We start from the raw sequence: 227,983 nt of genomic DNA on the forward strand, positions 1-227,983 counted from the left end.
AGGAGAATGTTCCAGAATCTGCCCTGAGGTCCTTTTCCTGTCTTTTCCCTCTAACTCTTCTACGTGAATCTTTCCCTTCCCAAATAACACATTCCCTGCGTCAGAGCGGATCCCTGTTTGGTGGACCTGAAGCTTGTATAATTGGGGGAATATTATTAAGAAAAAAACTTCACAAAATTACAAATTTACAAGTAGGTACAGAGCTGGTACAAGGAGGTACTCTGAAGCTTAAGCTTCATTAGCTTCATGGTAAAGTCCTTGATTTAAAAAAGAAGCCATCAGAACACATCCAGGCCTTGGGTAGGTTGGGACTTGTGCACTGGGGGTATCGTGGGAGGAACGGGGTCGGGGTCCTGAAGGTTCTGCCATTAACTGGTCGAGGTCCTGGGGCGGTCAGCCGGCCTCTAAGGGCTCTCCTTGCTCAGATGTACAATGAGGAGATTGGCTTAGGCTATTCTGTAAACTTTCCTGGGTCTGCCCTTCCTTTCACCACCAATTTGCTTTGACACTGGACCCAGTTGAAGACCTCTGCCTCCACTCTCATTGCGGCCTGTTTGCTGGTGGCTCTGCACGATAGCTCGCTTATGTTCTCATGACCCCGTGCGTTGGTCAGTCCTTTTCATGTTGCCCGGAAGAGCTGCTCTTGGATTACGTTAGAGAAGGGGGCTTGTTCCTGTCCAAGGGAACAGAGGTGTTACGTCCGTGACGACATGGCCCCTCAGGGTCCCAGTGGTTCCGTGGTGGGATGCATTACATGCCTCGTGGAGGATGTGAGCAGCGTGTACCTGGGCTTACGTGACCATCGTGTCCCTAGAATGAATTCTTCCCAGGAGAGAGGATCCGATTGGGTCGGGTCTTACCTCCAACAGGCACTGGCCCTTTTGAGCAGAGTTGAAAGCCAAGGCCCCCAGAGGTGGCTGGAGGCCAGAAGAGTGCTGTTAGGTTAGGTTACTGTGCACGTGGCGAAAACTGTCAGCAGCTTTATGTGGAGGGAACTGCCCTGGATTACTTTCCTCCAAAGGGAGTTGTGGGCGTGAGAAACCTTTAAATGTCGGGCCTCTTTCAATACATGCCCTTATCACCTGCTCCAGCCCTTTGTGCTGGGTACTCCTCTGGGCAAGGACCATGACTCGCTCATCCTTGAGTTCCCCGAGATTGGCGTACTGCCTTGCACACCACTTGGGAGATGTGTGCGTGTGCGTGCACAGGTGTGAGCGGGGCCTACACCAGTCACGGTCCTGATGGGGAGACTTCCCGGAAGGCCGTGTGCGGGAGGGATTGAGAGGGATGAGGGGTCAGTCAGGAGGCCACTGCCAGCGTCCAAGCCCGAGGTGAGCAAAGGTCTGTCCAAATATGGCAGGAGGGGGACAGAAAGGAAGGAACGGAACAGAGATCTGTAAAGGGTATGCAGTAGGAGGCAGTAACCAGCCGCAGGTGTAGTTTATGTGAAAAGGATTCCAGGGCAGGTCCTGCGTCTGAACGGAGGCAGCGTGCATCTGCGACAGAAATAAAGTGGTCGGAAATAGAGCCGGTTTTCAGGAATGTGATTTTTAAAAATTCAACTTTTGGTATATGCCAGGGCCATTTCCAGGTAGAAATGACCTATCCTAGCAGGTTTTCAGACCAGCTCCATCATGGTCCCTGGGGAATCTTGTGAAGCATATAGTTTTCTGGATTCCATCCCAAAGCTACTGAATCAAAATCTCTAGGGATGGGCCCTGCGGACTGTGGGGAAGACTTTTTTAAAAGAAGGTTTGTTTTTAACAAGCTCCTAGTAGGGCTTGTGGGTGGGGCGGGGGTGGGGCTCTGATGCACAGCCAAGTTTGCGAAACCATGACTCCTCCAACCTTTCACATAAGACGAGCATCCCTGGGAGCTGACCCTCCACCGTCTGTTTGCAAAAAGAACGAAAGCAACGCCCACCTTGGGTTGATATTCAAGACCTCTCATAGCCTTTCCCTTCGTTTCCAGTTTTTTGGCTCAGTCTGTCGTAAACTGGCTTGAGAATCTCCACTTCTGTGCCTTTCCTCACATCTGTCCCCTCCTCTAACCCACCTCAAGCCCCATATCTTTCCCAGCTCACACCCGCATCGTTCCACCAAGCCGCTCCATCCCAATCAAGCCTGCAGCCAACTCTGCCCTGGCCAAACTCATAACTTTTAATATTGGTACCATTCATTTGACACTTAGAGAAAAATTATAACACAAGGTAGTAGTATCCTAACTCACCTCATAGATGATAAGATGATAGATGCTAAGTTTCCTAGATCAGGGGCTATGTCTTAGTCCTCTTCTCTCCCCTACAGGGTCTGCTACAGGGTGGGTTTACAGAGAATAATTACTTAGTACAAATCTTAACTGATTGTTCTATGTGGTGTGATGAACTGTGATCCCAAGAATCCATCAGTTTCCTCTGGTCCGTTACCACTGCCACCCCCGCCTCCTCCACTCTCCTAGAAAAACCCACAGTGGGTGGTCACTGAGCATCTGCAGCTCACCCAGAAGGAGCCTGGGGAGGCTGGTGAACATGAGACCGCATGTGAACCCAGGGGATCGGAGAGGCCTGAAGCGTGTGGTTCAGACTGTTCAGATGTAGGGGCTGCTGACCCAGGAGCCCCTGCGGGTACTTCTTATGCTTGGGCAGGTACAGCAGTGTGCACAGACCTCGACTTTTCTGGCTGCTCCCTTAGGTCTGAGGTTTCCCCTCAGGATCAGGCACACAGCCTAGGTTTGTTCCTAGGACTTTCAAAAAGCTTGTGGTGGTCATTACTGTAGTTCTCTGAATATTTCCCGTTGGCTTTCCCTGAGGGCACGTGGCTGGTTGGGTTGGGCCATGAGACAAATTCTGGCCAATGAGTTGCCATTTCTGGGCTAAGCATTTAATTAAAGGTTGTGGCCCTCCAAGGGTCTCACTCCCTCTACTGTGGTGACCAGCAATATTTGGGAATTAGCCTGCATCCTGGAGGGAGGAGAGGTTGAATCGGAGTCCCAGCCAACCCCTAATAAGCATGTAGCAGGAGCACGAAACAACTTTTGCTGTAAGAAGCCCCATGATTTGGGGGTTAATTGTTACCACAGCTTAACCCAGCTTATCCTCACTGGTACCAAGGCTGGGTGAAGGTTGACCTGGCACTGGGGCAGGTGTCCTTGGTTCCAGGTGGTGTCTGTTGTCACACACAAGCCTTTCTCACACCAAGAGAAAGAAGGCTCTGTCTGAGGGCTCCACAGAGGATGATGCCCTGCAGCTCTTAGAGTGCCGAAGAGCTGGAGAACCTGCAGCTAGCTCTGGAGTGCCTCCACAGGGCCAGCGCCAGGCCCCTTCCTAGAAGCCCTCAGGGAAAGCTGCAGAAGGAGGCTGCTTCTCGGGGCCTTGGCTCAGAGGAGCTATGTCCTGTCCAGCTTTTCTGCCGGGAAGCCCTGCAAGTCTCTAGGAGCGGCTGGCTGTGGACCAGCGCCTCACAAACATTCGACACCACAGAACTCAAGGACAGAGACAAGGGAGTGTGTCTTGTGGGTCCAGACGCTGCCTGAAGTGGCCCTCAGCGAGCCAGAAGTTGCATCGGGTTGTCACACTTTAACGATCCATGTAAATCTTGTAGTCCCTTTATAACACTTCCATGCTTATTTGAATTTTAAAAGATTGTTTTGACTTATGAACCACTGAAAAAGGTTGATGATTCGATGCTTCAAGACCTTTCTCTTGCTCCCACACCTCTCGTCACTCTGGGCCCTCCTCCTAGGGGAGTCCGTGCCTCAGTCCGAGAAGCACAGCGCCAGGGGGTCTCAGGTGTGGCTGAGTTTCCACTGTGAGGACATCACCCTCAGCTAACCTAGGGGGAAGCTCCTGATCTGGCTTTAGACAGCCAGGGGCAAGGTGGGAGTATGGCAAATGTGTGGAGGAAGTTTCAGGGCCCTGCCATCCATGATTGCCCTTCATGCTCTCTAGAACCTTCCATAGACTCAGTCATTCTCATATGCTGATGTCCAAACTAGCCTACCATGAGCATGTCAGCGACTGATAACAGCTTAGAGTCACCCATCCCAGGGCCCCAACATCTTCTCTAGGCCAGAGCTTTGAGCCTCAGGAATGAAGGATTAAACCCCAGGGCACTTCAGGCTCCCTCAGCAGAGGGAAATACTCTGGGCCTGGATTCTCCAGGGCAGAAGTAAGGTCATCTTGAGCCAGTAAAGATGAGGACGACAGCGAAAGAACATAAGTGGGTCTTACCTTAAGCAAACTCCAAATGTAAAAAAAAATCCAGACACACAAAACAAGCATGAGAATTTATTTTCAGATGTATTTTTAAAAATTCCATAACTAAAGTTATGGAATTTCCCCATAACTAAGTTCTCCACAGCTTTTCAAAATAGTGTTTTCGTGGCAAAAATAAGATTTCTCACCACGTCCATTCAGGAACACCTATTGTGCAGAACATGGCCCACCTCAGGAATGATATTATTAATTATAATAGAAACAACTTATTACTCAGATTCTGACTCATATTTACAAAATATTTTAAAGTTTTATAAGGCTAATTCCTGAAGTCATCAATTTTTGATTACCTCGTAATGAATACAGAACTGCCCATGGTTTTCAAGGGAAGCCTGTCTCATCAAAGCCTAGTCAGGTGAAATTAGGAATATTTTATAGGGACACTGAATCCTTTCTGGCTTGGTTAGAGACAAAACCACTCAGTGAAAATTAGTCAACAAGTCCATATTGAGTACCTACGAGGTCCTCAGCCTCGTGCTGGACATGAAGAGTATGTAATAAAGGTGAACACATCTTCTAAACAAAACACCCAGACTTCTTAGGATAACAAAGGATTTTTACGCCATTTACTTGTGCTAAGAGATAATCTGGGAGATGTAATTTGAACACCCCGAATAGAAAAATCTGGGACAATTTATAGATTCATACAGATATATGAGAATATCTGAAATTATAACTGTCCTAGGACAACAAGTGTGAAAATTCATTTGTTCAACAAAAACTCCTCTGGGTCAAGCATCATGATGAAAGATACAGTTGTTGCTTCAAGGAGCTCAGGGTCTGGCGGGAGATGGACTTGCAAACCAACGATGACAAGGGCATGAGTGTGAAAACAACATTCAGGAGAAGGAAGAAGTGCTAAGTCTTGCCTGGGAGTCAGACAAGGCTTCTCAAAACATGCAACTTGAACCGGACAGGGAAGGGTCAGTAGGCATTTGCTGGGCAGACAAGGTGGGGCAAGGAACATTCCAGACAGGAATCAGAATGTCTGAAGCATGGGGGAATGGGAAATGAGACAATACACTTCTAAATAACTCATAGATATTAGACAATACTTTGAAATGAATGATAATGAAAACAGAACATACGCAAAGTTTGCGTGTTACAGCTCAAATCATACTTGGAAATTTAAATCCTTACATCCACACATTAGAAAAATCAATAATACTAGTAACCATTTCAAGAAATTAGAAAAAGAACAACAAATTAAACCCAAAGAATGTAGATGGAAGGAGATAATAAAGATAAGAAAACAAATGTTCATAGACAGGATCAACAAAGCCAACGCTGGTCCATGAAAAAGCTAACGAAATTGATAAACCATGAGCACGACTGATCAAGAGAAAAAGAAATACGCCACACAGAGGTAATATGAGGAATGACAGAGGAGAGAGCACTTCACATCCTGGAGACATCAAAGAGACAAAAGAGGAATTATGAACTTGATGTCAAGAAATCTGAAAAATCAGATGTAATTTTCAAGGAAAATGTCAAATTCCTTGAAAAACATAATTTATTAAAACTGACCAAGAAGAAATAGAAAATTGAATACTTTTATGTCTGTTAAATAGACTCTATAACTAGAAACCTTCCCAGAAGGAAAACGTCAGGCTCTGTTGGCTTCACTGGTGAATTCTTCCAAATACGTAAGGAAAAAGTAATACTAATCTTATATACAATCTTCCAGAGAATTAGAAAAATAGGGAATATATCCCAACGTATTTTATGAGGCCAATGTATCATTGATATTAAAACCTGAAAAGACAAGAGAGGAATATTACAGGCCAATCTCTCTCATGAGCTAGGTGAATCCAGCAATATCTAAAAGGATAAAACATCGTGACTAATCAGATTTATTCTAGGAATTCAAGGTTGATTTAACATTTGAAAATCAGTTAATGTAATTCATCACATTAATAGAATAAAAGAGGAGAATCATATAATCATCTCAATAGACGCAGAAATAGCATTTGAAAAATTCAACATCTGTTCATGATAAAAAACTCTTAGCATCCTATTCATGGACGTCCTGTGGCTACTGGAACAAATAACCACAGACGCGGGGGTTTTAAACAGCACACATCTATTATTTTACACTTCTGTAGGCCAGGAGTCCAGAAGCAGTTTCACTGGGCGAACGTCAAGGTGGCAGCAGGGCTTCGCTGTCTGCAGAGGCCCTAGAGGAGAATCCATTCCCTGCTTTTGCCAGCTTCGGGGGACTGCTGGCATTCCTTGGTTTAGGGCTGCGTCACTCCAGTCTCGGCCTCTGTGTCATATCACCTTCTCCTTGTTTGTCTGTGTCAAATCTTCCTCTGCCTCTCCCTTATGAGGACACTTGTCGTTGCATTTAAGGCTACCTGGATATCTAGAACAATCTCTCCAGCTCAAGATCCTTCACCTCATCCCATCTGCACAGACCCCTTTTTCCGTATAAGGTCACATTTATAGGCTTCTGGGATTAGGACTTGATATCTTTGGGGGCCGTTCCTCAGCCTTCTATAGAAGGCAACGTTAGTACTCTATAAAGGACATCAGAGAACTTAGCAAGGAGATACTGCAAGGTTTTCCTTTGAGATCGGGAAAGAGGAAATGTCACCCAGAGTTACCACTACTATTCAACTAGGTTTCCAAGCTCCCAGCTAGTGCAATAAGGAGAGAAAAAGGAATAAAGAGCACAGATGATAAGAAAGGAAGAAATAAGCCTTCATTACTCACAGATGATATTATCATGTGTGCAGAAAATCCAAAAAATATACAGATGAGCTGTGGGAATTAACAAGTGAATTTGCCAAGTCACTAGATACAAGATGAAAATACAAAAATCAATTATACTTCTACATGGTAGAAATTAAAAAGTTAGAAAAGTTTCAAACAATTCTGTTTACAATAACATAAAAAAAAACTAGTGATGAATAAAAATAATCAAAGATGTACAATCTCTCTCTACGAAAAACATCACTGAGAAAAACCAAAGACCTAAAAACTGGTGGGATATACTAAGTTAACAGAATGAAGGACTAAATATAGTAACTATATCAATTCTCCTCTCATCCTCATCTATAGATTCAGAGTAATCTCAACCAAAATCACATAATTTTTTGTGAATATTTACACGCTGATTCTAAAATTTTTATGGCTGTTCAGGAGGCCGGGAGCAGCACCACACTCATGAAGGAGGACAAAGTTGGAGGACTCATGCCGCTAGGTACACCATTATGATAAAAAGATGGTGTGACCTTGGTGCGTGAGTAACACGTAGATCAGTGGAACAGAACAGAAGGTCCAGAAACAGACCTACACATGCATGGGCACCCCATTGATGACAAACTCGGTGCTGCAGAGTAGCGAGCGCAAGAATGGTTTTCCCAGTGAACCTTGCTGGGTTAGCTGGAGAACCATATGGAAAAAATCTCTCGACTGTCACGCAGTACACCCAAATCAATTCCTGGTGGACCGCAGCTCTGAATGTTAAACAATAAAACAATATGTTTCTGGAAGAATACATAAAAGAATATCTTTGTGACCTAGTAAAAAGGTAAAGATTTACTTAAGAGCCCACAAAAAGCACTGAACATAAAGGAAAAGACTGATAAATCAGCCCATTATAATAAAGCATTTTGTTCATCAAAGGACACTGTTAAGAAAGCTAAGGTCAAAGAGAAGATATTTGAAATGCATATAATTAACACAGGACTTATATCGTAATATGAAAGTAATGCCTACAAATCAATGAGAAAAAAGTCAGATAATCCAATAGATTAATGGGACTGGAGCACGCATGTCACTTAAGACCATGTCCAAATGGTCAATAAATTGGTACATATGACCACTTCGGAAAATTGTGTGTCATTAACTACTAAAACGGAACAGCTGCATACTGATGACCCAGCAATTCTACTCCTAAGTATACACCTAACAAGAAGGCCTGTATGTGTTTATCAAAGACGTGTACCAGAATTTTCATGGCTCTTTTTCTTAATAGCCACAAGCTGGCAACAACCTAAACGCCCTTCAACTGTAGCTTAGATAAAAGTTGCTTAGATAACTAATGAATATTCATGTAGCAGGATACTGTACAGCAATGAAAGTGAACAACCGCTCTTACATACAGCAGCACGGCTGGAGATCACCAACCTAATAAAGGGAGAAAGACATCTAAAGTTCAGAAATAGGCCAAAAATGGAGTCAGAAGCTAGAATGGTGGTTACTTTTGGAGAGAGGACATTATGACTGGCAGGATGCACAGGGGTGGTTTTGGGGGTGGTGGTAATGATTTTTAGTCTTCTTTTAGTTTTTGAATTAAGTTTTAAAAATAATTTTCTCCTAACTTAACCATTTTGAAAAATCTCAAGTCCATAGAAAAGTTATAAAAACAGTACAATGAAAATCCTTATACTTTGCCTGGATTTCCGATTGTTAACATTTGCCATAGTTGCTCTCTCTGATATACATATACATATGTAAGTGTATTGCATGTTTTCTGATTCACTAGAAAGTTGGTTGAAGACATCGGCATCCCTAAATGTTTCATTTTCTGAGAACAAGGCAATCTCCTACGTAATCACAATACACTCAGGAAGTTTATCAATGACATAAGCCAGTCACCTCTTATGCCATCCATGTTTTATATTTTTCAATTGTCCCCATAATGTCATTGATAGTTATCCTTTGTTTCCAATGCAGGGTCTCATCAAAGCTCATGTATTGTATGTGACTGTCACGTGTCTTTAGATCACTTTAATCTAGAATGGTTCTCTGGTTCTCTATTTTCTTTCGTGAAATCAATGTTCTAGAGAGGTCCAAGCTAGCTGTTTTGCAGAATGTCTCCATAGTCAACATCCATGCGGCAGCATGGCTGGTCTCACGGACACGGCTTTGGGGGAAAGAGTATGTGAGGCTAAAAACTAGGCCCAAACGTGTTAAAAGTTGGGATAGTGGTTACTTTTTGGGAAAAGGATTTGTCTGTTTGTTTCCTTGTTATTTAGATTAAAGTTCAATATTTCAGCAAAATGCCTACATTAGCGATATTATGCCTCTCTCAGTCTTGTACGTTAAGAGGCAACGATGTCAGTCTGTTCCACTATTGATGAAGTTGAATTTCAATTAATTCAATTATTCAGTTAAAGTGATGTTTGACAGATTTTTCTACATCCTGTTCTCCAATGATTCTCGCCTAACATTAATGATTCTTACCTCAACCAATTTTTACAATGATGGTTACAAAATGGTGATTTTATATTTCTGCAATTGCTTTTACATTTATTAGTTGACTTTTTTTTTTCTTTTGTAAAGAAGAGCTTCCTTTATTCACCTAAAATTTAAGAAAAACCTTAATACAGATTCACGGATTCTTTAATGGGCTATGACACATTGCTATCTTTATTTGTTTCGATACTCAAATTGTCCTCAATTTAGCTAACGCTGAGCCTCTTCAAGCTGGCCCTGTGTTCTGTTGACACGTCCTCACCAGTTTTTGAGAACTTCCCTACCTTCTGGCACAAGAATTTCCATTGTTCACCTTTTCGGTTTTCTGTCCCGTCCTGGAATCCACCACTTCTCCAAGAGTTCCGGGTCCCTTTTAATGGTATTTAATAACCACGCTACGAGCATTAGGAATGCTCATTGCAACTGAGTTGTTGCTTCTAGCCCCTTTCAGAAGACAGAGTTAGGAAAGGTATGTGTGCGTGGTGTGTGTGCACGCATGCGTGCGTGCGTATGCACACACATGTGCGTGTGTATTCACACTGCTTCTGACATTTCCAACTCAACTCCACAGTTCTTCCTTGCCTTCCTGCATTCCATATTTATATCTCCTGTCTCTCACGATTAGAACCCTGGTTCCCCAAAATATCAATATGTTTACTCATTCGCTCAAAAATAAATTCTGTAAGTTATAGCAAAACAACTTACGAAGTAAAGTTCAATATCTCATTGTAATTCAATATCTCTTTTTCTCCTTAAGATGTATGCCACTGAGGGTGTTTTCTTCCTTGTGGTCATGTTATCAATGTGATATACCATTAGGTTTTTTGTTTATGTTTATTTTTAGGTTCGCCTCACACTTATTGTATTATTTTTGGAAATGTAAAACATTAAAATGATTCAAAAGTCGAGGTTACATCTAAGTGTACGCTCAGAGACGAGGCGGTCCCTGCCCCCCTTGCGTCTCATTTCCATCCCCCTGTGAGTAGAGTTCTATTCCTTGCTCTGGATGTGAGCTGACACAGGTATACTTCTTTTTTATTCTTCATAAAACTGAACACTTATGATCTGAGCATTTTTGCGTGTTTCATACACGAATGAAAAAGTTTAAAATAAACCAGTGAGATGTGCCAGTCAGTGTTCAATGAGAGCAGCAGAATCCCTGTAAGTACTATTGAGTAAGGGAATCATTACCGAAATAAGACCTTGCACAGTTATAGGATGAGCTGGGAGGAGTAACAGTCCAGAAGGGGGAGTTGGAGGATTCTGGAACAGTCAGTCAGGCGCTGTCCTAGAGCACGGAAAGGTGGGAAAGTCCGAGATGCAGGGGGCTAGGGAGCAAGCATGTCCTGCAGTTGGAGTGGGGCCGTGAGGGGGCTGGTGAAAGGGTGGTAGGAAGTCACCACTTCTGCAGGTCCTCAGCCAAGTACCTGGTGGCAGCGTTGGGGCTCCCGTTGACGGACAGGGCTGGGGGGACCTCATGTGCCCCTCTGGGCAGGTGTCTTTTCTCTACACTTTTGGGGTCTGTGTGGCGTTTTGATCTTGCTGGTGGCGGTAGCAAGGGCCAGTCTCACTTTCTAGGTCTGCAGTGCTAGGCCTCAGGCAGGGCTTCGTCCAGCAGAGGCATCTCTAGTCCTGGTTCTCGGGCACAGTTCCTGCTACTCCAGCTGCGCTGACCTTCTAATTTGAGGCCCCTTGGGGCAGCTGGGGTGGCCTCCTGGGCCCCAGGATGGGGGTTGTGGCCTCTCAGGCTAAAATATTCAAATAATTTGCCTGGATTCCATCGAGACCCTGCGGAAAGCCAGGAAGTAGCTGTGGTAAGAGGAAAGAGGAGAAGAGACGGGGAGAGGGACAGCAAGCCCCCAGTCCATCCAGGCGTCGGGGATGCGGGCGGGGGAGGGGGAGAGGGCTGGGGGCAAGTTTGAAGTAGACGGAGCTTGCTGAGGAGAGGGAGGAAGGCGGGGCGGTCCTTAGCAATGGGTTTTCATACAGGCGCCTTTGAGTGGTACTAAGAACGATGAGACTGCAAGACTGAGCAGAGAAGGCTTCTGGGGGCCAAAACAGAGAGGGGAGAGCCATGTGGGAGAAGAGGGTCAAAAGGTGAGAATTTGCTGTGAGGCAACATTTCCCTATCTCTAGAACTTTCTAAGAATTAATAGAGATGTCAGTGCACAGGGCATGTGGGCATTGCAACACAGATGAAGAGATATTTACTAGAAACTCCTCATCAGTCAAGGGGACTAGCTCAGGGGTAGAGTATTTGACTGCCGGGGAGAGGTCCCTGGTCCAAATCCAGGTGCCCCTGAAGTAAGTTTGGTTTTAGTCCCCATACCTTCGGCTTGGCTCATCTCATTCCCCAGATTGGGGTGGCACAGTTGGGAGTAGAAAGGAATCTAGTCTCGGTCATCTCCTGGGCTGGGGCCACGGAAAGTCCCAGAACCAGAAATGTGGTTCTAGCCATGACCACCTTGTTTGTTAAGGTGATGTGGGGACTCCACACGCCCGAGCACCAGCACCCCTGGGAGTGTGGTCAAGCACCCGCCTCACCTGGGCCCCGTCTCCGGAGATTCTGACTCGTTCTGTCTGAGCTGGGGCTGGAGGTTTATTTTTCAACAGCACCCTTCTTTCTTTTCATCCATCCACGTCACAGAAACACCAGATGATTCTTCTGGGCTGCCAGATTTAGCAACCACTATTCTGGATCATTCTAAAAGCCCTTCTAGAATAACTTCAGTGGCTTTAGACGTCTTCACCATGAATAGGGGGCGAGGAGAGGCGGCAGGGCTCCGGGCTGCCAGGTGGGAGGGGGTCGGGGTGGGGGAAGGAGAAAGGGAGCAGGAACGGGTTTCATTTGTAGCGGAGCTGTTCCCATGGCTGACGGAAAAGAAGCAGAGCGGCGATGAGGCTGCGCGGGCGCTTATTCGAGAGTCACAGCAAGCGAGGGTGCGAGCCGGGCTGGAGCGTTTGCCTGAGGAGCAAGCGGTCTCCGGCTCAAGCCCGCTGCCTCCTACCCGCCTGCAGTTTTTCACTTATTGAAGGAATGCCTTTTTCCCTCTGGGTCCTGTGGAATTGAGTCCTGCAAGGGGAGAAGAGAGGAAAGACAGTTGGGATCTTTGCCAAAAAGCCTCTTTAGCTTCTTGCAGCCCCAGGTGAACTTCTCCAGGGCTGCCTTGTCCCCTTCTTAACGCTTATCCTTAGAGCCTTGCAGCTGTCGTCTTTGCCATGGGCACGTCCCATCTCCGCCACACATGGCCATCTCCATGGGGGAAATGGGAGCTTTGACACCCCTTGTTGGCTGCCCCCCCATTGAGCACAGGGCTCCCAGCAGGCCCCCAGGGCACCAGTCCCTGCTGCTTCAGCAGAGTCCGCACAGAGTGAACTGCCAAAGGAAGGGCAGTCAGGGGGCTCTTCCTGGGGTGCACTGGTGCCAGGAAACGGCTACTCCCTTCGAGGGGCTGCAGCCACTTCAGTCATGAGGCCCTGTGTCACACCTGGGGGCTGCTTCCCTGCCCCCTGCGTTCTTGGAGGGCCCCAGTCACCTGCCTCGAACAGGGACACAGAAATGCACCGTGGGACGTCCACCTCCCATCTGAGCAGCAGAGACTCTCAGGGCCCCCTGGGGTGAATGAGCGGCCACATGTTTTCTCAGGAAGATGAACCAAGTGGCCTGCTTCCAGGAGTCCTTTAACGCTGAGTGGTGGGGATTTGGAGGAAGCCTGGCAGGCAGGGTTTCAGTTCTGTACTAATTAGCGCTCAGTTACTCTTTGCGGCAGCACCAGATGGTGGACCAGTTGTCCAGTGAAGACATTCTGATTTCAGGTCAATAACCCATATCACGACCATATAGGGGGCTTCCAGCCAATTCACTCCTGCAGCCGTACCAGACCTCAGTGTGTGAATTTATCACCCTATTTTATTCCACTTGACATTCTTATTTGGGACATCAGGAGACCCCTCACTCCACTCAACCTCTTTGTAGACTCGAAAGCAACAATTCCTAAGAGTAAAAATCTGAAACCAATCCTGCATAATCCCTGGCAAATTTTTCCCCCAAACAAGGGAATAATAATCATCTATAGTAATATAATTGTAGCTGGAATCTGCCTACTCATGAAATATTAGCTAAGAGACAAATACCATCATGTTGTAAGGGGCAAGGCAGTTTCTTTTCAAGTTTTGGAGAGTGAGGAAGGAAGTCGTTGCCTCCTCCCGGAAGCCTCCCTGGCTCTCCCTGAGATGCAGCAGCGGCAATCGTGGCAGGAGAAAGAGCATAAGCAAAGGTGGGACGTAAACTGCCTCCTGAGGTGTCCTGAGGCACCTGGGGACCGAGCGCAGGGAGTGGAGAAGGGAGGGTGGGAGAGGGACTCGGAGGGGAGCCAGAGGTCGGGGGTTGAAAGCCTTTATATTCACGCTCAGAATTCGGTTTCAGTCCACTGAGACCCTCCATCCTTTTGCAGCCCTCCAGACATCTCTTTTCCTCCTTTGCCCTCTGCATCAATTTTCATCTCTCGCTGAGGCCAGGTCACTCCGCTCTGTGGATGGCCTGGTGGAAAACCCGTGCATCGCACCCGGGTCACTGCGCCCTTTTCCTCTGGAGGAGCACTGAGTGCTACTGTTCAATCAGCTCTTATTTCCTGAGGGCCCAAGGCACAAAAGTGTCTTTTCGAGGTTGGCCATGAGTCTCTGGGAAGCCGCATCGGTCAGAACTTTACAATGAGAGGTGAGACATGAGATGTGGTGTGGGCCCAGGGACCCGTGAGTAGGACCAGGAGGGAGGAGGAGGCTGGGATGAGGAGCTCACCCCAGGCTGGGGTGGGCTGCGGCAAGGTTCCGGCTCATGTGGTTTTTATTATAGACTTTTCAGATTCAGGACCAGGCTGCCCAGCAGGGGCAAAGTAACGAGAAGTTCAGAACCATGTGTGCAGACTGAAAGCAGCACGTGGGATTCAGCCCCTGGCCTGGCACAGCAGCTTCTCTTCCCCTGGGAACTGAGGCCCAGGTTCTTGTTGCTCGCGGCTCTGCCTTTATTCTTGGAGTGGCTTCCAACTTGCTAGCAGGCCTGTTCCAGGGCTAAGCAGCCTCCTTGCTCCCCTTCCAGTCCCACCTCTGGCAGTTTCAGCAGGCCCTCCTCAGCCCTGAAGTCCTCAGCTGTCAGGAGGGAGTTGGGGGAAGAAGCTGGAACCACTTCTTTGGATTTCGTTTTGGCTCTTCTGGTAGCTAGGGAGCTACCATCCTTTGGGAATGAGCTCACCCCCTGAGGATTTGGTGGGGATGCCCCTCTGCAAAGGGCACCCAACACAAGAGGTGGTTTGTGCATGTGCCCCACTGAAGGGGACTTAGAAAGTGCCTGCATTTAATCAAGACGATAAGGAATCTTCAGAACTAGGTGTGACTACCGGGAACTGCGACCTGAGAAGCTGATGGTTACAGAAAGCTGTGGCTGGCTAGACACATTTACAAAGGGCAAAGGCACAGGGACTATTCGTGTTTTTCTATCGCACGCAGCAGGATCCAAACGACCCCTAGAGAGGAGGACTCTGCTGTAGGCCGGGCAGAGGTCACAAGGCTCTTGGCCAGCACAGGTGAACGCTCACAGGTGTCCAGCCACCTCCCCTCTATCTTCAGCCTCACCACAGACCCTCCTGCCTGTCTTGATGTGGGAAGGGGGAGCCTCGATCAGGGCGTGAACAGTCCTACGATTGGACAGATCTATAGTTGTGAAATAATTTTCATTTTTTTGAAGTTGTAGTTTTGGGGAGGAAAAGTCAAACACTGCAGAAAGATGAGGCGTTATCATGGTGATCATCCTGAGACCCTGCCTGGGAGGCCCCGTCGGAGCAGTCAGCCAGCCTTCACCCTGATGACGTCACACCCGGGTTACAAAGACTGGAGCTTCTCAGGCTCCATCACAGGTTGGGGCTTGTGGTAAGAAGAAAAAAGGAGACACTCGCTTTTCCTGAGGATCCAGGAAGAGCCAGATGGCTGGGGCCTGAGGAACCTGGGACGCGGTTCTCGACATCACCAACAAAGCTTTAGGACTCAGGCCTAAGGCCACCCTTTCTCCTACAGGAGCTTATGATACCCCTCCTGATCAATGACTTGGTCTTTCCTCTATAAACACCTATACGACCTCACTCACCCTTTCTGTTCAATAATCATTTCAACATACACATTTATTTTATGGCCAATCTTTGTACATCTTTTAGATTTCCTCTTCTCCTTTCAGCTCCTCTTCCCTTCTCTGTGTTTATTATGTTAAGCATCTTGAAAAGAGAAAATCTGATTGGTTGTTATCCCTGAGTGGGCAGAACTGCCCATCACCGGTCCACCTGTTTACTGACGAGGAGTGGAGGAAGGCTTCACAGTAACTAATTAATATTCTGAGAAAGATATGAGAAAATATTCCATCTGTGAAACAAGAAGAGGATGCTATATAAAAAAGAATCAGTTACAGAACAAGAAGGGGCTCTTAGAAATGTTTTTCAAAAGGATAGAAGAAATAAAAAATTCAAGAGACAGTTTAAAAAATTTTGAGGCAGTTTCCCAGTAAGTAAAACAAACAAACAAAAACACAAAGGGATAGTTAATAAGAGAGAGAAAAATAATAAAATTAGAAGTTGAAACCTGGAGGTCCAAAAACCAACTAATAAAAGTTTCAGAAAGAGAAAAAGGTGGAGGGGACGTTATTCAAGAAAATCGCCCATAATGAAAGGATATGCGTTTCCATTAGAAAAGATGCTCCAAGTACCCAGCACAATGAATAAAAAATGACCCCACCAAGTACGTCATGGTGTAATCACAGAATACCGGGGCTAGACAGAAGCTCTTAAAAGTTTAAAGAGTGAAAGACTAGGTGATATACAAAGGAGAGGGAATCACAGTGTATTTGACTTTTCATCAGCAATACTAGGCACTAGACCATAGGAAAAATCCTTCACAGTATGAGGGACTATGATTTCTCCATCCAGACCACTAATCAAGAATGTGGGTAGAATTATAGACACTTGCAGACATGCAAGTTCTTAAAAAATGTACCTACACTCACCTGTCACAGAAAGCAATTGGAGGAGTTCTTCTGCCAAAATAAGTGAGTAAATTAAGAAATATTCAGGTTTTGGAATCCAGGAAAGCAGGACTCCCGCACAGGAGAGAGAAGTAGAAAGAACGTCCAGGCAAGGGTGTAGGAGGCTTTCCAGGGAACCAGACCAGAGGTAGGAGGAGGCCAGACAGCTACTGAGAAACAAGAAGCGGAAATGTGAATTATCTGACAGCTTTCACAGTGATAAAAATGTTTTGAAAGGTATTTTATGGAGTGATTAAAGGTTGTGGAAAATCTCAGCTAAATATTCAAAGAAAACTAAGCAGTTGAAACATGAGGCTATTACTAACTTTAGGAAAAACAAAAAGTTCTACCAGAATTCTTAGCTCTGTTCAGCACTGTGAACACTATTAACTAATAATATTGCAAATACTAAACATAGAAACATAGAAAGTTATTAAACCAAAAATTGAGAGATAATTTTATTAGAAAACTGAGAAGGGAAGAAGGCACATGAGTTATAATCCTCTTCATAAAAGTGAGTGAGTTGACGTCTAAACCTGATTAAGTTAGATGTAGCATCTTATGAGATATTTATATCATTTGAGATCATGGAAGTAAACAGACTATAAGAAACAGCCAAAAGAGTGAAGAGAGGTTGCCTCTGGGCAGGAAGGAGATACAAAAGACTGCGTTTTTTTGTGATAAGCTTTAAAAACAAGATTTGACTTTTAAAAATACTTGCACAAGATACTTCAATAAAAAGAAAAAATATAACATCAAAAGCACCCATGTTCTGGAGATGGAAGTTGTAGCTCAGGGTAGCCTTTCACTGTAGCTCCAGAGTTCCCTGGCGGGATGCAGAGGCCCTGTGCAGTCCTCACGCTTTGTTGCTCCCTGACGCTTCCCAGGGCAGTTCCCTGATCCAGGTCAGGGACTGGGAAGTTCGCCAACGTCGCCAACCACCCCCACTGCCACCCTCTGGGTTTAATGCACAGATGCACAGACTGGAGAGACATCTTCAGATGTAGGTACTGCACGTGTCTCCAAAGAGTTGGACAAGGTCTCTTCAAATCGCTGTTTTGTAGTGTAGAATAAGAGAAAAACAGACAAGTAAATCCTAACGGCCCTTCTACCAGTAAATGTCAGTGCTCCTCTGGGCTGCTGCTGTGACCACAGACTGAAGAAAGGGGGGAAGGTGCAGGCATGTGAAGGAGTAGGATTGGGGGACCCCGGGGACTAGGGGATAACCTCTCTGGGGTGAGTTTGTGGAGGAATAAGTTGCCAGCTCTGTAGAAATAAGTAGAAACTTTGAATGTGTTGTAGGAATTCCAGATGTGACTTTGAAGGTAAAAGGTGCTTATTAGACACCCCTGCCAAGTAGGGGGTATAGCTCAGGGGTAGAGCATTTGACTGCAGATCAAGAGGTCCCTGGTTCAAATCCAGGTGCCCCCTGCCCTATTGGTTTTCCTATTCCACTTTCCATTCATCCATGCCAATTATGGTCCTTCCTGAAATTGGGAGCCACAGGTCAGCTCTTGCACAGCTGTACTCTGGGTAGATTACCTCTCCGATGCCTTCCTGCGCTAATATTACAGGTGTCCCACCTCCTTGTGGCATCTGGGGTTTTTTCCTTCTGCATATAACTCACTTCTTCAACTCTATTGAGTCCGCTAAGAGAAGCAGGAATTCTGATGCAGAATTCTGCTAGGCTTTTCCAGGGCAGATCAGAGAGCTGTAGATACAGCAGACTTCCCAGGAACAGACAGTAAATGGTAACCCTAAATTATCACCCTCAACAATCCTTCCCACCGAAACAGTTTGCCACAGTGGCCTGGTGGTCAGACCTACGGGGACAAATCACAGTGTCCAGGTTCTCCATATAGGGTGGATATTTCTCCCTGGGGATCTGGTTTCTCCCATGCCAGAGCTCACTTATCACTTGCTTCAACTTTGTAGACCAAGAACCTGGCTTAGCTACTCTAACAAGAGAGACAGGAATAGTGCAGCATTGTTCCTACAAGCCCCAACTGCTGGAGCTCTGTGACACCACCTGAATTAGAGGCCATTTCTGTCTTCACTGAAGGAAGAAAGACAAAGAGCTGAGAGGCCACGTAGGTGGGTAGTTTTGGGGACGGTTGGCCAGCTCTTGGGCTAAATCAAAAAGGCAATAGGAAATGGGTTGGAGGTTCTTCAGGCAGCTTCTCTCCTTTTTTCCTTGCTGATAACCCCACCCAGGGACCAAGGCCTGGAAAGCTACAGAGCTGGGGGAAGGTGTCTTACTAGGAATCAGGTTTGGCAGCTTCTAAAATCAGTCGTGGAAGGGAGCTATAACTTAATTTTGCAGACCTGAGTGTTACCACACAGGTGAAAGCTATTAATTAGGTCACACTAGCAGCAGAGGGGGTATAGCTCAGGGGTAGAGCATTTGACTGCAGATCAAGAGGTCCCTGGTTCAAATCCAGGTGCCCCCTTACTTATGTGCACTTTTGGTAGCTAAAGTTATCCGTATGCATCTTACCTGGGCCCTCAGTGAAGGTTTAGATCTCCATTAGTGAGGGTTTGCAGGAACCACCCTGGAGCCTCCCTCCCAGGGCCAAATAATATGAGGCCCCATTACGTCCCTATATGTGTATAGGGCTTATCTCCTCAACCCCATTATGTGATAATTAGGAATGAGAAAATACCTTCAAGTAAATGTTAAAGAAAATACTAGATATTGAAAGTTGTCAGTTGCAAACATAGCAGTACTTAGAGGGCAATTTATAGCCTTAATGCATCTATAGTGTTATGAAAAAAAAAGCTGAAAATTAACTAAGCGCCTATCCCAAAAAGGTATGAAAGGGACAGTAAAATAAACTCAATAAAAGAATAAGAAAGAAGGTAATAAAGATTAATTAATGAAAGCATAAATTAATGACATAGAAATCAAATATACAAGAGATAGAGTTGATGAAGCAAAAGTTGTTTTTTGAAACAAATAATAAAAATGAAAACACAGATAAGATTGACAAAAGAGAACACATTAATAACCAATATAAAGAATTACAAAGAATACATTACTACAGTTTCCAAAAACATTAAACAATCATAAGATGATATTATGAGTGACTTTGTGTGATATATATAAATTAAATATAATATTTAGATGGCATGGAAGAATTTCTAGAAAAACAGAACTTACAGAAATAGAGAGGAATCCTTTGTCTGCTACACAGTCCTGGTTCTCTCTCCTTCCTCACTGCTCCACTTTAGTTAGTTTAGTAAGGCCAAGCTGGATCTATGGGAAAACACAAGATTTTAGCTGATATAGGTGCCAGGATGCCAACTTCCTACGCAATTAATGGCAAAGCTCTACACTCTCCTGTCTTCTCCCAGCGACGTCATTTCCTTCATCAAAATCTTCCACTGTGATGTGGTCCCTCCAAACTTCCCTATAAATATATGATGTGGTACAGAGGTAGAATGTCTCTTCTGGAAAACTTGGTAGGATGTGTCCCACTGTGTCCAGCCCAAGACGTTTTCATGGGACAAAGAGAGTTTGGGGAATTGCAGACATCCTGATGTATTGTTTGTAACTTCTAACAAATCTTAGTTTGGACTTATCCTAGTGGTATGTGTCCCTACCCTATGGCTTAGTTTTACCAAAATTGACACAAGAAGAAATAGAAATCATGAATAACCCTATAGCTATTGAAGAATTGAATCCATAATGAAAAATTTTGCCATTAAAAAAAAAAACTACTCCAGGCACAGATAGTTTCAATATGTGTTATACCAAACATTTAAGAAAGAAATAGTGTAAGTCTTACACAAACACTTCTGGAGAATAAAAGCCAAAAAAAGTGGGACCTTCCTCAACTCATTTCGTGAGGTTAGTTAAATCTGATATAAAAATAACAGGGGCAATATAAGAAGAGAAAACAACAGTCCAATCTCATTTATTAACATAAATTTTAAAACTATAAACAAAAGTATTAGTAAATCAAATTCAGTATAACATAAAGAAGAATAATATATAATAACCAAATTAAGTTTATTCCAGAAATGCAAGGTTAGCTTAACACTAGAAAAATCTATCACTGTAATTCAACACACTACTGGATATAGCAAATGCTGTTGGTGTCCCATTGACAATCCTCCAGCACTTACCATTTCTGTGTATGCAGGCCCAAATTTCAACTGTGAGCACCTGCAACTTTATATCTGAGGACTTCCTCAGGCAGCCAGGACACGCAAGAGGCTAAAAGTGCTAAGGAGCTAGCACTCTGCCCCCAAGAGCAGCCCTCAACCAATGACTGACAGGAGTTGGTAAATAAATACCGTAGCTCCCTCATCCTTTGGGGAGGATGACTCTAGGCATGTTACACATTCTCACAGTTCCGTAAGAGTAGCTTTAAGCTCCAGTTGCCTATAATGCCAACTGGCCCAATATCCCACCTTTTATTGCTTCCTTCCTCTTGCTGTCTGACTTACCTACTCTCTGCTAATGTTTACTAGACTTGTCTCCCAAATAAACTACTTGCACTCAAGTTCGAGTTTCAAGGTCTACTTCTGGAAAAATTCAAACTAAGACAACAGATTACAGGGGGAAAAATCACATGATCACTAAAACAGACGGAGAAAACATTCAATAAAATTCAATACACATTCATGATTTCAAAAAAATTCCTGGCAAACTAGGACAAGCTTTTTACCTCCTTAAGATGCTACAAGCTATCTCCCTAACATATAGAATTAAATACTATTTAATGGTGGGATGTTGGAAGCTTTCCATTGAAAACTGAAAACAAGACAAAAATGTCTACTATCATCTCTTGCGTCCAATGATGCACTGAGGTCGGAGCCAGGGCAGTCGGGCTAGAAAAAAACAGAAACTTACAGTTACAAAGGAGAAACAAAACTGGGGTTGTTTGCAGATGATATGGTTGTATACGCAGAACATAAAAAGGGCCTCTAAGCACATCATTAGAATTAGATGGTTTAGCAAGGTTTCTGGATTCAAAATTAAAATTAACTATATTTCAATGTACCAGCAACAAATTTTAGAAAATGAAATAAAAAGATCCCACTTACAATAACATAGAATATCAAATTCCAAGGAATAAATATAACCAAAGATTTGCAAAACTCTGTGCAACTATAAAACGTCATCATATATATAATTTTATATAACATTTATAATTATAATTTATTTTATATATAATCTTATGTAATTTTAATCAAAATTATATATAATTATACAGAAATGTATACAATTTATATAGAATTATATAAATAAGTACATAAATTATATAAATATATATTACATATAAATTATATAAATTTACATGATTATAAAAACAATTATAAAACACTGTTGAGAGAAACTGAAGAAGACATAAAATGATAAGAAGATATACCACTCCGGATTTGAAACCTCAACATTATAAAGATGTCAGTCAATTCTCCCTACGTTTTCTAGAACTTCAATGCAACCTTAAAATACCAAGATTGTGTGTGTGTGTGTGTGTAAGTAATTTGATAAGCAGATTCTAAAATGTGTATGGAAATGCATAAGGCCAAATGGCTAAGACATTCCTGAAGAACTTGCTCTCCAGGATATCAAAACTTATTTTAAAGCCACAGTAAGAAAGATAATGTGGTATTAATGCAGGGATAGGCAAATAAGCCAATGGATGAGAACAGACATATCTTAGAAAGAGGCCCATGCATAAGTAGACACTTGATTGATGATGAGCGTGGCACTGCAGAGCAGCAAGGAAAGGCTGAGCTGTCTGATAACTGGTGTTGGGGCAATTGGGATCCATATAGACAAAAAGGGAACTGGACCTCAACCTCACACCATACACAAAAATCAGTTCCAGTGTGATTATGAAACTAAAAGTGAAATTTTAGAATATAATATAGGAAAATTTAGGGAAAGATCCCTTAAAAGTACACATTGTCACAAGGAAAAAGATTGATGAAAGTGTCCATTATTAAAATTAACTTTCAGTCATCAATAGACACCATCAAGAGAGTAAAAAGGCAACCCACAGAGCAGGCAAAGATGTCTGCTGCACATATAATTGATTCAGGGTTCATATCCACAATATATAAAGAGCTTGCACAAAACAATAAGAAAAATACAGACAACACAATAGAAAAATGAACAAGAGGTTTGAGCAGGCACTTCATAAAAACGGACATCCAAATGACCAGTGAGCATATGAAAAGAGCTCAAACTTTATTAATCTTCAGGGAGATGCAAATTAAACCAGAATGAGACATCACTATGATGATGCTAAGTGTCGGTGAGAATGTGCAGCAATGGTAACTCTCAGATCCTGCTGGTGGTAGTGTAATTTGGTATAACCACTTTTAAAAACTGTCTGGCATTATCAATTAAGTTGAAAATATGACCACTCTATTATTCAGCAAATATATTCCTAGATATACACCTCAGAGAGTGTACATGTACATACAAGAATGCTCATAACAGCATTTCTCTTAATAGCCCCAAACTGGAAACAACTCAGATGTCTGTCAACAGTGGGACAGATAAATCAATCATGGTATAGTCATTCAAAGGAAAGCTAAACAGAGTTGCTTTCTTTTTGCGTCTTCTAATCTCTCCCTCCTTAGGAGCTTAGCCCTTCCTAAATCCTGTCTTTAAACAAGGCTGACTCCTTTCTGACTCCCTACTGTGCACGGGCCTGAGGCTCTGCCCCTGGAGCACTGACCCTCTAGGCCACTGTGTCCTGCTACCTCAGTCCTCACCTTCCTGGACTCACACTGGTGCCTAGTCCCTGGCCTCTGGGGGGTCCTTTCGTGCTCTTGCAGGCTCATCAATCCTTTCAATTTTACCTGGCGGTCCACCTCATGGCCAAAAAGATAAATCCAGAGGACTTCAGCGTCACTGTAGAAACCAGCGTTTCCGCAGCCCCTTGGCCAGGAGAGGAGCGGAGAAGCTGCTGGGCTACCTCCCAGGGAGGCTGCCAGGACCCCAAGGGGAAGGCTGGCAGGTGAGAGGGAGGCATTCCAGCCGGAGGAAGAGACATTTGCAGAAGAAGTTTACCAGCTCCTGTGACAACAGCAGAAGCACGGCCTTGGCACGGACGTAGAGATGAAAAGGTGCTAATCAAAGTGTGTTTTTCCTCTAGATGTGACCGGGCTTCACCCACAGATCAGAGAGCTGCTGGGTCGCATATGGTTCTTCTCTAGTGGCATTTCTTGATCCTTGAATTAGGTTAGAATAGGTCTGTTAATGCTTTTGGGGATTCCTACATCTACTCAGCCACTCTGACTATTTCTTGGAGTGGATCATTCTCCACCTATAATAACTGAAGAAGTGAAAGTTGGGCGGGTCATCTTGTGTCCTAGATTGTACTTTAGTAGAAAGTACCCTGAACTGAATGCCAGCCCATGAGGGTCAGGCCCTCATTACGTAGATTTGGCCAGACACCTCGATCAGGTCACATTTCTCTTTTTTAGGTATCCACCATGATGGACACAGGCGTTTGACTCTGAAGGCCATTCTAAAAGTCAGTGTCAGTGCTTCTCCAGGCTGCTGCCCACACGCTGGGGCTGTAGGCCGGGAGGGCACAGGCTGCGGGGCTTCTGAGGAGGGAGCTGGGCTCCTGCTATGCAGCAGCCTGAGGAGTTTTCCCTGCAGCAGGCCTGGCAGCTCCCAAAAGAGGTCCATCTTGAAGTAGCAACTCAGGTTTCCAGGTAGTCTGGGTGTGACTGTACAGATGAAAAACATTAATTAAGTCATACCACAACAGGAGGGGGTATAGCTCAGGGGTAGAGCATTTGACTGCAGATCAAGAGGTCCCCAGTTCAAATCTGGGTGCCCCCTATGTATTTCTAATTTTTACCTTTTAAATTGGTGCTGCATTTCAACTTCTGCTTCCTCATTAGACATCAATGTAAAGATGTTTTCCCAGAACCAGCAAATGTTGAAGCTTTAATATGACAGCTGGCAGTTCTTAACTCCAAACATAAGTTAGAATCATCAGAAGAGTCTATAAAAGTGCCATTGCCTGGGCCCCACCCAGACCAATTAAATCAGAATACCTGGAGTGCAGCCCAGATATGGTAAAGGCTCCCCGGGCTCCTAGTTTGCAGCTAAGTTGGGAACCAGCTTTCCTACTGCTTCAGGAAGCCTTCTCAGACCGAGGTGGCCTCATCCTGCTGCATCTGCCTGGCATCTTGTGTTCTGGATCTCCTTTTATTCATCCTTATATGTACATCATTTGCAACTTGACCTTAACAGTCAACTCCAGGAACAAATGGTGTTGCAGCATTTCTTAGTTTCCTTAATTTCCCTCTCCATCCAGGCGTTCTCCCGGGGGCTGGGTGCAATTGGTCTTCTATTTCCAAGCCAAACCACCAGGCTCCGTGGCTCAGGGAGGGAGTCCTCAAGGGGCTGAGAGAGTTTGCAGAGGATGAAATATCAACATGTTAAAGCGTAAGTTTAGGTTGTGTAACCATTAAAGACAATTTTATGTCTTATTCAATGACCAGTGAATTTTATCAACCATTTCAAAATCAAAGAATGTGATGGCTTTCTATGGTTTGGAGAACAAACAGCTGAATATTTTTGTAGAAAACCTCTGAATTCATTGTGGGTTCAGAGATTATAGCATGTGATTCAGAAGTACAATTCATAACTTTTATTATCCCTTATGCTAATCATCTTTTATGATGTTCCTCACAACTACCTAAAAACATTTCATGATCCTTTAGGTTTATATAAACAGTGGAAGTCTATGCTTTACATGGGCTAAAAACAGGTTCTCATAATAAAACTATGACAGCAATAAAGTCTTAATTTCTTTACAGTGAATGACAGGAAAACACACCAAAGAACCAGCCATTTAAGACGGAGCATGGGCAAGTCTAGTCTTCCTCGAGACTTTGTCTAACTTGATAAGTGGGCAAATAGCTCTTTGTCTAGCTCCCTGGCCGTAAATATCCCCTATCCTGTGAGTTCTCTTATCAGGGTGCAACACAAGTGCCTGAAAAAACAAGACTCCTTTTACCTTCACTGATGTGCTTCCGAGGTTCCTGATCATCAAAGTTGATCCCTTTTGTTAACGAGAGACTCAAATTTCTTAATTAGTATTTTTTTCTTCAAAGAGGTTTGTTATTCCAGTTTCATAAACACTTGGAACTTCCGCTTAGAACCTGGTTGCTTGTCCCTCTCCTGTCCCTGCCCTCCCCCAGCACCTTCTGATGTTGAAAACGATCTCTCTAGCGGCAGCCTCCGTCCCGCTTCCTCATTACTACGCCAGGTCCCGCAACCCAATCCTGCCAGCCCCGCAGCCACTCTGTGCAACCCCATCCAACAGAAGACGGTTTTCTTCCTCCTTACTTTTCCTCTTAACTCTCCTTGTCACACCCCCTCGCACACCTGATGCCCAGCGTTCTCCTGAAGATGCCCCTCTCCCTTCAACCTCCCAGTCAGAGGGCGTGCCTCCTCCCCCTTCCTATTCCTTATGCTCCACATTGCATCTTCTGGATCCCAGCGCCTCAGCCATCCCTCAACACTTTTCCTTCAAAGCCATCTCCACCTCTTTAAAGCAGGCCCCCTCATCCTTGTTGAGGTATGCACCTATATTTGGGACTCATCAAACTTAGTGGGAGATTTTAGAACCAGGCTAACAGTCATATTTTCCTCGTCTCCCTCTGCTTTCATCCTCAGTGGTGTCACTGTCACATTGATGATCCTTCCAGTGCTAAAGTCCTGCGAAGTTTCCATCTTCTTGGCTCTAACAGCGTTCACAGATTCCACCCCGCTGCAGCCATAAAGAAGCACGGCGAGGCAGAGATTATTTTCCCCAGTGTCTGTTCTACCCTCCTTTTTGGTTGTGAGTTGGGCACATGGCTTCACAGAAGAAAAACTACATTTCCCAGTCTCCCTTGGAGTTAAGTTAGGCCAAGTGCACAGTCTGGTCAATGAGATGTAGGTGAGTGATGGGTGCTCTTAAAGGGAGAAGTTTCTTTCCTCTTCCCCTTCCTGCTGGCTAGAAGAGAGACATGATGCTAAAGTGGGAGATGTCATGTTGGACCATGAGGGGAGCTTTGGAATGAAATCCTGTAGGCTGGAACAACCAGAAAGAAGGAATCGGGTTCTTGACCCTACGGAACACCGTGCCAAACCTGGACCATCTAAGTGGACTTTTAAGTGAGAGAGAGAAGGAAATTTCTTCTGGTTTGTTTGCTTCTTCATGTGTTTTTTTTTTTTTAAAGATTGGCACCTGAGCTAACAACTGTTGCCAATCTTTTCTTTTTTTTTCTGCTTTTTTCTCCCCAAATCCCCCATGTACATAGTTGTATATTTTAGTTGTGGGTCCTTCTAGTTGTGGTATGTGGGATGCCGCCTCAATGTGGCCTAATGAGCAATGCCACGTCCGAGCCCAGGATCCGAACTGGTGAAACCCTGGGCCACTGAAGCAGAGCACGGGAACGTAACCACTCACCCACGGGGCTGGCCCCCTTCATGTTTTGTTTTGATCCTTTGTTATTTTGAGTGCTCTGCACTCATGGCAAAATCTACTCCTAACACACAACCAGAACTTGATCATCGCTCAGAACTATTCCCTCTCAAGCTGTTCAGTCTGAAAAGTCCTTTCTGGTACCTCTTCTAGTTTTTACCTCTTCTTATCCTTACTGTTACTGATGCTGTTCATTATCCTCAATTTGACCTTAATCTCTTTCATCTCTCTGTGTTTCTGCACCATCCCCAAGCCCCCTTGTGGCTCACCTGTCTGCCTACCCATTATGGATCCATGATTGGCCTCTCAATCACGATTCCCAGCTCCTTTGAGGTTTTGCCTGTGGTCTGTCTACCTTCTTCACATGCCCTTCTACTACTGTGGATACGACACCACTGACTTTCTCCACCTTTGCTCTAGGGTAGCCAGTGTTTGCTGGAGTAGATTGTAGAGCCAGACAAACGGTCTCACTGCAAATTTATGCCAGTCTCACCTCAACTGGCAGCCCTCTGCTAATGAGCAGTGATTCCATTCCTTCCTAATTCACCTCTCCTCCATTTCCCATAATGCCTAGTGCAAATTTTGCCCTTTTTCTCAAGTAATGATGATATCGAACCTGAAGTGAGCTCCCTCATCTGTTGCACAGCAAGCCAATCTCTGACACTGGGAGTAGTGGAAGGAAGTAGGACTTTATTATTGCACAGCGCTAAGCAAGGAGAAAGAGCAGCTAATGCTGAAATCCCAAATTCCCCAAAAAGCTAAAAGGAAGGGTTTTTATTTGGGGTTTTGGGTAGGGGAGGGGGAGCATATGGCCCTGCTGGTCAGAGCTTTCCCACTAGCCTGTCTTTGCCCTTGAGACTACTTGCAGAGAGGAGGGAGCCCGTGACCTTGCTGGTCAGCAGCTTTCCCACCAGCCTGTATCTCTTTGCAGGGAAGAGATAACGAATCCAGGTCCTTGTCCTTGGTGGTCTCTGTCTCCATGAGGAATAGTGGATTCTGGAACCAGGAAGCCAGAGAGTAAGCAGCGAATAAGTGTTTTGGTTTTTTTTTTTTTTAGATTTTATTTTTTTTCCTTTTTCTCCCCAAAGCCCCCCAGTACATAGTTGTATATTCTTCGTTGTGGGTCCTTCTAGTTGTAGCATGTGGGACGCCGCCTCAGCGTGGCTTGATGAGCAGTGCCATGTCCGTGCCCAGGACCCGAACCAACGAAACACTGGGCCGCCTGCAGCGGAGCGCACAAACTTAACCACTCGGCCACGGGGCCAGCCCCAAGTGTTTTGGTTTTAACTCCACATATGTTGGGTTTAATGTGGGGGAACCGATATCAGGGTTGGTGTCAGTTCCCCCCTATTTTATGTCCACTCCTCAATCTTGAGGGATTTGGGGTGGTGACTGATCTAGCTACTTCCTGCTGGAATGGGGTGTAGGTTGTTTCATCTCAGAACCAGTCTTTTAATAAGGTGGTGATGCAGGTGGGCTCCCAAAGTTAGGCCTATATCATGTAAGTAACCAAGTATTTAATAAGAAGCTTTTCTAGAGAAACAAAAAGAGAAAAACAAGGTTAATGGTTGGAGCAAATTATAAACTAGTCCTTGAGCCCAGGGGGCAGCCAATCAAGATTCCTAGAAGTCAGGGTTGAAGCATATTTTGCAGTTTGAAATATCTCTGATGGTGTCATCGGGCACTCAGGTAGCTTTCTGAGAAGCTTACACAGCAACAGACATGAATCTCTCTTAAGTTTATATCAAGTTGCCCAGCTTCAGTTTGCAAGGCTTCGGGAAAAAGGGCAGGTTTAGTTTTCAATGATTCTGAATGAAAATGAAGGAAAAAAAAAACCCCGTTAAAATGTTAGTTTGGAAGTTTGTAGCCAGGTATTTCAGGAGAATAAAAGAATTTAGGATCCAGTCTAGTTAACAGATGTAACAAAAATCTTAAAGACAATTGACAAAACCAAAATTCAACCTTTACAAATGTGTATTATAGTTTCTATTGAAACATAATCTTTTCCTCTAAAATCACTCTCATTTTTATAATGATAGCCAAATTAACACTAACTGGTTTGCATACTAAGTCTAGTTTTGATAAATTTGGCATAATTATTTACATAAGTACAGCAAGAATAGTAATTGATTATATGGGCTCTTTTAAATCTGCTTTGCTGGAAGCTTACAAGGAATCTCAGGTTGAACTTTAAAGGTCTCTCAAGGCCAGGAAAGCCAAGCCAAGGACCTATCATCAGATTCCATCTGCAGTACTTACAGATTTGGGTGAATCACTCTCTTCATGAGGTTCCCCAAAATATTGAGCTTCCTTGTAACTGCCAGAGGGAATGACATTCTTTGCTCAACCTTACCAGGTTACTGAACTCATAAGAACAGTACCAGGCCAATATTTCCAAGTGGCTTTATTCCACAACATCAACCTTTATTCCTCAAAACCTGTCTGATCATATCCGAGCCTGTATGTTTCTCTCAAATATGACATTCCGGTCAAAGCCTTGGTATTATAGCCAGTGTTTCCAATTGTGTCTTGTTATAAGAAGAACAGACTCTTATTGAACTTATGCAAACAACCATATTGCCATGAGAATAAGAATACTTACTAAGAATTTCCAAATTCTGGAGGGATCAGGTAGGGAAAGAAAGATGAATGCTTCAATTTTGTTTACAAATTGCTATAAGTCATAGTTCCCTAAGAGAATAGAGAAAAAGGTTTTCTTAAATTTGGAAAAAACCCCAAAACATCAAAAATCAGCAAAATCTCAAGCAAAAAGCCATAAAAATTATAATCATCCCTATCAGTTTATTCTGTCCTGTTAATTGCTTCTTGATCTTAATCTTCTGTCAGCAGTTTGTGCAGTCATCAGTTCCTCTGTTAGAGTTCTGTAATTTTTACCCAGTTTAGTTTTACAATCTGAATGTTTATTAGAATCTGTATTCTAGAGTGTCAGAGTCCTTTCCATGAATTTCTCTGAAGATGAAACATATTTGCAAAAACATCAGAGTAAAACAATTGTCTATAAATAACGAAACATTAAAAAATGGTAATTAACAAAGACATTTGACCATCTCTGTGATATATAACATTTTGAGATAATAACCAGAATCATGGCTGACAATCAGAACAGATCAGAATTTTACGTGATTTTTAAATTACTTACATCAATAACACTTATTCACATAATACCATTTAAGAAAGTTTATTACTTGTTTGACAGTGCTTTCCATATTTAACATACCAAGTAAGCCCAATTAGTTTCATTTTTTTCCTTATAGGAAGAGAGCAAATTTTCCTGAGAAGTCCCAGGGGCCCTCTGAAAATCCCCAGAGAAACTCTCTCTCCTCTTCCAGGTAAAAAGAAAACCTTTATTCAGGACTTGAATATTTTTGTGGGGGGATGCTTGCTAAAAATATTAAAAGCTTTAGAACATTTGTTCAGATAGGAAACAAAGCTCACTGCAAAACCATGTCCAGGTATTTATTCAAAGTGACAGCAGAAACAGTCAAGGGGAAACAGAGTTAAAATAGTCAAAAAAACATTTTTATAATCTTTTTATCAAGAGCAGATTAAAAGTTTAGGAAAATTATCCCTTTAAGAAAGAGGAAACCAAGTTTTAACTTTGTACCAGTTTACTTTTGACATTGAAATATTTACTTAATAAATTTATTTTAACCTCAGTCAACTTGACCATACATAAAACTCTTTAGGGCTTTACTTTCACAAACCTTTGGCTACTTATCTTTTACATTTAGAATTTGTCCCAGTACTTGAGGACAAATTATCTTTCTTAACTCAAGAAACAAAAACATTTCCATTTTTGGTCCCGCCCAGTAGCGCAGTGGTTAAGTTTGCACATTCCACTTCAGCGGCCCGGGGTTCTCAGGTTTGGATCCCGGGTGCGGACATGGCACCGCTTGGCAGGCCATGCTGTGGGGGGGTGTCCCATATATAAAGTGGAGGAAGATGGGCACAGATGTTAGCTCAGCACCAGTCTTCCTCAGCAAACACAGGAGGATTGGCAGCAGATGTTAGCTTAGGGCTAATCTTCCTCAAAAGAAAAAATTTTCCATTTTTTATACCTTTTTACTGAAAACACATATTTTACTTTCTTTGTATACAGACCTTTTAGAAGTATGTTCTCTCATAGAAAATTCCTCAGCATACATAAAACATGTTTATTAATAAACCTAAGCACTTTTCAGTTTCTTTGATATAAGAAACCAAAGGCAGACAAATATATGCTTAGTAGTTAACCTTTATTATCTTACGTGGAAATGACCTAAATACCCAATAAACTGTTATTATTTAACTTAACTTAGTAAAGCTATAAAGTCTGTTTCCAAAAAGATTTTGGAAGCTGTTTTTTAAGTATGCAGACTATAAACCATAATTATTGTACTTAAAAACTCTTATCCAGTTTTAAAAATCGTGTTTAAATTACTCTTAAAAACTTCGTGTGGCATTAAAGCAGTTGACCACCATTTTGTTTTAAGTACGTAACCATAATGCATACAATTATTGTTAAAAAGTTTTTCCAAAAACTTTTATCTTTTTACATTTGCTTGGTTTACCTGTCTTTAGCAATTATATTTAGATGTCTACAAAAACCTCATGAGACAGTAAACAAAATTAACTATTACATTGAGTTATTACTCTCGCTGACAAATTTTGTAACAGAGATGACAGGAGCTCATTACCTGTAAACCCAGGCTGTATGTCTGCTCCATATCAGTGCTGATAACTCTGAGGACATGTCTATTTTAAATCAAACCAGCAAACGTAAACAGGCTCTCATTTACTAAAGATCATTTCATATCACGTTAAATAACTGTCTTTCAGAAGTTTTGACATATTAATCAAAGACTACATCTCGTTATGAGAGATTTTGAATCTTCTCTTTTCTGAAACAGAGGTTTCCCAGAATGGCCATTACAATGTTAAGTTATCTCAAAAGTTTACTTATTTTTACTTGTTAAATTTTAGATCAGGAATTTTGGGGGAGTTGAAGGTCAGCCCAGCTTTCTGGGAAGCTCAGCAAGAGAGCAGACAAAAGCAGCAGGTTTGGGTTCGGCTGTGGGCATGTTTAATTATTATTATTTTTTTCTTAAAGAGGCAGTAAAGTATTTCTGAGTTTATTTAGAAGCCTCAAAAGATTAAAACAGGCTTCCCGTTATTGTAGCTGGCTTTTTCCAATTGCATATGTAAATACACCAGTTTGGGTAAACTGAAACTGCCCCATTTAAGTATATCAATTTTTACAATCTTTTATCTTAGTTTTGCAACTCATACTTTGAATTATAGCTTATATTAGAATTCATTAACATGTTTTGGCATTACAATATTGCATAGGGGAAGCATTCCCAGCTAGACATAACATTTATTTCCAAAGCAAATATCCAGGCAAAGTTGACATAACCTCTTCATATAATATTAGCTTAAACACTTTAATTTTTATAGTCTTATTAACATTAGCCTAACTGTTGCCCCAAACAATTGCTCGTCAGGTTTTTTAATTGTGATTTCTGCCTTCTGATCTTTTAAAATTTTTCAAACTGGGGTGAACAGAACTGGTTTGTCTGATGTCCTTTAATGTTGGGGGGCTAATAGAGGGGTCCCTTTAGCCCATCCAACCTTAGGCAGTGTTTTATTAAAACCTTTGTTTTAGTTTTATTTATATCTGTTCCAATTATCCCATTTTAAAAAAATAGTTAAAGATTTTCATCCTGTTGGGATGAGTCCTGTGACTCTTTTCTTTTTGATTTTTCTTTGTTAACTTAATGTTTTTATTCGCATCTGTAAGACCATGAGAAGAAGCTGAGACCCCCAAGTTTGATTAAGTTCTCAAGACTAGTCACTGTATTTTTCTTTTAATTTAGTCTTTTCAGAGGTACCAATAAAACAGCTGTTTATCATGAGAGCTCTCTAAAAAGTTTTCCAACTTGAGGATCCATTGTTTGGCCATTTTTTTTTTTCTCTCCAGAGTCTAAAGAATATTGTGGCCACGTGGTGCTACAAAAGAAAATCATCCCTCTTCATATATTGGCTTATAGCTATAGGTCGACCATCAGCCAAAGTTTTTCCCAGGGGGCTCTTAGGTGGCATAGATGCAGGACTTCCCATGTTAACACTTTTAAAAGGATAGACAAACAGATAAACAACAGCAAACACCAAATAAGTGCGCTTTCCCAAATACCCTCAGCCACAAACGAAAGCCAAAACAAAGACCAAAATAAAAAACCAAAGTGCTTCCAGTCCCGGCTTAGTCTGTGTCCTACACTCGGTGGGCGCCCAACAAATGAAGATCCGGTATGTAGATCTTCCCAAATGAGCAAGGACAAGGGACCTCGGTTGTGCACACCCGGGGGATTTACCAAAATTTGGCTGGGGCATCATGACTTCAAAACAAATGGAGCCCAGAGGGCTGCCAGGTACCCATTATTTCCAGCCGGTCCTGTTGGAAAAGGGTAACACAAAGACAAAAACAAAAACTACCAGCTACTTACAAGAGACGTCTTCCTAAGTCCTGAACCTAGTTTCTTCCACCACCAAAGCAAAATCGCCGTGGGCCAATGACATCTGGTTAGCAGCCAGTTGCTTGGGGCTGTCCCTGAGACAAGGGGCTCAGGCAGCTGCAGGACAGCTTCCAGGAGAGGCCTTTAGCCAGAGGCTGGTGTGCCACAGGCAAGACGGCCACTTGGGACATGGTCCCATCTGGGTTGCCAAATTGATATCAAACCTGAAGTGAGCTTGCTCACCTGTTGTGCAGCAAGCCAATCTCTGACACTGCATGCAGCGGAAGAAAGTAGGACTTTATTACCACATAGCACTGAGCAAGGAGAAAGAGCAGCTAACGTTGAAATCCCAAACTCCCCAAAAAGCTAAAAGGAAGGGTTTTTATTGGAGGTTTTAGGTAGCGGTCGGGGAGCATATGGCCCTGCTGGTCAGAGCTTTCCCACCAGCCTGTCTTTGGCCTTGAGACTACTTGTAGAGAGGAGGGAGCCCGTGACCTTGCTGGTCAGCAGCTTTTCCACCAGCCTGTATCTCTTTGCGGGGAGGAGATAATGAATCCAGGTCCTTGTCCTTGGTGGTGTCTGTCTCCAAGGGGAATAGTGGATTCTGGAGCCAGGAAGCCAGGGAGTAAGCAGGGAATGAGTGTTTTGGTTTTAACTCCACATATGTTGGGTTTAACGTGGGGGAACCGATATCAGGGTCAGTATCAATGAGTGCCACCCTGCCTCCTTTATTCTCTTTAGAAAACCTTGTTTTCTACTTGACTGTGAAGACCACAGCCGTATGGTGTGAGGTCACTCAGCACCTGCTCTCATCCCCTCCAGCCTAAGAGAAAACAAGTCTTTCTCCTCCTGTTTAGAGCAAATCCCGTGTTCTTGATCCACCCCTCTGCTCTCCTTGGGATCTTATTCCATCAATTATATCCTCTCTTTTTGGTTCACACATTTTTACACATTCATATATTTACTGGCCCCTCACTGTATGCAAGGAATCCTGCAGGCACAAGGTTGCAGTGATTATGGAAAGTATGATGTGTGCTATGATACAAGTACAGGGTGCCACAGGAGCACATGGCAGGGGACCCACCCATCAGGAGGATGAAGGAAGGCTTCCTAGGAGAACCCCATTCTCTGCCCAACCCCCTTCCCTCCGTATGCTCCACTTCACTGCTCTTGTCAAAGTCACCATGACCATCTGTCACGCTGATTCTCAGTCTTAGACTCAATCTCTCAGGAGCACTTTTTTCCATTGACTTTCAACTGTCACTGTTTTTATTTGTTTTGTTTTCTTCATACCTGACTGCCACTTTTTCTCAGTTTCTTTTGCTGTTTCCTCCTCAACATTCCAACTTCTAAACATTCAAGGGCCCACGACTTGGTCCCCAGACCTCTTCTCTTTTCTACTCACATTTGCTCAGTGATCTCGTTCAGTCCCATGGGTTTAATTGGCAGATGACCCCCAAATTTATGTCCTGCGCTAGGACCTCCTCTTTCAACTCCAGCTTCATTTCGACATCTCCACTTGGCCATTTAACAGAAGGCTCCAACTTAGTACGCCCCAAATTGAACTCCTGATTTCCATTACCTGCTCAAATTTCATTTCTGCTGCCATCTCCCACTAGCTACCGTCTCCCGGCCAGTAGAATGGTAACTCTGTTCTACTAGCTGCTCGGGCTGAAATCCTTGGTCTTATCCTCGATTTTTCTCTTTCTCTCACACCCTGCATTCATATCATTGGCAAATCCTGTTCACACTACTTCAGAATTCATCCAGAATCTGAGCACTTCTCATCCCCTCCACCGTTACTGCACTAGACAAAGCCACAATCGTCTCTTACTTAGATTATTGCAATAACTTCTTAAACTTATATGCTTGCTTCCATCCCTGCCCTCTAGTCTCCCCACAGCAGCCAGAGGAGGAAACCAGCTTATGTCATTCCTCTGCTCAAAATCCCCAAACAGCTTCCCATCTCATTCAGAGCAAAAGCTGACGTCCTTACATGATCTAGCCCAATGACGAGTAAAATAGACACGGTCTCAGGAAACTAGAGGGGTAGGTAGATAGTTAAAAATATTCAAAAAAATGAAAAAACTGAAAATTAGGAGAAATGTTGGATAAGACGCAGTGATACTATAAGAACGTATCACTGGGATATCTAAGCTATTTCAGGAGGCAGGGAAATTTTCCTTCAGGAAGTGATGTTTGAGTCATTTTACGACATACTGGTAAGAAAAAATACTGTGCAGCTAATAGACAAAAGTCGTGTGTGTCCCACTGGGGCTGATGTGCAAAATTCCCTCTCATGGGGGTCGAGGACACATTGCCTGCTTTTTCCAGGGCACCTCCTGTCCATTTTAGCTGCAGAAGCTGGTGCCAGAATTCAGCTGCTTTGCCCAGCTTAGGCTTCTGCACAGTGAGAGGAGCAGGGGATATGACCCCCCATTCACCACACTCTCATCGCTCACTGTGGTCTCCTCTGGTGCTGCCTCCACATGGGCCCGGTATGGGTTTAATTTTCCCAACCCCTTTCCAGCCTCCCTGAGAGAAGATAGTCCTAGATATTCTCTATATAGATAGTATCTAGATAGTTCTAGATAGTTTCTTGGCATGTTCTAGACTGCCAAGTTGGGACACCAGGAGCCAGTCTTTAGTGCATGCCTCCTCCCAGGAGACAAGTTCTCCTTTATAAGGTAGAATTTGCCATCAGAAAAGATGTTTGCCAGCCCCTCCTCTTCCCTTGCGGAGGGCAGGATTCCAGCCTCTGGAGGTGGGGCAGGGAGAGCAGCAAATCTGCCTGACTGACTTCCTTGGGTCCATCCTCTTGCTTTCCCGGCCTCTTGGGTCTTTGTTACTGCCTCTGGTCTTGCTATGAGCCATGTTCTGCTCTGGCATGGTCAGTCATGCCCGGGGTTCCACTTGCAGCCCTCAGCATGCAGGTGCCCTTTCAGTGGGAACCTACCCCAACTACTGTTACGTCAACCCTTTAGTCTCCCTACGATGAGCACATTAGGTTGGGTAGTTTATGCTGTTTTCCTCACTGAAAGGTTAGGGCAGTTTCATAAGGGAATTATAATGCAGGAGATAAGAAAGGAGGATGGGCCCAGACTCTGGCCAGGGTGGCCAAGGGCGGTCCCGTTGACTCCTTGTTGATATTCTCTCCAACAAGAGCTGCAGGCCGGTGGCTACTTCCATTGGTGGACTCCATAAAGGAAGCCACCCCCTAAGGACAGTCACTGACTTTTTTAGGGCTGGTACAGCCGAAATCCTGACTGAGAAAACGGGGGCTCGCTAGTGCTGGGGGTCTGTAGGTCCATTTCAGGCATAGGGGACTTCGGTTTCCTCCTCCACTGAGCTCGCCTCTTTCTCGGGACTCCCCCCACAACCCAGTCCGGCCATCTCCCTCTTAAGGGAAGGGGGCTTGTCAGTTCTCCTGCCGTGTGTATGATTGCGTGCTGAGCGGGGGCCTATCCTTTCCTTGATTGTCTTGCTCCAAGTAGGAATATAAAAACCCCCCTCTGCCTTTAAAAGCTGTCATCATCGCTTCGACTTTATTGCGAGCCTCAGCTGGCTTGAGGTGAGCGTGCCTCCCACTATTTTCACAGACTCCCACAGTCTGTGTGCTCCTCAGGTGTGCCCTACTCCACCGTTGGCACCAGTTCCTCAGAGACAGAGGCTTCTGGGGAACCCATAGGAGGTCAGGGTGGAGAAGGCAGGCGTGGAAGAGGGCAGGAGTATGACTCACCTCAGGTGTGGCTGAGGGGACAGGGGTGAGGTGCCTCAGGGCCTGGGTGGTGCTGGCTATAAGTCACAGGCAGGGGATTGCCCCTGGCCCACTGCATGGGTGTCCTTTGCCCTCAGACCAACCAAGGACATCATGCCATCTAGCTGGGTGTACTGTGGACAACCGGCGTGTGAAACCTCAAAGTGACAACATCAGAGGGGAGGGGGCTGAGAACCAGCAGAAATGAGAATTGCCTGAAACTCACGCGGCAGAGGCAAGGGATGAAAGAAAGGCCAGGGGGGTTCCGGATTGGGAGCTGCCTGTTTGGGATCTGAGGAAGAGGGTGGAATCACGATGACTGTGGCTGGAAGGCAGGAAGACTTCCTGGAGGCTACGTGTAGTGCTTTCTCTCACTCATTTTTAACCACTCAGTAACTGTAGACACCTGGACACAGTGTAGACACTTTTCCAGTATAAACTGGAAAATAAAAGAACCCCCAACCCATGCCCTGGGAGTAACTATTTGGCTTATTTCCTTCCGTAAGAGAATTTATATATATACTCGTACACATGTATAAAGATATGGTTATATATAAATATCTTTGAATGTGTGTATATATATAATAATATGTATATGTCGTATCTTTTTAAAAGCCCAAATGAGCTTACACCATATGAATGTCACGCAATTTATTTTTTTCACTTAATGGTATTGTTTAAGCGTCTTTCCATGCGAGGACTCTGGACCTATTTTACCTTTTACTGTTGTACCATATCCCGTGCAATGACTGTACCATCATGTTTGTCACCTAGTCCCTGTCCATGGATATTTAGGTGCTTTCCAGTTTATTGCTAACACAAAAAAAATGGCTACAATGAGCCTCCACATACACGTGTCTTCGTGAACTCATATGAGTATTTCTGAAGGATACATTCCTAGAAGTGGATCTCTTCTAGGGTATAATTTTTCTTAAGCATCATTTTTTCTTACAAAAGCCTTTTTACAAAAAAAGGCTTTTTTTTTTTTTTTTTTTTACAAGGCTTTCTTTTTTTTACAAATGCCCAAGATGGAAAAGTTGAAAGATAAATAAGAGCACATTAAAAAGCTGAAATCATCTATAATCCCTCCCAGGCACACTGTTTTGTCATCTTCCTTTTCACTTGATGAATTATCATGAACATGATTCTATCTCATCAAATAATCTTCAGATGTGAGCTCTGAACCTTCTTTCAGCACAAGGGAAGGCACGGCCACTGGTCAGTCACAGTTATGTCACCGTCCCAGTGTGCTCGACATACAGTAGATGCTCAATATCTGCTATTGTTGAAGAGCATTATCTGGATGATTTTAAAGATCTCCCTACCTGTAAAGGTCAAGAAGGCTACCAGGGGGTCCTCAGTCAGGTGCACATAGAAGAGACAGGGGAAGAGGCAGGGCTGGTTCACAGCAGGAGAGAGGACAGAGCTCAGAGAAGTAGAACAGGCCAGGACGTCCCAACCAGCAAGACTGAGTCCTGGTGTGTCAACACAGGTAAAAGGTGTTAATTATGCCCCCCCTTCCAGGTCAGGGGGTATAGCTCAGGGGTAGAGCATTTGACTGCAGATCAAGAGGTCCCCGGTTCAAATCCGGGTGCCCCCTGCTTTGCCTCACTTTTAGTCCACTTAATCCCCAAGTGGGTGCTGTATCACCGGTTCCCCCAGGCCACGACACAGGAAGAAGATGAAGCAGATCAAGCTCTTTGACCCACAACTCCTCAGAAAGTGCAGACACATTCTGCATTTAGAGACGCTCCCTCAGGTGAATTGTACCACATTGAAGTTTACAAGGCACAGATCCCTGCCCCCAGTCCTCGTGGGTCTCACTCAGCTCCAGCCTGAGATTTCCCTGTTTACAGGAGCTCGAATCTCAGATCCATTTGATTCCCAGAGAGAGGGCTGAGTATGTCTCCATCTCCTGCTGTTTGCTCCAAGCACCCCACATGGGCTACATAACACTGGAGTAGTTGAAGCAACAGGAGTATCATGTACCCCTACAGTGGAGTAGCTGCCTAGCTTCCTGAGCTCAGCATGCTGGGCTGTGGGTCAGGGGCCCTAGCCTAAGGCTCCATGCCCTCAGGTCCTAGAGGTCCCACAGGGGCCTACTCCAGACTCACAGAGCCACATCCAGCCCTGCCCTGACGAGGGCCTGGGGAAGAGCAGGATTCTGGTTGGCTTTGTAGGACTAACGTCAAGGAGTGAGAGAGTGGAGAAGGTGGTGGAGGAAGTCACCTGGGGCTTCCCAGAGGGCTGGCCTGATCCTCCTCACCTCTTTTCTCTCTCTCCTCAGTGCAGAATCATGGGTTCCAGAGAGGAAAAGGAAGCTGGAAAATCAGTGGGTAAGAATAAGAACAGGTAAGGAGCATCTGTCCTTAAAAGCTCATCTCATTATGATTGTCTAATGAAGACCTCTGACCTCTGTGATTACACCTGAAACTCCTTCAGAACACTGAGCTACGTCTAGTCAATCCACAAGACCTGCTCTACTGAAGACGGACGGCATTCCTGCTCACCATCGCCTTCTGCACAATCCTCTGCCTACCCCCAACAATCCACAGCCAAGGACATCTGTGTAAAAGCTATGGCTGTGTCAGTGGAAGGCCTTTGGACTAAATTGAAGCCATGGTTCCCCAGCTGGGCTGCCCATCACAGCATCTGGTGTGTGAGGTGGTGAGAGCAGGGAGTGAGTTTCCACGGAAATAAAGTTCATAGGATTCCTGTCAGACCTCCCGAATCAGAATACTTGGGAGGGGGGCCAAGAGACTATTTTTAAGAAGCTCACTGGATGATCCCCATGGAATGTCAGAATTAGGAACCACTGATTTAGTTTGGTGCTCCATGTTGTAGGCTTGAAAAGAGGCCATAATTAAGAAACATGCCCAAGCACACCTGATTAATAATAGGGTTTGGACCAGATCCCACATGGCTGGTCTTGGGTTCCTTCCACCCCCGCAACATTGGGGCAAGACACGAACTGGCCTACTGCCTTTACCTGCTTCCCATAGCTGAGCCCTCACTGGGTCAGATGAGACAGATCTTCCCCGGAAATGACCAGAATGATTTCCACCCTACATCTAGTACTAAATGAGATAAGCTCACAGGGGCATGGGAATCTGAACCACGCACCTCTTGACCAACAGTCAGCTCTCTTCCCCTGAGCCAGGAGTCCACTTCAAACTGTCTCCTAATTGATACCATTTCATGGTGGTGACCTCCCCAGGGAGAGACCCTCCATAACCCATTCATTTCTGTTTATCCCTGGTCAGCCCCATGTCCTGCCTGACTCACCCTCTCCTAGTCATAAGCTCTCTCCCCTTTCCCACTGACCCCTCATGTGAGTGACCAGAGGCCTCCTTTGCCCTGCCCGGCACCTTCCCTTCTCCTGTCTCTGGCTGGTGCGCTTTCTTCTCACTGGACCCCTCCCCTCCGCTTCTTTCCTTCCTCCACTTCCTCCCCAGCCTGTTTGTTCTAAAATCTCCCCAGTTCTCCCCACCCTCATCCTTTAGACCACAGCCTGGACTTTGCTTTCTTTTCCATCTTCTACCTTTTCCTCCTCTTCATCCCAAGGCCAAATCTGTGAGCTGAGACCAGGGGAGGCATTTGGCCAGAAAGGCTGAAGCCATCCTCCCGGTGAGCAGCCCCACCTGCCTGGATCATCAAGGCATCAAGGTAGGTGCACTGACCCCTGATGCCTCATATCAGGGGTCAGCACAACTGGAGGGGCAGGGATTGGGCTTAAAGCTGCCTGTTTGGGAACCAAAACCCAAAGGGGCTTCTGACCTGGGATGGGGACCGTCTCCCTCTGCGGGCTGAGCCGCGGCCCAGAGAAGTCCGAACACACCCACATCTCCCATACAAAGACAGATCTGCAGGAGGCCCCGCACTGTCCCCTCTGGGAGCCACAGGCCGGGTGGATTTCAATCTGTAGCACAAGGATTATGATAGGTTGGAAAGACCCCTAGGTGTTTTCAGTTATCACGAGTGGGCAGCTTCTGCATTTGGCGGGTGGGGCCAGGGTGAGGGACACTGTGAGCAGCTCTGTCTGTCGTGATGAGAGAGGCTGCTTCAGCTGCAATGGGGATCTGGTGGCCTTTGGCATTTGTTTGGATCTTCGTATTGATTTCTCCACTTCCTCTCATAAATCTCCTGTACAACTTTTGGAGTACTGTTCTCTGAGAAATACCCCAACTTTCATGCAAGAGACCAGGGAGGCACTGAATTTAGCAACTGCAGGATCACATTTTGCCTCTGGCATTACGTTTTGTCGCATGGTGCCTTAGATTCTCTCAGCACGGTCATTGAAAGCCCCGTGTGCCCTACTGTGCATTGAATGAAGAAGCTGGACTTTGATCTAGTCATTTCTGGTGTGTTAGAATCAGCCCCCGCCCCTGCAGCTTCTCATCCCGTCTTAAGGCAGCAGTAACCGGCCGTCTTGCTCTCACTGGGCACTCCATTTCAGCTGACCACAGGCAGCAATTTATTTAGCTTCCAGGAACCCTGGTCTGCTAGACTCCCATCGAGGAAGGGCGACCTGGACTTCTACTGACTTAGTAAAACTAGGTCTGACAATTAACCCCACCTCCCACACACTCCCATTTCTATGAGGAGCTCTTGCTTGCAATTCACTCCTGGTAGCAATTACTATACTAGCCACAGCACACAGGTGTGTGCATGTGACTACCTGCCTCTGTCTAACAGAAACAGATGGGACCACGGCTGACAGGCCATCAGGAGCCCATGGCACCGGAGGGAGGGTGGGAGAGCCCATGGCCAGAATCACAGCCAGGGCAGGAGCCTCTGCTGCCCCCGCTGGACACTGGATGAGCCACCAGCCCTGCATCAGAGGCTGGAGCTCTGCCTCCCTGAAATGAAGTACAGTCGGTCTCCTGCTTCTGTATTTCGCTCACTCCACAAGTCTGAGCTGGGCCCTTGGCCAGCAGTCATGGGGCAGCAGTATTTGGCACATTTGTTTGGTATAGCAGGTTGCAGAGCTGTGCTTTCCAGAGACTCACACTATTTGGGATTGCTGAAATAAACGAAGAAGGTTCGGGTGCTGGGAAGTCAAAGAATAATACATATTTCCACTTGAAGCCAAAAGAGAGGGGCTGACTATCACACTGGGGTTGGGTGATGGAGTTCACTTGGGTCTGTGAGAAACACAGAGTGAACCCCTCAGGTCCTGGCCCACCTCTTCTCTCTTCCCTCCTCATAGAGGGTTCAATGTTGGGGGGGCAACAGCTGTTATAGGGGATAAAAGCAGACATGTTAGGGGGCACCTGGATTTGAACCAGGGACCTCTTGATCTGCAGTCAAATGCTCTACCCCTGAGCTATACCCCCACCTGCTCACTTGTGTCTAATAAACACCCTAAACCTGTAGAGCCACACCCTGGCTGGCACCATCTTGAGATGTGTTCTTGCTAGTGCTCTGCCATCACACACCCCTGCAAATTGATGTCCTTTCTACTATGCCAGCCCCTATCCCCGGATCTGTACACACTTGACTGCCACCTCTACTTATAACCAGCATCCTTCCTTCCCTCAGCCCCGGGTGAAGGCCTGTCATTGAAATCATGAAGGTTTGCAGCTAGAACATTCTTCAGACTCACCTAGAAGAGCAGGACTCAGAACTGGCTGCTCAACAGACCCTTTGAGGTGAGGAGGGGGTGGGCAGGGCTGGGAAAAGTGAAAGTTCTTGGGCCCCACCTGAGAACCCCTAAGCCAGACTCTCTGGGAAGGTGACAGGGACAATGCATGCTTCTAACAAGCTCCTGGTGATTTTGACTCACAGACAGTTTTGGAGGTATTAATTTAATCTGTGCCCTTCATGGTATAGATCTGAAAAAGTGACAGTAATTAAAATCATGCCCAAACAAAACACACCTGATTAATGACCAGGTTCATGACTAGAATCCACGTTTATGATTGAGGCCTCTTTGCACTAAACACTCTGGGCAGGAGAGGAGAGGAGCTGCCCCCTTTATTTCTCCTCTTCTTCCCCCATTTTCTCCTTTTGCTTCATCTTTCCATATGACAGACGGAAGAAGTATCCTGAAGAGAAGATGCAATCCATGGAAAAGTGATGAACGGGGAATGAGGGAGATTTATGGTCACTGGAGCACAGACACAGGACAGAATGAAGGCAAATACGTGGTCAGAACAAAAGGACGAGCCAACAAGTGACACACAGACTTGAGCAAGAGGCTACTTAATATGTAGTCAAAGACGTGCCCCTGTTTCCCCTTTCTGTCTAGACTTTCCTGATTAGCCCCATTTCACCCCTGTCGTCCCACGGCATCTCCCCAGGATCCAATGTGTATTGTAATCTCTCCTCGTTTCTAGTGAACTAGGGGAACTGACCCATGAACCTCATTTAGACAGACCTCCATCTGGCTTTGAACTTGCTCTGTCCTTCCACAAAGCCTTATCACATGACTTCCAGAAATCTTTCCCGCCCAGAACCCTGCCGCCTCCTCCCATAGGGTGGTGCCAAGCTGGAGAATCACTGTGTAGAGCTGGAATCTTCCTTCTTTCCTTCCCTCCTACTTAAGTTTTATCTTTGCTGACCCACTCCCTGCACTCTTTCTCAAGCTTACCCTCACTCTCAGCACATTGGTTTACTTTGGGCTGTGTCTTGTGTTTCTTACTCTCTGCTCTTCCCCCTCTTCTCATTTCCTATTCCTTGGCTTTTAAAGAAAGATGCCTTACCAGAGAGGTCACAGCGCCATGCTGGTCCGAAACCATCAGTTCGGCATGGCTGGATCACGTGGGGCCAGGCACGAGGACTGGCTATGTAAGCACTCAAACCCAGGCCTCCAGCATCCCCTGGACTGGGACCAGGGATTTCGTCCTGTGTGGACCTTTCTGCTGGAAGTTACCACTATGAGGCCAAAAGACCATATAGATCCCCCAGGATTCAGAGAAAGAACAATCATCCAAAGGGGCATGGCATATGGAGAAAAGAACAGTAGGAACGATGTCAGGGAGGTGGAGCCCAAAATTCATTGTGATTTGTGAAGGAGGATCAGGGCAAAGACAGAGCGTTTTCTTCTTTTTCTTCTTGAGGCAATAATCTATTTAATATTTTGATTATAAATACACTTCCAATATAGAAAATGTAATTTCTCTAACGTGCCTTGTAGAACTTAAGAATATGGCATGTAAAGTGTTAAAAGATTAACAGGTTAGGAAACACAAATAAGCAGGAAGAAAAAATTAAGTTACCTGTAATGTCATCAGCTAAACAAATGTTAATATTTTGACACCTATACATCCAAATTTATAGCTTAGAATCAAATTTCTTCCTAGGAGAAAAGTTCAGCTAGTCACTAGCCACTTGGTGGTCTCCCTCCAGGCTTTCTCTCCCTTTGGCCTCTGTGTTCACTTCGAAACATTCCTATTCCTTTCCTGAAAATGAAAAAGAAAGTAGGAGTTAAAGAATTCGGTTTTGTCATCAGGCCTTTATGCTTGTTTCTACTGAAAAATAACTCTTAAAACCACATTTGTGGAATTTTCTTCAAGGTAGGATGAAGGAGCTTGTGGCATGCTAGTAGCCCTGCCAAGAAGAACTAGAGGAGTCAGTTGATCAATGAAACTCACACTTTAAAGGCATCAGAGAATTGCAGAAGCAGCAAAGACTGGACGAGAGGGATGAGAGAGCCTCTTAGAAGTGAGTTGAAAGGCTGCAGCCACATTTTACCTGGGGATATTTTCCCATCTTGGGTGCAGGCTGACAAACGGGGCTAAGCAGAGGGCTGCTGCCAGGGGACTGAGGAACCAGCAGAGCTTTCAGTGGCCTCTCAGGGTTAGAGGGACAAAATTGGAGACTTGGAGGACATCACACATCTAGACATTCGCTGAATTCTGTAAGTATGTAGGGCAAAAAGCTACAAAACTAAGCAAAAACCTCTGAAAAAGCAGAATAGAATTTACAACAGTCTCATGGTACTGAGAAGCTGAAAATCCACCAGGAAGGGGCCCCTGAGAACACATCAGGAGAGAGTGAGAGCCCTGGAGGGGGTGGTGAGTTGACACTGATGACCTGCAGCCACTGTTTCCCTGAGACACTTGCCAATTCTGGGCCCAGCGAGGGGCTGAGCTTCCAGTGTCGGCACCAGCACAGAGATGCCAGGAAACATAAAGACCAAAAGAGCTTTTGGCAGTTGTGCAGTGCTGAATGTAGAAAATGGAGACTTTGGGGTCCTTAAATATAGAACTAGTTTCCCTTCCTCAAGGTAACTGCTGTACTATGAAAGTTCCATGAAGCAAGAGGCTAGAAATCTAAGCCCAAACCCTCTAAAAGAAGAATAGATTTTCCTGTATTTCAGGGCTGAAGAGACAAAGAAACTTTCCAGGTTTGCTGGAAACAAATCTGGGAGGGCCACACTCTAAGACTGGGACAAGACACAGGTAGAAAGAGTATTACCAAAACTGCATTTTTGTTTTTCTTACCAGGAAAGACTTCTCATCCCCTTATTGGTTTAAGGGAATCAGCCCTCAACTATACCCTTCCTTCAGAAAAAAGAATGAACTCTGTCTAGTGGAATATAATTTCATCTGGGGCCTTTATTCTTTGAATACACAAAGTCTGGCATTCAATAAAAATTACTAGATTACCAAAAGACAGAGCCATATGAACGAAAACTAAGAGAAAAAAATCAGACGATAGAAGCAAGTGATCTAGATGTTGGATTATAGAATTTAAAATAACTTTTATAATACATTTAAGAAAACAGGGAAATGGAGAAAATGGGAAAAAGTATGGAGAATTTTGCCAGTTATAATTTATAAGAAAAAAATAAAAGGAAAGTCTAAAACTAAAAAGTACAATATTTAACATTAAGAATTTAATGCACGTGTTTAACAGGAACTTGGGCACAGTGGAAGACAGGATTAGCAAATAAGAAAACAAATCAATAGAAAAATAACGAAATTGAAGTACAGAAAGGGAAAGAATGGACAAAAATAAAAAAAAAATAGGAGACAAATGGGACACAGTTAAAAGTATGTTATTGAAATCTCAAAAAGAGATGACAAAGAAAATGGTGTAGAATAGAGATTTAAAGGAATAATTGGGGAGCATTTTCCAAAATGTATGAAAAGATCAACCTACCAATTTATGAAACTTGTGAGACAAACGGAAGATAATACAAAGGAAACCACACCTAACTACATCATCATAAAACTGATTTTGAAAAAGACAGAAATCTGAAAGAGAACCTGAGAAAAACTCAATTTTTTACGATTGACAACTGACTTATCAACAGAAATTATGGTATTCAGGTGACAATGGAACAGGATTTTCACAGCACTGAAAGAAAATAGCCCTAGAATTCTATACAACAGTAATTAGTTTAAATACAAATTTATTAAAAGCTTCTATTAAAATGTAAGATTTCCAGACTGAATGGGAAAACAAAAACCCACTATAAGCTACCTACATGAACCTCATGTTAAACACAGGGACACAGAAAAATGGAAAGTGAAAGTATAAATAAAGATACTCTACGCAAATACTAAACAAAAAGGCTAGTGTGGCAATATTAACGTGATGCAAAATATGCTTTGTCAGTCAGCACTTCCACAGATAAAAATAATATTTTAAAATGATAAAGAAGTCAGTTCATCAGGAAGATATTATAGTTCTACATCTAATTGCACCCAATAACACAGTTTCAAAATATATGAAACAAAAATGAAGAGAACTAAAAGGATAAATAGACAAATCCTCAATCCTAGTAGATGTTAACACATCTTTCTCAATAGTTGATAGAACACGCAAACAAAATGTCAGTAAGGATGTGGAGAATCTGAATAACAGAACTAACAAACATGACCTAATTGATATACATAAATTAGGATACAAGCAAGAAGGAAAGATGTTGTGACAAGGAAGCAGAACACAAAGAGATCCTGGGAGGGGGACAATGTTCTATTTTTGAGCTAGGCAGTGGATACCTGAGTATCTATAAGTATTTATTAAACTGTACTAAATTGTACATATAAGTACATATGTGCTTTTCTGTATGTATATTTTACAATTAAAAATCCATTTATCGGTACTTTCGTACACTACTGGTGGAAGTGCACATCCACATGTCTTTTCTGGAGAGAAACTTGGCAATATAAAGGTTTCAAATATGCACATGCAGAAATTCCATGTCTAGGAATTTATGCTAAAAGCAAAACCAGATGAAAAACAGAGACGCATCTTTAACAAGACCTTTTTCAGGTAGTACGTAAGGGTGGAAATTAGAAACTGCACAGATGTCCAGCAAAGGAGGGTTGGCTAAATAAACTAATAGCAGCCGTACGGAAGAATCCTATGTAGACACGACGAAAGGTGTCCTGAAAGGTTTTTTATTAGCATGAAAAGTTATCAAGACTTTTTAATGTTAAAATACAATAAAACAGGAAGAATAGTTTCATTTTTGTGAGAAAATTATATCATATTGTAAACATATATTATCCCTGAATTGACCTATTTGCATATATAACCTATTTGCATATCTCCCAACAATTTAGTTTTGCTTAAAAAAAAAAAAGCAATGAGTCCAATTGCCTGTGTCACTTAAACAAGCATTGCTTTTATCTGAAAAGAAACTGATCCTAAAAGAATTGAAATGGGTCAGTGGAGACAGGTCCTGAATGCCCAAAACCTGCTCTCTTCCTGATGATGTTGCACGGAGGACCCAGCGTCCAGGCTGGTGGTCTCACAGCGCAGGGCTATCCTGATTCAGAGCCTCTGACCTCATTTTGCTGACTCCAATGCTTTTCTTATTTGGGAGAGTTCTTGCATTCCTGGAGAGCCAGATACATTTTTCTTACAAAGCTTCTGTCCCTCACCCACTGGCTGTTCCAAGCATGTCGTCAAGTAGCGCTTCCAATTGCTGGAAGTAAGGAGAGGGTGCAGGCAGTGGTATCAGTTGGTGTTTTTTCACAAAGTGCTTAATTTAAGGAAAGGATTTGTGGGAAACATCACAGAATTGCTAGGAAGCAGAGGACAAGGCTTGGGAAAGGCAGGACCAAGTCAGCCTCAGAGATCACAACAGCAATCTCACCGTGAGGCCAGAGTGGTCTGGGAATTGCATCTGCATGATCCAGAACCAACTACCCAAGATGCTTTGTCTCTGGCCATGGCTTGAATTCCAAGAAGAGAGCATCTGCAGGAGCCAGCTAGCATCAGGGCACACCCACCTCCCAGCTATAGAAGGTCCAAGGTTCCACTCCTACCAGACCATATCCGAGGAAAACTGGGATGCTATCAGGAAGGGGACATGGATGTTGGGAAGGCAAAAAAACTTGTGTATGTCCACGGCATCAGTTATTATTGAGACATTTGAATCAAGAAATGAACAGGAATGGTTGCTGTGTTCGCAATATGGAAATAGTTGTCACAATTGGACATATGAGAGAATGGGAAATTTAGCAGTTCAGCATTTTCCTGTTCTTTATCTTTTGTGTCTGTCAAATATCCCTTTGAACTCAGTATCAAGGCTGTTTCTCTTATTACAAAGTTCAACTTATTATTGGATAACAGCAGGAAGGCTAGACCATTACAGACATTCAAATGAGAGACACGAAAGTTGTGTGTGTGTGCATGAGTTAAATATTAGAACAAAGCTTTGGGTATTGCTGCAAATATAAAAACATATATATATACATACATGTAGGTAGCACTTGGCAACTAGGAACCACCCTGCCGTGTACTACCTACCTGCTCAGGGAGACCCTTTGAGTCTAAGTATTTTATCATTGCTGGCACCACCACCTGGGTAACAGGAAAAACTCCCAATAAAGGCTAAGGTGAGGGCAAGATGTAACAACTTGTCTTTCAAGTTTGAGGAGCTGTCCTGACACCTTCTCAAACTTCACTGGAGTGGCTGTTGCTGAAGTGGCAATTCATACAAGATGGGGCGAGCTGTGAGCCCACCAGGACTGCAATTGGACGATTTGCCTTTGTTTTTTTTTTTAGCAATCACAGTCATTCAGCAGCACGAGCTGAGTTTTCCAGCGCAGTCATCGGAAATCTGCCCATTTCCATCTGTGTCAGGAGAAGAGAATATAGATATTTGAGCTTTCCATTGTATGTCTTTGAGCTTCCCAAGGCTGTCAGACTTGGCTTGGGCCTTCGTACTGTTCTGGACTAACACTGGTCCCTGAAGGTTTTGTTCTCAGTGGGAAGTTTATTCCAAGAAGGACTGACACTCAAAATATTTAGCCACAGCTACAGCACAGACACTGACCAATCAGAATGAACGCCAGCCATAAACAGCCATTAAACGCCCACCAGATGAATAAGCTGCCTGGAATCCAGGTGGTCAGTTGCATCTCTGTGATCAATTACTCAGCTACTTTACAACTGACAGCCTTGGGCTCCCAGGTTGCCAGCCCTGAAGAATCAACAGGATTTCCACTTCCTTCAATCCCAAGTAGGACAGAAAACCAATCCTACATCCACCTCATTTTCTTTAAGGTCTTTTGCCTGCAAGCCACTCCAATTGTTGTATCAGCCAAGGCACATTGTTACAGAAACAGAAACTGGCTGTGCTATGGAAAAAGACACGGCACTCCTTGTCGGGGTGTCAGGGAGCTCCCAGCACTGCAGGAGAAGTTGGAGATGCAGGCCGGTGAGGCAGGGGGCACCCAAGGAAACCTGGCCAGCCAGGCTCTCAGGAAAGTTACACTGGTCAGGAAGCTGCTGGATGCTGCCTGAGTTCTGCCAACCCTGGAATTTGTGTCAATTGGTCTATGAGTGTAGTATGAGTCAGGGGCACCTGTTCGGCCAAAAGTGCCAGGGGGCAAAGGGAGAAAGTATAGCCTTTAATTTTGGCTTCTGCAGCTGCAAGCAGAGCCATTTCTTCCACCAGGGCTCACACAACTGGGGAGCCTCAAAACAGAGAAAGAAGGTTGAAAAGTTGGGGAAAAAAAGAAAAAGAAAACATATCTGAATTGGAATCAGGGACCTCTGGATCATCCAACAAATGCCTTACCCAGAAAGAACCAGTGTTGCCTAATGAGCATGTTTCAATTCTAGCTGTAATGCAGGAGTCGAGTTATCACCTAGCAGTGCTGTGCCACTACACCTGCCACCACCCTGCCATGCCCACATCTTCCTCAGTCTCCCACATTCTCCACCTCTACAGGCCTGGCCACTGTCTCTGTACTACAGATCTGCGTCCTGCCTTCCCTCAGTCCTGGGCTGAAGGCACTAGCTTGAAAATCATGGTTTAGCACAGTTGTTTAGGATGGCATAGTGTTGTAAGTTCCAAAATAATGTTCCAGTCACTTAATCATATGATGTTAGGATTGAGGTTAGCAGGGGAGTGTGCCTCTCAAAATCAAAGGTCCTAGGCCCCTCCTCAGTCCTATTAAGCCAGAATTTCTAGGAGGTAATCTGTATTTTTAATAAGGCCCTCATTAGGTCTGACAGTCAGGCTGGGTAACCTCTGATTAAGTGTGTTCCTCCATAAAATAAACTTTAAAGAGGAGCACTTTATTAAGAACTTCTGAAACACACAGATCATTAACACACAGCACCACAACTTCTGCCAGAGGAAGAGTGGTGAAGAGGATGGCTTCACGGTAAGTAAAACGCAACAGACCCTCTACACAATTTGGCAATAAAGCAAACAGACAGCAGGGGGCGCCCGGATTTGAACCGGGGACCTCTTGATCTGCAGTCAAACGCTCTACCCCTGAGCTACACCCCCTGGCCTAGGAAAGGTTCCTCCCTAGCGTATTTCACCTGTGGAACCACACCCAAGGATTCCAGAGCATGCCTTGATTTCTATCTGTTCCAAATCAGCTTATGGAGACTGGCAGACCCACCACAAACAGACTAGAGACCACTCTTCTGGCCACAAGTTCACATTTCCACTTCCCAGAGACCTCTCACTGGTCTAACAGGCAGGCACCTTTCCACTCTGTAGCCACAACCTGAATTCCTTCAATAAACTCTAACTCTTCCTCTCCCCTCACTCAGTACCTGGCGGGCAGTGTAGGGGTGACAGGGGACAAGGTATGAGAATCATGCTGGATAGTCAGCTGTTTCCGCACAAATGCTTTATAACAAATCCTCCCCAAATTCAGACACATGCAACAATAAGCATTTATTTTCAAGGTCATAGGCCAGCAGCATGGATACCAATCAGCTGATCCAGGCTATCCTTGACCTGGTGGCCCTGCTGCATGCCGTAGGTCCCTCCGTGCTTAGTTTCTCGCTGTGAGCTGGGCTCAGGTCTGCTCCATGTCTGTTCATTCTGGCGTCCAGGATGGAGGAGTGGCAGCAAGCAGGGGAAACTTTCCTCATACTGATAGCAGAAATACAGACAGGCAAGCCCAACACACGAGCAGGTCTCCAGCCTCTGCTTGAGTCACGTGTGCTGACATCCCAGCAGTCAAAGCAAGTCTCAGGACTGAGCCCCAGACCAAGGGCAGTGAAATGCGTTCCACTTCAGAAAAACATCTTGGCAAAGGGCCTGGATGGAATCATTGAAGGACTGAGGCCAACACTTTACCATGGCCTAGCCTCTTGGTCATAAGTATTTACATCGCCCCCACGTGCAAAATACGTTTAGCTTCATCCCAAGGGCCCACAGCCTCATTCAATCAGACAAAGTCCAGGATCTCATGAACTGCATTAGATCCAGATGAGGCTTCTCTTGATGCAGAGACCCATGAACTCAAAAGACAAGTTATCTACCCCTCACACATCCAAAATCCAGTGACGGTACAGAGACAGACTTCCTGCAACATTTACATTCAGACGTGAGGCAAAATGGGAAGCACACAAGGCCACAGAAACTGGGTATGCAAAAGGAACCACCATGCCACCTTTTCCGTTGGGTGCAGCCAGGGCCTTGTTCTGGATACCAATTTCAGTGTCTGCCACCTTTTCACAAGAGTGTTGCATAACAAGTCACTCCAAACTCAGTGGCACACAACACTAAGCACTCCAGGAGCAGGCAGTGTGCCTTCACTGGGCCTTGGTTCTGCTGCCTGGCAGTGGCTCCCAGTCCATGGTTCCACACGACTCTTGGCTGCACCCTCTGAGAAGTCTTCCTCTGCCGTCATCCTCTTTTGCAATTGCTGAAGAGATCCTTGGAAAATATGGCCCTTGAGGTGGGTGAGCATTCTCCTCAGCTTGGGTCCCATCTGTGGAATGTTGGTGGTTCAGAGGTCTTCTCACTTGCCACACACTCTCAGTCTCTTTTAATCCAGGCTGTCAATGCTTTTGTCACAACAGCACTTTCAAGAAATTTGTGGGTTTCCCATGTATTTGACTCTGTGTATCAAAAGCCATGATCACAATTCTTTGTGACATATGCTGTCCCTCCAGCTCAATTATAAGTATTGGGCACATCACATTCTGTGACCACACATCCCTCATCATTCTAGGAAAACTTCTGTCCAGCTCAAAGAGTATCCTTGACACCCCGTGCCTTAACTTTGTCACCGCTCTTAATAAAAGGCATTGAAACCACACCTGTGATGTGATCTGTTCCCTGAGGCTCTGTCTTAGTGGAAGGATCTGGAGTGAGACTTTTCCCTAAAGTGATGTTACATGGCCTCACTTTGTCTTGGAAAGGATGGTTTCATTTTTCCAACTATGCAATTTCTGGGCTGTCTATATGGCCTCTAAATTCTGATTACAAACCAATAAGTTATCTTCTGAAATCAAACCTTTTTGTAGTATCTCATCAAAAACAGCCTGTAGCAAACAGCTCATGCATTCAAATTTTGCCCTGAAATATCTGGCCCCCAACTCTACCAGTTCCAGTGTATTTCTGCCTTCCAGATTATCATGAGCTCCCGTTTTTATTGCCTTCAGTAACAGTTTCCTCACCATTTTCCTGGCTGATTGTAACAGCTTCCTTACCACCCACTGCTTCACCATGAAGCCTGTATTTTAGGCTTCTGTTCCAGCAGGAGACCCTTCTAGATATCAATTTCAGTATCTGTCACTCTCATTCACAATGATGTTGCATAAAAAGTTTCGATGAAAATAATGCATAACCAATCTATAAATGAAAATTTGGGTGAGTTTATTCTGAGCTTAAATCTGAGGATTATAACCCGGGGCCTTTCTTCCCGAAGGAAGAAAGGGCACCAAAGAAGTGGGGTGCACAGAGTGGTTATATATCCCCAGAGAGGATGTTTCTCATAGGATTGAAATGTTCCTTTTACAATAGTCGCGAGACTGCTCTGTCGGCACAGCGATTGATGGAAACAGCAGGTAGGTCTTCTGTCTCAGTGAACACAGCAGGGTGGCAGTCTCTTGTCTCAAGCTGACTGGTCACAGGTGAGCTGGGTGGTCAAAGGTGAGTGCAGCAATCAGTTCCTAGCCTAAGGAAAGATGCTTATCCCTAAGGAAATGCCAATGTGGGGGGAAGTTGCACCTTTACCTTTATCTGTTCTGGCCATAGGAAATGTCTAAGCAGATATACAATGCGTGCTCAACAGCCACAGTTAGGCCCTTTTGGAAAAAACAAAGTCAGGTTTATACCAAATGGCTTCCTCATATACTCCAATATATCCTATTGCTTGCCATTTTTATTTGTCACAAGTCACCCTCAAAAACCAATGACACACAATGATCAGCATTTATTCCCATGCCCTTGGGTTTGCAGGCTGAATGAGAATCAGCTGATCTAGGCTGGGCTTGGCGGATGGGTGGGCTTCAAGCTGCGAGTTTAGCTGCTTTGGCTCCGCTCAGTGAGATGGGCTCAGGGTTGGGACCCAAGTTTTCATTCCAGGGCCCAGACTGAGGGAGCAGCTTACAGGGTCAGCACTTCTCCTGGTAATGGTAGAGGCACCAGAGGGCAAACTTGGCCTTGCAATCCATCTGAAGCCCCTGCTTGCATATATCTGCTACACCCTGTTGGCCAAAGCCAGGCCCACGGTCTGCCAGTTATGAATTTATTGACCCTCAGCTCCAAATGTGCCCTTCCATACCCGCTCTGGGAGAAGGGCCTGGATTCCTTAGGCATTTCTCCTCAAGTGAGCGCAACGCTAACAGTTGTCGGTAGAGGGCATGGGAGAGACGCTGCAGGAGCCACGGGGCTGCTCTCCCCAGTTCCTGCTGCAGGTTTTGCTTCTGCTCCCCTGGCTCCTGCTGCATGTGGGTCAGTGGTGCAGCTGTGCAAGGACACATGGTGGTGCTCTGCCCCAGGCACGCACCCAGAGAATGTAGTCCCTTGGTGACCTCGCAGCGCCAGCTGGACCAGTGAATACCCCACTGCCCCCACTGCCTCAACTACCTCTATGCACCCTCCTGCCAGCCTGGAGTCATCCTGTCCAGAGGTCTGGTTCCCACGTTCTCCAGGTGTGGACACTGCACGGTCCTGGACTACATTTCGAAGTGGTTTACCATGTCCCCCAAGGTTGCTTCCTGCCTATGCACTAACTGTGAACAGGTCTGGTTGGGGCAACCTGGTGATTGGGCTGCAACCACATCTCCTGGACAAGGTCTGAATCTCAACTTTGGGCTGAAGCCCCCCTTCCAAATTTGTTCTTGCTTGGGTCTCTCAGCCCAGGGGTACCTTTAGTTTTCTTTGTGCCTTTATAGTTACTCTCCTCACATAGTACAATAATTCTCAGCATGAAACATCCCCTATTTCAATCACTGTGTGGTTTCTGTCTCCTGGTTGACCCAGACGGACAGGTACCATCAGGTCCAGAGCAAAGGGGTGCAGAGCACACTCGCCTCTGGGGGAGAAACAAAACGTCACAAAGTCAGGGAACAGGAATAGGGAGAGGTGAAGAATTGGGGCCAGGGGGTCAATTACCACATCTTAGTATGCAAGAAAGAAGACAGCTGAACAAACACCAACATCATGGGATAAGTGGTGAAGGCGACTGCAGACATTGCTGTAAAATAGAACGGGGTCTCAGGGAAGTCATTTACCTGTATGTGGCAATACAAAAAAACACAGCCAGGGTTGAACTGGGGACATCTGGACCTGTAGCCTAGTGCTCTACCCTTGAGCCATGCCCCCTGGCCTGCTGGGGGCCCCTCCTGACATTATTTCACCTGTGTTGCCATGCCCCAGATTCCATAGTGGACTCTAAGTTCTAGTCCTACTTGGGCCACCTCTGGAACGGGCAAAGCCACCACACACTGACTGGAGACCACTCACTGGCCATGAGTTCGCCTCGTCATTCCTCAGAGGCCCCTCACTTGTCTACCAGGCACTCTCCTGTGTAGCCATAGCCTGAACTGGGCTGTTAGAGCTGGAAGCCGGGCGCCCTGATCCTTGCTCCCCTCCTCCCTCAGCTCCACCTACACTGTCTCCTCCTCCCCAGCCTCCTCCCACCTGGCTTTCCTCCTGGCTTCACATCTCACACTGTTCTCCCAGGGGAGACAGCACCCGAGAGGCAGCAGCCCCGGAATCCTTGGGGCAGCACCACCGAGGGCGCTAACGAGGCATACAGGCTGCTTGGGGGCCCCCAGCCTGGGAGCAAGGGGCCCTGGTGTGTGGTCAGACATCTCTGTTTACCTCTGCCCCACGGCGCCAGAGCCCAGCTCTGCATGTGCCTGGTTCCCTGGCCGACTTTCATCTCACAGTAAGGACATAGGAGGCCTTCTTAAAAGGCCACAGACCCTAAGAAAGATTTGACCCGGGGAACTCTTGATCTGCAGTCCAATGCTCTACCCATGAGCTACACCCCCTCACCTGGGGAAAATTCCTTCCTAGCGTATTTCACCTGTGGAACCACACCCAGGGATTCCAGGAATCCTTTTAGGAATTTCTATTTGTTCCTAATCAGCCTGTGGAGAGTGGCAAGCAACCACAAATGGACTAGAGACCACTTTTCTGGCCACGAGTTCACCTTTCCACTCCCCAGAGACCTCTCACTGGTCCAACAGGCACCTTTCCACTCTGTAGCCACAACCTGAATTCCGTCAATAAACTCCACCTCTTCCTTTCCCCTCACTCAGTACCCGGTGGGCAGTGCAGGGGGCACTGGCGACGAGGTGTAAGAATCGTGGCTGCATAGACAGCTGTTTCCTCATCAATGCTTGGAAACAAATCCTCCCCAAATTAAGATGGATACAGAATAAGCACTGATTCTCAGGGTCATAGGTCAGCAGCATGGATGCCAATCAGCTGATCTAGGGTGGCCTTGACCTGGTGGCCCCATTTCACTCCATGGGACCCTCTGTGCTCGGTTTCTCGCTGTGAGTTCAGCTCAGATCTGCACCATGTCTGTTCATTCTGGGGTCCGGGTTGGAGGAGTGGCAGCAAGCAGGGGAACCTTTCCTCACGGAGATGGCAGAAATGCAGAAACGCAAGCCCAACACATGAGCAGGTCTCCAGCCTCTGCTTGAGTCACGTGTGCTGACATCCCAGCAGTCAAGGCAAGTCTCAGGACTGAGCCCCAAACCAAGGGCAGGGAAATGTGTTCCACGTCTAATGGGGTGGGGGTGGGGGGGGGGGGTGGGACTGGAAAACCAAAAGGGCCAGAGAGAATCAGTGAAGGACGGAGGCCAACACTTTAATCCACCATGGCCTGCCATCCTGGTCATAGGTATTGACATCTCCCCCCCATCCACAATATGCTCCCGAGACCCCACAGCCTCAGTCAATCAGACAAAGTCTGGGATCTTCTGATCAGCATTAGATCCAGGTGAGGCTTCTCTTGATCCAGAGACCCGTGAACTCAAAAGACAAGTTATCTACCCCTCACACATCCAAAATCCAGTGACGGTACAGAGACAGACTTCCTGCAACATTTACATTCAGACATGGGACAAAACGGGGAGCACACAAGGCCACAGAAACTGGGTATGCAAAAGGAACCCCCCACGCCCCCGTTTCCCTTTGGGTGCAGCCAGGGCCTCGTTCTGGATGCCAATGTCAGTGTCTGCCGCCTCTTCACAAGAGTGTTGCATAACAAGTCACCCCAAACTCAGTGGCACACAACACTAAGCGCTCCAGGAGCAGGCAGTGTGCCTTCACTGGGCCTTGGTTCTGCTGCCTGGCAGTGGCTCCCAGTCCATGGTTCCACACGACTCTTGGCTGCACCCTCTGAGAAGTCTTCCTCTGCCGTCATCCTCTTTTGCAATTGCTGAAGAGATCCTTGGAAAATATGGCCCTTGAGGTGGGTGAGCATTCTCCTCAGCTTGCGTCCCACCTGTGGAATGTTGGAGGTCCAGAGGTCTTTTCACTTGCCACAGTCTCAGTGTCCTTTAGTCCAGGCTGTCCAAGCTTTCGTCAATGCAGCTCTCACAAGAGATTTGTGGGTTTCCTATGTGTTTGATTCCATGTATCAAAAGCCACGATCACAATTCTTTGTACCATACGCCGTCCCTCCAGCTCAATCATAAGTATTGGGCACATCACATTCTGTGACCACACATCCCTCATCGTTCTAGGAAAACTTCTGTCCAGCTGAAAGAGTGTCCTTGACACCCCCTGCCTTAACTCTGTCAGTGCTCTTAATAAAAGGCATTAAAGCCACACCCTTGATGTGATCTGTTCCCTGAGGCTCTGTCTTAGTGGAAGGCTCTGGAGTGAGACTTCTTCCTAAGGTGACGCAACATGGCCTCACTCTGTCTTGGAAAGGATGGTTTCATTTTTCAAACTGAGCAATTTCTGGGCTGTCTATATTGCCACTAAATTCTGAATACAAACCAGAAAGTTCTCCACTCAACTCAAACCTTGTTTGTAGGACCTCATCAAAAACAGCCTGTAGCCAACAGCTCATGCATTCCAATTTTGCCCTGAAATATCCGGCCCCCAGTTGAACAAGTTCCAGTGTATTTCTACCTTCCAGATTATCACGAGCCCTCGTTTCCCCTACCCTCAGTAACAGTCTCCTCACTGTTTTCCTGGCTGGTTGTAACAGCTTCCTTGCCACCCACTGCTTCACCAGGAAGCCCTGTCATGTACTTTAGGCTTCTGCTACAGCAGGAGACCCTTCTAGATATCAATTTCAGTATTCGTCAGTCTCAGTCACAAGATGTTGCATAACAAGTCACCCCCCAAACCAATGACACACAACGATCAGCATTTATTCCCATGCCCCTGGGCTTGCAGGCTGAACGAGAATCAGCTGATCTAGGCCGGGCTTGGCTGGATGGGTGGGCTCCAAGCTGCCTTGGCTCCTCTCCATGAGATGGGCTCAGGGTTGGGACCCGAGGGTTCATTCTGGGGCCCAGGCTGAGGGGAGGAGGTGACGGGGTCAGCACCTCTCCCTGTAATGGTAGAAGCACAGAGGGCAAACTCGGCCTTGCAAGTCCATCTGAAGCCCCTGCTTGCACCATATCTGCTACACCCTGTTGGCCAAAGCCAGGCCCACGGTCTGCCAGGTCAATTTATTGACTCTCAGCTCCAAATGCGCCCTTCCATACCTGCTCTGGGAGAAGGGACTGGATTCCTTAGGGCATGTCTCCTCAAGTGAGCGCAGCGCTAACAGTTGTCAGTAGAGGGCGCGGGAGAGACGCTGCAGGAGGCAGGGGCCTGCCCTCCCCAGTTCCTGCTGCAGGTTTTGCTTCTGCTCCCCTGGCTCCTGCTGCATGTGGGGCAGTGGTGCAGCCGAGCAAGGACACACGGTGGTGCTCGGCCCCAGGCACGCACCCAGGGAATGAAGTCATTCGGTGACCTCGCAGACCCAGCTTGACAGGTGAACACTGCTGCGCAGCCATCACCTCAAATCCCTCTAGCCACCCTCCTGCCAGCCTGGGCTCGCCCCTGCCCCGAGGTCTGGTTCCCAGGCCCCCGAGGTGTGGACACTGCAAGTTCCAGGCTCACACTTCCAAGTGTCTCACCTGTGCCCCGGGAGGTGGCATTCTGCCCGTCTGGCAACTGTGAACAGGTCTGGACGGGACAACCCGGTTAGTGGGCCCCAACCACACCTTCCCCCATGAGGTCTGAATCCCAGCTTTTGGGAAAAGTCCCCCTTCCCAATCGATCCTAGCTTGGGTCCCTCAGCCCAGGGGTCCCTTTAGTCTTCTTTGCACCTTTAGAGTTACTCTCCTCGCATAGCACAATAATCCTCTAAATTAAACGTCCCGTTTGAATCCCTATGTGGTTTCCATCTCCTGGTTGGCCCAGACCGATAGATACTGCCAGGCCCAGGGCAAAGGGGTGCGGAGCACACTGGCCTCTGGGGGAGAAACGAAAAGTCACAAAGCACAAGGCACGGGAACAGGGAGAGGTGAAGAATTGCGCCAGCGGGTCAATCTACCACACTTTACTATCCCACGGAAAGACGACACCGAAAAAACAACACCATCAGGCGCTGAGTGGTGAAGGCGACTGCAGACCTTGCTGTAAAATGGAACGGGGGTCTCAGGGAAGCCATTTACCTGTACGTGGCAATATGGCAAAACAACGGCCAGGGGGCACCTGGGATTGAACCGGGGACATCTGGACCTGCAGCCAAGGGCTCTAGCCTTGAGCCACGCCCCCTGGCCTGCTGGGGGCCCCTCCTGACATTATTTCACCTGTGTTGCCATGCCCCAGATTCCATAGTGGACTCTAAGTTCTAGTCCTACTTGGGCCACCTCTGGAACTGGCAGAGCCACCACACACTGACTGGAGACCACTCACTGGCCATGAGTTCGCCTCGTCATTCCTCAGAGGCCCCTCACTTGTCTACCAGGCACTCTCCTGTGTAGCCATAGCCTGAACTGGGCTGTTAGAGCTGGAAGCCGGGCGCCCTGATCCTTGCTCCCCTCCTCCCTCAGCTCCACCTACACTGTCTCCTCCTCCCCAGCCTCCTCCCTCCTGGCTTTCCTCCTGGCTTCGCATCTCACACTGTCTCTCCCCTCTCTCCCTGGCGTAGTCCCTCCCCGAGGCCGTCACCCAGGGGCTTGGCTGAACACAGGGGAGACAGCGCCCCAGAGGCAGCAACCTCGGAATCCTTGGGGCAGCACAACCGAGGGTGCTAGGACCAGGCATATAGGCTGCTTGGGGGCCCGCAGCCTGGGACCAAGGAGCCCTGGTGTGTGGTCAGAGATGTCTCTCCCTCTGCCCCACGGTGCGAGAGCCCAGGCACTGCCTGTGCCCGCTTCCCTGGCCGACCTTCATCCCATAGTGAGGACACGCAGCGGGCCTTCCTAAAAGGCCACAAGCCCTAAGACGCTAAGGACTAGAGAAAGGACAGTGACCTGAGGGGTACGACGTGCTACATGGCATCGGAGTCTGTGAGATTCACATTCGGGAGACCACAGACGCCCCTGAGCTTGGCAGGGAGGATGCCAGCAAAGGGGGGATTCCTTCCTCACTCCTGTGCTGTGTTCTTCTCGCCTTGCTTTCTTACCAGCTATCATGTTTCCCTTTAAACACACAGTCCAAATTCAAAATAAGTATTTAGTCCAATGAGACCAAATCGCCCCACCTCCCCCACCCCCCAGGTGATGTGTCCAGCATAACCTACATGCTACCATGTTGGTGGCAGCCTGTGAAGTACCGTCTTTCTGTTACAGGATGCAATCGGAAAGTCGGGCATTCTTCCCTGGCAGCAGGTGGGTTCCCTTGGTGACGTGAGGTCCTCTGGGTGGGGGCGGTTCCTAGCGTCCAAGCCTGAAGTTTTGGCCCTTGTTCCCGAGTCCATTGAAAAGCCTGGGTGGGTGGGAAGGTCCCGCACTGATCAGTGTCCTACTTCTCGAGCATGAGACATGAGCATCTGCTTAATTTAACTGACATTGTAAGTCAGCAACGCTCAGGATCAAACTCTACTTTTGGTTTGAGGATTTCCCAGTTATCAGTGGCAAGAGAGAAGTCTCTCGATACCGGGTCTTGGCTAGCGGAGAGGGTTTACAGATTTGTGCTTCATTTTCCGTCTTTGAGGTCCAGCGCCAGCAGAATCAGCCGCTCTGCAGTGCCTCGTGCTGTTCTGTGGGAACTGAGGACACCAAGGCCTGGCCCTCACTAGGCGCTTCATTCCAGGTGATCCGGGCAAAACTGAAGTCTCCTGCTTTGTCACTGTGTGCCAACGACGGCCAGGTTCAAACTCCCGAATAACTACCGAGATGGTCCTAACAAAACCAGACACTCAGTGCCATATGCCCCTCACGGCCTGCACCCCACCCCCAGTACCAGTTTACACACTGTCTGCATTCTGTCAAAAACAGAAACCGATGATGGCTCATTGAGACAAATAAGGAAACTATTGGCAGGATGGGAAAAGTCTCACCACACCAAACGTAGCTAGAGATCTGCGCTAGGAAATGGGCAGGACTAAAGGGCAGCCGCGCAGGCAGAATCGTTGACCTCAAAAGGCATCCTGCTTTATGGGGCTGATGATGCCCCACTGGACACTGCCTGCAGCCAGCGGCCCCACTGCCAATGCCAGCCCCCTGGCTCCGCTGGAGGAAATTCCCAACTCCTCCTGCTTCCGGGTAAATCATTCATGTTCCAGGTCTCAATCAGCTACAGGTGACTGGCTAAGCCTGAGCTACGGCCGGGGCTCAGGGACGGCAGCACCTGGTATTCCCGGCTTTCATAGTATTGTGAGGTCCCGGCTTCCACCAGTCATACACGGCTGTGGATCCCCAAAGTACAAAGGAATTTCAAGCGTTGGGGCTGTAAGAAGATCGTTACAAACACCCACCACAAGTAGCCCGAGTGAGGCTGCATCACTGCCACAATCACGAATGGTGGGAAGCGTTGGTGCTGCCAGAGCCCGGGAGGCTTTCTGGCACAGGCCCCACCTGCCTCTTCCTCTGCCCTCTTGCAGGAAGATGCCGTTAGCTGCAACGGCGACACCGGCTCTGAGTAAAATCACAGCCTGGTCCATACACTGGAATTTTATCCAGCAACAAAAATAAATGAGCTCTCAAGCCACAAAAAGACACGCAGGAACCTTAAATGCCTATTACTAAGAGAAAGAAGCCAAGCTGAACAGGCTACACCGCATGCGATTCCACCGCTATGGCATTCTGGAAAAGGGAGATCGGTGGACAGTAAGAAGATCAGTGGGTGCCAGGGACTCGGAGGGAGGGAGGGAGGGAAGGAGGGAGTGAGGAGCGAATAGGCATAGCCGGGGAGTTTTAGGGCAGTGAAACTATTCCAAATGATACTGTAATTGTGGCTACAGAACATTCTGTAGTTGTCACAACCCATAAAACTGTACAGCACAAGCTTGAACCTTAGGGTAAACAATGGACTTCAGTGGATAAGAACATATCAATATTCGTTCACCACTTTTTTCGGGGTTTTTCCCTCTTCTTTTTTAAAGATTGGCGCCTGAGCTAACAACTGCTGCCAATTTTCTTCTGTTTTTTTTTTTTTTTCCTGCTTGTTTCTCCCCAAATCCCCCCAGTACACAGTTGTATATTTTAGTTGTAGGTCCTTCTAGTTGTGGCACGTGGGACGCCGCCTCAACATGGCCTGATGAGTGGTGCCACGTCCATGCCCAGGATCCGAACCCTGGGCCGCCAAAGTGGAGCGCACGAACTTAATCACTTGGCGACGGAGCCGGCCCCCTCATTCACCGGTTTTACAAATGTCCCATACTAACACAAGATGTTAAAACAGGGGAAACCGCAGGGGAGAGGGGCGTTGAGGTGAGGATGCAGGAGAACTCTGGACTTTCTGCTCAAATTTTCTGTAAACCTAAGGGTGCTCTAACAAATAGAGTCTATGAAGATTTCTATAGACAGCAGGTAGGGGCTCCCCAGGTTATGAGTCAGAGACAACGGGCTCCATGTTCCAATGCTCTACCTATGGGCCATTGTTGGCGTCTACAAGGCACCTTTCCAGCCAGTAGTAACATCCAGACTCTAACACAGCAAGTCACCGACCTTCCCGTGCTGTTCCGTGCAACCTGGGGTCTGCTCCACGGCAGAGGGGACACCTCTCCCACCAGGTCCCCTTCCCACCCTCCCCCTCCTTGCCCACCAGGCAGCTTCTCAGGCCCCTGCAGAGGGCACCAGCTTTGCTAGTCGTACATGTTTCGTTGAAAGGTCCGTTAGAGTCATCCGGGACAGTCCTCCCCAAACGCGTCTGTAGAGCAGGTAGTTTCTGGCTCGGAGAAGGAGCAAGAAGAGGAGAGGTGTGTGTTGTTAAAATGAGAGCATCCAGTCGGCTTCTCAGAGTCTCTGGGGGGAGACCAGCAAACGCACACAGGAGCAGCACCCAGGGGGTTCAGATGCCTGAGACGTGTCCCTGCCGCTGACTCTGTCTGCTGCCCCAGCCTCCTGCCTACTCACTCACTAGAAATGGGAAACAGTAAATGGGACAGCTGACCAAAAACACACAAGCATCAAGAGGTCAAGACAAAACCTCTGATTCTGGATGAGGATGTTTTCCCATAAACCAGGTCTGGAGTCCGAACATGACCTTTTCCACCTTTTCTCCCTTCTTCTTTCCTGTCCTTTTTCTGTTGTCAGCTGAGCCTCTCCAGAGGAAATTAGCCAAATTTAGAAAGCCACCTGACATGCTAATGACTCGCTGCTGGTGGGTGAACGGGGTCTAAGGTGACCACTTCCGTAGATCCAAGATGGAAGGAAAACCAGCAGGGGGCGCTCAGATTTGAGCCGGGGACCTCTTGATCTGCAGTCCAATGCTCTACCCATGAGCTACACCCCCTCACCTGGGGAAAATTCCTTCCTAGCGTATTTCACCTGTGGAACCACACCCAGGGATTCCAGGAATCCTTTTAGGAATTTCTATTTGTTCCTAATCAGCCTGTGGAGAGTGGCAAGCAACCACAAATGGACTAGAGACCACTTTTCTGGCCACGAGTTCACCTTTCCACTCCCCAGAGACCTCTCACTGGTCCAACAGGCACCTTTCCACTCTGTAGCCACAACCTGAATTCCGTCAATAAACTCCACCTCTTCCTTTCCCCTCACTCAGTACCCGGTGGGCAGTGCAGGGGGCACTGGCGACGAGGTGTAAGAATCGTGGCTGCATAGACAGCTGTTTCCTCATCAATGCTTGGAAACAAATCCTCCCCAAATTAAGATGGATACAGAATAAGCACTGATTCTCAGGGTCATAGGTCAGCAGCATGGATGCCAATCAGCTGATCTAGGGTGGCCTTGACCTGGTGGCCCCATTTCACTCCATGGGACCCTCTGTGCTCGGTTTCTCGCTGTGAGTTCAGCTCAGATCTGCACCATGTCTGTTCATTCTGGGGTCCGGGTTGGAGGAGTGGCAGCAAGCAGGGGAACCTTTCCTCACGGAGATGGCAGAAATGCAGAAACGCAAGCCCAACACATGAGCAGGTCTCCAGCCTCTGCTTGAGTCACGTGTGCTGACATCCCAGCAGTCAAGGCAAGTCTCAGGACTGAGCCCCAAACCAAGGGCAGGGAAATGTGTTCCACGTCTAATGGGGTGGGGGTGGGGGGGGGGGTGGGACTGGAAAACCAAAAGGGCCAGAGAGAATCAGTGAAGGACGGAGGCCAACACTTTAATCCACCATGGCCTGCCATCCTGGTCATAGGTATTGACATCTCCCCCCCATCCACAATATGCTCCCGAGACCCCACAGCCTCAGTCAATCAGACAAAGTCTGGGATCTTCTGATCAGCATTAGATCCAGGTGAGGCTTCTCTTGATCCAGAGACCCGTGAACTCAAAAGACAAGTTATCTACCCCTCACACATCCAAAATCCAGTGACGGTACAGAGACAGACTTCCTGCAACATTTACATTCAGACATGGGACAAAACGGGGAGCACACAAGGCCACAGAAACTGGGTATGCAAAAGGAACCCCCCACGCCCCCGTTTCCCTTTGGGTGCAGCCAGGGCCTCGTTCTGGATGCCAATGTCAGTGTCTGCCGCCTCTTCACAAGAGTGTTGCATAACAAGTCACCCCAAACTCAGTGGCACACAACACTAAGCGCTCCAGGAGCAGGCAGTGTGCCTTCACTGGGCCTTGGTTCTGCTGCCTGGCAGTGGCTCCCAGTCCATGGTTCCACACGACTCTTGGCTGCACCCTCTGAGAAGTCTTCCTCTGCCGTCATCCTCTTTTGCAATTGCTGAAGAGATCCTTGGAAAATATGGCCCTTGAGGTGGGTGAGCATTCTCCTCAGCTTGCGTCCCACCTGTGGAATGTTGGAGGTCCAGAGGTCTTTTCACTTGCCACAGTCTCAGTGTCCTTTAGTCCAGGCTGTCCAAGCTTTCGTCAATGCAGCTCTCACAAGAGATTTGTGGGTTTCCTATGTGTTTGATTCCATGTATCAAAAGCCACGATCACAATTCTTTGTACCATACGCCGTCCCTCCAGCTCAATCATAAGTATTGGGCACATCACATTCTGTGACCACACATCCCTCATCGTTCTAGGAAAACTTCTGTCCAGCTGAAAGAGTGTCCTTGACACCCCCTGCCTTAACTCTGTCAGTGCTCTTAATAAAAGGCATTAAAGCCACACCCTTGATGTGATCTGTTCCCTGAGGCTCTGTCTTAGTGGAAGGCTCTGGAGTGAGACTTCTTCCTAAGGTGACGCAACATGGCCTCACTCTGTCTTGGAAAGGATGGTTTCATTTTTCAAACTGAGCAATTTCTGGGCTGTCTATATTGCCACTAAATTCTGAATACAAACCAGAAAGTTCTCCACTCAACTCAAACCTTGTTTGTAGGACCTCATCAAAAACAGCCTGTAGCCAACAGCTCATGCATTCCAATTTTGCCCTGAAATATCCGGCCCCCAGTTGAACAAGTTCCAGTGTATTTCTACCTTCCAGATTATCACGAGCCCTCGTTTCCCCTACCCTCAGTAACAGTCTCCTCACTGTTTTCCTGGCTGGTTGTAACAGCTTCCTTGCCACCCACTGCTTCACCAGGAAGCCCTGTCATGTACTTTAGGCTTCTGCTACAGCAGGAGACCCTTCTAGATATCAATTTCAGTATTCGTCAGTCTCAGTCACAAGATGTTGCATAACAAGTCACCCCCCAAACCAATGACACACAACGATCAGCATTTATTCCCATGCCCCTGGGCTTGCAGGCTGAACGAGAATCAGCTGATCTAGGCCGGGCTTGGCTGGATGGGTGGGCTCCAAGCTGCCTTGGCTCCTCTCCATGAGATGGGCTCAGGGTTGGGACCCGAGGGTTCATTCTGGGGCCCAGGCTGAGGGGAGGAGGTGACGGGGTCAGCACCTCTCCCTGTAATGGTAGAAGCACAGAGGGCAAACTCGGCCTTGCAAGTCCATCTGAAGCCCCTGCTTGCACCATATCTGCTACACCCTGTTGGCCAAAGCCAGGCCCACGGTCTGCCAGGTCAATTTATTGACTCTCAGCTCCAAATGCGCCCTTCCATACCTGCTCTGGGAGAAGGGACTGGATTCCTTAGGGCATGTCTCCTCAAGTGAGCGCAGCGCTAACAGTTGTCAGTAGAGGGCGCGGGAGAGACGCTGCAGGAGGCAGGGGCCTGCCCTCCCCAGTTCCTGCTGCAGGTTTTGCTTCTGCTCCCCTGGCTCCTGCTGCATGTGGGGCAGTGGTGCAGCCGAGCAAGGACACACGGTGGTGCTCTGCCCCAGGCACGCACCCAGGGAATGAAGTCATTCGGTGACCTCGCAGACCCAGCTTGACAGGTGAACACTGCTGCGCAGCCATCACCTCAAATCCCTCTAGCCACCCTCCTGCCAGCCTGGGCTCGCCCCTGCCCCGAGGTCTGGTTCCCAGGCCCCCGAGGTGTGGACACTGCAAGTTCCAGGCTCACACTTCCAAGTGTCTCACCTGTGCCCCGGGAGGTGGCATTCCGCCCGTCTGGCAACTGTGAACAGGTCTGGACGGGACAACCCGGTTAGTGGGCCCCAACCACACCTTCCCCCATGAGGTCTGAATCCCAGCTTTTGGGAAAAGTCCCCCTTCCCAATCGATCCTAGCTTGGGTCCCTCAGCCCAGGGGTCCCTTTAGTCTTCTTTGCACCTCTAGAGTTACTCTCCTCGCATAGCACAATAATCCTCTAAATTAAACGTCCCGTTTGAATCCCTATGTGGTTTCCATCTCCTGGTTGGCCCAGACCGATAGATACTGCCAGGCCCAGGGCAAAGGGGTGCGGAGCACACTGGCCTCTGGGGGAGAAACGAAAAGTCACAAAGCACAAGGCACGGGAACAGGGAGAGGTGAGGAATTGCGCCAGCGGGTCAATCTACCACACTTTACTATCCCACGGAAAGACGACACCGAAAAAACAACACCATCAGGCGCTGAGTGGTGAAGGCGACTGCAGACCTTGCTGTAAAATGGAACGGGGGTCTCAGGGAAGCCATTTACCTGTACGTGGCAATATGGCAAAACAACGGCCAGGGGGCACCTGGGATTGAACCGGGGACATCTGGACCTGCAGCCAAGGGCTCTAGCCTTGAGCCACGCCCCCTGGCCTGCTGGGGGCCCCTCCTGACATTATTTCACCTGTGTTGCCATGCCCCAGATTCCATAGTGGACTCTAAGTTCTAGTCCTACTTGGGCCACCTCTGGAACTGGCAGAGCCACCACACACTGACTGGAGACCACTCACTGGCCATGAGTTCGCCTCGTCATTCCTCAGAGGCCCCTCACTTGTCTACCAGGCACTCTCCTGTGTAGCCATAGCCTGAACTGGGCTGTTAGAGCTGGAAGCCGGGCGCCCTGATCCTTGCTCCCCTCCTCCCTCAGCTCCACCTACACTGTCTCCTCCTCCTCCCCAGCCTCCTCCCTCCTGGCTTTCCTCCTGGCTTCACATCTCACACTGTCTCTCCCCTCTCTCCCTGGCTTAGTCCCTCCCCGAGGCCGTCACCTAGGGGCTTGGCTGAACACAGGGCAGCAACCTCGGAATCCTTGGGGCAGCACAACCGAGGGTGCTAGGACCAGGCATATAGGCTGCTTGGGGGCCCGCAGCCTGGGACCAAGGAGCCCTGGTGTGTGGTCAGAGATGTCTCTCCCTCTGCCCCACGGTGCGAGAGCCCAGGCACTGCCTGTGCCCGCTTCCCTGGCCGACCTTCATCCCATAGTGAGGACACGCAGCGGGCCTTCCTAAAAGGCCACAAGCCCTAAGACGCTAAGGAGTAGTCAAAGGACAGTGACCTGAGGCGTACGACGTGCTACATGGCATCGGAGTCTGTGAGATTCACATTCGGGAGACCACAGACGCCCCTGAGCTTGGCAGGGAGGATGCCAGCAAAGGGGGGATTCCTTCCTCACTCCTGTGCTGTGTTCTTATCGCCTTGCTTTCTTACCAGCTATCATGTTTCCCTTTAAACACACAGTCCAAATTCAAAATAAGTATTTAGTCCAATGAGACCAAATCGCCCCACCCCCCCCACCCCCCAGGTGATGTGTCAAGCATAACCTACATGCTACCATGTTGCTGGCAGCCTGTGAAGTACCGTCTTTCTGTTACAGGATGCAATCGGAAAGTCGGGCATTCTTCCCTGGCAGCAGGTGGGTTCCCTTGGTGACGTGAGGTCCTCTGGGTGGGGGCGGTTCCTAGCGTCCAAGCCTGAAGTTTTGGCCCTTGTTCCCGAGTCCATTGAAAAGCCTGGGTGGGTGGGAAGGTCCCGCACTGGTCAGTGTCCTACTTCTCGAGCATGAGACATGAGCATCTGCTTAATTTAACTGACATTGTAAGTCAGCAACGCTCAGGATCAAACTCTACTTTTGGTTTGAGGATTTCCCAGTTATCAGTGGCAAGAGAGAAGTCTCTCGATACCGGGTCTTGGCTAGCGGAGAGGGTTTACCGATTTGTGCTTCATTTTCCGTCTTTGAGGTCCAGCGCCAGCAGAATCAGCCGCTCTGCAGTGCCTCGTGCTGTTCTGTGGGAACTGAGGACACCAAGGCCTGGCCCTCACTAGGCGCTTCATTCCAGGTGATCCGGGCAAAACTGAAGTCTCCTGCTTTGTCACTGTGTGCCAACGACGGCCAGGTTCAAACTCCCGAATAACTACCGAGATGGTCCTAACAAAACCAGACACTCAGTGCCATATGCCCCTCACGGCCTGCACCCCACCCCCAGTACCAGTTTACACACTGTCTGCATTCTGTCAAAAACAGAAACCGATGATGGCTCATTGAGACAAATAAGGAAACTATTGGCAGGATGGGAAAAGTCTCACCACACCAAACGTAGCTAGAGATCTGCGCTAGGAAATGGGCAGGACTAAAGGGCAGCCGCGCAGGCAGAATCGTTGACCTCAAAAGGCATCCTGCTTTATGGGGCTGATGATGCCCCACTGGACACTGCCTGCAGCCAGCGGCCCCACTGCCAATGCCAGCCCCCTGGCTCCGCTGGAGGAAATTCCCAACTCCTCCTGCTTCCGGGTAAATCATTCATGTTCCAGGTCTCAATCAGCTACAGGTGACTGGCTAAGCCTGAGCTACGGCCGGGGCTCAGGGACGGCAGCACCTGGTATTCCCGGCTTTCATAGTATTGTGAGGTCCCGGCTTCCACCAGTCATACACGGCTGTGGATCCCCAAAGTACAAAGGAATTTCAAGCGTTGGGGCTGTAAGAAGATCGTTACAAACACCCACCACAAGTAGCCCGAGTGAGGCTGCATCACTGCCACAATCACGAATGGTGGGAAGCGTTGCTGCTGCCAGAGCCCGGGAGGCTTTCTGGCACAGGCCCCACCTGCCTCTTCCTCTGCCCTCTTGCAGGAAGATGCCGTTAGCTGCAACGGCGACACCGGCTCTGAGTAAAATCACAGCCTGGTCCATACACTGGAATTTTATCCAGCAACAAAAATAAATGAGCTCTCAAGCCACAAAAAGACACGCAGGAACCTTAAATGCCTATTACTAAGAGAAAGAAGCCAAGCTGAACAGGCTACACCGCATGCGATTCCACCGCTATGGCATTCTGGAAAAGGGAGATCGGTGGACAGTAAGAAGATCAGTGGGTGCCAGGGACTCGGAGGGAGGGAGGGAGGGAAGGAGGGAGTGAGGAGCGAATAGGCATAGCCGGGGAGTTTTAGGGCAGTGAAACTATTCCAAATGATACTGTAATTGTGGCTACAGAACATTCTGTAGTTGTCACAACCCATAAAACTGTACAGCACAAGCTTGAACCTTAGGGTAAACAATGGACTTCAGTGGATAAGAACATATCAATATTCGTTCACCACTTTTTTCGGGGTTTTTCCCTCTTCTTTTTTAAAGATTGGCGCCTGAGCTAACAACTGCTGCCAATTTTCTTCTGGTTTTTTTTTTTTTCCTGCTTGTTTCTCCCCAAATCCCCCCAGTACACAGTTGTATATTTTAGTTGTAGGTCCTTCTAGTTGTGGCACGTGGGACGCCGCCTCAACATGGCCTGATGAGTGGTGCCACGTCCATGCCCAGGATCCGAACCCCGGGCCGCCAAAGTGGAGCGCACGAACTTAATCCCTTGGCGACGGAGCCGGCCCCCTCATTCACCGGTTTTACAAATGTCCCATACTAACACAAGATGTTAAAACAGGGGAAACCGCAGGGGAGAGGGGCGTTGAGGTGAGGATGCAGGAGGACTCTGGACTTTCTGCTCAAATTTTCTGTAAACCTAAGTGTGCTCTAACAAATAGAGTCTATGAAGATTTCTATAGACAGCAGGTAGGGGCTCCCCAGGTTATGAGTCAGAGACAACGGGCTCCATGTTCCAATGCTCTACCTATGGGCCATTGTTGGCGTCTACAAGGCACCTTTCCAGCCAGTAGTAACATCCAGACTCTAACACAGCAAGTCACCGACCTTCCCGTGCTGTTCCGTGCAACCTGGGGTCTGCTCCACGGCAGAGGGGACACCTCTCCCACCAGGTCCCCTTCCCACCCTCCCCCTCCTTGCCCACCAGGCAGCTTCTCAGGCCCCTGCAGAGGGCACCAGCTTTGCTAGTCGTACATGTTTCGTTGAAAGGTCCGTTAGAGTCATCCGGGACAGTCCTCCCCAAACGCGTCTGTAGAGCAGGTAGTTTCTGGCTCGGAGAAGGAGCAAGAAGAGGAGAGGTGTGTGTTGTTAAAATGAGAGCATCCAGTCGGCTTCTCAGAGTCTCTGGGGGGAGACCAGCAAACGCACACAGGAGCAGCACCCAGGGGGTTCAGATGCCTGAGACGTGTCCCTGCCGCTGACTCTGTCTGCTGCCCCAGCCTCCTGCCTACTCACTCACTAGAAATGGGAAACAGTAAATGGGACAGCTGACCAAAAACACACAAGCATCAAGAGGTCAAGACAAAACCTCTGATTCTGGATGAGGATGTTTTCCCATAAACCAGGTCTGGAGTCCGAACATGACCTTTTCCACCTTTTCTCCCTTCTTCTTTCCTGTCCTTTTTCTGTTGTCAGCTGAGCCTCTCCAGAGGAAATTAGCCAAATTTAGAAAGCCACCTGACATGCTAATGACTCGCTGCTGGTGGGTGAACGGGGTCTAAGGTGACCACTTCCGTAGATCCAAGATGGAAGGAAAACCAGCAGGGGGCGCTCAGATTTGAGCCGGGGACCTCTTGATCTGCAGTCCAATGCTCTACCCATGAGCTACACCCCCTCACCTGGGGAAAATTCCTTCCTAGCGTATTTCACCTGTGGAACCACACCCAGGGATTCCAGGAATCCTTTTAGGAATTTCTATTTGTTCCTAATCAGCCTGTGGAGAGTGGCAAGCAACCACAAATGGACTAGAGACCACTTTTCTGGCCACGAGTTCACCTTTCCACTCCCCAGAGACCTCTCACTGGTCCAACAGGCACCTTTCCACTCTGTAGCCACAACCTGAATTCCGTCAATAAACTCCAACTCTTCCTTTCCCCTCACTCAGTACCCGGTGGGCAGTGCAGGGGGCACTGGCGACGGACGAGGTGTAAGAATCGTGGCTGCATAGACAGCCGTTTCCTCATCAATGCTTGGAAACAAATCCTCCCCAAATTAAGATGGATACAGAATAAGCACTGATTCTCAGGGTCATAGGTCAGCAGCATGGATGCCAATCAGCTGATCTAGGGTGGCCTTGACCTGGTGGCCCCATTTCACTCCATGGGACCCTCTGTGCTCGGTTTCTCGCTGTGAGTTCAGCTCAGATCTGCACCATGTCTGTTCATTCTGGGGTCCGGGTTGGAGGAGTGGCAGCAAGCAGGGGAACCTTTCCTCACGGAGATGGCAGAAATGCAGAAACGCAAGCCCAACACATGAGCAGGTCTCCAGCCTCTGCTTGAGTCACGTGTGCTGACATCCCAGCAGTCAAGGCAACTCTCAGGACTGAGCCCCAAACCAAGGGCAGGGAAATGTGTTCCACGTCTAATGGGGTGGGGGGGGGGGGGCGGGTGGGACTGGAAAACCTAAAGGGCCAGAGAGAATCAGTGAAGGACGGAGGCCAACACTTTAATCCACCATGGCCTGCCATCCTGGTCATAGGTATTGACATCTCCCCCCCATCCACAATATGCTCCCGAGACCCCGCAGCCTCAGTCAATCAGACAAAGTCTGGGATCTTCTGATCAGCATTAGATCCAGGTGAGGCTTCTCTTGATCCAGAGACCCATGAACTCAAAAGACAAGTTATCTACCCCTCACACATCCAAAATCCAGTGACGGTACAGAGACAGACTTCCTGCAACATTCACATTCAGACATGGGACAAAACGGGGAGCACACAAGGCCACAGAAACTGGGTATGCAAAAGGAACCCCCCACGCCCCCGTTTCCCTTTGGGTGCAGCCAGGGCCTCGTTCTGGATGCCAATGTCAGTGTCTGCCGCCTCTTCACAAGAGTGTTGCATAACAAGTCACCCCAAACTCAGTGGCACACAACACTAAGCGCTCCAGGAGCAGGCAGTGTGCCTTCACTGGGCCTTGGTTCTGCTGCCTGGCAGTGGCTCCCAGTCCATGGTTCCACACGACTCTTGGCTGCACCCTCTGAGAAGTCTTCCTCTGCCGTCATCCTCTTTTGCAATTGCTGAAGAGATCCTTGGAAAATATGGCCCTTGAGGTGGGTGAGCATTCTCCTCAGCTTGCGTCCCACCTGTGGAATGTTGGAGGTCCAGAGGTCTTTTCACTTGCCACAGTCTCAGTGTCCTTTAGTCCAGGCTGTCCAAGCTTTCGTCAATGCAGCTCTCACAAGAGATTTGTGGGTTTCCTATGTGTTTGATTCCATGTATCAAAAGCCACGATCACAATTCTTTGTACCATATGCCGTCCCTCCAGCTCAATCATAAGTATTGGGCACATCACATTCTGTGACCACACATCCCTCATCGTTCTAGGAAAACTTCTGTCCAGCTGAAAGAGTGTCCTTGACACCCCCTGCCTTAAGTCTGTCAGTGCTCTTAATAAAAGGCATTAAAGCCACACCCTTGATGTGATCTGTTCCCTGAGGCTCTGTCTTAGTGGAAGGCTCTGGAGTGAGACTTCTTCCTAAGGTGACGCAACATGGCCTCACTCTGTCTTGGAAAGGATGGTTTCATTTTTCAAACTGAGCAATTTCTGGGCTGTCTATATTGCCACTAAATTCTGAATACAAACCAGAAAGTTCTCCACTCAACTCAAACCTTGTTTGTAGGACCTCATCAAAAACAGCCTGTAGCCAACAGCTCATGCATTCCAATTTTGCCCTGAAATATCCGGCCCCCAGTTGAACAAGTTCCAGTGTATTTCTACCTTCCAGATTATCACGAGCCCTCGTTTCCCCTACCCTCAGTAACAGTCTCCTCACTGTTTTCCTGGCTGATTGTAACAGCTTCCTTGCCACCCACTGCTTCACCAGGAAGCCCTGTCATGTACTTTAGGCTTCTGCTACAGCAGGAGACCCTTCTAGATATCAATTTCAGTATTCGTCAGTCTCAGTCACAAGATGTTGCATAACAAGTCACCCCCCAAACCAATGACACACAACGATCAGCATTTATTCCCATGCCCCTGGGCTTGCAGGCTGAACGAGAATCAGCTGATCTAGGCCGGGCTTGGCTGGATGGGTGGGCTCCAAGCTGCCTTGGCTCCTCTCCATGAGATGGGCTCAGGGTTGGGACCCGAGGGTTCATTCTGGGGCCCAGGCTGAGGGGAGGAGGTGACGGGGTCAGCACCTCTCCCTGTAATGGTAGAAGCACAGAGGGCAAACTCGGCCTTGCAAGTCCATCTGAAGCCCCTGCTTGCACCATATCTGCTACACCCTGTTGGCCAAAGCCAGGCCCACGGTCTGCCAGGTCAATTTATTGACTCTCAGCTCCAAATGCGCCCTTCCATACCTGCTCTGGGAGAAGGGACTGGATTCCTTAGGGCATGTCTCCTCAAGTGAGCGCAGCGCTAACAGTTGTCAGTAGAGGGCGCGGGAGAGACGCTGCAGGAGGCAGGGGCCTGCCCTCCCCAGTTCCTGCTGCAGGTTTTGCTTCTGCTCCCCTGGCTCCTGCTGCATGTGGGGCAGTGGTGCAGCCGAGCAAGGACACACGGTGGTGCTCGGCCCCAGGCACGCACCCAGGGAATGAAGTCATTCGGTGACCTCGCAGACCCAGCTTGACAGGTGAACACTGCTGCGCAGCCATCACCTCAAATCCCTCTAGCCACCCTCCTGCCAGCCTGGGCTCGCCCCTGCCCCGAGGTCTGGTTCCCAGGCCCCCGAGGTGTGGACACTGCAAGTTCCAGGCTCACACTTCCAAGTGTCTCACCTGTGCCCCGGGAGGTGGCATTCTGCCCGTCTGGCAACTGTGAACAGGTCTGGACGGGACAACCCGGTTAGTGGGCCCCAACCACACCTTCCCCCATGAGGTCTGAATCCCAGCTTTTGGGAAAAGTCCCCCTTCCCAATCGATCCTAGCTTGGGTCCCTCAGCCCAGGGGTCCCTTTAGTCTTCTTTGCACCTTTAGAGTTACTCTCCTCGCATAGCACAATAATCCTCTAAATTAAACGTCCCGTTTGAATCCCTATGTGGTTTCCATCTCCTGGTTGGCCCAGACCGATAGATACTGCCAGGCCCAGGGCAAAGGGGTGCGGAGCACACTGGCCTCTGGGGGAGAAACGAAAAGTCACAAAGCACAAGGCACGGGAACAGGGAGAGGTGAGGAATTGCGCCAGCGGGTCAATCTACCACACTTTACTATCCCACGGAAAGACGACACCGAAAAAACAACACCATCAGGCGCTGAGTGGTGAAGGCGACTGCAGACCTTGCTGTAAAATGGAACGGGGGTCTCAGGGAAGCCATTTACCTGTACGTGGCAATATGGCAAAACAACGGCCAGGGGGCACCTGGGATTGAACCGGGGACATCTGGACCTGCAGCCAAGGGCTCTAGCCTTGAGCCACGCCCCCTGGCCTGCTGGGGGCCCCTCCTGACATTATTTCACCTGTGTTGCCATGCCCCAGATTCCATAGTGGACTCTAAGTTCTAGTCCTACTTGGGCCACCTCTGGAACTGGCAGAGCCACCACACACTGACTGGAGACCACTCACTGGCCATGAGTTCGCCTCGTCATTCCTCAGAGGCCCCTCACTTGTCTACCAGGCACTCTCCTGTGTAGCCATAGCCTGAACTGGGCTGTTAGAGCTGGAAGCCGGGCGCCCTGATCCTTGCTCCCCTCCTCCCTCAGCTCCACCTACACTGTCTCCTCCTCCTCCCCAGCCTCCTCCCTCCTGGCTTTCCTCCTGGCTTCACATCTCACACTGTCTCTCCCCTCTCTCCCTGGCTTAGTCCCTCCCCGGGGCCGTCACCTAGGGGCTTGGCTGAACACAGGGGAGACAGCGCCCCAGAGGCAGCAACCTCGGAATCCTTGGGGCAGCACAACCGAGGGTGCTAGGACCAGGCATATAGGCTGCTTGGGGGCTCGCAGCCTGGGACCAAGGAGCCCTGGTGTGTGGTCAGAGATGTCTCTCCCTCTGCCCCAAGGTGCGAGAGCCCAGGCACTGCCTGTGCCCGCTTCCCTGGCCGACCTTCATCCCATAGTGAGGACACGCAGCGGGCCTTCCTAAAAGGCCACAAGCCCTAAGACGCTAAGGACTAGAGAAAGGACAGTGACCTGAGGGGTACGACATGCTACATGGCATCGGAGTCTGTGAGATTCACATTCGGGAGACCACAGACGCCCCTGAGCTTGGCAGGGAGGATGCCAGCAAAGGGGGGATTCCTTCCTCACTCCTGTGCTGTGTTCTTATCGCCTTGCTTTCTTACCAGCTATCATGTTTCCCTTTAAACACACAGTCTAAATTCAAAATAAGTATTTAGTCCAATGAGACCAAATCGCCCCACCCCCCCCCACCCCCCAGGTGATGTTTCCAGCATAATCTACATGCTACCATGTTGCTGGCAGCCTGTGAAGTACCGTCTTTCTGTTACAGGATGCAATCGGAAAGTCGGGCATTCTTCCCTGGCAGCAGGTGGGTTCCCTTGGTGACGTGAGGTCCTCTGGGTGGGGGCGGTTCCTAGCGTCCAAGCCTCAAGTTTTGGCCCTTGTTCCCGAGTCCATTGAAAAGCCTGGGTGGGTGGGAAGGTCCCGCACTGATCAGTGTCCTACTTCTCGAGCATGAGACATGAGCATCTGCTTAATTTAACTGACATTGTAAGTCAGCAACGCTCAGGATCAAACTCTACTTTTGGTTTGAGGATTTCCCAGTTATCAGTGGCAAGAGAGAAGTCTCTCGATACCGGGTCTTGGCTAGCGGAGAGGGTTTACAGATTTGTGCTTCATTTTCCGTCTTTGAGGTCCAGCGCCAGCAGAATCAGCCGCTCTGCAGTGCCTCGTGCTGTTCTGTGGGAACTGAGGACACCAAGGCCTGGCCCTCACTAGGCGCTTCATTCCAGGTGATCCGGGCAAAATTGAAGTCTCCTGCTTTGTCACTGTGTGCCGACGACGGCCAGGTTCAAACTCCCGAATAACTACCGAGATGGTCCTAACAAAACCAGACACTCAGTGCCATATGCCCCTCACGGCCTGCACCCCACCCCCAGTACCAGTTTACACACTGTCTGCATTCTGTCAAAAACAGAAACCGATGATGGCTCATTGAGACAAATAAGGAAACTATTGGCAGGATGGGAAAAGTCTCACCACACCAAACGTAGCTAGAGATCTGCGCTAGGAAATGGGCAGGACTAAAGGGCAGCCGCGCAGGCAGAATCGTTGACCTCAAAAGGCATCCTGCTTTATGGGGCTGATGATGCCCCACTGGACACTGCCTGCAGCCAGCGGCCCCACTGCCAATGCCAGCCCCCTGGCTCCGCTGGAGGAAATTCCCAACTCCTCCTGCTTCTGGGTAAATCATTCATGTTCCAGGTCTCAATCAGCTACAGGTGACTGGCTAAGCCTGAGCTACGGCCGGGGCTCAGGGACGGCAGCACCTGGTATTCCCGGCTTTCATAGTATTGTGAGGTCCCGGCTTCCACCAGTCATACACGGCTGTGGATCCCCAAAGTACAAAGGAATTTCAAGCGTTGGGGCTGTAAGAAGATCGTTACAAACACCCACCACAAGTAGCCCGAGTGAGGCTGCATCACTGCCACAATCACGAATGGTGGGAAGCGTTGGTGCTGCCAGAGCCCGGGAGGCTTTCTGGCACAGGCCCCACCTGCCTCTTCCTCTGCCCTCTTGCAGGAAGATGCCGTTAGCTGCAACGGCGACACCGGCTCTGAGTAAAATCACAGCCTGGTCCATACACTGGAATTTTATCCAGCAACAAAAATAAATGAGCTCTCAAGCCACAAAAAGACACGCAGGAACCTTAAATGCCTATTACTAAGAGAAAGAAGCCAAGCTGAACAGGCTACACCGCATGCGATTCCACCGCTATGGCATTCTGGAAAAGGGAGATCGGTGGACAGTAAGAAGATCAGTGGGTGCCAGGGACTCGGAGGGAGGGAGGGAGGGAGGGAGGGAGTGAGGAGCGAATAGGCATAGCCGGGGAGTTTTAGGGCAGTGAAACTATTCCAAATGATACTGTAATTGTGGCTACAGAACATTCTGTAGTTGTCACAACCCATAAAACTGTACAGCACAAGCTTGAACCTTAGGGTAAACAATGGACTTCAGTGGATAAGAACATATCAATATTCGTTCACCACTTTTTTCGGGGTTTTTCCCTCTTCTTTTTTAAAGATTGGCGCCTGAGCTAACAACTGCTGCCAATTTTCTTCTGTTTTTTTTTTTTTTTTCCTGCTTGTTTCTCCCCAAATCCCCCCAGTACACAGTTGTATATTTTAGTTGTAGGTCCTTCTAGTTGTGGCACGTGGGACGCCGCCTCAACATGGCCTGATGAGTGGTGCCACGTCCATGCCCAGGATCCGAACCCTGGGCCGCCAAAGTGGAGCGCACGAACTTAATCACTTGGCGACGGAGCCGGCCCCCTCATTCACCGGTTTTACAAATGTCCCATACTAACACAAGATGTTAAAACAGGGGAAACCGCAGGGGAGAGGGGCGTTGAGGTGAGGATGCAGGAGAACTCTGGACTTTCTGCTCAAATTTTCTGTAAACCTAAGGGTGCTCTAACAAATAGAGTCTATGAAGATTTCTATAGACAGCAGGTAGGGGCTCCCCACGTTATGAGTCAGAGACAACGGGCTCCATGTTCCAATGCTCTACCTATGGGCCATTGTTGGCGTCTACAAGGCACCTTTCCACCCAGTAGTAACATCCAGACTCTAACACAGCAAGTCACCGACCTTCCCGTGCTGTTCCGTGCAACCTGGGGTCTGCTCCACGGCAGAGGGGGCACCTCTCCCACCAGGTCCCCTTCCCACCCTCCCCCTCCTTGCCCACCAGGCAGCTTCTCAGGCCCCTGCAGAGGGCACCAGCTTTGCTAGTCGTACATGTTTCGTTGAAAGGTCCGTTAGAGTCATCCGGGACAGTCCTCCCCAAACGCGTCTGTAGAGCAGGTAGTTTCTGGCTCGGAGAAGGAGCAAGAAGAGGAGAGGTGTGTGTTGTTAAAATGAGAGCATCCAGTCGGCTTCTCAGAGTCTCTGGGGGGAGACCAGCAAACGCACACAGGAGCAGCACCCAGGGGGTTCAGATGCCTGAGACGTGTCCCTGCCGCTGACTCTGTCTGCTGCCCCAGCCTCCTGCCTACTCACTCACTAGAAATGGGAAACAGTAAATGGGACAGCTGACCAAAAACACACAAGCATCAAGAGGTCAAGACAAAACCTCTGATTCTGGATGAGGATGTTTTCCCGTAAACCAGGTCTGGAGTCCGAACATGACCTTTTCCACCTTTTCTCCCTTCTTCTTTCCTGTCCTTTTTCTGTTGTCAGCTGAGCCTCTCCAGAGGAAATTAGCCAAATTTAGAAAGCCACCTGACATGCTAATGACTCGCTGCTGGTGGTTGAACGGGGTCTAAGGTGACCACTTCCGTAGATCCAAGATGGAAGGAAAACCAGCAGGGGGCGCTCAGATTTGAGCCGGGGACCTCTTGATCGGCAGTCCAATGCTCTACCCATGAGCTACACCCCCTCACCTGGGGAAAATTCCTTCCTAGCGTATTTCACCTGTGGAACCACACCCAGGGATTCCAGGAATCCTTTTAGGAATTTCTATTTGTTCCTAATCAGCCTGTGGAGAGTGGCAAGCAACCACAAATGGACTAGAGACCACTTTTCTGGCCACGAGTTCACCTTTCCACTCCCCAGAGACCTCTCACTGGTCCAACAGGCACCTTTCCACTCTGTAGCCACAACCTGAATTCCGTCAATAAACTCCACCTCTTCCTTTCCCCTCACTCAGTACCCGGTGGGCAGTGCAGGGGGCACTGGCGACGAGGTGTAAGAATCGTGGCTGCATAGACAGCCGTTTCCTCATCAATGCTTGGAAACAAATCATCCCCAAATTAAGATGGATACAGAATAAGCACTGATTCTCAGGGTCATAGGTCAGCAGCATGGATGCCAATCAGCTGATCTAGGGTGGCCTTGACCTGGTGGCCCCATTTCACTCCATGGGACCCTCTGTGCTCGGTTTCTCGCTGTGAGTTCAGCTCAGATCTGCACCATGTCTGTTCATTCTGGGGTCCGGGTTGGAGGAGTGGCAGCAAGCAGGGGAACCTTTCCTCACGGAGATGGCAGAAATGCAGAAACGCAAGCCCAACACATGAGCAGGTCTCCAGCCTCTGCTTGAGTCACGTGTGCTGACATCCCAGCAGTCAAGGCAACTCTCAGGACTGAGCCCCAAACCAAGGGCAGGGAAATGTGTTCCACGTCTAATTGGGGGGGGGGGGGGTGGTGTGGTGGGACTGGAAAACAAAAAGGGCCAGAGAGAATCAGTGAAGGACGGAGGCCAACACTTTAATCCACCATGGCCTGCCATCCTGGTCATAGGTATTGACATCTCCCCCCCATCCACAATATGCTCCCGAGACCCCGCAGCCTCAGTCAATCAGACAAAGTCTGGGATCTTCTGATCAGCATTAGATCCAGGTGAGGCTTCTCTTGATCCAGAGACCCATGAACTCAAAAGACAAGTTATCTACCCCTCACACATCCAAAATCCAGTGACGGTACAGAGACAGACTTCCTGCAACATTCACATTCAGACATGGGACAAAACGGGGAGCACACAAGGCCACAGAAACTGGGTATGCAAAAGGAACCCCCCACGCCCCCGTTTCCCTTTGGGTGCAGCCAGGGCCTCGTTCTGGATGCCAATGTCAGTGTCTGCCGCCTCTTCACAAGAGTGTTGCATAACAAGTCACCCCAAACTCAGTGGCACACAACACTAAGCGCTCCAGGAGCAGGCAGTGTGCCTTCACTGGGCCTTGGTTCTGCTGCCTGGCAGTGGCTCCCAGTCCATGGTTCCACACGACTCTTGGCTGCACCCTCTGAGAAGTCTTCCTCTGCCGTCATCCTCTTTTGCAATTGCTGAAGAGATCCTTGGAAAATATGGCCCTTGAGGTGGGTGAGCATTCTCCTCAGCTTGCGTCCCACCTGTGGAATGTTGGAGGTCCAGAGGTCTTTTCACTTGCCACAGTCTCAGTGTCCTTTAGTCCAGGCTGTCCAAGCTTTCGTCAATGCAGCTCTCACAAGAGATTTGTGGGTTTCCTATGTGTTTGATTCCATGTATCAAAAGCCACGATCACAATTCTTTGTACCATATGCCGTCCCTCCAGCTCAATCATAAGTATTGGGCACATCACATTCTGTGACCACACATCCCTCATCGTTCTAGGAAAACTTCTGTCCAGCTGAAAGAGTGTCCTTGACACCCCCTGCCTTAAGTCTGTCAGTGCTCTTAATAAAAGGCATTAAAGCCACACCCTTGATGTGATCTGTTCCCTGAGGCTCTGTCTTAGTGGAAGGCTCTGGAGTGAGACTTCTTCCTAAGGTGACGCAACATGGCCTCACTCTGTCTTGGAAAGGATGGTTTCATTTTTCAAACTGAGCAATTTCTGGGCTGTCTATATTGCCACTAAATTCTGAATACAAACCAGAAAGTTCTCCACTCAACTCAAACCTTGTTTGTAGGACCTCATCAAAAACAGCCTGTAGCCAACAGCTCATGCATTCCAATTTTGCCCTGAAATATCCGGCCCCCAGGTGAACAAGTTCCAGTGTATTTCTACCTTCCAGATTATCACGAGCCCTCGTTTCCCCTACCCTCAGTAACAGTCTCCTCACTGTTTTCCTGGCTGATTGTAACAGCTTCCTTGCCACCCACTGCTTCACCAGGAAGCCCTGTCATGTACTTTAGGCTTCTGCTACAGCAGGAGACCCTTCTAGATATCAATTTCAGTATTCGTCAGTCTCAGTCACAAGATGTTGCATAACAAGTCACCCCCCAAACCAATGACACACAACGATCAGCATTTATTCCCATGCCCCTGGGCTTGCAGGCTGAACGAGAATCAGCTGATCTAGGCCGGGCTTGGCTGGATGGGTGGGCTCCAAGCTGCCTTGGCTCCTCTCCATGAGATGGGCTCAGGGTTGGGACCCGAGGGTTCATTCTGGGGCCCAGGCTGAGGGGAGGAGGTGACGGGGTCAGCACCTCTCCCTGTAATGGTAGAAGCACAGAGGGCAAACTCGGCCTTGCAAGTCCATCTGAAGCCCCTGCTTGCACCATATCTGCTACACCCTGTTGGCCAAAGCCAGGCCCACGGTCTGCCAGGTCAATTTATTGACTCTCAGCTCCAAATGCGCCCTTCCATACCTGCTCTGGGAGAAGGGACTGGATTCCTTAGGGCATGTCTCCTCAAGTGAGCGCAGCGCTAACAGTTGTCAGTAGAGGGCGCGGGAGAGACGCTGCAGGAGGCAGGGGCCTGCCCTCCCCAGTTCCTGCTGCAGGTTTTGCTTCTGCTCCCCTGGCTCCTGCTGCATGTGGGGCAGTGGTGCAGCCGAGCAAGGACACACGGTGGTGCTCGGCCCCAGGCACGCACCCAGGGAATGAAGTCATTCGGTGACCTCGCAGACCCAGCTTGACAGGTGAACACTGCTGCGCAGCCATCACCTCAAATCCCTCTAGCCACCCTCCTGCCAGCCTGGGCTCGCCCCTGCCCCGAGGTCTGGTTCCCAGGCCCCCGAGGTGTGGACACTGCAAGTTCCAGGCTCACACTTCCAAGTGTCTCACCTGTGCCCCGGGAGGTGGCATTCTGCCCGTCTGGCAACTGTGAACAGGTCTGGACGGGACAACCCGGTTAGTGGGCCCCAACCACACCTTCCCCCATGAGGTCTGAATCCCAGCTTTTGGGAAAAGTCCCCCTTCCCAACCGATCCTAGCTTGGGTCCCTCAGCCCAGGGGTCCCTTTAGTCTTCTTTGCACCTTTAGAGTTACTCTCCTCGCATAGCACAATAATCCTCTAAATTAAACGTCCCGTTTGAATCCCTATGTGGTTTCCATCTCCTGGTTGGCCCAGACCGATAGATACTGCCAGGCCCAGGGCAAAGGGGTGCGGAGCACACTGGCCTCTGGGGGAGAAACGAAAAGTCACAAAGCTCAAGGCACGGGAACAGGGAGAGGTGAAGAATTGCGCCAGCGGGTCAATCTACCACACTTTACTATCCCACGGAAAGACGACACCGAAAAAACAACACCATCAGGCGCTGAGTGGTGAAGGCGACTGCAGACCTTGCTGTAAAATGGAACGGGGTCTCAGGGAAGCCATTTACCTGTACGTGGCAATATGGCAAAACAACGGCCAGGGGGCACCTGGGATTGAACCGGGGACATCTGGACCTGCAGCCAAGGGCTCTAGCCTTGAGCCACGCCCCCTGGCCTGCTGGGGGCCCCTCCTGACATTATTTCACCTGTGTTGCCATGCCCCAGATTCCATAGTGGACTCTAAGTTCTAGTCCTACTTGGGCCACCTCTGGAACTGGCAGAGCCACCACACACTGACTGGAGACCACTCACTGGCCATGAGTTCGCCTCGTCATTCCTCAGAGGCCCCTCACTTGTCTACCAGGCACTCTCCTGTGTAGCCATAGCCTGAACTGGGCTGTTAGAGCTGGAAGCCGGGCGCCCTGATCCTTGCTCCCCTCCTCCCTCAGCTCCACCTACACTGTCTCCTCCTCCTCCCCAGCCTCCTCCCTCCTGGCTTTCCTCCTGGCTTCACATCTCACACTGTCTCTCCCCTCTCTCCCTGGCTTAGTCCCTCCCCGGGGCCGTCACCTAGGGGCTTGGCTGAACACAGGGCAGCAACCTCGGAATCCTTGGGGCAGCACAACCGAGGGTGCTAGGACCAGGCATATAGGCTGCTTGGGGGCCCGCAGCCTGGGACCAAGGAGCCCTGGTGTGTGGTCAGAGATGTCTCTCCCTCTGCCCCACGGTGCGAGAGCCCAGGCACTGCCTGTGCCCGCTTCCCTGGCCGACCTTCATCCCATAGTGAGGACACGCAGCGGGCCTACCTAAAAGGCCACAAGCCCTAAGACGCTAAGGACTAGAGAAAGGACAGTGACCTGAGGGGTACGACATGCTACATGGCATCGGAGTCTGTGAGATTCACATTCGGGAGACCACAGACGCCCCTGAGCTTGGCAGGGAGGATGCCAGCAAAGGGGGGATTCCTTCCTCACTCCTGTGCTGTGTTCTTATCGCCTTGCTTTCTTACCAGCTATCATGTTTCCCTTTAAACACACAGTCCAAATTCAAAATAAGTATTTAGTCCAATGAGACCAAATCGCCCCACCTCCCCCACCCCCCAGGTGATGTGTCCAGCATAACCTACATGCTACCATGTTGCTGGCAGCCTGTGAAGTACCGTCTTTCTGTTACAGGATGCAATCGGAAAGTCGGGCATTCTTCCCTGGCAGCAGGTGGGTTCCCTTGGTGACGTGAGGTCCTCTGGGTGGGGGCGGTTCCTAGCGTCCAAGCCTCAAGTTTTGGCCCTTGTTCCCGAGTCCATTGAAAAGCCTGGGTGGGTGGGAAGGTCCCGCACTGATCAGTGTCCTACTTCTCGAGCATGAGACATGAGCATCTGCTTAATTTAACTGACATTGTAAGTCAGCAACGCTCAGGATCAAACTCTACTTTTGGTTTGAGGATTTCCCAGTTATCAGTGGCAAGAGAGAAGTCTCTCGATACCGGGTCTTGGCTAGCGGAGAGGGTTTACAGATTTGTGCTTCATTTTCCGTCTTTGAGGTCCAGCGCCAGCAGAATCAGCCGCTCTGCAGTGCCTCGTGCTGTTCTGTGGGAACTGAGGACACCAAGGCCTGGCCCTCACTAGGCGCTTCATTCCAGGTGATCCGGGCAAAATTGAAGTCTCCTGCTTTGTCACTGTGTGCCGACGACGGCCAGGTTCAAACTCCCGAATAACTACCGAGATGGTCCTAACAAAACCAGACACTCAGTGCCATATGCCCCTCACGGCCTGCACCCCACCCCCAGTACCAGTTTACACACTGTCTGCATTCTGTCAAAAACAGAAACCGATGATGGCTCATTGAGACAAATAAGGAAACTATTGGCAGGATGGGAAAAGTCTCACCACACCAAACGTAGCTAGAGATCTGCGCTAGGAAATGGGCAGGACTAAAGGGCAGCCGCGCAGGCAGAATCGTTGACCTCAAAAGGCATCCTGCTTTATGGGGCTGATGATGCCCCACTGGACACTGCCTGCAGCCAGCGGCCCCACTGCCAATGCCAGCCCCCTGGCTCCGCTGGAGGAAATTCCCAACTCCTCCTGCTTCTGGGTAAATCATTCATGTTCCAGGTCTCAATCAGCTACAGGTGACTGGCTAAGCCTGAGCTACGGCCGGGGCTCAGGGACGGCAGCACCTGGTATTCCCGGCTTTCATAGTATTGTGAGGTCCCGGCTTCCACCAGTCATACACGGCTGTGGATCCCCAAAGTACAAAGGAATTTCAAGCGTTGGGGCTGTAAGAAGATCGTTACAAACACCCACCACAAGTAGCCCGAGTGAGGCTGCATCACTGCCACAATCACGAATGGTGGGAAGCGTTGGTGCTGCCAGAGCCCGGGAGGCTTTCTGGCACAGGCCCCACCTGCCTCTTCCTCTGCCCTCTTGCAGGAAGATGCCGTTAGCTGCAACGGCGACACCGGCTCTGAGTAAAATCACAGCCTGGTCCATACACTGGAATTTTATCCAGCAACAAAAATAAATGAGCTCTCAAGCCACAAAAAGACACGCAGGAACCTTAAATGCCTATTACTAAGAGAAAGAAGCCAAGCTGAACAGGCTACACCGCATGCGATTCCACCGCTATGGCATTCTGGAAAAGGGAGATCGGTGGACAGTAAGAAGATCAGTGGGTGCCAGGGACTCGGAGGGAGGGAGGGAGGGAGGGAGGGAGTGAGGAGCGAATAGGCATAGCCGGGGAGTTTTAGGGCAGTGAAACTATTCCAAATGATACTGTAATTGTGGCTACAGAACATTCTGTAGTTGTCACAACCCATAAAACTGTACAGCACAAGCTTGAACCTTAGGGTAAACAATGGACTTCAGTGGATAAGAACATATCAATATTCGTTCACCACTTTTTTCGGGGTTTTTCCCTCTTCTTTTTTAAAGATTGGCGCCTGAGCTAACAACTGCTGCCAATTTTCTTCTGTTTTTTTTTTTTTTTCCTGCTTGTTTCTCCCCAAATCCCCCCAGTACACAGTTGTATATTTTAGTTGTAGGTCCTTCTAGTTGTGGCACGTGGGACGCCGCCTCAACATGGCCTGATGAGTGGTGCCACGTCCATGCCCAGGATCCGAACCCTGGGCCGCCAAAGTGGAGCGCACGAACTTAATCACTTGGCGACGGAGCCGGCCCCCTCATTCACCGGTTTTACAAATGTCCCATACTAACACAAGATGTTAAAACAGGGGAAACCGCAGGGGAGAGGGGCGTTGAGGTGAGGATGCAGGAGAACTCTGGACTTTCTGCTCAAATTTTCTGTAAACCTAAGGGTGCTCTAACAAATAGAGTCTATGAAGATTTCTATAGACAGCAGGTAGGGGCTCCCCACGTTATGAGTCAGAGACAACGGGCTCCATGTTCCAATGCTCTACCTATGGGCCATTGTTGGCGTCTACAAGGCACCTTTCCACCCAGTAGTAACATCCAGACTCTAACACAGCAAGTCACCGACCTTCCCGTGCTGTTCCGTGCAACCTGGGGTCTGCTCCACGGCAGAGGGGGCACCTCTCCCACCAGGTCCCCTTCCCACCCTCCCCCTCCTTGCCCACCAGGCAGCTTCTCAGGCCCCTGCAGAGGGCACCAGCTTTGCTAGTCGTACATGTTTCGTTGAAAGGTCCGTTAGAGTCATCCGGGACAGTCCTCCCCAAACGCGTCTGTAGAGCAGGTAGTTTCTGGCTCGGAGAAGGAGCAAGAAGAGGAGAGGTGTGTGTTGTTAAAATGAGAGCATCCAGTCGGCTTCTCAGAGTCTCTGGGGGGAGACCAGCAAACGCACACAGGAGCAGCACCCAGGGGGTTCAGATGCCTGAGACGTGTCCCTGCCGCTGACTCTGTCTGCTGCCCCAGCCTCCTGCCTACTCACTCACTAGAAATGGGAAACAGTAAATGGGACAGCTGACCAAAAACACACAAGCATCAAGAGGTCAAGACAAAACCTCTGATTCTGGATGAGGATGTTTTCCCGTAAACCAGGTCTGGAGTCCGAACATGACCTTTTCCACCTTTTCTCCCTTCTTCTTTCCTGTCCTTTTTCTGTTGTCAGCTGAGCCTCTCCAGAGGAAATTAGCCAAATTTAGAAAGCCACCTGACATGCTAATGACTCGCTGCTGGTGGTTGAACGGGGTCTAAGGTGACCACTTCCGTAGATCCAAGATGGAAGGAAAACCAGCAGGGGGCGCTCAGATTTGAGCCGGGGACCTCTTGATCGGCAGTCCAATGCTCTACCCATGAGCTACACCCCCTCACCTGGGGAAAATTCCTTCCTAGCGTATTTCACCTGTGGAACCACACCCAGGGATTCCAGGAATCCTTTTAGGAATTTCTATTTGTTCCTAATCAGCCTGTGGAGAGTGGCAAGCAACCACAAATGGACTAGAGACCACTTTTCTGGCCACGAGTTCACCTTTCCACTCCCCAGAGACCTCTCACTGGTCCAACAGGCACCTTTCCACTCTGTAGCCACAACCTGAATTCCGTCAATAAACTCCACCTCTTCCTTTCCCCTCACTCAGTACCCGGTGGGCAGTGCAGGGGGCACTGGCGACGAGGTGTAAGAATCGTGGCTGCATAGACAGCCGTTTCCTCATCAATGCTTGGAAACAAATCATCCCCAAATTAAGATGGATACAGAATAAGCACTGATTCTCAGGGTCATAGGTCAGCAGCATGGATGCCAATCAGCTGATCTAGGGTGGCCTTGACCTGGTGGCCCCATTTCACTCCATGGGACCCTCTGTGCTCGGTTTCTCGCTGTGAGTTCAGCTCAGATCTGCACCATGTCTGTTCATTCTGGGGTCCGGGTTGGAGGAGTGGCAGCAAGCAGGGGAACCTTTCCTCACGGAGATGGCAGAAATGCAGAAACGCAAGCCCAACACATGAGCAGGTCTCCAGCCTCTGCTTGAGTCACGTGTGCTGACATCCCAGCAGTCAAGGCAAGTCTCAGGACTGAGCCCCAAACCAAGGGCAGGGAAATGTGTTCCACGTCTAATTGGGGGGGGGGGGGGGTGGTGTGGTGGGACTGGAAAACCAAAAGGGCCAGAGAGAATCAGTGAAGGACGGAGGCCAACACTTTAATCCACCATGGCCTGCCATCCTGGTCATAGGTATTGACATCTCCCCCCCATCCACAATATGCTCCCGAGACCCCGCAGCCTCAGTCAATCAGACAAAGTCTGGGATCTTCTGATCAGCATTAGATCCAGGTGAGGCTTCTCTTGATCCAGAGACCCATGAACTCAAAAGACAAGTTATCTACCCCTCACACATCCAAAATCCAGTGACGGTACAGAGACAGACTTCCTGCAACATTCACATTCAGACATGGGACAAAACGGGGAGCACACAAGGCCACAGAAACTGGGTATGCAAAAGGAACCCCCCACGCCCCCGTTTCCCTTTGGGTGCAGCCAGGGCCTCGTTCTGGATGCCAATGTCAGTGTCTGCCGCCTCTTCACAAGAGTGTTGCATAACAAGTCACCCCAAACTCAGTGGCACACAACACTAAGCGCTCCAGGAGCAGGCAGTGTGCCTTCACTGGGCCTTGGTTCTGCTGCCTGGCAGTGGCTCCCAGTCCATGGTTCCACACGACTCTTGGCTGCACCCTCTGAGAAGTCTTCCTCTGCCGTCATCCTCTTTTGCAATTGCTGAAGAGATCCTTGGAAAATATGGCCCTTGAGGTGGGTGAGCATTCTCCTCAGCTTGCGTCCCACCTGTGGAATGTTGGAGGTCCAGAGGTCTTTTCACTTGCCACAGTCTCAGTGTCCTTTAGTCCAGGCTGTCCAAGCTTTCGTCAATGCAGCTCTCACAAGAGATTTGTGGGTTTCCTATGTGTTTGATTCCATGTATCAAAAGCCACGATCACAATTCTTTGTACCATATGCCGTCCCTCCAGCTCAATCATAAGTATTGGGCACATCACATTCTGTGACCACACATCCCTCATCGTTCTAGGAAAACTTCTGTCCAGCTGAAAGAGTGTCCTTGACACCCCCTGCCTTAAGTCTGTCAGTGCTCTTAATAAAAGGCATTAAAGCCACACCCTTGATGTGATCTGTTCCCTGAGGCTCTGTCTTAGTGGAAGGCTCTGGAGTGAGACTTCTTCCTAAGGTGACGCAACATGGCCTCACTCTGTCTTGGAAAGGATGGTTTCATTTTTCAAACTGAGCAATTTCTGGGCTGTCTATATTGCCACTAAATTCTGAATACAAACCAGAAAGTTCTCCACTCAACTCAAACCTTGTTTGTAGGACCTCATCAAAAACAGCCTGTAGCCAACAGCTCATGCATTCCAATTTTGCCCTGAAATATCCGGCCCCCAGGTGAACAAGTTCCAGTGTATTTCTACCTTCCAGATTATCACGAGCCCTCGTTTCCCCTACCCTCAGTAACAGTCTCCTCACTGTTTTCCTGGCTGATTGTAACAGCTTCCTTGCCACCCACTGCTTCACCAGGAAGCCCTGTCATGTACTTTAGGCTTCTGCTACAGCAGGAGACCCTTCTAGATATCAATTTCAGTATTCGTCAGTCTCAGTCACAAGATGTTGCATAACAAGTCACCCCCCAAACCAATGACACACAACGATCAGCATTTATTCCCATGCCCCTGGGCTTGCAGGCTGAACGAGAATCAGCTGATCTAGGCCGGGCTTGGCTGGATGGGTGGGCTCCAAGCTGCCTTGGCTCCTCTCCATGAGATGGGCTCAGGGTTGGGACCCGAGGGTTCATTCTGGGGCCCAGGCTGAGGGGAGGAGGTGACGGGGTCAGCACCTCTCCCTGTAATGGTAGAAGCACAGAGGGCAAACTCGGCCTTGCAAGTCCATCTGAAGCCCCTGCTTGCACCATATCTGCTACACCCTGTTGGCCAAAGCCAGGCCCACGGTCTGCCAGGTCAATTTATTGACTCTCAGCTCCAAATGCGCCCTTCCATACCTGCTCTGGGAGAAGGGACTGGATTCCTTAGGGCATGTCTCCTCAAGTGAGCGCAGCGCTAACAGTTGTCAGTAGAGGGCGCGGGAGAGACGCTGCAGGAGGCAGGGGCCTGCCCTCCCCAGTTCCTGCTGCAGGTTTTGCTTCTGCTCCCCTGGCTCCTGCTGCATGTGGGGCAGTGGTGCAGCCGAGCAAGGACACACGGTGGTGCTCGGCCCCAGGCACGCACCCAGGGAATGAAGTCATTCGGTGACCTCGCAGACCCAGCTTGACAGGTGAACACTGCTGCGCAGCCATCACCTCAAATCCCTCTAGCCACCCTCCTGCCAGCCTGGGCTCGCCCCTGCCCCGAGGTCTGGTTCCCAGGCCCCCGAGGTGTGGACACTGCAAGTTCCAGGCTCACACTTCCAAGTGTCTCACCTGTGCCCCGGGAGGTGGCATTCTGCCCGTCTGGCAACTGTGAACAGGTCTGGACGGGACAACCCGGTTAGTGGGCCCCAACCACACCTTCCCCCATGAGGTCTGAATCCCAGCTTTTGGGAAAAGTCCCCCTTCCCAACCGATCCTAGCTTGGGTCCCTCAGCCCAGGGGTCCCTTTAGTCTTCTTTGCACCTTTAGAGTTACTCTCCTCGCATAGCACAATAATCCTCTAAATTAAACGTCCCGTTTGAATCCCTATGTGGTTTCCATCTCCTGGTTGGCCCAGACCGATAGATACTGCCAGGCCCAGGGCAAAGGGGTGCGGAGCACACTGGCCTCTGGGGGAGAAACGAAAAGTCACAAAGCTCAAGGCACGGGAACAGGGAGAGGTGAAGAATTGCGCCAGCGGGTCAATCTACCACACTTTACTATCCCACGGAAAGACGACACCGAAAAAACAACACCATCAGGCGCTGAGTGGTGAAGGCGACTGCAGACCTTGCTGTAAAATGGAACGGGGTCTCAGGGAAGCCATTTACCTGTACGTGGCAATATGGCAAAACAACGGCCAGGGGGCACCTGGGATTGAACCGGGGACATCTGGACCTGCAGCCAAGGGCTCTAGCCTTGAGCCACGCCCCCTGGCCTGCTGGGGGCCCCTCCTGACATTATTTCACCTGTGTTGCCATGCCCCAGATTCCATAGTGGACTCTAAGTTCTAGTCCTACTTGGGCCACCTCTGGAACTGGCAGAGCCACCACACACTGACTGGAGACCACTCACTGGCCATGAGTTCGCCTCGTCATTCCTCAGAGGCCCCTCACTTGTCTACCAGGCACTCTCCTGTGTAGCCATAGCCTGAACTGGGCTGTTAGAGCTGGAAGCCGGGCGCCCTGATCCTTGCTCCCCTCCTCCCTCAGCTCCACCTACACTGTCTCCTCCTCCTCCCCAGCCTCCTCCCTCCTGGCTTTCCTCCTGGCTTCACATCTCACACTGTCTCTCCCCTCTCTCCCTGGCTTAGTCCCTCCCCGGGGCCGTCACCTAGGGGCTTGGCTGAACACAGGGCAGCAACCTCGGAATCCTTGGGGCAGCACAACCGAGGGTGCTAGGACCAGGCATATAGGCTGCTTGGGGGCCCGCAGCCTGGGACCAAGGAGCCCTGGTGTGTGGTCAGAGATGTCTCTCCCTCTGCCCCACGGTGCGAGAGCCCAGGCACTGCCTGTGCCCGCTTCCCTGGCCGACCTTCATCCCATAGTGAGGACACGCAGCGGGCCTACCTAAAAGGCCACAAGCCCTAAGACGCTAAGGACTAGAGAAAGGACAGTGACCTGAGGGGTACGACATGCTACATGGCATCGGAGTCTGTGAGATTCACATTCGGGAGACCACAGACGCCCCTGAGCTTGGCAGGGAGGATGCCAGCAAAGGGGGGATTCCTTCCTCACTCCTGTGCTGTGTTCTTATCGCCTTGCTTTCTTACCAGCTATCATGTTTCCCTTTAAACACACAGTCCAAATTCAAAATAAGTATTTAGTCCAATGAGACCAAATCGCCCCACCTCCCCCACCCCCCAGGTGATGTGTCCAGCATAACCTACATGCTACCATGTTGCTGGCAGCCTGTGAAGTACCGTCTTTCTGTTACAGGATGCAATCGGAAAGTCGGGCATTCTTCCCTGGCAGCAGGTGGGTTCCCTTGGTGACGTGAGGTCCTCTGGGTGGGGGCGGTTCCTAGCGTCCAAGCCTGAAGTTTTGGCCCTTGTTCCCGAGTCCATTGAAAAGCCTGGGTGGGTGGGAAGGTCCCGCACTGATCAGTGTCCTACTTCTCGAGCATGAGACATGAGCATCTGCTTAATTTAACTGACATTGTAAGTCAGCAACGCTCAGGATCAAACTCTACTTTTGGTTTGAGGATTTCCCAGTTATCAGTGGCAAGAGAGAAGTCTCTCGATACCGGGTCTTGGCTAGCGGAGAGGGTTTACAGATTTGTGCTTCATTTTCCGTCTTTGAGGTCCAGCGCCAGCAGAATCAGCCGCTCTGCAGTGCCTCGTGCTGTTCTGTGGGAACTGAGGACACCAAGGCCTGGCCCTCACTAGGCGCTTCATTCCAGGTGATCCGGGCAAAATTGAAGTCTCCTGCTTTGTCACTGTGTGCCGACGACGGCCAGGTTCAAACTCCCGAATAACTACCGAGATGGTCCTAACAAAACCAGACACTCAGTGCCATATGCCCCTCACGGCCTGCACCCCACCCCCAGTACCAGTTTACACACTGTCTGCATTCTGTCAAAAACAGAAACCGATGATGGCTCATTGAGACAAATAAGGAAACTATTGGCAGGATGGGAAAAGTCTCACCACACCAAACGTAGCTAGAGATCTGCGCTAGGAAATGGGCAGGACTAAAGGGCAGCCGCGCAGGCAGAATCGTTGACCTCAAAAGGCATCCTGCTTTATGGGGCTGATGATGCCCCACTGGACACTGCCTGCAGCCAGCGGCCCCACTGCCAATGCCAGCCCCCTGGCTCCGCTGGAGGAAATTCCCAACTCCTCCTGCTTCTGGGTAAATCATTCATGTTCCAGGTCTCAATCAGCTACAGGTGACTGGCTAAGCCTGAGCTACGGCCGGGGCTCAGGGACGGCAGCACCTGGTATTCCCGGCTTTCATAGTATTGTGAGGTCCCGGCTTCCACCAGTCATACACGGCTGTGGATCCCCAAAGTACAAAGGAATTTCAAGCGTTGGGGCTGTAAGAAGATCGTTACAAACACCCACCACAAGTAGCCCGAGTGAGGCTGCATCACTGCCACAATCACGAATGGTGGGAAGCGTTGGTGCTGCCAGAGCCCGGGAGGCTTTCTGGCACAGGCCCCACCTGCCTCTTCCTCTGCCCTCTTGCAGGAAGATGCCGTTAGCTGCAACGGCGACACCGGCTCTGAGTAAAATCACAGCCTGGTCCATACACTGGAATTTTATCCAGCAACAAAAATAAATGAGCTCTCAAGCCACAAAAAGACACGCAGGAACCTTAAATGCCTATTACTAAGAGAAAGAAGCCAAGCTGAACAGGCTACACCGCATGCGATTCCACCGCTATGGCATTCTGGAAAAGGGAGATCGGTGGACAGTAAGAAGATCAGTGGGTGCCAGGGACTCGGAGGGAGGGAGGGAGGGAAGGAGGGAGTGAGGAGCGAATAGGCATAGCCGGGGAGTTTTAGGGCAGTGAAACTATTCCAAATGATACTGTAATTGTGGCTACAGAACATTCTGTAGTTGTCACAACCCATAAAACTGTACAGCACAAGCTTGAACCTTAGGGTAAACAATGGACTTCAGTGGATAAGAACATATCAATATTCGTTCACCACTTTTTTCGGGGTTTTTCCCTCTTCTTTTTTAAAGATTGGCGCCTGAGCTAACAACTGCTGCCAATTTTCTTCTGTTTTTTTTTTTTTTTTCCTGCTTGTTTCTCCCCAAATCCCCCCAGTACACAGTTGTATATTTTAGTTGTAGGTCCTTCTAGTTGTGGCACGTGGGACGCCGCCTCAACATGGCCTGATGAGTGGTGCCACGTCCATGCCCAGGATCCGAACCCTGGGCCGCCAAAGTGGAGCGCACGAACTTAATCACTTGGCGACGGAGCCGGCCCCCTCATTCACCGGTTTTACAAATGTCCCATACTAACACAAGATGTTAAAACAGGGGAAACCGCAGGGGAGAGGGGCGTTGAGGTGAGGATGCAGGAGAACTCTGGACTTTCTGCTCAAATTTTCTGTAAACCTAAGGGTGCTCTAACAAATAGAGTCTATGAAGATTTCTATAGACAGCAGGTAGGGGCTCCCCAGGTTATGAGTCAGAGACAACGGGCTCCATGTTCCAATGCTCTACCTATGGGCCATTGTTGGCGTCTACAAGGCACCTTTCCACCCAGTAGTAACATCCAGACTCTAACACAGCAAGTCACCGACCTTCCCGTGCTGTTCCGTGCAACCTGGGGTCTGCTCCACGGCAGAGGGGACACCTCTCCCACCAGGTCCCCTTCCCACCCTCCCCCTCCTTGCCCACCAGGCAGCTTCTCAGGCCCCTGCAGAGGGCACCAGCTTTGCTAGTCGTACATGTTTCGTTGAAAGGTCCGTTAGAGTCATCCGGGACAGTCCTCCCCAAACGCGTCTGTAGAGCAGGTAGTTTCTGGCTCGGAGAAGGAGCAAGAAGAGGAGAGGTGTGTGTTGTTAAAATGAGAGCATCCAGTCGGCTTCTCAGAGTCTCTGGGGGGAGACCAGCAAACGCACACAGGAGCAGCACCCAGGGGGTTCAGATGCCTGAGACGTGTCCCTGCCGCTGACTCTGTCTGCTGCCCCAGCCTCCTGCCTACTCACTCACTAGAAATGGGAAACAGTAAATGGGACAGCTGACCAAAAACACACAAGCATCAAGAGGTCAAGACAAAACCTCTGATTCTGGATGAGGATGTTTTCCCGTAAACCAGGTCTGGAGTCCGAACATGACCTTTTCCACCTTTTCTCCCTTCTTCTTTCCTGTCCTTTTTCTGTTGTCAGCTGAGCCTCTCCAGAGGAAATTAGCCAAATTTAGAAAGCCACCTGACATGCTAATGACTCGCTGCTGGTGGTTGAACGGGGTCTAAGGTGACCACTTCCGTAGATCCAAGATGGAAGGAAAACCAGCAGGGGGCGCTCAGATTTGAGCCGGGGACCTCTTGATCGGCAGTCCAATGCTCTACCCATGAGCTACACCCCCTCACCTGGGGAAAATTCCTTCCTAGCGTATTTCACCTGTGGAACCACACCCAGGGATTCCAGGAATCCTTTTAGGAATTTCTATTTGTTCCTAATCAGCCTGTGGAGAGTGGCAAGCAACCACAAATGGACTAGAGACCACTTTTCTGGCCACGAGTTCACCTTTCCACTCCCCAGAGACCTCTCACTGGTCCAACAGGCACCTTTCCACTCTGTAGCCACAACCTGAATTCCGTCAATAAACTCCACCTCTTCCTTTCCCCTCACTCAGTACCCGGTGGGCAGTGCAGGGGGCACTGGCGACGAGGTGTAAGAATCGTGGCTGCATAGACAGCCGTTTCCTCATCAATGCTTGGAAACAAATCATCCCCAAATTAAGATGGATACAGAATAAGCACTGATTCTCAGGGTCATAGGTCAGCAGCATGGATGCCAATCAGCTGATCTAGGGTGGCCTTGACCTGGTGGCCCCATTTCACTCCATGGGACCCTCTGTGCTCGGTTTCTCGCTGTGAGTTCAGCTCAGATCTGCACCATGTCTGTTCATTCTGGGGTCCGGGTTGGAGGAGTGGCAGCAAGCAGGGGAACCTTTCCTCACGGAGATGGCAGAAATGCAGAAACGCAAGCCCAACACATGAGCAGGTCTCCAGCCTCTGCTTGAGTCACGTGTGCTGACATCCCAGCAGTCAAGGCAAGTCTCAGGACTGAGCCCCAAACCAAGGGCAGGGAAATGTGTTCCACGTCTAATTGGAGGGGGGGGGGGGGGGGTGTGGTGGGACTGGAAAACCAAAAGGGCCAGAGAGAATCAGTGAAGGACGGAGGCCAACACTTTAATCCACCATGGCCTGCCATCCTGGTCATAGGTATTGACATCTCCCCCCCATCCACAATATGCTCCCGAGACCCCGCAGCCTCAGTCAATCAGACAAAGTCTGGGATCTTCTGATCAGCATTAGATCCAGGTGAGGCTTCTCTTGATCCAGAGACCCATGAACTCAAAAGACAAGTTATCTACCCCTCACACATCCAAAATCCAGTGACGGTACAGAGACAGACTTCCTGCAACATTCACATTCAGACATGGGACAAAACGGGGAGCACACAAGGCCACAGAAACTGGGTATGCAAAAGGAACCCCCCACGCCCCCGTTTCCCTTTGGGTGCAGCCAGGGCCTCGTTCTGGATGCCAATGTCAGTGTCTGCCGCCTCTTCACAAGAGTGTTGCATAACAAGTCACCCCAAACTCAGTGGCACACAACACTAAGCGCTCCAGGAGCAGGCAGTGTGCCTTCACTGGGCCTTGGTTCTGCTGCCTGGCAGTGGCTCCCAGTCCATGGTTCCACACGACTCTTGGCTGCACCCTCTGAGAAGTCTTCCTCTGCCGTCATCCTCTTTTGCAATTGCTGAAGAGATCCTTGGAAAATATGGCCCTTGAGGTGGGTGAGCATTCTCCTCAGCTTGCGTCCCACCTGTGGAATGTTGGAGGTCCAGAGGTCTTTTCACTTGCCACAGTCTCAGTGTCCTTTAGTCCAGGCTGTCCAAGCTTTCGTCAATGCAGCTCTCACAAGAGATTTGTGGGTTTCCTATGTGTTTGATTCCATGTATCAAAAGCCACGATCACAATTCTTTGTACCATATGCCGTCCCTCCAGCTCAATCATAAGTATTGGGCACATCACATTCTGTGACCACACATCCCTCATCGTTCTAGGAAAACTTCTGTCCAGCTGAAAGAGTGTCCTTGACACCCCCTGCCTTAAGTCTGTCAGTGCTCTTAATAAAAGGCATTAAAGCCACACCCTTGATGTGATCTGTTCCCTGAGGCTCTGTCTTAGTGGAAGGCTCTGGAGTGAGACTTCTTCCTAAGGTGACGCAACATGGCCTCACTCTGTCTTGGAAAGGATGGTTTCATTTTTCAAACTGAGCAATTTCTGGGCTGTCTATATTGCCACTAAATTCTGAATACAAACCAGAAAGTTCTCCACTCAACTCAAACCTTGTTTGTAGGACCTCATCAAAAACAGCCTGTAGCCAACAGCTCATGCATTCCAATTTTGCCCTGAAATATCCGGCCCCCAGGTGAACAAGTTCCAGTGTATTTCTACCTTCCAGATTATCACGAGCCCTCGTTTCCCCTACCCTCAGTAACAGTCTCCTCACTGTTTTCCTGGCTGATTGTAACAGCTTCCTTGCCACCCACTGCTTCACCAGGAAGCCCTGTCATGTACTTTAGGCTTCTGCTACAGCAGGAGACCCTTCTAGATATCAATTTCAGTATTCGTCAGTCTCAGTCACAAGATGTTGCATAACAAGTCACCCCCCAAACCAATGACACACAACGATCAGCATTTATTCCCATGCCCCTGGGCTTGCAGGCTGAACGAGAATCAGCTGATCTAGGCCGGGCTTGGCTGGATGGGTGGGCTCCAAGCTGCCTTGGCTCCTCTCCATGAGATGGGCTCAGGGTTGGGACCCGAGGGTTCATTCTGGGGCCCAGGCTGAGGGGAGGAGGTGACGGGGTCAGCACCTCTCCCTGTAATGGTAGAAGCACAGAGGGCAAACTCGGCCTTGCAAGTCCATCTGAAGCCCCTGCTTGCACCATATCTGCTACACCCTGTTGGCCAAAGCCAGGCCCACGGTCTGCCAGGTCAATTTATTGACTCTCAGCTCCAAATGCGCCCTTCCATACCTGCTCTGGGAGAAGGGACTGGATTCCTTAGGGCATGTCTCCTCAAGTGAGCGCAGCGCTAACAGTTGTCAGTAGAGGGCGCGGGAGAGACGCTGCAGGAGGCAGGGGCCTGCCCTCCCCAGTTCCTGCTGCAGGTTTTGCTTCTGCTCCCCTGGCTCCTGCTGCATGTGGGGCAGTGGTGCAGCCGAGCAAGGACACACGGTGGTGCTCGGCCCCAGGCACGCACCCAGGGAATGAAGTCATTCGGTGACCTCGCAGACCCAGCTTGACAGGTGAACACTGCTGCGCAGCCATCACCTCAAATCCCTCTAGCCACCCTCCTGCCAGCCTGGGCTCGCCCCTGCCCCGAGGTCTGGTTCCCAGGCCCCCGAGGTGTGGACACTGCAAGTTCCAGGCTCACACTTCCAAGTGTCTCACCTGTGCCCCGGGAGGTGGCATTCTGCCCGTCTGGCAACTGTGAACAGGTCTGGACGGGACAACCCGGTTAGTGGGCCCCAACCACACCTTCCCCCATGAGGTCTGAATCCCAGCTTTTGGGAAAAGTCCCCCTTCCCAACCGATCCTAGCTTGGGTCCCTCAGCCCAGGGGTCCCTTTAGTCTTCTTTGCACCTTTAGAGTTACTCTCCTCGCATAGCACAATAATCCTCTAAATTAAACGTCCCGTTTGAATCCCTATGTGGTTTCCATCTCCTGGTTGGCCCAGACCGATAGATACTGCCAGGCCCAGGGCAAAGGGGTGCGGAGCACACTGGCCTCTGGGGGAGAAACGAAAAGTCACAAAGCTCAAGGCACGGGAACAGGGAGAGGTGAAGAATTGCGCCAGCGGGTCAATCTACCACACTTTACTATCCCACGGAAAGACGACACCGAAAAAACAACACCATCAGGCGCTGAGTGGTGAAGGCGACTGCAGACCTTGCTGTAAAATGGAACGGGGTCTCAGGGAAGCCATTTACCTGTACGTGGCAATATGGCAAAACAACGGCCAGGGGGCACCTGGGATTGAACCGGGGACATCTGGACCTGCAGCCAAGGGCTCTAGCCTTGAGCCACGCCCCCTGGCCTGCTGGGGGCCCCTCCTGACATTATTTCACCTGTGTTGCCATGCCCCAGATTCCATAGTGGACTCTAAGTTCTAGTCCTACTTGGGCCACCTCTGGAACTGGCAGAGCCACCACACACTGACTGGAGACCACTCACTGGCCATGAGTTCGCCTCGTCATTCCTCAGAGGCCCCTCACTTGTCTACCAGGCACTCTCCTGTGTAGCCATAGCCTGAACTGGGCTGTTAGAGCTGGAAGCCGGGCGCCCTGATCCTTGCTCCCCTCCTCCCTCAGCTCCACCTACACTGTCTCCTCCTCCTCCCCAGCCTCCTCCCTCCTGGCTTTCCTCCTGGCTTCACATCTCACACTGTCTCTCCCCTCTCTCCCTGGCTTAGTCCCTCCCCGGGGCCGTCACCTAGGGGCTTGGCTGAACACAGGGCAGCAACCTCGGAATCCTTGGGGCAGCACAACCGAGGGTGCTAGGACCAGGCATATAGGCTGCTTGGGGGCCCGCAGCCTGGGACCAAGGAGCCCTGGTGTGTGGTCAGAGATGTCTCTCCCTCTGCCCCACGGTGCGAGAGCCCAGGCACTGCCTGTGCCCGCTTCCCTGGCCGACCTTCATCCCATAGTGAGGACACGCAGCGGGCCTACCTAAAAGGCCACAAGCCCTAAGACGCTAAGGACTAGAGAAAGGACAGTGACCTGAGGGGTACGACATGCTACATGGCATCGGAGTCTGTGAGATTCACATTCGGGAGACCACAGACGCCCCTGAGCTTGGCAGGGAGGATGCCAGCAAAGGGGGGATTCCTTCCTCACTCCTGTGCTGTGTTCTTATCGCCTTGCTTTCTTACCAGCTATCATGTTTCCCTTTAAACACACAGTCCAAATTCAAAATAAGTATTTAGTCCAATGAGACCAAATCGCCCCACCTCCCCCACCCCCCAGGTGATGTGTCCAGCATAACCTACATGCTACCATGTTGCTGGCAGCCTGTGAAGTACCGTCTTTCTGTTACAGGATGCAATCGGAAAGTCGGGCATTCTTCCCTGGCAGCAGGTGGGTTCCCTTGGTGACGTGAGGTCCTCTGGGTGGGGGCGGTTCCTAGCGTCCAAGCCTGAAGTTTTGGCCCTTGTTCCCGAGTCCATTGAAAAGCCTGGGTGGGTGGGAAGGTCCCGCACTGGTCAGTGTCCTACTTCTCGAGCATGAGACATGAGCATCTGCTTAATTTAACTGACATTGTAAGTCAGCAACGCTCAGGATCAAACTCTACTTTTGGTTTGAGGATTTCCCAGTTATCAGTGGCAAGAGAGAAGTCTCTCGATACCGGGTCTTGGCTAGCGGAGAGGGTTTACCGATTTGTGCTTCATTTTCCGTCTTTGAGGTCCAGCGCCAGCAGAATCAGCCGCTCTGCAGTGCCTCGTGCTGTTCTGTGGGAACTGAGGACACCAAGGCCTGGCCCTCACTAGGCGCTTCATTCCAGGTGATCCGGGCAAAATTGAAGTCTCCTGCTTTGTCACTGTGTGCCAACGACGGCCAGGTTCAAACTCCCGAATAACTACCAAGATGGTCCTAACAAAACCAGACACTCAGTGCCATATGCCCCTCACGGCCTGCACCCCACCCCCAGTACCAGTTTACACACTGTCTGCATTCTGTCAAAAACAGAAACCGATGATGGCTCATTGAGACAAATAAGGAAACTATTGGCAGGATGGGAAAAGTCTCACCACACCAAACGTAGCTAGAGATCTGCGCTAGGAAATGGGCAGGACTAAAGGGCAGCCGCGCAGGCAGAATCGTTGACCTCAAAAGGCATCCTGCTTTATGGGGCTGATGATGCCCCACTGGACACTGCCTGCAGCCAGCGGCCCCACTGCCAATGCCAGCCCCCTGGCTCCGCTGGAGGAAATTCCCAACTCCTCCTGCTTCTGGGTAAATCATTCATGTTCCAGGTCTCAATCAGCTACAGGTGACTGGCTAAGCCTGAGCTACGGCCGGGGCTCAGGGACGGCAGCACCTGGTATTCCCGGCTTTCATAGTATTGTGAGGTCCCGGCTTCCACCAGTCATACACGGCTGTGGATCCCCAAAGTACAAAGGAATTTCAAGCGTTGGGGCTGTAAGAAGATCGTTACAAACACCCACCACAAGTAGCCCGAGTGAGGCTGCATCACTGCCACAATCACGAATGGTGGGAAGCGTTGGTGCTGCCAGAGCCCGGGAGGCTTTCTGGCACAGGCCCCACCTGCCTCTTCCTCTGCCCTCTTGCAGGAAGATGCCGTTAGCTGCAACGGCGACACCGGCTCTGAGTAAAATCACAGCCTGGTCCATACACTGGAATTTTATCCAGCAACAAAAATAAATGAGCTCTCAAGCCACAAAAAGACACGCAGGAACCTTAAATGCCTATTACTAAGAGAAAGAAGCCAAGCTGAACAGGCTACACCGCATGCGATTCCACCGCTATGGCATTCTGGAAAAGGGAGATCGGTGGACAGTAAGAAGATCAGTGGGTGCCAGGGACTCGGAGGGAGGGAGGGAGGGAAGGAGGGAGTGAGGAGCGAATAGGCATAGCCGGGGAGTTTTAGGGCAGTGAAACTATTCCAAATGATACTGTAATTGTGGCTACAGAACATTCTGTAGTTGTCACAACCCATAAAACTGTACAGCACAAGCTTGAACCTTAGGGTAAACAATGGACTTCAGTGGATAAGAACATATCAATATTCGTTCACCACTTTTTTCGGGGTTTTTCCCTCTTCTTTTTTAAAGATTGGCGCCTGAGCTAACAACTGCTGCCAATTTTCTTCTGTTTTTTTTTTTTTTTTTCCTGCTTGTTTCTCCCCAAATCCCCCCAGTACACAGTTGTATATTTTAGTTGTAGGTCCTTCTAGTTGTGGCACGTGGGACGCCGCCTCAACATGGCCTGATGAGTGGTGCCACGTCCATGCCCAGGATCCGAACCCTGGGCCGCCAAAGTGGAGCGCACGAACTTAATCACTTGGCGACGGAGCCGGCCCCCTCATTCACCGGTTTTACAAATGTCCCATACTAACACAAGATGTTAAAACAGGGGAAACCGCAGGGGAGAGGGGCGTTGAGGTGAGGATGCAGGAGAACTCTGGACTTTCTGCTCAAATTTTCTGTAAACCTAAGGGTGCTCTAACAAATAGAGTCTATGAAGATTTCTATAGACAGCAGGTAGGGGCTCCCCAGGTTATGAGTCAGAGACAACGGGCTCCATGTTCCAATGCTCTACCTATGGGCCATTGTTGGCGTCTACAAGGCACCTTTCCAGCCAGTAGTAACATCCAGACTCTAACACAGCAAGTCACCGACCTTCCCGTGCTGTTCCGTGCAACCTGGGGTCTGCTCCACGGCAGAGGGGACACCTCTCCCACCAGGTCCCCTTCCCACCCTCCCCCTCCTTGCCCACCAGGCAGCTTCTCAGGCCCCTGCAGAGGGCACCAGCTTTGCTAGTCGTACATGTTTCGTTGAAAGGTCCGTTAGAGTCATCCGGGACAGTCCTCCCCAAACGCGTCTGTAGAGCAGGTAGTTTCTGGCTCGGAGAAGGAGCAAGAAGAGGAGAGGTGTGTGTTGTTAAAATGAGAGCATCCAGTCGGCTTCTCAGAGTCTCTGGGGGGAGACCAGCAAACGCACACAGGAGCAGCACCCAGGGGGTTCAGATGCCTGAGACGTGTCCCTGCCGCTGACTCTGTCTGCTGCCCCAGCCTCCTGCCTACTCACTCACTAGAAATGGGAAACAGTAAATGGGACAGCTGACCAAAAACACACAAGCATCAAGAGGTCAAGACAAAACCTCTGATTCTGGATGAGGATGTTTTCCCGTAAACCAGGTCTGGAGTCCGAACATGACCTTTTCCACCTTTTCTCCCTTCTTCTTTCCTGTCCTTTTTCTGTTGTCAGCTGAGCCTCTCCAGAGGAAATTAGCCAAATTTAGAAAGCCACCTGACATGCTAATGACTCGCTGCTGGTGGGTGAACGGGGTCTAAGGTGACCACTTCCGTAGATCCAAGATGGAAGGAAAACCAGCAGGGGGCGCTCAGATTTGAGCCGGGGACCTCTTGATCTGCAGTCCAATGCTCTACCCATGAGCTACACCCCCTCACCTGGGGAAAATTCCTTCCTAGCGTATTTCACCTGTGGAACCACACCCAGGGATTCCAGGAATCCTTTTAGGAATTTCTATTTGTTCCTAATCAGCCTGTGGAGAGTGGCAAGCAACCACAAATGGACTAGAGACCACTTTTCTGGCCACGAGTTCACCTTTCCACTCCCCAGAGACCTCTCACTGGTCCAACAGGCACCTTTCCACTCTGTAGCCACAACCTGAATTCCGTCAATAAACTCCACCTCTTCCTTTCCCCTCACTCAGTACCCGGTGGGCAGTGCAGGGGGCACTGGCGACGAGGTGTAAGAATCGTGGCTGCATAGACAGCCGTTTCCTCATCAATGCTTGGAAACAAATCATCCCCAAATTAAGATGGATACAGAATAAGCACTGATTCTCAGGGTCATAGGTCAGCAGCATGGATGCCAATCAGCTGATCTAGGGTGGCCTTGACCTGGTGGCCCCATTTCACTCCATGGGACCCTCTGTGCTCGGTTTCTCGCTGTGAGTTCAGCTCAGATCTGCACCATGTCTGTTCATTCTGGGGTCCGGGTTGGAGGAGTGGCAGCAAGCAGGGGAACCTTTCCTCACGGAGATGGCAGAAATGCAGAAACGCAAGCCCAACACATGAGCAGGTCTCCAGCCTCTGCTTGAGTCACGTGTGCTGACATCCCAGCAGTCAAGGCAAGTCTCAGGACTGAGCCCCAAACCAAGGGCAGGGAAATGTGTTCCACGTCTAATGGGGTGGGGTGGGGGGGGGGGGGTGGGACTGGAAAACCAAAAGGGCCAGAGAGAATCAGTGAAGGACGGAGGCCAACACTTTAATCCACCATGGCCTGCCATCCTGGTCATAGGTATTGACATCTCCCCCCCATCCACAATATGCTCCCGAGACCCCGCAGCCTCAGTCAATCAGACAAAGTCTGGGATCTTCTGATCAGCATTAGATCCAGGTGAGGCTTCTCTTGATCCAGAGACCCATGAACTCAAAAGACAAGTTATCTACCCCTCACACATCCAAAATCCAGTGACGGTACAGAGACAGACTTCCTGCAACATTCACATTCAGACATGGGACAAAACGGGGAGCACACAAGGCCACAGAAACTGGGTATGCAAAAGGAACCCCCCACGCCCCCGTTTCCCTTTGGGTGCAGCCAGGGCCTCGTTCTGGATGCCAATGTCAGTGTCTGCCGCCTCTTCACAAGAGTGTTGCATAACAAGTCACCCCAAACTCAGTGGCACACAACACTAAGCGCTCCAGGAGCAGGCAGTGTGCCTTCACTGGGCCTTGGTTCTGCTGCCTGGCAGTGGCTCCCAGTCCATGGTTCCACACGACTCTTGGCTGCACCCTCTGAGAAGTCTTCCTCTGCCGTCATCCTCTTTTGCAATTGCTGAAGAGATCCTTGGAAAATATGGCCCTTGAGGTGGGTGAGCATTCTCCTCAGCTTGCGTCCCACCTGTGGAATGTTGGAGGTCCAGAGGTCTTTTCACTTGCCACAGTCTCAGTGTCCTTTAGTCCAGGCTGTCCAAGCTTTCGTCAATGCAGCTCTCACAAGAGATTTGTGGGTTTCCTATGTGTTTGATTCCATGTATCAAAAGCCACGATCACAATTCTTTGTACCATATGCCGTCCCTCCAGCTCAATCATAAGTATTGGGCACATCACATTCTGTGACCACACATCCCTCATCGTTCTAGGAAAACTTCTGTCCAGCTGAAAGAGTGTCCTTGACACCCCCTGCCTTAAGTCTGTCAGTGCTCTTAATAAAAGGCATTAAAGCCACACCCTTGATGTGATCTGTTCCCTGAGGCTCTGTCTTAGTGGAAGGCTCTGGAGTGAGACTTCTTCCTAAGGTGACGCAACATGGCCTCACTCTGTCTTGGAAAGGATGGTTTCATTTTTCAAACTGAGCAATTTCTGGGCTGTCTATATTGCCACTAAATTCTGAATACAAACCAGAAAGTTCTCCACTCAACTCAAACCTTGTTTGTAGGACCTCATCAAAAACAGCCTGTAGCCAACAGCTCATGCATTCCAATTTTGCCCTGAAATATCCGGCCCCCAGGTGAACAAGTTCCAGTGTATTTCTACCTTCCAGATTATCACGAGCCCTCGTTTCCCCTACCCTCAGTAACAGTCTCCTCACTGTTTTCCTGGCTGATTGTAACAGCTTCCTTGCCACCCACTGCTTCACCAGGAAGCCCTGTCATGTACTTTAGGCTTCTGCTACAGCAGGAGACCCTTCTAGATATCAATTTCAGTATTCGTCAGTCTCAGTCACAAGATGTTGCATAACAAGTCACCCCCCAAACCAATGACACACAACGATCAGCATTTATTCCCATGCCCCTGGGCTTGCAGGCTGAACGAGAATCAGCTGATCTAGGCCGGGCTTGGCTGGATGGGTGGGCTCCAAGCTGCCTTGGCTCCTCTCCATGAGATGGGCTCAGGGTTGGGACCCGAGGGTTCATTCTGGGGCCCAGGCTGAGGGGAGGAGGTGACGGGGTCAGCACCTCTCCCTGTAATGGTAGAAGCACAGAGGGCAAACTCGGCCTTGCAAGTCCATCTGAAGCCCCTGCTTGCACCATATCTGCTACACCCTGTTGGCCAAAGCCAGGCCCACGGTCTGCCAGGTCAATTTATTGACTCTCAGCTCCAAATGCGCCCTTCCATACCTGCTCTGGGAGAAGGGACTGGATTCCTTAGGGCATGTCTCCTCAAGTGAGCGCAGCGCTAACAGTTGTCAGTAGAGGGCGCGGGAGAGACGCTGCAGGAGGCAGGGGCCTGCCCTCCCCAGTTCCTGCTGCAGGTTTTGCTTCTGCTCCCCTGGCTCCTGCTGCATGTGGGGCAGTGGTGCAGCCGAGCAAGGACACACGGTGGTGCTCGGCCCCAGGCACGCACCCAGGGAATGAAGTCATTCGGTGACCTCGCAGACCCAGCTTGACAGGTGAACACTGCTGCGCAGCCATCACCTCAAATCCCTCTAGCCACCCTCCTGCCAGCCTGGGCTCGCCCCTGCCCCGAGGTCTGGTTCCCAGGCCCCCGAGGTGTGGACACTGCAAGTTCCAGGCTCACACTTCCAAGTGTCTCACCTGTGCCCCGGGAGGTGGCATTCTGCCCGTCTGGCAACTGTGAACAGGTCTGGACGGGACAACCCGGTTAGTGGGCCCCAACCACACCTTCCCCCATGAGGTCTGAATCCCAGCTTTTGGGAAAAGTCCCCCTTCCCAACCGATCCTAGCTTGGGTCCCTCAGCCCAGGGGTCCCTTTAGTCTTCTTTGCACCTTTAGAGTTACTCTCCTCGCATAGCACAATAATCCTCTAAATTAAACGTCCCGTTTGAATCCCTATGTGGTTTCCATCTCCTGGTTGGCCCAGACCGATAGATACTGCCAGGCCCAGGGCAAAGGGGTGCGGAGCACACTGGCCTCTGGGGGAGAAACGAAAAGTCACAAAGCTCAAGGCACGGGAACAGGGAGAGGTGAAGAATTGCGCCAGCGGGTCAATCTACCACACTTTACTATCCCACGGAAAGACGACACCGAAAAAACAACACCATCAGGCGCTGAGTGGTGAAGGCGACTGCAGACCTTGCTGTAAAATGGAACGGGGTCTCAGGGAAGCCATTTACCTGAACGTGGCAATATGGCAAAACAACGGCCAGGGGGCACCTGGGATTGAACCGGGGACATCTGGACCTGCAGCCAAGGGCTCTAGCCTTGAGCCACGCCCCCTGGCCTGCTGGGGGCCCCTCCTGACATTATTTCACCTGTGTTGCCATGCCCCAGATTCCATAGTGGACTCTAAGTTCTAGTCCTACTTGGGCCACCTCTGGAACTGGCAGAGCCACCACACACTGACTGGAGACCACTCACTGGCCATGAGTTCGCCTCGTCATTCCTCAGAGGCCCCTCACTTGTCTACCAGGCACTCTCCTGTGTAGCCATAGCCTGAACTGGGCTGTTAGAGCTGGAAGCCGGGCGCCCTGATCCTTGCTCCCCTCCTCCCTCAGCTCCACCTACACTGTCTCCTCCTCCTCCCCAGCCTCCTCCCTCCTGGCTTTCCTCCTGGCTTCACATCTCACACTGTCTCTCCCCTCTCTCCCTGGCTTAGTCCCTCCCCGAGGCCGTCACCTAGGGGCTTGGCTGAACACAGGGCAGCAACCTCGGAATCCTTGGGGCAGCACAACCGAGGGTGCTAGGACCAGGCATATAGGCTGCTTGGGGGCCCGCAGCCTGGGACCAAGGAGCCCTGGTGTGTGGTCAGAGATGTCTCTCCCTCTGCCCCACGGTGCGAGAGCCCAGGCACTGCCTGTGCCCGCTTCCCTGGCCGACCTTCATCCCATAGTGAGGACACGCAGCGGGCCTTCCTAAAAGGCCACAAGCCCTAAGACGCTAAGGACTAGAGAAAGGACAGTGACCTGAGGGGTACGACGTGCTACATGGCATCGGAGTCTGTGAGATTCACATTCGGGAGACCACAGACGCCCCTGAGCTTGGCAGGGAGGATGCCAGCAAAGGGGGGATTCCTTCCTCACTCCTGTGCTGTGTTCTTCTCGCCTTGCTTTCTTACCAGCTATCATGTTTCCCTTTAAACACACAGTCCAAATTCAAAATAAGTATTTAGTCCAATGAGACCAAATCGCCCCACCCCCCCCACCCCCCAGGTGATGTTTCCAGCATAACCTACATGCTACCATGTTGCTGGCAGCCTGTGAAGTACCGTCTTTCTGTTACAGGATGCAATCGGAAAGTCGGGCATTCTTCCCTGGCAGCAGGTGGGTTCCCTTGGTGACGTGAGGTCCTCTGGGTGGGGGCGGTTCCTAGCGTCCAAGCCTGAAGTTTTGGCCCTTGTTCCCGAGTCCATTGAAAAGCCTGGGTGGGTGGGAAGGTCCCGCACTGATCAGTGTCCTACTTCTCGAGCATGAGACATGAGCATCTGCTTAATTTAACTGACATTGTAAGTCAGCAACGCTCAGGATCAAACTCTACTTTTGGTTTGAGGATTTCCCAGTTATCAGTGGCAAGAGAGAAGTCTCTCGATACCGGGTCTTGGCTAGCGGAGAGGGTTTACCGATTTGTGCTTCATTTTCCGTCTTTGAGGTCCAGCGCCAGCAGAATCAGCCGCTCTGCAGTGCCTCGTGCTGTTCTGTGGGAACTGAGGACACCAAGGCCTGGCCCTCACTAGGCGCTTCATTCCAGGTGATCCGGGCAAAATTGAAGTCTCCTGCTTTGTCACTGTGTGCCAACGACGGCCAGGTTCAAACTCCCGAATAACTACCAAGATGGTCCTAACAAAACCAGACACTCAGTGCCATATGCCCCTCACGGCCTGCACCCCACCCCCAGTACCAGTTTACACACTGTCTGCATTCTGTCAAAAACAGAAACCGATGATGGCTCATTGAGACAAATAAGGAAACTATTGGCAGGATGGGAAAAGTCTCACCACACCAAACGTAGCTAGAGATCTGCGCTAGGAAATGGGCAGGACTAAAGGGCAGCCGCGCAGGCAGAATCGTTGACCTCAAAAGGCATCCTGCTTTATGGGGCTGATGATGCCCCACTGGACACTGCCTGCAGCCAGCGGCCCCACTGCCAATGCCAGCCCCCTGGCTCCGCTGGAGGAAATTCCCAACTCCTCCTGCTTCTGGGTAAATCATTCATGTTCCAGGTCTCAATCAGCTACAGGTGACTGGCTAAGCCTGAGCTACGGCCGGGGCTCAGGGACGGCAGCACCTGGTATTCCCGGCTTTCATAGTATTGTGAGGTCCCGGCTTCCACCAGTCATACACGGCTGTGGATCCCCAAAGTACAAAGGAATTTCAAGCGTTGGGGCTGTAAGAAGATCGTTACAAACACCCACCACAAGTAGCCCGAGTGAGGCTGCATCACTGCCACAATCACGAATGGTGGGAAGCGTTGGTGCTGCCAGAGCCCGGGAGGCTTTCTGGCACAGGCCCCACCTGCCTCTTCCTCTGCCCTCTTGCAGGAAGATGCCGTTAGCTGCAACGGCGACACCGGCTCTGAGTAAAATCACAGCCTGGTCCATACACTGGAATTTTATCCAGCAACAAAAATAAATGAGCTCTCAAGCCACAAAAAGACACGCAGGAACCTTAAATGCCTATTACTAAGAGAAAGAAGCCAAGCTGAACAGGCTACACCGCATGCGATTCCACCGCTATGGCATTCTGGAAAAGGGAGATCGGTGGACAGTAAGAAGATCAGTGGGTGCCAGGGACTCGGAGGGAGGGAGGGAGGGAAGGAGGGAGTGAGGAGCGAATAGGCATAGCCGGGGAGTTTTAGGGCAGTGAAACTATTCCAAATGATACTGTAATTGTGGCTACAGAACATTCTGTAGTTGTCACAACCCATAAAACTGTACAGCACAAGCTTGAACCTTAGGGTAAACAATGGACTTCAGTGGATAAGAACATATCAATATTCGTTCACCACTTTTTTCGGGGTTTTTCCCTCTTCTTTTTTAAAGATTGGCGCCTGAGCTAACAACTGCTGCCAATTTTCTTCTGTTTTTTTTTTTTTTTTTCCTGCTTGTTTCTCCCCAAATCCCCCCAGTACACAGTTGTATATTTTAGTTGTAGGTCCTTCTAGTTGTGGCACGTGGGACGCCGCCTCAACATGGCCTGATGAGTGGTGCCACGTCCATGCCCAGGATCCGAACCCTGGGCCGCCAAAGTGGAGCGCACGAACTTAATCACTTGGCGACGGAGCCGGCCCCCTCATTCACCGGTTTTACAAATGTCCCATACTAACACAAGATGTTAAAACAGGGGAAACCGCAGGGGAGAGGGGCGTTGAGGTGAGGATGCAGGAGAACTCTGGACTTTCTGCTCAAATTTTCTGTAAACCTAAGGGTGCTCTAACAAATAGAGTCTATGAAGATTTCTATAGACAGCAGGTAGGGGCTCCCCAGGTTATGAGTCAGAGACAACGGGCTCCATGTTCCAATGCTCTACCTATGGGCCATTGTTGGCGTCTACAAGGCACCTTTCCAGCCAGTAGTAACATCCAGACTCTAACACAGCAAGTCACCGACCTTCCCGTGCTGTTCCGTGCAACCTGGGGTCTGCTCCACGGCAGAGGGGACACCTCTCCCACCAGGTCCCCTTCCCACCCTCCCCCTCCTTGCCCACCAGGCAGCTTCTCAGGCCCCTGCAGAGGGCACCAGCTTTGCTAGTCGTACATGTTTCGTTGAAAGGTCCGTTAGAGTCATCCGGGACAGTCCTCCCCAAACGCGTCTGTAGAGCAGGTAGTTTCTGGCTCGGAGAAGGAGCAAGAAGAGGAGAGGTGTGTGTTGTTAAAATGAGAGCATCCAGTCGGCTTCTCAGAGTCTCTGGGGGGAGACCAGCAAACGCACACAGGAGCAGCACCCAGGGGGTTCAGATGCCTGAGACGTGTCCCTGCCGCTGACTCTGTCTGCTGCCCCAGCCTCCTGCCTACTCACTCACTAGAAATGGGAAACAGTAAATGGGACAGCTGACCAAAAACACACAAGCATCAAGAGGTCAAGACAAAACCTCTGATTCTGGATGAGGATGTTTTCCCGTAAACCAGGTCTGGAGTCCGAACATGACCTTTTCCACCTTTTCTCCCTTCTTCTTTCCTGTCCTTTTTCTGTTGTCAGCTGAGCCTCTCCAGAGGAAATTAGCCAAATTTAGAAAGCCACCTGACATGCTAATGACTCGCTGCTGGTGGGTGAACGGGGTCTAAGGTGACCACTTCCGTAGATCCAAGATGGAAGGAAAACCAGCAGGGGGCGCTCAGATTTGAGCCGGGGACCTCTTGATCTGCAGTCCAATGCTCTACCCATGAGCTACACCCCCTCACCTGGGGAAAATTCCTTCCTAGCGTATTTCACCTGTGGAACCACACCCAGGGATTCCAGGAATCCTTTTAGGAATTTCTATTTGTTCCTAATCAGCCTGTGGAGAGTGGCAAGCAACCACAAATGGACTAGAGACCACTTTTCTGGCCACGAGTTCACCTTTCCACTCCCCAGAGACCTCTCACTGGTCCAACAGGCACCTTTCCACTCTGTAGCCACAACCTGAATTCCGTCAATAAACTCCACCTCTTCCTTTCCCCTCACTCAGTACCCGGTGGGCAGTGCAGGGGGCACTGGCGACGAGGTGTAAGAATCGTGGCTGCATAGACAGCCGTTTCCTCATCAATGCTTGGAAACAAATCATCCCCAAATTAAGATGGATACAGAATAAGCACTGATTCTCAGGGTCATAGGTCAGCAGCATGGATGCCAATCAGCTGATCTAGGGTGGCCTTGACCTGGTGGCCCCATTTCACTCCATGGGACCCTCTGTGCTCGGTTTCTCGCTGTGAGTTCAGCTCAGATCTGCACCATGTCTGTTCATTCTGGGGTCCGGGTTGGAGGAGTGGCAGCAAGCAGGGGAACCTTTCCTCACGGAGATGGCAGAAATGCAGAAACGCAAGCCCAACACATGAGCAGGTCTCCAGCCTCTGCTTGAGTCACGTGTGCTGACATCCCAGCAGTCAAGGCAAGTCTCAGGACTGAGCCCCAAACCAAGGGCAGGGAAATGTGTTCCACGTCTAATTGGAGGGGGGGGGGGGGGGTGTGGTGGGACTGGAAAACCAAAAGGGCCAGAGAGAATCAGTGAAGGACGGAGGCCAACACTTTAATCCACCATGGCCTGCCATCCTGGTCATAGGTATTGACATCTCCCCCCCATCCACAATATGCTCCCGAGACCCCGCAGCCTCAGTCAATCAGACAAAGTCTGGGATCTTCTGATCAGCATTAGATCCAGGTGAGGCTTCTCTTGATCCAGAGACCCATGAACTCAAAAGACAAGTTATCTACCCCTCACACATCCAAAATCCAGTGACGGTACAGAGACAGACTTCCTGCAACATTCACATTCAGACATGGGACAAAACGGGGAGCACACAAGGCCACAGAAACTGGGTATGCAAAAGGAACCCCCCACGCCCCCGTTTCCCTTTGGGTGCAGCCAGGGCCTCGTTCTGGATGCCAATGTCAGTGTCTGCCGCCTCTTCACAAGAGTGTTGCATAACAAGTCACCCCAAACTCAGTGGCACACAACACTAAGCGCTCCAGGAGCAGGCAGTGTGCCTTCACTGGGCCTTGGTTCTGCTGCCTGGCAGTGGCTCCCAGTCCATGGTTCCACACGACTCTTGGCTGCACCCTCTGAGAAGTCTTCCTCTGCCGTCATCCTCTTTTGCAATTGCTGAAGAGATCCTTGGAAAATATGGCCCTTGAGGTGGGTGAGCATTCTCCTCAGCTTGCGTCCCACCTGTGGAATGTTGGAGGTCCAGAGGTCTTTTCACTTGCCACAGTCTCAGTGTCCTTTAGTCCAGGCTGTCCAAGCTTTCGTCAATGCAGCTCTCACAAGAGATTTGTGGGTTTCCTATGTGTTTGATTCCATGTATCAAAAGCCACGATCACAATTCTTTGTACCATATGCCGTCCCTCCAGCTCAATCATAAGTATTGGGCACATCACATTCTGTGACCACACATCCCTCATCGTTCTAGGAAAACTTCTGTCCAGCTGAAAGAGTGTCCTTGACACCCCCTGCCTTAAGTCTGTCAGTGCTCTTAATAAAAGGCATTAAAGCCACACCCTTGATGTGATCTGTTCCCTGAGGCTCTGTCTTAGTGGAAGGCTCTGGAGTGAGACTTCTTCCTAAGGTGACGCAACATGGCCTCACTCTGTCTTGGAAAGGATGGTTTCATTTTTCAAACTGAGCAATTTCTGGGCTGTCTATATTGCCACTAAATTCTGAATACAAACCAGAAAGTTCTCCACTCAACTCAAACCTTGTTTGTAGGACCTCATCAAAAACAGCCTGTAGCCAACAGCTCATGCATTCCAATTTTGCCCTGAAATATCCGGCCCCCAGGTGAACAAGTTCCAGTGTATTTCTACCTTCCAGATTATCACGAGCCCTCGTTTCCCCTACCCTCAGTAACAGTCTCCTCACTGTTTTCCTGGCTGATTGTAACAGCTTCCTTGCCACCCACTGCTTCACCAGGAAGCCCTGTCATGTACTTTAGGCTTCTGCTACAGCAGGAGACCCTTCTAGATATCAATTTCAGTATTCGTCAGTCTCAGTCACAAGATGTTGCATAACAAGTCACCCCCCAAACCAATGACACACAACGATCAGCATTTATTCCCATGCCCCTGGGCTTGCAGGCTGAACGAGAATCAGCTGATCTAGGCCGGGCTTGGCTGGATGGGTGGGCTCCAAGCTGCCTTGGCTCCTCTCCATGAGATGGGCTCAGGGTTGGGACCCGAGGGTTCATTCTGGGGCCCAGGCTGAGGGGAGGAGGTGACGGGGTCAGCACCTCTCCCTGTAATGGTAGAAGCACAGAGGGCAAACTCGGCCTTGCAAGTCCATCTGAAGCCCCTGCTTGCACCATATCTGCTACACCCTGTTGGCCAAAGCCAGGCCCACGGTCTGCCAGGTCAATTTATTGACTCTCAGCTCCAAATGCGCCCTTCCATACCTGCTCTGGGAGAAGGGACTGGATTCCTTAGGGCATGTCTCCTCAAGTGAGCGCAGCGCTAACAGTTGTCAGTAGAGGGCGCGGGAGAGACGCTGCAGGAGGCAGGGGCCTGCCCTCCCCAGTTCCTGCTGCAGGTTTTGCTTCTGCTCCCCTGGCTCCTGCTGCATGTGGGGCAGTGGTGCAGCCGAGCAAGGACACACGGTGGTGCTCGGCCCCAGGCACGCACCCAGGGAATGAAGTCATTCGGTGACCTCGCAGACCCAGCTTGACAGGTGAACACTGCTGCGCAGCCATCACCTCAAATCCCTCTAGCCACCCTCCTGCCAGCCTGGGCTCGCCCCTGCCCCGAGGTCTGGTTCCCAGGCCCCCGAGGTGTGGACACTGCAAGTTCCAGGCTCACACTTCCAAGTGTCTCACCTGTGCCCCGGGAGGTGGCATTCTGCCCGTCTGGCAACTGTGAACAGGTCTGGACGGGACAACCCGGTTAGTGGGCCCCAACCACACCTTCCCCCATGAGGTCTGAATCCCAGCTTTTGGGAAAAGTCCCCCTTCCCAACCGATCCTAGCTTGGGTCCCTCAGCCCAGGGGTCCCTTTAGTCTTCTTTGCACCTTTAGAGTTACTCTCCTCGCATAGCACAATAATCCTCTAAATTAAACGTCCCGTTTGAATCCCTATGTGGTTTCCATCTCCTGGTTGGCCCAGACCGATAGATACTGCCAGGCCCAGGGCAAAGGGGTGCGGAGCACACTGGCCTCTGGGGGAGAAACGAAAAGTCACAAAGCTCAAGGCACGGGAACAGGGAGAGGTGAAGAATTGCGCCAGCGGGTCAATCTACCACACTTTACTATCCCACGGAAAGACGACACCGAAAAAACAACACCATCAGGCGCTGAGTGGTGAAGGCGACTGCAGACCTTGCTGTAAAATGGAACGGGGTCTCAGGGAAGCCATTTACCTGAACGTGGCAATATGGCAAAACAACGGCCAGGGGGCACCTGGGATTGAACCGGGGACATCTGGACCTGCAGCCAAGGGCTCTAGCCTTGAGCCACGCCCCCTGGCCTGCTGGGGGCCCCTCCTGACATTATTTCACCTGTGTTGCCATGCCCCAGATTCCATAGTGGACTCTAAGTTCTAGTCCTACTTGGGCCACCTCTGGAACTGGCAGAGCCACCACACACTGACTGGAGACCACTCACTGGCCATGAGTTCGCCTCGTCATTCCTCAGAGGCCCCTCACTTGTCTACCAGGCACTCTCCTGTGTAGCCATAGCCTGAACTGGGCTGTTAGAGCTGGAAGCCGGGCGCCCTGATCCTTGCTCCCCTCCTCCCTCAGCTCCACCTACACTGTCTCCTCCTCCTCCCCAGCCTCCTCCCTCCTGGCTTTCCTCCTGGCTTCACATCTCACACTGTCTCTCCCCTCTCTCCCTGGCTTAGTCCCTCCCCGAGGCCGTCACCTAGGGGCTTGGCTGAACACAGGGCAGCAACCTCGGAATCCTTGGGGCAGCACAACCGAGGGTGCTAGGACCAGGCATATAGGCTGCTTGGGGGCCCGCAGCCTGGGACCAAGGAGCCCTGGTGTGTGGTCAGAGATGTCTCTCCCTCTGCCCCACGGTGCGAGAGCCCAGGCACTGCCTGTGCCCGCTTCCCTGGCCGACCTTCATCCCATAGTGAGGACACGCAGCGGGCCTTCCTAAAAGGCCACAAGCCCTAAGACGCTAAGGACTAGAGAAAGGACAGTGACCTGAGGGGTACGACGTGCTACATGGCATCGGAGTCTGTGAGATTCACATTCGGGAGACCACAGACGCCCCTGAGCTTGGCAGGGAGGATGCCAGCAAAGGGGGGATTCCTTCCTCACTCCTGTGCTGTGTTCTTCTCGCCTTGCTTTCTTACCAGCTATCATGTTTCCCTTTAAACACACAGTCCAAATTCAAAATAAGTATTTAGTCCAATGAGACCAAATCGCCCCACCCCCCCCACCCCCCAGGTGATGTTTCCAGCATAACCTACATGCTACCATGTTGCTGGCAGCCTGTGAAGTACCGTCTTTCTGTTACAGGATGCAATCGGAAAGTCGGGCATTCTTCCCTGGCAGCAGGTGGGTTCCCTTGGTGACGTGAGGTCCTCTGGGTGGGGGCGGTTCCTAGCGTCCAAGCCTGAAGTTTTGGCCCTTGTTCCCGAGTCCATTGAAAAGCCTGGGTGGGTGGGAAGGTCCCGCACTGATCAGTGTCCTACTTCTCGAGCATGAGACATGAGCATCTGCTTAATTTAACTGACATTGTAAGTCAGCAACGCTCAGGATCAAACTCTACTTTTGGTTTGAGGATTTCCCAGTTATCAGTGGCAAGAGAGAAGTCTCTCGATACCGGGTCTTGGCTAGCGGAGAGGGTTTACCGATTTGTGCTTCATTTTCCGTCTTTGAGGTCCAGCGCCAGCAGAATCAGCCGCTCTGCAGTGCCTCGTGCTGTTCTGTGGGAACTGAGGACACCAAGGCCTGGCCCTCACTAGGCGCTTCATTCCAGGTGATCCGGGCAAAATTGAAGTCTCCTGCTTTGTCACTGTGTGCCAACGACGGCCAGGTTCAAACTCCCGAATAACTACCAAGATGGTCCTAACAAAACCAGACACTCAGTGCCATATGCCCCTCACGGCCTGCACCCCACCCCCAGTACCAGTTTACACACTGTCTGCATTCTGTCAAAAACAGAAACCGATGATGGCTCATTGAGACAAATAAGGAAACTATTGGCAGGATGGGAAAAGTCTCACCACACCAAACGTAGCTAGAGATCTGCGCTAGGAAATGGGCAGGACTAAAGGGCAGCCGCGCAGGCAGAATCGTTGACCTCAAAAGGCATCCTGCTTTATGGGGCTGATGATGCCCCACTGGACACTGCCTGCAGCCAGCGGCCCCACTGCCAATGCCAGCCCCCTGGCTCCGCTGGAGGAAATTCCCAACTCCTCCTGCTTCTGGGTAAATCATTCATGTTCCAGGTCTCAATCAGCTACAGGTGACTGGCTAAGCCTGAGCTACGGCCGGGGCTCAGGGACGGCAGCACCTGGTATTCCCGGCTTTCATAGTATTGTGAGGTCCCGGCTTCCACCAGTCATACACGGCTGTGGATCCCCAAAGTACAAAGGAATTTCAAGCGTTGGGGCTGTAAGAAGATCGTTACAAACACCCACCACAAGTAGCCCGAGTGAGGCTGCATCACTGCCACAATCACGAATGGTGGGAAGCGTTGGTGCTGCCAGAGCCCGGGAGGCTTTCTGGCACAGGCCCCACCTGCCTCTTCCTCTGCCCTCTTGCAGGAAGATGCCGTTAGCTGCAACGGCGACACCGGCTCTGAGTAAAATCACAGCCTGGTCCATACACTGGAATTTTATCCAGCAACAAAAATAAATGAGCTCTCAAGCCACAAAAAGACACGCAGGAACCTTAAATGCCTATTACTAAGAGAAAGAAGCCAAGCTGAACAGGCTACACCGCATGCGATTCCACCGCTATGGCATTCTGGAAAAGGGAGATCGGTGGACAGTAAGAAGATCAGTGGGTGCCAGGGACTCGGAGGGAGGGAGGGAGGGAGGGAGGGAGTGAGGAGCGAATAGGCATAGCCGGGGAGTTTTAGGGCAGTGAAACTATTCCAAATGATACTGTAATTGTGGCTACAGAACATTCTGTAGTTGTCACAACCCATAAAACTGTACAGCACAAGCTTGAACCTTAGGGTAAACAATGGACTTCAGTGGATAAGAACATATCAATATTCGTTCACCACTTTTTTCGGGGTTTTTCCCTCTTCTTTTTTAAAGATTGGCGCCTGAGCTAACAACTGCTGCCAATTTTCTTCTGTTTTTTTTTTTTTTTTTTCCTGCTTGTTTCTCCCCAAATCCCCCCAGTACACAGTTGTATATTTTAGTTGTAGGTCCTTCTAGTTGTGGCACGTGGGACGCCGCCTCAACATGGCCTGATGAGTGGTGCCACGTCCATGCCCAGGATCCGAACCCTGGGCCGCCAAAGTGGAGCGCACGAACTTAATCACTTGGCGACGGAGCCGGCCCCCTCATTCACCGGTTTTACAAATGTCCCATACTAACACAAGATGTTAAAACAGGGGAAACCGCAGGGGAGAGGGGCGTTGAGGTGAGGATGCAGGAGAACTCTGGACTTTCTGCTCAAATTTTCTGTAAACCTAAGGGTGCTCTAACAAATAGAGTCTATGAAGATTTCTATAGACAGCAGGTAGGGGCTCCCCAGGTTATGAGTCAGAGACAACGGGCTCCATGTTCCAATGCTCTACCTATGGGCCATTGTTGGCGTCTACAAGGCACCTTTCCAGCCAGTAGTAACATCCAGACTCTAACACAGCAAGTCACCGACCTTCCCGTGCTGTTCCGTGCAACCTGGGGTCTGCTCCACGGCAGAGGGGACACCTCTCCCACCAGGTCCCCTTCCCACCCTCCCCCTCCTTGCCCACCAGGCAGCTTCTCAGGCCCCTGCAGAGGGCACCAGCTTTGCTAGTCGTACATGTTTCGTTGAAAGGTCCGTTAGAGTCATCCGGGACAGTCCTCCCCAAACGCGTCTGTAGAGCAGGTAGTTTCTGGCTCGGAGAAGGAGCAAGAAGAGGAGAGGTGTGTGTTGTTAAAATGAGAGCATCCAGTCGGCTTCTCAGAGTCTCTGGGGGGAGACCAGCAAACGCACACAGGAGCAGCACCCAGGGGGTTCAGATGCCTGAGACGTGTCCCTGCCGCTGACTCTGTCTGCTGCCCCAGCCTCCTGCCTACTCACTCACTAGAAATGGGAAACAGTAAATGGGACAGCTGACCAAAAACACACAAGCATCAAGAGGTCAAGACAAAACCTCTGATTCTGGATGAGGATGTTTTCCCGTAAACCAGGTCTGGAGTCCGAACATGACCTTTTCCACCTTTTCTCCCTTCTTCTTTCCTGTCCTTTTTCTGTTGTCAGCTGAGCCTCTCCAGAGGAAATTAGCCAAATTTAGAAAGCCACCTGACATGCTAATGACTCGCTGCTGGTGGGTGAACGGGGTCTAAGGTGACCACTTCCGTAGATCCAAGATGGAAGGAAAACCAGCAGGGGGCGCTCAGATTTGAGCCGGGGACCTCTTGATCTGCAGTCCAATGCTCTACCCATGAGCTACACCCCCTCACCTGGGGAAAATTCCTTCCTAGCGTATTTCACCTGTGGAACCACACCCAGGGATTCCAGGAATCCTTTTAGGAATTTCTATTTGTTCCTAATCAGCCTGTGGAGAGTGGCAAGCAACCACAAATGGACTAGAGACCACTTTTCTGGCCACGAGTTCACCTTTCCACTCCCCAGAGACCTCTCACTGGTCCAACAGGCACCTTTCCACTCTGTAGCCACAACCTGAATTCCGTCAATAAACTCCACCTCTTCCTTTCCCCTCACTCAGTACCCGGTGGGCAGTGCAGGGGGCACTGGCGACGAGGTGTAAGAATCGTGGCTGCATAGACAGCCGTTTCCTCATCAATGCTTGGAAACAAATCATCCCCAAATTAAGATGGATACAGAATAAGCACTGATTCTCAGGGTCATAGGTCAGCAGCATGGATGCCAATCAGCTGATCTAGGGTGGCCTTGACCTGGTGGCCCCATTTCACTCCATGGGACCCTCTGTGCTCGGTTTCTCGCTGTGAGTTCAGCTCAGATCTGCACCATGTCTGTTCATTCTGGGGTCCGGGTTGGAGGAGTGGCAGCAAGCAGGGGAACCTTTCCTCACGGAGATGGCAGAAATGCAGAAACGCAAGCCCAACACATGAGCAGGTCTCCAGCCTCTGCTTGAGTCACGTGTGCTGACATCCCAGCAGTCAAGGCAAGTCTCAGGACTGAGCCCCAAACCAAGGGCAGGGAAATGTGTTCCACGTCTAATGGGGTGGGGTGGGGGGGGGGGGTGGGACTGGAAAACCAAAAGGGCCAGAGAGAATCAGTGAAGGACGGAGGCCAACACTTTAATCCACCATGGCCTGCCATCCTGGTCATAGGTATTGACATCTCCCCCCCATCCACAATATGCTCCCGAGACCCCGCAGCCTCAGTCAATCAGACAAAGTCTGGGATCTTCTGATCAGCATTAGATCCAGGTGAGGCTTCTCTTGATCCAGAGACCCATGAACTCAAAAGACAAGTTATCTACCCCTCACACATCCAAAATCCAGTGACGGTACAGAGACAGACTTCCTGCAACATTCACATTCAGACATGGGACAAAACGGGGAGCACACAAGGCCACAGAAACTGGGTATGCAAAAGGAACCCCCCACGCCCCCGTTTCCCTTTGGGTGCAGCCAGGGCCTCGTTCTGGATGCCAATGTCAGTGTCTGCCGCCTCTTCACAAGAGTGTTGCATAACAAGTCACCCCAAACTCAGTGGCACACAACACTAAGCGCTCCAGGAGCAGGCAGTGTGCCTTCACTGGGCCTTGGTTCTGCTGCCTGGCAGTGGCTCCCAGTCCATGGTTCCACACGACTCTTGGCTGCACCCTCTGAGAAGTCTTCCTCTGCCGTCATCCTCTTTTGCAATTGCTGAAGAGATCCTTGGAAAATATGGCCCTTGAGGTGGGTGAGCATTCTCCTCAGCTTGCGTCCCACCTGTGGAATGTTGGAGGTCCAGAGGTCTTTTCACTTGCCACAGTCTCAGTGTCCTTTAGTCCAGGCTGTCCAAGCTTTCGTCAATGCAGCTCTCACAAGAGATTTGTGGGTTTCCTATGTGTTTGATTCCATGTATCAAAAGCCACGATCACAATTCTTTGTACCATATGCCGTCCCTCCAGCTCAATCATAAGTATTGGGCACATCACATTCTGTGACCACACATCCCTCATCGTTCTAGGAAAACTTCTGTCCAGCTGAAAGAGTGTCCTTGACACCCCCTGCCTTAAGTCTGTCAGTGCTCTTAATAAAAGGCATTAAAGCCACACCCTTGATGTGATCTGTTCCCTGAGGCTCTGTCTTAGTGGAAGGCTCTGGAGTGAGACTTCTTCCTAAGGTGACGCAACATGGCCTCACTCTGTCTTGGAAAGGATGGTTTCATTTTTCAAACTGAGCAATTTCTGGGCTGTCTATATTGCCACTAAATTCTGAATACAAACCAGAAAGTTCTCCACTCAACTCAAACCTTGTTTGTAGGACCTCATCAAAAACAGCCTGTAGCCAACAGCTCATGCATTCCAATTTTGCCCTGAAATATCCGGCCCCCAGGTGAACAAGTTCCAGTGTATTTCTACCTTCCAGATTATCACGAGCCCTCGTTTCCCCTACCCTCAGTAACAGTCTCCTCACTGTTTTCCTGGCTGATTGTAACAGCTTCCTTGCCACCCACTGCTTCACCAGGAAGCCCTGTCATGTACTTTAGGCTTCTGCTACAGCAGGAGACCCTTCTAGATATCAATTTCAGTATTCGTCAGTCTCAGTCACAAGATGTTGCATAACAAGTCACCCCCCAAACCAATGACACACAACGATCAGCATTTATTCCCATGCCCCTGGGCTTGCAGGCTGAACGAGAATCAGCTGATCTAGGCCGGGCTTGGCTGGATGGGTGGGCTCCAAGCTGCCTTGGCTCCTCTCCATGAGATGGGCTCAGGGTTGGGACCCGAGGGTTCATTCTGGGGCCCAGGCTGAGGGGAGGAGGTGACGGGGTCAGCACCTCTCCCTGTAATGGTAGAAGCACAGAGGGCAAACTCGGCCTTGCAAGTCCATCTGAAGCCCCTGCTTGCACCATATCTGCTACACCCTGTTGGCCAAAGCCAGGCCCACGGTCTGCCAGGTCAATTTATTGACTCTCAGCTCCAAATGCGCCCTTCCATACCTGCTCTGGGAGAAGGGACTGGATTCCTTAGGGCATGTCTCCTCAAGTGAGCGCAGCGCTAACAGTTGTCAGTAGAGGGCGCGGGAGAGACGCTGCAGGAGGCAGGGGCCTGCCCTCCCCAGTTCCTGCTGCAGGTTTTGCTTCTGCTCCCCTGGCTCCTGCTGCATGTGGGGCAGTGGTGCAGCCGAGCAAGGACACACGGTGGTGCTCGGCCCCAGGCACGCACCCAGGGAATGAAGTCATTCGGTGACCTCGCAGACCCAGCTTGACAGGTGAACACTGCTGCGCAGCCATCACCTCAAATCCCTCTAGCCACCCTCCTGCCAGCCTGGGCTCGCCCCTGCCCCGAGGTCTGGTTCCCAGGCCCCCGAGGTGTGGACACTGCAAGTTCCAGGCTCACACTTCCAAGTGTCTCACCTGTGCCCCGGGAGGTGGCATTCTGCCCGTCTGGCAACTGTGAACAGGTCTGGACGGGACAACCCGGTTAGTGGGCCCCAACCACACCTTCCCCCATGAGGTCTGAATCCCAGCTTTTGGGAAAAGTCCCCCTTCCCAACCGATCCTAGCTTGGGTCCCTCAGCCCAGGGGTCCCTTTAGTCTTCTTTGCACCTTTAGAGTTACTCTCCTCGCATAGCACAATAATCCTCTAAATTAAACGTCCCGTTTGAATCCCTATGTGGTTTCCATCTCCTGGTTGGCCCAGACCGATAGATACTGCCAGGCCCAGGGCAAAGGGGTGCGGAGCACACTGGCCTCTGGGGGAGAAACGAAAAGTCACAAAGCTCAAGGCACGGGAACAGGGAGAGGTGAAGAATTGCGCCAGCGGGTCAATCTACCACACTTTACTATCCCACGGAAAGACGACACCGAAAAAACAACACCATCAGGCGCTGAGTGGTGAAGGCGACTGCAGACCTTGCTGTAAAATGGAACGGGGTCTCAGGGAAGCCATTTACCTGTACGTGGCAATATGGCAAAACAACGGCCAGGGGGCACCTGGGATTGAACCGGGGACATCTGGACCTGCAGCCAAGGGCTCTAGCCTTGAGCCACGCCCCCTGGCCTGCTGGGGGCCCCTCCTGACATTATTTCACCTGTGTTGCCATGCCCCAGATTCCATAGTGGACTCTAAGTTCTAGTCCTACTTGGGCCACCTCTGGAACTGGCAGAGCCACCACACACTGACTGGAGACCACTCACTGGCCATGAGTTCGCCTCGTCATTCCTCAGAGGCCCCTCACTTGTCTACCAGGCACTCTCCTGTGTAGCCATAGCCTGAACTGGGCTGTTAGAGCTGGAAGCCGGGCGCCCTGATCCTTGCTCCCCTCCTCCCTCAGCTCCACCTACACTGTCTCCTCCTCCTCCCCAGCCTCCTCCCTCCTGGCTTTCCTCCTGGCTTCACATCTCACACTGTCTCTCCCCTCTCTCCCTGGCTTAGTCCCTCCCCGAGGCCGTCACCTAGGGGCTTGGCTGAACACAGGGCAGCAACCTCGGAATCCTTGGGGCAGCACAACCGAGGGTGCTAGGACCAGGCATATAGGCTGCTTGGGGGCCCGCAGCCTGGGACCAAGGAGCCCTGGTGTGTGGTCAGAGATGTCTCTCCCTCTGCCCCACGGTGCGAGAGCCCAGGCACTGCCTGTGCCCGCTTCCCTGGCCGACCTTCATCCCATAGTGAGGACACGCAGCGGGCCTTCCTAAAAGGCCACAAGCCCTAAGACGCTAAGGACTAGAGAAAGGACAGTGACCTGAGGGGTACGACGTGCTACATGGCATCGGAGTCTGTGAGATTCACATTCGGGAGACCACAGACGCCCCTGAGCTTGGCAGGGAGGATGCCAGCAAAGGGGGGATTCCTTCCTCACTCCTGTGCTGTGTTCTTCTCGCCTTGCTTTCTTACCAGCTATCATGTTTCCCTTTAAACACACAGTCCAAATTCAAAATAAGTATTTAGTCCAATGAGACCAAATCGCCCCACCCCCCCCACCCCCCAGGTGATGTTTCCAGCATAACCTACATGCTACCATGTTGCTGGCAGCCTGTGAAGTACCGTCTTTCTGTTACAGGATGCAATCGGAAAGTCGGGCATTCTTCCCTGGCAGCAGGTGGGTTCCCTTGGTGACGTGAGGTCCTCTGGGTGGGGGCGGTTCCTAGCGTCCAAGCCTGAAGTTTTGGCCCTTGTTCCCGAGTCCATTGAAAAGCCTGGGTGGGTGGGAAGGTCCCGCACTGATCAGTGTCCTACTTCTCGAGCATGAGACATGAGCATCTGCTTAATTTAACTGACATTGTAAGTCAGCAACGCTCAGGATCAAACTCTACTTTTGGTTTGAGGATTTCCCAGTTATCAGTGGCAAGAGAGAAGTCTCTCGATACCGGGTCTTGGCTAGCGGAGAGGGTTTACCGATTTGTGCTTCATTTTCCGTCTTTGAGGTCCAGCGCCAGCAGAATCAGCCGCTCTGCAGTGCCTCGTGCTGTTCTGTGGGAACTGAGGACACCAAGGCCTGGCCCTCACTAGGCGCTTCATTCCAGGTGATCCGGGCAAAATTGAAGTCTCCTGCTTTGTCACTGTGTGCCAACGACGGCCAGGTTCAAACTCCCGAATAACTACCAAGATGGTCCTAACAAAACCAGACACTCAGTGCCATATGCCCCTCACGGCCTGCACCCCACCCCCAGTACCAGTTTACACACTGTCTGCATTCTGTCAAAAACAGAAACCGATGATGGCTCATTGAGACAAATAAGGAAACTATTGGCAGGATGGGAAAAGTCTCACCACACCAAACGTAGCTAGAGATCTGCGCTAGGAAATGGGCAGGACTAAAGGGCAGCCGCGCAGGCAGAATCGTTGACCTCAAAAGGCATCCTGCTTTATGGGGCTGATGATGCCCCACTGGACACTGCCTGCAGCCAGCGGCCCCACTGCCAATGCCAGCCCCCTGGCTCCGCTGGAGGAAATTCCCAACTCCTCCTGCTTCTGGGTAAATCATTCATGTTCCAGGTCTCAATCAGCTACAGGTGACTGGCTAAGCCTGAGCTACGGCCGGGGCTCAGGGACGGCAGCACCTGGTATTCCCGGCTTTCATAGTATTGTGAGGTCCCGGCTTCCACCAGTCATACACGGCTGTGGATCCCCAAAGTACAAAGGAATTTCAAGCGTTGGGGCTGTAAGAAGATCGTTACAAACACCCACCACAAGTAGCCCGAGTGAGGCTGCATCACTGCCACAATCACGAATGGTGGGAAGCGTTGGTGCTGCCAGAGCCCGGGAGGCTTTCTGGCACAGGCCCCACCTGCCTCTTCCTCTGCCCTCTTGCAGGAAGATGCCGTTAGCTGCAACGGCGACACCGGCTCTGAGTAAAATCACAGCCTGGTCCATACACTGGAATTTTATCCAGCAACAAAAATAAATGAGCTCTCAAGCCACAAAAAGACACGCAGGAACCTTAAATGCCTATTACTAAGAGAAAGAAGCCAAGCTGAACAGGCTACACCGCATGCGATTCCACCGCTATGGCATTCTGGAAAAGGGAGATCGGTGGACAGTAAGAAGATCAGTGGGTGCCAGGGACTCGGAGGGAGGGAGGGAGGGAGGGAGTGAGGAGCGAATAGGCATAGCCGGGGAGTTTTAGGGCAGTGAAACTATTCCAAATGATACTGTAATTGTGGCTACAGAACATTCTGTAGTTGTCACAACCCATAAAACTGTACAGCACAAGCTTGAACCTTAGGGTAAACAATGGACTTCAGTGGATAAGAACATATCAATATTCGTTCACCACTTTTTTCGGGGTTTTTCCCTCTTCTTTTTTAAAGATTGGCGCCTGAGCTAACAACTGCTGCCAATTTTCTTCTGTTTTTTTTTTTTTTTTTTCCTGCTTGTTTCTCCCCAAATCCCCCCAGTACACAGTTGTATATTTTAGTTGTAGGTCCTTCTAGTTGTGGCACGTGGGACGCCGCCTCAACATGGCCTGATGAGTGGTGCCACGTCCATGCCCAGGATCCGAACCCTGGGCCGCCAAAGTGGAGCGCACGAACTTAATCACTTGGCGACGGAGCCGGCCCCCTCATTCACCGGTTTTACAAATGTCCCATACTAACACAAGATGTTAAAACAGGGGAAACCGCAGGGGAGAGGGGCGTTGAGGTGAGGATGCAGGAGAACTCTGGACTTTCTGCTCAAATTTTCTGTAAACCTAAGGGTGCTCTAACAAATAGAGTCTATGAAGATTTCTATAGACAGCAGGTAGGGGCTCCCCAGGTTATGAGTCAGAGACAACGGGCTCCATGTTCCAATGCTCTACCTATGGGCCATTGTTGGCGTCTACAAGGCACCTTTCCAGCCAGTAGTAACATCCAGACTCTAACACAGCAAGTCACCGACCTTCCCGTGCTGTTCCGTGCAACCTGGGGTCTGCTCCACGGCAGAGGGGACACCTCTCCCACCAGGTCCCCTTCCCACCCTCCCCCTCCTTGCCCACCAGGCAGCTTCTCAGGCCCCTGCAGAGGGCACCAGCTTTGCTAGTCGTACATGTTTCGTTGAAAGGTCCGTTAGAGTCATCCGGGACAGTCCTCCCCAAACGCGTCTGTAGAGCAGGTAGTTTCTGGCTCGGAGAAGGAGCAAGAAGAGGAGAGGTGTGTGTTGTTAAAATGAGAGCATCCAGTCGGCTTCTCAGAGTCTCTGGGGGGAGACCAGCAAACGCACACAGGAGCAGCACCCAGGGGGTTCAGATGCCTGAGACGTGTCCCTGCCGCTGACTCTGTCTGCTGCCCCAGCCTCCTGCCTACTCACTCACTAGAAATGGGAAACAGTAAATGGGACAGCTGACCAAAAACACACAAGCATCAAGAGGTCAAGACAAAACCTCTGATTCTGGATGAGGATGTTTTCCCGTAAACCAGGTCTGGAGTCCGAACATGACCTTTTCCACCTTTTCTCCCTTCTTCTTTCCTGTCCTTTTTCTGTTGTCAGCTGAGCCTCTCCAGAGGAAATTAGCCAAATTTAGAAAGCCACCTGACATGCTAATGACTCGCTGCTGGTGGGTGAACGGGGTCTAAGGTGACCACTTCCGTAGATCCAAGATGGAAGGAAAACCAGCAGGGGGCGCTCAGATTTGAGCCGGGGACCTCTTGATCTGCAGTCCAATGCTCTACCCATGAGCTACACCCCCTCACCTGGGGAAAATTCCTTCCTAGCGTATTTCACCTGTGGAACCACACCCAGGGATTCCAGGAATCCTTTTAGGAATTTCTATTTGTTCCTAATCAGCCTGTGGAGAGTGGCAAGCAACCACAAATGGACTAGAGACCACTTTTCTGGCCACGAGTTCACCTTTCCACTCCCCAGAGACCTCTCACTGGTCCAACAGGCACCTTTCCACTCTGTAGCCACAACCTGAATTCCGTCAATAAACTCCACCTCTTCCTTTCCCCTCACTCAGTACCCGGTGGGCAGTGCAGGGGGCACTGGCGACGAGGTGTAAGAATCGTGGCTGCATAGACAGCTGTTTCCTCATCAATGCTTGGAAACAAATCCTCCCCAAATTAAGATGGATACAGAATAAGCACTGATTCTCAGGGTCATAGGTCAGCAGCATGGATGCCAATCAGCTGATCTAGGGTGGCCTTGACCTGGTGGCCCCATTTCACTCCATGGGACCCTCTGTGCTCGGTTTCTCGCTGTGAGTTCAGCTCAGATCTGCACCATGTCTGTTCATTCTGGGGTCCGGGTTGGAGGAGTGGCAGCAAGCAGGGGAACCTTTCCTCACGGAGATGGCAGAAATGCAGAAACGCAAGCCCAACACATGAGCAGGTCTCCAGCCTCTGCTTGAGTCACGTGTGCTGACATCCCAGCAGTCAAGGCAAGTCTCAGGACTGAGCCCCAAACCAAGGGCAGGGAAATGTGTTCCACGTCTAATGGGGTGGGGTGGGGGGGGGGGGGTGGGACTGGAAAACCAAAAGGGCCAGAGAGAATCAGTGAAGGACGGAGGCCAACACTTTAATCCACCATGGCCTGCCATCCTGGTCATAGGTATTGACATCTCCCCCCCATCCACAATATGCTCCCGAGACCCCGCAGCCTCAGTCAATCAGACAAAGTCTGGGATCTTCTGATCAGCATTAGATCCAGGTGAGGCTTCTCTTGATCCAGAGACCCATGAACTCAAAAGACAAGTTATCTACCCCTCACACATCCAAAATCCAGTGACGGTACAGAGACAGACTTCCTGCAACATTCACATTCAGACATGGGACAAAACGGGGAGCACACAAGGCCACAGAAACTGGGTATGCAAAAGGAACCCCCCACGCCCCCGTTTCCCTTTGGGTGCAGCCAGGGCCTCGTTCTGGATGCCAATGTCAGTGTCTGCCGCCTCTTCACAAGAGTGTTGCATAACAAGTCACCCCAAACTCAGTGGCACACAACACTAAGCGCTCCAGGAGCAGGCAGTGTGCCTTCACTGGGCCTTGGTTCTGCTGCCTGGCAGTGGCTCCCAGTCCATGGTTCCACACGACTCTTGGCTGCACCCTCTGAGAAGTCTTCCTCTGCCGTCATCCTCTTTTGCAATTGCTGAAGAGATCCTTGGAAAATATGGCCCTTGAGGTGGGTGAGCATTCTCCTCAGCTTGCGTCCCACCTGTGGAATGTTGGAGGTCCAGAGGTCTTTTCACTTGCCACAGTCTCAGTGTCCTTTAGTCCAGGCTGTCCAAGCTTTCGTCAATGCAGCTCTCACAAGAGATTTGTGGGTTTCCTATGTGTTTGATTCCATGTATCAAAAGCCACGATCACAATTCTTTGTACCATATGCCGTCCCTCCAGCTCAATCATAAGTATTGGGCACATCACATTCTGTGACCACACATCCCTCATCGTTCTAGGAAAACTTCTGTCCAGCTGAAAGAGTGTCCTTGACACCCCCTGCCTTAACTCTGTCAGTGCTCTTAATAAAAGGCATTAAAGCCACACCCTTGATGTGATCTGTTCCCTGAGGCTCTGTCTTAGTGGAAGGCTCTGGAGTGAGACTTCTTCCTAAGGTGACGCAACATGGCCTCACTCTGTCTTGGAAAGGATGGTTTCATTTTTCAAACTGAGCAATTTCTGGGCTGTCTATATTGCCACTAAATTCTGAATACAAACCAGAAAGTTCTCCACTCAACTCAAACCTTGTTTGTAGGACCTCATCAAAAACAGCCTGTAGCCAACAGCTCATGCATTCCAATTTTGCCCTGAAATATCCGGCCCCCAGGTGAACAAGTTCCAGTGTATTTCTACCTTCCAGATTATCACGAGCCCTCGTTTCCCCTACCCTCAGTAACAGTCTCCTCACTGTTTTCCTGGCTGATTGTAACAGCTTCCTTGCCACCCACTGCTTCACCAGGAAGCCCTGTCATGTACTTTAGGCTTCTGCTACAGCAGGAGACCCTTCTAGATATCAATTTCAGTATTCGTCAGTCTCAGTCACAAGATGTTGCATAACAAGTCACCCCCCAAACCAATGACACACAACGATCAGCATTTATTCCCATGCCCCTGGGCTTGCAGGCTGAACGAGAATCAGCTGATCTAGGCCGGGCTTGGCTGGATGGGTGGGCTCCAAGCTGCCTTGGCTCCTCTCCATGAGATGGGCTCAGGGTTGGGACCCGAGGGTTCATTCTGGGGCCCAGGCTGAGGGGAGGAGGTGACGGGGTCAGCACCTCTCCCTGTAATGGTAGAAGCACAGAGGGCAAACTCGGCCTTGCAAGTCCATCTGAAGCCCCTGCTTGCACCATATCTGCTACACCCTGTTGGCCAAAGCCAGGCCCACGGTCTGCCAGGTCAATTTATTGACTCTCAGCTCCAAATGCGCCCTTCCATACCTGCTCTGGGAGAAGGGACTGGATTCCTTAGGGCATGTCTCCTCAAGTGAGCGCAGCGCTAACAGTTGTCAGTAGAGGGCGCGGGAGAGACGCTGCAGGAGGCAGGGGCCTGCCCTCCCCAGTTCCTGCTGCAGGTTTTGCTTCTGCTCCCCTGGCTCCTGCTGCATGTGGGGCAGTGGTGCAGCCGAGCAAGGACACACGGTGGTGCTCGGCCCCAGGCACGCACCCAGGGAATGAAGTCATTCGGTGACCTCGCAGACCCAGCTTGACAGGTGAACACTGCTGCGCAGCCATCACCTCAAATCCCTCTAGCCACCCTCCTGCCAGCCTGGGCTCGCCCCTGCCCCGAGGTCTGGTTCCCAGGCCCCCGAGGTGTGGACACTGCAAGTTCCAGGCTCACACTTCCAAGTGTCTCACCTGTGCCCCGGGAGGTGGCATTCTGCCCGTCTGGCAACTGTGAACAGGTCTGGACGGGACAACCCGGTTAGTGGGCCCCAACCACACCTTCCCCCATGAGGTCTGAATCCCAGCTTTTGGGAAAAGTCCCCCTTCCCAACCGATCCTAGCTTGGGTCCCTCAGCCCAGGGGTCCCTTTAGTCTTCTTTGCACCTTTAGAGTTACTCTCCTCGCATAGCACAATAATCCTCTAAATTAAACGTCCCGTTTGAATCCCTATGTGGTTTCCATCTCCTGGTTGGCCCAGACCGATAGATACTGCCAGGCCCAGGGCAAAGGGGTGCGGAGCACACTGGCCTCTGGGGGAGAAACGAAAAGTCACAAAGCTCAAGGCACGGGAACAGGGAGAGGTGAAGAATTGCGCCAGCGGGTCAATCTACCACACTTTACTATCCCACGGAAAGACGACACCGAAAAAACAACACCATCAGGCGCTGAGTGGTGAAGGCGACTGCAGACCTTGCTGTAAAATGGAACGGGGTCTCAGGGAAGCCATTTACCTGTACGTGGCAATATGGCAAAACAACGGCCAGGGGGCACCTGGGATTGAACCGGGGACATCTGGACCTGCAGCCAAGGGCTCTAGCCTTGAGCCACGCCCCCTGGCCTGCTGGGGGCCCCTCCTGACATTATTTCACCTGTGTTGCCATGCCCCAGATTCCATAGTGGACTCTAAGTTCTAGTCCTACTTGGGCCACCTCTGGAACTGGCAGAGCCACCACACACTGACTGGAGACCACTCACTGGCCATGAGTTCGCCTCGTCATTCCTCAGAGGCCCCTCACTTGTCTACCAGGCACTCTCCTGTGTAGCCATAGCCTGAACTGGGCTGTTAGAGCTGGAAGCCGGGCGCCCTGATCCTTGCTCCCCTCCTCCCTCAGCTCCACCTACACTGTCTCCTCCTCCTCCCCAGCCTCCTCCCTCCTGGCTTTCCTCCTGGCTTCACATCTCACACTGTCTCTCCCCTCTCTCCCTGGCTTAGTCCCTCCCCGAGGCCGTCACCTAGGGGCTTGGCTGAACACAGGGCAGCAACCTCGGAATCCTTGGGGCAGCACAACCGAGGGTGCTAGGACCAGGCATATAGGCTGCTTGGGGGCCCGCAGCCTGGGACCAAGGAGCCCTGGTGTGTGGTCAGAGATGTCTCTCCCTCTGCCCCACGGTGCGAGAGCCCAGGCACTGCCTGTGCCCGCTTCCCTGGCCGACCTTCATCCCATAGTGAGGACACGCAGCGGGCCTTCCTAAAAGGCCACAAGCCCTAAGACGCTAAGGACTAGAGAAAGGACAGTGACCTGAGGGGTACGACGTGCTACATGGCATCGGAGTCTGTGAGATTCACATTCGGGAGACCACAGACGCCCCTGAGCTTGGCAGGGAGGATGCCAGCAAAGGGGGGATTCCTTCCTCACTCCTGTGCTGTGTTCTTCTCGCCTTGCTTTCTTACCAGCTATCATGTTTCCCTTTAAACACACAGTCCAAATTCAAAATAAGTATTTAGTCCAATGAGACCAAATCGCCCCACCCCCCCCACCCCCCAGGTGATGTTTCCAGCATAACCTACATGCTACCATGTTGCTGGCAGCCTGTGAAGTACCGTCTTTCTGTTACAGGATGCAATCGGAAAGTCGGGCATTCTTCCCTGGCAGCAGGTGGGTTCCCTTGGTGACGTGAGGTCCTCTGGGTGGGGGCGGTTCCTAGCGTCCAAGCCTGAAGTTTTGGCCCTTGTTCCCGAGTCCATTGAAAAGCCTGGGTGGGTGGGAAGGTCCCGCACTGATCAGTGTCCTACTTCTCGAGCATGAGACATGAGCATCTGCTTAATTTAACTGACATTGTAAGTCAGCAACGCTCAGGATCAAACTCTACTTTTGGTTTGAGGATTTCCCAGTTATCAGTGGCAAGAGAGAAGTCTCTCGATACCGGGTCTTGGCTAGCGGAGAGGGTTTACCGATTTGTGCTTCATTTTCCGTCTTTGAGGTCCAGCGCCAGCAGAATCAGCCGCTCTGCAGTGCCTCGTGCTGTTCTGTGGGAACTGAGGACACCAAGGCCTGGCCCTCACTAGGCGCTTCATTCCAGGTGATCCGGGCAAAATTGAAGTCTCCTGCTTTGTCACTGTGTGCCAACGACGGCCAGGTTCAAACTCCCGAATAACTACCAAGATGGTCCTAACAAAACCAGACACTCAGTGCCATATGCCCCTCACGGCCTGCACCCCACCCCCAGTACCAGTTTACACACTGTCTGCATTCTGTCAAAAACAGAAACCGATGATGGCTCATTGAGACAAATAAGGAAACTATTGGCAGGATGGGAAAAGTCTCACCACACCAAACGTAGCTAGAGATCTGCGCCAGGAAATGGGCAGGACTAAAGGGCAGCCGCGCAGGCAGAATCGTTGACCTCAAAAGGCATCCTGCTTTATGGGGCTGATGATGCCCCACTGGACACTGCCTGCAGCCAGCGGCCCCACTGCCAATGCCAGCCCCCTGGCTCCGCTGGAGGAAATTCCCAACTCCTCCTGCTTCTGGGTAAATCATTCATGTTCCAGGTCTCAATCAGCTACAGGTGACTGGCTAAGCCTGAGCTACGGCCGGGGCTCAGGGACGGCAGCACCTGGTATTCCCGGCTTTCATAGTATTGTGAGGTCCCGGCTTCCACCAGTCATACACGGCTGTGGATCCCCAAAGTACAAAGGAATTTCAAGCGTTGGGGCTGTAAGAAGATCGTTACAAACACCCACCACAAGTAGCCCGAGTGAGGCTGCATCACTGCCACAATCACGAATGGTGGGAAGCGTTGGTGCTGCCAGAGCCCGGGAGGCTTTCTGGCACAGGCCCCACCTGCCTCTTCCTCTGCCCTCTTGCAGGAAGATGCCGTTAGCTGCAACGGCGACACCGGCTCTGAGTAAAATCACAGCCTGGTCCATACACTGGAATTTTATCCAGCAACAAAAATAAATGAGCTCTCAAGCCACAAAAAGACACGCAGGAACCTTAAATGCCTATTACTAAGAGAAAGAAGCCAAGCTGAACAGGCTACACCGCATGCGATTCCACCGCTATGGCATTCTGGAAAAGGGAGATCGGTGGACAGTAAGAAGATCAGTGGGTGCCAGGGACTCGGAGGGAGGGAGGGAGGGAGGGAGGGAGTGAGGAGCGAATAGGCATAGCCGGGGAGTTTTAGGGCAGTGAAACTATTCCAAATGATACTGTAATTGTGGCTACAGAACATTCTGTAGTTGTCACAACCCATAAAACTGTACAGCACAAGCTTGAACCTTAGGGTAAACAATGGACTTCAGTGGATAAGAACATATCAATATTCGTTCACCACTTTTTTCGGGGTTTTTCCCTCTTCTTTTTTAAAGATTGGCGCCTGAGCTAACAACTGCTGCCAATTTTCTTCTGTTTTTTTTTTTTTTTTTTCCTGCTTGTTTCTCCCCAAATCCCCCCAGTACACAGTTGTATATTTTAGTTGTAGGTCCTTCTAGTTGTGGCACGTGGGACGCCGCCTCAACATGGCCTGATGAGTGGTGCCACGTCCATGCCCAGGATCCGAACCCTGGGCCGCCAAAGTGGAGCGCACGAACTTAATCACTTGGCGACGGAGCCGGCCCCCTCATTCACCGGTTTTACAAATGTCCCATACTAACACAAGATGTTAAAACAGGGGAAACCGCAGGGGAGAGGGGCGTTGAGGTGAGGATGCAGGAGAACTCTGGACTTTCTGCTCAAATTTTCTGTAAACCTAAGGGTGCTCTAACAAATAGAGTCTATGAAGATTTCTATAGACAGCAGGTAGGGGCTCCCCAGGTTATGAGTCAGAGACAACGGGCTCCATGTTCCAATGCTCTACCTATGGGCCATTGTTGGCGTCTACAAGGCACCTTTCCAGCCAGTAGTAACATCCAGACTCTAACACAGCAAGTCACCGACCTTCCCGTGCTGTTCCGTGCAACCTGGGGTCTGCTCCACGGCAGAGGGGACACCTCTCCCACCAGGTCCCCTTCCCACCCTCCCCCTCCTTGCCCACCAGGCAGCTTCTCAGGCCCCTGCAGAGGGCACCAGCTTTGCTAGTCGTACATGTTTCGTTGAAAGGTCCGTTAGAGTCATCCGGGACAGTCCTCCCCAAACGCGTCTGTAGAGCAGGTAGTTTCTGGCTCGGAGAAGGAGCAAGAAGAGGAGAGGTGTGTGTTGTTAAAATGAGAGCATCCAGTCGGCTTCTCAGAGTCTCTGGGGGGAGACCAGCAAACGCACACAGGAGCAGCACCCAGGGGGTTCAGATGCCTGAGACGTGTCCCTGCCGCTGACTCTGTCTGCTGCCCCAGCCTCCTGCCTACTCACTCACTAGAAATGGGAAACAGTAAATGGGACAGCTGACCAAAAACACACAAGCATCAAGAGGTCAAGACAAAACCTCTGATTCTGGATGAGGATGTTTTCCCGTAAACCAGGTCTGGAGTCCGAACATGACCTTTTCCACCTTTTCTCCCTTCTTCTTTCCTGTCCTTTTTCTGTTGTCAGCTGAGCCTCTCCAGAGGAAATTAGCCAAATTTAGAAAGCCACCTGACATGCTAATGACTCGCTGCTGGTGGGTGAACGGGGTCTAAGGTGACCACTTCCGTAGATCCAAGATGGAAGGAAAACCAGCAGGGGGCGCTCAGATTTGAGCCGGGGACCTCTTGATCTGCAGTCCAATGCTCTACCCATGAGCTACACCCCCTCACCTGGGGAAAATTCCTTCCTAGCGTATTTCACCTGTGGAACCACACCCAGGGATTCCAGGAATCCTTTTAGGAATTTCTATTTGTTCCTAATCAGCCTGTGGAGAGTGGCAAGCAACCACAAATGGACTAGAGACCACTTTTCTGGCCACGAGTTCACCTTTCCACTCCCCAGAGACCTCTCACTGGTCCAACAGGCACCTTTCCACTCTGTAGCCACAACCTGAATTCCGTCAATAAACTCCACCTCTTCCTTTCCCCTCACTCAGTACCCGGTGGGCAGTGCAGGGGGCACTGGCGACGAGGTGTAAGAATCGTGGCTGCATAGACAGCTGTTTCCTCATCAATGCTTGGAAACAAATCATCCCCAAATTAAGATGGATACAGAATAAGCACTGATTCTCAGGGTCATAGGTCAGCAGCATGGATGCCAATCAGCTGATCTAGGGTGGCCTTGACCTGGTGGCCCCATTTCACTCCATGGGACCCTCTGTGCTCGGTTTCTCGCTGTGAGTTCAGCTCAGATCTGCACCATGTCTGTTCATTCTGGGGTCCGGGTTGGAGGAGTGGCAGCAAGCAGGGGAACCTTTCCTCACGGAGATGGCAGAAATGCAGAAACGCAAGCCCAACACATGAGCAGGTCTCCAGCCTCTGCTTGAGTCACGTGTGCTGACATCCCAGCAGTCAAGGCAAGTCTCAGGACTGAGCCCCAAACCAAGGGCAGGGAAATGTGTTCCACGTCTAATGGGGTGGGGTGGGGGGGGGGGGGTGGGACTGGAAAACCAAAAGGGCCAGAGAGAATCAGTGAAGGACGGAGGCCAACACTTTAATCCACCATGGCCTGCCATCCTGGTCATAGGTATTGACATCTCCCCCCCATCCACAATATGCTCCCGAGACCCCGCAGCCTCAGTCAATCAGACAAAGTCTGGGATCTTCTGATCAGCATTAGATCCAGGTGAGGCTTCTCTTGATCCAGAGACCCATGAACTCAAAAGACAAGTTATCTACCCCTCACACATCCAAAATCCAGTGACGGTACAGAGACAGACTTCCTGCAACATTCACATTCAGACATGGGACAAAACGGGGAGCACACAAGGCCACAGAAACTGGGTATGCAAAAGGAACCCCCCACGCCCCCGTTTCCCTTTGGGTGCAGCCAGGGCCTCGTTCTGGATGCCAATGTCAGTGTCTGCCGCCTCTTCACAAGAGTGTTGCATAACAAGTCACCCCAAACTCAGTGGCACACAACACTAAGCGCTCCAGGAGCAGGCAGTGTGCCTTCACTGGGCCTTGGCTCTGCTGCCTGGCAGTGGCTCCCAGTCCATGGTTCCACACGACTCTTGGCTGCACCCTCTGAGAAGTCTTCCTCTGCCGTCATCCTCTTTTGCAATTGCTGAAGAGATCCTTGGAAAATATGGCCCTTGAGGTGGGTGAGCATTCTCCTCAGCTTGCGTCCCACCTGTGGAATGTTGGAGGTCCAGAGGTCTTTTCACTTGCCACAGTCTCAGTGTCCTTTAGTCCAGGCTGTCCAAGCTTTCGTCAATGCAGCTCTCACAAGAGATTTGTGGGTTTCCTATGTGTTTGATTCCATGTATCAAAAGCCACGATCACAATTCTTTGTACCATATGCCGTCCCTCCAGCTCAATCATAAGTATTGGGCACATCACATTCTGTGACCACACATCCCTCATCGTTCTAGGAAAACTTCTGTCCAGCTGAAAGAGTGTCCTTGACACCCCCTGCCTTAACTCTGTCAGTGCTCTTAATAAAAGGCATTAAAGCCACACCCTTGATGTGATCTGTTCCCTGAGGCTCTGTCTTAGTGGAAGGCTCTGGAGTGAGACTTCTTCCTAAGGTGACGCAACATGGCCTCACTCTGTCTTGGAAAGGATGGTTTCATTTTTCAAACTGAGCAATTTCTGGGCTGTCTATATTGCCACTAAATTCTGAATACAAACCAGAAAGTTCTCCACTCAACTCAAACCTTGTTTGTAGGACCTCATCAAAAACAGCCTGTAGCCAACAGCTCATGCATTCCAATTTTGCCCTGAAATATCCGGCCCCCAGGTGAACAAGTTCCAGTGTATTTCTACCTTCCAGATTATCACGAGCCCTCGTTTCCCCTACCCTCAGTAACAGTCTCCTCACTGTTTTCCTGGCTGATTGTAACAGCTTCCTTGCCACCCACTGCTTCACCAGGAAGCCCTGTCATGTACTTTAGGCTTCTGCTACAGCAGGAGACCCTTCTAGATATCAATTTCAGTATTCGTCAGTCTCAGTCACAAGATGTTGCATAACAAGTCACCCCCCAAACCAATGACACACAACGATCAGCATTTATTCCCATGCCCCTGGGCTTGCAGGCTGAACGAGAATCAGCTGATCTAGGCCGGGCTTGGCTGGATGGGTGGGCTCCAAGCTGCCTTGGCTCCTCTCCATGAGATGGGCTCAGGGTTGGGACCCGAGGGTTCATTCTGGGGCCCAGGCTGAGGGGAGGAGGTGACGGGGTCAGCACCTCTCCCTGTAATGGTAGAAGCACAGAGGGCAAACTCGGCCTTGCAAGTCCATCTGAAGCCCCTGCTTGCACCATATCTGCTACACCCTGTTGGCCAAAGCCAGGCCCACGGTCTGCCAGGTCAATTTATTGACTCTCAGCTCCAAATGCGCCCTTCCATACCTGCTCTGGGAGAAGGGACTGGATTCCTTAGGGCATGTCTCCTCAAGTGAGCGCAGCGCTAACAGTTGTCAGTAGAGGGCGCGGGAGAGACGCTGCAGGAGGCAGGGGCCTGCCCTCCCCAGTTCCTGCTGCAGGTTTTGCTTCTGCTCCCCTGGCTCCTGCTGCATGTGGGGCAGTGGTGCAGCCGAGCAAGGACACACGGTGGTGCTCGGCCCCAGGCACGCACCCAGGGAATGAAGTCATTCGGTGACCTCGCAGACCCAGCTTGACAGGTGAACACTGCTGCGCAGCCATCACCTCAAATCCCTCTAGCCACCCTCCTGCCAGCCTGGGCTCGCCCCTGCCCCGAGGTCTGGTTCCCAGGCCCCCGAGGTGTGGACACTGCAAGTTCCAGGCTCACACTTCCAAGTGTCTCACCTGTGCCCCGGGAGGTGGCATTCTGCCCGTCTGGCAACTGTGAACAGGTCTGGACGGGACAACCCGGTTAGTGGGCCCCAACCACACCTTCCCCCATGAGGTCTGAATCCCAGCTTTTGGGAAAAGTCCCCCTTCCCAACCGATCCTAGCTTGGGTCCCTCAGCCCAGGGGTCCCTTTAGTCTTCTTTGCACCTTTAGAGTTACTCTCCTCGCATAGCACAATAATCCTCTAAATTAAACGTCCCGTTTGAATCCCTATGTGGTTTCCATCTCCTGGTTGGCCCAGACCGATAGATACTGCCAGGCCCAGGGCAAAGGGGTGCGGAGCACACTGGCCTCTGGGGGAGAAACGAAAAGTCACAAAGCTCAAGGCACGGGAACAGGGAGAGGTGAAGAATTGCGCCAGCGGGTCAATCTACCACACTTTACTATCCCACGGAAAGACGACACCGAAAAAACAACACCATCAGGCGCTGAGTGGTGAAGGCGACTGCAGACCTTGCTGTAAAATGGAACGGGGTCTCAGGGAAGCCATTTACCTGTACGTGGCAATATGGCAAAACAACGGCCAGGGGGCACCTGGGATTGAACCGGGGACATCTGGACCTGCAGCCAAGGGCTCTAGCCTTGAGCCACGCCCCCTGGCCTGCTGGGGGCCCCTCCTGACATTATTTCACCTGTGTTGCCATGCCCCAGATTCCATAGTGGACTCTAAGTTCTAGTCCTACTTGGGCCACCTCTGGAACTGGCAGAGCCACCACACACTGACTGGAGACCACTCACTGGCCATGAGTTCGCCTCGTCATTCCTCAGAGGCCCCTCACTTGTCTACCAGGCACTCTCCTGTGTAGCCATAGCCTGAACTGGGCTGTTAGAGCTGGAAGCCGGGCGCCCTGATCCTTGCTCCCCTCCTCCCTCAGCTCCACCTACACTGTCTCCTCCTCCTCCCCAGCCTCCTCCCTCCTGGCTTTCCTCCTGGCTTCACATCTCACACTGTCTCTCCCCTCTCTCCCTGGCTTAGTCCCTCCCCGAGGCCGTCACCTAGGGGCTTGGCTGAACACAGGGCAGCAACCTCGGAATCCTTGGGGCAGCACAACCGAGGGTGCTAGGACCAGGCATATAGGCTGCTTGGGGGCCCGCAGCCTGGGACCAAGGAGCCCTGGTGTGTGGTCAGAGATGTCTCTCCCTCTGCCCCACGGTGCGAGAGCCCAGGCACTGCCTGTGCCCGCTTCCCTGGCCGACCTTCATCCCATAGTGAGGACACGCAGCGGGCCTTCCTAAAAGGCCACAAGCCCTAAGACGCTAAGGACTAGAGAAAGGACAGTGACCTGAGGGGTACGACGTGCTACATGGCATCGGAGTCTGTGAGATTCACATTCGGGAGACCACAGACGCCCCTGAGCTTGGCAGGGAGGATGCCAGCAAAGGGGGGATTCCTTCCTCACTCCTGTGCTGTGTTCTTCTCGCCTTGCTTTCTTACCAGCTATCATGTTTCCCTTTAAACACACAGTCCAAATTCAAAATAAGTATTTAGTCCAATGAGACCAAATCGCCCCACCCCCCCCACCCCCCAGGTGATGTTTCCAGCATAACCTACATGCTACCATGTTGCTGGCAGCCTGTGAAGTACCGTCTTTCTGTTACAGGATGCAATCGGAAAGTCGGGCATTCTTCCCTGGCAGCAGGTGGGTTCCCTTGGTGACGTGAGGTCCTCTGGGTGGGGGCGGTTCCTAGCGTCCAAGCCTGAAGTTTTGGCCCTTGTTCCCGAGTCCATTGAAAAGCCTGGGTGGGTGGGAAGGTCCCGCACTGATCAGTGTCCTACTTCTCGAGCATGAGACATGAGCATCTGCTTAATTTAACTGACATTGTAAGTCAGCAACGCTCAGGATCAAACTCTACTTTTGGTTTGAGGATTTCCCAGTTATCAGTGGCAAGAGAGAAGTCTCTCGATACCGGGTCTTGGCTAGCGGAGAGGGTTTACCGATTTGTGCTTCATTTTCCGTCTTTGAGGTCCAGCGCCAGCAGAATCAGCCGCTCTGCAGTGCCTCGTGCTGTTCTGTGGGAACTGAGGACACCAAGGCCTGGCCCTCACTAGGCGCTTCATTCCAGGTGATCCGGGCAAAATTGAAGTCTCCTGCTTTGTCACTGTGTGCCAACGACGGCCAGGTTCAAACTCCCGAATAACTACCAAGATGGTCCTAACAAAACCAGACACTCAGTGCCATATGCCCCTCACGGCCTGCACCCCACCCCCAGTACCAGTTTACACACTGTCTGCATTCTGTCAAAAACAGAAACCGATGATGGCTCATTGAGACAAATAAGGAAACTATTGGCAGGATGGGAAAAGTCTCACCACACCAAACGTAGCTAGAGATCTGCGCCAGGAAATGGGCAGGACTAAAGGGCAGCCGCGCAGGCAGAATCGTTGACCTCAAAAGGCATCCTGCTTTATGGGGCTGATGATGCCCCACTGGACACTGCCTGCAGCCAGCGGCCCCACTGCCAATGCCAGCCCCCTGGCTCCGCTGGAGGAAATTCCCAACTCCTCCTGCTTCTGGGTAAATCATTCATGTTCCAGGTCTCAATCAGCTACAGGTGACTGGCTAAGCCTGAGCTACGGCCGGGGCTCAGGGACGGCAGCACCTGGTATTCCCGGCTTTCATAGTATTGTGAGGTCCCGGCTTCCACCAGTCATACACGGCTGTGGATCCCCAAAGTACAAAGGAATTTCAAGCGTTGGGGCTGTAAGAAGATCGTTACAAACACCCACCACAAGTAGCCCGAGTGAGGCTGCATCACTGCCACAATCACGAATGGTGGGAAGCGTTGGTGCTGCCAGAGCCCGGGAGGCTTTCTGGCACAGGCCCCACCTGCCTCTTCCTCTGCCCTCTTGCAGGAAGATGCCGTTAGCTGCAACGGCGACACCGGCTCTGAGTAAAATCACAGCCTGGTCCATACACTGGAATTTTATCCAGCAACAAAAATAAATGAGCTCTCAAGCCACAAAAAGACACGCAGGAACCTTAAATGCCTATTACTAAGAGAAAGAAGCCAAGCTGAACAGGCTACACCGCATGCGATTCCACCGCTATGGCATTCTGGAAAAGGGAGATCGGTGGACAGTAAGAAGATCAGTGGGTGCCAGGGACTCGGAGGGAGGGAGGGAGGGAAGGAGGGAGTGAGGAGCGAATAGGCATAGCCGGGGAGTTTTAGGGCAGTGAAACTATTCCAAATGATACTGTAATTGTGGCTACAGAACATTCTGTAGTTGTCACAACCCATAAAACTGTACAGCACAAGCTTGAACCTTAGGGTAAACAATGGACTTCAGTGGATAAGAACATATCAATATTCGTTCACCACTTTTTTCGGGGTTTTTCCCTCTTCTTTTTTAAAGATTGGCGCCTGAGCTAACAACTGCTGCCAATTTTCTTCTGTTTTTTTTTTTTTTTTTCCTGCTTGTTTCTCCCCAAATCCCCCCAGTACACAGTTGTATATTTTAGTTGTAGGTCCTTCTAGTTGTGGCACGTGGGACGCCGCCTCAACATGGCCTGATGAGTGGTGCCACGTCCATGCCCAGGATCCGAACCCTGGGCCGCCAAAGTGGAGCGCACGAACTTAATCACTTGGCGACGGAGCCGGCCCCCTCATTCACCGGTTTTACAAATGTCCCATACTAACACAAGATGTTAAAACAGGGGAAACCGCAGGGGAGAGGGGCGTTGAGGTGAGGATGCAGGAGAACTCTGGACTTTCTGCTCAAATTTTCTGTAAACCTAAGGGTGCTCTAACAAATAGAGTCTATGAAGATTTCTATAGACAGCAGGTAGGGGCTCCCCAGGTTATGAGTCAGAGACAACGGGCTCCATGTTCCAATGCTCTACCTATGGGCCATTGTTGGCGTCTACAAGGCACCTTTCCACCCAGTAGTAACATCCAGACTCTAACACAGCAAGTCACCGACCTTCCCGTGCTGTTCCGTGCAACCTGGGGTCTGCTCCACGGCAGAGGGGACACCTCTCCCACCAGGTCCCCTTCCCACCCTCCCCCTCCTTGCCCACCAGGCAGCTTCTCAGGCCCCTGCAGAGGGCACCAGCTTTGCTAGTCGTACATGTTTCGTTGAAAGGTCCGTTAGAGTCATCCGGGACAGTCCTCCCCAAACGCGTCTGTAGAGCAGGTAGTTTCTGGCTCGGAGAAGGAGCAAGAAGAGGAGAGGTGTGTGTTGTTAAAATGAGAGCATCCAGTCGGCTTCTCAGAGTCTCTGGGGGGAGACCAGCAAACGCACACAGGAGCAGCACCCAGGGGGTTCAGATGCCTGAGACGTGTCCCTGCCGCTGACTCTGTCTGCTGCCCCAGCCTCCTGCCTACTCACTCACTAGAAATGGGAAACAGTAAATGGGACAGGGACCAAACACACGCAGTCGTCAAGGGGTCAAGAGAAAACCTCTGATTGTGGATGAGGAAGTTTTCCTACAACACGCTTCTGGAATCAGAAGATGACCTTTCCTACCCTTTCACCCCTCTTCTTCCTTCGTCCACTTTTTGTCTGCTGAGCCTCTCCAGAGGAAATTAATGAAATTCAGAAAGCCACCTAAGGAGAACCAAGGTGAAGGGAAAGTCAGCAATGGGCATACAGATTTGAACCAGGGACCTTGACCGGCACTTAAATGCTCTACCCAGATAGCAAACTTCTAAGGAAGCTCGTTTCACATGTTGCAACACCCAGTGTCCTCCACAACATTGTAACCGCCACTCACTCTCAGTGAACGGGTGGGCACCTCAGTGAGCCCTCTCCCACAACCACCCTTCATTCCCACAGAATTGCTCACTTTTTGTTGGGTCATTTCTCTACAGACTGTATTTCAGCTGGGTTGTTTTTTTCTTTTGTGGGAAACTAGTTAACCCCCATCCGTCTTCTTTCTGTCCTGTGGGTTTATGTCTTTTTTATTACTTATTATAATCAGGAAAATATTCTTATTTTTAAAAATTGTATATTTAAGTGAAAATATACACATAAATAAAATAAAGTAAAATTAAATAGATCTAACAGACAGATCTGTATTTTAGTAGGGAAAAAAAGCACACTTTTTCCCCTCAGAAGTAAAAACTCAAACCATATCTCAAATCGCCACAGCCTCGAATGTATTGTTTGCATGGTTAAATGTATAGGGTTTTAAAATACATATATATTCTCAGATTAAACCCAGGATGGTCATAATTACTAAGGATTCTTCAAAAATGTATATTTTCTCATTGTTTCTAAATTATGTAATTCCTTCCTTTACTATTTGTGTGCTATTAAAAAAAATAAGTTGTAGCTGAGAAGTATAATCCAAAATATGAAGCACTGATAAACACATCTTCTTACCTGTACAGACCCTCGAACTATGGTATTTCAAAATTTAAAAAAAGTTTTGACGCTTTGATGAGATGAGCAATTGAATAATCAAGTTGTCTTTACTGACATTTTATACCATTATAAAATAGATATTTTTTAGGTGCTGAAGAAAAATAACTTCCAATCTAGAATACTCTACCCATGCAAACTAATATTCAAGCATGAGGGCAAAATAAAGACATTTGCAGATGTACAAAATCTCAGAGCATTATTTTTGCTGAGGAAGATTAGCCCTGAGCTAACATCTATTGTCAATCCTCCTCTTTCTTTGCTTGAGGAAGATTAGCCCTGAGCCAACATCTATACCCATCTTCCTCCACTTTATATGTAAGATGCCACCACAGCATGGCTGATGCGTGCTGCAGGTCCACAGCCGCCATCCAAACTCGGGAACCTGGGACCAAGCAGAGCACGCAAACTTAACCACTATGCCATGGGACCGGCCCCCTAGGTGGATTTATTGGAGCAGAAACTCACAAAATTAACAAGTGCAGGAGAGAGAAGCGAGAGGCCCCTGGGCAGAGACAGGGATATGAAGAGTTGATGGATGACTCCCCAGTTGTGCCTGGGGCCTCCTTTCCTCCTGTGCTGGGGCCTCATACTTATGTGGTCATTCAGAGATCTAATAGGCTCTCACACCAAACAAGGACAAGAATCTTTACTTCTCACCCCTACCCTGCTCCCTCCCCGCTGCCCACCTAAATAAAAGGTGCGGTGCTCCCAGCAACTCGGACCAAACCCCTGGCAGCCATCGTCCATTAGTCTCGTTCTTTTGCATCCAAAGCCACAGCAAGTCCTGTGGGCCCCACTGTAAGATGTACCTGCATTCGAACACTTCAGGCCGCCCACCACCCTGACCCTGGGTCAGACGCCCCTGGCCGGCGCCGCACCTGCGCACACGCTCTCCTGGCGGCTCTCCAGCTTCCATTCTTCCCGCAAGACTGGTTCCACCGGCGCCTGAAAGATCTTTGCAAACAGGAGTCGGGTCATGTTTCCCCTCTCGGTTCAGTCGCTTCCCGCTCCGCTTACAAGGAAATCCCAGTCCACACCTCCTGCCTGTAGGAACCCGCCAGCAGCTGGGCCCTGGCCACTTCTCCCACCCCTTCCTTCTTGCCGCTCCGGCCCCGCCGCAGCAGCCGCTGCTCGTCCACGTGTCAGGCCCGCTCCCCTCTGCCCACGCCGCTCGTGGACAAGGCCGCCTCCGGCCGCTTCGTCTAGACTGCCCCCATCGCTTCCCATCCCCTGCCACGACCTGCATTACGTAATTTAGATTTTTGTTAATTTCCTGTCTCCCTCACTGCGAGGGCAGCCCCGCGAAGGCAGACACTTCTTCCGTCTCCTTCTGTGCGCCCGGTGCTCAGGGAGCTCTCAAAAATATTTCTTGAATAAACGAATGAATAAACGTTGAGCAAAGAAACAGATGAACACGTAGACAAATAAATTTAAATACAGATGATAAAAATAATGATAATTACTAATTTCTTTGGGTTTAAAAATATGTAGTGGTGAAGGGGCCTCAAATACTGGGTGATAAAAGAAATATGAAAGAGGAGAGTTTTGAGAGAAGTTAAAATACTCCACATTCCCTATCTTATTCAGAAGACAGAAAATATTAGAAAAATTAAGCATATCTGTTAAAAAGGATTGGGTAAGCACTAAAAAATAATATATGTCTCAAACAAGTCGGGGGGAAGTAGAGGTGGAAGTGGATAAAGGAAATTAATACAAGTTAATAAAAATTAAAAGAAAATAGTACAAGGCTGAAGAAGGAAGTGTAGCAAGAGAAAAAAGAAAAGAAAAACAGGAAATGAAAAAGTAAAGCAATAGGAATAGATTCAAATCTATCAGTAATCACAAGAAATCTTAATGAATTAAACAAATATATTCACAGCTAGCTGTTCACAAGAGATATTCTCAAACTATAAAAATAAAAAGTTTTAAGATAAAGTGATTGCAAATGAATACCAAGAAATTAGACAAAAATATTTACATAAGAAAAAATTTGTTCAAAGCAAAAAATCATTAGTAAGAATAGAAGGATTTTTACATTATAATAAAAGGATCAGTTCTTCAAGGTGTAACAATCATACCAAGCCTTGAAATATCTAAAACAAAAATTGACAAAATTACTGAAAGAAATGATAAATCCATAATCATTCAGAGATTTTTATGTACCTCTGTTGGAAACCAACAGATAAAATAGTGGAAAAGATTAAGGCTAAAGGAGATTTAAAGAACTAAATAATAAAATTAATAATCATAGACATTATATATGTGTAAATATATAAAAATCCCTCTCCCGCAGGTTAGAGAGAGGGAGCAAGAGCAAGAACTACAACCCTCAAATACAGCAGCCATTCTTTTAAAGCACTCACAGAATATTTACAGAAACTGATCAAGTACCAAGACAGAAGAGAAGTCTGGAAAAACGCTAAGGAATTGCTATCACAATAACATTAGGAAATTCTAATAAAATAATATAAAAACTCCAAATATGTTTGGAAACAGAAAACATACTACCAAATAATGCATAGGTTAAGGAAAAAAATCATATTCAAAGTTACAATACAATTTGAAGTAAACACAACAAAAGCACTGAATGTGAAAGACTTCTCTACAGCAGTATTCACACTGATATCTTTGAACAAGAAAGAAAAGGAATGAACTGATCATTCAATTTACGATTATAGGAAAAAACCAACAGACTACAGTCTATACATACTAAGAAGGAAATAAAATGATAAGAACAATTAATAAAATAGATATCAAGAAAACAACAAAGAAGAGCAAATAAAAGTTCCTTGAAACAACGCATAAATTAGACAAAGCGCTAGCAGAATCAATTAAGAAAAAGAACACACAAATAAACAAGGATAAGAAGTGAAACGTGATATAAATACAGATATTGTAGAGATTTTTAAAATCATGAGATGCTATAACAAGTCTATAACAATAATTATGAAAACTTAGGTGAAATGCACTTCTCTTAAAGAAACTGAAAAAATGATCAAAAATTTCCATTCAAAAAGTGGATAAAACTCATATGACTTTACAGATGATTTCTACACAATTTTCAAGCAGGCTAGTAGAACATCATCTCCAAAGTCAGACAAGGACAAAACATGAAAAGAAAATAGAGATGAATTCCACTTAGAAAAATAAATGCAAAAATCTTAAATTACGTTTTAGCCAATTGAATCTAACAATGTTTAAAAAAAAATAACATTATGAAGGAGGGTTTATTCTAGGACTGTAAGGATGGTTCTACCTTAGGAAATTAATGTAATCCAGCACATTAATATATCACAGAAGAATAATCATATCTCAATAGATGAGGATAAAGTTGATAAAATCCAATATCCAATAATGATTTTTTAAAAATTCATAGCAAATTAAGAATAGAAATAAATTCCCTTAACCTGATAAATAGAATCCACCATAAATCTCCAGCAAATATAATACACACAAGCCCTCCTGTTAAATCCAGAAACAAGGATGCCCATTATCACCCTTACTATTCAATATCCTACTGGGGATCCTAACTTCTAGCAGAAAATGAAAAACAAAGAAATAGCGAGACAGACAGGCAGAGACGGAGAGACAGAGAGAATGGCAGGCAGGAAGGAGGCAGGAAGGAAGGGAGGGTATGGAAAACAGACCACCTGTCCTTATTTGCAGATATTATGATTGCAACACTGAAAGTAGAGAAAAATTATTACAGTGAACAAGATAGTGCAGCTAGATTGGTCAATGCAAAATCAACATACAAAAATGAGTATCATTCCTCATACACCAACAGTAACCAGCTAGATTATGAATTAGAGTAATACTCCTATTAATAACAAAAACAAAAATCATAAGGTAGCTAAAGTAATATATATGCAAGTTCTTTATGGACAAAATTACAAAATATTACTGGAGGATATAAAGGAAACCTGAATTAATGGAGATGATACCATATTCATGAATGGGGAACTCAATATTATAAGGATGTTAGTCCTTTCCAATTCAATCACTTGGTTCAATGTAATTTCAGCAAAGGTTGAAAAGCATGTTAGCAGAACTTGAAAAAACAGCAGAAGTTTAAGACTAGTCATGACAATTTAAGATAAGAAAGCAAGAAGGTAGGACGTGTTCTGCCAAATGGCAAGACTTATACAATGAAAATAATTAAACTAGTGAGCGTAGGAATAGATAGACAAATGGATGGAACAGGAAGTGTGACCCATGAATATGTGGGAGCTTGGTATATGAAAAGAGTGACCGTGATGGTTATTTTTATGTGCCAATTGGAGAGGGTGAAGGGTTGCCCAGAGAGCTAGTAAAACATTATTTCTGGGTGCATCTGTGAAGGTGTTTCCAGAAGATATTAGCATTTGAATCAACAGATTGAGTAAAGATCACCCTCACCAATGTGGGTGGGCATCATCCAATCAGGTGAGGGGAGGAGGGGTGAATTTGCTCTTTGCTGAGCTGGGCATCCACCTTCTCCTGCCTTCGGACACCAGTGCTACTGGTTCTCGGGCCTCTGGACTCGGGCCAGGTCGTACACTATTGGCCACCTGGTTCTCAGGCCCCGGGGTTTGGATTGGAATCATACCGTCTGCTTTCCTGGGCCCCCAGCTTACAGAGGGCAGATCTTCTCAGCCTCTGTAATCAGTGAGCCAAATCCTCGTAATAAATCTCTTTCTATGCTGTGTATGTCTATCTGTCTCTCTCTACATATCCTATTGGCTCTGTCTCTGGAGAGCCCTGACTAATACAGTGACTCTATGTCCTAATTTGCTTGGGACAGTCCCAGTTGATGCTTGTGGGTCCAGCATAAATATGAATAGCATCCCCTTCCACTCTCAGAAGTTTCCTGGTTGGATGATAAATATATGGTCCTCCCATACACGATGAAAGTGGAATTGCAAACTACTGGGGAAAGTAGCAAATTGTTCAACAAATGGTACTATTTTACCTATTTAACTGGTTTTCTACTAAACAAAACATACGAAACCAAACTACTAAACAAAACGAAACTTAAAGCCTTCACCATACAGAAAGGTAGATTCCAGATGAATTAAAGATCTAAATGTGAGAAAATTTTTTCAATTATTTGAATTAAAAATAGGAGACCCTCTTTATACTCTCGGGGAAGGGAAGGATTTCTTAAACAGAACAAAAGGCACAAAGTACTTTCAAAAAGATAGGTCAGTTTGTCTCCATCAGAATAAAAAATAGAATGTTTTAAGATGAGTAACAGTTGTTTTTCTGTGGTAAGAGGCACAATCTCATTTGAAGTCTTTCACCAAATTGTCTTTATTTGGTTGATGACATCCAGCTTGAACCATGGGTCAGATTTCCGACTCTGGTGGTTGCATTTCATATTCTTTCTGTCTGCTAAGCTATGAAAACTTCAAGGTCATAGGGATGGTGGCAATGGTTGGTGATCCGGGCAGATAGCTATGGGTATTTGAATTTCTAAATCTGAATTTCTAAAGACGGCTTTCAGACTCCCTCAGACACTAAGTCGACAAATGCACTGCCCTTGAATCTGGGAGTTGAGTACGCCCACGAGGGAGACAGTGGTGAGCGGAGCCTGGTCCACTGTGGCTTTTGGAGGTTATTTCTTTAGGTTCTTGTGTAGCATTTGGATGTGGTTTTTAAATATGCCTAGTAAGCCACCATTAATTCCTTTCTCTACCACGAATGAAGAAAATCCTCATGCATGGGGAATAAACTAAACACAACTATTGAGTTATGTGTGCCACAGACAGATTTTCTTCACCAAACAACAAAGTACGCTATTAAAGCCTTGAGGTGAAAGATTCTGGGGATTCAAAATCTGTGTGCAGCTGAGATATTCCGCTTGAGCTGTCCTCTCAGTGTCTTAGAAATGGTCCTTTCAGCATTTTGAAGAAATGCTTGTATCTTATCTCTCATTTCAAAACTCACACGAGCACTCTTAACAGCCAATATATGTCAGTGTGGAAACACAGCATCATGTATTTACTCCTCATTTCTTTGGCCAGGATGCTAAAATGATATAAATTTAGTGGCCGCCATTTTTTTGGTTACCATTTTCGCTATTTTCTTCCGCAGTGATCAACTAACATATTTTCTCTCCAGATGAAGGAGTGTGTGGATTAGCATCCAAGTGCAAGCTCTTCGTGTGGCACTGCCCATTTTAGCTGCATACAGCGAGGCAGGGCCCACCCAGCACTCCCTTCCTCACGTCTACATGGCTCATCAAACAAGCGTTAATCAAGTGGAAATATCTTCTCTGGGAGCAGAGCGTGTCGGGGATAAACAGAAAAAAGAGTTGAGAGGCACTTTCCCCATCTGTACACACATATGCCAATGGCTGATTCAGACTCTGCTCGTCAATAATTTCACCCAGAATGAAGCAAAGTGTTTGTTAACCCACACATATAACAGTAATTGCTCTGCCACATCTGTACCTCTGAAACGCTACAACCGACTTGCTCTATTTTTCTCTCTCAGCTTAATATCTATCATTAACTTCACACCTGGTTTGCCATTGTCTTGGCAAATGTGTGATTTATAATGAGTTTTGCCATCCCTGGAATACAGACACCTACTCTTGGCCCCTTGCAGTCCATTCTCTGCCCTGTAGTCAGAGAAATCCGAGGCTGCATTTTTGCCCATTTTCCATGAGCTATTGCTGACAATAAGTTCTCCCGTCTTTGCTTCAGCTATGCCCAGGTTGCTTCTGTTACTTGCAACATGGTTCATCACTCGAGTGAGATGGATCTGCCTTAGCAGGTTTCTATGGAGAGGGAGAGAGTGAAGATAGAGAGAGACCAGGAGGAGGTCTGATGAGCAGGTCCTGAAGGGGAGGGAGCATGAGTGGAAGGGGTTATCTTTGAGAGAGAAAGGACAATAGAAGGGAGGGAATATGGAGTGTGGATGGGTGAAGACACATCCTAAACATTTAGGAATGTGAGGCAGTGAGGAAGCTGAGGCCAAGGACAGGGTTTAACTTGCTCATTGTTCTCTCCCAGTGTCCAGCACAAAGTCCAGCGCATAGTAGATATTTGAATGTTAGTTAAACAAATGAATGAGGCAAGGTCAACAGACTGGTTTTTTTGGAAAAAGAAGGCAAAGTCAGGTACTTCTCTCTGTGAGAGTGAGGGATGAAGGGAGATGGGGAGGAATGGAGGAAGAAGTTTGTGGGTGAGCCTGGAGGCTGGTGAAAGGAACCGGGTGGTCCAGTGCGCAGCAGTGTTGCTGGAGATTTCTCCCCGCCCCACTATAACGCTTCTCCCTTCACTGACTGTACATCCGGGTCCCCTCAATACAGTAGCTCTTCCCAGATAAGTTCTAGAAATACACTGATGACTTTCACTTTTCTATAAGAATATGGAAGAGGAAAAGAAGAAAATTAGTTTTTATGAGGCATTACTGTGTGCCAGGTATGTTACCAGACACTTTGATTACCATTTCTCACTGAATTCCCACGACAGCCCAGCGACTTAGGTGTTAGTGTCCTCATTTAGAAATAGATAAATTGAGGTTCAAATATGTTGAGTGACTTGTCCCAATGCCAGTGCTCACTTAGGTCTGATCCCAGACTCTGCATCGGTTTCACCACACCATGCTCCCTTCTTAAAACCTATGCCAGCAATTCAACCCATCTCCCAGATGCATCCTTTCTACTGAGATGATTTTTCTCAGCTCAGTGGGTTTCACTCTTTCTTCCTTGGAGGTCAACTTCTTTTCAAGTTCTTGGAGATAACTTCCTGTAGTTTCCTTTGCCCTAAAAAGAGTCAAGAGGGGGCTGGCCTGGTGGCATAGTAGTTAAGTTTTCATGCTCCACTTTGGTGGCCCAGGGTTTGCAGCTTTGGATCCCAGGCACAGACCTACGCGCTGCTCATCAAGCCATGCTGTGGTGGTGTTTCATATAAAAAAATAGAGAAAGATTGGTACAGACATAAGCTCAGTGACAATCTTCCTCAAGCGAAAAAAAAAAAAAAAAGAGGAAGCTTGGCAACAGATGTTAACTTAGGGCCAATCTTCTTCACCAAAAAAACAAGTGAAGAGGATTCCAGACCCAAGTCCAGGATATAGACTCAGGTGTCCAACCTGGGCTCTGAGCAGCACTGTGGCTCTGGGTGATCCACTCCATTTCTTTTGGTAAGAGAGAGGGCCTAGGTGACTTTCAAAGTCTCTACCAAGTGTAAAGGTAAGTGGTCCCCCTACTGGGGCCCTCACCCAGCCTGGGGAGGGTGGGATCTGAGATAAGAGGAAGGAGGTCCTCCTAGGAAGAGGCTGTGCCATCTACTCAGAAGGTGTACTCGTTTCCTGAGGCTGCTCTAACAAATTACCATGAAAACTGGGTGGCTTCAAACAACAGAAATCTATTCTCTCCCAGTTCTGGAAGCTAGAAGTCCGAAATCAAGGCAATCGGCTGAGCCATGCTCCCTCTGAAGGGTCTAAAGAATACTCCTTCCTTGCCTGCTCCAGCTCCCGGTGGCTGGCAACCCTGGGCACTCCTTGTCTTGTAGTTGCATCACTCCAGTCTCTGCCTCTGTCGTCACGTGGCCCTCTCCCTGCGTGTGTGTCTGCCTCTTCTCCTCTTATAAGCACATGGTCACTAGATCGGGGTCCAGCACAGCCTCACCTTAACTAATCATGTGTGCAAAGACCCTATTTCTAAACAGGCAACTTTCACTGGTCCTAGGGGTTAGGACTTCAACATATCTTTTTTGGGGGAAACAATTCAACCCACACAGAAGGCTTGCCTGTTCCTTAGACACACAGAAGCAGCAATGAGTCTCTGGAATCTTAGATGTGGTGTCAAGAGTGAAAGGTGCCCAGTAGGAGATATTAATATGCAAGGTCTTACAGCTCAGGGTCACAGCTTTAGGCCTCAGATCGAAGTCCCTGGTTCATATTCACTCCACTTTGTTTACTTTCTACTTTTCTTCACAAAGGTGTCTGAGAAAGTAAAAATGAGCTCAGAGGGAGAAAGTATAAATCTGGTCCGATAACAATGGGCAGGAATAAAGCTAGCCACAAAGTTAACAGTAAAGACTATTTCTCCCAGAGACACACTGCAGCTGTAAAATGTCATAACAATCTTCTTAGAGAGAAACTTTATTCTCTAAAATCAGAGACTATCAGAAACTTTGCTGGGTGGAATCTTATCAGTAAGAATGAAACAGACCGCATTTACCAGGGCTGACATCATCCACCCCGTCCCCAGACTCGGCAGTTTCCGGCTCATGGGAAGGGCGGAAGACAACTGTTTGATGAGTGTGTGCCTATTTAATCTCCTCACAGTGCACTGAAACCTCAGCTTCTGCTGAGTGCCCCACAGTGCCCAGCACACAGTAGGACCTTAAGAAAGGGAAGTTAGATAGAAGCTCTAAGAAATCTCCAAGACAAGGATGTTCAGATGCATCTCTGGAGGAGAACTTCCTGTTTCTATGTTCCGACCCGTACACTCTCCTTTGTGGGCCAAAGACCCTCTCGTCTTCTGCTTCCTCGTCTGTAATATAGGAATAATAATGCAAACTCCCTTGAGCTGGTTTTTTCTGAGATAAACTGGGCTTTTCAACTCCTCCTGGGCTGCTCCAGATGAAACAGTTGGATCTCCTCCTTGACTTGCTTGAATAAGGTTTCCCCATGCTGGGGAAGGGGCAGAAGGCTTCCTGAGTTTTAGTTTCCTAAAAAGTAAACGGGAAGAGGGCTAACCGAGGACAAAGAAGACCACCCCAGTGGTCCCAAGCAGGCACTGGGAGGAAAGGGAGAGGGACCCCAGGACACTGGTCTTTGGTGGAGCTGAAGGACCAGCACCTGAGGAACATGCAGAAGAGGCACTGGGAAACAGGCACCTGGGATGTGGCTGTAGGGTGTGCCTGTAAAGCGAGAAGGGCCTGGTCACAGACCTGTGGAGGTCTAGAACAGTGGTTCTCAAAGTACAGCCCCCGACCAGCAGCCGCAGAGGACCTGAGACTTTTTAATCAGAAACTTTCAGGATGGGGCCCAGACATCGCTGTTCTAACAAGCCCTCCAGATCATTCTGACGCACCCTAAAATTAAGAACCACTGCTCTAGAGCAGAGTTCAGAGGACAAGCACTTTGACCTTGGTCCTTTGTTTTAATCCTGGCTCTCCCCATGAGCTCTGGCTGGTCCTGGGGCAGCTGCTAGAATTCCAAAGCCATATCCATCCCCTTCTCGGGTGTTTCGGTACCTGAGTCTTCCTACATGGGATGCAAAAGGAAGCCATCTGGATCTGTAGCAAGTCTTTCTAAAGTGGGGTCTCCTGACTCCATAAAGAGTTTGTTCCTAATGCCAGATCCTATCTGCATGTTTCACAAGCTCCCAGGAGGATTCCTAAGTACAGGAAATCTGAGGACTGGCCAAAGAGGTGCAGTCCACACACCAGGTCAAATCCTGGTGTCCCCCATTAGCTTTTCCTTGTGGTCCTGGAGCTGTGTGGCACATTCATGTTCTGCTAAACCCACATTCTAGTCCCTTTGAGGGTCTCAGGTCTGCATAAATCTATTCAGACAGCTCCAGTTACGTAGCCTTTACATTTTTTGACTGATGGAAGCTAGGGACAAGAGGAAGATAAGACAGTCGTTAGTTTAGTAGCAGGGTCCTGAATCCAAGGTCAGGAAGAGTAGATTCAGGTCCTGATCTTATCAATAAGGAGCTACGTGTGCTTGAGCAGACTGGTAATCTTGAATCTCTGTTTTCAGATGCCCACTGTGAAGGGCACAGACTAGTGATTCTGAAGGCCCTTCCAGCTATAAATGTCAGTGTCTGTGCTTTTCCAGAAAGGGTAGGGAGGTGCCTACAGGGAGAGGAACCTGTTGCTTGTTTTGCATCAGCAAGATAAAATTGTAGTGAGGCAAGTTTGGCAGCTTCCAGGAGGCCCAGCCTGTATAAACATCCACGGCAAAAATTTGTAGGGATGTTGGGCACAGCTGCACAGGTACAAGGTATTACTTAGGCCTATGCTTATACCAGGGGGTATAGCTCAGGGGTAGAGCATTTGACTGCAGATCAAGAGGTCCCTGGTTCAAGTCCAGGTGCCCCCTACTGTTTTTCACTCTTGTTCACTGGAGCTGGTGTTAAAGATTCAGTTCCTTTCCCTAACCGTGAGTCTCAGGATACTGAGCATTCCCAAATCTGGAAAAAAGTCAGGGTAACTTACAACCCTGTCACTGAGCACCACAGTCCCAAAGTGATAGGTTCCTCTAACTCTGACCTTTTATTTCACTTACCACAGGTCTTGTTCTACCCGGGCTGACTTAGGTTCACTTTTTCTACATGTTTTCATTGCCCCAGATCAGTGGTGTGCTGTTAAATATTTAACAACCAGCTCTTGGGGAGGGGCATTGCTGATTTTTAGTGTTTTCCAATTTCATGGTGTAAATATTCTCACCATGGCCAATTTCAAGCTACAAACATAAGATCACTAAACATGGAGTTGGGAAGATATGCTAACAAGTGACCCTCTGGTGCAAGCCAGCTCAAGCACACCACTGTCCCTAACCCTTCTTCCCTACAGAGACATGGATGGGCTCTTTGACCCCTATTTTATCCTCACAATGCTTACTGATGTCAGAGCAGTGACTGTTACTCATCTGTTCATCCATGGAATCATGCATTCACTCAAGACATATTTGATTCCTACTCAACGTCAGATAGGAAAGACAGAGCTGAGAAAACAGTCTGTGGTGTACAAAGCAGTCACATGAAGAAATGGTCAGGGGAATGATAATGATAGCTAGATAAAAGAGGAGTGCTATTTTAAAACAAAAGGATTTCTGTTATCAGAAGTATGTTAGACTAGATCATCTAAAACTCCTACCTCAAAACACCCAGGAATGCAAACAAATATCTGTTCATCAGTACAGCTGAGCTCTTTTGACAGTAAAGAATATCTTGGAGTTGGGGGTGGGGAATGAACTAAACCCCTGAGAGGTCAATTTGAACTGACCCTGAGGATGCCCGTGGTGGTTATGGTGGGATAACTTAGGTGCTGAATTTTAATAGCCGTGTGAGTCCAGGAGATTAGGTCTTAGACCTGGAATCCCCTTTGCTCCATATAAAATCAGACTCGTAGAGAGCCGCTCCATTAGCAAAAGAGTGGGCTAGCAAAACACTAGAACAAGAAGACAAGAGGCCCTTCTTTTCTTGGGAGGGAGGGAGGTGGGGAGAGGAGAATTCAGAACCATAGATCTATCCTCACATTTAGTAGGGCTTTGGATTTACCCTACCTATGTGGTTCAGCTGAAATTTAACGTAAAAAAATATGCCCAGGCTAATAATGATTCTGGAGAACAGAAGCAAACACAGACTCTGAAGGGCACACCCCCAAACCAGGCCACACAGCATTCCCACTGATAAAACCTGGTTTAGGATGGGGTCACAATTCAACATAATAAAATACACGAGGAATCAGTCGACCTGAGTGACACCCATAGAACAAAATAAAGAATGTCAGATAGCAGAATTATCAGATAGACATTATAAAGTAAGTGTGGTTAAAATTATTAAAGATAAAGGGAATTGAATATATGAGAATATGTGGTTTTTAAAAAAATGAAGCAGATTCATCTAAAATGAAAAATACAATCACTGAAATTAATAGTATAACAGCATATTAGACAGAGACAGAGAGAAGAAAGATTTGGGAGTGAAATAGAATATATATCTTTAAAAAATTACCAAGAATGAAACACAAGGTTTAAAAAAATGGAAAATATGAAAGAATGGCTAAGAGAGATGGAGACTAGAATAAAAGGTTCCAACAAATATGCCAAATACAAATCCCAAAAGGAGAAAATATAAAGGAGGAGAGGCATTATTAAAAGATTTAATGACCGAGAATTTTCCAGGCTTGTACAAAGACACAATACCTTAGATTTAGGCATCAAGAGTTCCAAGAAAGAAAAATAAAAGTAAGTCCACACCTAGGCTCATTGCAGCAAAACTTCGTAATACCATAGACAAAGGATGACCTTAAAAGCAGCCAGACAGAAAAGACAAACCACTACAAGGGAATAATAATTAGACTGACAGCAGACTTTCAACAGAAGCAATGAAGCCTGGGAAACAATGGAATAAAATACAAAAAGTGTGAAAGACAATGACTAACTTGGAATTCTCTACTCAGCTCAACTATCATTTAGGAGCGAGAGACAAAAAATAAGATATCTTAATGTAACTGAAAACATTTACTTCTAATACATCCTTGCTTAAAGAACTTTTAAAAGTCGTACTTCAGAAAGAAAACCAGGCCCAGAGAAAAGAGCAAGGCAAGAGAAAAAATAGTGAACAAAGATAGTGGCAAGCATGTTGGTAAATCTAAACAGCACAGAACAATTTCACACAAGACAGAGGGGAATTACGTGATTAAAGTCACACGCTAAAGTCCTTCCATTGTTTGGACGGAGGGTGGATATAATGATTAATGTTAGACTATATTAAATCGAATCTGTGTGTAAAATTTTAAAAGCATTGAAAAGGCAAAAATTTCAAATCAGTAGAATGAAAAAGGTGAATAAAGAAAAACTAATCAATCTAGTAGAGGGGAAAAAATGGAGAAAAAGGCACAGAAAAAAATCAGAATCAATAGAAAGCACAAAATAAGATGGTAGAAATGAATAAAAATATATTTCTGATTACAATAAATGCAAATGAATTATCTGCCAATTAAGATTGAGACTGTCATATTGGATTAAACGGCAACAACAACAAAATCCATCTACAGGCTTATAAAACACACACCTGAAACATACAGAAAGTTTGGGAGTAAAAGGATGGAAAAAGATATATCAAACAAATATTAATCAAAATACAGTTAGTGTAGCTATATCAATGTCAGATAAAATGGATTCTAGATTAAAAGTATTATTAGGGATAAAGTGTTAATTCACAATAATAAAAAATGAACATGTTCCCAGGAAAATACAATTCAAAACTTTTATACACAGTCTCAAAATGTGTAAAGTAAAAATTGACAAATACAGGGAGAAATTGACAAATGCACAATATTGAAAGGCAGTTTTAACACATCTTTCTCAGTAACTGATAGCTCAAAAAAGCAAAAAATGATGAGATGTAGAACACATAAATAACACAATCAATAAGTTATTGCATGTGGCCACAAAGCAAGTCTCAGAAAATCCTAAAAAAAATCAACATCATATACTATATTCTCTTAGTAGAAGGCAAAACTCACAAACAAAAAGATAACTTTTAAAAAGATCCATACATTTGGAAATTAAATAACCTCATGGATAGAAAAAGAAACAATAAAAATTGGAAAACATTTTTAAATTGCAGCCATTTTCACTGGAGGAGTGGACAGCACCATTTACCTTTAGAGGATGCTAGCTAATTTTTTGGAGAAAACTATAGCTGGCTAGTTCACCAAAAGCTAATTCACAAAATGACCAGATAGCCAAATATGATGAAAGTTAAACCACTGAATATCAATTTGCTGAAAAACCAATTTGAATTATTGAGAGTTTTTAAAAATTTTGTTTCATCAGTGCTCCTGTCTTTGTCCCTGTCCAGAACTGTCAAATAAATACTTTAAACTGAATTTAGGACAGTTCTCCACAATCATTTTGAAATGCAGAAACAGAAGCAGAGGTGGATACAGGAAGCGGGTCAGAGGTACAACTCAAATTGGGGGGGCAGGAGGATAGAAGGGAGGTTTCTCAATAACTGGGAGAATTCGCCATTCAGCAAATTGATTTTTGGCAAACTGGTCACTCAGGAAATAGGATGTTGGAGAATGGCTCTTAGCAACTGCTGACCCAAAGTCTATAAATGGAGCCAAAGTCTGGTGGCAGGGAAGTCAGTCAAAAGGCGTCCAGATGCTGTATATGCTGAAATAAGGCTGCGTCTTTCTTGAGCAGAGATGCCACTTTTTTTTCTTACATGAAGGGATTTTAAAGTTTAGGCACCCTGAGACTGACGGTACGGCGTGGGGAGGAGCTGGGAGAAGGAACCCTACTGGGAGGAGGTCCACCCCAGCAAGAAGATGGGACACCAGGCCCAAAGCACAGACAAGAGACTTACCACGAGGTGCTGTGGCCTTTAGGGATGATGAGATCAGATGCTGAACTTTAAGTTTTCGTTTTCCATGTCCTGAAACCCTTGGGATATCTTCAAATCCTCGGGGGACACACACCGGTCCTGTTCCAGCGATTGATTCGGTAGGCGTGAAGGAGGGGGTTCGCGGAGGTTTGGGGCTGTGCGTGATTGACAGTGATCTCCCCTCACGCCTGTCCTCGGAGGCCGGGCCAACGATGTTGGTTGTGTACCCCAGGGAGGTGACCAGCAGCAAGGCCAGCGGAAACGCATGGCAGGCCAGAGCTGCTATAGGGACCAACACTGGGACTGCTGGAGAAAAATTCCCTTTCCCCAAATATTCCAGAGGAAAAAACCCTGTGGGGGAGGGGGCCCGCGAGGAAGTGGGCTCTCTGGGCAGCAGGCACCTCCTCTTCGCTGGACCCCTGCAAGTTGCTGTCTTGCTGAGGAGATTTATCCCCATATACCCATCTTCTCTGAGCTGTTCTAACAGGGGGTCTTCTTCCAGACCAGGAATGAGGCTCATTGAGCTCAGCCGGGGTCCTCTCCCTGGGCGCCCACCACTCTCCCTCCCACCCCGCCGCGTCCCATCTGACCAGGAGAATGGTAGGACCCACGCTTCATTCGTTCATCACACGTTTATTTGGGGGCCTACGACGTGCCAGGAACTTACGAGGTTACTACAGTCAACCAAATAGACCGGCAACTAGTCACCTAAAATAATGACACACGGGTCAACGCTATGGTGAGCGAGGAAAGCGGGTGACAGATTTGAGGATGCGCCGGGGTCTGACTCTGGCCCACCCACGACCGTGACCAGCACCGTCCGGCCTGCAACCCCCTCCCCACCCCTCAGGACCCGCTCTCCCCACCCTCGCGGGCGGCCTCAGCCACGGTCAGCGTAGCGGATGCGCCCTCTTGAAAAGGCAGGTCCCGTTTCCTCCGAGCATCCCCACCTGGCACAGAGGATGCGCTAAGTAAAGGCTTGATGCAGGAACGAAAGGAGCGGTGGAGAGACAGAGGGATGGATGCGTACACGCCGGCAAGCACACCGCAAGCTGGCCACCGGGCGTGTCTGGGCGCCAGGTCCCTCTGGGCAGCCTCCTCAGGTCGCGGGCAGAGACTGGCCGGCGAGGTGGGCGTCGACCAGGCAGCGCCAGGCTCGCCACGCCCCCCTGACGGCGCCGCGGCGCTCTCTGGGAAGTGTAGTTCGCGCCTGCGCTCGGTAGGCCGCCGAGGCCGAGGGTCTCCGGGCGGAAGCGTCCCACTCCTCCTGGGTCGCTAGGCGCGGGGGCGAGCTCGGCGAGGCGCAGGGCGGGCCGGGGCGCGCCCACCCCCGGCCCTTCCCCTCGTCCCTCGCCCCGGCCCCGCCTCCTCCCCCGCCGCCCTCGGCCGCCGCCGCCGCCGCCGCCGCCGCGGAGGGTCGCGGCGCAGCTTGCGGGCGGGGAGCGGGCGCCCCGGGGCGCGCCGGAAGCTGAGAGCGGAGGCTGAGCCCGGGGATGGCGCGCCAGGTAAGGCGAGCAGGGGAGGACGGACGGACGGACGCCTGGGCCCGTCTGCTCAGCTAGGCGTACTGCGGCCCCCGGGGGCGGGGGAGGGGCGGAAGGGCCTGGGACCCCCAACTTTGGCATGGGGTTGTGCCGGGCCGGGCGGGCCTGGTGTGCAGGACTTCGTGCCGAGGAGTGCAGGTCCTCGGACGACCCCCTCCGTTACTGCCCGGCTCCTCACTCCCGGCACCCACCCCCACGCCCCCGCGAGTATCCATGTACGTGGAGCGTCTCTCCACCTTTGGAAACTCGTTCTTTTGGGTTAAGCATCGCCCTCCCTTGGCGTGGCTTCTTTTAAATTATCCTGGGAGTGGTGAGTATGAAAGCCTCAGGGGAATGGCTAAAAGTGACACTTTTTCTTGGTAGGATCTTGGACCCCTGGGGGGAGGTGCAGGGAACAAGGTCCCAAGTTTTATCTTCTAGGTGAGGTGTGTAGATCTGAGAGCCGAGGGAGAGCCCTAGCTGTCGCAGTTGGGCACAGCTTGGGCGGGTTGTGTGCGGGGCTGTGAAGGAGCCAGGAACCGTGATGATACCAGTGGGGCGTTGCTGCACGTTCTTCTGAGAGCCTGTTCTGTAGTTGGGGCAGCTCATGAGCTCGGTCGTACCTCCAGCAACTGTAGACTCCATGGTTGAGGGGCGGTGTTGGGGTAGTGGCTGGGGGAAGTCCTTGGCCAGGCAGAGCAGGCACTGTGCCAGCACTGTGGTGTCATTAATGCCCTGCAAGCTCTTGGGAGAAGAGAGAAGGCGGGAAAATTGGAGTGGTGGGAGCAAGGGCAGCCTCCTTTGCACCTCTGGCTGTCCAGTTAGCAGCCCACGGACACCCTTGCTCAGCTATGCCCACTGGTCCTGTACTAGGGCCTCCTCATACTGCTGTTTCCTCTTCTGAAAAATGAGAAGATTGGACCACTGATCTCAGATCTGATGTTTTGGGGAGGGTGTATCCTTACACTGTGTCGCTTCCTGAAGAAGGTGGCTAGGACAGGTCTTGGGGAGTGGTAGGTCACAGTCAGATGAAGAGGAACAGGGAAGGCCTCCTGTCTTCCTGTCTAGTGAGACTCCTAGAAGCCCAGGGGCGGGTGAGCACAGCCCATAGGTGGAGGGCAGCAGGGTGCAGGGTCTGACCTGGGAGCCCAAGGCATGCTGGGAAATCTAGGTTGGGAAGGACCATAAAGATGGCAGGGTCTGTGGCAGTTTTTTGCTGGGTTAGTGACACAGTAGAGAGAGTGTTTTAGGAGGACTGCATGGCAGCAGTGGGCTCGATGGCTGCTCAGTGACGACAATCCTGGATCAGCCCAGAAACCTTTTCTCCTGTTGCTTGAGGGAGGGAGGCCTGAGAGCCACAAAGAGGGTCAAGTGGGCCTAAGGAAGACACTGGGTCCAGATTGCAAGCTGACCGTGGGTTTCCCTTTCCTAAAAGCCAGCGTTTGCGCCTGTGTTTGCACACTCATGCTTGCTCACTCCCTCCCATACACACACTCCCCACTCTTCCTCTGCTTATTCTGGGCAGAGGGAGGCACTGATTGGACCGCCCATCCTGGTCACAGTCGTTCCCATTCCCATGTTATAGGAACTTTGTCACAGAAGGGTTTGTCTTGAGGCCAAGATGGTGAAAGGCCTGGAAACCATCTCTTCCGGATGTCTAAAAGAGCTGGCTATATTTAGCTGGGAGATAGAGGCATTCGGGTCAGCAGCAGTGTGTGTGGAAGAGCCCGTTCTGTGTAGCTGGAGGTGGCAGGCTGTAACTGGCAGGTGGATGTTAGGCAGACAGATGTGGCTGCAGTAATACTACTCAGAGCACTTACTGCATCCCAGCATTTGTTCTGGGTACTTTTCCTATATTAATTCACTTAGTTTCCACAGCATCCCCTGGAGATAGGTTGTTATGATCCCAGTTTCATAGATGGGTTTGCTCAGGTCCCGTGGCTAGTATGAAGCAAGGCAGAGATTGGAGTTCCAGCAGCCTGGCTCCTGAGGTCAAGCCCTAACCCCCATGCTCTGCCCCTGTCTGTGTGTCCAGAACGTTGTAACTGCCAGCAATAGGACCAGCTGCTGGGAATGTAGTGAGCCACCCATTATCAAAGGCATTCAAGTAGAAATTGAAGAGCCATCCCATTTTGGGTGGAAGTTGACGTTAAAAGTTCACTGTTCTTTGAAGGTCAACAAGCAGTTGTCTGTGATTTCTAGTTCACAAGCGTGCCATGTTGGACAACTGGCCCCTGGGAAGAGGAGAGGGGTTGCGACTGAGCTGCAGCCCTGCCTTCTCCCCACACTTGTAAACTTAGGGTGTCACAATCACCCGAGAAGTTTGAAAGTGTCAATTTCTGGGCTCTGAAAGCACTAAACTTAGTTGTGATTTAGTAGATCTAGGATGAGGGGGGAATCAGCCCTAAATGAAAGGAAATTGTGAAGTAAATCCTTTGAATCTCAAAGCCCTTTTGTTTTTTCAGCGGTTCTGTTGTAGATAGCTTCTGTTGGGAGGAGCTGAGGACACGATGTTTCTCACTCGGTTTGCTCAACAAAGAACCTGTCTGCTGAGTTGAACCAGCTCTCCAGCAGAACTACCACCTGGCTCTGTGGGTCCTCACTCCCCATTCCCTGCTCCAGCTGGGCCAACAATGGCTACAGAAGCATCTCTTTGTACCCAGGACCCTTCCCCATCCTCCATCACCTCCTTAAAAATGTCTGCCAAATGTTAGCTTTTATTAAGAAGATACTAGGGATGATAATGTTTGGCACAGATACCCCCTTGGTCTATCTATACAAACTTTCCTGGGTAATAATAACTTTAAAAAATTGGATGCTTGATGTTTGGTGTCTTAGAGTCGCAGTCAAGCACAGCAGTTAGGGCACCAAAATCTCAGTCCCAAGGCCTGAGTCCTGGCCTTGGACTGTGGCTGTCTGCCGGCTCAGCACGCTGCTTCATCCCTCCGTGCGTCAGAAGCTTCGTCCACACATGAGGGTAACAGAATCTGATCAGGTGGCTGCACGCGCCTATTTTGTGAATCAAATGAAAGATCTGAAATGCTCTAAAATGTGTAAGATCGCACCTCTGCTGACGTTTGCTCCCCTTGAGAACAGAGCCTGTGTGACGCTCGCTCCCTTGGCATCCGGCAGAGTGCCTGTAACTCGTGAGTGTTCCAGTCAGCTCTCTGCTCCAGCCCCTCAGTCTGCCCTCCAGCCTCTGACAGGCCAACCTGTGCGCTCACACTCACACTCACACTCGAGGACCTGGACACTCCAAACTCTGCCCCATCCCTCGGCCCCCTCCTCCAGGTGGTTATCTGTCCCATGGGACTTGGTGTGACTCGTTTCCAGGTTCTGGGGACACCTTATTTTGCCCTAGTGTATTGGCCATCGTGGGAGTTAATAAATATTTGTGCAGGTAGGAAAAGACAGTGAGGTAATTGTATGGACCTTTCCTGCCCCCTTCCCTCTTTTCCTCAGCTGCAGCAGTGAGAGAATGGGACTGTAAATAGGGGGGTTCCAACCTTTTTGACTCTGTGACCCCCTTTCTTAACACTGAAAACTTCCCTGGGCCCCACATAGTTGCGTACATAGTATATTAGATTGTAGTCTTTCCATGTGTTTTAAGGTAAATTCAGTATTACCTTTAAAGGACACACGTGTATTCATCCCAGCAGCGTCTATATAGTTCTAAACATAGTCATCAAAGTGTTCAAGCAAAACGTGCACATTCAGCCAACAAACAGTGTTCATGTCCATTCAGACCCTGGGCCTGTTGGGACAAGCCGAGGCTCCCAGGTCTGCAGTGCAGATGGGGACTCCCTGACCGAAGGGTCTCCCTGCTCCACCAGCCGTGGGGTTCCTGAGCCTTGCTGGGGTTAGGACTCTGGAAGGGAGAGAAGGAAGAGGGTGTAGTGGGGAAGAGCAGGGAGGACCAGAGGACAGAGCAAGGCAGGTGGGCTGTGGATGTTGGGGGGGAAGGCAGTGGCCACCAGGCACGGTGGGGGATGAGGTTGCAAAGGTGGAACAAGGCTGGGCAGTGAGGCCTCCCTGCCAGAGGAGACAGGTGGGGCACAGTGCTCGTGTCTTGTTGGGAAGTGTGATGGGACCCTGTGTTGGGGTCCCCAAGAGCACCCCGGGTCAGAGATTTGCCAGGAGGACTCTCAGGACTTGGCATATAGTTGTGTTCACAGCAGTGATTTAATGCAGCAAGAGGCACAAAGCAAACTTAGCACAGGGAACAGGCATGTGGGCCATGTCGGGAGGAGCCAGGCGGGAGCTTCCAGGGTCCCCTTCTGATGGAGTCACACAGGCTGTGCTCAGTTCTTCCAGCAACAGTTGTGACAACAGCTTTGAGATGTTGTCTACCAGGGAGGGCCACTAGGGACTCAGGGCCCAGGGCCTAAACCTGGCATGGACCAAAATCCCAAAGTTCCAGAAGGAAAGCGGATGTTCAGCACAGACCGCACCATGCAAGGAGTCTGGGCCCATAAACCACCCTCATCAGTTAGAGAACTGTGGGAGCCCTCCCGAAATGCAAGTTCCCCAACGCCAGCCTGACACCAGCCTTGTGTGCAGGCCTTCCAAGGGATGGCCCTCTCAGGCCTGCTCTGCTCGCCCATCTGCGCGGACCCTAACGTTGGCTGTCTTTTTGTCTGTCCAAAGGTCAGGAAGAAATGGGAGTGGCTCCTGGAGAGCTGTTTTGGAGGGTGTCTAAGTGCATTCCTGAGAGGGAGTGACCATACCCGGCCAGAGGGCAGAGGTTAATTCAGGAGAGTCTGCTGGCCTGCTGAGCAGGCTGTCGGTGGTCAGAAACACATGGTGAGCTGAGGAGGAAAAGGCTGAGGGGTCTGACCACCTGCGGGTCTCCAGGCCTTGGGACCAAAGGCAGGTGGTCAGTGGGGAGGTACCCCCAGCCGGGGGTGTCAACGTGGTCCTGACCAGTTCAGAAGGAGAGTGGAGCATTGGTGGGTGTGACTGCGTGGTGCCACCTGTCAGAGGGTGACAGGCAGAGTGGGGAGCAGATGCTATCAGTGACAAGTCCGAGAGTTAGTTAACAGTGAGAGTTTTTAAAGTCACTGACTTGAGTTGATGAAACAAGGCAGTAGGTTATCTTCTTTGCTTTATTAGGACTGTCTTGATTTTATTGAATAATTTTTTCTTACAAAGAAATAGTTTAGCCTTTGTTTCTAAACCAGAAGGACCTTCCCATAATTTACATTCTGTTTGCTTAATTTGCACCCAGTTAATTTTTGCCATAATTTAAAAATTCATCCCTGTCAGGTGCTGGTCATCTAGGGTCTGCTGGCTGTTTTAAAGCCCACTTAGTGACTATTTTTAAAGAAGTTAAGACAGAAATGTCTCTTTTATCTTAAAAAGCTCTAGGGTAACAGAGGATGCTCTCCAAGGGTGACCTCAGGTTTCTTCTGAGCCCTTCTTGATGGAATGGACAACGGTGTACCAGGATTCCAGCCCAGAGGGGCGAAGGGTGAAAGGTCAGGGAGGGGCATGGGGGCGCGTAGCGAGATGGTGAGGACTGGACTGCGGCCTGGATGGGCTTCAGTGGTGTCATCTGTGGAGTGGTGTGTCCATGTGCTGCAGGGACTCTGTAGAGATGTGCCACGTGGGCTCGGTGACAAAGGCCACAGGTCACAGCTGTGGAGATCACCATGGCTGGCCAGGGCCGTGGAGGTCCGATGAGACCTGGAAAGTGAGGACAGGTGCAGCCCAGCCCAGTCTCAGTCTAGCAGAGCAGTCGGAACCGGAGACGACCTGCTTGGCCAGAGCGTCTGAAGAAGAAGAGCGGCTGGAGGACTGGATGCAGATCGAGGCGCCACGAATGCCGCACAGGGTGCGGTGCTGCCCAGGGCGTGTGGCTGCGCAGGGTGTGCGGCTTCTGGTTTTCCTTGTTCACCACCTGCACAGCCGTCTGTGCTCGTGAGGGAGGCTCTGCCTCCTCTGGACTTGCAAGGCTGGGACACTCTTCCTTAGGGTGGGGCTGGAGGAGCAACGTAAACACTTTACTTGCTTGATTCCTGAATGTTGGATCATCTCCACTAAAAAGTATGGAGTGGTTTTGTTTTTTTTGTCATACTTGTTATTCACTTTATTTGTAAACTTTTTTTAATGCCATATTACTAGGATCCCAGGTCCTTGCACATTCAAAGGGAAGTTTGCTTGTTAACCTCAGTGAATCTCTAACATGATGAATATAGGGCTGGCTGGGGTTCCCATCCTAGGGTTAACCTTTTCTTGGGCCCAGGCTGCAGAGTATGAGACTGTCTGTATTAGCGTCCTGGGGTGCCATAACAAAGTCCCCCAAACCGGGGACTTTAAACAGCAAATTTATTCTCTCTCAGTGTGGGAGGGGAGAAGTCCATGTCAAGGTGTTGGCAAGGCCATGTTCCCTCTGAAGGCCCTAGGGGAGGATCCCTCCTCATCTCTTCCAGCTTCTGGTGACCTCAGGCATTCCTTTGCTTGTGGCAGCATCACTCGGACATCACTTCCAGTGTCAGGTGGCCCTCTCCTCCCTGTGTGTCTGTGTCTCTCTCTTGTTAGAAGGACACCACTCATACTGGGGTAAGGGCCCACCCTACTACAGTATGACCTTATTTTAACTAGTTACATCTGTAATGACCCTATTTCCAAATAAGGTCTCATTCACAGGTACTGTGGTGAGGACTTCAGCATATCCTTTCCGGGACACAGTCTTGCCCCAACCGCTGTCTCCTGAACAGATTCCCGCTGCTCCTTTGCCTGCTCCCGTGTGTCAGGCCTCACCCCATGCTCTTACTGTTCCCTGCTCCCAGGTGTCCACCAGGAGACACAGGCTGGGTCACCAAGTTGAGGACAGCTCGGCTGGCCTTCCTGGGTTGGAACCAGCCAACTCCCTTGAGATTGTGCCCACAGGTGTCCATCGCCTTCCAGGACCTGGCCGTGTGGTTCTCCAAGGAGGAGTGGCGGCTCCTAGGGGAGGGGCAGAGGGCGCTCTACCGCGACGTGATGCGGGAGAACTATGAGATGCTGGTCTCGCTGGGTAAGGAGCTGGCTGTCCCTGGCCTTTCTGGGGAGGCAGCGGCAGCAGATGTGGCAGGAGTTCCGGCTGAGAAGTGGAAGGGAGGCAGGATCCAGCACCAGGCGGGTCCTGAGCTGCCATGTGACCCTGGGACCCACTGGGCCTTAGTCGTCATCTACAAAATGAACAGCGTTTGAGGTGGCGTTCCGAGAGCTGTGAGGCTGAGCTGGGGGCTTGGCTTATCTTTTATGCCACTGTTGTTTCTGTGGACTTTACTAGGGCTCTGGGTACAATTTGGTGGGATGCTCAAAAGCTGGCGAAACACAGATTGGTGGTCTCCGGGCCTCTGACACTCATGGGTCTTGGGGTTGGAGTAGTCACATGAACACGTATGTAAACAGGTGCATGGATGTTCAGCGTGTGATTGTGTGTAGGAGGGCAGAGGCCAGCTTCCGCTCCCAGGATGACTGTCTCCCTTTTCTTTCCCAGGGACAGCTGAGCTTCTTCCCCTCTCTGCCTTCCTGTCTCCCACAGAGCCTGGAGGAGCTATGGGAGGCGGAAGCAGTGCTGATGAGGGGCAGGAGCCTGCTAGGGAAGGCCCCTCGGGTGAGTAATTCTTGGCAGACCAGGGCCAGGCCCCTTTGGGCCTCCTGGCCCCCCTGGGCAGCCTGGGTCCAGGTGGGCTCACTCTTGTCCCTCCCACCCTTGTGATCCTCAGCCCCTGGCTCCACTCCTCAGGGGACACTGTGACCTCAGCCCTACCCACCTGCCACCCTCCCCACCCCAACCACTCCCTGACCTTTAACCCCTTACCCCTTGGGGCTGGGAGCTTGGTACACTGTTGCCCATTGCCTGAAGTACTCAGAAGAAACTGGGGGTTGCCCTTGGAGAGCATCCCCTCCTTGGGTCCCCTTCCTGCCACTACCATGCAGAGCTGGCTTGCAGCTCCTGAAGGTCCTGCCACAGGGCTGACATCCAGGACCTCAGCTGGTGGATGTAAGGCCAGGAGGCTAGGGGTACCAGGAGAGGCAGAGGGCCCGGAGTGGGAGGGAATGGAGGCAGCCTCCTTAGCCTCCCCTCAGGGAGTAACAACCAGTGACAGAGGATGAAAGAGCCCAGTTACTCGGGGTCCCCAGCCCCTAGTCCTGACTGTGCCGGTAGGCAGGTCACGTGGCCTGAGCCCAGGTCCTCTTTGTCTCATGGACGTGGGTCTCTCCTTTGCTGCTCCTCACGTGGGGGGAGGATTACAGGAGATGCTGGTGTGAAGTCGCGCCCAGAAGCCTGCAGGCTGAGCTGGGGGTTCACTGTGGCCTCTCCGGCAGGAGGAACTCCCCAGCACAGCCTGCACCTCACCGCCCTGGTGCAGCTGGTGAAGGAGATCCCAGAGTTCCTGTTCGGGGAAGTCAGCCCCGAGAGTGGGGGAGCCAGCCTGGACGGGGAGCGGGCGAGCCCCGAGGGTGAGTTGGACAGCAGGGCAGCCTCACTTTCTACAAGATCAAGTTCAGGCTGTGGGCAGCGCCATGCACTGGGTGCCCACCCAGCCCCTGCCAGACCTTAGGCAGAGTGGGCCGTTTCGTGACCGCCCTAGTGGCATTCCTGCCCTCTGAGAGCATGTGGATGGTTGTGAGACAGCAGCTTCTGACTGTTCTCATAGTGGTTTCTACGTGGCTTCAACCACATGCTCGTGGCCCCATTGCATTGTGCCCTGTGTGGATGGCCAGTCCTTGTTCCGTAGATGAAGAAAAGGAAGCTGTGCCTTGTCTGAATAGCCAGTGGGGACCCAGGTGCCCCTCGCAGCTGGTGCTCTTCCCCCCTCCCCAGCCTCTCCCTCCTTCCCTGGGCTCTGCTCACTCCCTCATTGCTCTCAGCTCAGGCCTCACCTCCTCGGAAGTCTGACCTCCCAGCCCTAGCCCATAGGGTTCCCTGGAGTCTGCTCAGTTGATGGTAAATGAAACAGGAAGTGGGGGTGGGAGGGATCTTATCAGAATAAGACAGTGGCTATGAATCTATGTTTTGGAGCCAAATGACAACACAACGGTTACTGACGTCCTGGTCGTTTTTAGTGTAATGCAGCAAGGAAGGGCCTGGGTGGGACAGTGTTGGGGGCGTTTTACCCATTGTTGGGCTTAAATTCTGGCTTGGGTGCTCTTTCCTTCCTCCCTGACAGCAGCTGTGGCCATGGAGACTTGCCCTCTTCAGGGCCTGCTCGACTGCCTTCCGGACACGCCTGTCAGCCGGCCCAGCCTGGCCACTACGCCCAGCGGCAGCTCGTCATCCAGCGGCCCGTCCAGAACCCGGGGACAGGGAAGCCCGCTCGTGCTCAGTGAGTGTGAGCCAGCGGGGGACCCCATGCCCTCTGCAATTTCTCTGGGACTTAGTTTCCCTCATTGCTAAATGGGATCAAGCTCCCTGGGAGCAGGACACGTGCTCAGCCTCTGTCTGTTGACCAAAGAGGAGGCGTGATGCTGGGTCCCCGGGTGGCCTCCCACTGGCCCTGCTTGCGAGGCCTGTGTGCTCAATGCACAGTAGGCTCAGGGCGGTTTCTAGCAGGCAGGCTGTGGGCAGGTAATGTACTTGTGCGCACCTGATCTGGTTCCCTGATGTTGTCAAGGCAACACTAAGACCAGTGGAGGGCGGGGGTGGCCCTTAGAATTTCTCTGGGGTCTCATTTTATTTTTAAAAATTCTTGTAAAATTTGCGTTTGTCTGGATATTTTTGTTAAAAATACTTTAAATTGGTAAGGAATAAAATGGGCACTCTGGAAAGACATAATCCATTTAGCCCGTGGTTTCAGGTGTCTCCAGTAGATGTGCTCTGGGCATCCAAGTGCCCAGATTTGAGAAGCGTGAGTGCAAGCTTGGGGCCTGCGTGTTGAGGCTGCTGAGCCAGAGTCGGAGGCTGGAGTTGGGGGAGGGTCTGGGGTACTGAGAGTGAATGGTCTTGGTATTTACAATTACACCAGTGGGCACAGGGAACAGACCCCACCTGCCTCAGGCTGCACTCCTGGAACAAGCCTGGCAGCAGCTGGCTCTGACACAAGTTCAGGTCCCAGGACTTGGCTGCCCCCCAGGGATTTGGGGAGCTGGAGGGGCCTGTCCTCTGTGGGGACCAGATCTAGGAGGCCTAGAAAGGCCTTCCTGTCTCTCCTGCAACAGAAACTGCTGACAGACCGAGGCCAGAAGAGGAGGAAGGCTCACGAACCCCGGTCAGGGAGCCCAGCCCTCCCGCCTGTGGCCTTGGCAGGAGGAAGAGCCACAGAAAACAGGAGAGAGGGACCTCGGCGCCAGGTGAGTGGCTGGCTTTCCTGAGAGTGAGGCCTGCCCTTGAGCTGTGTGAGGCAGGACATGGAGGTGTGTGTGGTTCATGGAAGGGTGTCCTGTGGCTCTCCCTAAGAGGCAGGCGTCATCCCTGTTCTGACAGGTGGGAAACCTCAGATGCTGCGAGTGTCCCACAGCTGCCACCGTCAGGGTTGCACTAACCCTGGCTGATCTTTCAGGTGCCGCAGGAATCTCTCCTGGGAACAGCCCCTTGCAAGGCCTCATCAACTGCCTGAAGGACATCCTCGTGCCTGGGCCCCAGCATCCTGAGGCGTCCCCGAGCTTACTGCCTCCTGTCCCTGGCCTGTCACGGCTAACCAGGGCAGAGCTGGAGCCTGGGAGCCCGCCCTGGGGAGGTAAGGCCCTGGGGGCCTGTGTCCTCAGGCCAAGGTTTCTGAAGCCCCTGAAAAGCTTGGAATGCCTTTCTATAGATATTTGTCTATAAATATAATGTCTTCCTGAAGGATCATTCCCAACCTGGCTGCTCCAGTATCATCTGTGTCATATTTCTAGAGCCAGGTGGCTTTCTTAGGAGAACAGCAGTTGGTCATCTAGAAGAAGAAAACTCAAAAACACATTTTGCCCTGGATTCTTTTGTGTTCTTTACTCTTCCTAATGTGAGACCTCTGGGGAGGAGATGCCAGCGAGTGTCACTTCAGGTTGATGCTAAGTGAGATCTTAGCGTGGACTTAGAGGATTGGGTGCCAGCCCTGGAGTCGAGCACCTCTTAGCTGGGTAGACTGTGAAAGGCTCCTGAAGTCTTTGAGCCTCGGTTTCCCCATCTGTAGAAGGGGGTAGTTGTTCTCACCTTAGAGGGCTGTTGTGAGTCCTGGGTACTGTGATGTACTTGTGTGTACATGTGTTTGTAAAAAACTTGGTCCTCCTCAATTGGAAGTTCTGTCCAGGGCCCAGAGCACTGTCTGCAGGAGCAACCCAGGCAGCCCCCTTCCTTCCTTGTACCCAGAGACACCACCGTGCTGCCCATATCATGCACATTCTCATTCCCCTGCCTTTGTCCGTCCCGCTCCGAGAGGGATGTTGACCAGCATCGTTAAACCAAGCACGAAGAAGACAGTGGCCTGTGCAAGGCTGACTGAGCTACAAGGAGACCCACCTCTCCAGATTTCTGGCCCTGACTCCTTTTAACTGCTCACCTGGATTGTCTGCTTTTCGTTGTTCATCATGAAGACTGAGGACACCAGGCTCAGATTGAAAATGTGTTCCTGTTTCCTATAGTGAAGTCGGAGGCAGTTTCAGGGGATTGTCCCCTCCAAGGTCTGCTGAACTGTCTGAAGGAGATCCCAGAGGCCCAGCTCAGGCATCCCACCCCCTCAGGAGTAGGGGTTCCACAGCTGCCGGAGGATCCAGGGGCCCGGAAAAGGAATTCTGGAGGTAAAGGCCACTGGCTGGGCTGGGAGGGTCCCCGGTGTCATCCATTTCCTTTCCCTGCTCCGAGCAGGGCTGTAAGTGACCCTCCACAATAAGACCCTCAGGCCACATGGTTGGTGTGTCAGTTGGAGTAGCCATACGCTGGGGATTGTCACTGTAAATGGAGGTGGGTGTGTAGGAAGTGCTTCGTCAGTACGTGGTAATTTTCCAGATTGGCTCTTACGGTAGGAGTTAAGAGTTTCAGAAGGAACGAAGGGATGTTTGGGAGGAGAGAGGCTGAGAGTGAAAGATGTAGCTCTACCAGCAGATATCCGGGGCATGGTTTTGCTGTAGGGCTTCTTGTCACGTTCGTGTGGGCTGGGGTGGCGTTTCCACACACTGCAGCTCACCCGCGCGTGGTAGCTTCTCAGGACATTGAGAAAGTTGAGCTGACGTGGACGTGCTGGCCGTGGAGGAGAGACCCTGATTTGGTGCTGTCTGGGGAGGGCTGTCTTGGCACCCTTGAGCAGAATCCTCTGGAGGCTCCCCAGAGGGGCCTGGGGTGGGACGGGGCCTGGGGTCGGTTCATCTGCTGGTGACTGAGCGGTGACTATCCCAGGCCAGGGACTGCTGTGGAGGCCAGGGGCCTTGGAAGCCCCTTCCCAACCCTCTAAAGGTCTCATGGGGGGCTTCCCGCAGGGCGCAGCCCTGGTCCTGGAGCTGGCAGCATGCTCTCTGTGAAGATGGAGGACGACTGGGCCCCGAGCCCCCCAGCGCCTGCATCCTGTCAGCTCAGCAAGCGGACACACAGCCCCGCTGCCACTGGCGGCCCAGGGGGTGATAGACACAGCAGGGGGCTCCAAGTGCCCAGCTGGGTCCCTGTGGCTCAAGGTGAGGCCTGGGGTCGTCTGCTCGAGTCTTCCCAGTGGGATCCTCAGCCCCCAGGGGAACGAGTGCCTGCCTGTTTCCGGTAGGGAGGCCGTCCGCCGGCCGTCCTCCTCAGGCAGTTAATCGCCTTTCTTAATCCATGTCCTCCTTAATCTAGGCCCTTGCCCAGGGACCCGTCCCTCGTAAGGACCTTCATTTTGCAGAGATTTCCTGACTGACAGGGAGCTGGCCAGTACATACTTGTGCATCTCTCCACCCTGCCTCTGGGGCCTGGGGGTATAGCTTGTGTCATTCCCCCAAAGGAGCAAAGAACAGATCAAAGTCCCCCACAAAAGGGTGCACTGCCTGGCGGGCCCCCACGCCTGGTACAGGACTGGCCACCCCTGCAGAGCGGAGGCTGGGGCCAGGCCAGGGGCACGTGCCAGAGGTGGTGATAGGGCCGTCTCCCCTGTCCCAGCCGGCAGTGCCTCGAGCTCAGCCCTGGAAGCCCTGGAGGCCTGTCTGAAGGGCATTCCCCTGAGTGGGTCGTTACCTCCCCAGCCGCCGACCACCTCTTGGTCTCGGAGCCCCCAGCCAGGAGACCCTGGGTCTCAGAGGCCCCAGCTGCAGCCCCTTGGATTACACAGCAAAGGTAGACTGTGCCTCGGGCTGGGGGTGGTGTTTGTCCCTGGACGCAACACAAGGGGATGCTTAGGACAGTGTTAGGGTCCCTCCCTCCTGGCCTGCCTCATCCTAGACCTCCTGAGATGCCTGCCCTTCTGCCCCTAGCCCCCACTTTCATGCCTGCCCCCAAACAGCTCCCGAATTTGCTGGAAGCTGGTTAAACTCTTCCTGCCCTGTCTTCTCTGAGAGCTCTTACTCACCCTCCAGGCCCCCAGACTGTGGTTGGATTTACGTGGGTAACATCCTCTGGTATTTTAATCAGCACCATGAGCACCTCACCTAAGGGGAGACCCCAGTGGGAGATGTTTTGGGGCAGGTCTAGGCACCCTTCCACAGCCCAGGGCCAGGGGGCCTCTTCCCCAGTGGCTTTCCTGTGCTGTTTCCCACAGAGGCAACCATGGGGCCCCTTCTGGCTCTGGGCCTGCAGGGCTCTGTGAGAGACAGCCCTGCCCTCCTCCCAGCCCTCCACGGCACCCCCACCAGCTTCTCCTCGTCCAGCAGCACGGATGGGGACCTGGATTTCCAGAGCCTTGAGAGCAGCCAAGTACGTCCACCTGGAAAAGGTGAGCTGGCCGGCCTGAAGTGGGAGTCGGTCCTGGGAAAGGACGGGAGGCCCCCTGGCCACCAGCGTGTCTGACCCGACCAAGTCAGGCCACCATGCCCAGTGCCAGGAGTAGGCCTGGGGATGGCAAGGCGGGAGCAGACACGGGACCTGTTTCAATGGGGGGTCTGTTTTAGCAGCTTGGCTCAGAAGATCTCTTAAAGAATAAAAATGGGCCTCATTCGCTGTCAAATTCTTTCTTCTGCCAGCCACAAAGAGGTAAGTTCCTGTAACATCAGACTGACCTTCAACTTAGGAAAAAACGTCATCAGGTTCCTGTAAAACCACCTTGAAGATTGTTTCTGGTAACCTGCGTCTTTTCTGGGTCCCTCCATGTAGAAGCATCTGTGTTGAGCTGTCACCTCTTTAGAATCTTGCGAGACTGTCCAGGGTCCCCTCTCGACCTCTTTCTCCCACCTGAATAAGCAGAGTGCTCTTGGTCTGCCTTGTCCACAGATGCCTGGTCCCCGTGCTTGCCTCTGTGCTCTGGCCACGTCCACTGTCATTGGAAAGGCCTAGAGCTTGCCCAGGACTCTGCTCCAGGCCAGCCAGGGCCTGTAGGGCAGGACTGGGGCCTTTCAGTGTCCCATGCGGCTTGGATTCCTGTACCATTCCAGGGGTCAGCTGCTTGCCTGTGGGGGTTTTTTCCTCCCCAAACACAGCCAACTTTTAAGGTTTAGTTTTTAGCAGGTAACATAATCATATGGTCTGTTCAAAAGCTACACAAGGTCCTAAAGGAAAGTGACGTCTGCCTCCCTCCCCTCCAGTACCCGTATCCTCCCTCAGTCACCACTGCTGAGAGTCCGTCACCTTGCAGAGATGCTTTCCCCATGGCCAGGCTTCTGGTGTGCTCACACTTGGCGGCGTTCTGCACACAGCCTCGCCCCCTGCTGTGGGTCTTCATGCTCGTCTTTGCTCCCCTCCTGTTTTTCATCTGACATTCCTTGGACCTTGGCGCCACTGCCTTCTCTCTGACAGCTGCACAGTGTGCCGTAGAAGGGAGCACATGTCTTTCTTGTGTGTCCTCCATTGATGGATTTTGTTTGCTAAGTAACCCAGGCAGCACGAGGTTTCACGCTGCCTTTGAGAAGCGTCCAGCCCAGCTCCCCAGCTCCCTCTGTTCCCAGAACTCAGCAAATGTCTTATGGGGAGAACCGCATTTGGGGTCCCTCAAGTGGGTCCTTTGCCAGCCCCACACAACTGCCGGGACCTCTCAGGGTTTCTCTTTTCTTGCGCTGTGCCTGCCCTGTCTGCACCAGCAAGCACCTTTGAGAAAGAACATGGCCAGGGATGTCAGCTCATGTGGGAAGCGCCTTTCCTTTTCTAGAATTTCGGTTCATCTAGTTCCTGTTGCTTCCACAGCTCTGTCAATAGAAATATGAATTTTGCGGTTTGTTTTTTCCCAAGTTGAAACTGCATTAGTGTTGGCCTTCTCGAGCTGCTACTTCACACCCTGAGGTGAGGGCGCCTTTAGTGCTTCCTCTTTGAGTAGTGGAGGCAGCCCTCACTGCTCAGGGCCGTCCTGTGGGTGAAGCTGTGCCGTGGCATCCCTCACAAGGGCGAGGCGAGGTGTCCTGAGGGAGCCCAGGCCCCGTGCCGGTGGCCGAGCTCCCTCATCACAGCCCACTGAGCAGGCTGCTGTGTGGGTGGCCGAGACAGGTTGGGTTCTTCCAGGGCCAGCCCGAGCAGGGCCGCCCAGAGCTGGGACTGACGTGTGTTCAGGGCCAGGTCTCGGTCCGGGTGTCCTGAACTGGCACAACAGGTCCAGTGCTCTGTGCCTCCTCCCATGGCCCCGGCTGCGCTGGACACGGGACACAGGCAAGGCTCTGGGGTTCACAGAGACTGAGCTCTGACGTCCAAGACTGTGAACGTTGGGTTTTCACAGGAAGCCCAGTGGGAAGCTCCCCGCTCCAGGGCCTGGAGAACTGCCTCCGAGAGATACCTGTGCCCGGGCCTCAGCCTGCCTGGTCCTGGTCCTCGGCAGGGGACAGGGGGCCACGGAGAGCAGAGGCCAAGAACTGGACGGCAGACACGGAAGGTAAAGCACGGCTGCCGGGTGTCTGGGAGCAGGAAGAGGTGGCTCCCCTGCGGCCGCCCCTGGCATGGCCTCTCCCGGCAGCTGTGGGCTCATGTCCACCCCTGCTGAGAAGGCGCTCCAACCTGGCGTGGCCAGAGGCTTGTGTGAGGCCGGGAAGCCAGAGCGTGCTGCTGGCATCTGAGCAGTGGGGGCGTCGGGGTAGGACACCCAGTGCCACCATCCGCTCGGAGCCCAGCCGGGGCCCTGGCAACAGAGGGTCTTTTGATCCTAGCTGTGTCGGCCCCATGTGCCTTGGTGTCTTGCACAGTCGCTGAGCTGTGGGGCTACCAGGAGTCCAGGTAGCTGGGTCTGGGAATAAAGAGATCCTGGAGGACTTGGGCTACTCCTTGGGATATCCGGCAGTTGGCCAGTGTTCACACCTGCAGCTGGTGTGCCTGAGAAGTCCTATGTCCAGTAACTTCCTAGCCTCGGTGCCAGCATGGGGCTGACAGGCCTCTTGGCTTCTCGTTAAAACAGGGCTGAGGGGCGAGGCCTGTGCGCCAGCCCGTCTAGGACAGCGCAGCGGGGGAGTGCCCACCAGGAGCGTCCAGCTGGCTAGCCCACAGGCTCTCACCTCTAGTAGCGTCCCTGCCTGCTGTCAGCGAGGGCTCAAAGACCATGGGGCCATCAGGCCGGGACCCGGGAGGTGGCTCCAAGATGGTGAGCTGACATCTGCCCCAGTGTTTACTGGCATGTGTTCCCTCTCAATAGAATCTTTGATGAGAGGATAGATCTCCCTTCCTCTCTTCCTTCCCTGTGTCAGTGTGTGCTGGAACAGGTGTGCCGTGTATGCTTTGCACTGCTGACTGCACGCTGGAGCAGGTGTGCTGGAGCGAGTGTGCTGGAGCGGGTGTGCGGTGTGCTCCACGCTGCTAGCCACGTGCTGGAATGGGTATGGTGGAGCAGGTGTGCAGTGTGCTGCACACTGCTAGCTGCGTGCAGGAGCAGGTGTGGTGGAGCGGGTGTGCAGTGTGCTGCACACTGCTAGCCGCATGCAGGAGTGGGTATGCGGTGTGCTCCACGCTGCTAGTTGCACACAGGAGCGTGTGTGCTGGAGCAGGTATACAGTGTGCTCTACACTGCTGGCCGTGTGTAGGAGCAGGTGTGCTGGAGCGGGTGTGCAGTGTGCTCTGCACCGCTGGCTGCGTGCAGGAGCAGGTGTGCTGGAGCAGGTGTGCAGTGTGCTCCACGCTGCTAGCTGTGTGCTGGAGTGGGTGTGTGGTGTGCTCTGCACTGCTGGCTGCATGCTGTAGCGGGTGTGCATTCCCCAAAGACTGCTGGCTGGAGTGCTGTGAGGTGTGCTGCAGAGTGCTGCAAAGGTGGGGAGAACGCTGGTTTTGTCTGGCCGTAGGGCTTCTCTAGGGGAAGGACTGGTGAGTTCCTCTATTGCCGTAGTTGCCTAGGGGCTGAGAGGGGTTTCCCTTTGCTGCAGCCGCTTGGTTGAACTGAGAGCAGAAGTCCTTTCTAGACCTGCTGAAGTGCACTGGTACTGGTAGGATCTGGCTTATTTGAATAAATGTGGTACTTCTAATACTCCCACCAGCAAGAACTGGCTTTTGGGGACCTGCTGTGCACGTGATGGAATCTCCGCTCTTGGACCGCTGGTCCTGGCTGCCTGGCTCATCTGATGCAGGGCCTGGCTGGGACCAGACTACTAGTGACTTCCAGGGTCTTGAGACTTTTGGAAAGTTCCCCAGCTGGCTTTCCCAACCAGCCAGGGGCCTGACCAGGCTGAGCTGAAAGGGGACCAGCTCTGCATGCCCTGTGCTTTAAGGCAAAGGGTTCTCCTGCCTCTCGTTGGGCTGATGGACAGAGGGTTCTTTTGCTGTCATTTGCCCAGGGGTGGCCACCAAGCCCTCCCCACTCCACTGCCTGGAGAACTCTCTGAAGGGGATCTTGCCTGGGCGGCCCCTGCGCTTCGCCTGCTTGGCCGGCCCCGGCTCTGGCCCTGGCCCCAGCTCCAGCCCCAGCCCCGGCTCCAGCTCGAGCTTCAGCAGCTCCGAAGGAGAAGACCTGAGGCTGGAGCCTGAGCTCTGGCAGCCGCTCCTGCAGGGTGAGCTTGTGTGGGAGAGAAGAGGGCAGGGAGGCACACACAGGGTGTGGCCACCGCCTGACACCAGCTTTGTTTGTGATGCCAGAGAGGGGCCGCCTTCCCAGCTGCAAGGGTCCTGGCCCTCCGTCCCTGCGCCCTGGCGGTGCCCCCGCTGGCAGCAGCCCTGGTGAAGTTCCAAGGAGAGCAGAGCCCAGGGACCCCTGTGGTCTCAGTGCAGGTGAGCCTGGGGTCTCCTGAGAGGGGGCGTGTCCCCCAGGGGGCCACAAGTCCCGAGACTGGGTTCTCTGAGTCCCATCTGTCACTGTGCCTGACTCTTGCCAGAACGTTCTCTACTTTGGTCATTCTTGAGTTCCCTGTAAGATGAATTGTGTCTGAGAGAAAAAGATGGGCTGTTGAGGCGCACATGGCGCCAGGAGTGTTAAACAAGTGTGTTTAATTAGAAAGCCTGGAAATAAACTTAGTAAGTATATGTTATACATATATGTATAACATATGCATGCTGCATATACTTAATAATGTGTATGTAATGTGTACATGTGTGTACTGGTACGTGGGTCCCTGGCTATCAGTAGTGATGCTCTCAGCTAGGAGCGCCTGAGGCCCTCACTCCAGCACCTGTCACCCCCCTCGGGGGCGGGGCCAGTGTTCTGGCTGGGCCGACCCTTGTGGTTCTTACTGTGATCCCAGGACACACTTCCACAAAAACCCTCAGGGAACTTTGAGAGCAAGGTTTCTTATTCACAGGTCCTGGAGAGTACAGAGCATGCCTGAGGGCCACATAGTGAGGTCGCAGATAGAGAAAAAGTGTGCGCAGACCCAGGCTCTGTCTGTATTAGGGTCGAGGGTGGGGTGCCTAGCTTTTGGCAGGTTCACTCTTTATTGGCCAATTTAGAGCATAGGCGCGGGAACCAGGGAGCAGGAAGGGAAAAGTGGGGTCACTGAAGCGGTCAGTTATCTGGGTCAGCCAGGCCTTTCTGGAAGAGGGGCTTCCTGGGTGGGGGTGGCCTGTTTCCGTATCTGGTTGTGCAAGTAGCTGTGTCATACAGCTGGCAAGACATCTGTCCAGGATGGATGGCTTTTGAAATGGATGCCTCGGCATCAGAAGCTTAGTGTCAGGTACTGACTGTGTACACGCACATATGTATGTATATAATAGTATACGTTAAAAAAAATTGGCAATAAATAAAAAGTGTCGAAAGTGAGATTCCTCCACTCGGGAAAGCTTAGATGTTGTCCTGCCAAGAAAGTGGGAACTGCTGCCTGCTCCCCAGGCTGCCTTGCTGCTCAGCCCAGGCCTGATCCAGTGTTTGCTCCCAGCAGGAAAAGGAGAAGAGAAGACGGGACACAGGTCCCAGTCGCCCTGGAGAGAAGTGCACTCAGAGACACTGGGCCGGCCGGGCCCCCTGGGCAGCACTGGAGGAGGTAGGGGTGGGGTGCACCGTTGGGGAAGGGGGCTCCTCAGAACTCAGGCCGGTGGCTCTGCAGAGTCCGTGGCCTCCACACGGGTCCAGGCTGTACCCACACTCTTTACTGCCCAGTGGGCCTGGCGGGAAACAGCAGAGTGGGCTGGGTAGGGACCACAGAGTCTCCCACATCCCGCAGGGTGCTCCCAGCACATCCCTGGAGGAGCCTCGTGGGGGGCTGCAGACTGTGGCCCCCTCCCCCTGTTCTCCTGGCCTCCACTCCAGGGAGAGCCAAAGGCATCATGCCAGAGCTGCAGAGCCCTCCAGATAATCAGCCCACTCACGTCACACGCCCTAGCCAACCATTCAGCCAGAGTTGGGCTCCCTGAGAGGCCAAGTGTGTTCATCTCGCATCTTGTTTCACCATTATTAAAGTTGAAAGTTCCGTTTCTTTTAGGCCATGTCCAGATACCTGCACGTCAGCGTGGCTCTGCCCAGGCTGTGCGTATCCACAGCCCAGTGCTCTGTGCTCTTTCCACAGAGGCAGCTGTGAATCCCAGCCCTGCCCCTCAGCTGGAGAGAAAGCCCCGGCCGGGACCTTGCCGGCCTCCTGGGCCAGCCCATGGGTCCCTATCCTGGAAGCCCAGCGTTAGTGAAGAATCCAGGGGCCTGGGGCCTGGAAGCGGAAGACCAAGTGTTGCAGGTGACCTGGTGGCTCCCCCATCCCCTCAGGTCGCCAGGAGCCCTGTGGCTCAGGGGTGGGCAGGGAGTCAGCGTCTGCACAGCTACCCAGCCGCCCTTCCCGAGGCCCAGCTCCTTCCTGCAGGGCGGGCTGGCCAGAACCCTGGGGCACAGTGTGGGGAAAGCTTGTTCTTCACCTCATTCTGGGCTCTTTGGGGTCACAGGTAGGAAGAGTCTCACCTGGAACTCACTTCGGGTTATTTCATTTCAGTGTTGTTGTCTAGAAGTGGCTGGCTTTTTCGTAAATGCACAGGTGCTTTTTAGAAACAGAACAGAAATTGAGCTGTATACCAGAATAGATACACCCAGAACCAAAGCTTGGGGTTTGAAGGGATTTTAGAGAATAGATGAGGAAACCGAGGCCCAGGCGTGTTGAGGGGCCCCGCCAGGGGCATCTGGAGAGACGCGGTTCCGCATCGCACCTGACCCTGAGGAAGCTCGTCCCTAGACCACGGTGGAGACGCACGGAGGGCTTGGGGCTCGGCCTCCTGAGTCAGTCTAGGATGGGCACTGAGCACCTCACGTCAGCAGCTTGAAGCGTGGCCTCCAGGGCCTCCGTCACTGGCTTGTGGGTTCGAGCAGCTGTTTTATTAAGAGCTTTGTGCTGGCCCGAGGCAGACCTGTCGCCCCTCCCTCAGTTAGAGGTGGACTTGTGACCCCCGCAGCTTCACTAGCCCTCAGCTTAGGTCCTCCTTAAAGAACTTGACCAGCAGCACTTGGGTCCTCGCTCTTTCCTCCGTTTGAAGCCCTGGGCTGCTGAGGAGAGCGGCTGAGCCAGGCGGGGCTCAGAGAGATGCGGAAGAGGAGGACTGCCCCGCACGGTCAGCGGTGTTGAGGGGGGATCCGGGCTTTCTTGTGAGGTTTACCTGGGGTGGAGACCAGTTCCAAGGGAACTTAGCATGAAGGATTAGATGATTTTTTTCTTAAAGTAGTTTAAGACTTAAAACTCTGTGAGTCTGTAACTTCTGAATAAGGAGGGTAAAGGTCAGAATCAGGCAGGAACCCTTGTGGTTTGCTTGTGATCAAGAGCACTGGGTGCTGACACAGCCCCCTGGTCACTGCACTGGAAGCTCCCAGGTCCCAGGCTGGACTAGCCCTCCTGGGCCCTCTCCCAGGGCTGCTGGTGGCCTTGGCCTCATGCTGTCTGTGGGGGCTTCTTCGGGCCCTGCCCACTGACTCCCTAGAGCAGGGTTAGGTGTTTTGGGGTGCCATTTGGTCCCAGAGGTGACGCAAAGAACCCATTGATCCTTTGCCTAGAAAGTGGGAAGGCCACTGTCCAATCTGTGGTTTATCCCATCCGTAAATTTGGGGAACAGCCAGGAGACATGGCCCCTTCTGATGTCCTGGGCCTTGGCATCCATATTCTTAAGCCTGAGCCACTTCTGTCCATCTAAAGCCAGGCCTTAGTGGGGCAGGCTGCTGAACACACTAGCTGAAGGGACCCCTGGGGGCAGAGAAGGGTTCTGACAGCCAGAGAGCTCTCACCCCACGTCCCTGCTCTGGTTTTAGCCAGGACCAACGGGAGACTGCTTCCCAGAGGCCTGCCTGAGCCATCGCCTGTGGCCCCTGTCCCTCCGGCTTTGCCACTTGCCTCTCCGCGGCCACCCTGCCCCTGTGGGAGTTCCCTGCAGCAGGAGCTCCGTAGCCTCAGCGCTGCCCTGTCAGAGAAGCTCGAGCGGCTCGCTGCGGCCCTGGCAGGCCTGTCTCAGGAAGTGGCCACCATGAGGACCCAGGTGGATCGGCTGGGGAGGCGCACGCGGGGCCCTGGGCCAAAGGGCCAGGCTTCCTGGCCGTGGGCCCTCCCCCGGGGGCCTCGCTGGGCTAACGGCCCCGCCCACAGACACCTGCCCTACTGGAGACAGAAGGCCCCCACCCGGCCGAAACCAAAGGTCCTGCGCAGCCAGGCCGAGGCCTGCAGGGCTGGCAACTCCTCAGGCCTCTCCAGCGGAAGGCTCCGCCCAGTGCCTCCACTACCTCCAGACACCCCCCCAGCAGAACCTTCTGGACCCAATACCAGCCCTTCCCAGCAGCCCCTCTCCTCAGCATGCAGCTGCTGTCCTGTGCTAACTGTGCACGCCCACCTCGGACACACTGGGGGCCAGCAGAGCCCCACGCCCCCTTCAGTGCCTGCTGTCTTACCCACCCTGACAGCCTCTCCTGCAGCCCGCTCAGAGGCAGAGCTGTGGGCTGCGGCAGCTGCACCAGCCGGACCCCTAAACCTGCCGAAGGCTCCAGACAGCCTGCTGGCAGGGGCCTGCAGAGCCCTGCAGGAGGAGCTGTGGGGTGGGGAATGGAGGGGCCCGAGCTGGGGGGCCCCTGACCGCCTTCTTCACCAGCGCAGTCCTGCCCAAGATGCTCCGCCTGCGGCCGCTGCTCCTAGGGACCATCCGACCCCCTCACCCCACTCCAGCCGAACCTTCCCCACTTCTGGGCCGTGAAGGGGCTGGAGTTCCGCCACTGGCCTGACTGCCCGACTCCAGGATGCTCTTTGCTCAGGGAGGCTGTATTTGGGGTGCATTCCTCAGCCGCGCTGCTGGCCTTGCCTCAGGTTCATTCAGATGTTGCCCCCCCCCCGCCTTCCTTCCCACTGGAACTGCCGAAGCTGGCAGGCCGGTGGTGTGTGTACACGCCCGTGCACACTCGTGTGCCTGGGGCACTTCAAACAGCTGCAGAGGGGTCGTGAGAGCCCCTCGTTCTAACAGCTGCCCCCATCTCAGCGCAGAGGAGGGCGTGGCCTTGCCTTCCTGGTAACTGTGGGCATAGCTTTCGTCTGGGGAGAGCTCTGCCCTGTGGCCTAAGCTGGATTCACCCGTGTGGATTCCAAAATGAAAGAAGGTTGTTGCTAAGGGAGGGGCCCTTGGTTCCTACAGAAGGCTCAGGCGGGCTACCCCAGGGCGTGGCCGATTGGTTATGCTACCAGTCCTGGGGATGAGGTAGCCCACTGCCTGCCCTCCGACACCCTGGAGAGAATTCAGCAATCTGCCTATGGCTGGAGGCTCGGCTGCGGGATGGACTCCCCCAGTGACTCCCTGGGAAGGAGTGGCACACATTGTGTCATGGCGGCACATTGGGGCACTGTAACAGAGTGCCACAGACGTTTACTTTCCCTGTTGTGGGGGCCGGAAGTCCAAGATGAAGATGTCAGTGGGGTTGGTTCCTTCTGAGGCTGTGAGGAGTCTGCTCCAGCCTCTGCTTGGCTCATCAGTGACCATCTTCATGTTCACGTGGCGGGCGTTCTCCCTGTATGCGTGTCTCCAAATTTCCCCTTTGTGTAAGGACACAGTCATTGGACCAGGGTCACCCTGATGCCCTCACTTGAACCGTATTCTGTGAACACCCTGTGTCCAAATAGGGTCAGATGTAGGGGTTATGACTCCAACATATGAATTTAGAGGGGACACATTTCAACTTGTAACACATATAGGGGACTGGGCTCGTTGTCTTGGGTTCATCTTGGGAGAAGAAAGTGTGACCAAGGTGTCACTAGGCCTGCTTTCCTGGTGGCCAGACGGCCTGCTCTGGGCCCTGCCCCTCAGACGGCGCGGCCGCGTGGCGGTGCATCAGTAACAGCCTGCCTGTCACTTCTCCACCTTGTTTCCTCCCCCAGGGTCAGAGCTCTTCCGTGAACCTTGTGTTCCTGAGTTCCTGATTTGAGGAGTCTTTGGGACTCTGTGTACACGTGCTGCCTGGGAAAGACTGGCCTGGCATAGACTGGCAGGTGGCTCTGCTGTCAGGGAACCCGGGGCCCAGAAGAGGCTGTAGCCACAGCAGCTGCACAAGCAGTACCTTGTGGCTGCTGTGCCCGTTGTGCCCCTAAAGTCAGGGTCTTTGGGGCCACACACAGGGCCTGGCCTGTGCCCTTCACTGCAGCAGGCTGCTGATGCAGACTGTCACAAAGAGGGGACGTTAAAATGTTTTCAGGACTGGAATAAGTCCCAAGCTGACTGTCTTAGAAGCTAATGTCTGAGATCATGTAAGTAGGACGTTTAAAGTAAGCGGTCTTCACGTCTAGCCATACTTGATAGAGAATAAGGAGCGGAAGAGTTCTAGGCTTTCCACTCATGAAGACCTCAGGAAGATGAGTCCAGCTCCTTTTCAAGCTGTGCAGGGAGCGACGCTGGGCACGTTTTAGAGCCAGTAGACAGGGTAGGACAGGACCCTGAGGAGGGTGCCACCCTCGGGAGCAGCGGCCCTGGCAGTGAGGAGGAGAGTTCTGTCCACTCCTGCTCGGCCCTCCTGTCCGGCCTGGCTGGCCTGCATTCTCCTCTCCTCGCCCTTCCCAGCATGGGTGGTGGGAGGTGGTCTGCTATCCCCCTTCATATGGCAGTTTAAGGTTTTGTTCTGTGGAATTTACAAACATCAGCCATCGCACAAACCCTCTGCAGCAGACATAAAGGAGCAAACGAGCTCAGAGGGTGTCACTTGCTCACGATCACACAGCTTTTGACTGATAGTTGAGAAGGGTGCTGTGCTTGGCAGCCCTGGCATGTCCCCTCACAGCCAGGGCCCAGCTCCTTCCAACCCCCGCCTGCTGCGCAGACGACGATGCGCAGTGTCCCCAGGTTCAGTAGTCCACATCCAATCGGACCATATACGAAGTTCAATCCTTTTTTTTAAGAATGTGGAAAATAAGTAATAAAATTTTAAGAAGCTCCCCACTCCGCAGTCATGTTTGTCCCACAGGAGTTAGTTTCCCAGGCCCTGTCCCTTGCCACACGAAGAAAACCCTTTCACAACTGTTCACTGAAAAGCCTTCTAGAGTCACTGATCGGGTGAAAAATCTGTGGAGTTTAGGACTGTGTCCTTTTCCTTCACCTACTTCATGGGGTGGTTTGAGGAGGAAATGTCACTTTGATGGGAGAAACTGAGGGACCTTTTGAACTCAGGGGTTCTGGGGGTCTGGGAGTGGGGGGCAGAGAAGGCTCTGGCTCTGCCTGCCGCCGTCCTGGAAGGAGCCAGAAGACGTCCTGGCCAACCTCTCCCCACGGGGCTCACGTCAGGGGCCCTTGAAGTGCTCTGTCTCCACCTTCCTCTGTCAGGCGGGGAAAGGGGGAGGGTCCCGCTTCCACCTGTCAGAGTCAGAGAAGACGCCCCCTCCCCCCATCTCCAGGGCTCCCCCGAGGGGTCCAGTGGAAGGGAGGCCGCCATGGGGTTGGGGTGCAGGGGCCACAGTTCACTTCCTCCACTCCTGATGTCACTGCTCCCTCCTAAGGACCTTGGGCACCTGGCAGACCAGACTGTTCACTCTCAACTTTTTTGTGTGTTGTGTTTTAGATGTGGCTTCTGTAGACATCCTGTAGTTGGATTTTAGTTTTTAATTCAGCTTGACAAATTTTGTTCCTTCCTTGGAGCCCTTAATCCATTTCCATGTAACATGATTACTGACATGTTTATCATCTTATTTTGTGCTTTATGTTTGTCCCACCTGTTCTGAGGTTTTTTTCTTCTTCCCTGATGCCTTTTGTATCAGCAATGTTGTAATCACTCTGTTATTTCCCTCTACTAGCCTCAAAATTGAAAGACCCTAAGGGAGAAACAGGCAAATTCACAATCATGTTGGGAAGACTTCTAGCATATCTCTCTCAGGAATTAACAGAAGAAATCAGGCAGGTTATAGAAGATTTGAACAAGCTAATAACAGACTTGTTCTGATTGATGAATATATAGAACCCGGCACCATAGGACTGTGAAATAGACATCCTTTTCAAGCATATATAGAACATTTTTTTAATTGGCTGTACACTAAACCCTAGAGCAAGTTTAAACAATTTTTTTAAGTATTGAAATTATATAGAATATAATCTATGACCATACTTTAGCTTTTAAGCTTCAAATAAGTAACAAAAAATAACCAGAAATTTTTGTATGTTCAAAAAATAAAAGTTATACCTCCAAATAAACTATGTCAATGAAGAAATCATAATGAGAATTAGAAGTATTTTGAGTTAAACTATAAGCATGTACCATATATCAAAACTTGTAGGATACAGCAAACTCAGGATTTAGAAATTTATAGGCAATGAGGGTGTGAAAAGGTGAAGCCTGGGAAATTCCAAGGAGGAACGGCTAGGGCAGCAAAGGCATTCCAAAGAACCTAAAAGGGAGGGGGGATGTAAGGATGAAAGCAGGAATTAATGAAATAGCATAATAGATATGATCAGCAAAGCCAGAAATTGTTTCTTTAGTAAAACCAATAAAATTGATTAGCCTGTGGTGTATTTCATCGATTAAAAAAGGCACAAATAATCTCAGGGCTAAGAAAAGTGACGTGATTACAGATGCTGCGGGCTGTCTAAAGATAACAATGTGATATTTTAAGGATCTTTGCCAAAAATTAGGAAACTGAAATAAAATTCCTACAAAAATGCAAACTGACAGACTCAAGAAGAAACAGAAAACCTTCATAGCTTCATGCCGTTCAAAGAATTGCGTCAGTGATCACACATCTTCCCGCAAAGGAAACTGCAGACACAGAAGGCTTCAGGTCACGTCCTCACTCGCGTTTGAGGAGGAGGGCATCCCAGCTATTCCAGAGAACAGAAAGAGGGGATACTCCGACTCAGTTTATGAGAGAGCATAATCTTGAAACCAAAATTTGAGGAGAGGACAAGAAAGGAAAATCACAGACTCATCTCAAAAGAAATGTGCAGAGAAGCAAAAATCTTAAAATATTATCCAACAGAATCCAACAATATATCAGAAGACTAAAACGTGCATTTATTTCAGAGATGCAAGGATGGTTTAACATTTGGAAGTCATTAAGTAGTAACTCACCACAATAATAGATTATAGAAGAAAAATCATGTGAAACTCAATAGATAGAGAAATGTCATTCTATACATCCATAAAGATTTTAAGTAAAGAGGATGAAAAAGGAAATTCCTTAATTTGATAAAGATTATCTACAAGAAATAAAAACAAAAGCTTTTAGCAAACCTGATACTGAATAGTGACATGTTGAAGTGTTTCCTCAGGTCAGGTCAGGGACAAGACCACGAGGCCCCCCTCATCCTGCAGTTGAGCGTTGCAGGGGATGTTCTAGCCAGGACGGAAGGCAAGAAAGGAATAAAAGGGATGAGGATCTTAAGAGAATGAACGAAAGAGTCATCAGTCAAGTGTGACATGGCCGTATACATAGAAAATTTAAGGAAATTTATAAGCTATTAAAAGTAATAAATTTACAATATACCAAAATAAGTTGTATTTTCATATACCAACAACTGGTAGTTAGAAAAAGTGAAATTTAAAATTTAAAATTTTCATTTGTAGTAACAAAAAAGTAAGGAATCTAGGAATAAATCCACGAAAGACTTATGTGGAGGAAACTATCTAGCACTTTTTATGATTTCCTTCATTCCTTAATCCTCATAACAGCTTGATTACGTGTTAACAATATTATTATCCTCATTTTGCAAGTGAGGAAACTGAAGCACAGAGATTAATAAACTTGCTCAATGTCACACAGCAGGTAGAGGGTTGAGTCGTGCTTGGAGCTGGGGTGATGTGGTTTCAGAGCCAAGTGAGGCCGAGACGAGCAGAGCAAGAGCCATGGAAGGCTGCACCGTCAAGCGAGATTTGCTGGAGTCTGAGGCAACTTAGGGAGAAAGAAAAAAGATTATTTTTTAAATTGCTAACCTGCAACATTTATTTGTTGAATAAAGCTGAACATCTGCTCCCTGCCCTGACTGTAAGCTCTGTGAATGAGTGCAGATACGGATCGTGTATCTGCACCAGGACGGGGTCAGGGGCATAGTAGCCATTCAATAAACACAAAATGACTATCTGAATAACACCTTTACTTGGATCTGAGACATCAGAGAATGAGAGTGTTGGACTGAACTCGCTAAAGTTTCCCTAGTGTTTATAGAACCCTTGGATTCTTTTTTTTTTTTGAGGAAGATTAGCCCTGAGCTAACATCTGCTGCCAATCCTCCTCTTTTTGCTGAGGAAGACTGGCCCTGAGCTAACATCCATGCCCAGCTTCCTCTACTTTATATGTGGGACGCCTGCCACAGCATGGCGTGCCAAGCAGTGCCATGTCCACACCCGGGATCCGAACCGGCGAATCCTGGCCCGCCGAAGCAGAATGTGTGAACTTAACCACCACTGCACCACCGCGCCGGCCCCAGAACCCTTGGATTCTAATTGAAACTGTGAGCTAATACTGTGGACACGGGGGGCTCAGTGCTGAGTTTCTGTCTCCCCACGTTAGGCTGGTCGTGGGTTATTACAAGAAAGAAGTTAGAAACGTGTTCCTTCCTAGTCCTGGAGCATGTTCGTCCACCCAGCATGTACTCAGATCCTCCATCCTCTCCACTTTAACTTTTTAGAATGTTTCCAGCTTGGTGATGGTCTGGACTTGGTCATTAAGGTGGTGAAGGACAAGCCCCTAGAGCAGCGGTCCTCATCATTGGGTGCGCATTGGGACCACTTGGGAAACGTTTTTAAAAACCAGGTTTGGGCCTCACGTAGATTCGAATTCAACTGGCCTGGATGAGGTCCAGCATTGATGTGTGTCTGACTGTCTGTGTGTCAGTAGGTCTGTCTATCATCTGTCTGTATCTCCTATCTATTGGCTTTCAGGCCATTGTGAGCAGACACGGAGGCTCTTTTTAGTCTGGGATGCCTCTCCCCCGTCCCTCAAACCGCACGGGGTCAGCTTTCTCTGTCAGACCTAGGCAGAGCGGCAGGGGGCTGCATTTCTGGAATTACGATTTAGGAGGGAAGAGCTGGGGTCTAACAGAAATGGGCCTCAGTTCCCGGGCCTTGGCGCCATCTGCAGGGAAGGACAGGCAATTACAGATCAAAGCTGCAGCTAGTGTGGTCCGGGGCTGAAAAGAAAGGTAGGAGGCCATGAAGTTGACCCCTAAACACAACTTTAAGGACCTCCTCACAGCTTGCCCTGTCCTGCACCTGCAGTCATCCTGTGTGTGGTTCCTAGATAGGGGATGAACACCTGTCTTACTATCGCCAGGTTTCTCTCCCTAAAGCAGGTCTTGTTTGCTGTGGGGCGGGCAGGGGGTGGGGCAGCATCCTTCAGAGACGCCCCACTGACCGCAGAAGCAAGTCCTAGGTCTTATGCAAGCATCCAGAGCCTTCCAGAAGCTGGCCTCGACTTAGCTGAACAATTTCGTCACACTGCTTTCCTCACAGATCTCATTTCAGCCGCGGCAGAGCTCGCTAGTCCTTATGCATTCCTGAGCCCACGTGTTTTTCCTTGCTGCTCCCCCTGCCAGCAAAGTTAGTACCTCCAACATGACTCCTGCTGCCAGAAGTGATAAAGTAATGACAGTGACACCTGCTAGGTCCAGGAATGGTGGTGAGGACTTAAAACGTCTTTACTCCTCACTTCAATCTTAAAGGTAAAGTTTGTTATTCCCATTTTATAGGTTCAAATACTGAGCATCAGAGGAGTTCAGTAGCTTGTCCCTAATCACAAATCTAAGAAGTTGTGGGTTGCAGGGCACAATCCCGGTCTGACTGGGGGCTGATTTGTACTGCTGCTCTCTACTGCCCCCTGCAGTTAGTCTGTCCTAAGTGTTTCCATGTGCCTATATGGTTTCCCATTATAACTCTAATCACTGGACAATATTTCATGAAACTGAGCACCGTTGTTTGTTTAGACATCTTTTTACTGTTTGATGTTTGACTTGGAATGAACATCTTTGTGCCCATGGCTTTTTTCCCGTTTTGAAATTCCAAGAAATAGGATCACTGAATATGTACATTTTAGGGATCTGGACAGGGAAAGTCAAATAGTTTCTAAAAGATTTCCGGCATTAGCAATACATAGCTGTATCAGCTTTACAAATATATATCATGTAGTGGAATTGATATTTTTCCCTTTAATTTCAAACCTAGAGAAAATGTGAAAGAACAGTACAATGAACGCCCATAGACACTTCACCTAGAACTTGCCAATTGTCAATACTTAATCAGAGTCACTTTCTCCCTCTCTCCATAATATAGATATTTTTTCTCTGTTGCTGAACCATTTGTAAGTATATGGCAGATATCATGCATTTCACTCTGAAATATGTCATCATATATAGCGCAAGAAGGACAATCTCCTACATAATCATACTACGACCAACGCCCCCAAGAAATTTAACATTGACAATAATAACATCACTGTATGATGCATAGTCTACACTCACATTTCCCCAATTGTCCCAATAATGATTTTACGATTTCTTTTTGTCCAAGATTCAACTAAGGGTCATGCACTGCGTTTGGTTGGCGCGTCTCTTTCACCTCCTTTCATCTAGAATGGTCTCCCACCCGTTTTCCCTCCATGACATTGACATTTCTTAATAGGTCAGAGCAGTTGTCTTGTACAACATCCTATTATCTGGATTTGCTAATTTTCTCTTCATAATTGGATTCATGGTTGGATCCAGGTTTAACATTTTTGGGAGGACTATGACGTAGGTGCTGTTGAGTACTTGCCGTTGTTTCACGTCAGGAGGTATATATTGTCGACCTGTTCCGTTATAGGTGATGATAAATGTGATCGCTTGATTACGATGGTACCCACCAGCTCTCTTCCCCACGAAGATGATTTTTCCCTATTCAAATAATCAGCTTTCAGTGAGGTGAGACTTTGTGACTTTCCCGTTCTCCAACAACTTTCCCCGATAGTTCTAGCATCCATTGATAATTGTTGCCTAAATAAATTATTCCATTGGTGGTTGCAAAGTAGTGTTTTAAAAATCTTATCATTCCATCTATATTTATTAGATTTCATCTTCTGTAAAGAAGGACTTTTCTAGCCCCTCGTCCTTTTTAGTACCACTGTGGACTCATGGCTTCTTTTTTACTGTCATCATTCTTTTTGAATAATTGTCCAAATTTTGGCCGGTTGGAAGCCCCTTCAAGCTGGTTCCTGTGTCCTATCAGTCTTTGAAAAAAAGAAAAAATCCTTGCTTTTTGGCACAAAAAGAAGCCAGCTTCTCTTTGTCCCTCCCCTGCCCCAGACTTAGGAGCAGCCGCTTCCTCGGGGGCTCTTTCCTTTTGGTGAAAATGGTGTTTAGACCACCCTGTTAAAGCGGCAGTACACCCCCATGACCCTCCATCTCTCCCCCCACCGCTTTGCTTTCTTCAGTAGCACTAGCTAACAAGCTACTAGTTTATTTACTTATTTCACTTACTCTCTGTGTCCCCTGTGGAGTGGAAGCTGGCAGGAATGTGTCTCTCTTGTCCATTACTGCACCCCCGGCTCCTACAGCAGCGCCCTGCACACAGCAGGTGCTCAATAAACACCTTCTAATAAACTGAATAAGCACCCTCCTCTATAGAAAATGTGAAAGTGCCACTGTGGAGCCCTGGAACAGGTGCCATCCTCAGGTCTGTAGCAGAGGAAGCTGGGGACATCGAGTGAGTCATCCCCTCAAAACATCCCTGGCAGGGAAGAGGCAGGGGTGAGCAGAGCCAGAATCTGGAACCCCTGATGAAAGCAAGTCAGGGAGAGCCAGCAAGGGCCCCCGAGAAAGGGCCGATCTGAGCACATGCCGGCAAGGGATTCGGTTTGGGAGGCTGAGCGTTGGGCTGCATCGAAGAAGATCCTCAGGTCAAATCCACATCCGCTTCATAGGACTTCACGTCCCCAGGACTCCTCTCTCTGCCCCTCAGCTCTGCTTCTTTCTAGGGAACTAGAATCCCCCAGCTGCCCTCAGCCATTGCACACCCTGAGCCTCACCATCTCCACTGGCCCAGATTGCTCCAATCTCACTTCTCATCTGTCCCACACACGTCTTCCCCACACGCGGGCCCATGTTGTCACTGCCAGACAGTGCTGGTCTGAGCGACGGTAGATGCGTGACAAGCATTCAGAGCCTTGAGTTATATTGTGAGCAGGCCCTGCCTGGAGGACGCCAGGGCTGAGGCCTGGGGGAGCGGGCTGTGGGGGACCCGGCCTGGGAGGGCGGCAGGAGTGGGCAGCGAGCTGGGCTTGGTAAGAACATGCCCTGGTGGGTGCCGTGGAAGGGATCCCTGCCTGCAGCAAGCAAAGGACGCAGGCTGGATGCCCAAATTTAGGGCTTTGTAAACCTTTCCGGTCTGATAGGAGAAGAATTTGTACCTTGAGATATCTTACTATTACTGTGTGACTCAAATAAGATCAGTGAGAACGTAATTGTAAAATGTTAAAGTTTTGCCCCAAGATATGTACACATTTGGAGGGGGAGACAGAACCAGCCTCCGTGCCCAACTCCACCCATCTTCCCATTTCTGCAGCAGAACTTCCCGTTTGCCCCCATTTCATATTTCACGGCACCTCCGCTGAGAAAACGAGCCTCTGCCACGTCATAGGTAGTCCAGGTGTCCAGGAAGGTGAGCAAGGCATCTGCCCAGGGCAGCCGTCTCCGCTCCTCCACCCATGCTGGCTGAGGGAACGTGGCGAGGAGCCCATCACAGATGGGACATTGAGTCTCCTCCCTGGCCCTGGGGAAAGGAATGGAAAGTCAAGCAGAGGGGCCAGGGAGGAGCCCTGAACCAAGGCCCGAAGCCCTGCCCTCAGGGAGGGAGAGAAGGAGCAGCCCCGGGAGAGAGGCTCCCACCAAAGGCGTGGCCCCGTGTGATGGGCTCCGAAGTGGCCCCAAAGCAAGGTGGCCATGGACCACCATTGGAGTTAGGGATGGCTTGGCTACTGACCCCGTGTGCTGTGTGGTGTCTCTTAGGAGGGGCACTGTCTTCACTGGCCCATCTGGCATCATCAGCCTTCCTCAGCCATGTAGATGAGCTGGGTGTGTGCCAGTCTCCGTGCCCAAGGCCAGCCCAGGGGCAAGAGGGAGCCTCAGATCCCACCTTCACGCACACTTGTATTCAAGGCAGGGGATCTGTTGTTTATTCACTGCTGGAGGTAGTCTGTGAGGGAGGACAGGTGGTCTGCCCTCGCCCTTTGGGAAGGCGAGTGACCAGGTGAAAGAGGAGATGTCTCCTATTCTGCTGGGAAAGCCTGCAAAGGCCACTGTGCATGGAATTGTGCCCCCCCACCCCCACCCCACTCATATGCTGAAGCCCGAACCCGCAGTGTGACTATGTCTGGAGGAAGTAATTAGGGCTACGTGAGGTCATGAGGGTGGGGCCCTGGTACAATGGGGTCAGTGCCCTTACGGGAAGAGACACCAGAGGGCTTGCTCTCCCTGGACCCCAGGAGAACACGGCAAGAAGGCAGCTGTCTGGGCCCAACCAGCCAGCACCTTGCTCTCGGACTCCCAGCTTCCAGAACCGTGAGAAGTAAAATCTGCTGTGTAAGCCACCCAGTCTGTGAGATTTTTATATGGCAGCTCGAGCAGACTAAGACGAGGCCCCAGTTTAAATTCGTAAGAGGGTAGAAAACATGAACAGGGCCTTGCTTGCCATTCCCCAAACAGGAGACAGTAGAGGTAAGCAGACTAATAGCCGGTGTTTTCAGAGGGCTGACCATGTGCTGGGCGCTGGTCTCAGCTTTTTGCTCACGTTGATTCATTTAAAGCTCTCACGACAAGCCCATGGGGTGCATACTTTGGTACTAATATTTTCTTCATTTTACAGATGAGCTAAAGCCACCCTCCCAGGGTGAGGCGACTAGTACACGGTGGAGCCAGGATGGAAACTGAGGCGGGTTTGGAGGCAGGTCTGAGACGTGCATCTCTCCCAGTCCTCGCTTACGTGGGCAAAGTGCCCAACCCCTCTGAGTCTCGGTTTCCCCGAGCAGAGTGCTGTCTCCCACAGATGCTGTGGGATTTCACAGGATGGTCCCATAGTGCTCCCGTGGTGTCTGATGCCTGCGAAGGACTCAGTGACTATTAAGTAGTGTGTGTCATTTAGAGGGGGCTCCTCTCACCTCCCCTGTCCCCTGATGCCCACCTTTTAGCTGGAAAGGGAAGTTTTAGACAAATTAAGAGAAATCTCTCTGCAGTGAAAGGTGGAACTTAGACTCTTAATGTTTTACAGCATCGTAGAGACCATTAACCCCGTGTTCTCGAACCCGACTGCACCTCAGGATAGCGAGGCATCTCCTGCGGGAGACGCAGCTGTCCTGCCCGGCTCTGACACTGCTCCCGCAGTGCAGGGACAGGGGGACAGGGCCCAGCATTGGCCTGTGGGCAGGGCTGGCAGCACGTGTCTGCCGAGGCTCGTCCTGCCGTTTCCTCGGTCCTCCTCGTGGGACCCTACTCTTCACCGCCCTGGGCGGAGGGGAGGAGAGGCCGCTCTCCAAGGGGGCCAGACTAAGTTGATAAAAGCTTTCCAAATGTTCTGACGGTTGACATACATGCAATTACACGTAGGTTTCCTGTGGGAGTTTGACTTCATGTTATCACTACTGCAACACTGAGGGACTTAGAAAGTCCGCGAACTTGAACCTTGGGCTGTGTGCTCTGCCTTCCCATGCTCCTCACGTGAGCTACATCCCCAAGAGCCTACACATGGTTCTAACGGGCAACTCTTCTCCTAAAACCCATCCCACTCTCTTTGGTCTTGCTTCCTTATTCTTGAATTACGACGATTCTTCACTTGGGGCCTTTCACCCCTTGCCGTGACCTGTGTTTATAGAGCCATCGCTGTGTGTGGAAGAGACTATTCTGGAACACTCATGTAGGAGCCTTTCCCTCTGCTCTGCTCAGCAACACTGAAGATGACGCCTATGAGCTAGTGTTAAGACAAATGAACAAAATGACCTGATGCGCAAACTGATGTAGAGAAAAACTACACGAGCTGGCTATTGTGATCCATCCATCTTCACAGTCTAGCTGAGTGGATCTACCCTTCTCACCCAACACACACTCACTCACACATGCAAACTCATTCACACCCGCATACACTCAGACACGTACACATTTGTTCACACACTCACTCTCGCACACTCATGCACTTGCTCACATCACACACACATATTTGCTCTCACACACTCTCCATGCTGTGGTCATATTGCGCCTCCTTTCCCAGGCTGCCCCTGGAGCATTTTCACCTGCCCTCGGGTATAACAGGAGTGCTGATGGAAGGGTCCCCAGGTTGGGATGGCCCTCCGTGTGCCCACGCTCCATCTCCTGCAGCCACCTCCTGCTTCCTAGGTAGGACCTCTCTGAAATCCAGGCCCCTGGTCCTAGGGGATCTCCATTTGAAATTAAGAAATTAGGAGTTTAAGAGTCTGGCATTTATCTCAATACCACTAAACTGACTGTGGAGGACAGACTGCAAGATGCCCCTGTGACCCCACCTCATGCTTTCACTCCTTTGTGTGGCCCCCTCCTCTGAGTGTGGGTGGGACCTGTAACTCGGCTTCTAACCCATGGATTATGGCAAAGGTGATGGATGTCGGTGTCGCGGTCACGTGACATTAGATAATTCTCTGTCTCTCTGGGCAGAGATGCTCTTGGCTGGCCTGAAGTAAGAACAATGGTGGGAAGCCCAAATGGACATGGAGACCTGCAGGTGACCTCTAGGGTCTGGGTGGCCTCCACCCAGCCAGGAGCCGCAGCCCCCAGTCCTGCAGCCACAAGGAGATGCATCTGCCAGCCTGGGTGACTTTAGAGCGCATCCTTCCCAGCGGAGCCTCAGACGAGAGTGCAGCTAGGCTGACACCCTAAACGCAGCCTGGGGACCCTGAGCAGAAGACCCCGCTGAGTCATGCCCACGCTCCTGACCACAGAAGCTGTCAGATAATAAGTGTGTGTTGTTTTAAGCCACCGAGTGTACGCTTATCTGTCACGTAGCAATAGATAATGACTACACCCACGTACACCAGCTTCATCTTCTTTTAATATATTTACCTTCATTCTGATAATACAAAAATACGTTATTATAGAAAATATGGAAAAGGTAAAAGTATAAAGAAGAAAATAAAAATAGCCCACACTATCTCATGTTACTTAAGTGCTTACTATGTGCCAGGCAGGTGACAGTGCACCGTCCCCAATGCAATCCTGGCAAGAGCCCCCTCGGGGAATGAGGCTCAGAGAGGATGAAAGGCTGGTCTGAAGTCAGATGGCTGGTAAAGTAGGGGCCCGGGAGGCGAGCCAGTGTTGGCCTGATTTTATCGCCAGCACTTTCACCCACTGTATCAGAGGTTCTCTGAGTTTTTTTGTGTTTGAGCCACACTTTCAGACAGAATTTTGGCAGCATACTTGAAGGGATTTTAAGATTTGAAATGGCATTACACAAATCTGGGGGGGAAGAAACCCATAACCATGATTACATTTTAACAATGTCTCCAAGAGTCCATGAAAGCATCCAGCTGTCACACAATTTACTTGGTGGCCTCGCCTTTTTGTGTCTTTGTTTAAGTAGACTGCTTTCTAGCTGAGGCCGTATTCTAATGTAGACCCCTGAAGCAAACTTCGTGGGTTTTCCAGGAACGTGTCTTTGGCACTGGCTTGACTTTTGGCCACGCCATTTACCTGTCACTTACAGCGACTAGCCTCTCACCCCACGCAGAGTTGTGCTCTGCTCTTTTCATGACAACAATGACAGCACGAGCTAACGCTCACTGAGCACTGAGTATATGGCCATCACACTAATGACGTCCAGTGAGGACCTGTGTTGGGAAGACTTGAGAATGGCTCTGGCCTTGATGTGTTTTATAAAATAAGATTTGATGTTTTCTTCCATTAAAATTAGCTGATATTTACACCCAGAGGGTGCCAAGCCCCACGCTATATTATTTCATTATTATGCACGGTTTCATTTCATCCTAGCACCAATCCAGTGAAGGGTTCTTTTGTCCTCATTTGGCAGGGAAGGAAATGGAAGCTCGGGACGGTAAGTCGACCGCTCAGCCGGGTAAGCAGGAGCACGGCTTTGGGGTCAGGCGGTCTCCCCCGAGGGCGCGCTCTTATCTGGCCTGCTGGACTCTTTCCCATCAGGCCTTTGCCCTCCTTACAGTCTCAGACGTGCTTGCAGTATTCAAGTTGGCGGGGTTGGTGCTTGCAGTATTCGAGTTGGCAACTTTGTGAAGGAATAAATGCAGGTCGGGAGTCCAGGCACTAAAAACGTTCGTCCCCGCCTCTAACTTGTCCTTGTAAGGCCTTTTGCACCCCGTTGTTGTTCAGCATCGACACCCTGGATTTACTGGGTAGAGAGTCACAGTAGCATTCCTGGGCTGGCTCCAGGCTTGAGGTCAGCTGGGACCCTGGGTGGTTCTTTGCAAAGGTAAGGGTCAGGTCTGGGGTTCTCTCAGCCTCCTCAAGCCTCCAGCCAAGTTCTCTGTCACTGCTGATCTCCTTGGCACGATGACACGTCTGATCAGGCACACCGGAGAACGCCCACTTTGGCTTCAGAAGGGTCTACCTCCCACTCCCACCTGGATTCAACTCTCGACCCCATCCACGAGAGACCTATTACCAGGATTTCTTCTTGTAGGTGGGCTGATGTGGAAACGTGGGGAGGACGGGGGAACAGTAAGAGGGATGCTGGCCAGCAGATCCCTGCCTGGGTGCCTACAGTCGGACACTTTGAACAGGCCCTCGGGACTGGAAGAAATCATGCACTGCAGGCGCTCCCCTCTTCCAGAATCTAAAAGCACAGTGCAGAAGCAAACCAACCCCATCACCTATCACCCTGTGGCAGTCCCTTGATAATGATCCAAGAAAATCCATTTCCGTTGAAGGATGCATTGGAGAACTCGCCCTGTTCTCAAGGGCCACCAGCCGGAAGCAGAGCAGGTGAGAGACTGAGTTCTTGCTCTTTTTGCTCTGTTTCGCTGCTTCTGTCCTTTAGTTCTTGGCAGGGAGGGCAGAGGAACCAGAACCTCTTGGGGAGCCCACAGTCAGGGACAAGGTCTTACTGCATGCCGAGGGCCAGGGGTGGCTCAGGCATGACTGTCTGTCTTGGCAGAGTCAGGAAAGGTGACACTAAGAGGAGCAGACCCGTCTCCTGGCTGCTGTTCTCACAGAGGGTCCTAGGACCGCCCTGGCACACAAGTGCTCCAAGTCATAAGCAGTGTGCACAGCGGGGGAGGCCAGGCCTCTACTGCAGCTCAGGAGAGGGCGGGCACCAGCTGCTGAACCAGGGTCCTCCTCCGGCCAGGTAAGCACCTGTGCCCAGGATCTTGATGAAACTCTCTTATCGTGTCCCGAACCTGACCTTCTGTTAGGGACGGCCTGGCTTCGGGGCCGGAAACCTGTGGCTCAGGGGAGCCTGGTTTTGGGATTTCCAGGTATGACGGGAACAGCTGCTGAAGGCGGGGCTGCGACATGTCACCTGCAGGGCCTTGAGAGCAAGGGCCTCCTTAGATTTTGTGCCCTGGCACCTCGCTTCCCTCACCCTAGTCCCAGCCTTGGCCGAAGGGGTTAGAAGCAAGGTCAAGGGCTCCAGTTGAGGAGCTCGTGGGCTGAGTCAAAGAGGAGATCTCTTCGGTGTGGTGGTGCTGAGATCCTTCAGCCCAGGGAGTCGGGCAGGAACTCAGAGGCCCTCTGGCGTTCACAGTGCGCTGAAATCCAGGGTTGCGGTACAAGCCCCAGGAGTCCGGATCCCAGGGGAGGTGGCTTGGCTTGGGATGGAGATAGCAGCTTCTTGGACTCGTCCTTAATTGATGTCTTAAAGGGCCCTTCCTCCCGTTGGGAGAAGCCAAGCTTGAAGCGGGCTCTGAGGACTTGTCTGGAGGTGCTGGTCCCCCAAGAACTGCAGCTGGGCCTCTTCAGGCGGGGAGGAAGCAGGCTCTGCTTCCACTGGCCCTGACTTATCTCCCAGTCTCTCTCTGCTAAATCACCAGCATTTCAGGGACTCCTGGGCTGGGGACTTAAGCCCAGTGTGGAAGAGCTTGGTCCTTGGAATGAGAAGGTGGAATATCTCCTCCCAGGGGTGGGCGGGTTCTCCTTTGAAAGCTGGGAATGGGGGAGATCCACCTTTCCGAGGTGGGCATTCCAATGGGATGGGCCTCCATACATGTGGTGTTGGATCCCCAGGCTAGATTTCCCTGAGCAGGGGTCTCTGCTCTCTACCAGCCCTGAAGCAGAGAGAGGGGCCGTCCCTCCATCAGCTAGCGTCACTCTGGGGCTCGTGATAGACAAACTCTGAGCTCATGAGTAAAGCTGCCGGGAGAAGTCGGGCCTTCACTGAGGGCTGCCACACCAGGGCCTCTTCACGGGCACTAAGTGGGCCCAGGTAGGAGCTGACGTGCAGTACCTGCCACAGGGCGTCCAGGTTGCTGAAAAGTTCTGAAAAGGGTCATTTCTGCTATTTAAACACCTGGCGCAACACGAAGTAGCCATTGGCATTGAAGCAGATGGTCCAAAAGAAGACCTTGCCACACTGGCAGGCATTTCTCTAAAAGCAGGTCATGGGGAAAAGGTCTTGGCGGGTGGACTTCTTCCAGCCTGATTTGGCAATGTGCTGAGGTAGGGGAAGTGTTTCTCAGTCCATGTCTAGAAGTCTGACAGTCACGTGGCTCCTCTCCATACTGAAGGCAAATTGAATCATATCCATGTAGGAGTGCAGAGTCCTCCTGGACACAGTCCTGCCAGGGGTCTCCTCATCCTTAAGGGGCCCCACTCCAGGGAAGGCTCTCCTTGTCTTCCATTTCTTGCTCAATCCTGCTGGGGCCCAGTCCATCAGAGCTCATCCTTCCAAGTCAAGAGGGAAGGCTGCCTCACCCCACACAGCTCTCCCACGTTTGCCTAGATTGGCTCCAGGTGGTCCAGGAAGAGTCGCATCCTTAGCCGCAGGCATTGGCTTCAGGGTCTCAGTTATCACTTCTACCCTTGTGGCATCATTGCTGGTTTGGTTTGGAGGATGGTTCTGGAGGGCCAGCTGATGAGGATGAACTTATAGGGCCTACCACTGCCACTTTCTTTTCCTTTCGCAGTAGGGAATGCAATGATGCTTCGAATAAGGCCTCTCTGTGGATGGACAGCACCTGCGTGTTGGGCAAGGTGGAATGTTAATAACCTTGACCCCAGATGGAAATCTGCAAGGGTCAGACTCTGCCACACCCTTGGAGGCCTATGTCTGACTGAGCTCCTACTGAGCTTTGGGCCACTTAGGCCCCTCCATTGCTTTTTCATCTGAAGACACAGGAAGGGTCAAGCCTCCATCTTCTGAGAATCAATGGCCAAGGGGCACGGAGCGGGGAGAGGCTGGTTTTTATCATGAATCTATGATTTTATTTTCCACTGAACATCACAAGAATGGACCCTCTGAACCACCGCTCTTGCTGCTGCTGCTGCTGATGAGGTAGGACTCTGGGCTCCAGGCTCCTTCAGCATGTGGGTACAAGCCAGGGTCCAGTACAGCATCTCATTCAATAGGAAACTAGGCCAGCTGGGTCCTCTGGTGGTGGGAGAGGAATAGGGGATACCAGGAGTGGAAGGCTTTCTGGGCAGGGGGCTGGGGAGCCTACTTGATGTTTTTAATACTATTTGTGTAAGCGAAGACTAGCATATCAGGATTCTTTTGGTTGCAAGTTCAGAAGCCCAACTCAACTAGCCAAGATGAAAAGGGGAATGTATTGGCTCATTGAATTCACGGGAAGGTGTGTCAGATGGGCCCTTCTGGAGGCAGGTAGATAGAGGGGTAAGAGACATATTGGGAGGTAATTCCTGTGAAAAAGAAAACATACTTAGACACGATTCAGATCTGACACCTCTGAAGGGGAAGTGGGAGGAAGCAGAATCATGCAGGTAGAGCCTCAGACCACCACCCACGGTCTCAGCCAGCCCATGGGGAGCTCTGATGCAGAGATCCACACTGGGCAGAAATGGCCAGGCCTGAGTACCAGGCCACACTCTGTCACTGGCTGGGGTCTTCCTGGGAAGAGTTTGGTCGTGGCTCACAAGTTAAGGTGGATCCTGAAGGCACCACCAGCTGCAGGTTCACAGTGCCCTGTACTCACTGCGGAACGGTGTTGGTTTGGAAGGGAAATCCAAGTGCATCTCCACGGTTGCCACACAAAGGCAGAGCTACAATGTGGCCTCAGGATGCCAAGAGTCTATGGTACATCTGATACCCCAGTTTCCTCCATCTCTCATGCCTGCTTTTCTCTGTGGTCAGCTCTGTTCTCCGTCACTGAAGATCCATCTTGTCCATGTGATAAGAAATACAGCCCACGAAGCCTTGCAAGTCTGACCTTGTGTGGCCTTTGTTGCCCAAGAGGCAACATACTCTCTGGTGCAAAGTTCAATGTCCTGGGGAAGGGTTCCAGCTGAGCTAGCTGGGCTTGGCTTCTCACCTGGACCAATCGGCTAGTGCCAGGGGGCAGGACCATGAAGAACATGGCATCTCCATCCTGCCATGTTGGTGAAGCAGGAAGAATAAGGGGGAAGCTTCTCCCAGAAGAACAGCTACACTGGATAAGTGAAAAATAAATGTCTGTTCTAAGCAGTCTCTACATCTCGCCTCCACTTCCTCACGCGAACTTACCCTCAACCACTTGCAATCTAATTTTTGCTCCCGCCACTCTACTGAGGCAGCTTTCTAAGTAATCAACAGTGATTTCATAATTAATAAACCTGATTGTCCCCTAGGAACTCCCAGTATAAGAGTTGTCAACATGGGGCTGGTTCTAGTTACAGCGCCCACTGCAGCAGAGGCCTCTTGGGTTTGTCTGTCCAACCTGGGAACCAATGACCACCCTCTTCCCTGGAAACTTCCATTTCTCCCATAAATAGGGGTGGGACATGATGCTTGTGTTAAAACCATGTCAACCCATCCCCTTGGTCACAGTTGATTAAACCCAGGATAAATCTGACTTTAGCTTAGCCAATCAAATTGCAGGAATTTGGAACTGAGAATGTCAATTGTTTGAGTGACTACACCGGTAACTGGTCAATATGGAAACTGTGGAAAAGCCACCTTCCCCATGCCACATGAATGAAGAAGCAGGAAAGCTGGTCTGCAGAGAAGTTTACCTGAGAGAAAGCATTTGTTTGGGGTGTACCAGTGGAGCAGAAGCAGAAGGGTGCCCATCCAGAGGGTGCATTGCCCTCATTAGGGGACGCTGAGGCCTCACATGGCCCCACACAGAGAGCAGGTGACTTAGAAGAACGCAGCAAGCACCCTGTGAGAGAAAAAGTCAATATTGCAGCAGTATCCTGCCACACAGGAGACACTCGTGCCAGATGATGGCAATGCCCCCAAATGAGGTCTTTTCTCCTCCCCTCCACCCTGCCGTCCCCCCGGGGGGGCAAATGGGGCACAGGGAGTGACGAGGAAGAGGGAAGGACAAGGTGGGGAAACACTGAGACCTGGGCCTCCTTTCCATCTGTCTACCAGATGTATAGGTCAGCCCTGAACAGAATGGGGACAATCTTCAAGGTGGATGAGATATTAAGTTTGAGGTGAGGTTAGGTCAGGCCAGACTCTTTAATAACAGAAAATGAGACTATTCAAACTCTCAAAACATATTAGGATCCACCTCTATACGGTCCAGGAGCGGGTGCAGCAGACTGTTGACGAAGATGGGCGCCACTCCTCCCACCCCGTCCGTCTGCTCCCTGCTTTGCCGTGTGACTTGGTGGAGTGGTTTCCCACCTCTTGAACCTGAGTTGGCCTTGTGACTTGATTTGATGAAGGGAATGTGGCAGAAGTGACATTGTGCATGTTCTGGAGCCAGGTCTGTACAGATTCTGCTCCAGCCTCTCGGAATACAGAGCTACCCTGTTAGGAAGCCCAGGGCAGCCTCCTGGAGGAGAGGAGGGGCCCGTTGATAACCAGCACCAGCCGCCAGCCACGGGAAGGGGGCGATCAGGGACTATCCAGGCCCCATCAAGCCCCAAAGCCACAAAGATTCCTTTAAGTTCACAAAAGACCTCAGGCAAGACCAGCCAAAAACCAGTCCACAGGACCCGGCCCCAGCTGCTAACCCACAGAACTGTAGGCAAACAAGTGGTGGTTGTTTCCGCCACTTGATTGTGGAGTGATTTTTTGCACAATAATGGAAACTTGGTACAGTGGAGAAGATGGATCCGACAGAATGGGTTTGAGTATGATGATGGAAGAAACAAAGTTGCTCCTTGCTTGTCACCTACACAGTCCCACTCGTTCAGTTAACCAGCTACATTTGCAAAGGCAGATCCCCACAGTGACGCCACACAGGTATCCACTGCTTTCCCAGGCATTCTCAGGCGCCTCAGTACCTACCTGACTTCAAACGCTCACTTGCGTTTCTGTGTGTCTCCCTTGTCCCACTCAGCAATGGTTCCCCAGCAGTCACCTCACAGAACTGTTGAAAGCTCAGAACGTTCTCTAAACCCTGATGGGTGCTGACCAGCACCGGTCCCAGGAGAGGAGGAGAAGCCTGTGACCTGGACTGGAAATAGAAGTGGGGGTGAGCGGGGAGCTATCTCTGCTGTCTTTCCTTCCTGAAACAAAGCACAGCAAAGCCAGACGGGACACAGGAGTGTGCGGGCCGTGCTGCAGCTGTGAGATGCAAAGGGGGAAGCTTCTCCCAGAAGAACAGCAGACTGTTCCACATAGAGGAGGGTAACTCAAGAGCTCCTACTGCAGAAGCCCTGGCTTTCTGGTTCCCACCCAGGCAGGCCCTCCCAGGGGTGCCCTCCTGCCTCCAGGCCCAGCCAAGTGGGTGGGCTTTGATCTAGGTTTGGAGGCGAGGGGAGGGGTTCGTCTTCCTAGACCCTCAGCTCACTTAGTCATGGGTTTGAACACCCCACCCTCCCAGGCCTGCTGAACAGGAAGGGAATGCAGGGCTGGCCGCTTCCTCTCGCCCCACAGCAGTTCCCAAAGTGCCTTCAGGCCCCTCCTGTGGTAGCAGCAGCCTAGGCCCAGGTCACAAGAAGAACGGGGCACCTGCTCGTAGGGCCTGCCCTGGCAGAACTGTGGATTCCATCCTCCCCTCCCTCCCACCATCAGTCCCCATGGGAACCGCTCCTTCTCTAGGCCGATGTTCTCTTCTGCGCGGGATGAGGGTTAAAATTAGTCAGAGAGCAGAGATTCTTAAGCCAGCTTCAGGAACCATGAGGCCCACAGCCGCCAGAGGGGGGAGGGCCGGGGGGGGGGGGGCCATGTACCCTCTGAAATCACGTATGTACTGTTGTTTCTGTGCACATTTTTCTGGGGAGGACCTTAAACATCTTAACAATGTACCTGGTGGTCCACAGAAGGTTAGGAAGCAATGGTCTAGACAATTCCCACCCCCCTCCCCACTAATATTCTTGCTCTCCTCCTCTGTACCCTCTCCTGAGCTGTGGTACTCTCCTCCTGAGTCTGTGTGGCTGTCTTCTCGTCAAGTCACACTGTATAGAGCGTCTGGAGGACCCCCGATGAAGGCCATAGGTTACAGTAAAGCTGCTAAATGAGAGGAGATGCAAGGTAAGTGAATATATCAGTCGGTTAACTCGGATAGTTGCATCGAACAGCAAATTTAGCTTTAAGCTTCCCTGCAGCCAAGGGAAAAAATGGATGGCCAAATACTTATGCTCTCTCCAGGATCTGTGCTTTGGCTGTTAGTGTGACTTAGTGCAAAGATGTGACTCTGAGAAGGTGGATTCTAGGCAGGAAGGCTCCCTAGGAGGGGAGAGATTTCGAGATGGGTGGGCCTTCTAAAGGCTCTTCTTCCAACGACACAGCTTGGCAAGCACACAGTGAGCACTCACAGTGTCAGGTCCTGGGAGTCCACACACTAAACCCCACACCTGCCCTGGAGCTGCTCCCATTGCCTGGGGAGACAAGGTTCTCACACCATAATGGCTTTGCCGGGGAAATGAGGACAATCACCCCTCTCAGAAGGGACCTCAGAGAATTAACAAGAGTTTCGGTCAAAACAGGCATGCAGTGAGTCTCAGGTACGTGGAGATGCAAGCATGTGAAGATGGCATCTGCGAAAGCGACACACAGTGGCACCAGATCCCGGCAGCTGGGGCCTCGGGAAAGGCCAGCGAGGAGGGACCTCCATCTGGGAAATCAGGTGGGTGGGTGCTTCATGACGGGGAAACAAGGAGGCAAAGTGGGGAGGTGGGAAAGACTGGGCACACTGGGGAGACAAGAACAAGCTCTGCCAGTGGTGAGGGAGGGTTTGTACCAGGAGGTTTGGGAAACAAGTTGAAAGGTTTGTTGGGCCAACTGCAAAAGGCTTTGAATTAAAACCACAAACGTTTATGAGTGCTGGCTGGGCCATGGGTGCCAGGCTGGGTGCCAGGGAAGCTCCCAACCCACAGAGGGAGATGGACGCATCCACAGCAGACACAAGACAATGTGCCAACCACTATGGAATTTGGATATTCCAACTGAGAGATGCCTTTAAGTTAAAGGAAATGAATGGAAGTTTCTAAACTGGGGAATAACTAGCTAAGAGAAAGACCAAACTAATAGTTGAAGGATAAATTGGAAAGTGAGAGAAGCTGAAGGCCAAACCTAATAGAAGAAGACATCGATAGTCTAGGTGGTCCACCAGCCTGGACCTGGGTGGATGGTGCATTGGGGAGCAAGTGCAGCGTGGAGCATACATCAGGAAAGCATAAGCATGCTATGGATGAGAGGCCCGTCGTTTTGGAGGAAAGGGTCCCGAGGACTCAGCCCACTCGGAGAGAGTTACAGGCCTTCTGGGAAGGAGCTGGGGGCACGAGGGTCTCCTGAAAGCTCTCCAGGGAAAACTTTGAGAGGAGAAATCCCGAAAGGAGAAAGGGGCCTCTGAAACACGAAGTAACTGCCTTGCTGGGCTGGAGGGGAGCCCGGGTTCTGGCTTCTGTAGAGCCTGAAATAGAATCCAATTTGTGATGCCTCTAATGATGTTACATAATGACGTTACATAAGCCCATGACGTAAATGCATGTCCTGGTATTGACCAGGAACGGCCTGCCCTGAGCTGCCCTCATCCCAGCCCTGAAGCCCTGTCCTCTGTCAGCGGCCAGAAAATCTATTTCCTAAACGCCTCTGTCAAGCCCTGTCTGACGGCACTGCCTCTGTCTTGAGGACCCCTAGTACCCTCTTCCTCCTCGCCCCTGCTTCTCAAGTCCCAGGGTCAGAAGAATCTTTCACTCCTGGAGACCACTCTGTCCTCTGACCTGCTCACCGGCCCCGCCCCGCTGCAGTCTCCCCATCCCCTCTGTCTCAAGATGCTGCCCAGAAGCCCCCCCCCCCTCAGCCCATCTCTCTCAACGCCTCCCCCCAAGCTCCCCTTCGAACCTGCTTGCTGCTCAGAGGCAGCGTCAGCCCCGTGTGGCTGCTCCATCCCCTGTCTGCACAATAAGCCGGGCAGCAGGCCCGCCCACACACGCACAGCACACGGTTTACAGACACGCTAAACAACACACTCCTCTCTGACGGAGGAAAGCTCGGCTCTCAGCTGCTCCTACAGTCTCCTAAGTCATCTGTGCTTTTTCTTTGTTTGCTGTCATGTCAAAGCTATTTTACTGTTACAGAATCAAGAAAACATAAATCTAAAAAATCGCTCGTCGAATAAAGGAACATGAAGCAAAATTTTTGTTATCTTTTAGCTTTTTGGAACCCCACGATGCATCTCCAGAGCTAATCTCCCAGCCTATCCCACGGAAGCGCAGGAGCTCTGGGGAGCGTAAGCCCTGGGGTCCAGGTCCACCGCCCTGCCTCTGAGCTGAAGGGGGCTGTCCCAGCTCCTTCCTTCATCCATCCAGCCGGCCCTTCCCCTCCAACCCCAGGAGCCTGCATTTCAGTCTCTCCTCCTCCAGCTTTGGCACAGTATCTCTGTGAAGGTCCCTGTTATGGGTTAAATTCTGTCTCCTAAAGAGACCTGTTGATGTTCTAACCCCAGTACCTGGGAAAGTGACCTTATTTGGAAATTGGGTCTTCGCAGATATAATCAAATTAAGATGAGGTCATTAAGATGGGCCCTAATCCAATATGACTGGGTCTTTATGAGAAGAGGGGAAGAGGGGCCGGCCAGTGGAGTAGTGGTTAAGTTCGTGTACTCCGCTTTGGTGGCCCGGGGTTCCACCGCTTGTCAAGTCACGCTGTGGCAGCATCCCACATAAACTAGAGGAAGATTGGCACGGATGTTAGTTCAGGGCCAATCTTCCTCACAAAAAAAAAAAAAAAAGAAGAAGAAGAAGAAGAAGAGGGGAAGAGACACAGAGACAGACACACAGGGAGGGAAGGCCGTGTGAGGATGGAGGCAGAGATTGGAGTGACGCGTCTACAAGTCAAGGAACAGCTAGGACTGCCGGCAACACCAGAAGCTGGGAGAGAGGCCTGGAAGAGCTCCTCCCCAGAGCCTTCAGAGGGAGCGCGGCCCTGCCAACACCTTGGTGTTGGACTTCTGGCCTCCAGGACTGAGCAAGAACACATTTCTCTTGTTTTAGGCCCCCAGTTTGTGGTGCTGTGTTATGGCAGCCCTGGGCACCAACAGTGCGTGTGGTGAGGGAGTCCCGTAGCGCAGACCCAGCTGCTTCAGCCCTGCCCCGTGTGTGTGCAGGGGGAGGCGGGCAGGGCCGGCAACTTCCAGGCAGTTCCCAGGTACCAGGGCCCGGAGACAGGGCGGCTGCGCGTGTCACAGCAGCATGTGACCCTAGGCTCTGGGCCCAGGTTCCTTCCCATCTGTTCCATGAGCACATCCTGCGATTCTGCCACGTTCCCCCCACACACTTCCTTCCTCGTGTCCCCTCAGGGCCACCTGTCTCTCTGTCTCAGGGGACATGAGACACTTGCCTGGACACCAGAGCCTCGTCCCCTGCCTCTGCTCAGGATGTCACCATGAATGTTTACTGTGGAAACAGCTTCAGCCTGCGCAGCCTTCCTAACTACTTACAGTTACAGCTCACAGCTACCCTTCGATACAGACTCCCAGATCCCCGCCTTAGGGCCACTCCATCCTTCACAATCTGGAAAGGAAGCTTCTGGAAAGGGAGCATTTTGCAACAGACACCCAAGCTCACTTTCAGCTGCTTTGTGCTTTTTCTCAGGCATCTGCCGCCTGGAATGTGGCTTGCTGTCTTGAGCGCTGAGGCTGGAGCCCCTTTTCCTCTTCCAGGAGACAGGCCTGCATTAACTTGTGGCGAGTGTGACCACACTGCCTAGCTGGCCGAGGGCCTAATCCAAGGAGGTGTGGTCTCAGTGATTGACCTCACCTCCCCAGAGACGCCTCCGGGCCCTCCAGGTGTAATTCATTGCTTCCCCCTCTTTGTCCCATGACCCTTCGCACACTTCTCTTACCTGTTGACCACTAGATCCGCCCACTGAGCGCCTCGAAGCCCAGGAATGTGAGGGTCCTCTCTGCAAGGAGACAGCAGAGTTTGGAGTCTCAAAGTACAGGTTCTGGGGACATGCAAATCGAACCCACTGTGAGACACCACCTCACACCCATTAAGATGACTGCTATCAAAAAACCAGAAAACAACAACTATTGGTGAGGATGTAGAGAAACTGGAACCCTTGTGCGCTGCCGATGGGAATGCAAAATGGTGCAGCTGCCTTGGAAACAGTGTGGCGGTTCCTCAGAAAATTAAAAATAGAGTTACCATCTGATCCAGCAATCCCACTTGTGGATACACACCCAGAAGAACTGAAAGCAGGGACACTAAGAGATACTTGCACACCCATGTTCACAGCAGCAGTATTCACAATAGCCAAAAGGTGCAAGCGACCAAATGTCTATCGACGGGTGAATGGATAAACAACGTTTGGTCTATACATATAATGGAATATCATTCAGCCTTAAAAAGAGGAGGGAAATCCTGTGACATGCTACAACATGGATGAATCTTGAGGACATCACGCTAAGTGAAATAAGCCAGTCACAAAAAGACAAATACAATATGATTCCACCTACATAAGGTCCCTAGAGTAGTCAGATTTGTAGAGATGGAAAGTAGAATGGTGGGTGCCAGGGGCTGAGGGCTGTGTGAACGGGGAGTTATTGTGCAATAGGTACAGGCTTTCCGTTTTGCAAGATGTATCAGTCAGGGTTCTCCAGAGAAAGAGAACCATTAGGAGTGCATCTACACATATGGGAAGGGCCAACGATGCAGTCTGAAAGCCCTCTGCTGGCTAAAATGCCTCTTACTGAGGAGAGGGCAGTCTTGGTTCTATTCAGGCCTTCAACTGGTCGGATGAGGCCCACCCACATTATGGAGGGCAATCTGATTTACTCAGAGTCTGCCAATTTAAAATGTTAATCTCATTCAAAAACACCCTCACAGGGGGCTGGCCCCATGGCCGAGTGGTTAAGTTCACGCGCTCTGCTGCAGGCGGCCCAGTGTTTCGTTGGTTCGAGTCCTGGGCGTGGACATGGCACCACTCGCTCATCAAGCCACGCTGAGACAGCGTCCCACATGCCACAACTAGGACCCACAATGAAGAATATACAACTATGTACCGGGGGCTTTGGGGAGAAAAAGAGGAAAAAAAAATCTTTAAAAAAAAAAACAGAAACATCCAGAATGTTGGGCCTCATCCAACATTATTAAAAATAATAATTTTTTTAAAAGCCTCTAGAATCAAACCACTGAGTTGCTTTCACCACAGACTACAGTGTGACTGTATATAAGTTACTCAGACTCTCTGAGCCTCTCACCTCGTCAGAAAAACTCAACCAAGGACAATGATGCCCATCCACAGGGTGATAGTGAGAAAAACGCAGCAACACTTGTAAACCCTTAATTTGTAGAGTACTAAGTGGTGGAGACATTTTAGTTCATGACTGTTATTATCATTTCCAGCATCTAACAGTGCCAGACACACAGCAGATACTCAAGGCATGTCTGCTGAATGAAGGAATGACCTTGTTCAAGTGACTTCATTGCTCTGTGTCTCAGTTTCCTTATCTATAAAATGGGGATAAAAATGGTAGTTATTGTGAAGATTGGCTGTGTCTGTATATATGTAAAGAACTTGGGTTGGGGCCTGGCACATAGCAAATACTAGGTAAATATTAGCTACCATTATTCTTAATGGTAATTACTACAACCCTTTCTCGTACTGCCTGCCCCGTCCCTCGGTAGCCTCTCTGGAGTGGCTGACACAGGGAGGTGTGACACAGGAGCCAGCCCGCTCTGTGAAGTGCTGTGGAAGAGGGCAGTCCCGATTATTCCGTACCTTGCCAGCAGAGGGACTGGAGGTGGGTGCCCTGGAGAGGATAGTTTTCTCTGCACTGACACGGAGCTATATGACCCCTTCTCCTCTCAACGTGATTGTTGTCAGTGCCTAATCTGCTGTAGTACCACACCTGATCGCACTCCTTAGGGCTTAAGTACACGTCGTCCTGCCTTTTTCCCAGCTCTCCCACCTCCTCTTGGTCTATTCCAGTCCTAGCTCCCTCCAAGACTCACTCGGCACCTCCTGCTTGCAAAGCCGTCCCTGACTGCCCCAGCCCACAGCCTCCCCTTGTTCTGAACTCCTCCAGCACCTGCATTCGGAGGAACAGCCATACCACCACATGTGATGCTCTAGGTGTTTTGTGAAACTCAAGCCTTCTCTCCCTTGCTCTTAGGTGTATAGCTCACCTGAGTCTGTGGCTACTGAAAATTCTAGAAAATGATAGCAGTGAGATAGCTGTTTCCCAGCTCCACTTTTGAGACGGGGTGGAGGTGGGATGCAAGTTCAGGTTTGTGAGTCCGGGGCCTGGGCTTTTACTTATTCTGGGGCTCTCCTAGCGCACCGAGAATTCAGGGCCCCAAAGTGACCAGCTGCTTATCTAACATCTGGATTCCAAATGACAAGAGGGCGACATCTTTCGTTCAATTCCCTATGTTTACACCAGGCTGGGTAGACTTTAAAGGTCAGCCAGTCTCAATGGTGAATAATTAAAACATCGGAGTGTCCCTGCCTGCTGAGTCGGCCAGGCCGGGGAGACATAGGGAATCCTTCTGACTCGAGATTCACAGAGACGTTGGGCCGGCCACACCAACGGCAGTTCTCTCTGTCCAACCCTGCCCCCGGAGAGGGAGGCGGTACAGGAGGTCAGGCCACACGGAAGGCTCCTTGTCTTACAATCGTGTGATAGGCAGACTTCCCTAAAGCCTGGATAAGGATCTCGCAAGTCTGCCCACTTCGTGTTGCTCATTCCATCGCTGCCAAACGTCCTCTTTATTGCTAATTTACTTTCCCAAGCATGGTGTTACCTAGATGGACAATAGGAGCATTCTGAGCATCTGACTATCTTCTGATACAATGTACACGGGCCATATGGTTTATGCAGAACACATGAAGCTGGCTCCTTCACTGACCATTTACCCTCCTGCTCAAAGTGCAATGGCAGCAACAACTTAGGAACAGAGCTCGTGGGTGCTTTGGGTGCCTGTTCGTTGGTCCAGCCGAGCCACAGGGATGGTCTTGGAGCCCCAGGCAGGGAAGAGGCTCTGCCTTCTGACCATGGCTGTGCTCCCCTGCGGAGGGCAGCATGCTTGCCTTTCTCCACCTCTCCCCCAACACAACGGGCATCACCAGAATGGCTGTGGGCTGGCTTCCAATTAAGACCTCCCAGGTCTTGGGTCTTTAGATGAGTTGGAGTTAGAAGAGTGGGATAGGAAGGAGATGGAAGCCCAGGAAAAGGACTAAGAGGAAGGGCAAGTGTCTGCCAGACAAGCGAGAGTCTCTGGCTCTTAGGTGTACAGATCGCCTGAGTCCATGGCCACCAAAAATTGTGGAAAATGACAGCAATGCGATAGCTGTCCCCTAGCCCACCCTTTTGAGATGGGGTGGAGGTGTGTCACAGAGGACTGTGGACTCTAATAAAGTCTAAGCCATGAGGAAAGACCAGGTGGATGCCTGGGGGCATTCAGGCCTCCGCAGTGTTTATCACCTCCATGGACCTTTACAATGTAGGGAAATTTGCCAGACAGCCATCACTTTAGTGATTAGTGAATTTGGCCCCCATCTCCTTCATAGGCAAGAATTTGGGTCTGTGGGATGGAAAAGCGTTTTCTAACTTGTTGGGAGTTCGTTCTCCCAACTATCAGGACAGCTGGGTGGGGCTCTTGGACAGACTCCAGGCTGTCACCCAGGCCTGGAGCTGCCCTCCTCACTGACCCTAATAGCATCCTAAACGAGCCACTACATGAAAAACGATTACGAATAGAGTTTCTGTTTGGGATGATGAAAAGGTTCTGGAAATATATTTGTGATGTCCACACAACATTGAGAATGTACTTAATGCCACTGAATTATATACTTAAAAATGGTTAAAATAGTAAATTTCATGTTCCGTATATTTTGCCACATGAAAAAAAAAGATTGGGAGGGTCTGGCCCTGTGGCTTAGTGGTGAAGTTCACGCACTCAGCTTTGGCGGCCTGGAGTTCTTGGGTTTGAATCCCGGGCTTGGACATACATACCACTCATGGAGCCATGCCATGGCAGCATCCCACATACAAAATAGGGGAAGATTGGCACAGATGTTAGCTCAGGGACAATTTTCCTTAAACAAAAAGAGGAAGATTGGCAACAGATGTTAGCTGAGAGCCAATCTCTCTCACCCAAAAAATAAATTAATTTAAAAAATTAAAAAAAAAAACAGATTGGTAAGCACAGGTTCTGTGGAGGTTAAGAAAGGAGGAGGGATCATAGATTGGGGATGGCTGAGAGCTGAGAGGACAGGATGTGAGGAACAGAGCAGGACTGTGAGGGGCATTGAGGGAGAGGTGTGTGAGGAGAAGACAGGTTGGAGCCTTCCTCTCTCTTCTTCCATCCACAAATGCAAACCCTGTCTCCACTCAGCCCCGTGTTCAGGTGCACGTCTTCCACAGAGCTCTCTCTGTTCCCTCAGCTCTCGGAGCCCCAGAGTCACTCAGCACCAGTGTCCTGTTTCATGGACATTCATATCTCATCTCGTCACATCGTGAGCTCCTATGGACACATGACCTGGTCAGACACCTCTGTATTGGTCACATGGCTGGTACATAGTGGGCACGCACTGGGTACTCTATACCCAATGGTGACTATCAATTGCTTTTTGGAACAAGACTGGGGAAAAATCAATCAATTTTAACTAATTAATAAAACATGTCTTTTCTATATATAACAGTAAATTTGTGCTTTACTTCTCAGAGCATTTTCACATACCAGTACATGGTTCTAAGGTAAAAAGGTTGATGCTTTACCAAGATAGTCATACCCTGGGCTCATATCTGGGTGGCGTGGGGGGTATATATCAGTTTCAATGAGACCACCACTGTTCGAGTCTTGAACTCCTCCCTGGGAACAGCCCTCAGAAACCCCAGTTCTTCATTGCAGACACAGTGCATTGTTTGGCACGTCTTCTGTTTTGATTACCACCAGGCTTGACATGAAATGACTTTTGACTATTTGCAAACAAGCTCAAAGGACAAACATACGCCTCATCGAGAAGATTCAAGAGAATGTGAAATCCTAGAAATGCCTCGCACATGGAAAGTCTCAGCAAATATGCTGCAGGATCTAAAAGCTGTTCTTACACAAGAATCCCAGAATGTTTAGAGAAATATAAACATTGGTTCAACCAGCACAAATGTTGCTTTCACGTGCTTGAATTTAAAAGTTTAGCTGAATCACAACCTCAGTGCCTAAGAGGCCAGGAAGCGACTTCAAAGAATGAAGCCAATGGGGAGTGCGAGGGCCAAGGCACTGCCATTCCTGTCCCTTAGTATGAAGAGGCCAGCTTCTGCTCAGCCCCAGCCACCAGCTGCCAGATCTTCCAACTTTTCACGAGAGAAGCTGAAGTCCAGATTTTCCTGTGAAATTTCCAGGTATTTAAAATGCTGCTGGGGCCAAACACAACAGCTTCTGTTTACGGCCACACTGCCACATTCCCCAGGAGTCACCTACTCATTCTCGGCCAAGGAGCCTAAAATCTCACGGCGTTCACGCCCACCTTTTCCTCCCCTCCGCACCCCACAGAGAAAGAGGCGTCCCAGCCAAGGTCAGTCGCTCACCCGCGTCCAGTCTCACTTCCTTCCACCGTCTCTGGGCCTCTGCTTTCGTGACTCCCATGCAATCTGAATCCGCCCCAACTGCCCTGAAGCCGTTCTCGCCAGGGTTGCCGATGACCTCCTTGCTATGAAGTCCAGAGGGTTTGGACGTTCTTCACTTCTGTGGTCACTCGAAGCCCTGAGCTCTTGACTTCTTCCTCTTTCCTGGAACACTGTCTTCCCTGGGCTCCTCTGTTGCCTCATGGGGTTTTCCTCTCCATTCTCTGGCATACCACTCTCTACACCACCCCCTGAATATTCGTGTTCCATGGGGTTCTGTCCCAGGCCCCTCTCTGCCCACTCCACACTCATTTCTTGGGGGAGATGGTTCAGTCTCCCATAGCTTCAGAAACTTGTCAATGGTTCTCAGATCCGTTTATCTCTAGCTCCGCTCCTCTTCCTACTGGTCACACCAACTCAGCAGATCCAAGACTGCTCCCCCAGCATGAAACTGCTCCTTCCGTGTTGCCCCTCTCAGGGGAAGGCCACTGTCCGGTAGTCAGTCACTCCAGCAGAAATCAGGCCAACGTCATCAACTCCTCCATCTCCCTGTCCACATTGGTCAACAAGTCCTGTACCAGCTGCCTTCTAAGTGTCTCTTGAATCCAGCACTTCTCTCCCTCTCCTCTGACACAACCGTGGTCTGTGGTCACCACCACGTGTCACCAGGACTGCTATGTGCTGATCTCCAGTCTCACTCCCTCCAGCCAGCCCATCCTTCCCAGGCAGCCGGTCATCTTTCTAAAACACATCATGAAAATGTGATCCTGTTCCTGCCCTGCCCTACCCCTCCCTCGGCTTCCAACTGCCCTTGGATAGACCAAGCTCCTTCATTTGTGCTAAAGGCTTTCCTCACCTGCCCATTCTATCTCTGGGGCTACTTCTCGGGCCTCTCATACCCTCTTACTCTATGCCCCAGCCATGCTGGACTTTGGTCCTCTGCGAACACTGTCCTCTCTGATCTCAATCGTCATCTACTCACGGCCATTCTTCAGGCTTTGTTTTAGGAGTGTCCTCATCCTGTCAACATCCCGTGACCTCTCCTAGATTTTGGATGCCCTCACTGTGCACTCCAAGAGCCTCTGTGCTCGCCCTCTCCCAGCACTTCTCGTGTTTCCTGTAAGCTCTCTGAGGGTAAGGACCCATCTGTCTTGCTTACCATCGTTTCCCATGCCTAGGGCAGTGCTTGGCACATAGTAGGCACCCAGTAAATGCTTGCTAGGGTTTTTTTTGGTAATAGTGATGCTAGAATTGGAAAGGGCCTCAGCTCTCATCAACATCAACAATCTTATTGTAATAAGAAAGCAGAGGCCCAGGAAAATGAGTGCTCTGCTCCAAGTCCTACAACAGGCAGTGGGAGGGTCAAAGCCAAGACTTCTCATGCCGAGTCTGACACGTTCCCCATCATCTCACCCCTCCCCTTCACTGCCAGCCCCCGGGGCTCTCCTACCTGCCCAGACTGGGGAAATGCAGCTACAGAGGCATCTGTATCAAGCAGCCGTCATAAAGACAGAACCTTAGAAAGTGTGGGGGGAAAGCCACCTTCATCTGCCGTGGACGTCCTTCCAGGCAGGAGGGCAGGTGGGGCTGCTGCTCTGAGATCCCTTTGGGAGAGCTGCCAACAGAGGCAGAGCACCAGAGCTCCAGGTGGCACTCCGCCCGTCTCCATGGGGATGGCCAAAGGGCATCCTGCCCCCCCTCTCTGCATTCTCTACAGTTCTAGCCTTCAACACCTGGCATGAGAAATGTACGCTAGTTCCTCCCTTGTCAAATTTCGGAGCTAGGAGCAGGGAGCAGGGTAGTGGTTTGGCAGTTAGCTGTGTCGTATTTTGATTTGGTAGAGCCGATTGCCAGCAGCTGGTTAAATTTAACTCACCCAGGACAGGAAGGGAAGGGTGTCTGTGTGTGGACTTAAGGTGGGAGAGTGGATAAGAAGAGTCAGGGGTCCCTTCCCCTGGCTCATTTAACAGCCCCAGAACCTTCAGGTTGTAATTTTAATGACACTTTAAGTACACAGATACATTCTTTCCTCCCCCCTGTAAAGGTTCCTGACTCAGTCAGCCCTTGGCCAGGGGTGGTCCCGAAAAGTCTGCTTTCTGATGGGGTCTCTCGGGGGGAGTCTTCCAAGTTCTCAGGCCTGAACTGTTCCCAGCAAGGGTTCACTCTTAGCATGGTCTGTCATAGAATGTCAAAGCTGGTTGTCCTTTCCAGACTTCTCCCCAAGACTGAGAGGGAAGGAAAATGGGCAGCAGTCCACGCCATTGTCCTCACGCGCCCAGATGTCGGGCATGGGTCTCTCGAACCAGTGGGCCAAGGAAGGGTCCTGATAACCAGGCTCAGAAGAAGAGCGGAGGCGCGGCTACCTCAGCGGCAGTGGGCCAGGCTGGGGCCGAGAGGTCAGCATCGGAGGCCGGGTGGGCGACGTCGCCGTGGATGCGCTGGTGCCGCACCAGGTGAGTCTTGCGGCTGAAGCTCTTGCCGCACTGCGGGCAGGAAAAAGGGCGGGAGCCGGTGTGGATGGCCTGGTGGCGGACCAGGTTGGTTTTAGAGCTGAAACTGCGGGCGCAGACGGCACAGGCGTGGGGCCGACTGCCCGTGTGCACCGCCTGGTGGCGCCCTAGGTGCGACTTGCGGCTGAAGCGGCGGCCGCACTGCGTGCAGGCGAAAGGCCTGGCCCCGCTGTGGGCCCTGGAGTGGGCGACCAGATTGGGCCGCGAGCCGAAGCGGCGGCCACACTGCGCGCAAGCGAAGGGTCGTTCACCGGTGTGCACCCGCCGGTGCCGTGCCAGGTGCTGGCCGTGGGCGAAGCCGCGCCCGCAGTCCGGGCAGAAGAGGGACCGCTCGCTCGCGGGAGCGCCCTGGGGCGCCGCTGTGCTTCGGGGCACGCCGGCCAAGGGCTCGGCAGCAGCGGGGTCCACGGTGGCGCCCAGTGCGCACTCTTCGCAACCGAAGGGGCGCCCCTCGCTGCGGTGCAGACGCTGGTGCGTGGCGAGGTTCTTCTTCCAGCCAAAGCTCAGGCCGCAGTCGGAGCAGGCGAAAGGCTTAGGCCCGGGCGGGGACGGAGTAGGGGACGGGGCAGGGGAACTGGGCGCGTCAGGAGAGGGCGGGGTGCGGCCGGCCGCTTCGTGCACCCTTTGGTGCCGCACCAAGTGCTGCTTGTGCGTGAAGCTGCGCGCGCACTGCGCGCACTGGTAGGGCCTCTCGCCCGTGTGGATGCGCTGGTGGCGGATCAGGTGCGTCTTTTTGCGAAACCGCTTCTCGCACTCAGTGCAGGGGAAGGGCCGCTCGCCCGTGTGCGTCTTCTGGTGCGAGCCCAGGTGTATCTTCTGGCTGAAGCGCTTGCCGCACTCTGCGCACGGGTAGGGCCGCTCGCCGGTGTGCGTGCGCAGGTGGCGGGTCAGGTGGGCCTTCTTGCTGAAGCGCTTGTCGCACTCGGAGCACGGGAAGGGCCGCTCGCCGCGGTGGCTGCGCTGGTGCATCAGCATGTGCGCGCGCTGCGTGAAGCTGCGGCCGCAGTCCGGGCAGGCGCAGGGGCCCTCGCCGCGGTGCAGCCTCTGGTGCAGCCGCAAGGTCAGCTGGTCCCGGAATCGCCGCTCGCACTCCCCGCAGCCATAGGGCTTCTCGGAGGCGGGGGCCCACCCCGCCAACGCAAGCCCACCCAATGCCCCTGGGGCGCCCGGCTCCAGCTTATACGCGGTGGCCAGAGGCCCCAGGTCAGGCGCGGGAAAAGGGCCGGGGAGTAATGATAGATGCTGGGGCCATTCGACCTCCTCTTCGGCCTCCTGATCCTCTTTTTCCACCTTCACCTTCCGAGTCATCCACTCGTCGCCTAAAAAGTCAAAACAAGTCTATCAAGCCCAACGTTTATTTATGTAATTTTTTTTCCCCAATACAACCACCACCTCCTGGAGCCCTGCAGTCTGGCTTCTGCTCTCTCCACTCTACTGGGAGGTTCCTGGGGATGACCAAATCCGGGCATCACCGCCCAGTCCTCCTCCTTCCCTCTCTGCGGCCTGGGACGGCGGTGAACCCCTCTCCAGGCTCCCGTGTCTTGTCTCCAGGAGCGCCTCTCCTGCCTCTGTAGTAGCATCGGCTTACTCTTGCGCCCCTGAAGACGAATGTTGCTCAAGGTCCAGTCCTCAGGCTTCGGCGGGGTTCATATGCCCTCCGTGGCCACCCCCAACCTTCCTGTCCAGCTGGCTCCTTTATGGAAAACCACGGTCTCTCATCTCCTGTTGAGCAGCTCCCGCCACATCCTGCAAATTGGCTGCCGCTCAGCAGGCTTATCACCAAAGACCTGACCTTCCCAGACCTACCCGCTGACTTGAACAGCGGGACTTCAGTCTCCTTCTCCCAATCGCTGGCCTCGGAACCTCGGAACCTTGCCTCTCATCTTTGAGCTGCTCTTGCTCTCCAGCTGCCCCTGGTGGCCCCAGGGGACCTTTGTCGTCCTCCCTGTTGTCTCTCACAGGGCCCCCGCCCAGCCCCCACCGCTCTTCCATTTTTGCTTCTTCGGCCAGGTGGGAAATCTCAGTGTGGGAAGAGGACTTGAGGAGGCGATGAGTGGTGCCAACCTCTGGAGAGGCAGGGAGGCCCCTGGGGAGCAGGTCTGAGATGTGTTCTGCTGGAGCTCTGGCCCTCTTGGGCACTGCAGTGGCCCAGCCAAGAGGAAGCAGCTCAGGGCCCAGACCTGGAGTGTCCACTTGGTTCTCCTCTGCCACTAACCAGCAGTATGACCCTGCCTAACTTACCTGCTTGAGCTAAGTTTGTTGGTTTGCTTAGGTGTAAGGGTTGAATTAATTCACAGTTCCTAACCTGGGGCCACATCACAGTCTCCTGGGGAACTTTTACAAAATGCGTCCATGGCAGCAGGGTGTGTGAATCTGGTCTCTTTCTTTCCAGCTCGCAAAGTGCTTCGTCTTTGAGAACCATTGAACCAGATGATCTGAGTTCCTGTCTGGCTGTAAAAGTCTATAATAGCTTGATCCTTGGTTACATTACACATGGATCGTCACAATTAGATTTACTCCCAGTTTCTTTTACTGATTCATCAGTTCCAAACAACTATTTATTCTACTGTGATATCGCTTTCATTTTCATTGTGCCACTCTTCTACTCAAGAACCATCAATAGCTCCCTATTATTTACAGGATAAAGTAAGTTCTAGCTGTGTCTGAGGTTCACCCCAACCTAGTCCAATTTTCTTACTGCTCTCAGGCATAAACCCTTCACTTCAGCTAAGCTGGTGACAGTCACATGTCAACGTTCCTGCCTTAAAGCCTTTTCTCAGCCTAGAATGTTTTCCCATCCTCCACCCCACCCTCATCAGAGCTGAGGTCTACACCTCTCTCAAAATGCAGCACAAATGAACAAAATCTTTGAGAAATCCAGTGCATGAGGATCTCTTATATAAACACCTATAGCACTTACTGTTAACACTTGTACACTTATTGTGACATGGTTTTATTGTTAGTTTTTCTTTTAATTCTTTATTCCAGTTCATATTAGTGTTATCTTGACTGGATTTTAGCTTCTGGAGGGCAGATGTCTTGTGTTCTATTTCTTTATATGTCTAATAAAAATGACGATTGCCACCATTTGTTGAGTGCCAACTGTAGATGACACAGTCTATACACTGTCAGAAACCTTCACAACCTTGGAGTTACTCTTATCCCTGTTTACCGGTGGACAAACTGAGGCTCTTGGAGGTGAGGAAGCCCATCCAAGATCATTCGGCTAGAAAATGTTGAGCAAGGATTCAAACCAGGGTCTGTGTCCGTGTAGAGCCTCTTTCCACTCTATCTCACACAGCCTGGACCTAGTAAGGGCACTAAATAAATCCTAGTGGAACAAATGACATCACTCAGGCAAAAGATGCTAAGGTTGGTGGTAGTGGAAGGAAGTGAGGAGCAGGATTGTGGACAGAGACTCAATCGCTCGATTGCCCTGAGTATGGGGAAAATGAGTCAACACAACAGATTTGGAGCATATGGGTACCACCGAGATCAGTAGGGTTTTGGGGGAGGGAGCACGTCTAGGGAGAGACAATGAAAAGGTTGATCAATGCCATATGTCTTCCTGGGAACAGTAATTCAAGCAATCAACAAGTATTCCTTAGACTGGGGGAGATAGGAGGCGAAGTTAGGACTGCTAGAGGATATTGAGGTGAGGGTGTGTTTCTCTTGGTGACCAGCCTCTCTGATTCCTGTTGTCTATGGATTCGGAATTCCCTCTGACCTCTACAGCAGAAAGATGCCAGGGCCTGACTCATCTTGAGCTGGAAGGGTCTGGAGTGGCCGCCCCATCAAATAGCAGCTGTGGAGCCTGCAGGGCCCCTGTTGGGTTGGAGAGATGGGAAGACTCACCTGGGCAGGAGCCTGTGGGCTCAGCCTTACGTGCTGTGCGCACCTGGCCTCCTCTGCAGGGAGCCTCAGCTTGTTCAGTGTGGGCGCCTTCCTCCAGTCTGGGGGCCTCATGCCCTGGCAGAGAACAGGACACCTCAAGGACTCCGCACACATCACAGATGGACAGAGGCCCCCGCTGGTGCTAGACAGCAGGGGCATTTGAAACCCCAGTCCCACCGGCAAGGCAGGATTGGGTCCCACATTGTACCTGCATGAACTGAATCCCCAGCTGCCCCAGGGCAGCCTCAGGCTCTGTCAAGCAGCAGCTGCAAAAGCCACAACTGGGAGGAGTTTCTGGAATAAGTGCCTCTAAGACGGTGGAAGCAAGGCGCCGTCCTTGCCCTGAAGCTTATGTGAGGCTCCTAGGAGGAGGGCTGGGGACCTCCCAGCCACCAGATGCACCCCCGTTCCAAGGCAAGTCATTGGAGAAGATTGGGATGTCAAAAAGCCAGGCGAGCCCCTTCCTTAGATATCTTCTCCCGGCATCTGCTTAGCCACCTCCGCCACTGCTATCAAATCTTGCTCAAATCTTAACTTCCCAATGAGGCCTACTCCCACCACCCTATTTAATCCGACAGCCTGTCCATCCCCACTTGCCGCGGTCTCCGGCCCCTCACCCTGCGTTATCCCCCCATAGCACACATCCTCTTCTAACACTGTTTGTAAGTGCACTTATTTTTACATGTGTTGTTTGTTGACTCTGCCCTCACTAGGGTTAAGCTCCTGGAAGGCAGGGATCTCTGTCTAGTTGGTCACTGAGGTATTCCAAATGCCTAGAAGAGCACGTGGCACTTTGTAGGCGCTCAGTAAATACTCGATGAAGAAAGGAAGGAAGACTCCGCCTGTGCCACCATCCACGGCCTCCACTTACTTACCTGCGCCCATGCCCAGCGCTCTGTCTTCCTGGGGAGAGGACATCTGCCCCTGGGCATGATGGGACCGTTCCCCAGGCTCACTTTGGGGGGCCATCTCCGGCTGTCCCACAGAAAATCCTGTAACAGGCAGAAGGATGGGTCCAAGTAAAGCATCCAGTTCAGAACAGGTGATCAAAGGCCGGGGCTCTTGCCCTCCCCAGCCCACCCAAGGGGCTTCTCCCAACTGGCTCAGGAAGGGAGGGTCTCTAGCCAGCACGGACAGGGGACAGCCAGGCTCCCCTGGCCAGATATCAACCTCAGCCCCTTTGTGAGTCAAGGGCAGGTGATAGAAGAGCTAGGATAGATTCAAATACCCTGGTGCTGTGTGAGTACGCATGCGCACAGACAGTCTAGCACAACCTCCAACATGGGCCAGCCATTCACACACACCCTCTGGGGTCTTGGGGTTGCAGTCTCCTGAGGATGGCTCTGCCCTCTGAACTGTAGGGAAGCAGCAGGCCTAGCACGCCCCTGAATCCTCCTACTTCCCACCCCACCCCCCAAGTTCCTCCAGTTCTGCTGGCTCACCCAGGGAGCTGAGGGCCTCCAAGGTCTCTCTCATGGCAACCCAGGGAGCTCTTCCTGGGGTCAGGCCACAGACCCTAAGGAGAAAATACATCCTCTTCAGATTCTTCTCATGAGAGCTTCCACCTGGGCCCCAGCTCTGCCCAGGCTCTCCCCATCAGCTATCCCCAGGAGCTCCTAAGCAGATGTCCCCAGGTACAGGTGAGGGCAACAAGGAAAGATGGCTTTTAAAAAGCAAACAGATCTTTGAAGGTGGCCCAAAGAGAAGGCCTTGAAGCCATTTCTGCCAGCTCGGGTCAGCTCTTGAATTCAGCGCACCCCCTCACCTGGCAGGTCTCAGAGCCAACCCCAGCCCATCAGCGCTCCCCACCCCCACCGCCTTGCCTGGGGGTGTCCGGAATCAATCGATTCTCTGGGGAGAGTGTGGAGGGTGGGAGACCAGGGTGGGGAGTAGGGAACTTCAGCTCCTAGGCCCACCAGCTGTCACTGAAGGAGCTGGTGAAATAGGAGCCAGCGAGGGGCAGATGAGAGTGTCACTCTTGGGCAACTGGTGGGGGAGCCCCCCCCCCGGAGGGTCCCCGCTGAAGGCAAGAAATGGCTCTTCCTTCCTCTCCCCAAAACCCTACCTCAGAACCAACGTCCCTTTCCGTGGGGCTTCCCCAGGCAGGGACACCCCGCCCTCGCCCTCGAGCCCCTATCCCTGCTCCTCTTCCAGCGGGTTCCCGGCCCCTCCCCCAGCAGACTCCCCTCCCCCCAATCTCTCTGGCAGCCTTCCCTCTGCCCCTCCCTTCTCCCTCTGCCTCTGCCTTCCGCCCTCTCTCCCCACCGAATCTGGCTGGCTCCCCAGCTCCGCCCCCTGCCCCGCCCCTCCGGCTCCTCCCACTGCCCGCAGCCAGCCCGGCCAACCCCTCCCGGCCCCCTCCCGGCCCCCTCCGGTCCCCAGCCACCGCCCCCTGACCCTCTGCTCTGGGCAGTCTCCAAGGCAGCGCTCCCCTCCTCCTCCCCTCTCCCTTCCCTCCCGGCTCCATCCCCCTCCCCCGGCTGCACACCCTCTCCCTTCCTTTCCCCTCCTCTTTTCCTTCCTCCCCAACACCGCCCTCTGTCTCCCCTCCCCTCTCCCTCTCCTCCCCCACTCCGGTTTCCCTTCCTTCTCCTTTCCTCTCTTCACCTCAGTTCCCTCCCTCCTCCCCTCTCCCCAGCCTTCCTCCCCCCTCTCCCCACACTACCCTCCTCCCTCCCTCCTGCAGTTCTCCTTCCCCTCCGAGGCCCCCGTCTCCCTTCCCCCTCTGCCTCCCCAGCAGGCTCTCGCTTCCCTTCCCTCCCGGTCCCCAGTCCCCAGAACCGTTCTTCCCCTCCCCCTTCCAGTCCGCTCCCCGAGCTCCCCCCGCCCCCCGTCTCCTGTCCCCCAAGCCTGTGGGGCTGAGGCTTACCGCTCACTCCGGACCCTCTCACCGGCCCTGCCCCTCCCCACCCCTGCCTCCCAGCACACCTCCGCTTGCCCTCCCCTCCCTCTCAGTGGTTCCCTTCCCCATTCCTGCGCCCCACTGACTTCTCACCCCTCCCAAGTTTTCCTCCCGACCAGACCCCTCCCGTCCCACCGCCGCGCCTCCGTGCGACCCGCAGAGCCTCTCCGCCCGGACCTCACTCCGCGTCCCGGCCCCTCCCTGGCTCCGGGCTCACCTGTCAGCCCTTCTCTCCCGCCCCTCCCAACCGGCCCGATCCCCGCGCCAGGTTTTTCCTCCCCTTCCCCCGCGGCCCCCTCCCACACTCCCTCTCCCCTCCCCTGAGACTCCCCACTCACTCTTCTCGTGAGCTTCCCATCCCCTTCCCACCGGACTCCCACCGGCCCCTCTCCCAGCCCCGCCGGTCCCTCCAGCTCCCTTCTCTCCTCCACCACCCTGACTCCCCAGCCCTGCCCTCCCTCCTCCAGCCCCTGCCCCTACCCTGCTCCTTCTTTCCCCTCCACCCCACCCCACCCCCTCCTGCGCTTTCCGCGCCCCCGCCCCCGCCCCCGGGGCTGTCACCTGCGCGGAGCGGGCAGTGACTGAGTGTCGGTGTGTAAGGGGACGCGGGCGGGGCCGCCAGCGGCTAGGCGCCTCCACCGCCCGGACCTGGCTGCCGGCCGGCCGGGTCTCCCCGCTGCTGCCGGGACCCAGGCGCCCCGGCCGGCTCGGCTCGCGATGGCGCCCGCTGCCTGCAGTTCGGGTGCGGACCGCCCGAAAGACTGACAGACTGACAGCCCCGAAACTTCGCGGGGAGGGGAGAGGAAAAGACGCGGAGGGAGCGGGAGCGGGGAAGCGGTGCCCTGGAGGGGGAGGGGAGCGAGGAAGTGGGAGGGGAGCAGGGGGGCACCCGGTGGGGAAGGTAGGGGGCAAGGGTAACCTGGAGCGGGGTCGCGGGAGGGCGCACAGCAGGGTTAGGCGGGCAGGTGACGTCTGCAGGGACGACGGCCGGAGTAGGTGATGGAAAGTGGGAGCAAAGGGACGGGGGGAAGGGAAGAAGGGGGAGGGAAGGGAGGAGTGTGGGGGAAGGGTGGAGGAGGGAGAGGAGGCACGGAGGAAGGGCACTCGGGCTGCGAGGGGGGGTGCTCGCGGGCGTCGAGGGAGGAGCCAGGCAAAAGGTGGAGCGCGGGGGTGGGGGCGGGGGAGGCGTGAGGAGTTGGGGGGAAGAGGAGGGGGTGTGTTCGGGGGAGGGGAGCCAGCGAGTGTCTGCGCTGCTGTCTGTGAATCGCGAGTGCCCGCGGGCGTGTGTCTGCGCCGCGCTCCCGCGGTGGGATCGAGTCTCCCGACCGTCGGTTGGTGGGGTCGGTCTGGGAAACTCCTGCCGACCCCCGCTCTGAACCACGATCCCACCGAGATCCGCCCGATGTGAGACCCGCCGTGGAAGCCGGCTCCCTTGGGGCCGTGGGGAGAAGCAGCAGGAGACAGGGCTGGGCCCGCCAAGAACAGGCCCTTCGAAGTAGAAATTGGGGTGGAGGCTTTGAGCCGGGTCCCCTGGGAAAAGGCAGGGCTGGAGAGGAGGCACGAAGGGGTGAGGCAGCAGTGGGGCTGGGCAGAAACTCGGAGGTCAGGGAGGGGGCTGCAGAGAGGGGAGAGTTCCCTGGGTGGGCAGAGTGGGGGGCGGATCCTCCTGCCAGGCTGGAAACCTGGACCAGTCAGGTGTGGAAGGATGCCCTGAGCCCTCCGATCCGGCTCCTCGCCGGCCCTGCCCAGGGAAAGAGCCTTCACTTGGCCTTGCCATCTGGACACCTCAACTTCGGAAAGCCCCGGTATCCTGTCCTCTTGAAGCTAAACTGTGGGCTGGTTATTCCAGGCCCCCTCTCACTAATCTTTCTCCAATCTCCTCTGGGTTCCAGCTTCCCTTCTGCCCCTTTAGGGGAAAGGGCGATTGTGACTAGTGTTTCTTCCGCATCCAGGTGCTGCCTTATCAGGAGTGGTTGGAATCCAGAGCTGGGAGTGAGTCCTAGGGGTGAGGGGAGTGGCCCTTGGAGCAAGCAAGCTCTCCTGAGTCCCACACCCCATCACGAGGAGGGACTGCCAGGGGAGACGACGAGAGGCAGGGGAGCAGGTGGTACCTGTCAGAGCTTGGGGTTCCTCAGAATCAGCTGTGAAGCCTCCTCTACCTCCCAGATGGGCTGCTTCAGCCAGTCAGTGCCCAGCCTGCTCGTGGCCCTGGGAGCGCAGAGTGTCCCTGTGTGCTGAGGTGGAGCGCCAGCACCTGTGTCTGTCTTTGTGAGACCTGCAATGGGAGTGTGAGGTGTGAGGATGAGGGTGTCCAGGTGTGGGTGTGTGAGACACTGGGAATGGCACTGTGACCTGGCCCTTTCCGAGGACCCCATCCGTGAACTCCCTGAGCTCACTGCACCCTCTTTGGACCCCAGGACCATTGGTGGGCCCAGGAGAAGAAATGCCTAGAGTGGCTCTGGTTTCCAGCAGCCTCCTGGCCCCAGGTGGGGTGACTATGTGAGCTGCTGGGTGGGACATCAGGTTTAGGGGATAGAGGGTTTATGGAATCTAAGACCCAGGCCACATTCCAGCCTGAGTGTCCTCAGAGCTGGTAACCAGGATGTAACCAAGATTCCCCTGGGGCACCTGCTGCCGCCCCCTCTCAACCCCCCCTCTCAACCGGACACTGGGATTATCCCATCCGGCTGCCTTGCCCCCAGGGCTGAGGCAGCTGGCTTCGCTTCCTGGTTCTGGACCCCACGGACCCTAGGAGACTCTCCGAAGGAGACCAGGGCAGACCCAGCCAGCCACACATAAACACCCCCACTAAGAAGTCAGACCACAAAGGAAAAGGCACACGTTGTCCCCCTGTCTCCACACACTCCAATCGCCCTGGAAACTCAGCTCCTTCTCCTCACTGATGCTCACCAGGATGCCTGGTGGGGGAGAGGGCAGGAGGAGGCAGGAAAGGGAACAGGAGAGAGAATCATAAAGAAGAATTTTAGAGCTGTAAGACCATATCAATCATTTGGCCCCACGACTCTTAGCCATTTCGTGGGATCATGGCCCTCTTTGAGAGTCAAATAAAAGTTAAGGAACTGTCCTCAGAAAAATGTGCACACACATGATTTCAGAGTATTGACGGAGCTCCTGAGTCCCACCAGTGTGTCCCTGGCTGGCCCCTGGAAGTTTTACTGGTAAGGAAATTGAGGCCCAGAGAGGGAGGGTGGCTTGCCCAGCGTCCACATTAATTTGTGATAGGGCCTGAGAGTGTGCAAATATCAATGCTTAGTGTGTTTGGCTGTGACCAGGGACACATACCCCCCCATCACACACACACAAACACACACACACACACACACACAGTAGACAGGGGCAGGAAGGGGACTGTTTCCAGGGAGAGCTGGCCTCTGAGGGGTTGTGCCATGTGCAGGCAGGTCCAATCCGGTTCTGGGCAGCTGGTGCCCCAGGGCATGCAGCTGAGATAAAGCCTCCCCAGCCCCATGGGCCTCATGCTCTTCAGCTGCCTAGGACACACTGAGCGAACTGCAGAAGACCACAGCCCAGGGCTGGGAGGCCGGCACTGGCCTCTCTGCTCACCTGCCACAGCTTTGCCTCCCCAGAGCCCAAGTTTCACAGTCCCCCAAAGGTGACCGGGGGAGGGGGGCCATGCTGCTCCCTGCCCTCCTCTTTGGGACGGCATGGGCATTGGCTAACGGGTAAGCAGCCCACCTTGGGCCCTTCCAACTAAGACCCTTCTCCTCATGCCCCATGACTGTGACCCTCTGGGGCAGCCAGACTTCCCTCCCCGCAGCTTCTCTCCCCAACCTCAGCCTCCTCCTCAGTACCAACTCTTCCTTGGGAGTCCTCAGCACACAACTTTTCCCTGGGAGTCAGCTCTTTGGGGAGCAGGGTCACAGGACAGGGCTTTTTGGTGACAGAGGGGATGGTGGCAGCAGTTATTCCCCATTGTGGGCAGGCGGTGGTGTGAGCAGACGGAGACAATCCTGGGGGAGGAGGAGGTGACCCCCCGTCAGGAGGAGCTGGTGCCCTGCACCAGCCTCTACCATTACCAGCGCCTGGGCTGGCGGCTGGACCTGTCCCGGAGTGGGCCTGCTGGGCTCTGTCCCATCTACAAGTGAGTGATGGTTGGGGCCCGGGCTGGCTACCGAGGAGGAGAGAGTGCTGGCCAGTGTCCTGAGACGGGGGAGGACCAGGTGGTATCTGGAGAAGCAGACATTTGGGAAGTAGGTCTCTGTGGACTGTGAGTGCAGCATTTGGGGGTGGGGGAGGGGTCGAGTGGGCACTACTGTGGGCAGCCCTGTGCCCACCCTCCAGTCTGCCTCCCCAAGATCATACTCACTTTGCACTGGAGGAAATAAAGACCAACAAGGGGAAATTTCACGATAAAGCCACTCAGAGAGTAGGTGACCAGGCAGACTGGCCCAGGCCATTCCCAGGGATGGGGCAGGGCTAAACACTAACACCTTCTCCCTTCTGCCTGCTCGGTGGACCCAGGCCCCCAGAGACCCGGCCTGCCACATGGAACCGGACGGTGAGGGCTTGCTGCCCAGGCTGGGGGGGCACCCACTGCACCCTGGGTAAGCGCCTGAGATTAGCCAGATCTGTGGTTTCCTGGAGGTAGCAGGCTGCCTGGGGAGGGGGTGGGTCTTGGCGAACTGTCTGAGTCTGCCCCACTCTCTCCCTCTACCCACCACAGTCCTTGCAGACGCCAGCCCTGAGGGCCACTGCTTCGCCACGTGGCAATGCCAGCTGCGGGCAGGTTTAGCTAATGCTTCTGCAGGAAGCCTGGAGGAGTGCTGTGCCCGGCCTTGGGGACAGAGCTGGCAGGATGGCAGCTCTCAGGCTTGCCTCAGCTGCTCCAGCCTACGGCCCCCAGGTGGGTCCACAGACCCCAGACTGCCAATGGGCTCAGTCTGCCGTCACCCACTGCCCCCAAAGGCACTCCCACTTATAGTTCTGGAGCTCTGGGCCTTTCTGCAGGGCCCAGGCCCGCTCCTCTGTCCTCTCAGATGAGTCACCTCCCGTCCCCTGCCCACGAGAATGACCGTGCACTGTATCTGCCTGCCTCCAGCTCTGCGAGGAACCCCATGTCCTTATGCTCTGTCCTCCTGCCCCAACACTAAGAGACTCCCGGTTGGTGTATCTCCCT

At 50.9% G+C, this 227,983-nt stretch overlaps 2 protein-coding genes, 6 long non-coding RNA genes and 7 other non-coding genes across 40 annotated transcripts; 8 read left to right on the forward strand and 7 right to left on the reverse strand.

Annotated features, from left to right (window-relative positions):
• Nucleotides 1–10,298: 10,298 nt before the first annotated feature.
• LOC138923844 (uncharacterized) lies at nucleotides 10,299–19,833 on the reverse strand. The gene is made up of 3 exons (XR_011438028.1): nucleotides 19,699–19,833; nucleotides 12,023–12,551; nucleotides 10,299–11,266 (listed from the first exon to the last, which is right to left on the reverse strand). It is a non-coding gene; the product is annotated as an uncharacterized lncRNA (long non-coding RNA).
• Nucleotides 17,898–17,969, forward strand: TRNAC-GCA (transfer RNA cysteine (anticodon GCA)). Its single transcript has one exon. It is a non-coding gene; the product is annotated as a tRNA-Cys (tRNA).
• On the forward strand, nucleotides 18,917–18,988 carry TRNAC-GCA (transfer RNA cysteine (anticodon GCA)). Its single transcript has one exon. It is a non-coding gene; the product is annotated as a tRNA-Cys (tRNA).
• A 698-nt stretch (nucleotides 19,834–20,531) lies between the features above and the next one.
• LOC138923845 (uncharacterized) lies at nucleotides 20,532–24,927 on the reverse strand. Its single transcript, XR_011438029.1, has 3 exons — nucleotides 24,377–24,927; nucleotides 23,364–24,242; nucleotides 20,532–21,374 (listed from the first exon to the last, which is right to left on the reverse strand). It is a non-coding gene; the product is annotated as an uncharacterized lncRNA (long non-coding RNA).
• TRNAC-GCA (transfer RNA cysteine (anticodon GCA)) lies at nucleotides 24,286–24,357 on the forward strand. Its single transcript has one exon. It is a non-coding gene; the product is annotated as a tRNA-Cys (tRNA).
• A 3,112-nt stretch (nucleotides 24,928–28,039) lies between the features above and the next one.
• On the reverse strand, nucleotides 28,040–159,321 carry LOC111773283 (uncharacterized). Its single transcript, XR_011438025.1, has 4 exons — nucleotides 158,090–159,321; nucleotides 44,488–44,670; nucleotides 29,601–29,689; nucleotides 28,040–28,531 (listed from the first exon to the last, which is right to left on the reverse strand). It is a non-coding gene; the product is annotated as an uncharacterized lncRNA (long non-coding RNA).
• TRNAC-GCA (transfer RNA cysteine (anticodon GCA)) lies at nucleotides 38,796–38,867 on the forward strand. The gene has a single exon. It is a non-coding gene; the product is annotated as a tRNA-Cys (tRNA).
• Nucleotides 42,532–42,603, reverse strand: TRNAC-GCA (transfer RNA cysteine (anticodon GCA)). Its single transcript has one exon. It is a non-coding gene; the product is annotated as a tRNA-Cys (tRNA).
• On the reverse strand, nucleotides 50,904–50,975 carry TRNAC-GCA (transfer RNA cysteine (anticodon GCA)). The gene has a single exon. It is a non-coding gene; the product is annotated as a tRNA-Cys (tRNA).
• Nucleotides 154,018–154,089, forward strand: TRNAC-GCA (transfer RNA cysteine (anticodon GCA)). The gene has a single exon. It is a non-coding gene; the product is annotated as a tRNA-Cys (tRNA).
• A 135-nt stretch (nucleotides 159,322–159,456) lies between the features above and the next one.
• On the forward strand, nucleotides 159,457–196,353 carry KRBA1 (KRAB-A domain containing 1). Of its 22 annotated transcripts, none has more exons than XM_023639922.2 (18): nucleotides 159,457–159,612; nucleotides 166,522–166,648; nucleotides 167,117–167,233; nucleotides 167,950–168,084; nucleotides 168,795–168,950; nucleotides 169,783–169,914; nucleotides 170,124–170,300; nucleotides 171,181–171,336; nucleotides 172,012–172,203; nucleotides 172,658–172,831; nucleotides 173,253–173,426; nucleotides 175,350–175,502; nucleotides 176,019–176,201; nucleotides 177,382–177,594; nucleotides 177,680–177,811; nucleotides 178,912–179,016; nucleotides 179,539–179,700; nucleotides 181,248–185,661. In XM_023639922.2, exons 1-18 carry the CDS (start codon nucleotides 159,601–159,603, stop codon nucleotides 182,174–182,176), a joined length of 3,429 nt encoding a protein of 1,142 aa, XP_023495690.1. In that variant the 5' UTR covers nucleotides 159,457–159,600; the 3' UTR covers nucleotides 182,177–185,661. The 22 variants fall into 22 exon arrangements, with proteins under 22 accessions (XP_023495690.1, XP_070121264.1, XP_070121265.1 ...); XM_070265163.1 differs by having other exon boundaries at nucleotides 178,915–179,016; XM_070265164.1 differs by having other exon boundaries at nucleotides 168,798–168,950.
• Nucleotides 196,354–199,524: 3,171 nt separating this feature from the next.
• LOC138923843 (uncharacterized) lies at nucleotides 199,525–201,042 on the forward strand. Its single transcript, XR_011438027.1, has 2 exons — nucleotides 199,525–199,889; nucleotides 200,706–201,042. It is a non-coding gene; the product is annotated as an uncharacterized lncRNA (long non-coding RNA).
• Nucleotides 199,803–207,858, reverse strand: LOC138923842 (uncharacterized). Its single transcript, XR_011438026.1, has 4 exons — nucleotides 207,795–207,858; nucleotides 202,794–202,962; nucleotides 201,563–201,711; nucleotides 199,803–201,000 (listed from the first exon to the last, which is right to left on the reverse strand). It is a non-coding gene; the product is annotated as an uncharacterized lncRNA (long non-coding RNA).
• LOC138923846 (uncharacterized) lies at nucleotides 201,450–204,576 on the forward strand. Its single transcript, XR_011438030.1, has 3 exons — nucleotides 201,450–202,748; nucleotides 202,846–203,981; nucleotides 204,437–204,576. It is a non-coding gene; the product is annotated as an uncharacterized lncRNA (long non-coding RNA).
• A 7,644-nt stretch (nucleotides 207,859–215,502) lies between the features above and the next one.
• Nucleotides 215,503–223,935, reverse strand: ZNF467 (zinc finger protein 467). Of its 5 annotated transcripts, none has more exons than XM_023639928.2 (5): nucleotides 223,748–223,935; nucleotides 221,369–221,442; nucleotides 220,802–220,918; nucleotides 219,888–220,001; nucleotides 215,503–217,351 (listed from the first exon to the last, which is right to left on the reverse strand). In XM_023639928.2, the coding sequence occupies exons 2-5, from the start codon at nucleotides 221,400–221,402 to the stop codon at nucleotides 215,859–215,861; spliced, it is 1,758 nt and encodes a 585-aa protein (XP_023495696.1). In that variant the 5' UTR covers nucleotides 221,403–221,442; nucleotides 223,748–223,935; the 3' UTR covers nucleotides 215,503–215,858. The 5 variants fall into 5 exon arrangements, with proteins under 5 accessions (XP_023495696.1, XP_023495695.1, XP_070121278.1 ...); XM_023639927.2 differs by lacking the exon at nucleotides 223,748–223,935 and adding an exon at nucleotides 223,390–223,602; XM_070265177.1 differs by lacking the exon at nucleotides 223,748–223,935 and adding an exon at nucleotides 223,167–223,267.
• Between the last annotated feature and the right edge of the window lie 4,048 nt (nucleotides 223,936–227,983).

Source organism: Equus caballus, chromosome 4, assembly GCF_041296265.1.
Source record: "Equus caballus isolate H_3958 breed thoroughbred chromosome 4, TB-T2T, whole genome shotgun sequence".
In the NCBI taxonomy this organism is placed as follows: domain Eukaryota; kingdom Metazoa; phylum Chordata; class Mammalia; order Perissodactyla; family Equidae; genus Equus; species Equus caballus.

Bases quoted from the DNA above. Each gene is read 5' to 3' on its own strand.
- KRBA1 (XM_023639917.2), top strand. From the start codon at position 166,396: ATGCTCTTACTGTTCCCTGCTCCCAGGTGTCCACCAGGAGACACAGGC. The intron at 166,649-167,116 runs GTAAGGAGCTGG...TTTCTTTCCCAG, and splicing joins TGAGATGCTGGTCTCGCTGG to GGACAGCTGAGCTTCTTCCC. The intron at 179,017-179,538 runs GTAGGGGTGGGG...CTCTTTCCACAG, and splicing joins CCTGGGCAGCACTGGAGGAG to AGGCAGCTGTGAATCCCAGC.
- ZNF467 (XM_070265177.1), bottom strand. From the start codon at position 223,186: ATGGGAAGCTCACGAGAAGA. The intron at 220,919-221,368 runs GTGAGCCAGCAG...TGCCTGTTACAG, and splicing joins GGAGGCCCTCAGCTCCCTGG to GATTTTCTGTGGGACAGCCG. The intron at 217,352-219,887 runs GTGAGTCTTCCC...TTGACTTTTTAG, and splicing joins GCCCACAGGCTCCTGCCCAG to GCGACGAGTGGATGACTCGG.